Below are 288,358 nucleotides of genomic sequence, written 5' to 3'. Positions count from 1 at the left end.
CTTTAAGGAATATACAAAGTTTCCTATATTTTCCTTGGTGAATTTTCTTTTTTCAACAGTAGTGATATGTTTTGCAGTTTTTTCTTTTATATTCTCTGGTATATGGACACTTATGAAAACTGCTTCATGATCGGACAAGGCTAAAGGTAAAATAGATGTGGTGTATTCAAAAAAATCTTGGTTAATTATTATTTGATCAATGCATGATTTACTTGTTGGTGTTATCCTTGTTGGTGAATTTATTGTTGCAATCAAATTATGGGAGGTTAGAATTGTATTTAGTTCATTTTTTTCCGGACTGTTTTTTAAAAATCTATGTTTATATCGCCCATCACTATAATGGGTCATTTCTTATGTAGTAAAATGGACAACATTGTTTCTAATTTTTCAAAAAATGTGCCTAAATGTCCATCTGGTGTTCGGTATAAGCAAACTACTGTTGCTTCATTTTGTTGTAATTTTAAATTCACTACTGCGTGTTCAAAATTTAATTCTTCATTTAAATAATTCGTTTTTGTTACGTTTTCATATGGTATATTGCTTTCAACCAGTATGGCAGCACCACCTCGTTTGTGTTGTTTACGGCAATATGCGCTGGCTAAATTAAAATTTGGGATCTGTGTGGAAGAAAACTCTTCTTCTCGCAACCAATGTTCAGTGGCACAAATTATATGTGGGACTTCTTTGAGGGATCCAAGAATCACATCCAGCTCATGGACCTTGTTCCTTAATGACTGAAAATTTTGACTCATTAACCTAAAAATATTTTTGTTTTCAGAGACAAGAAGTTGTTCATTTTTGTTTATGTGTCTATAAGGTGTGTGTGTTTGGTTTGTGTTCTCTAAATTAAGCGTTTTTGCTGTGGTAAGGCCTTGTACGTTTTGATGAAATATATTTAATATGTTTTCTTTTGCATTTACTTTTTTAACATGAGTACCTTTCCCTTCTTTTGTTTTTTTATCATCACTCTTGACACTTGGTTCTAAAATAAAAAATCTTCATGAAATTTTTGTGGTAAACGTTTTTCCCTTCTTGACAGTCTTGGAGCTCCGTCACTTCTGCTGGGAGAGCGTTCGACATGCCGCCCTTTCTCTTCAATGAAACCAATATCACTCACAGTTTTCACAGCAATGTCGCTAGCTTCTACACCCACCCTATCATTTTCATTGCTGCTCTTGTTGTTTGTCTCAGTCAAAGTGTTCTGTGTTTTTCCCTTGTCGGATTCAACTAGCGCTGCTCCACTTATCCACTTCCTTGTGTCAGTACACTTTTTCCAGCAGAGTGGGATGATTTGATTTTCCTGTGATTTTCTGTTAATAACACCATGGATCATTTGACATACATACCGTTTTCCTTTGTGGTTCAAGTGCTGTCCATGTCTTGTATGATATTCTCTGCTCATGGTGTCAAGGTCGATTATGGTTACATTTTTGAAGTGTTTACAAGTGTTCTTCATCTGTTTATTTATTTTTTGTATTTCGATGTTTACACACGACTGAGGGATGAGATCATATCTGTGGGGTATAGTAGTTACAATTACATTTGTATGAGTCAGTGAACCTAGTGAGTCACGTACTGCCATTATTGCATCGCTGCCCTGATTTGTCGCAATATCATTGGAGCCAGTGACTATAATAACATAGTCATTTGAGCTGAACCTCGAACACTCCTTCCTTGCTGCTTCTAGTACATGTTTTGACTTTGCCCCGGGTTTCACTGAACCATATATATTCATTGCTGGTAGAAAATCTTTCATATTGGTGGCCAGGTAGCGCCCATGGCTGTCGGCGAAGATCACTGCTTTGGGTCTCTTTTCTTTGATTTTCAGTTTTGTAGTACTTTGAACTTTCCCGTCTTGAAGTGCATTGATTGGGTCTGTTGTATGCCTCTTTCTTCTTTCTTGGTACTTAAGCTCCCTACACTGATTGCGTGCACTTTCGATTTCACCAGGTTCATCGGTCAATGCTGCAAAAGGGTTGGTATGCTCGAATGAATTATCCAAGCACTTTACTTTTGGGGCATTAGTGGATGGATAGTGCCGATTGAATAGAACTCTCCCATGTTTCACTACTTCACTCCAACTATCTTGCTTGTTTGTCTCGCACAGATTTTGGGCAATCCTTCTTTCTTCTTCTACATCTCGAAAGTCCAATTTCAGAACGTCGATAATTTTTTCCTTTGACGCTAGTTCCAGTTTCAGTCTCTCACACTCGAGGCGTAATGATTTATAGCTGTCACAATTCGGCATCCTGTTTTTTGACTTTTGTGATTCGTTTGCCACAATTTTTTGCACAGGTTCGATCAATACACCACTCTCACGTCAAGGTCGAGAAATAGAACCTACACTGAATTTCTTATACTTTCGTTTTCACTGCACTTCCTCACTCCCGAGTTGGGAAACACACCTGACAATGGTGTGAATACTTCATATGGGTTATGAATGTGATTAGTAAACAAATTACTTACTGCCTAATTATTATTATTTTTTTTCACTGTTCACTTAAAGGACCCGTTCTTCCGTATGCATGTATATCTTCCGACTCGTTGTCACTGTTCACTTAAATGATCCGTTCTTCCGTATGCATGCATGTCTTGCGACTCGTTGTCACTGTTCACTTAAAGGACCCGTTCTTCCGTATGCATGTATGTCCTGCGACTCGTTGTCACTGTTCACTTAATGACCCGTTCTTGTGAATCAGGACGAACCAAAACATATCGCTGTCTCTGCGTCTCAGGTGGTGCAGTTTTCGGAGATTCTTGGCAAATTGCTTTTCACAGTGGGATTAATTTACTTGCGATAGGCACTGGTTGGTATCTGAAAACACTACAGGAGACTCATTTGCTTCTACGATCATATTTTCCTTTCAGAATATGAATAAAATCGGGAGCACAACTCGCTAGTTACCGGTCAACGCATTCTCATAAAGCGTGGACTTCTGTTCTGTTTATATGCAAACAATCCACAAACTATAAATATCATGACATTCATCCAAGTCCACATTATGTTCAGATAGACTGAACGGGCTAATGATGATGATGATAATATAATAATGATGTGTATATTGGATTTCTTCTAATCTAAGTCATCTTTTGGCGAGATCCTAATTTTTTTTGCCTAAATCTTGTGACAAAAATGGAGCTATTTTTTGGCGAAATTTCAATCAGTTGGCTAATTTTGCAGCGAGAAAGCCTAATTATTTGACACATCTCTCGAGTCATCTTTTGTCGATCCGACTGGGAATTTACCCTCGGCACATTATGTAGATGCAAAGGGCAAGGGGGGTGGGGCGATGATGCAATTAAAGGGAACAACAAACTGGTATTTATATTTGATTTCTTATGATGGAGTAGGGTTACCAGACGTCCGGATTTTCCCGGACATGTCCTACATTTTAGCCTTATGTCCGGCGTCTGGGAGGAATTTGAAAAATATCATAAATGTCCTACATTTTGAGCGTCACATAATATTAATTAGTAAATAGGTAACAGATAAAAATCATGCAAGTTACAAGTCTATGGACTGCGCTTCCAAACTCAATAGTGAAATTTATTTTGATTCAGTCATTGCACAAAAATAATAAAGTTTGTCCTGCTATTAAACAAACGGGAAAACGGAAGCAATTAATGAACAAAGTCTTGGGACCACTTTCTGATATCGTCACTGTTCAATGCCTGAGCAGAATTTCTTGCCTTAGAGTTTATACTGATGGAACAAGGTGTTGCCCATTTTTATTCAATATAATTTGATTGTAAAGCAGGGGTATAGAGAACAAAGTTATTCAGGGTGTCTGCCAGTCAAAAAAGTTGTGGAAGTCAAGAAAAAGTAAAAAATCAACAAGTAGGTCAAGAAGTCACTAAAAAGGCAATAAATTATTCTTGTGGTCAAGAATTTTTGCTATTGATTGGTTGATTTAGTTTATTTTACTTCACTTTTTCTGTCCTTTTGGCTAATCGCGAAGATGAGGATGAATGATGGTAAGATAAGATGGATGAATGGATAGTCATAAACATATAGGGGCAACTGACACAAACCCCACATAAGATTATACTGGCTGTGAGTCCAGACGCCAAAGCCTCGCTTGTCTGCCAAACACAGTTCAGGATGCATTAATACGAAATAGCAGATCTAATTCTCTTCTTAAATTCAGCTTCAGTTTTCATCTTAACTGGGCCTTTGGTAGGGATTTTAATTAAATAAATATTTATTTTATTAATTACTAATTTCCAACTTTACTTAAGTAGGATCTAGAAAAGTCCAGAAAAAGTCAAGATTTCTGGATGTATTATTTTGGTAGACACCCTGTTATTGAACTAAAAACTACCCAAGATGAAACCATTTTAAATTATAGTAACTGATGAATATTTGTTTGCCATTACAGGTCATAATTCAAATGTTGAGAGAGTACTTTCATTACCATGAGCACAACAGACTCACGAGAGAATTCTTTTTTCATAAAGTCTGTAAAATGTTTGGTATTGGTCCCTATAATTTCAATGAATTTGACTGTCCACTCTAACATCAATATATAGTAGTTTGACTAAACCTGAAATTTTGATAAAAATTGTCTCCTCTGAGAAGTACCACTTAAATCAAGTAGTAAGAGGTGCATTGATTAGTATGATTGCAAGTTTTGAAATTTTGCATTTAAACATTCGTTGGGAAATAATTTTTTGAAAACTGAAAAGTGTCATTTTTCAAATACTTCCTAACGTGTTCTATAGAAATATGTATTATTTATTGAGAATGTGTTGCGTCCTACATTTTGACTTAATGTCCTACATTTTGGGAGAGAGCATGTCCTACATTTCCCTTACAGCGATCTGGTAACCCTATGATGGAGGCCAGCCCCGGCATCTGCACTCTGGCTGGCTGCAAAGCAGGTCAAGGGGCACGGTTAATAGAGGGCAGGGGCTGAAAATGTGGGTCTCTTCCTCCTTTCCCCCTTTCTCTTCAACCTCCATTTCCTAATATGTTGTACAATTAGGAAAGAGAACATCATGTCAATGAACCTCTTTGGTTTTAAAAACATACTACGGCACCTTCACCTAATCCAGAATCTCTCTTAACTACCTTACGGCATTGGTTCTCAAGCTGTGCTACGCGTACCCACAGGGGTACATTAACGATTTGAAGGGGTACGCGATCAGCTCGGAAGAGAAATGTCGAGAATAACCACACGGCAACATTTTTGCTACAGGTGTATAGAGCAGACTTCATAGCTTTCTTTAAATTAGGCTGATTTTGTCACTGACACTCTGTCTTTGTTTCATATGTTTTGAAATAAAATACTTGTTCGAAATCTGTATAATAGACTAAATTTGGAGCCAAATCTCCGCTTGAAAGTTTCAAGTGCACAACCAGACATCAAGAAACTGCGTCAGGCTATGCAGGCACATCCTTCTCACTAGAAACTCTGAGGATTTACAATAAAAAAACTCCAAAATTGTGTTCACAGTTTGTTTACAAACTTATTTTTGTTCTTTACATTTTTTATTAACTCTGGAAAAGTACATGAAAATTATTTTTTATGTATTTCTTAGCATACAGGTGTTTCAAATTTTTTATTTTTGTAACTAATTAAAAAGATTGTAAACCTAGGAATACCCAATAAATAATAGACGTAGGGTTCTAACGTTTCTTGTTTGCCATCTTTCCACATACAGCCCGACTGCCATTTGCTCTATTGCAGATACATGCCACCAGGCAGCCCAGAAAATACTTCAAAACCCACTATTCGGAGAAAACCTATGGTGGGGGTACATTAGATGTTTAGTTACGACTAAGGGGTACAATGAGAAAAAAAGTTTGAGAACCGCTTACGGCAAATCCATAGCACTTTGCGTCGGTTGTTGATCGTAATTTGTACAACACATGGCATCAAGTTGATGAAAATTTAGGCAAATCATTTTATGTATTCAACAACAGCCATTCTATAAAATTCCCATCGATGGCAAGCTAAGAGTTTCCATGACTTCAGAAGATTTAAGCACTGATTTAGGTAAAGTTCAGGTAGGTCGAAATCTGTATAGGATCAAGCACATGCGATGGTTTTCAATACAGTATATGATGTGATAGCAGGTGATTCTCTGTTTGTGGAAATTATCGATGATAATGATAAGTTGACTCCCTTCTTCATTGAACTCCGGCTTACCTTTTCTATCATGAATGTATATAGATAAACATCATGCCAAATTATATATTTGGAAATAGGCGCAATGATGATTCCGAATTGCTCAGACTGGATGAGAGAGTTAAGAAACTTAGGACCGACCTTCAAATATTACAGAGCACCCTCAACTCCAGCATCCAAACCGAAATAGCAAACCTCCAATCGCAGCTGGTTGCTCCCATCTTGAAAATCGATGCCGAAAGTAGATGGTATCCTCGCTAAGCTCGGTCGCTATTTAATATTCGCAATTTATTTGCACGGGTGTTAACTTATTTGCATGTATTTAGAATTCATTGGTATGTATTTAGAATAAATTTGCATATCGTTATAATACTTTACATTTATGTATTTGCTTATTTATAACTTTTATGAATATATAATTATTTATTTTATGAAAAATATGTATATAAAAGGTAATTAGAGGTACTAAACGCTATGCATATGGTTTTATATTCATTACTGCAAAGTATGTAATGTATCAATCGATAATATTAATGTTTATAATATTGAAAATAAGTTTTTATGGTTTATGAACCGCTATGAAGGGTGTTAATGGTACGAAAGAAGACGGTCCCGGTACACGAACCCGCGATATGCAACGGTAATAAATGGTTAGGCCTATAGTGTATACTACGTATGTGATAATGTATGTTATTATGTTATGAAAGACGATGGTTCGAAACAGGAGACGGTGAACTCCGCGCAGGTAGACGAGAAAGAAATTTGGGGGATGTGCGATCTAGGTCAAATGACGTCAGAACGCCAGAACAAAGGAAGAACCCGATTGACCAATCAGAACCGGTTTTCCCAAGGTTAATGAGAACGCAAGAACAGGGGAAAGGTATGCAACGCTGTAGGGCAGAGGAGGGATTGAACCAGACAACAAAGGAAGTCTGGGAATGTGCAGTAAGGGTCAATTTTTTGAAACTGTGCGTCGCTTGCATGCTAGAACATGTTTCTGTCTAAGTAGGCCACAACGGCGTATACTCTGGGTCATCTAGGTAATCGCAGATGACCCGGCTGTATTTTTTTTTTTAAAAAAAATATATATATACATTTCTTCGCAATATTCTTCCAAACCGATTTCGATGCATACATTTCTTTGCTTCCAGCGCGCGAATGCTTCCAACCGTTTGCCCCTTAATGTCCGGGAACCTTTCTCCAGCCGGTGGAATTACTTTAGGGAATCTCACCCTGACGTCATTCCTCCCGCTTCTCTTACAACCCTTGGCGAAGAGGGAGGAGAGAGAAAATAGGGGGAGGAAACACTGCTTCTCAGGCGTAAGCTCTTTCTTGTGAGAGTCCACCGGTCGCACTCCCAACCTTCAGAGCTTTTTTCGTTCCCTCCGCTGAACTAGGGAAAACATACCCAGTAGAGTGCGAAGAACAGGAAAATTGAATAACATGGGCAAACCAATTCTACGCTAATTTTCACTTTACATTTGATTCTGTCTTGCTGATTTCTGTTACTTGAACATAAATTTATCAAAAGGAAAAAAGCTTAAATATTGAAGATGAAGCAAACTAAATTAAAATAAAAAGCTTAAGCAATTAAAGCAGCTATATGCTGACTCCCCCATCCTTGTATTTACAAAAATAGTGATTGTTTCTCCTCTCTAATCTTCAAAAGCAGCGAGAATACTTCTTTCACGGAACTGAATATTTTTTTAAAGGGAAAGATATCAAAAATAATTTATATATATATATATATATATATATATATTAGTTAATTTAAGTTGCTATATTCCGCCTCTTTTGATTAATAGTGATGAAGATGAACGAACTAAACATAAAACGAAAAAAACACATCAGGCACGTAGCCAGGTGGAGGGCTCGTGGGGGGGGCTGAAACCCCCCTCCCCGAAATCCTACAAATATCTAATTTAAAAGTGTATAGTGGTAATTAATTTTACTTCATTAGCAGGATTAGACACCTTGCATAATACGTTGTAATAATCTGAGATTCATCTTCAGGACTTCTAACCTCACTGTTTCAAGTTTATGTGGCGGCTGCTAAGAAGGGATGTTCCCCATCCCTAAATAAAATTCTGGCTCTGGCCTGCAATGATTCGAACTTTTAAAACCTGTCATTTCGAGCTCGGAAATGTTTTTTTTTTTATCATTCATAGGGAATTTCATTCTGAGCCAGGAACACAACAACAGAAGTTTGGCGCGTGAAACTGAATGCGTGTAGTCGTTGGTTTCGTGCTGTGCTTCGTGTTTATTATTTATTTAGGTGTTAGTGTTTGTCGTGATAGTGCTATGTTAAAGGATAATTGATGTGATACAAGATTTGCTGGTGAAACGTTTTGGAACAAGATCTTTTCAGGAGAAGTTGCAAATTGTTAATACAGGTAGGCCAGTCTCATTATTACTACACACAAAGACAAAAATCGGGAATATGCGAGGCATTTTTGCAAGCAAATTATGACAAAACACCATGGTTGACAGGAAGTATAAGTGTTAATAAGCTTTGCTTTTTTGTTGGCCGTGCTTACTTTTCGGGACTGAAAAGAATGTATGGACGCGTGGCGGATACTGTAATCTTTGCAACGCTTGTGCCAAACATGAAAAATCCAAAAGTCACATAACTTCCTTTGTTAAGCTGCAATCTTTCGCACAGACACATATTGACGTGAACTGGACAAACAGCGTGCTTTGGATGTAGTACAGCACAAGTAATCGGGTCCTGGAGTAAGTTGAATTTTGGACTTAAATTAATATTGCGGGTTTTTATTTCACTAGTGCACGTCTTTCATTTTATATTTCACAGGTTGTGTTTTTATAAATTTATAATACTGTCTTGTTTTATTATTTGAAATTCTACACGTATATTAAACTGCAATAACGAGAATTAATTGATTGTGGTCGTAGCAATAAGACAAACATTCCGACACAATATTCCTAAATCCAATATGGATCCTGACATAAATTGCACGGAAACTCTTGGAGTTTGAGGATCAAGGGTCGGAGATTACCCACTCGTTAGAACCAGCATACGCCACTGGTAGGCCAAGGTTTTCTAGAACACTAGAACAAAGGATGTCTGAGAATGCGCGATCTAGGTCAAATCTCTGAAGCTATGCGTCGCTTGTAGAACCGGTTTCCGCCGCCAATTAATATTCCGCTCAGGGTTGCCTCCAAGGCACTGAATTCTGTACCTCGGGGATTAGGCTAGAGCGCTTGCTTGTGAGAACAGGTTTCAGTCAAAGTAGCCCAAGGTTACCGAGAACACAAGAAAGAAAGGATTTTGGGATACCCAATTAGATTGGAGCGAGAACTTTACTTTGAACAAGGAGAACGAAGCGTAAGGTTTTTTTTTAATCTGTACTATGAAGAAGGGAGAGCTATCAGGGACTGGGCCGACAGTTTTCACTATTTGCTTTTATCACGGGGTAACGAACCTAGGACCGTTTTATTATTGATTTAGGTAGTAAATTGATGTTAGTGTGTGCAATTTAACATAATATTGAGTTTATTTTTTACCAAACTTTGACTTTATGTCAAACATTTTCCCAGCTTATCCTTATTTTTATCAAAATAACACAATTCAATCTGTTCAGGAAAGACTTTTAGTTACATTTTCGACACACAAAGTGTGTGTTCTCAACTTCTATCTGTTTATTTCACAAGTTTAGGCTTATTATTACTCAAATAACACAATTTAATCTGTTCAGGAAAGATTTTTAGTTACATTTTCGACACACAAAGTGTGTGTTCTCAACTTTTATCTGTTCGTTTCACAAATTTATACCTATTTTTACCAAAATAACACTATTTATACTATTCAGAAAAGACTTTTAGTTATATTTTCGGCACACAAAGTGTGTGTTCTCAACTTTCATTTGTTTATTTCACAAGTTTAGCCTAATATTTACTCAAATAACACGATTTGAACGTGTTTTTTATTACATTTTGGACGCACACACACACACACACAGATATATTTTCCAAGTTTACAGGATTATTCTCTAAGTTTACTCAAATAACACATTTTAAATGTGTTTTGAATTAAATTTTGTACACATGAAGTGTGTTTCGTCAAGTTTTACCCTTTTATTTTTCAATTTTATGTATATTTTACCAAAGTAAGCCGACTTAGTCTATTCAAGAAAGAGTTTTCAATTATATTTTGGATGCAAACGTATGTTTTGTCAAGTTCTACCATTTTATTTTACAAGTTTATTTCCATGTTTTTACTCAAATAACACAATTTCATCTATTCAGGCAACATTTTTTATTATATTTTACTCACAAAGACATTTTTTCAATTTTTAACTTATTATTACTCAAATAATACAATTTAATCCAGTCAGGAAGGATTTGTTATTATATTTTGAATGCACAAAGAGATGTTTTCAACTTTTTTACTGATTTTTTTTGCAGGGTATGTATTAGTTTTTATTTATTTTGTTTTGTATCCGACATTCACTAATTTGTAACTTAGAGTTTAGTATTTAATTAAATATTTTCAAAAACACTAAAGAAAAAGTACTTTTAGCTAAAATGTAAGCCACAGAATATATTATTATTATTATTATTAGGGTTTACTGATTTCCACTATGCTATTTTTGGTTCTGTATTTCTATATGCATTTATTTAGGTGTGTGCGATTTATGCAAGCGGGGTTTCGTCAAAGACAATGCTTACATGCTTCCACTTCCATAGACACTGCCAGCATTGCGAAGGTGAATCGCCATTGGAAACGCCACACAAGACATGCTTTGGCGATAATGAGCTAGAATGGAACTACAGCTTGGACACCTGTCCTGCCGCACGTCAGATGCATGTCGAATACATTTAAGGTCTCTGTGAAATGGCAAGTATTCCTATTTCAAATGGTTGAGTATCATGTATTTCTCCTCACTATTGGTGAAAATATGGCCTTGCAAAATCGACGAATAATTTCTGAACATCAATTATATACATATACATACGGATTTCTTTATTTATAGCACTATAAATTATAATACAATTTCTTACGTAAATTTATTACATTTGTTCATGATAAAAGATATTCCCATACACAGGTAAACATTGATACATTGTATAGATAAGTCAGGAGTACAAGAATCATTTAAGGCTATCATAGTTTGATTGATTTGGTGTTTTAAGTCCACGTTATGCACAGTAAGGCTAACTGGGACTGGACCTACAGTTTAAAGTGGGATCCGAGCCACTTGTGCCTCCACCGGGTATCGAACCCTTGATTACAAGGCGGCGACGCTACCACTGCACCATCGGGGAGGCCCTAAACGCTATCATAGGAAAATGTAGTTGACAAATAATAAAATAATACGGTTAAGAGAAAATCCAATTTCTTTCTTTCTTTTGTTTTCTACAAAGTCAACTGGTGGAACATTATTTCGAATCTTTCACTCGCGTACAACAACATAACAAACATGCTGTGAACTCTTTTTTTCACGTCGAAAACTACATAACTGATAAACAAGTGAGAATTAAATATTTTTCCACTTCACACATACACACATTTTTTTATTTTATGATAAGACATCATAGAATCGAGTAGTTCAGTTTTCAGTAACAAAATTGACAAGACAACAATATAATAATCATATTAATAAGTACAATCGCCTGATTTGCATCTCATCTTTAGATTATTCCAGGTATGATGGTCGACGACTAGGATTTGACACGAGTTGTTTCACTTTTGCTTCAGCCACAGTAATTGTTCCTGAAGTAGTATATCTGGAGTCAGAATAGCTACGAGGTCTGCTGTTAGAGAATGGCTTCACCTTTGCTTCATGGAAACAAACTTTAGATTTCTTCCATGGAAGGAGGCACTGAGCTATTGTACGAAATATCAGCCAGTAGATAAATTCGGCCCCACTGATAACGCTACAGCCAAGAAAGAGTCCTGCTATGCCGCCCAAGGAAGCTGTGGAGAAAAGTAACATTGGATACATAATTACTTTTAAAAAACTACATCCGAAACTTTAACTTGAATTGATGTGAAACAGAACAAGTTAAATTCCATCAGAACTGTAGCTACATGTTTCTGCGTGCCCCGGGCGCTCGGAGCTCCAAATTAAAATAAATAGGATACATGCACACAGGCAGACACATGGAGTAGTATATTATATTTGTATGTACCGATTAGAGAAGGAGGCATCCTGTGACGCGTCCTTCTAGTGTGTGTGTGTGAGTGGAAAGCGGGTGCAACCTAGCTCTAGGCTCGAGAATACACCCCGTCATCAGTGTTGCCCACGAGACGAGACTTTGGTCTGTCTCGTCCCGTCTCGTGTAAATGCCGTCCCGTCTCATTTTGTCTCGTCTCGTCTCGTAAAAGTAAAGCAGGATATTATGCCAACAAAAGTTAAAACTGGAAGACATCACAAAATATTATTCCCAAAAGTAGGTAAAATCTTAATATTTTGTTCGTTGTATAGTGAGTATAAATAAGGTTCGTTAACCATAAGGACATTAATCTAATATACTGCTGGATAAAAAAAAACGGACACCTTAATATTTGACATCTGAATTGCAATGATATATTACAGAATGTTTGAAAGGTCATGTAGTACCATATGCACCATTCATAGGCCCGGACATTCATTATGCATTCGTACTTAATTCAGTTTCTGCAACATTTAGTTAGCCTTCGAATCAGAATTTATGCGTTTTCACAAAAAAAATATAAAAAAAATGCAAGTGTCCGGTTTATTTTGTCCAGCAGTGTATATAAAAATGTATGTATGTATGTATGTATGTGTGTGTGTGTGTGTGTGTGTGTGTGTGTGTGTGTATGTGTGTGTGTGTGTGTGTTTGTTCCGGCATAACTCTCGAACGCCTGGAGCGATTTCAACCAAACTTGGTACGCGTATCACTTGAAATCTCGAAAGAAATACTGTGGGGTTAAGACAGCCCTGGAGATGGGGGTGGGGAGGGGTGACATGTAAAAATAATCGAAAACGACCGATATTAGTGTGGAATCCGAGGCTTCTTATCGGTTCATTTCCGCCATAACATATGTCAAGACCTTCCTTGGCTGGTTTTCCCACAATCCAGAGTGTCATCACCGCCGGGCGCACGTGTGTTTATGGCCACATGGTGCATAGTGCATAAAATGGACTTAAAACATAAAATCAAACGTGTGTTTATGACAATGCACAGCTGTGTTTAGACTGAAATGTTAAACCTATCCAGAGAGTCAAATATGACTTTTCTTTACTAATTTCAAAAGACGTTACACAGGATTACTTGTATCAATTTTATTCCACATCACGAAATACATAAATCAGTATCAGCATATTAGCTATTAATCATTTATCGTTAATCGTAAAAAAAAAAACATTGTAAATACAGTATTGTTAAAATATTGAAAGCATTCTACAAGTACCACGTAAATGTACACTTTGGAAGCAACAGAAATGTGCCAGTCCATTACACTTAATTATTATACACTACATAAAATCGTACAAAACATTATAAATATAGTGTATTTTTTGCAAACATTATATACGTAATAGCTACGTATATATAAACACAATATTTTGATACACTTGCACAACAACAATACAAACGTTATTTGGATTCTTGTAGGTATGCAAATGCTCGAAAGAATTCCACGCGTTGTTTCTATCATTTCCATATATTCTCAGCCATCTTGTCGTCTCTCTCAAGTCTCAGTTTTACATAAATACTAATTTCTCAATGTATATCCCACATATATACTTTCATCTTACATTTATTTACCAATCACCTTCCTTTTCAATCGAAGATAAACACAGCTGGACTTGTGCAACGTCATAAACACACATGCGCGCGGCGGTAATGACACTCCGGATTGTTGGAAAACCCACCAAGGAAGGTCTTGACATATGTCGCGACGGAAATGAACCGATAAGAAGCCTCGGCGCAAATGACTCGGCGCAAGCGACACGGACTCGAATAGTGCCACTCCCAATGCCGTTCAACTCCAAGTTCATTTTACACCATTACGTCATTTTACACTATAGTTAGAGTTCAATGTTTTCCTGTTTAATAGAAGATTGGAATAAATAAATACCCGAGCAACGACGGGCAATCAGCTAGTATTTAATATAATGTTTGTTAATTACCAATAGGTAGAGAATGAAATCTACTTTGTTGTTTTTCTGCCTTCAATCAACTCTTGTATCCATCGTACACTAAGGGGGCTATCAGACCGAAGCAACAAGCGACAGGCTACAAGCCGCATGGGGAGTTTGCACCGAAGTTACGATCAACACGAGCCCCTTCCGTATATAGGCAAATATTCACCCCATAGTATGCACTACCAACTAACAGACCGAGGCTACACTATGCACGATATTAAGTTTCAGCGATAAAGAACACGAACACCTTGTCGTGTTACTTCGGTTCGGGAGGTCACATTTACTGAGTGTTCGATTCCAAGCGGTTGCTTGTCGCTTTGGTCTGGAAGCTCCCTTGAGGGAGCGTTCAGAACGAAGTGACAAGCGACATGCTAGTTCACACGTGACACAGGCAACTTCAGTTTAGTAGCAAGCATTCACAGTCCGAAGCAACACAACGCACGGTATTCAGAAAACGGTCTAATCCGTTCAACACGCAAGCGACAATCGACCCCGAACAGTTTGTTGCGTCGCTTGGGTTGCAAAATGTAAGAGAGAGTTCAAACCAGTGGCGTGGCGTGGATTTTTAAAAGTGTTACCAGTTATCAGTAGGACATTTAAGGGAGACTTGGGCGCCTCCCCACCTCATGCCCCCCCCCCCAATGTCTTCCAAGTAGTTCATATAATATTAATCTGGTACGTATGCAATTCAATACAGATTTTGGTAAAGTTATTAATCAGAAAAAAAAATGTTGACATAAGGACTAAAGTGAAATCGCAAACATTGGTTGTTGACACAATAATACGTAATTTGATACTTACAGAAACATCGAAGGCTACTTATAGAGCAGATCAATCCGTCTTTGAAAATAGTTATATGATGCTGGGATCCCGGGTTCGAAACCTAGCTTGGGCATGGGCGTTTGTGATGTCTATTCATCAATTTAATCATATCATCACTCATCCCCATCTTCGCAAATTAGCCAAAAGTGGCACAAGCGAAGCAAAATCAATCAAATCAAATCAAAAAACTTCTATGATGCTGTCATAAAGAGAAGTTTTTCATTTGAATTTGAATTTTTGGGTGCGTCATGGTCATGGTCCATGTTATCCACATCTGAATTCGACACTTTTTTTTTCACCCGAAAATAGAGTACATGGCCAACAAAAGAGTTTAGAAAACTGCACACATCCACATAACCACGGATAGTCGTTATACCACGAAACATTGAAATGTCGGTCATATCCAGCAGACGACTTGGTTTTTAAATCGTTAAAAATAGGCTTTGGCCTCCCTTTCGCCACAATTTCGATGTTTTCTGCAAAATAACGAACCGAAAGATTGCTTCAAAATATCTTCTATCGCACGATTACACACACTGTCCAGATAGGATGAACCCGCCACCTCGGAACTCGGGGCAAGCTTCATAAATTAATTGACAATGCCCGAAAACAACATAAAGACGAAAGACACCAGTCACAAAACTCCCACTGCACAGTCCCTCCCACAAACCGTTGTTTACTTTTGTAACACGTGAAGCACCCTCCTTGCCCCCTCCCCTCTCAGCATCGGCCCTTCCCCAATATTTCCTTCGGAACCTGCAAGAAGTCCAGTTCTACTAATGTTGCCATCTTAGTTCTTTTGAAACCAGATTTGCCCAAATCGCGAAACATTTTCGTTTCAAATAAGACGTATGTAGAGTGGATGTAGTCTTCATCTGTTTCCTAACTACTCCCACTCCCATGTTTCGCTAAATCCACTGAAATCTCATTTCTGACACCACTACTATTTCGTATATTTTACGTCCTTTGCTACCTTTAAGGCTTTCGCTTTATAGGATAATCGTGACGATGACGATGCGTGGTGAATTATTGAAATAAAATTATTATTTCTTTGTGTATGTAATTATTAATTTTTATAATTATGTAAGTAAAATAATAACAACGAACATTGAAATAACCATTTCTTGCTGAGGATTCGAACCTGCGACACCTGACACTTCAGAGCGTGCTAAGATAACAATCGGGAAATTATGCTTGTAAGTATTGTTTTCACCCAAAAACAGTTCTACCACCTCAAAAACATTGCTTCAATCCGAAATTATTGCATTCCTGCGACAACGTATGTCAATCTCAATCTGTATTATCAACAATTATCACAAATTCCTGTAACCGAAATAATATTATATGTGTGAAATATAGAATTTTAGGTTGACATTTTTAGAAGGACAGACCCCTTGACCATACCCATCCCTCTCCTCTCCTTCTCGCCCATGATGTCGAAGAAGGACAAAGAGGACTTTCATAATCGCTGATATTTAGTGTAAATACAAATTATCACTTGGTAGTTTGCTTTTGCCCCAGTGTGATTTGATTTTTTTAAATTTTGATTTGGCGATTTAAGTCCACTTCATGAACAGTAATGCTAATCGGGACAGTTTAAAGTTGGATCCGAACCACTTGTGCCTCCACCGGGTATCGAACCCGGAATCCCTTGATTATAAGGCGGCGACGCTACTAACACTGCGCCATCGTTCCCCAGTGTGACTGGACACCTTCAGAGTAAGATAGACCCGATTAGGCGACTCAGCTCTTTTCTGTCAATTGAATATGGCAACACTGGTATGTTTCCTGTAAGGATCACCTGCAACTGCGCCGGCTAAACAGCCCGCCTCCTCCTCCCGCCATAACAGTCTTTACCGCTACGCCAAGTCTTCCTTTGGTGGGCTCAGGGCCCTTCCCTCATGTTGCCTGTGGAGCGTACCGGATCAGTCCTCCTCTTCGCTTTTGCCGGTGTCAGAAAAAATGTCAGTCTGCAATGTTTACTTTACGACAATATTACCAGTTTATGTACGTAATAATATTTTAAGACAGGTTCTTCAATTCTTTATATTTTAGTGTTACCTGCGGTAACAGCGGCTACATGCACGCCACGCCTCTGGTTCAAACCGAAGCGACACGCGACACATGCTGCTTGGGAACTGGCCCATCAACAGCAGTATTGCACACCGTGGCGGCATGAGACGCCGTGCAAGCCTGCGTTCGATCGGTGGAATCCCCAAGCGACACATGGGTTTCGCACCGAAGTGACAAGCGACACAAGCTCCTTTAGTCTCTAAGCAGGCTTTCCCCATGCATGCGCTACCAACGGACAGAGGCAACACGATGCACTACATTAGAAAACGGCAGTGGCGATGCTAGATAAAGGGCAACTAGGGCACTGCCCCACAACAATTTTAACATAAAAAGTCAAAAGTTCATCTGAAGAGACGATCGGTATATAACTAATTTTTTCCCTCAACTCCTACGTTGCTGCAACCAGACGTACAGGGTGTGTATCCTATGCGAGGCTAATATATTTCTGCGTCCTGTTGGAGAGAGTAAGATGTCAGCTCTGCCCTGAGACGTGACGTCACTGACTGATCCAAAGCTTTACAGCATAGGCAAGGGACGGTGTACCCCCTCACAATGGAAAAGCGCAAAATTCGTAGCCGTCTCTGGGCAGTGAACAAGGTGCCCTGCCCATTCATGTTTGTCTCATTCACCGTTCAGTGTTTCCAACTCTTGGCAGGCACTTCGTTCGTTCTTCCAGCCTTCGTACTTTCACCTTCCTCAGTAAGATGCAGCAATAAGCTAGAAAAAAATCCCTCGAATGCTTTCGTCGCGCTTGTTCCGGCGACCTGAAAAGTTGACAACACTTTTTATTGCACAAACTAGTCCCTCGGTCGGCGTTTTCAAAAAGATCCTCCTTCCTTTCCATTGTATACGGATTTGGATTTGAGTTAGTGTGTGAGTTTGCGTTGCGTTCCATCTGTGTGCGTATTGATCGCTTATGAAATAATTAGTTTTATTCGCGAGTGAAAGAGTTTATAGTTGTTACTGTACGTGTGTATTTATTTATGTGGTTGTGTCTGTGTTCCAGACAACTTGACATGCAGATTATCTTCGTAAGTATAAACGAACTTTTTTGGGGGTACATGGACAATGAAAAGTGTTGTAACTGAACTTAACGGTGCATCATCTTCCTAGTTAGTTATTGATATTAGATCGGAATTTGTTAAATTTCATTCCAAATAGTGACCCCTTGTTCTAACAATTTACTTACTCTATGTCAAGAAACTCTTCTCAAAAACCTTAAAAAAAATTAGAGGTTATCTGCCCCCCCTTCCCACCCAAAAGAAAAATGTGCCCTGCCTGTCTGGAAAGGCACGCGCCGCCCCTGGAAAACGGTCAAGTCAGCATAAGATAATGACTTTATGCCATATAACATCCCCATCCCATGGATGAAATTTATCAAGCAAGGGGGGGATGTAAGTACCCAGAGGGGGAAATCCCCCATCCCCCTACAAATACCACCCTGCGCGTTATAGCAGTAGTTTTTACTTTAAAGGCGTTGAATATATTTAAGCTGTTTTAAGGATAAACAAATAATAAATTTCGTTACTATGGAAAAGCAAACAAAGCCCGCAATTTTCGTAATTTTCGTAAGGTTTATAATATTTTTCATAAATTTTCCATTCAAAGAAATTATGGAGAATACTTCTCTCACACAATATTTTTATACAGACAGATATCTGAATCGGTATTTTAGCAAAGTACTTCTATCTGGAGTACTATTACAGCTTAAAATTACTAAGCTTGAATACATTGAAAAATGGAAGTAATACTGGATTTCGGAAGAGTATAGAAACTAAATAAGATAGCCTTTTTTATATAATAGACGCTGATTTGGGTTTCCAAAGAATATCCTTTACTCCGAGTAAATAAATATTCGCAACTGATTAATTATTTTATTTGTATTTTTTTTCGAGACTTTCGAGACGAGACGAGACTTTTCACGAGGCGTCTCGTCCCGCCCCGTGTCTCGTCTCGTCTCGAATTTTGAAAAGCTTGTCCCGTCTCGTGGGCAACACTACCCGTCATCTAACAATTTTCCAATTCAAGCTCTGGATGTAACTTGATTCGGTTACTTACCATGCAGTTACCTAATTTAATATTTCCTCTTATGATTGAGTGCGAGGGAAATTATTTTTCCGTAGGTTGTTCACATATTATTATGAGATTTTGAATATGACTTGAGAAATTAGCGTGGTGAAACTGAAGACAAGGCGAAGCTCTTGGTAGTGTGCTGAAGAATCACGTGATCCCAGCAGCTAAATGCCTGAAGCACCTTCAGTTCAACTGGTATTCAGTGGCGTTAATAACATCCCCTCAACCTCCGCGGTGCGGGGGGCGCAGGAGCTTCGGGGTCGCAGTGAGAAAGATAAAATTAAGAAAGACCGATAGTTCACAAAAGTGTTCCTTTCGACGAACTGACAGAAGATGTTGGCTTTCTCGACCCATTGCATTGTTTTAAAGATTTTCTACCGTGCTTTAGATATTCTAGTAAATCAAGTAAACAATAGATTTCAGAGTATGAAACAAATCAAAGAAAGCTCCACCTTTTTAAGCCCCACCGCCCTAACGGAAGACGCCGACAGAAGAAACTTGCCGAACATCAGCGAAGTTGCAGAATTCCTCTTGATAGAAAACAAAATTCTGGCTCGTAGCATTCCTGACGTATGTGACGTCTTCGTCAACTGAGAAGTTTTTTTCCAAGCAAAAATTGATAAAAATTACTTAAGAAGCCCAATGACAAGAGTGAGATTGAGTGGACTGGCGCTGTTAAGCATCGAAAGCGATCGGGCTCGAAAACTGGACTTGACCAAACTAGCTACTTTCACCAAAAAACGCAGAGGGCTGGTAATGAGCATTTAATAATATCGTATTTTTTGTAGTAACAATATATTTTCATACATAATTATAATATATAACTTCTTACAGTGTGTCTGTTGTCTTACTTAACCTTTCCTACCAGATTTTACATTGATTGCATTTTCATATTTGTAAATACCTAATATAAATGTAGGCGTAAATTAATATTTTTAACTTTTCCTACCAGATTTTACATTGATTGCATTTTCATATTTGTAAATACCTAATATAAATGTAGGCTTAAATCAATATTTCAGAAAGTGATTTTTTCTTAAACGACATGGTGCGCACAACTGGAAGTTGTGGAGGTTAAAGGGGGTGCAGAAGGTGTTAGTTACGCTATTGCTGGTATTATCAGCCAATCGTCTTCGTGGGTGCGTCCCTTAGTGCGGTTGCAAATTTCAATTGTGAAGAAAATATCGACTGTCCTGTAGTAACGTTACGGGACAATCAGTCGCTCTTTCCCCCACGAAATATTTTTTGAGCATTGTTTCCTTTTAAATTTTTTGATAGTCGCTGCGGAGGAACTTATGCACATTGGCAACATTCGGTGTTGCCGACTCAGATTGTATCGTCCAAAGCAGCGTTCGGCTACTTGAGACAGAATATTAAACGATGCCAGTCGAACGCAACAGAATTAATAGCTGATTCGTTATTTCGTCACCAACTGAAATGGTGGCCAGAATAGTTAACCCGCCTTCTTACGTATCCATTGCTCTAATAGCAAATAATACAATCTTATTGTAATAAAAATACCTTTAATAACTTTTCCCGTTACAATAAGGATGTCAGTATCTTAAACGTAACTTTGGAATCACTTTAAACACTTCAGAGATACTTTGATGTGTACTTACACATGAGCTCGATCCATCCAAACGAGAGCCTGTGGTTGTACAGGATCATACCCAAATGTTTGTAGTATACATCAATATACCCAGCACTTTTCCGGCTCTCTAAATTATTTCTGGAAATAAACATACAACGAATGCAGTTTCTTGTTTTACAAGTTGATATTCTATTCAATATATGTTGGATTGGTGGTTAACTCGACAAGCGCACCAATACTGAACCAATTCCTTGAATACAGGATTGTCACACATTTTTGCACTTCGAATATAAATGAGTACTGATTGTACGAACTTTAATATTAATTTTCAGTAAAACCTCATATCTTGAATTGCATTAAACCAGTTGTTAATGTCGAGAATACTTTAAAATGGAAGAACAGAATAATTGACATCATAGTGTAATAAACATAATCAGTGTGGTATTTAAGAAATTTCCAGAGGAAGAGGAGGGGGGGGGATTCTATTGACGATCTAGAGACAGCATGAAATAATGCTTTATATGCTGTGTGTGTGTATATAGCTGTATACCCATATGTTTGTGGCCGCCAGAGGAGAGGGGTTGGGGGGGTATCTCGACAATTTTAAATGATAAATGGGGTCACTCCACACTTCGTTTTATGCCACTCAACTATTCTTCTTCTTCTTCTTTTTTTTTTTTTTAAAAAAAGAGCTTTGAACCAAGTTTTTAAAAATAATTGCTAAAAATTGCCGATTTAAATGTGTATCTTGACAGAAAGAAAAAGGCCAAGACCACTTTATGATCAAAACAGCTAAGAGGGACTGGGCCTTCAATTTTTAAAGTGAGATTTTGACACCCATCCCCAGAAATCTATAGTCTGGACCTAACTTTTGGGGATCTGAATCAAATTTGGATATGACTTTAGGGGGGGTAGAATCAGAAGGTTTTCTACCCCATAAAAATAGGGCCCAAGACTATGCTAAATTACGGTTACATTTGCGAAATCATAAAACTTACTCATTAAGTTGCTTCTCGGGTTCTAGGAGGTTAACACAAGTTCCATTAGCTTGTTAATTCTGAAAATTTGTTAGGTGGACGAGTGCCCAGGCGAAATTACACGGCTAATTAGTCTGTGGTTCTTTTAATACAAGACAACAGCGATTACCACTATTATTATATATCTAACCAGGGGTGCCCACGGGGGGGGGGATTATGGCACAGGATGCGCCATCGAAATTTTGGGGGGGGATTTTTTCTCTTCAAATAATATAAAATTCAACATTTATATCTTTTCCAAAATATATGTAAAGATTTTACAAAATGCACCATATTTAATCCATTAGATGAAGAAAAGAAAGTGTTTAAGGGTATTATCGAAGGTGGGGAGGAGAGAGAGCCAACTTTTACATACTAGGCCTTAATTGACATGTGGGTTCTGGTGGGGAGGGCTTGTGAATTAAATTTTTGGGGGGACAGTGTCAAGGGATTTCTGTAGTGGAGGAGAGAGAGAGTTCGAATATTAAATTTTGGAGACTGTATTTAGCGATATGGTATCCACACGTTTTCGACCCCGATCGTGCCAAAGGAGAAGTTGGAAAAGACTCAGAATGTATTGACATCCTATTAAATTAATATTCTTGAAAGCCTGCAAAAAAATGGATGCAAAAAATTTCTTGCTCGCTTCGCTCGCAATGATGTTTTGATAGGATGCGTGTTTGGCGCTTTAATTAGGTGAATGTGAAGTTTTTATACTATAGCTGCATTACAAGACAAGCGATATTCTCGATTATGATGAACGATTTTAGGGGTGGCTTTGAGTGATGGGCACTTCTGTTTAGGGAGGAAGGGCAGATCAAATATAGTGTTCAGTAAAGCAAAGAAAAAAGTTACTGTCGGTAGACACGCTGTCGTAATTAAATACTTTGTGCGGATTACGATATGGTTTGAGGGCGCGAATGATATGATTTGGAGGGCGGGGGGGGGGGGGGGGCGCATGACATGATTTTGAGGGGTATGCGTCATTGGCCTTGGGGGGGATGGACACCCCTGTATCTAACACCCATCACTGTGTACGTAATTTCATAACCAATTGTTGTTACGGAAGTGATCAAGAGAAGAGAATACAAATACAGACGTTCTGTGGTGACAACTCATTTGTAACTTTGACATTGATTGCGGTGGCATTTTCTTGCCAAATTCCGTGAACAAGACAAAGAGAAGGGAAGAGGGGAGGTGGTCTTCAACCCTGCCCACTTGTTTGACAGTTTCAGGAATGGAGCAGCGCTTGAGGCAACATCTGTGTTCGCCTATTAGAACTTCCAGTTGTCCGACAGAAAATGTTGCAATTGAATGGCAAAATTTATCAAGTAGAGAGGGGGACACAAGTATCCAGAGGGGGAATTCCCCCATCCCCCCTACAAATACCACACTGAATATAATAAATAAAGGCTTGAGGGTGCATGCTTTCAACAGAAATTTTGCAATAATATTTATCGGCTTCGTAAATTTTCAGCATCATCAACTATCCAAAATTTGAGGACAAATTCGGGATAATGTACAATATATTGTATTGATATTTATTTTAAAAACACTCTTCGACAAAATCTTTCTACTATTACAATACTGGCAGACGAGTCTCTGCTTATCTGAGATATAACGTGGTAGTTGAATTCTGAAGAAATTTTCAACCATTCAAGACACTGGCGAGAAGCGGATTTTTGTACTTCCGTCCCCCGCCCTTCCACAACAGTCTGCAGGTAAAACTCGAAAAGAAATCACCAAGAATATATTAACATACGTCAGGAGAGTAGTAAGTGATTCGCCTCTCTTCCAAAAGCTGAGAACTTCAAAATTAAACGAACCTGAACCCGTATGCATTTCTAATTCAAACTGACATAACAAAATATTCCGTTCTCCCTTCCTTTCTACTTACTTTTCCTGGAGATGTTACTATTCCTGGAAAGAAGAGGGCTGTCACTTCTGTTTCGACCCGAGCGCCAACGTCCTTCTGGCTTTAGATGAAACTGTGTGATTTTAACAACTCGGTTTGAATATACTGTCCCTTTACATCAGATAACATTAAAAGGGGAGAGAAAGAGAGAGAGAAAGATTGCTTATGTCCAATAGGATTGATTGATTTGATTGCCGCATGCAATATGTCCAAACTGGTCGAACTTGTTCATACTTTTAATTACATTACATTAAAAATTAGGCCGAAAATAACTTGTACCACGGAATTACTTACGTCAAGGCAACCTCTCTTTTCACATTATACCTCACGTGATTGCACATCTGAAGGCACGAACAGTTCAATGCGGTGTCATCTCTATCAAAACCTGGTATATCGGCAGGTGGGGTATGTCTACGAACTTTGTCTGAAATATAAATTACACATGAACAATTGTAAAAATACAAGGTGTAAATGTAATTTGATCATATCAAATAATAAACCGTACATATACTGTTTCAAAGAGTGTGTTTCTCATGGTTTACAGTAATAACAACAATAATGTTGAAATTTAACCCCTTGTTATATTTGTAGAAATGAGTCTATCCAAACAAGCCAGAATATGGAACGTTACATCAGCAAACATTAAAAAGAGAGAGAAAGAGAGAATGCTTATGTCCAATAGGACTGATTGATTTCATTTTATTTAATTACCGTCGCTTTTCTGGCCCTTTTGGCTAATCGCGACAATGAGAGTAAGTGATGATATGAAATTTATGATGCGACACTCATAAAGAACACCCATGCCCAGGCCAAGATTCGAACTCGGGACCCTTGGCGTTGTAGCGCGCTGTGCTAACCACTCCACCACGTAGGTCGGCATGCTAAATAGGAAATAAGGCTTACAACACGCAAGGCAAGAAGAAAATAATACACTGTACCGTACTTACAATCTATCCGATGTATGCAATTCAAATCCTCCAATGTTGGATTACATTCCGGTGTTCCTGAAATGTAAAATTGCAACAAGTAAGTTAGTGCTTGATTCAGTCTTATTTTTTATCGATTCCACAAACATCGACAGAAGGCAAGAAGGAAACGTTTTGCCTTTCTCGAGTTATTTTTTAGTTAATGCTGAAGTCTGTGGAAAAATACTTTCCAATTTAACTACCAGCCCTATCTTGTCAGAATCTCGAAACATCGTGCTGTCTTTTGCATCGATTTCCGAAACCTCCATTTTCCAGATCGCATCTGTACATTTCAAGTTACACAACAAGTAATATTGTAAGAAACAAAGGTGAGCGGGCAGGCAGAAGGCGAACGAGAATATTAACTTATTCCTAAATATAATATGGAACGTGTGTATTTGGTGTAACAAATTCCTTTCACAACCAGATTTTGTTGTCGGTATAGTGCAATGGGAATAGGATATCCCAGACATACACAACATGAACGATGAGCTTTCGGTTTCCATTCTTACCTGATCTTGGATAAAAGTAAGGCGTGCAGTTGCATTGTTCCGCAATATAGTTCATCCTGCACTCCAAATAGCAGTTCTCCAATGTGTAGAAGGGGATTAGTGAGAGATTGTCTTCCTCACGGTACAAACACTGTCGCTTCGATATGCTAACCCCCTTTACGTCATTTGAACTGATCGTCATGTAAGGTTCAACCTCCAAGCGAGTGATGTGTGAACTCCTCGCTTCGACAAACACACCTGACTGTACGTCTGGGTACTTGTCTGGTGAATGGATATACACCTGCAAAGCGAGAAGCACAGTTTGTGAAGATGAAGAAGGATGTTTTGTCACACTTTAAAACCAAAGTTGCAGGTTATTGAAATAATATGCTAAGCAAAGTTTTGTTCTAAATAATTCAATAATAACAAACATAGTGCATAAATAGTATACATAGAATGATATCAATATGTAAGTTCATATATATATGAATATATATATATATATAAATATGGAAAATAAATAACTAGTAATGATACAGTGCGTTCGAAAAGTCCCCGCACTCATACTTTAAAAAGAAGCTACTAAGGCATTCATCTGGATGAGTTGCCAAGCTTGCCAGGAATAGGGTGACCATAATATTTTGTCCCAAAAACGGGACATCCCAAGGAGATCAGTTTACTATCCCCTCCCCTTTCCTGAAGAATCTGTTACGCCTAATCATAAAATTATTATTCTTATTAACGTATTGTTATTATTTATTAAAGAATGGATCACATAAATGATACATCATAAACAAAAAATGAAATATGATACTCCATTGTCAAAAGGTAGTCTATTCTCGTATTCTCGGTATGACTTACAGGACGTTTCTCGTCCTTTCTGATCAACTGTTATGCTGAAATTGAGGAATACCAGAAGTTGTGGTATTTAGGAGAAGAACCGATCTTCTTGAGAGCAGCTTTATTCTTCATCAATTGTTCATAAATCTCCCCGAAAGGAAAACCTTACCCAATATATCAGACACACAACTCTAGATTTTTCTTAAGAGTTTGTGTCAAGATGCAGGAAATTTAAATTCTTGTTGCAATTCCGTAAAGAAACTGAATGCTTATTCACTGTTCTACAAATAACGGAACGCATAGAAAACATATTTTTAGCATGAAATGTCACTCACATTTAGATTTGTTTTCAATTTAACTCCTAGACTTTTATAAAACGGGAGAAATAGCGACTCTGAAACGGGACGTATGGTCACCCTAGCCAGTAGGGATTGGTTTGACCTTCAAGAACGAGTTTATGGTATGTTTAAAGCAGTGCCGCTGTTACAGTCCTCGGAGTGAGACTTACAATCACAGTTTGTCAACAATACCTTTTAAGCACATAGCCCACTGAGACGCGGAGAAACGCGGAGAAATGCGGCAACAGAACTTCTGTTGTCTGCTTTTATTGAAATCAAATGGTGTAACGCCCACTACAGGGAAACACGCGGAACCGAAGCACGAAATTTCCGTGCCAGAAGTCTGAAGGCAGTTGCGGCGATTAGGGAGGCAGTTGCCCCTCCCCCACACTATGCTAAACCTTATCTGCAAAGGGAAATATACTGTCTTTGCCCCCTCCCCCAGTTTTGGCATCTTGCCACCCCCCTCCCCGTTTTGGAACCCAATCACCATCACTGTCTGCAGGTTATCTTACAGGTTATCGCCCACTGAGACGCCGGAAATGCGTCAGTAGCGTTCAGTTGCCACCTTGCTCTGCGTCTCAGTGGGCGAATCGCTATGTTGGAAGCATAGTTTGAGTATCTCATATGAAAGATGTGTGGAGAAAAGGAGAAGTCTATTTCCCGATGATCCTGCACCAGATAAAACCGCAAGGAATGATTGTTTCAAATTTAGATTCAATATTCTTTCTGTGTATTTGAACGCGCCGAAATCCGGCTCCAATGACCGAGTGGTTAGTTAGCACATCGCGCCACGACGCCAGGAGTCACGGGTTCGAATCCCTGACTGCGCATGGATGTGTGTGAGTGTCCATTCATCAATTTCATCATATGATCACTCATCTCCATCTTCGCAAATTAGCCAAAAGTGACACAAAAGCGAAGTAATATAAAGCAAATCAATGTGCGGAAGGTGGTTTGCCGTCTTGTCAGTGTGTTACCGACCTCAGAGATTGCAGTATTACTCACATTTAATTTACGAATTGTTTTTTGTGTATTTCAAGATATAGTTAACAAATGTTTACTTTGACAAGTTCAATAAATTATGAGCAAAAAATTCTCAAACTTTGAGTGCGGGGGTGTTTGTATGACAAATGACGAACAAGCTGTGTTCTGGAGCTCATAACTCTAGTTATGTGAGCGTGATTACGCGTTGGTTACTGATCTCCGTTTTCGTGAATTAGAAGCAGTTGAAGTGTGGTGTGCGTGTTTGATCGCCCTATTAATGTTTACGTTCCAGGAACAGCGAGTATTCATGAAGTTTCAGGTTGCACGTGAACAAAACTCATTGCAAATTCACAAGGGATTGCAAGGCCTCCCTGATGGCGCAGTGGTAGCGTCGTCGCCTTTTAATCAAGGCCGGGGGGAGGGGGGGGGGAAGACACAAGTGGTTCGGATCCCACTTTAAACTGTAGGTCCAGTCCCAATTAGCCTTACTGTGCATAAAGTGGACTTAAAACACCAAATCAACCAACCAACAAGGGATTGCAGGAAACTTGAGACAATTCAGCTCTTCCGCACCGCACCGTGGTCAAAGGGGCGAGGTGGCTATGAAACAGCCTCCAAACAACACAGCGGAGGGTACCCTCGTACCAGAACAGATTAACATCACCTAGATGCACTTCGAACGTTGCTGGATAATGACCGCCGATGGACACGTTAAGAATCAGGAGTTGCACTGAAGATTTCACCATCAGCTGTGTACCACTAAGAGGCCAATGCTTCCGTGACATCCCAGCATTAGCAACAAGGTGCTCAATTAAAATATACCAATAACGAAAGTCTCTGACTGGGTTACTTTGTGCATATAAACGAAATAGGAACAAAACGGAATATGAGGTGAAAGCTGCTGAGTTAGCTGATTTCACTGAGTATGAGAGTGAAACATAGCGCAAGCACAAAATAAACGTGCGTTTGGTACCTCTTGACTGTGTCCAAGGACCAGAAATTTAGCTGCCCCCATCAGAAAAATTTCGAACCCTGAGTTTCCTTTCTGTCATAGATCAATTTGAATCTTTATTGCGGCAGAGGCTTGAGGCATACAAACTAGTTGATACCCGTTTTGGGTTTCTCAACAAGTTGGATACACTTACTAATGAAGAAATAATTGCAGCATCTCAAAACTTAGTAGAATATAACAATGACTTAGATGATCAATTGGGAAATGAACTGATTCAGTTAAAGGCTTTTTACCACGAGTTTCAAAAAGATGATGAGGAAAATGAAAAAGTCACTAGAAAAAAGTCAAAGATTGTCTTTCTAATATCGAGGTCGCTCTAAGAATGTACCTGTCACTTATGGTCACAAACAGCAGTGGAGAAAGGTCATTTTCAAAATTGAAGTTGATCAAAAACAGGCTTCAAACCTCCATGTTAGAAGACAGGCTCAACGTTTTGGCTTTGCTCAGCATTGAAAGTGATACTTTAAGACAACTAAGTTATGAAGATATTATAAGAAGCTTCATTAGCGTAGGCGCAAACCAATTAGCCACTAAGATTATTTGACACTTTCATTTTAAGTCTGATTGTTTGAGAAAGTACTGTATTTGAATTAAATATAAGTAAAGTTCGCTTGTTTGTTACATTCCTTTTTTTAGCTTGAATTTGCCTAACATGTTTACTTAAAATTACAATATGTTATTTTGAAAATTAAAATATTGTTTTCAATTGAAATATTATTTTCAAAAAAAATTTCCCCAGTAGGGCCCGCACCACAGGTTCAGCCTAGGGGTCTACAGATCCTAAATACGGCGCTGTATACAACACGAGCACATTACAGTAAAGTGATGTTGAAGAGAAGACTCCTCCGATTTTCTTTCTTCCGTTCACTTGCAAGAGACAACTGCACACGTCACCGGGCAATCTAACCAGCAGCAGTGTATTGTATAAACCAGGCTCGTACCCAGGACTTTTTTGAGGTAGGGGCCAGATCCGAAAATGTGTTTATATGTGCGTGTGTGAGTGATGTATTTTAAGTGTTAGATTTTATTTAATTCTTGCTTTATGTTAATAATAACATAATAATATTTCATACTTATATCAGCCTTGCATTCGTGTTTTGTACATGTTGTTGAGGCCCGTACCCAGGATTTCTTTAAGGAGGAGAGGGGGTAGATCCGATTATGTGGAACAAAGAGATGATCAGAAATCCTGTGGGGTTGATTGAATTAGGTTATTTTAAGTTGCTTTTCTACAAAGATTGTTTAATCGCGACGACGAGGATGAGCGATTATATGATGAAATTGATGAAGGAACACTCTCATAAAGAACACCTTTGCCCAGGCTGGGATTGGAACCAGGAACTCCTTGCGTTGTTCCACGCTTTGCTAACCACTCCCCACGGTTGTGGGGAAATGCTGTTGGAGTATTAGATGTGACCACCAATGCTATGGCAATATTACAGCTAGAGATAAACGTACAATTGTAGATTTGAAACTTATGGTCGAAAGTAATAGAAAAAAATCAACTCAATGATTCACCTCCCCCCCAACCCAACAATCAAGCACAGACAAATGTGTCACACATCGTACAGCTTAGTGCTGATTGTTTACATTCAATTCTCTGAAGTATTTAAATAGTTCTATGTTCCGCATATTAACAATGTTTTCAAATTTCATTTCATTTTCTTAGACCAGCGCCATTGGAAAGTCATGATAATTCTATGTTTAAAAAATAATATATTTATAAATTAAATGTTGCAATAAAGAACATGTCTAAATGTGAGTTAACAAAAGAAGAGACATTTCCACATCATGACTGCATTTCTAAAAAAGTCAGGACAGGGATTAAAAGGTTAATGAACTGTCCCGACTAAATCGCTAAATCGCACGTCTGGTGTGCTTCAATGATTATAAAACTAAAACTACTAAATATTGCAGACTACATACTACAACGAACACATTCATTTATGCAAAAACAAGATTCAAATTGTTAAAAATTTGCAAAATCGTCGATGTTATTTTCGTAACTTTTTGTAGGTTTGAATATTTCATGGTTTGAAGGGGGGCCATGGCCCCCTTGGCCCCTCGCCTGGGTACGGGCCTGGTATAAAGCAATGTTACGAATAAGATAGAACTCCAATGTACTTACATTCCATCCCCGAGGACTCTCGTCTTCCGGTAGATATTCATGAGACAAGTTATTGAGAAACAATTCGAAGCCAGTTGTTGTACCTGCAGCGTTATTGCGAAGTAGTTGTTGATCAGTCCTTGGGTGGAAAAAATATTAACATAATTTATTTTTTGAAGTAGAAGTACTGCAATTAGGACAATGCAACATTACCATATTCTCCCGTCTTGCATACATTTATTATGAATATTTCACCTCATATAACTACAAACCAAATTGTTTCTACGCTAGTTCTTTGTTTAGACTAATATTAATCAATGTTTTGACTGCAGTTTTGAGTAATTAGAGTATTTGTAAAAGTTTATATGGCTATAGTTAGGAAGTTGAGAACGGGGTTTCGAAATTTAACTCTTCACCCACGTTACAAATTTTCAAGGTAACAATTTGAGCGTCGTAAAGTAGGTAACTGTTGATAATGTTACTTCTATTGCAAAAAAGTAACTCTGTTACAGCTACAGTAGAGCGTCGATTATCCGAAGTAATTGGGGGACATGGGTGTTCGGAAAACTGGTTTGTTCGGATAATCGAACTGTACATGTTTATTTGCCAAAAAGAAGTACTGTACAGTAAATTTATTCATAAAAACAGGCATCCCTTTAAGTATTACAAAGTAACGTACAAAGGCAACTTTAGTAGGAATATATAGTATGTGGTACAGTTTATTAAACAAAAATATGTACATATTACATACGCATTTTGCATGAACAATACATACACCGACAGAAGTGTGCTGATTGTTGAAACACAGCGACTGGCGGCTTGGCCGGTCAGCAGCGCCTTATGAAGGCCCCATTAGAAGCAATGTTCCGCCAGCGGTGGCTCAGTGCGGCGACTACTGTGGGAAACTTGGTTTGGGAGTGAGGGGGATGATGGACGGTAGGGTGGGAGAGTAACAGGTGCGAGCGAGTACACAGTTCGGTTAAGCGGTCGTTCGGTTGACCGACGTTCGGATAATCGACGCTCTACTGTACTTACTTCTAAAAGAATCTAGTTAGAGGTAGAGTTTCCAAAAAGTAACGATTACTTCCAAACACTGGTATTTGTTTGACAAGAATGTGGGATAAGACTATTTCACGGTGGGCTAGAGCTCATCCCTGTCCATGAAGTGGGAACGGCTTTTAGCACAATTATTAGGATATGGGCTTAAATATGAGTGACTAGTACAACAGAAGGCATGAGTTTACAATACCGGAACACACTCCAATTTCTATAAAATTTCGCCTACTTACTAATTTCGGGGTCCTGATGACGTATCTGTAGTTCATATTTGGCGGTCACTTGTTAAAATTGTACATTTACGTGTAGAACTTGTAAAATAATCTCGCGATTTACCACGGTGATTGCCCATACACAGCAATTCGGAACCATCTTTCTTTCGCAATTCGTTAATGGTCTTCCTTTACGCACAACAATCTTGCTGACGTCAGACGAGGAATGCCTACGAGGTTAGGTTAGGCCTGTTAGGTTAGGTTCCATTAGCATAAATACGTAGAAAAATTAATGTTTTAGCTAAGAGAACTATAACTTGCCTTGCCTGTTGATTTCTTCATGTTGGGAATATGGCGTCTTCAGTGGAGCTATTGTTCTTAAGGTAGGGTTACGTTACGTTAAGAAAACATAGTTTATTTCGTTTTTTCTCGATTTCCATACTTGACCGCCAATTATTACATGCAGATTCGTGATTAAGAGTTCACAATTAGTAGTAGGCGAAATTTCATAGAAATTGGAGAGTGGTCCGGTATTGTAAACTCGTTCCCAACAGAAAATAAAACTTGTTTGCAAAAGGAAACCAACATTGAGTTTTTGAGATGTGGCTCCTATTTATATGTTATATAATTTACCTAGCTTTATAGGGCACATTTTGAAGAATATTTATCGGCTTCTTGATCCTTCCTTATCTCTCCATTTATAAAGCTAAACTAATTACTAGAGCCCGGAAGTTTGGCAAAATGCCTCTTTTTATCTACTGCATATATTGATAAAATTTTTCCGGATATACGTTTTTTATGTTGTTTCGAATATTTTAGAAGCCTTTTCATTTTGCCTATTTTTTAATTATAATGCCTTTTTTGCCTTTTTCAATGAAATTGAACCATTTTTTTAAAAAAGTGTGTATATAAATTATTTTTCTCCCAAAAAACGTTGTTGGCATTTATTTTTCTTCCGTTTATTATGTGAATAATTTTCCCCTTATTTAAGTAATATTGAACTCATGCATGTTTCAACATTGCTGAAGGAGAAAAGTGTGAGAAAAAAGTATTTCATGCTGAGTTAGGATATTGCCTTTTGGTTAACATTTCCTTGAGCATGATTGACTGCTGAAAACCTGTTGCTGAACATCTGCACTATTACCTCATCACGTCCAGCGTCCGTGTCAGGACGTTATTGACAAACAGCACTAATGCCCAAGGGCCTTTGCATGGATTCCAAAATCAAGTTCTCTATCTTTAGTTTAGTTCTGCACTTTGGAGGGAAAGGATCGTGTAGTTGTCATCATGCCGAAATTTAGTGTGCCATTGAGTGGTAAATTACATGGTTACGTGCGTGAATTTGGTGAAAATTGAAATGCTCTTCCCAATGTAGATTTTAACATTTTGCCAGAAATTCTAGATAAAAGTAAGCGACTTCCAAATGTGCCTTTTTTTCTGTTTATTTTGACTTTTTTTCAATTTTTAGTGCCTATTTTCCACATTATAAATGCCTTTTTGCCTGCCTATTTTAACGAAAATAAATGTCTGAACTTCCGGGCTCTACTAATCACATATGAAATCAAATTATAACACCATTAAGCCTTGTTTCCATGATTATGAAAAACTAAATATGCTAACCAAGGCAGTAATTTATTTTATTAAAAACATTAACTAAACGTAACGTTTCAACCTTCTAGCAAGGTCTTCTTCAGACTCTGTATCAAGTACAAAAGCAACAAGATACAAAAACAGGGTATTATATATACACACAAACATTACTCCGTCCAGACTATTTAGAAAGTTGGTAGGAACTTTCTAGCAGGTGACTTTCACTTGCCAACTTTACTTTCACCTAAAAGGCTAAACACAATTAATCAAGGAAAGGATGAAAAGGAAGAGAGGATAAGAAATTGAAACCGCTTGTCATGAGAAGAAGTGTGCAGCAGGGGTATTCTGCCACAAAGGAAGTGATGTAAGTGAGGTGACAAAAATAAATTTTATAAAGAATATGGAGGACAGAATCAAGAAAGTATGCATGAAAGAATGTGAAAAAGAAGGCAAAATAAATAGCCTATGGAAACAGCTGGAAAAGAATGGCTATGAGAAGCAGGATAGACTGGACATAAACAGAAGAAGGAAGAAAACGGGCAGGGAAGAATTGGAAGAGAAAGAAAAAGAGAGAAGGTTTGGAATAAGGAGTATGGGGAAGACCACAGAAAAGATATGCAAAGTGCTTAGGAAAGCGGGAATTAAAACTTACAGGAAAGGAGGGAGAAGCATCTTAGGAATAGCGAGGAATGCAAACAAGAAAAAGGAAAACAGAGAAGAGGAAGAGGAAGGGATTATCTACGAAGTGAAATGTAAAGAATGTCAGAGTGTGTACATAGGAGAAACGAAAAAAAAGGCTGAAAGACAGGTTGAAACAACATAGAGATGATGTTCGACTTAAGAGAGAGAAAAATGCAATATTTAAACACACGAGAGAAACAGGACATGACATAGAGTGGGATGAGGCTAAGCAGATAGGAAGGGAGAAGAGAATGCTAATGAGAAAATGGAAGGAAGCCAAGGAAATAGAGAAGAAAGGTGAAGAAGATACAATGAACTGGAATGGGGGACTGAAGTTAAACAAAGAATGGAAGAAGATGTTAGAAAGAGTGGAAAGGACAAGAGAGAAAGAGGAGAGGAGAAGGAAGAAAAATGAAGGGAAAAGAGCATGAGATTAAAAGTCCAACCACATTCTATATGGAAGTAATTGTGTTTAGCCTTTTAGGTGAAAGTAAAGTTGGCAAGTGAAAGTCACCTGCTAGAAAGTTCCTAACAACTTTCTAAATAGTCTGGAGGGAGTAATGTTTGTGTATATATAATACCCTGTTTTGTATCTTGTTGCTTTTGTACTTGATACAGAGTCTGAAGAAGACCTTGCTAGAAGGTTGAAACGTTACGTTTAGTTAATGTTTTTAATAAAATAAATTACTGCCTTGGTCAGCATATTTAGTTTTTCATGAAATCAAAGTACACTCTAGAAGATTAGGTACCTGTCATGTGTGTCCTCGGATACTTGAGAGTTGAAAGAGAAGCAGAATCCTTCTTCTGATCGTTGGATGTTAAGCATCTCACAGCAATTTATCCCCCGACCTTTCCAAAAGCATGATTTGAACATTTCGTTACAAGTCGGCATTACCTGAAAGTAAATTATATCTGTGAAGACTCCAAATAGGATATTAAAAAATACATATTCCATTATACAGTGAGGTATTTACGATTTTATTTCGAGGCAGCTTCGTTTATCATCACCACAATAATAATAAAAATGATAACGACAATTGTGGGATAGATTAATGGCTAAGTGTTTCAAAGTTTTAGAAAAGTTATAAGAAATTATACGCAGGTATTTATATCTAAGATAATTAGTTTTCTGGGACAAGGACATTTTGGGGGCGGCCGATAGGTCTACTTAAATATGGAACTGATATTACTCTAAAAATGATGTGTTTTTTTTTGTTCTCCATGAAAGACGTCTAATAATTTGTAGCGAATTTGAATAAATTTCAGTGTTATCTTAATAGTTTATTTTGTGTCAACCTCTACGTTCTACCAGAAGAGAAACTAGCTCAATTCCTGGATAAATTTTACGTTATTTTCTACATCCTGCTACAATAACCGTTAGAAATCACATTTCCGAACTTCAGTTATAAATGAGCGGCTCATGAGCAAAAATTGATAATGCACAATACGTTCAAAATTGAGTTAACATTGGATTCAGTTGCTGCACAGTCTAAAGTTGCTGTACAATAGTGAATGAAGGTCCTTCAGTAGCTGCTGATAGCCAGAAACACACGGGAACGTCTGGGCAACCCATAAGCAACAAGAGACGAACTTTCACTTGCGTTTTTCTTGGTTTCATACATTTGTGGATTAGGTTTTGCTCCAGAGCCGCTCAGATAATGTTATGATAAACTTGAAATCAGAAGAAAATACAACTGTTTTCAGAAACAAGTATCCAGTGTGATTATTGTTTTAGTTTACAATGTATGCCCGTTCCAGAAATTTTTGTCTACGAATTGTTAACCTAAAATAAGGCAGTGCAAACTTACCATCAACATGAGGTTTGTGATATTTATCTCTCGTAATCTCGGCAATTTTGCTATCGTGTCATTGCCTATTATATCCACTCCAAGAAAGAAGTAGGGAAATCTGGCCAAAGTAAGCGACAATAGCATTTTCTCCATATCATCCTCAGATACTACTCCTTTGATTTCTTGCCAGCTGAAAGCAAATGTTCTTAAGCAATCTACAGTAGTACATTTAGTAATTTTCAGTTCAAATGAAGCATTTCAAACCTTACAGTGCACCTAACAAATTACTTGTCTCCATTAATTGAATATGCTTCTTAATGATTAAATCAATATCACTCAATATGGATATATTCCATTCAAAGCATTATGTAGAATATATTTCAAATTTTAGCCAAAGTTGCTCTTCCACCACACATTATATTTACCGTATTTGACGGCGTATAAGACGGCGTACACATTTTTAAGGAGAAATCTTTATCATTGAATTTATAATTAATTTACAGTATTTCAAATATAAAGTAATATGTAAATTTACTTTCAACAAATAACTTTCCTAATCTAACTAGGAAAGAATACATTTTAATCTTCGTCACACACCGCAAGGAAATAGTCTTAACTCAGAACAGAGAAAATTTCCAGAAATGAATGTAATCAAAAACTGAGTATCGGCGTCACCGTGTTTTCAGAACTACTTTTAAAGTGTAGATTTTAGTAAGATTTTTATTGTGCAACTCTCTCTTTTTATTATTTACACAATGTCTACACATATTATTTCATTCATACACTATTGTGTACTCACATCTCGAACACTTTCTTTATTTTGGATCGCTGAACTTTGTTGATATTACAAATGGTCACGGCTGGAAATGGAATATTATAAACTGGGTAGTTGGTGTCACTAACAACTGTTATCGTCGGACTGGTCACATACTTATCCAAAACACAAAGAATCATGTACACTGCTCCTAGTCCACTGCCTAAGCAAATTAGCAGCCATACAATCCTGAAAAGAAGAAATAATTTGATTTTAGTATTTGCTCTTTTGGCTAACCATTACAATTATCTTGTTTACGTCAATAAAACTTGTTATACTGTGCTTACTTTAATATTTACACTACATTTTTTTTCACGATAGCTTCTAACAGCTCGATGGCTGAGTGTGTTAAGTGGTTGACTTTCGAAGTTCTCAGGTTCAAGTTCAGGCGTGGGTATAGGTGTTCTTTGTGGGCGTAAGTTATGAATTTCACCATCATCGCTCATCCATATCGACGCGATCAGCCATCAGCGATCAGTGTCAGGAAAGCGACGTGAAATAACAATAACAATCAATATAACTTCTTTCAAATAGCTATGTATGGGCAAAATAAACTAATTGTTTCGTAGGATGTCAACTGTCAATGCCGAAAATATTAACACTGGTAGTTGAAAAATGACAAAAAGTAAACATTCATTATTGTCCAATACTCTCACTTAAGTGGCTCACGTTATGTGCAAAGTATATTGAGTATAAGATAATATTTTCAAACATAAGGAAAGAAGAAACATATAATTTACAAGTAATGACTGCGTTTTTTATGAAAAGAATAGTCATTTTATGTGCAGTTTCCAATCGTTTTTAAAAGGGAAAGAAGGGGAGAAAATGTAAATAATTTTATTTGAAGTTCCGTTATTATATTGTCATTCAAAATTTTCTCGTGGATATTTCAAATAGATTTAGTTTTGTAAATGTTATTTTTCTGTAGTATATGTGTCCAGTTTTCCGACTGTGATCGAATTTACTGTCTTTCTTTGTATCGATTTCCTCCTCTATAATTTCTTTCTTTCTCTCGCTATCTCTAATGTGACATACATGCCATTGATAAGGGTGTCTCATTTCCAAATTTAAACATGAAATGTAATTTACATCTCTTTTATGTACGTTCTTTTTTTAAAAGAAAAAGGTCCCGGATTTTCTCTATTTCATTGTAACATCGCTAATCCAATGTGATGTTCATATTGGATGTAAACTTCACCGCGCAACAGCTCACTGAGGGCCAGGGCCTGCCAAGCGACTTTTTCATTGGGTGACGCGTGGTTAGCGCATCGAGTCCCATTGGCGTTGTTTTCTGGCTTTCGATACTGGAGCCTGCTACTTCCTCTTTTCAAGTAGCTCCCCAATTGTTCTCACGTGAAATTTTAGGGGCTTCCACCGGGATTCGAGCCCGAGACTGCTCACACCAAAGGTGAGAACGCTCTGCGAGACCCCTTTCTATTGGACCAGACACGCATATTTTAGTGTCAAATTATTAGGCAACCCGTCCCCTGCTATTAGGCATTTACTTTATGGACTATTGCTTAAAAGAAATATTAAATAAAAACCATTATTTTTATTATTACAGTTATGCAATTGCACACTTTCAAATGACACTGAATCAAGGAAAGATCGGAATACTACACTTACCTGTCAATCATACGAATACCCTTCAAGATGATATACTGCAAACCATGTATGGATGTGTGTTCGAAATAGAAATTGATAACTGATCTCCAATCGCCTGTTTCGTCATTTCTTACCAAACTTGCCTTTCTGATTGACGGTCGAATAGAAGGCTCTCGCATTATGGCTCTCTTAGTGGATTTCATGACTTAAGAAACATTCAAAAGGCTAACAGCATATATTTTAATCTGCGGAACTGTCTACACATGGATTGTAAGCTGAAGGAGCAAACATATCCAGTGATAGAATATTATAATTAATGCTCGTTGTAGTCCTGTTTCACGAAGGAAAATTACACAGGAAATGGAGTACAAAGTCATCATTAAGAACTTAAACTGAAGTGTCACTTGCCCGTCCTCTGAAGCCGAATGTTTCTGTGTGTGTGAAAATGTCCCCTGTGTTCTTGTCAATGCTGTTGTCTCAAGAAACAATCGCCAGGATACCCAAACAAGCTTGGAGCGATTAACGATTGCCCTCGCAGAAAATAGATTCTATCAATTGTTTGCCAAGTTTCGATCTACCCAGGACTTTAAGAATGTATGGAGACCTACGAAGATAAACCTCCGTCAACAGATCAATATAACCTTATTTTGAAGGAAATTAATTGCGGTTGTGTACATAACGTTTCGTGCCACGAGCTAAAATAATATTTGCCCTAAATGCTTATAAGCTATTTTCTTCTTAACTATGCTTCAAAATGATAGCATCAATGCATCGTAATGGAAAAGTAGAGAACCCGTTTGAGTTTTTAAATTGACATTCAGCTACCTGTTTGATTTATGTTTTTGGATGTGACGGCATGAGCTTTGGCAAATAGTATGAGCATTTAATGTTATTCGCATGTGCCCTGATATGTCTCGAGAGTCCTATGATAACTTCCATTTTGGTCATACTTTATTTTATATCTTACATCTTATTATCTTTGTAGAAAACAAACACCCACACACGGATAGACGGAGAGACACAGTAATATTTCCATTCTAATATTTGATTATGGGTATTCCTTTGTGTCATTTTATCAACTTTTGGAGTTATATCCAAGGTTATTAGAAGTATACCTACACATTTGGGCATTCCCGTAACATTCTACAGAGTAACTTACAAAGAGCTACAGAACTTTATGCTCTTTGGTTACTTACGAGCAATTTTTTTTGTGGCGCAGGAACGTTCCCTTGTTTGGAGGCATACAAAGTTTGTTTTTATAAAACACACACACACAACAAAGAGCATATTCACGAAAGACAGAGCTGATTCTCAACATTCCCATGGATTTTTACAAAATTTGTGTAATTCTCTCTCCACTAGCAAAACACTAAAATATTTTGAAAGTAGAATTTTTAGAAATATCTTACACGAAAATAAAGAAAACATGACAAGTAGGCCTACACGCTTTCTGATAAAAGCAATCTCTCTCTCTCTGTCTCTCTCTCTCTCTCTCTCTCTCTCTCACACACACACACACGCACGCACACTCACAACGTCTCCATACAAAACCGGCAAACTTCTCCAGCATGTAGAGAAGATAAGAATAGGGCTCGAAATTGATATTTTCACGAAACGGAACGCTTTACTTTCTTTAACGCGATGTTGTCTTTCTTATCTCTGATTTTCTACAGCGACGAGATTAACGACTAGGGAAATGACATGCTGTATTAACATAGTTAATATTAAAATATTTACATAAATATCATATAATTCAGCTCGTCCAAAAGGGAAAAAAATTGATTTAAATGTGTATATCCTCAATACTTTGTCTTTAATACTTGTAAAAAAAAATCAATTCGTGCAGGTGAGAGATATTTTAATGTTGTCATTTTGCATGTGATCAAGGATCACGTCCAGTACTTGTCTGCCAAGGCGACATAGACGCCGTCATACTCTGCTAAACCTCCTTGCGGCAACAACACATCTCCATGTATAGGACAAGTTTACATGAATGCTATAATAGTACTATTTAAGAGTATTAACAAATTATCTTACACTCAAAAGAAAAATGTAGTGAAATATCTAAAATAATAATAATAATAATAAATAAATAAACGACCCGGAAACTATCCGTTGCCATGAAATTCTATTCGCTCTTCAAATTCACGATCCTTCCCTTCGCCGTCAAGTTTCAGATCTAACATTTCTTTTCAAAATCATGAATGGACAACTTTTCACTAACGAACTCTTGCCACATCTTCACATCCGGATCCCACGTACCAACAGCAAATGCAACAATTTATTTTACACAAAAGCCTCAAGGCTATCCCTAGAACAAAGGTCATTTCTATAGGCTACAAACAAGGTACAATACACTAAATGATCCTCCAGGCTTCCATCTATCTAAGCAGGCTTTCAGAAATGCGTGCATCAAGCAGCTGAAGAGAGATTAATATTTGTTATACCATAGTTATTGTTTTATTATTATTATTATTATTTATTTTATTCTTGTTACATATGTGTGCGTGCTTCTGATTTGTTAATTTCTATTTTTCTCTCTGTTGATATCCTGATATAAAATGGATTCTCTCTGTATTTAGGATTTCTCAAATAAATAAATAAAAAAAAGACGGATTTTATTAATGTACGACGTACGTAATATCATCCGAAATGCTGAGTTCTGCCTGGAGACCTAAACACGAAATTAGGAACATTTTTAAAAATATGGGTTCAGTTCAGATTGGATCTCCAGTTTAAAGTGGGATCCGAACCATTATGCAATATGCCTCAATCGAGAATTGAAGCCGGACGTAAAATGTTCTACGAAGCCAGTCCCACGCATGGACCCCGAAACTAGTGGGGCCCAATGTATAGTGGTGATGGATTTTCTCACTTTACATCGCATTTCTACGTATTTCGATTATCATGACTATATGGATGAACTTGTTGAATTTAACTTGATGAATGGAAAACTCATGCCCAAGCAGGGACTGGAATCCGAAATATTCAGAGGTGACAACGAGAGTCGTTCAGTTAATGCATTTCCTTATCAAGATTGTTTTACGTGTATCAAAGTTGAGTAAATATTTATGTAAACTTTATTATCACATAATGTATATAACTTTAAAATTATAATTCTTAAGCTTTATAGATTCTTGTGTGGCAAGTATAGCCTACTCAATATTTGATTTTTCATTATCTATAAGAAAATCGATGTTTCTGGATGAAACTAGTAAGATTAAATAATTTGTCAACTATTTAACATTCAAAGCCTAACAAATTCAAATATTAGCAAATAGCATATATCCTCTACATGTTTATGAATGTAATTCATATTGTGGTGGAGCTGCTTTAAAATTCTCCCCGCCTATAGTCTTTATGATTCCATCATCTCAGGAAGGATATTTATTTCTATATTAATCAATCCATCTCCATATTTATCCATAGCCTTTTTGAAGATTATTGTTCGCTTCCTATTGAGTTTTTCATTGTTTTCATTATTATTGTCCACAACTATTTGGAGAAGTAGAGAGACTAGCTAGTGCGCTATCTTCCGACGCGGACTGCTTCTTCTTGAGACGCTGAATGTAGTTTCAGTGCTTTGAGTCGTTTCAAGAACTATTTACAAGTATTGATTGATTGATTGATTTGGTGCTTTAAGTCCACTTTATGCACAGTAAGGCTAATCGGGACTGGACCTACAGTTTAAAGTGGGATCCGAACCACTATGTGCCTCAGCCGGGTATCGAACCCGGGACCCCCAATTTACAAGTACTATGGCTCAAAAAGCGTCTTAACTCCGTTTTAATAAATAAAGTACATGAGGAAAAACTGGATAGTATTGACACTAAAGAGATCATGAAAGATTTCATTGAACATTCCGTACAAGAACCACATTCGGAAAAGTCGAGTAGAAGATGAAAATATTTTGTATTCTATTTTGTTAACATGCCGTTGTATTAATTTAATCCTTTTCATGTAATACATGTAAACATGCGTGTGCTACTTGATGCTGCATTGTTGTGGCTGGAAGTTGATGTATTATACGTATATTTATACGACGCGTAATCAAAATTCGAAAAAAAAAATACATGTGTGTATAAAAGAGAGAGAGAGAGAGAGAGAGAGAGAGATGCTTTCGGAGAAAGTGTGAAGATATTAAACTCTAAAAGAGGATTGTGGGAATAAGCAGTGGTCGAAAGTAGCGCGCTACTTGTAGCGGCGCTACTGTAGCTAGCTACAAAATTTGTAGCTGTAGCTGTAGCGGCGCTACATTTTGAAAATTGTAGTTGTAGCGGTAGCGAAGCTACAAAATTCCTGTAGTTGTAGCGAAAATTTCGCTACAGCTACATTTCTTCTCAGCATTTTGAGGTAAATTCTGAATGCGGCAACAGCATTAAAAAAATCGACAATAACGCTTACTTTTGCAGGAGGATTATAAAGACAAAGTCCATTACATGGAAATATGGATAATGTAGATAATAAATATCTTGATATCACAGTAAAGGTATCCGCGTAATTTATTTCATTAGTATCTTAATAATTCTAATATCCAGATAACTAACTGACATATATGAATATATTCCAGCTAACAGCTACTTGTTTTGAGATTTTGAGGAAATGCCTCATTTGTGGCACCCCTGAAAAAAAAATACCTCGCTTGCGCCACCCCGGAACATATATTGTGGATATTCCTAGTATAAGAGGCAGCAAAATGTAATTAATTACTGTGTAAAACACAACTTGCAGTGCAAAAAGGAGCGATCCATTTTCCACTAGAATGACAGCAATAGTGCCAGCAATCAATGGCTCAGTATGTTAACAGAACTCTCGGATTTACACATCAGTTTTCTCAATATATTTCCCTTTAGCTCTTCTGTTACTTTTGCTAATCATGACAATGAAGATCAATCCTTTATTTAGTAATTATCTTATTTACAGTCGATTCCCGGGTTCGATACCCGGTGGAGGCACATAGTGGTTCGGATCCCACTTTAAACTGTAGGTCCAGTCCCGATTAGCCTTAGTGTGCATAAAGTGGACTTAAAACAAAAAGTCAATCAATCTTATCTAGAGTCGCTTTCTGCCACTTTTGGCTAATTGTGAGAATGATAAAGAATGATGAAAGACGATGAGCAGTGTGGGGAATGGAGGAGCAGGAGGATCCCACCCTCCAGGCGTCTTTCCTAGTTTTCATTTGGAGTCCACTTTATGCACAGATAAGCAAATCAAGACTGGTTTCGAACCACTATGTGACTTAACTCAATATTTATTCTCAAGGAAAATATGTTGATATATAAATGTAAATAATTCTACCAAATTTTATTTGTGTATAGTTGTAATCATTAATTGTGTGTCATCCTAATTGAATTGATCTGCCGCTTACATAGGTACGTTATTCTGATACACTATATTGAAAATAAGCAACTGAAGTAACACTGCTATCAAAATTACAGAATGACGGGAATCATGATAATAAATAACAGAATCTATTTTCCAGCAAGTACAACTATCATACTAGGGTCTTCTTGGAATATCCATGTGGTTGTTAATTTTTTTTATGCAAAAGTAGCGGAAAAGTAGCGAAGTAGCGAGTAGCGAACAGGAGTAGCGTAGCGAGCTACTTCTTGGAAAATGTAGCTGTAGCTGTAGCGAAGCTACATTTTGGAAGAGTAGCTGTAGCTGTAGCGAAGCTACTTTTAAAATGTAGCGTTCTGATCACTGGGAATAAGTATTATAAACAGAAAGTGATGATCAAACCCTTAATCTTAAGTTACATATTAGTCCTCCCCGATGGAGTAGTGGCAACGTCGTCGCCTTGTTATCAAGGGGTCCCTGGTTCGATACCCGGTACATGATACCACATTGCACAATGGTTCGGATCCCATTTTAAATTGTAGGTTCAGTCGACAGACGATTAGCCTTTCTGTGCATAAAGTTCACTTAAAACATCAATTCAAACTGTCAAGTTACATATAATGCACTATGTTGTATAATCATATAATCAAAATATAGTTGTCAACCTCCGTGGCGGCATGGGTGTTCTTGGTGAGTATCTCTTCATGTCTTTCATCGTCGCGATTAAACAAAAGTTGCAAATAAGCGACGTAACATAACGTGAAAATATAGGTTGATGTATCCTGATGCATGCGTGTGTGTGTGTGTAAGGTGACTTTCAAAACCAGTTAATTGTAATTGTAATTTTTCAAATGTTAACTTAAGTGTGTTGATGTTCCTGATATAGCGCAAGAAATATCGATCTTGTACAGCGATGGATGGAATACTGATATGTACAGTGGGATCCATGAGTATTACCTTGAAAATTGTCCATCACCATGTTCGTGCACTTTATTTGACCCAATAACACCTTCAAGAATTAAAAGAAAACTGAAAACAAGCTGTTAACAACTTCTTCACCAGCATACATAAAAATCCATCGCTTGAAAACACATAGCACGTAAGAGAAAAAATAATGAAAATAGTCATGGACAATTTGCACGGTAATACTCATGGATCCCACTACAGTGCTCATTGGTTATTTTATCTACGGTACACCCAACGGCGAACGTGTGTAGAAGTTTTTGAAAGTTGCAGTTTTCATTCCACAAATTTGAAAACAATCACTTGATTCGAAATTCAGTGTCACGAAATACTACTGGCCGTACATTGATTTTATCTAGGGCTGGGAAGATTTTTTGTTCCGAAGCCAACTTCGGGAAATGATAAACTGATTTTCGAAATACGCAATGCCGGATAAATTGATATCCCTACGTCAACGTCATACCATAGAGTAAAGCCACTATCACACGGAACTAGGTTTCTAGTTGGAATGCTCTAGTTGATGCTGGACTGGCTACCCATTTGCTAGTTTTCGCCTCACACGGGCCGCGTCCGAATCGGCAGCAGATGTCACCTAGAGCACCGTTCCATCCGGGGACTCAGCCAACCTCCGTTGTCCGAATTCGCGGCAGACGTGGAATCGGAGGGGAGAGCAGAGAGGCGCGACAGATGCACGCTTGAACTCGCTGGGACGCTGCGCTTGGCAGCCATATTCTAACTTGCACTTTGTACAGACAACATTTACTGATTAGAAGATGTAAAACTCAGTTATACTTTAACATTTTATCGATAATGCTGAATGTAGAAAAATTGTAAATGATGAAATAGCGTGTTACATTTTTAATATGAGTAGTAAATAGGTGGAAATCATTGTCATGTTTGTTTGGCGTCTGCCTTCTGCTTTCGTGCGATGCGCCTGCGCCCCAGAGCACGGTGGGTGAAGTTCGGGCTGACACCTGGCGGGAAAAGTGACAACCGTACTACAAGGGGACATGTAGATTCGGACGACTTGGACGTGACTTCGACGGCATGCGAGAGCAACGGGAGAGAACGGGACGGAGCGCTTGCCAATCCGGACACGGCCACGGTACTTGTTATACCGTACTTGTCGATAGTCTTTCGTTCCCATAATGGCGGCCGCGCGAGATGTAAACAACGTATCACTTCACACTTTTAAAATACGATAACTATCCAACCGAGAAAAATATCGCATCGCATTAAATGGTTTTAGGCAGAGAAGAACGGCGCTGATAAAATACATACTTTACAACGTTTACTATACACGTATGGAAGAATATTTTAGCTTTTTCAATTGTAAACATGCCTTTCGTGTTGTATGCACTCGGAAGCCACAGACAAAAAAAGGCTACTTTACAAACTCATCATAACAGATGCTTTAAGCGTATTAATGGCGCTGAGTTCCTCATATCCTCAGATTTGTAAACATCCATTATTCATCATACTTATAATCCAACAAACTCAGTATGCTAATGGAAGAAATATCAACGTCCAGTTTAGTTACGTAAAGGCTCACCAAGTAAACACGGGAAATGAACGTGTGGACACATATGCCAAAGCCGCTCGATCATCGGAAACTACCTCACTTGCGAGACTTCCATACATGGACCTTCTTCCAAGAGTTAAATATAAACTTCAAGAAAAATGGAAACAGTGGTGTATAGGGGCTATCCACCGGAAGGAAGTGCCTTCGCACGGACGCCATACCTGTAGCACAACAGCTTCCGGTTCGTAGGCTCACAACATGCCGCTAAAGGGAGCTGAGATTGTGTCATGTATGAAAGGAACGAATGGGTGTGTACAAGGAGGATGTAAACTACGATCAGGGCTAAATGATCTTTCATGGATCTCTCTTCATCCATTTCCTCGAGATCTAGGCGCCAAATTATTGAATTCAAGCTGTCAGGCGTGAAAATTGGAAGACCATTAGCAGGAGTAGACTGCGCAGTAATGACAACGGATGTGCAAAAACCCAAAAAGTCTGGTAATAAAAAAAAAAAAAAATCCGATCCAGACTTCGGAAAAAATGATAGTTTAAAAGTAGTTTATTCCCTACATTTTTTTGTACTAAATGTCCGAAATTTATTGAAATTAGCAGTTTTTATTCCAGAAATGCAAAATAAATCATCACCTGAGGGTAAAATTGTGTGTATAATTAACATTTTTTTAGTATCGGATAATGTTGAATATTTTCCGCTCCTATAATCTCCCAATTTAGTCGGGAAATAACATTATTTTTCCCGTTTTGAACGTCAGGGCTTTAAAAATACCCCGTCCTGTTTCCTTCCCTACCAAAAATTTTGCGTCCCGCACCCCTTGCACTCCGTTAAAGGTAGAAGAGAAATCATTCAAATCTCGATTTTCTCTGTTTTAGTGATATGACCAAAAATATTACTTTTCCTTTCAAAAGATGCTCGGTCATGGCCAGATAGGTTACACGTTAAGTTCTTGAAGTACACACGAACTGTATTAAATTTTTGTGTAACCAGATTTTTTTTGTGTGTGTGTAACCAGAGGAAATAAATTTTTGTGCAACCAGAGGAAATATTTTTTTTTGTGTAGCCAGAAAATTAAGTGCGGGTACTATTATTAATTTTCGTCTTTTGCAATGGAAATCTTTTCAACATTGATAGATAGAGTGCCTCCCCGATGGCGCAGTGGTAGCCTCGTCGCCTTGTAATCAAGGGGTTCCGGGTTCGATTCTCGATGGAGGCATATAGTGGTTCGGATCCCAATTTAAACTGTAGGTCCAGTCCCGATTAGCCTTACTGTGCACAAAATGGACTGAAAACACCAACTCAATCAATCAAATCAACATTGATGGAGAAGAGGTCCTAGTTTTGAACACCATGGTGAGGCAATGGTGTGTCATTGTGTTTGTCCCATCATTAATTTTTCCAGTTTATTATTCATCTTCATCGTCATGTTTAACACAAATAGCAGAAAACTGACTTAAAATAACAATGAGCGTTTTGTATTTCTGCGGTCAAACGAGAACGAAACCAGCAAGTGTGCATTATCGCATCCCTCTGACTCGTCCTGACTGAAGAAAGAAGAAAAGAAGCTCCTTTTTCCGTTTTTTATATGTCCGTACATCTCGCACGTTTTCACTTAAAACATAAATGTATGCATTTAAGCGCTCTCGCTCTGTAGGAAAAATTACTTTCTATTTAATATGTAGGCTACAAATATCGCCAATGAAACGACGATCAGCAAATGGATCTCATCTTGGAATAATGCCGTATTACTTCCTAGTTGCTCATCCAATTGACATGCAAAGGCCTCTACTTTGCCCTGATATCTCTTATTCTCCTCGTCGTTAAGTGCTTTTATATGATCCATTTCATCCGGTATACAAAACGAGAAGAAATGCCACAAGTACGCGCTTGAATTACCCGGCCGCCGTGAACCGGAAGTTGTTGTGCTACAGTTGGACAATCGATTGTGCTGTTCGATATGTTTTTGTTTACTCGTGGATAGCCCCTATAGAACAATTTCAATCCACGGGCAACACATATAAATGGTTTGCAGAACATTCACAAAACAAACCTTAGTACTACCCATATAATTTTCCAAGATCAGTTATTACTTTTATAATACGTCTACGTACAGGTCATGTTCGCACTAATGATCATTTATCACGACTACATATTACAACAAAACAAGCCTGCGCATGTGGAGAAGATAATCAAGATGCTACACATCTCTTTTTACAATGTCCCAATTTCGACAGAGAACGAGATAAATTATATAGTGGTTTACGTCGAAATAGAATTCCATTCCCTACATCTCTTACTGCCCTGCTCACGGACCCTACTCCTCCCACCATATGGCTTCTTTATGGATATGCAAGAAGATGTAATTTGACGATCTAACAAACAGTATAAATAAATATCAATAGATGTTTTTTTTCATTCTTGTGAAATATAAGTGAATAGCGATTAGCGAACTAAATACATAAAAAAATAAAAAAAAAACTCAGGAAGATGACTAAAATCGACTACCAGTTGATAGGGTCAGAAAAAGAAGAAGAAGAAGAATTACAAACTCACAGATTATCTTCACTTTGCTCTGATTGGTTGTTCCACAGAATCTAGTCGAAGAAGTTAGTAGCAATTAGAACATGTCCTATTCCCAAAACCAGTCAAGCAGTCAGCCAGGCGGCCATGATTACTACCCAGAAAGTCAGTTCATCGCCAACTAGGGCATTCCAACTAGATATCCAGTTCCGTGTGATAGGGGCTTAATTCTGGTCATACTTTATACTCACTGGGAAGTCACCCTGTTTTGAGTTCATGATAATTTGACAAGGAAAAGAACTAGGGGTGTGCGGGATCCAGAAACGTCGGGACCAGGATCGGGACGGGAAATTTTTTCCCGATCCCGGTCCGGACTTCGGGAAATTACTTCTCAACTTTTCGGGATCCCCGCAGTCGGGAAATACTGAATGGTCATTTTTAAAGCGTCGTTAATTCTCGACGTTTCCTCCATTGTAAATGTAAATGTCTGAAACGTATTGGAAATTGTAAGTTTTTGTATCAGAAATGCAAAAACAATCACTTAAAGTGAAAATGACGTGTAGAATTTTAGATTTCCAGTGCTTCGGGAAATTTTGAACATTTCCCGTCCCGAATGTCGGGATTTAAAAAAAATTCCCGTCCCTACCCACAAAATTCTGCCACGCACACCCCTAGAAAGAACGTTCTTGACGCAGAGTGAAGCATGTCTTTTGACGTTTTGAATTCGAACGGCAAGAATTGAAACGCGTATCGCATCACCATATACAAATGATGGTGACAAACGACGAACAGGATGCGCCTCTCGTGTTTGTTGAGTCTGTGTTCCTGTTTGTTGGTGTACAAACTGGTAAATTGTAATCGTAATCATAACCAACGTAAAATATTCATAATGCCAAGGAAGTAAAGGTTACCAAATAGTGTTAGTTAGGACACCTCAAAGAGTAACTTTTAGTATTTTATGTAATTTAAAATGTCGTATGAATTAAATCCGGAGTGTTTCAAATGCAAAGTTAAAGAATCTCCTATTTGGAAGAAAACACCAGAAGGAGAAATTTGTAATTCTTGTGCCAAAGCTAATAACGACAGTAATAACGATGGTAATAACAGTAATGGAAGTTGTAAGGAACGAGAACAAAATAATTTAAAACCAAGCTCACAAGATAATAATAATAGAACAAAATTGACGGCTAGAAGAAGCGCTAGGAATACTAAGATCTATAAAACCAGACTAAATCCATATGCTCTTCCAAAACCTGCAGCTCCAAAAGGAAAGGGACGAAGAATAATATTTAAGAAGAGTGTAAGTTATTAAGTTCCCGTATATTTTTATGCATGCATAACAAGTTTATATTTATCGAACAATGGGATGTTCGAATCCCAGGGAAGGTTTGAACGTCTGCGTTTTCTATTATCTTCATTCTTATCGTTGCGTTTGACCTAGAAAGGTAGAAAAGCGATGTAAAATAATCTAAATTGGAATGTTTTTTCATAGGTTAACGCCATCAAATGGTATTCAAGACTGGCGTAATACAGGTGGACTGTATTAAAAATTAAGGTAAAACTATCAAATCCGGGAAATGTCTGTAACTCGTTTATTCTGTAATTGTTGACATTCGTACTTACCTATTCTGCATTGCGAAAGATTATTTAACAAGGGATACCGCTTTTTTAAAATGAAATTAGTATCTATTGTCGACATATCGAGTAATTATTGTTCGTTCTTTTCTCGCTTCCTGAACACCCAAAATGGCCAGCAAATCTTGACTAGCGTTGTGTTTCAAATGGCAAAGCAGTGTTTCAACCTTCGTAACAGAAAAAACCCCGCATAGCCCCGAAAACCATTCCTGCGTAGCCCCAAAAAACATTCGGGATAGTATTACCATCCACGAGTAGCCCCAAAAACAATTCCCGCATAGCCCCAAAAACTATTCTGGATCGTATAACCATTCACGATAGCCCCACGCACCATCACGGTTAGGTTAGGTTGGGCAATATAGTGAAAACCGGGGATTACGTAATCAGATGCTCGCAACATCCGGTTCAAGTACATGGATGGAAATGCAAGCAACAGCTTTCGTGCATTGGACGGACATTATTATAGAAAAATACATGATTTAGCGGCCACATACATTGAAAAATGTGAGAAAACACTTCTAGGACCTTCCAAAATTACACAGAAACTCAATTCCGTAAGTACTTTCTCCTGTAAATTTGAAGAAATCCATTTCCCGGCTATCACATTTTTACTAAAATGAAAATCTCGAACACAATATTTATAATGTAAGGTAACGGTTCCGAAAGTAAACTTGAACATTGTGGAATGTAATTAGCGTGGTCAGAGTTTTGTAAGGTATTATTTATTGGAAGAAAAAAAATAGTAGTTAACACAATCATCTTTCAATTGAGCAGCAAGACTGCCATACTTTCACGGTGCCACACTGCTTGAAGATGTGTTATGATTGAGACTATATATCAAAGCCTTTAGAGACGTTATTAATGCTAAGAGGCTTGCGTTTCTAACCTATCATTCTGCACAAAAAATGCAGTAAGTAATCAGCATGTGTTATCATGTTGATATTGGAATAACACAATCAAACCTTTGCCCATAAAAAACTGTTAATAGGTTAGGCAGGTCAGGATTTGTGGCCTTGGCATTTTTTGTTTATAGAATGTGGGTGCATAAATACCAGCCCAGCACATATTCTGTCCAGAAATAAAGTGCCACACTGACAACTTCACTATAATATATCTCTGCAAGCTGAAAATGTTCATTAAAAAAAAAATCCACATTGATGAGAGGGTACAAAAGTTCTCTGGTGCTAGCTTTTGTGATTCAAAAATATTTTTCCTACATTGTCTTCAGTAAGGTGTCAAGACTAGTTAATATCCCCTCAATAGCCATAAATGGCTGCTTGACCGATAAAAAATATGCAAGTATTGAAATGTTGCTATTCAAGAACTGTAGTTTTTCTGTACATACTGTTTTCAAATGTTAAAATGCACATAGCTATGTGCATACATGTTTGTATTACGAAATGTTTATATATTGTTTAAAATTACTCAATCATAGACAAAAATCTACCTGACCTATTTTTTAAGAAAAGAAATAACTAGGATAATGAGGTACTGCAAAGTATATTTATTAACACACTAGTTCCATTGGTTGTGAATAAATTACTTGTAAGGTAAATTATTTTTCTAATTATTTTCCATTTGTTCAGTTAGAAATATATAATTTTTTATATTTACAGAGTACAAAAGCACCAACAGCTGTAGCAACTCCCGTGACATGTGATTATGTATTCTATAAGGTAAGCATGACCAGGAGTTAAACATTAACGAAATGATTTTGAAAACTCTACAGAGATTACTAGTGTATGTGTGTAGTAGATTAGTATTATATCCTTGCATAATAGTAAGTGTGGCAAAGGTAGAAAATGTATTAATTTATGTATTGTTATTTTTTAAAAAAGGTTTAATTTCTTACCAATAATTTTTATGGTTTGCAGGTCTGAACTTAAAATTATTGGAAAGTATAGAGTTTGACCAATAAAAATATAGCATCTTATGGTTTCTTTCAAAACACTGCATGCAAAATAGTGTCTCTCTCCCTTGGCCAAGCACATTTCTATTACTACAAACAGCATGGTCCTAATTTTTCACCAACTAGGCCCAACTTTGGAGCAAAAGGATTAAAACAAGTATTATATATTGGTACTCTCTTCACAAGCTAGTACAAAAATGGATTACCATAGTGCAGGAGCCAGCTTTTTTCTTCTTCTTCTTTCTTTCAAATATGAGCTAAGAAATATTAATCTTAAAACATTTAATTTATTATTTAATACAAGATTGGATTAAAGTAATTAATTCTTGCACCAAAGTGGGCTTACTAAAGAAGGCTCAACTGCATAGGCATAGTTTTGCCTGTCCGCTTGGGGGGGGGGGGGAGCTAGCTGGGGCTAACTTTATTAACACTTTTATCCATTACAAAAATCATCACAGGCATTCTCCTTGGGAAACAGGTGATACCCGAAACATCTTATCCAAAAGAAATGGAATTGTTAAATTGAATAAATACACTATTATATATGGTTGTAAATTTATTAAAGAACACATTTCTTCTTTAGAATATAGAAGGTATAATTTTAATATGTGATATATTAATGGGTAATCCTTTATTCATGCTGCAAGGCATTTAAAAGCACAATCTATATAGGTAATGGAATAGTAAAAATTTAAATTTCCTTAATTTCTATACAACGAAACTTCGCATTTTCCTAATTTTACTACAACTGAGATCCACTTGCGACTAGATTCGTGAAGAAAACTCTAAGAGAACTTAGAGAAGAGAGAGGGAATGAACTTAGTTGGTTTGCCATCTAGATAATCTGATAAATGTTTGCAAGATACTTAAAGTGAAGGAAAAGTGGGGCGCTTTTCCCCAGTTTAGAGAATTCTCATATAGCATCCCCAGCACTAAGATAATTCCCATAAGCACTTAATTTGCTGTCTTTCACTGCATCCCTCGTCCATGTTTTCACGCTAAAATTCCAAAATTTGAATTGTATGAAGTCTTTCCAGCTATCTCCACCCTCTTTGCGGCCACCCTTGTGCTTAATATCCAATCGAACAGAAACCAATGCCATTGTAAGTTTCGTTGATTCAAATTATAGTCCAGTACCGCCTGTTGGCAAATCAGAAACCAAATAAGAATGAACAGCAACATAGAAGTTTTTGCCAACATTTAATGAGCAGTGAGGTATTAAAAAATTAATGCTTAACAAAGTCATGTGTATTTTTATATGTAGATACCAGAGGCGTGGCGTGCATGTAGCCGGTGTTACTGCAGGTAACAGCAAAATGTAAAGAATTAAAAAGTTGTTTCAATAAAATGACAACATTATTGAATACGTTAATGAACACCGTTGCCGTCGAGCAGATATTGCCTAGGACATTTTTTCTGCAGCTGACTGAAGCGAAGAGGGAGGCCATTCCGCTACCCTGAAGAGGCAACAAGGGAGAAGAGGGCACCAATTCAAGGAAAGAACTTTGGGGCATAGTGTGCTATGGGGTTATTCATATGCCTGTTAAGGGGCCCTGTTGCCGTTCAGACCTGCCGGGATCAGCCAGTGTTGTCACATCCGATTGGCAGAAAAGAGCTAAATCCCGTCTAATATAGGAATACCATTTCTGTGAAGCAACTAGAGGTAGACTGTAGAGACAAGGTTGGATTGAACTACAACTGAGACCAGTTAGGTAATAGACGAAAATATAGTTCCTTGGTGTGATTCGTTATTTGGACAAACCTTGCTCCAAAATACTAAGGTGGCAACAGTAGTACGTACAGCTGGGTGCTTCCCTTCCACAAAGGAGCGGAGTTCTGTCGTCTGCTCAGTGCTCACCACACAAACGTCAACCTGACCCGAGAAAAGTAGGGTTATTCTTCTTCCCCTTCGCACCTCATTGCAAAGAAACAGAGACAGATGAAATATTGACAAGGGTCTACCACTATTCATTCGATTTTCGTGGTAACTGTCTCATGGGTGGTAGTTCTTTCTAGGAGTGTTTGTGGCTAAATCACTGTGCTGATTGCAAAATAAAAACGAAATGAACAAATATGTAGCTCGAAGACATGTTTTCTTTACCGGTGTGTGTGTGTGTGTGTGTGTGTGTGTGTGGGGGGGGGGGTGGTGGTTAATAACGTCTAGCAGGCATAATTGTCTTACTGATAGCTGGTAACACTTTTGAAAAAGTCACACCACACCACTGGTAGATACATATGGGACTCTGTAATTAAGTGCACTAAACTGGAACACTATAAGTATTATGATGCTTTCGGATGTTAAAGAAATGTATATTGAAGAAGTGAATTAAGGAAACGAAGAATTACAGACTATTACAAAACTGAGAACCTCGCAAGTTACTGAATTATCATGAAAGGTGCAGTATTCTTGGTTTCAATATAGGCTTAAGGCAGTGCTCGAAAAATCTTCATCAGAGCTAGGTGCCAGCTCAGAAATTCAGGCACCAGGAAACCACCTGTTGGGAATTGTGCATACTATAAGAAGTTGAGCATCACCGTATTGAAAACATTGCTAAATCATGTGAAAAAGCAGAAAATTAGGGGTTGGGGGACAAAGAGTAAGGAATAGTTACTGATTCTATGAAATCTTCACAACATTGATAAATAAATCATAACACCATCAAGCCTTGTTTCCATGATATGAAAAACTCAATATGCTGACCAAAATATTTTAAAATAAAATAAATTTCTGCCTTGGTGAGCATATTGAGTTTTTAAAAAAAAATCATTTTCTAACTTACCCTGTACTACAATTTGAACTTAGAATCTTCAAAAATTCGTACATGCAAACTTAAAAGAACTGCAATATAACAGCTAAAGATCACAGTTTCCAGGCTGAAATTTTTAGTTGCCATGGCGACCTGGCGACTGGGATTTTTCGAGCCTTGGCTTAAGGATAAATTATTTTTTAAAAATTAAAATAATTACCATTTGTGCCTGAAATCAAGCTCTGGATGAAACAAAATGCAAAAAACAGAATATGCACTAATAAATGATGGCATGAAATATGTAGAAAGTTGCTATCTATAGGCAAAATATTATTTAATTATCCTGAAAACTAGGCTTTTAAATTAGAATCGTTGACCAAATAACTTTTTATATAACCCTGGCCAAGTGACTTCAAAAGAAAACTGATTGACATGATCACTTTGCCTATGCATTCTTTAAATTTATTTCAGAAATTCAAGTCTTGTTTACTCAATGCCTGACTTTTACTATTAATGAACTCTCTATTAAAAGGAATGATCATTCTGTCATCTGTGCCTTAATTTCACATACAGTATGAGCACAATATCAAAGAATGCATTGCTTGCATTGTAGAATTATTTTCCTGTAGTTTACGGTTATTACAAGCATAAGAAAACAGTTTTTCGTTGTGACGTTTCAGGAGAACACACGCTCCCTTCATCACACATTTATTTTCATTTTGACTAAAGATACAGTTATAACAATGGTTAGCAATTTTTTAAACAAAAAGAATCCATTATATAATGGATGTTGTCAATGTTACATTGTTGTAATATAGCAACTTAACTGAAAAGAAGCAGTCTGTTTTATTTTTATTTCAGATAAAAAATTTTGATCACATTATTTTTTTAAAATTATGAATCCCAAATATCATCAGGTAATTCGAAGTCATCATTGTTTTCACAAAGTCTCCTGATGTTTTCTGTTACATTAAATTTTAAAGATGGTGGCTTACTCCATTTGTGAAAAAGGAAACTCCATACTGGATCTATGTTACCATTTTCATTGAAACGTCACAACGAAAAACTGTTTTCTTATGCTTGTAATAACCATAAACTACAGGAAAATAATATCAAAGAATGATTTTTCCAATAATTTCCAATCTACAAAAGATGATTAAGACTTCTTGCTGTTATTCAACCAGCATAAGCACGTGTCCTTCCACGATAATCTTCCGGTGGGTTACTTGAAACAACAAACAAGCTTCTTCTTACTTCCAGAAGAATGAAAATCCCGAGACTCCCCAGGAGATACCAGAGATTCCTAGAGCAACATCCCTAGAAGTGATCCACAAGATTCACCTGTCACCAGGAGAGTTGAACACAACTTTCAACTGCACCGCCTTCGTGCAATGAAAAATCCAAATCTGTATATCTGCATACATACCGGTAACGCGGTGCAACGTACACAAAAGACTTGGAAAAGAGTGATTTCGCCAATGAACTGTAGTGATCACCACTTAATAAAGCAATTCCGCACGATTGAATCGCTTCTACAGGATTGTGACATTTAGGCATACATCTTTAAAAGTACCCCACGCAATACAAATCCACAGAAACTAAATTCACTTCTTTGAATTGACGCCTTTTCCCTATCAAAACTGCTATTCTGTTTAAGTCTCTACAATGATGGCGTTTCTTTTTCATGTTCTAAAAAAAAAAAACAATTGTAGGAACTCGTTGTTAAAAGGCTACATTTTATGTAAACACTGGTTGCAACGCCACTATTCTTGAATGTAACAATGTTTACCTAGCGCTCCAAGGTGGAAGATCAAAAGAAATAATGGTGTATTTTCTTTGAAATCTTGTTTCGGAACATATGGTCCCCGTAAAAATGCCACATGCACTTCAACTTTCATTGTATTCTTTCCTTATCTGTGACTGCCACACTACATAAGTAATACATGAAAGTTTCATGAGAATTATCTAAGTTCTGTGTGCAGTTTCTCTTTCCTTAATTATTTTATGCATATGTCACATCCGTTTGGGGGGCTAATGACTGGTTCTGGAGGGCTTAGCCCCCTAGCCCCTACCTAACTATACCTATGCTCAACTGGTAACAGCATAATTAACTATGTAGTACATTCTAATGCATGGCCATCTCTACCATATTGCTTCATATTTCAAAATCCGGCTAGTAACAGTGCAAACATTTATAATCTCAAGTTTATAATTCTGATTTAATGATACAGAAAACACACAAACATTAAAAAACAGATATTGTAGCTACTCATTATTTTATAAAAATGCAATGGAAATTTGCATATTGGAACTTGAAATATATATATATGGATTTTAAAAATTATGTTGTTAGATGAAATTTTTTTGCCATGGCAACTGGGTGCCCTGTATTTTTCTACCTAGCTAATTTATTATACATAATTTTGTAGGATTTAAATGACTAAGTACCCTCACAGCATTGTCTGTGTACTGAGAGAAAACACTTGCACTTCATGCCACAATTGAGTTGGTCAGCTGACTTTAAATTTCTTTTTCTTTTTAGGGTTCATACATTCAAGTGGGTGACATTGTGTCTATGATAGATGTGAGTGGTGATGTCTATTATGCTCAAATACGTGGGCTGCTACAAGACCAGTATTGTGAGAAGAGTGCGGTTGTTACTTGGCTCCTACCTACTCAGTCAAGCCCTCCACCCGAAGAAGGTTTTGATCCATCAACATACATAATAGGTAAATTTCTTTCAGCATTATTGCTAGCGCATATTTTCAAGAAACTATATCGTAAGAGAATATGGTTACTTATGATTTTTTAAAAAAATAATTATGCAAGATGTGTGATCTAACTGTTGGGGAACAGCTTGTCACACATGAGTATTACTTATCTTCACATATGGTGGAATAGTATTTTTGATCTCCATTAATTGATGTTAATTGTTGAAGTTTTCTATACACTATTTTTCTTTATTATAATACTATGCTTGTCTGGCAAAAACAAGACAAGTTGAGCTTTAGTTGTTGTTCTTACTGCAAATTAACATTTTTTGTGTTGTGGTGCGACATAAAAGGTCCTTGTTTGTTATATTACTTAGTGCACTAAAACTGAAGAATGGTGCATTCTATTTGATAACAATACTGCAGTAACGCCAACATTTACCAAGTTGTATCTTGAACTTTGTAAAAAGAATGCGATGTTAAAAACTGTGCATGTCAGTAATTTTGTGTCTTATATAATTTCTTACTTAACTGAAAGTTCACACTGGTTAATGAGGTATGGACCTACAGTTGGAAGTGGGACTGGAATTTGCCCCTACCTGGAATCAATTCAAATAGTGCTCCAATGTTTGTAGTATTTGGTAACTATGTTAAACATATAATAATAGCCTCAATATAATAAAGTGTTCTCACCTTGGCACATCAAATGTTTGGTATCCTATATTTCACCATATTTACTTGCCTTCTTCAGGGATTAACCCATTACCTGTGGTGGATCTATATATACTCTCACTAAAAGTGGTCCTTTTTTGCAGTGTGTCTATACAAAGATGGTATTTCAAAATTAACAGTTGTATCGTGGGAAGTCATTTTTATAGACACCACTCTTTCATGCCTTTATTAGTCTATATGGGCAAACAATCCATTTTTGATGCTTTTGCGGTTCTTGATTTATTTTTTTTTTTTTTTTTTGTAATTTGTGTTTTCGTGCATTTTACAATTTACGGCAGTCTATATATAGATTGCTTTCATAGCTTCATTATGCGGCAATTCTTTGTATAGGTATTATTTACGATTGGCGGTTGATTTATATAATGATGATTTCTTTTTGGAAGCACTTTCCTTCAACGTCTCTTCAGGGAAGGGGTTAATTATGAAACAGGAGTACTTACATACTGAAGGCTGCAGCATTGTACCGATTCTAACTTCCATAGAGACAATATGTTTTAATCTTACCCCTTTACATCCAGTACTACAACCATTTTAACCTTGCACTATGGAGATCCACTTTTATACTTTGCAAGTAATCCTGTTTCATAATTCATCCCTGAAGAAGCCAAGTGAACTTGGAAAAATATAAGATACCAAACCTTTGTATGTACTATGGTGAGGACACTCTTATATTAAGATGTTGGTATGTGGTGTGAGATATGATTTACACTTTGAAGTAATAGCCCATTTCTCTTCACTTAGAACCAGAATAAATGGTTATTTTGCATTTTTTAGCCTTTTCCATTTTATTCATATCAACTTCTTTCAAATCCTTCATCTCAAAATCCATCCTTTACTTCAGCATGAGTTTAAAAAGAGAGAGATAGAATATGCATCTTCTTGGTCACAGATAATGACAAAGATAGGAAGGAATCACACTTAACATTCCAGGCTGAAGGAGATTAAGAATACAATAGCACTTAATTCCCCCCCCCAATCTTTAATTTCAATATCTTAAACTGTCCAGAACCTGCTTGTGTGGAATTACCCAAGTACTTTCTCTTATGAAAAAATAAGCTCTGTCATCTGGATTCACAGCCAGTGGATCATCTGTGAAGATGGTGCTGTGTCCTGTCCATGTGTGTGTTTGTGATTGTTCCTTCATCAATTTTAGCATTCATCCTCATCTTCACAATTAACCGAAGTGTAAGAAAAGTAACGTCAACTAAATCAATTAATAATATCAAACTTCCATTTTAATATGTAAACTATTTTTTTCTTTTGAAATAGGATCTTTAAAGTTAAGTCTTCAACTTCCGAGCCTTGTAAAGCTGATAATGATTACCTTGATGGCCTATTTTTTCCCCCTATATAGTGCATGGCTGCACTAATGGTGAATGCATATTATTTCTATTTTTTCCCTCCTCGTTTCAGGTCCTGAAGAAGACATACCAAGGAGGTTATCATGTATGGAGTTCATCATGCATGCCCCATCAGAATATTTTAAAGCTAAGAACAGCCCATACCCTCCCCTGTCTTACAAGCCTGATTCTGGGTTTATATGGACTCGGCTAGGTCCACATAGAGTTAGCCCACCAAGAGTGGAGGATATCGAAGAATCATAATGTAGAGTAAGAGTGTTAATTGAAAAATTTAATTCATGGCTGTGAACATTTCAAAATACATGTACATTGCATAATGTGTTCAAGGGTTGACACGAGTTATTTTTGATACCATTATATGAAAAGTATTACATGTGGTAGTATGTAAGACATTTTGTTAGGGAAGTAAATTGCCTACTTTGAGTACATATTATGCCCATTTATACTTTATTAGCAAGAAAAGTGTTGCTTGGATGTTAAATGTTTTCATTTAATATTTCAAGAGTTATTTTTTCTTTCTCATGAAAGCAAATCTTTTATTAGATTATAATTAAAATATTTGTTAGGTTGAAAGACAGGAACAGACAGTTTGAGTTTGGTGTTAAGTCCACTTTATGCCCAGGAATGCTAATCGGACTGGACCTACAGTTTAAAGTGGATCCGAACCACTTGTGCCTTCACTGGGTATCAAACCTGGGACCCCTTGATCACAAGGGTACGACATTACTACTTTACCATCGGGGAGGCCCCAAAACAACAGACAGTTTCAGATGTGCCATCAGAAGTTTAATGGTTGTAATTTACGGACAAGAATGGGTTTTTAGTTGTCTATTTGCAAACATGGTGTATGCTTCCATTGCTCTGTCTCTTAATTTTGTACTAGCAGCTTAAAGATTGTTGAAAATACTACCACACAGGCGAGACACCTAGTATTCCATTCCAATTACTTTCCCAATAATAACATTTCTAATATGTAAGTTAGGAGTAAAAACATATCAAGAACTCTGAACTACATGATTTTTTAGCACTGTAAGTACATAATCAAAACATAGCTCTCTTGAAGTAACGCATATCTTGTCCACTTATTATGTGTGATCACAAGTTCAAATAGTATTCATTCCATTTTTGGTTCATGCCACCAACACAATTTTGCACCATTGTGGTTCTAACCGATAAAAAAAAGGCAACGGAAGAAAAAATATTACACTTTTTTGTACTTCTACACCTCCTAAGGAGAATATCTGATGAAGTGCCACTTTTGTGCTTTCTAAATTTGTTGTGTTGTAAGCATTAGAACTTGTAAAATATGTAAGGTGATTAAAGATTTAGGACTGGGTTTTAAGCTTCCTTTTCTGTAAAGGAAAAGAAATGTATACATAATATTTTCTTCCCATCAAAGGAAACATAAATAGGAACATTAAAGGGATTGAAGATACATAAACTGCAAATTGGACAGTGGCGGACAAGTGCCACAAATAATCCACATCAAGAAATTTTGTGTAATTACATAAACGAGTAGGTTGATTGAATTGTTGTTTTAAATCAACTTTATGCACAGGCTAATCGGAACTGGATCTACAGTTTAAAGTGGGATCTGAACCACTGTAACATGTGCCTCCAACAGGTATCGAACCTGGGACCCCTTGTTTACAATGCGACGGCATTACTACTGCAGGAAGGCCCATAAAAGCGTAGGGTACTAAGTAAGGAGGTGATATTTGTTGAGGATTTTAAAATTATTTTGTATCATGTCTGATTAACATGAAGTGTATTCTGCATCAATGTTCAAGTCTAGAAAGATAAATTCAGACTCCTTGTATTAATAGTGGCGAAAATACCTCATAACTTAATGTAGATCAAAATATATATATGTGTGTATATAATTGATTTTATATCATTATTTTGCTGTCGCAAAGTTTTTACCTAAGTTTATTATAATAAAAGTATTGCACCTATGCATAAATGTTCAAGATGATGCAAGCATATGTATTATGCTTACAGTGTATTAATAATGTCATAATAATATCATGTGTATTTTTGGATAAGATTATGGAATGGTTAGTTGTATGTCTGCCAAGTGCTTTGTGTGGAAATGATTGTTAAATGATAACAAAAAATCTGTTTAGCTTTAAAAAATAGAGAAAAATTGATGTATATCAAAACTTGTAATGTAGTTCACAAGAAATTGAGAGAATTATGAACCTGGTATTTCATTTACTAAAATTGTAATTAGGGATGTGAGGAATCAGATTCCCTATGTGTATTGAAAGGAATAAAAATCTGATGCCCTTTGAAACTTTCTAAAGTGGTTTTAAAGCTTATTTTCTTGTAATGTTGGTCTCAACAAAGCAAAAATTTATAAAATGCATTAACCATCAACACTATATATGGTTAAAGTACTGGATTTCATGATTAAATAACAGCTGTTTTAATATTCTGATTATCTCACTTTAGGATCTATTTTTTAAAAATATAAAGAAAATCACTCTCTGTTGTATGTATGGTATACTAACATACAAACTAACATTTCCCAATATTCTGAAGGACTTAAAAAATTGTTACTATTTCTATGTCTTTAATTCTTGCTACCTCTTGGGTTAATTGCGATAATGAGACAAAGTTAAACTGTCCCTGCCTCAAGCACAATTCCAACTGAGGATCTCTGGTGCCACAATGTGTCTGATGCTGACCACTTCACCATGGAGGCTGACCTTTAAATTGTTACATGTGTGTATTATCATCATCAGAGTTATAAAAATAACATGCAGTTGGCCACACAGATGTGTGGAGTCAAGTTGTCCATTCTGTCACCACATTCACTCGCTCTGTTTTACCAGATATGAGGTTCAAGAAATGAAGAAGGAAAGAAATGTCAAAAACAGAAATATTGTTGACAATTTACATACATCTTTATGGGTAACTGTACATTTAGCTGCTGAAGGTCTAGAGCAATTGTGTCTTGCACTATGACACTACAAATAGTGAGGGAGTGGAATAATTGTTTACATGAAATAGTTGGCTGTGCAATTTGTCATATATACTGTTGCACTCCGCTGGTCTTGGTAATTAATCAATTACCAAACTTAAGTCAGAAAAAAGTGCAAAATAGTTACATCTAAAATAAACCACCACCATTGAAATAATACTGGTTACTTAATGCTACAATAATTCTTGTTTACTCGGATGTTTTCCCCAATTCAGGAAATCCAAATCTACTGCTTCTTTTTGGTAGCATGTTGTTCCATTTCTATGAAGTTTTGCATCATTATGTACATGGTTCAAATTTAAATACCTACGACAGAGAAATAAACATCTTAAATTGAATTCATTTTAAATCAAGCTGTGAAATTAGAAAATATGAACTTCCTCTAATGTGCATTTTCCAATGTTAATACTATACTAAAAATCTAGAAATAACTTCTAACACTCATAGGCATTGGAATTAATGATAAAATGTTTGCGGACATTTTTATCTTGATGCTAGTGTTGAATTGTATTGTATCTGTAGTAAGTTGAAGTGAACTTAAATTCTTTTAAAATTGGCTCTTTTAGCTTGAAGGATCCAGGGAAAGACCATGTTAGAATAACAGAAACTGGTGAAAAAGACATAGAACAATCTGTCAGATGCACATGCACACACCCACACAAAATATGTTTATAATAAGGTGGACTAATAGGATTATTTTTACTCCTGATAAAATGGTAACAGAAAATTCATCCATAGTGATAACCTCATGTAACAATTTGACATGGAATGTCAAAATGGATTGCACAAATTCATCATATTTTTCTTATAAATTATTTTTATGTATTATTTCTCTTGTAGTCTACGGTTGTTACAAGCATAAAAACAAATTTTCTTGTTGTGACGTTTCAGAACACACACTCCCTTCATCAGACATTTATTTTTAGTTTGATCACTTGTTGTCAGTTCACATCATCGATGGGAAACATAAATTTGAATGTCTGGGTTAGCTTCCTTCATTGCGGAAGAACACTGGAATAAATTAAATAATGAAAACGGTAACATAGACCCACTATGGAGTTTTCTTTTTCACATGTGGAGTAGGCCACAATCTTTAAAATTCAATGTAACTGAAAACATCAAGAATCTCTGTAAAAGGGATGATGATATTTGGGATTTATAATTTTTAAAAAATGTGATAAAAATTTTCATCTTAAATAATAATAATAAAACAGAATGCTTGTTTCACAGTTAAGTTGCTACATTCCAACAATGTAACATTGACAATATTCATTGTATAACTGATTCTTTTTTAAAGATTTTTAACCATTGCTAAAAATAAATGTCTGATGAAGGGAGCGTGTGTTCTCCTAAAACGTCACAACAAGAAACTGTGTTTTTATGTGTGTAACAACCGTAGACTACAAGAGAAATAATTCTACAATGCAAGCAATGCATACATACAGTACGTCCATTTCGATCTGCAGCCGAGAGATCGGGAGAAACGTGGCGGGCAGCGCTGACGGAGATGCCGACATTTGAGGCCTGTAATGCCCGCTTATTTTTGTGGACATCTTGCAAAACAAGCACTAACCTGTGTTATAACACGCAAAAGTTCTTCTGTAATTCTTCCAAGTTCCACCCTTATATACACAAATAAATACGCTTTAGAAATTATATTAAGAGCCACAGATAATACTCTGTAAAACATTTTAATCATAGTTTTGACCAGTAACGTCCTGCTTAAGTTTATATCCTTGAAAGAGTTTTGTGTCGATGGGGATCGTTTGGAGGTTTCGAATGTGCAACACTGTATCAAGATTACGCTGCAGACGAACCGTTAAAAGCTAATGGTGTTCGTGAGCTTCCTTGCAATCCGAAATCTAGCTCAAGTTTTTTGTTCCTTTGCGACTACAGAGCTGTGAATATAGTGGCAGGCAGATGTAAACCAAGAGCGTGTTAATTTCGTACTGTGCGTAAGAGTGTTATTGCAGTGTGTATGTGTGTTGTGTCAGTCAGACGACTGGAATGCCAGCCGCAAGGTTCACGTTAGAACAAAGAATTTTTATGTATGACACTTACGTGAAAACAGACTCGTGTCGAGACGTGTGTAGGCAATTTGTACAGAAATTCCGAGGCGTGTAGGTGGACATCACTTTGAACAACTCTTATAACACAGGTTAGTGCTAGTTTTGCAATATTTATATAAATGTCTGCATATGTCCATAAAAATATGCGGGCATTACAGGCCGCAAATGTCGGCACCTCCGTCAGCGCCGCCCGCCACGTTTCTCCCGATCTCTCGGCTGCAGATCGAAATGGACGCACGGTACAAGAAGAAATATTTTTATGAATTTCAAGATATATGTAATAAACTTAAGTATCCATTATGTTTTTAAGTTAATGAAATATGAGCCAAAAAATCACGACTTTCAAGTGAGAGAGGGACCTTTTCGAACACCCCGCACATGTGACCATGGGTTTTTAAAACTATCTGTAATGGGTTTTACCTTAGAAAAAAGAGGTTGCACATTAGAAATTTACGAGGGTGAATCAAATATAAACGGGAATTTATTTTTCATAATTTATTGAAACAAATGCATTACTTTTCTACATAGTTCCCTGCAAGTGAAATGCACTTTGGCAGCAGATAGGGAGTTTTGCAATCCCATTTTCCCAGAAAGTCGACGGACGTGTGCTCAGCCAATTGCACACAAACTCATCCTCAAAATGCTTACCTCCCAGTGCTTCTTTTAGTAGCCAAACAAACAAATGGTAGTCACAGTGGGATAAGTCTGGACTATATGGAGGATGTTCAAGTGGTGTCCAATGAATTTCCTCCAGTTTGTCACGTGATGCAGCAGCTGTGTGAGGTCTGTTGTTGTCATGAGGCAGCAGGACATTTCTGATGGATGTGCCACGTCGTTTGGTCTGATAAGCAGCCTTAGCACTTTTTGAAGAGTTGATTTTTCAGTAGCCCAAGTTGTCATGAGTGATCATGTGAGCACTACCATAGCTTATGCCTACTGCAGAAGAAATTTCACTCACTGTCAAGCGACGATCACCTTCAATAAGATCCTGAAGAGAATGAATGTTTTACTGAGTGACGCTTGTTCTTGACCGCCGTTGATGTCTTTCATTTTCCAGTTTCTCATACTCCAAAAAAAAAAAAATGTGCCATTCATAAACATGGATCTCTGAAAGGGTGGACTCCCTAAACTGAGCTCGAAGTCTCGTCAAAATTTCAGCTGGTTTTACCCCTTCTTTTCTAAGAAATTTGATAATGATGTGTTGCGCAACTGATGGGTGTACCTCTTCTTTCTCTTTCTGGGCTCACTCATCGTGCTACTGACTGATGTGGAGAGTTGGCAAGGACTCCAGGGAAGAAACAGACTACACACCCCCAGCATCACCACCTCAAAGCCACAGGGCTGTACCACAATTTCCCTGGCCATGCAAAAGAAATTTCCGTTTATATTTGATTCACCCTCGTATTGAACAAAAACCTTCATTCCTGATTGGGAAATGAAAGATGCGGTAGTAGATAAATACCAAGAAAATAGTACTCACTTTGTCCGCAAAGCTGTTTTATTTGCATTACCTATTAATTTCAGTGGCCACTGCCACCATCCTCGTTGGAACTTCTTGCACTGTTGCTTGGCGTGTTTCTATTGTTCATAGTTCCATAGAGTACTATTTTCTCTGTATTTATTTAAAACCTTCATGTTCATAAAAAGAAATACAAAATATCAGAATTGTGTATTCAATTAAACACTATTTATTAATTTACCAATCCAGGACACATGAATTACACTTGTATATACAGCTTAAAAATTGGTAGGATCATGCACCGAATTGTAGTTTATTTGTTGAAATATCAGATCAGTAAAGTTCTCTGCAATTTTTACTAATAAACTTAGTTTGATGGTACCTATGGAATCCCCAATTTCTTATTTTCTTGACTCAGAAATTGCTATCAACAATTCTTGAGTAAATACCTGGTACTATTCGTTGCCTTTATATCAACAAGAAATTTTTCACAGAAGATAAAAGTACTCATCACAACTTTCCTTTAGATGGGAGCAGCATAAAATCTGGCTCACTTGGGAGCAGGACCTGTAAGCAGATTCAAGCAATTTTCACATACTAGGAAAAAAAATGTTCCTATTACACAATGAAGTGTACAAGGCACACATACAAATATACACATAGATGTTAACTCTATTTCAACATTGAGTGGAACTAAGATTTTACACTTTCCCACATTTTAAAATTATAAAATTTTCCTCCATTCTAGATGTTCATGTGAAAATTTCACTTGTACCACTTTAGAATGCCTTTACAGAAAAAAAAAGTTCAGAATCGGAGATATATATGCACATCCTTAATACATACATGGTGTTTGGTTTAATCTTCGAAAACTACTTATTTAGTATTTTGTTTAAAAAATGGTGCACTTAAATTTATGTTCATACGAATAATAACAAAATGATAGAAATATGGAAGCAAATGATATGCTATTTATAGAAACATTTATTGGCAAATTACCAACATGATATTATTTTAATTAGTTCTATTCCTAATATATTTGCAGCAAGATCAAGGCAGTACTTCCATTTTACATAATTAACTTTAGTGCGAACTACTGCTATTTTTCATGATAAACATTATGGATGGGCTGATATGACATATTTTTAAAAAAAATACTGATAAGAACCAATATAAATTTACTAGTGCCAATGTAAAACTGCAAATGAGAGAAAAATAATAGAGAACCTGAATGGTTCAGCCATTCACCTGCTTAATAAATGCATGTCAACAAGTGAATTCAATATGTTTTACTTTGAAAAAGTAACAGCATATTTAGACATTGATTTACAAAACCAAAATGTATGAATTATACCTTCATATTCACAAAGTAATAATAAAATGGTGGAATGATTCTTTCTACTGTATACAGTCAATTGTAAAAGTATATCCTACCTTCTATTCCCACATAACTCAGTCTCCTCAGTAAATCTTCCACAAACTTGTCATCTTTTTTCTTAAACTGGCACCCAGTGTAAGATTTGTGTTCTTCGGCAAATTCAATCAGTTTCCTCCATCGTTTGTCTCGGAAAAGATTGTAAGGGTTTCCAACCACGATTAGAAGAGACCTCGCTCTTGTCACTGCAACATTGAATCTCTGCAAAAAGAGAAACATATTCTTTGTTCTACAGTTTGCATAAAAATAATAATAAAAATAATAGCGACACATATCCTCACAGCAATTTTCATGAATATCAGTATCTAAAGGTCACTATGCCAGCTGGCTAGGCAGTGCCCAAAAGTCATTCTGCTTTACCAAACTCAATCGACGTCCCCACAGGACTGTGGTGTGGAGACGTGCATCAGTCTGGTTCAACGGCTTGTTGGCAGCATGCATGAAATACTCTGTGAAAATGCATGACTAGACGGGAGGGAAAATTTGGGGTTTTTAAAAAGAAACAAATAAAACAGTTTTTTTTGTTTTAAACATGTTTTAAAGAAGAACAAGAAACATGTTTTAAACAAATGAAAAAAAGAATTATTTTGCTTAAGAATTATGATTAATAAGGAATCTGTTAATCATTAAAGGAAGGACTGTGTTTCTAATTATAAAGAAAACACTTGATTAACTTTTTAAAATACCTATTTAAGCTACTCTCAAATCTAGCATTTAAGCTGTTCGAGAAAGTTCAACTAATCCACACTATCCCCGTGCTACCTACTCTTTTTAACAAAATAATTTCATCGTGAATACAACAAAAAACTGACATTAACAGCTATGTGCAGTGTGTCACTGCGGAACAAATCTGTTTCATTCATATACTATTCAACTTTATGAATGTTATAAACACTTCTAAAAAAAAGTAAATAAAACATAGCCAGGTGTTTTAAATGTGCCCCATGGGTACTCATTACGATATGTTTTTGTTAATTGAAATTACATTTTCAGCCATTGAACAGACTTCTGTTCACAAATAACTAGAGTATCAATTATCAAAATGTGTTTTCAACAAGTCTAAAATAACGTTACAACACTGCATTTTTTAAACTTTTTAAACATTTGTAAAAAACAATGACGTGAGTCTTAAAAGTTTAAAATAAGTTATATGTTGTTCTATATTTCTATAATGCTGTAACTTGCGAGTCCGTCCACTCGTCCACTCTACTCCAGGATCAAAAGTTGAAGAAACAATACCTAATCCTTCCTCAGACATGCTCGGTGCCAGTCATTGCATCCTCTACTTTGAGCGTCGGCACAATTTCCTTTGAAGGAAACTGCTACTAGTCGGGTTGGATTCGGCCTGGCAACAGTCCTGTCGATAGAGGCCGACGACACGTACCCACTTGCTCGGCTTTTGCGTGCGGCCTTGCCACCTGGCATAGTGGGACGTGCCTTTACACCGGCATATAAAAAGCTAATGAAAGCAGAATACTATTGGGTTCTATGGGATGTCTTCACCCATGAGCAGCGTTAGTCACTTGTTTCTGTATTTTAAATACACTTCTCCAGCTGGTGCTAAAATCGTATATCCATTCATTTTCTGAGAAAGCATTTGCTATGAAGGCGTAACAAGTCTGTGTGAGGAGCTTTTTTTATCGGCATTAACTGACCACGTGGTGACTTTTTATTGTTTGTGCAGTGACTGCGTATTGTTTCAACAGTGTCACGTGATAATATTGTTGCTGTCTGGAAAGTGCGAACAAGCAAAAATGGGTAAAAAATGTGACATTTCACCTCATAAGCAAGGGCAAATCCCTGAGACAGATTGGTGGAATACTGAAATGAAAATTCATCATTCAACGGCAAGCAGTGTTATTAAAAAACAGAATGAACATCACAAATCGTCTCTCCGACAACGTTGTGTCAGAAGGAAGAAAACATCACCTAGAACAGATCGCAAAATAAAAACTCAGCGTTGATCGAGGACTGAGTTCCCGCCAAATTGCGTCTGTTCTGCGAATGGACCTTGGAATTGATCTCAGTCATACCAGTGTAGTGTCTCGATTGCAAAAAGTGGGTGTTACCAAGAAAAAAACACGTAAGAAGCTTCAGCTGACACAGGACAGCAAAACGTGAGCTTGTGAGCCGATACGCAAGCTGGACTGAGGATGACTGGAAACACGTGATTTTCTCAGATGAAAAGAAATTTAGAATTCTAGGAAACAATTCAGGAGTGAAGCTGTGGTTAAGAAAGGGGAAACGAACTTCAAAATGATTGTATTTCTGAGACACAGAAATTCTCTGGGGAAGTAATGGTATGGGCTTGCTTTACAGCTAACGGTATTGGAAGGATCGAGATATGTGAAGGATCAGTTGATTCTGAAAAATATATGCACATTTTACAGCACAAAGTACTGGTAACAGCCAGAGATCACTTTTTTGGGTCAAATATGGACTACTTCATCTACCAGGGTGACAATGCATCATTCCATCGATCACGAATGGTTAATCAATGGTTTACAGACATGGATATTCCAAGACTTTGTTGGCCACCTAACTCCCTTGATATGAATCCCATTGAAAATCTTTGGGCCATTATGAGTAGTAAACTGTGCAACAAGACATTTTCAAGTAGGCTAGAACTCATATCACAGATCGTCAGGGTTTGGTTTCATGAAATCGAGGTTGATCTTTGCCGTAATCTTGTTGCAAGCATGCCTCGACGATTGGCTGCATTGAAGAAAGCCAGGGGAGGGGGGGGGGGGGCACTACCAAATACTAGTGAACTGTTTTGTATCTGTTGGAAAACTAAATGTTGGTTTACCTTGTGTATTATGAGCAAATCGCTCCTGATGATTTGATGTTTATTTGCAATTTTTAAATTACACCATATAATTCTATTATTGTAGGCCACACACATAATCACATTTATATACAGTACTGTAATCAAGAATTCATGTCAACTTTCATTCTGGTTAATATATCTTTTGTAAACCATGTGCGAGCTAGTGTCCCTATTTTTTCATTACAAACTATAATATAAAAATATATGAATTGCATCTATGCATAGGAAAAAAAAAAAAGCTGACCACCAGGGCAGAGTGGTTATCACAGAATGCTACAATGCCAGTGGTCGCAGGTTTGAATCCCAGCATGGGGATGGGTGTTCTTGACAAGCATCTCTTCATCATGTCATTACCCATCCTCATTGTCGCAATTATTCAAAGTGCAGAAATGTGCCTTATTCAATCAAACATAGGAAGAAAACTAACTTCTATAGTCTATTTCACCTTGGTCTACATATACATTTAGCACATCTAGTTGTTACATTCTTTGAAATATTGATGCATTATTAATTGAACAAAGAAAACTACGAATAAATGAAGTAATTAGCACAAGTATAACAAATAGAGAAATGCAACAAAGAAGATTGTAACATAAGCCAGTTTTATAATGTCTGTTCTCAAATTATGAAGATGGCATTGAAATATGGAGAGAGAGAGAGTCAATTTTTTTGAGTGGAATAGAACTTGAGCACATCATCCTCCTTAACATTTGGTAGTTCTAATAATTTTTCTGTTCTATTATTATGGACATTACAATGGAAATGTTGACCTGGTGGCTGAGGATGTTAAGTGGTCGACTTTCAATCTTGTCACCAAAGTTTCCAGGTTCAAGTCCTTGCCAGGGCATGATTTTTTTGTGAAAGTCTCTTCATCAATTTAATCTATTCATCACTCATCCTCGTTGTTGCAATTAGCCAAAAGTGGCAGAAAAGTAACATAAAATAATAAAAATACAATGCAATTATAAATAAAATGAATATGTGAGACTGATAAAAAAAATCACCCTAAGATGTGTGTTATCAACTCTGATGCCCAGCCTATTACACAAATGAATACATTTTCAAATTATGGTGAACTGATTCATCATTTTAGAAGCTTATATCTTATTGGCATTTTTATAATTATTCTAGTTAATTTTTATATATGTATTCTTTGGGCTCCCCAATGCCATAGTGGTAACATTGTCGCCTTGTAATCAAGGGGTCCTGGATTCAGATTCCACTTTAAACTGTACCTTTAATCCTGATTAGCCTATCTGTGTATAAACTGGATTTAAACTCAAACAATTTTATACACTCAATGAAAAAATAAAACTGCATTCTACGAGGGTCGTTCCATAATGATTTACAATTTCGAATACCCAGCATCCCATGGTTGACCATTGAGCTTGTCATGGCAGTCACAGGTCCTTGGTCTCTCACCTGATATCAGCACTGGACAGAAGTGGCCTAATCCACATGAACCATAGCACATTTCCTGCACCGCTGTCAGTGTGTGCATGGACAACATGGAAGGACAGCGCTGGATGACGAGATTCTTTTGGAAAGAGAAGGTGAGTGCCACAGAGATAAACCACAATAGTCAGAGAAGTATGGTGTGTGTGTGGCAGCACCTGGAATCCCATCTTGGAAATGGAAAGCAGATATTTCCCGACTGCTATGCGGGTGCACATTATCATGTTGCAAAAGCACATCTTTTGCCCATTTCCCTGGCCACATCTTTTGAATGGCACGGACTCTGGAGAGTGGGCCATACATGCTGCACTGTTAATTGAGGTCTCTGGTTCGAAGCAGTCGATGAGGGTGATGCCCTCAGTGTCCCAAGAGTTTGTGGCCATGTGCTTGCAAGCTGAGGATGCTGTCCGGAATGTCTGGTGTTCCCATTGCATTGGTTGGACTTTTGTCTCCGACTCATGGTATTGGAGCCATTGCTGCCAAGATGAGGTTCCAGGTGCTGCCACACACACACACACCATACTTCTCTGACAATCGTCTGTTAATCTCTGTGGCACTCAGTTTTCTTTCCAAAAGAACCTCATCGTCCAGCACTGTCCTTCCATATTGTCCATGCACACACTGACAGCAGTGCAGGAAATGCACCGTGGTTCACGTGGATTGGCCCTCTTCTGCCCAGTGCAGATATCAGGTGAGAGACCAAGATACTAGCTGCCTGTGACTGCCATGACAAGCCCAATGGTCAACCAGGGGATGCTGGGCATTCGAAGTTGTACATCATTATAGAATGCCCCTTGTAACAAATTACTTTATGAAACAAGGTAGAGAACCCTGTGTATTGATGTGAGCACATACAGATCAGTCACAATAGAGATGTGATTAGCACTCCCTCTTCTCCCAGGTGTTGATCCCAGGCACCTACTGATGAGAGATTAATGGATTTTTTTTTCACCTGAGATCAGCCACCTTGGGAATTGAATCTTGGTCTTTCACAGTCAGATACTTCACTGGCTGAACCACCACTGCTTCCAGAATAAAAATGAATAAATGGGAAATGTTAGTTGTCGCTATACCCAACATATAGGCTATGTGAATCTTAAATTTAAGTATAGCTTCACAAGCTAGCAATTTCACGTACCCTTTTATCAACAAGGAAGCCTAGCCTAAATTTCTTATCAAAGTCCAGCAACTTTGGATTTGACCTGACTGTGGTGATGATTATTACTCGCTTCTCCTGCCCTTGGAACACTTCCACTGATCCAACTAGAATATCCTTCCAGCCTCTTGCCTCAAGATTTTGTTTCAACTTGTAGACCTACAAGGAAATAGAAATGGATTATGCTATATCCCGGTTTAGATTACTCAAAATAACTTAAAATGACTTGCCTTGTAAAATAATTTACAATATTTATCAAAAACATTTGATCTTATTCCTGTTAAAAAGATTTCAAGAATTTGAAAAATTTAATGATCATATTACATGTAGATGCTTTCTATGCAGAAATCTCTGATCAGATGACCAGGGATCCTCTTAACATTCTTCATAACACTTCATGCTTTCTGAGTTATCCCACATGGGTTCTTTGGCAAGACAACGGAGTGGTGCCTGTGCAGTACAACAATCTGATGGGAGGAAATCCAACACATACATACTTTCCGCATGAAAATATGTATAAGAAGTGTGATGTTAAAATTTTCTCGGCATATTTTGACATCTATTACTTAACAATCTTTCCATGCAGCAATATGATCAGAACTTTTTGTGCAGAAAGCACCCATGTCTAGTACAGCCATTACACTTAGTTGATCATCGTTTGAGATTTACTACAATCACAGATAGGTACAGACAAGAGAGAGAAAAAAATTCATGATACTTTCCATGTCTTAAACACATATCATAATGTAATGCATATGATACATCTATTGAGATGTCGGAAAGTGTTGCTAACACTCCTTTATGCAGCCACCTGGAAATGACTGATGGCTCAATTTTAGATGCCATGCGAGGAAGTGGGTGGTGGTGACGCTATATTCTGGAACATAAATCAATACCCACACACACTCAACACATCCACACACACATGGCTACTTTTACCTAAGATCATTTAAAACCATTTAAAACATTTGATTGTTGATTTGGTTACTTTGCTTTCCTGCCATCTTTGGCTAATCACGATGATGAGAATGAAGGGACAATCACAAACACAAACCACATGGAGGATTATACTAGCTGTGAGTCCAGATCCCAGAATCTCGTTAGTCTGCAAAATGCAGTCTATGGTGTACTATGTGGAAGAGAGGTTGACGTAAAAGCTGAACATTTTTAAGATGCAACTTCCTCATCTTTACTGGAACACAGCAGTGTCTATTCATCAATGATAATTAAATTAGAAACTAGTTTATATTATTTTCAAGAGTATGTTGATAAAAATCTGTTAGTGGTACCATGGGATAACACATTCTAAATTTCACACTACCTTCTGTTGTCCTATTTTGTGGAATTCTTGATATACATCAAATTAATTAAAAAAATTAAAATAAAGCTGCATTTGAATATCATGACAACAAAATTTGGTATAGAATCTTGTATTGTACCTGTCTAATGTATGGAGCAACAATACCAATTTCTGATGGCTGAAGTGTCACCCTTGCCTGAGGATCTAGAAGCAGCTTCAAATAATGGAGAATCTCTCTTATTTCCTCCTGATTATAATAGCTGCAACAGAAAGACAGGACAATTATATCCACGCTGATGAACAATTATTTTATGAAACCAACTGAAAAAATGTAAAATCATTTAAAGGATAAAGAAATTCTAATAATAAATTATTGCCCAATGTATGTTGATGCAATTTTTCAAACCCCTACAGCTTGTCTATGTATTTCTTTCATCAGCAGAAACCATCTTGCAATTCTGAAGCAAACAAAAGTAGGTGAAATTTCCTGCAATTACTAATATCATCTGATTTGAAATGTTGAAACAACAATTTTGACACCCAGGGATATTATGATTTAAATAAACAAATGATAAATGTCAATTAACATAATACATTAAATATATATTAATAATCTTCATAAACATAGGACACAAACGGAAACATTGGAAACAAAGTGTTTCAATTCCTGTGCCATGGCTGATACATTATTTAGAGTACATACTATTATGGTGTATTTCAATTAACACATTATGCAGTAATTTTACCTGGGAGATCTTCCTTCCCTCCTGTCCCAGCCAAGAACACCATGGAATATCACAGGGAATGGCTTTATAGTTTTGTTTGGGAAGTATCTTATGATTGGGTCATTTCTTACTTCCTCAGGCGAGTGGTACTGAGAAACAAAAATAAATTATGTTAATCTTCAAATCATATGAAATGCTGAGCTAAATTTATCCTGTAAGTAGAGACAATTAGAGCACTATAATTGGGCTTGGCCTGTTGGGCTCTATCAATAAAATAAAATAAATAAAATGCCCATTTTGCTTTGCTTGAAACATGAAGTGTGAAATAATACGCTGTAATGTTCATTTTTCATGTTTTTGGAAGATGTGAAGCACACTCTTTAGAACCTAAAAATCGAAGGTCTAGTAATAAGTATAGTTTTTATAATTAAATTTACGATTATATGCACCATTTTAACAACAAATCGCCATTTTATATACCACTTTGGATCCTGGAATGTGGCCAGTTTTTGAACTGAAATCTTGATCTTTTATTCATCAATGTGTGCCTACCTATTAGATACACTAAATCCTTAACCTGCCATTTACACATTCAATTGGGCCATATTCGAGCAAGACAAATTGCGCCATATTCGAGCAAGATAAAGTGGAAATAACAAAGAACTTAATCCTGAAATAAGTCCAAATACGAGGGTCACTATTTATATTTTGAGCCTTGGCAACACTGATTGAAGTTAGGCGCGATTTAACGTTTGCACGGAATCATCTGGCATTATTGACCATAACGTACTTCAAATGTTTTGTCAATAGCTTGATTTGTGTTCTTTATGTTGCCTTGGAGATTGCACGACGACAATAAAATGGAATTAACTCGTGAACATTTTCGTGCGATGATTTTTTACGATTTTCGACGTGGATTATCAAGACAAGAGTGCATCGATCAACTTACTTCCACATTTGGCGATGAAGCCCCATCCTTTGCCACTGTGAAACGCTGGTATAACGAATTTAATCGTGGCCGCCATTCGCTCACCGACGAGATTCGCGAAGGTCGTCCAAAATCAGTTGTTGTTCAAGAAAACATTGATGCTGTGCAAAACCTAATACTGCAAGATCGTCATGTGACATACTGTGAGATTGAGGCAACCATAGGCATTAGTTCCACCAGCATATATAAAATATTACATGATCATTTAGCTGTGAGAAAGGTATGTTCTCGTTGGATCCCACACAATTTGACAAAAACTCAAAAAGACGCTCGCGTCAATTGGTGCAAACAAATGCTCAATAAATACAATCGTGGTGCTTCAAAAGACGTATATAAGATTGTAACAGGTGACGAATCATGGATATATGCATATGAGCCGGAACGTAAACAGCAGTCTACTGTATGGGTGTTTCAAGATGAACCCAATCCAACAAAAGTTGTTCGCGCTCGAAGCACATCGAAACAAATGGTCGCCTGTTTTTTCGGGAAAACTGGTCATGTGGCAACTGTGCCTTTAGAGGAACGTAGAACGGTCAACTCTGAATGGTACACAACAATTTGAATTTGTTTGCCAGAGGTCTTCGGTCAAATACGGAAAACAAATAAACGCCGTCGGATCATTCTTCATCAAGACAATGCCAGCTGTCACACATCTCGTCTAACAACAGACTTTATGAACAGTCAAAAAATCGAATTGATGGGTCATCCGCCGTACAGTCCTGATTTGGCACCCAATGACTTCTTCTTGTTCCCGAATGTCAACAATAAATTGCGTGGACAACGATTTTCGTTGGCGGAAGACGCCGTTGATGCGTTCAAAAACCATATTATGGAGGTGTCTCAAGAAGATTGGAAAAACTGCTTTGACAAATGGTTCGAACGAATGCAAAAGTGTATTGACCATAAAGGAGAATACTTCGAAAAACAATAAAGCAGTTTTCAATGCCAAATTCCTGTTTTTTCATTGTTAGGCTCAAAATATAAATAGTGACCCTCGTATTAAACATAGGCGAGTAGAAATGAAACCAACAAAAACTTTATGCTTATAAATATTTACCTTAAGTTCACCTCCATAAAACATTTCATTTGGAAGGTAGAGAATATCTGGATGTGACCTGTAATTCCTCAGCAGTTTTGTAAGGAATTTGTCATTATATCTGTTTGCTTCCGGATCCTTTTGGTAAAGATGGCAGGTCTCCATTAGGCGCTGTAAATATGACATTTCTGGAAGCAAATTTAAAGATATAATTTTGTAATTAAACTTCGCATAAAGTCTAGAAACTACATGGTTAGCACATTTACAGTTGAAATGAATTTGTGCCACATCTTGTAGCTCTCGCATGTATAGCCTCTCAGGGTGGGAGTTTTCAAGCACATGCTTTTCAAACTTGGCATGAAGTAACACCCCCAAAAGTAGCTAGAGAACTAATTGTCATAGGGAAATGAAATCTTTTTTTCCTCAGGAATGATGGGGCTTTTATCAGAGGTGAAATTTATATATTGTACCTCCCAATCATGAAAGTTAAAGGAGGAAGAAAATCGAAATTAAAAAAAATGGTATTTGGCACCACAATAGAACAAAGTGAATGAAAAAAGTAGTATGTGACAGTGGTACATTCCTACACCTATGCAAAGTTGCGTTGAAAATAGGCTGACATTTACCCACCTTGTGGGTGCCAAAAATGGATCTGCGTAAGAACAGGAAAGAACATAACAATTTATTTATGAATTTTGACATGGTGTTTATATGAAGAATTGGTATTTAAGAGTTACCAAAAGGTCAGAGTAAAATATTGATATATCTGAGTTGTGAAGGGACTAAGTTCAGCAAGTGGAAAAATATTTTTAACCCTTATATGCAGAGGTCTATTTTTCACAACCTCAACGCTGAGCATGTTTTTAGGGGAAAGTTTAAAAATATGCAAGATTCGTGAATGCTAGAGATACAAATTTTAGCATGTCGTATACAGGGATAGTGTAGAAAAAATTCTCATCTGGCATCATCCAATCTGGGAATCAAACCCAGATCTCCCATATAGCAGTCAGATGTTACACAAGCCGGACCACCATGGCTCCTGTGTATAATGGAATAAAGTCAATGCAAATACAAATACATTCAGGCAAATGTGTTCCCCACTTGAGAAGGTAAAAAAACATTGCAATGTAGGTAATGCTATATATAAATGAAACGTTTAACAATATTACATAGACTGGAATGAATCGATTTTACAGGTTATCTCTTAACAAACATGCAAATACAAATAACAATATGTGAAAAAATTAGAAAGACTTACGAAACTTGAACTTGAGACCCACATACGAATTACACACTGGTCCTAGCTGTTGTGGATCTCCTGCAAGTATCACATGACCTCCTACATCACGCTTCTTGGCATCTGAAAGCAGCCCTGCAATAGGTACGATGGCTTCTGGTTCCAGAGCTTGGCTACACTCGTCTATGAATACATGGGTGAAGTGCTCCGGCAGCTTGTCAACAAGCCTGCAACGGCCAGTACACAAATGATTACACACAACAGAAGTCAGTCACATATCAAACACCCAAATAGCTGCACCAAAGATTATATCCGTGGTGTGGCATTGCATTCTCAAGTGTAAAGGGCAGGCTTTTGTGACAGTGGTTAGCAACAATGCCAGGGGTCCTGGGTTTGAATCCCAGCCTAGACATGGGTTTTCTTTCATCAATTTCATCACATCACTCACCTCACAATTAGCCAAAGTGGAAGAAAAGCTAAGTAAAATAAAGCAAATCAATCAAAACTGTAAAGAACCTTAGTAATAACCCCATCATTGACCAGTACTGCTCAGCAAACTTCAATTATTGTAAGCAGTTCAAAAATAATGAATTTCACAAAAGCCTACATTAGACATACAATAGTATGGATCATTATTCAAATTTACCCTGAAAATAAGAGTACTGGATCACAAAGAAACAGCAGGTACTCCTTTCAGTTGTCTCCGAGTCATATAAGCAGAATGAAAAGTGTTACACTATATGCACTAACTCACCTACTGCTTCATATCTACATGTACTTGAAATCAGTGGCGAACACTTCCTTTGAAAGAGGGTTAGCGAGTTACCCACCCATTCACATTTCAAGTCAGTATGTGTGCATGACATTTTAGCTTTCTTTTCACACTCACTAAGTTGACAAAAATGTTGAACACCAGCTGACCACCCAACCCCTTACCCCTGGGTATATGGAATGTTCCCCACCGCTTCAAATGTGTAATAATACCCACTTACTTTCCAGAGCCTGTGAGGGTACATATAACAATCCTGTACATATTAAGGTTACTTGGAATATAGTAGTTGTCATCCTTATAGTTGCTGTAAGGTTTTACATTGTCTGGAACACTCAACCTGCATGCAGAGAAGAAAATATAACCTCTATATTAAAATATAACACAAACTGACTACATACTCCATGTCAAATCAGAAAGGCCCTCAACTTTACTTCTTTGATTCATTTGAAATTTGGCATACTGGAAGGGCCACATAAGGTAGGAAAATTTCAAAGTTGTAGATCCATATCTTTTGAATTTCTGAAATTAGTGTTGCAAACTGTGCGATTTTGACCATTTTGTCCAACATATTGTTAACTTTAAATTGTAATATTTCGGCAACCAGGGCACCTATAGAAGTGATCCGGACAGCGTTGGAAAGGTCTTGAAGGGCCCTCTATCACACGAGATATAACATGCCTCTCCCAGAGTAAAAAAATAATGAAGGTGGTGTAAAGAAAACTTTGGTAGCCATTTTCTCAAAAATGGGTCTTTTAATTTTTTCAAAAAATTATGTCATACATACACTATTACTCAATAAGTATACAAAAATTTAAAAATGGGACGCCAATGGGATCTGGAGTTATGTTAGATTTAGGTTAGGTTAGGGTAGGGTAGGGTACACTGGTACGACCCTAATTGGTAACCAAAAATGCCACATGCTTGGCCCGGAATATTGTATGGCATTGCAATATCACAATAAAGGGTAACTTAAGAATTGATGACGTTAATTGAAGGCAAAGAAAACAAGCAAAAAAATGAGAACATGTGATGAGCATTCTCCCTCCCCTCTCCAGACCACTAGAAAAGGCTAAACAAGTAGCGGACATGGATTTCATCAAGGGGGAGGTTTTTTTTCAAAAACTGTTTATCCAAATTCACATTACCAGTATTTTATTATAGTTTAACTACTAATACTATCACTACTTATTCTGCTGTTGTTACTACTACTACCACCACCACCACCACCACCACTACTACAGAGCATTCCCTGACATTCGCTACAAGACTTGGCAGCAAGCTGACCTGCATCAGAGCTTGTCTTTCCCGATGAATGAGTCAGTGAAAGTCGCTAGAGTCGTCTATTAAAATTACAGTTTTCTTTGTGTACTAACCTTGACTACAGAAGGTGTTGAAAATGATGCCCCTCTGCTGCAACGCATTCCTGGCATCTCCGAAGGAAATTGGCATTTACACGTGCAAGTTCGTCTACTGTAATTCTCCCGATTTCTCGTACAATACTCTTTTTTTTAACCTTTTCAGTCCCAAGGCCATTTTCACAAGTAAGCCTCTCTGTCCCGAGCCGATTTTGAGCAAAATGCAGTTTCAATTAAATGAGTGTAGATCGGAGACTAATTGCCCTAGAGAGATGAGTGATATACCGTTGTACGCGGAATGAACCAGAGATTCAGACTATATGAAATTAATGCAAATTCGGCGTATATGTGGCGGGGGGGGCTAACTCTCAAAATTCCAAAATTTCGGGGAAAAAAATTTGGTTCCCCCACCCTCGCCCCAAGAAAAAAGTACATGACAGTGTCGACATGCACATGGAAATGATCGCTGATATGTAAGGAACACAAAAATATTTGCATTATTATCATACGACCAATGTAACTTGAGTTGTACCCCCAAAAGGAATGATCGGCATGCCACTGATTCAATCTTCAAAATGCAGCGGTACCTTGAAATGACTTTAGCTCAGAGACTATTTGCCCTGGAGATATGAACGATATACCGTTGTACGCAGAATGAATCACAGATTCAGACGATATATAATTTATGCACATTCGGCGTATATATGGAGGGGGAAAGGGGGTAAATCCCCTGAAAATACTTTTTTTTTAAAAAATGGGGTTTCGCCCCACCGAAAAAAAGGATATGAAAAGTTCAAAATGCACATAGAAATTATCGCTGGCATGTAAGAAACAGAAAAATATTTGCATCATTTTCGTATGACCAATGTAACTTGAGTTGTACCCCCAAAAGGAATGGTCGGCATGCCACTGATTCAAGCTTCAAAATGCAGCGGTACCTTGAAATGACTATAGCTCAGAAACTAAATGCCCTAGAGATATGAAAGATATACCGTTGTATGCAGAATGAATCACAGAATTCAGACGATATATAATTTATGCACATTCGGCGTACATATGGAGGGGAAAGGGGGGAAATCCCCTCAAAAATACTTTTCTTAAAAAAAATGGTGTTTCCCCCTGACCCCCGAAAAAAAATGTCAAAATGCACAAAATGCAAAATTTATGCAAATTTGACGTATATATGGAGGGGGAAGGGAGAAACCCCCAAAAATTATTTTAAAAAATTGTCACTTCACCCAAAAAATGTCCTCGCACTTGGGCACAAAACGACACCTACGCACAACATTCACGGACGAAAAGCTAGAACGCAGTGAAAAATGAGCGCCGATTCTTGCAGCTGCTTGAAATTCTATTTTTAGACAATGCAGGGTAACACCTGTCGCAACTTGTGGACACTTGTGCTAAAAAAACAAAGGTTTCCTTCAGCGTGCTTCGAAATTCCATTCTCACAACACAGATTCAACAACCAGTCTTCCCCCTCCCCCACACCCTGCTTGCACCCTCACGGAAACTTTCATTTTAACATCGGATACTGATAAATAAGCTTCCTTCGAATGCAGTACACAGGCGGGAGTGAAAAGCATTGCTTTAGAACAACAAAGCCAGTCTTCCTTTGTCGGCAAAAATTTTCCCTTGAAAAGAGACGCAAAAGAGAAGTCCCTTTTCCCGCCTTTTCCCCTCCATTTTCATGAAGACAAAAAAAAATGCAAAAAAAAATTTCTGTTAAATACATGTGTTAGGAACAATATACATAAAAAAATCGAAATCCTAGCCAAAAATAGAAATGTTATAACATAAAACCTACGACCTTGACACAGCGTCTCGATCGAGATACTTGGGACCATGAGGCTTACTTTTGGGTATCTCGATCGAGATGCTTGGGACTGAAAAGGTTAACGCGCGGATGGTGTGCGGATTGTCTTTGTATACTTTATTTTTTAGATTTCCCTATTTTTCTTTCCACTTTTATTCAGAACTGACCCTGTTACTCTAAACTTTTTTACGAGGTTTAATATAGTGGTCCTATGTGGAACGGGAACACCAGGAAATTTCATTGCAAAACGTCGTCGTACTTCTCCACAATTCCTCTTTCCGAAGTAACACTCGACAAGATAAATCCTTTGTTGTAATGTAAACTTTTGTGGTGCCATATTAAGCCACAATCTTCAACACACGGACACAACACAACACAACTTCCGAGGAAGGATTATACTGGCGTCAGTCTGCAACGTCAACAGAAGAGGAAAGAGAGCGAAGGCAGGGAGAGCAAAAAAAACAGACTAGCAAGCATCTGTCATGGACCCGTTCACCAGGAAAGACAAGCGCTGCTGCCGGGCCGCTTGCTGCCGAGTCTCGTAGCGAATGTCAGGGAATGCTCTGTACTACTACTACTACTACTAAGTAGTAGAGATCTACATTAATATAATAATGAAAGCAATAGAACAATATTAGTTTCTAGTCAAAGGTTATTTATATATGATAGATGAGACATTTTAAGTGTGAAGAAACCATTAGTAGAAACAAATATATTTAAAAAAAATTGAAATAACCATAGTATGGAACTCACCCAAAGAGGAAATTATGAAAATCAATTCTTCATTTATCCAGAATTGAATAGCATTGCGATGATATACAGTATTCCGGGCCAAACATGTGGCATTTTTGGTTACCAATTAGAATTGTACCAGTGTACATCCTGAACGGTGCATGCTACATTTGAAAATTCAAGCACTTAAGATTGAAACTCACTTACTTCCACCAACTTTCCCCTCTTTTAATTTTTCGCTCTGTGCACTAATAATGGATTTGCCTGTGGAACCCGACTTTTGAGTATTTCTAATAAACGGGAATTTAAATATCATATTCATTCATATTATGGGAAAGAGAGATGTGGTAATAGATAATTCAGGTACTCATGTTTTCCACGAAGCTGTTTTAAGTTATTTTCTATTAATTTCGGTAGCCACTGCCATCATCCTCGTTGGAATTCGTTGTGTCGTTGCTTGACATATTTCTGCTGTTTCTTCCTAATTTGCGGCTAGGTGTTCTGTTGTCGCCTGTATACCTGCATATGTGTCATCTGCTGTTTAAATGTGTTAATTGCTGCAGTAAGGGAAGCCAAGAATGGTGTGCCTGAGCACTATCTATGTTGAGTTCATGGTTGTAGTGCATGATGGCATGTTTTTCTTTAATTTTTGTGTTTTTGTGATTTTATGGTTGTGGAATTTGATATGTTTTGCAAGTCCGGTGGTGGATTGGGCCATTTTTGCATTTGAGAGGTGCTGCTGAATTCTCTCACTGATAGGCCTGATGGATCTGCCAATGTAATGAGCCTTGCACTCGCATTCAGCATCATAAACATCTGGGTTGTTGAGGGGGGGGAGGAAGTATTGTTTGTCTATTTAGTTGGTCAGCTATTTTGGAGGTTGGTTTGTGCGCTATTTGGATGTTGTAGGGGCGGAGGGCTTCCATAGGCGGTTGGATGTGGTAGGATGGTAGGGGAAGGCAAACCACTTAATTTTGTTACTGGGATCTGGTTGCGTTGATGGAGTAGGTTGTGTTGATGGTGCAGGTTGTCTGACTTGGATTTCAGCTTTGCTGCACCATGTGAAGAGTTGACATTCAGTATATCCAATGTTTAGTGCCAGTTCCATGATGGTTGCTATCTCGTCCCTCAGGTCTTCTTCTCTGGAGAAGTAGGAGAAGGCTCTTCGGTAGAAGTTTAGCCATATGTTTGCCTTTTGCTTGGATGGATGGTTTGATAGTGCATGGATATATTGGTTACCTGCGTTAATTCAAACAATATTGTATTTGATTTCTGTTAGACTTTTACTTAAGAATTTGTCTATCAAGATCTGTTATCATCCATTACCTAACCTACCATACCCTAGACTAACCTAAACTAAATCTAACATAACTTTGGATCCCATTGGCGTCCCATTTTAAATTTCATGTACTTATTGAGTAATAGTGTATGTATGACATACATGACATGTTATTTTTTTAAAAATTAAAAAAGAAACAAAAGACCCATTTTTGAGAAAATGGCTACCAAAGTTCTCTTTACACTATGTTCAATTCTATTTGGATGTTGTAGGGGCGGAGGGGCGGAGGGGCGGAGGGCTTCCATAGGCGGTTGGATGTGGTAGGATGGTAGGGGAAGGCAAACCACTTAATTTTGTTACTGGGATCTGGTTGCGTTGATGGAGTAGGTTGTGTTGATGGTGCAGGTTGTCTGACTTGGATTTCAGCTTTGCTGCACCATGTGAAGAGTTGACATTCAGTATATCCAATGTTTAGTGCCAGTTCCATGATGGTTGCTATCTCGTCCCTCAGGTCTTCTTCTCTGGAGAAGTAGGAGAAGGCTCTTCGGTAGAAGTTTAGCCATATGTTTGCCTTTTGCTTGGATGGATGGTTTGATAGTGCATGGATATATTGGTTACCTGCGTTAATTCAAACAATATTGTATTTGATTTCTGTTAGACTTTTACTTAAGAATTTGTCTATCAAGATCTGTTATCATCCATTACCTAACCTACCATACCCTAGACTAACCTAAACTAAATCTAACATAACTTTGGATCCCATTGGCGTCCCATTTTAAATTTCATGTACTTATTGAGTAATAGTGTATGTATGACATACATGACATGTTATTTTTTTAAAAATTAAAAAAGAAACAAAAGACCCATTTTTGAGAAAATGGCTACCAAAGTTCTCTTTACACTATGTTCAATTCCTTTTTTTTTTCTCTTTTAGAGGCATGCTATATCTCGTGCAAAAGAGCTCTTCAATGCCATCCTAATCACTTCTATTGTAATTTAAAGTTAACAAGATGTTGGATAAAATGGTCAAAATTGCAGTTTGGAACCCTGTAATTTCGGAAATACAATAGATATGGATGTGCAAAGTCGCATATTTTCCTGCCTCAAGTGGCCCTTTCAGTATGCCAAATTTCAAATGAATCAAAAAAATGTGAGAAAAGTGCCTCTTCACTTGTTGATTTCACATGGAATGCCCCACCAGTAATCTAATTTCAAGACAAACATCCAAGCATAATTAAAAGTTTCACAGATCATTTTTTTTTAAAAAAATAAAAGTTGCAACAGTCTTTGAGTGACTTCTTATTATAGAAAAAAAATGTTGTTAACCCTTTCGGTCCCGAAATAAGATTTATCATTGAAAAAAATTATTTCTATGTATAAATGGTGTATATGCAACATATGAATATGAAATATCATGTTACTTGAATATTTTCATTTTACCATGGCAATGGGATGATGTGTAGAATTGTACACAAAATTACCGAAGGGTTAAGATAATACAGACTTTAATTTTTCATACAATTGTTGTTTTTATAATGTAATATGTAATATATAGTATTTTTTTAAAAAAAATACCATCATTTGTCAAGTCTGTTTTAAATTATATTGTCACCTATAAGCTCTCTCTGGGCTCTAAATTTCACACTAAATTCTAAAATATAATATATAATAATTACACTATCGTTTTCACAATTCTAACCTGCATAAGCTACACTATTATTATTCTAATTAGAGATTGAAATCTACAATTGCAAAATAGTGCAAAAAATGTAATTACAGTAATTAAGATGTAGGTTTTCAATGAATAATTACAAATATTTTTTCATATACCGCACATATTTTTCTTACTGCAAATCTAATTGAACTATAACAACAATGTTACTTGGGGCAAGTACTTATACATGAGACCTGCAATGCAGTACAGTGCTAAGTATGCTGCATTCATCAGTTCGGTATAAATGTGTGCAATTGTAGACAGCATATCTCAAAATTCTGTCTCTACTATCAATTATAGAAACGTACAGTTATTCTAACAATATCCTCAGACATCATTACACACACAACATGGAAATGAACCAGTACATGTAGTGAATTAAAATTAAAATCTATAAATATAAGATGCACTGAGCTGCACTTGTTGGCAGGTGTGTGTCTATGCTGCTCTTGCGATTTCTAACAGATGGCATTGGGTAGCACTTATTTGAAAAGAATAATGTCTACAAAAGTAGACAATGGTACCAGATGGAGCATATACTCTGTAAACATTATTTTGCACGGTAGAAAAGTTAATGTGTACAATTGTACGCACGGGGACAGACTTTACAACACGTATGTAAGGAAGTACAAGCAACTCCATGCAAACAAGTCCACAATACCACTGAAATAAGCTTATTATCACGCTTGAAAATATTTTTTCTAATCTGGAGTGAGTTTGCAAATTACCCTGTGGATTTGTGTAACAATTAATGTTTACAAAAATTACAATAAACTCTCATTACACATAAATGAAAGCTGTATGCATTTTTCACAAAGTGTATCTTTGTGTATGAACACCTGGATTGGAGGCCTAGTCTGTTAAGTGGTCTTGCCACCCATCTTCTCAGGTTCAAATCTCAGTGTGGACATGGGTGTTCTTTGCGAGTGTACATTCATCAATTTCATCATATTATCATTCATCCTCATTCTCTCGATTAGCAACAAGTGGCAGAAAAGCATATATACAAATACAAATGTGTGTAGGCACAAACTATAGATATCTCTAATTTTACGAGGAACAATTGTACTTTTTATAACTTGCACATGTAACATACTCTGTCATTTCACTGTCCTAGGCATGCTGTAGCTTCTGTTTGACACTGTTAATGCAACTTCCAGCTGTTTATCCACATACATTATGAGCAGTTGCATGAGGTACAAAGAAAAATCAGAGAATAAAAATATGCTTTGAAATTTGGAGACTGTTACAAATTTACTAAAATTATAAATATCATATTATGAGCACTCTCTAGATTGTATGTGATGATTGAGTGCCGTGTATGAGGTAGGGAATTCAACTTACCAATCCCGAGTTCCAGAATGTAATCTAAGAATGTCCTTTGTCGGCACCTTTGGACCAAGCATTTGGGTGATCAGATCACAGGCAGCATTTGATGGAGCACATATTAGGATAAAGGAATTAGAAAACAGCACCTTCACCTAGAATAAAAATACCAGAAAAAATACTGAGGAAAATTGATTAAATACTACTACTCGAATTATGTACTTAAAATATTATTTAGAATATTTTAACTACATTCATTACATTTCACACATGAGAAACTAAACTGTATTGGAAAGGTTATGTTAAATTACGTGTGTTTGTGTACATTTATTGATTAACTTTCATATTATATAAGTATATTCAAAATTAAGAGATATATGTGAGGAGAAGTATCCGGACAACCATCTGAAAATGAAGTACAAGTTTGGGCCACCCTCCATCTGGAACACTGGCAGTCAATACGGTGTTGCCCCACCCTTAGCCTTGATGACAGCCTTCACTCTTGCAGGCATACTTTCAATCAGGTGGCGGAAGGTTTCCTGGGGAATGGTAGCCCATTCCTCGCGGAGCCCCAAAATGAGAAGAGGTATCGATGTGGGTCGGTGTGGTCTAGCACGAATGCGGTGTTCCAAAACATCCCAAAGATGTTCTATGGGATTCAAATCAGAACTCTGTGCAGGCCAGTCCATTAGTGGGACATTGTTGTCGTCAAACCACTCTCCCACAAGCCTTGCAGTATGGACGGATGATTGGTAGTGTTGAAAGACACAATGGTCATCCCCGAACTGGTCTTCGACGGTAGGCAGCGTGAAAGTGGTTAAAATGTCAACGTAAGCTTGTGCCGTGACATTGCCACATAAAGCAACAAGGGGGCCAAGCACCCTCCAGGAGAAACATGACCACACTGTAACCCCGCAACCCCCAAATTTCACTGTCAGCACTATGCAGGCTGGTAGATGTCGTTCACCAGGCATTCGTCACACCCACACCCTACCATTTGGATCGCCACATTGTGTACCGTGATTCATCACTACACACAACTGTTTTTCACTGTTCTATAGTCCAGTTTTGATGCTCCTTGCATCACGCGAGGCTGAAACCAAGTTGCCGCACCTCGCGTCGAACAGTCATGGTGCTTGGAGTCGATCCTGATGCAGCTTGGAATTCCTGTGTGATGGTGGCGATGGATGATTGACGATTACGCTGTATGACTCTTTTCAACACTCGACGGTCTCTGGAGGTCAACATGGGAGTTCGGCCTGCACGATTTTGGGTTGTACACGTCCCTTCATGTTTCTACTTCACTATAACATTGGAAACAGTGGACCTAGGGATGTTTAGGAGGGTGGAAATCTCGCGCACAGACTTCTTACACAAGTGGTATCCAACCACCTGACTATGTTGAAAGTCCGTGAATTCCTCACACCATCCCATACTGCTGCCTCACCCTGTCTGCAGACTACTGAGATCGCTGACCACGTGTTCCATGCTGTAGATTGCAGTACTGTGTCGCCCTCTATGATAAACACGTTTCAAGGTGTGTTGATCACATATAGAGTATATGTATATTTTTAGAAACAGGAATAGATTGAGGAAAAGAGCCAGAAGGGCAGATAAACTAAAACATGTAAGGTAGTAGACAGTAAACACTAACCACAAACAGATTCTTCGCTTCTACTGTGAACATGCAGCAAGGCCACGAAATATCAAAGTACTATTTCTGTTTGCGGAAAGTGTTTACTGTCTCCTACCCTATATATTTTTATATATTCTTATATGTTTCCCTATGTTTGCACAAGGCGTACATTTTTCATAACTAAAATTGGGAGACTAAAATTTTTGTCTGTAAAATCTGGTTTATGGTAATTTGCTTTAAGTGAATATTAGGGAACGAAACATTAATTGGTACATATCTGTATTGGCCAATATACAAATAGGTGTATTAGTAGGTAGAATTCCCAATAAATTACAGATTCAATATTTCTATAAGAAGTCTATAACTTAGTGCAAATTCTGCCATTTTGTTAAATATTTAAGGAATATAAAGAAATACTATGTAAATCTTGGTCTCATAAAGTATATAAACAAAGTATATTTCTAAGAATGCAGTTTCTAAGTTAAGACCTATTGCAATTACTTGGTTACATAATAAATTAAGAAAGTTCTTCATGAAACATTTGCAATTTTATATCGGATCAGTAAAATATTAGATACTGGTAAATATTACATCAGTACTTCATCAGTATCAGAAACAAATCTCATATCGGTTCCTCTCCAGTACACATGTTCAAAGGCAGAATACATCTGTAAATCTTCAGCACTTTACCTGCAGTATAGTTTCAACAACTGTAAGTGTCTTCCCGGTTCCTGGAGGTCCAAAAATCAAGTATGGAACTGGACGAGATGACCCCAACACAATGTTAATGACCGCTTGCCTCTGTTCAGGGTTACTCTCAACTCTTGCATCAAAAAACCTGATGAGAAGAAAATCAAGTTTTACCTCCATCTCACATAAATTCTGTAGTTGACAAAGCTGAACAATTTTAGAGAAACATGTAAAACGATGTTCAAGTTGACAAAACCAGGACCTAAGTGCAAGTACACTTAAAGTAGTTTCAAATCAGTTGATATTTTATGATTATTTTCCTGTAGTTTACGGTTATTACAAGCATAAGAAAACAGTTTTTTCTTTGTGACGTTTCAGGAGAACACACGCTCCTTTCATGAAAGGAAAATACAGGAAAATAATTCTACAGGAAAATAATTCTATCATGCAAGCAATGCGTACATACAAGAAAAACTGATATTTTATGAATGCAACGTGATGCTTGCATGTTTTATGAAGTTCTGTGTTGGTGGTTGAACACATTGAGTTGTGCTCATCAAATGATATCAACACCAAATGAAGTCATGATCTTGTCCTTTGTGTTTGCCCCTTCATTAATTTCTATTCATCATTCATATTCATTGTCACAGCAAAACTAAAACTTAGAAAAAGCATATGAGAAAAAATACAAATAAAAAAAAATATATAATTTAATTTTATGTATTCCATGCTGTTTTCATGTGCGAAATGACAAAAACAGGTAACCAATTGTTCGTAAATGAATAAAAAAAACCTTTTCACTATAATTTCTTCATCATTTCATAAAGGAAGTAAAGGTTCTGCTCTTGCTCCCTATCGACTGCTTTCAATTTGTAAATGGAGCCATTATTCTCTCTCCCACATTTGCACATGAACACTTCCAGCAAATTAAAAGTGCATTTTAATTCCCCCCCCCCCCCATTTGTGGAAATAAACTCCAGATCAATATTGAAGCAATTAGCGTACCTGAGGCTATGTACACGAGCACTTAACAGAGGATGCCACACCACTTAACAAAGGATCATCCTGACTATGAGTCCAGATGTTAGACCACATTAGCCTGCAAGAATGCAGTTTGCAGGACAGATTATACAAAGAAAAAGTTGAGTTCCTTCCAAAAATATCATAGTTGTAATATAATACATTAATTACATATATTATAACTTTATTAATCAAATTTAGATTGTTAAAATGTTGAACTATTGATATGGCTCAGCCCTAAGGTAAAACCTGAAACAATTCTCAATAAAGTTTTCTTTAATTATTTTAAAATTATATTTTCTTGTAATTAAACTAAACTAAGCTCCATAGTACAACATGTCAAGTGCCATGGCCTGCCAAGCGACTATCGGGTGACACATGGTCAGCTCATCAAGAACTATTGCCACTCTTTTCTGGCTTTCGCGACCAGAGCCTGCTACTTTTTCTTTTCAAGTAGCTCCTGAATTGTCCACATGATGCTGGGTCAACACTGGCATTCTTGGAGCTCCTACTGAGGATTGAACCAGGACTTCTCACACCAAAAGCAAGAGCACTGGCTACAAGGTTATGCAGGAGCTCAATATTTCTTTCTAGAATGAAAAACTAAAATCTCAGAAGTCTTACTTTATGGAATCTGCATCAGCCAAAAGAGGTGGGAATGTATCATAATCATCACAATGTTCTGGAAAAACAAGGTCAAACATTTCCTTGTTTATGAGATTATCAATAGCTCTGTGCATTGTCACAATTGGGTATCGTGAGATTGTGAATCGGACATCGAAAGTCAGGTTCGGATAAAACTGCTCAATAAATCTGAAATGAAAAGAAAAGTACAGGTACATTTAATACCACCATCTGCTCAAATGCTACAGATTCTAAGTCTTAACTAAATGTTCGCTACGTGAATTCTACACAACAGAAGAAATGTGAATGCAGGAGGAGTTCCATGTCAGATATAAATTAGTTGTTCTTTAACCCTTGCAATATGGGAGCTGTTTTCCTGGTACTTACTTCAAATAGAGCTGTTTCCAGCAGAAAAATTGAATTCCATACTTTCTATAATAAAAATCTAATATCTCGCAAACTACGAACGGTAGCATTACGAGCCATACCTGGTTTTGTTCAGTACAGACAAGGCTACAAGCACATGCTAGTCTAGAACAAATTTGTTCCATCAGCTGGAAGAACAGAACATATTTTTTAAGAAAGTATTTTTGTAAATGAAATTTGGCTACTCCACAGAGGTCCACAGAGGTTATGCTGGGGTACGAGTTTTGAGTATTTTTGTTTCAAGTCCACTTTATGCACAGATAGGCCAATCGGGTCAGGGTCTACAGTATAATATGGGACTTTGAACCACTATGCGCCTCCACCGGGTATTGAACCCATAACCCCTTGATTACAAGGTAACAACTTTACTACTATGACATCGGGATGGTACCAGAGTCCATGCTGGGATGGGAAGGTTGAAAATGGTGCATGCATATGGTGTTGTATATGAGCCACTCCACTCTCCTACAAATAAATTATGAGCCTGTTCCCAAAAGGAACTGTGGGAAAGAATGATTTTGAATGTGAGGCAAGAGATCACAGGTTCACGGCTGGCTTCATTTTTGATTGCAAGTTTGGTAATCCCAACATGAACTCCTTATCCCCTTCCCATCTCCTGTTCCATTATCACTTGCCTACTTTAAGGAAGAAAAAAAACCCGCTGCATACATTTGCAGGCTGGAAAAGATTGTCCTTTGCCTGCAATGTCATGTTTTGGCAAGAAATAGAAATACAGTATTGATGTTGATAAAAATCAAGAAAATCTACCGTGCCCTTCCCACACAGAGACTGACAATTAACACTTACTAATGACACACTTCATGCAGCAATAAGAACATGTATCTCTGAACATTATCTGAGCAAGTGTGTTTCAGAAGTTAAAAATGAGTCTTGGTACATGTGCTGTACCATGCTGCATTTGGTCGAATACCTGTTGGTACAGTGGGAAGCATAAGTATTACCAAGCAAATTGTCTATGTCCACGTTCATGCTCTTTAATTTTGCCAATGAGAACTTCAAAAATGAAAACAAAATGCCAAGTAAGGTGCTGACAACCTCTGCACTAGCATCCGTAAAAATATATTCCTTTCCTTGTGAACAGGATAAGTGGTCAGAAGTATATGCCACTTACACATTATTTTTTCTTTTATTTCACATTATTACATTTCCATACATTCATTATATAATAATAATTATTATTACTCTCTGACATCTAGATCCTTAGCAAAAAGAATTTTAGACATTCTTCAATCTTTCCATTGAAGAATACAAAGAATATAGATATATCATAACAATATAAATGAAACAACAATGTATTGCTAATAGTTGGATATTGCAATACCAGCACAACAATAAAATATCTCTATGGTGAAAATTGAGTAAAACTCGTACCAGCCATTCAGTGTTCATGAATTTTTTAGTGAAATAGTTTTAATTCATATCTGGAATTTTGATAACCCACAACATTGAAACTTCTCATAAACCTATGAGGTAAGTGAAATTAAACAACGTTTATAGGAACGTGCAAACTATTTCTAATTTTCAGAAGTTTATCATCCTGACATATCTACAGCAAACTGCATCATTTGCTTTTTCAATCATGTATATATATATATCTCGTTTTTAAGCATCTCTTAATACTTTGTGATGTGCACATGCACAGTGGTTGTACTAGAGTAAACATTTAATGACACAACTTTCCCTCATGTATTATAACCAAGGATGTTTTTTTCTGATTCCACAAGGGAATCAGCATAGAATGACAGATAATGATGGTATTTATATACAGCAAATATGTAACACAAAGCTACAGAATTTAGTGATTTACTGTTAAGGAAGTCCATATTCTGCCTCATGATTTTGCTGTAGAATCAATCAAAATTCTTGCATATTACATAGCTCACAGAATATAAAGATTCTTGAATGCAATCGGTCCTTAATAATGATGAAATTCAAATGAATACCATCAATGTAATCTGATGCTGACACATCGGCACAGATTCAGATCAAACTTCACACCTTTTCACTCAATTCGAATGAATTATTCCTTTTTATTAAAGGGCAAGGCTCAGCCTGCGGCTGTTGTGCCACCTAACCCATCTGTACTCCATAATCCCATCATCTGTATTGTTTTTTCACAAATATCAGAAGGTCATTGGTAAAAATACATAGACTCACAGTTACTGAAAATGCGAAGCACTTACTCAAAAGAAAAGCCTATTCTCACAGTGTCATCCCTAACATCATGTACAGTACCCTCATATTCTACTCCTTCAACATCAGTAGGCTCTTCCCCATATCTCATTCTGGTATATATGAAGTCATTTCTCAGAATAGAAGGTCTCTTCTCTGCCAATCCAGGAACCTATAATTATAATAACATGAACAACTACAATCAACTCCTGCAAAGTACACTTTATACACAGTAAAGCATCATACCATTCATCAGGAACAACTGTGATATTAAGTGAAAATGGACCACTCAGTTGCTAAGTGACTTACCATTCACCAAGGATAATGGGGACATTAAGTGAATACTGCCTTAATTGCCAAAGTGACTTACTATTTACCAGGGACACCTGGGTCATTACGTGAAGAATCGATACGTCAGACATTTTCTGATTACAATTCTCGTATGTATCTCTTTCTTCTTACATTAAATGTGCATCACTTGTGTTGCAAAGACAATGTGTTAAGTCAAATTCAGAGCAAAGTTAGCTATAGGAATGTCCAAGGATAAGATATCTGCACAGGTATTTGAAAAAGTGGTATAATTATCACTAAGGGGTCTTAGGGGTGTCAAGAGCAATCCAAGTTGGAAACTGTAAAACAGTCAAGGTGGATTTCTGAACAAATTCTCTCTCTCTCTCTCTCTCTCTCTCTCTCTCACACACACACACACACACTAATATACATACATACATACCAAAAGGAAAAGAATGGTAGAGCTAATTACACTACCTCTAATTCAAACAGTGGCAAGCCCTCCAAGTGATGGAAATGGACATTCTTCATATTGTAGCTCTCCAGTTTGACAACCTCATCATACTCCTCAATGAACAAGAGTGTGTGGAACCAATCTTTGTAATTCCAGTTGGTTAGGTGCCCGTAAAACAGTCCTCTGCAGAAGACAAGAGGAGCAAATGCACATCATAAAGTAACACATGCTAACTGTTATGGATTTTAATTCACTACTATGCCTATCTAAACATTAATATATTTGCTAAAATAAGAGTAATTCAAGACATGATAAACTTCGTGCTGGAAATTATTGTTGGCTAAATAATAAATTAAGTGCTCTCAAACTCTAGTGACATGTCACATACGTCTAGTTCACATCCTCACATTAATGGAAACAAACAAACTCATGTTTAAAAGGACTTGAAAGTGCTACTTCAAAATGTTCTCTCATAAGCATTATTCAATACAAATAAGGGCAGAAAGCCTAAAAGATCAGATTGCGATCTGCTGTTGACAACCCAGATATCCAATGAAAGATGCATAACATGATAGATGGTAAACAATGGTTTACAACTTATCATGAGAACTGTGGCATTTAACCTTTACTCTGCCGAGGGGGTCCTCAGAAAGTAACCCAGGTTTCGCCGAGGCCTTTGGTGTGAATTTTAAATTTGTACACTTATTTGACAAAAAATGTTATAACTCGCAGTCTATTTGACCAATCTACTTCAGGTAACTTTTGTCTTGCAGTTAAAACATCAGGGCATGCGACCATGCAAAAATCAAATGCCAAACCCAATAAGAGGGTTTGGGTGGGCCGCAGCCCCCAATTTTCAATGAAAAAAATCATAAAAATGGGGAGTTTGTTTCACATATTCGATAATGTAATGCACCCAGGAACATGCAATGACTTTCATTCAGTTGAGAAAGGACCATTCTTTGAAAATAAGGTTAAAGTTTGCGTCCCCTTGCCAAAATAGCAGGGGAAGGGGGAGCAAACTCCCCATTTTTTATGATTTTTTCATTGAAATTTAAGGCCGCGGCCCACCCAACCCCTCCTATTGGCTTTGGCAATTTGATTTCTGCACTGTTGCATGCCCTGATGTTCTAGATGCAAAACAAAAGTTACCGGAAGTATATTGGTCAAATAGTCTACGAGTTATGGCATTTTTTAGGTTTCGCCGAGGCCTTTTGGCGCAAATTTGAAATTTGTACACTTATTTGACAAAAAAATGTTATAACTCATAGACCAATCTACTTCGAGTAACTTGTTTTGCAGCTAAAACATCAAGGCATGCAACCGTGCAGAAATCAAAATGCCAAAGCCAATAAGAGAGGTTGGGTGGGCCACGGCCCCCAACTTTCAATGAAAAAATCATAAAAATGGGGAGTTTGTTTCACATATTCGATAATGTAATGCACCCAGGAACATGAAATGACTTTTATTCAGTTGAAAAAGGACAATTCTTTGAAAATAAGGCTATAGTTTGCGACCCATTCCCAAAAGAGTGGGGGAAAGGGGGCAAACTCCCCATTTTTATGATTTTTTTCATTGAAAGTTGGGGACCGCGGCCCACCCAACCCCTCATATTGGCTTTGGAGCTTTGATTTCTGCACGGTTGCATGCCCTGATGTTTTAGCTGCAAAACAAAAGTTACTCGAAGTAGATTGGTCAAATAGTCTACCAGTTATACCATTTTTTGTCAAATAAGTGTACAAATTTAAAATTTGCGCCAACATCCATACATAACTTTGGACTCGGGGGGAGGGGGTGCATCCATATGACGTACCAAAGCTTCGTTTAACATACTGTAAGTGTTTCTGACCGAACAGAAAAGTATCAAGATATTAAATAAACAGGAATTTTGGAATCAGCTGCATGGTCGAAATATCAACAAAAATACGAGTAGCACCTTATATTCGATGGTTGATATATCGACCAAAATACGAATAAAGGTTAATGAAGGATAGATGCCTATTGCAAAGCAACAAACCATTCATCAGAAACCATTTTGCCATTAAGAGAAAATGGCTGACCCGGTTACTAAGTAAACTCCCATTCAGCAAGAATAAATAGGGCCTTAAATGAATAATGCTTCAGTTGCCAAAGTGACTTACTATTTACCAGGGACACCTGGGACAAAAAATGAAGAATGGATACTTCACTTGTCAAAGGACTTACAATTCACCAGACAGAACAGAGACATTAAGTGATTAATGAGTGTCTTAGTTGTTAAAGTCACTCACATTCTCCAGGAACAACTGGGACATTACCTGAAAAATAAATGCCTCAGTTGCTACAGTGACTTACCACTCACCAATGCAAGGATGGTTGATTTGTTGTCTTAAGTCCACTTTATGCACAGTAAGGCTAATTGGGACTACCAAGGCAAGGACAATGGGGTCATATAGTGAAGAATGCATGCCTCATTTGCCTAATGAGGACAACAGGGACATGGAGTGAATAAAAGATGTTTCAGTTGTCAAAGTGATTCGCATTCAATAGGGACAAGTGGAACATTATGTGAAGTTGCCAAGGCAATTACTACTCAACAACGACAAAGGGATCATTTAGTGAAGAATGTAAGCCTCACTACCCAATTGACTTATCATTCACCAAGGACAACATGGATATCAAGTGAAAAACAGGAGTCTAATTTGCCAGAGCACTTAATATTCACCAAGGTCAATGGGGTCATTTAGTGAAGAATGTAAGCCTCACTAACCAATTGACTTATCATTCACCAAGAACAACAGGGACATCAAATGAAAAACAGGAGTCTCATTTGTCAAAGTGATTCTCATTCACTAGGGACAAGTGGGACATTATGTGAAGAATGGAGGCCTCAGTTGCCAAGGCACTCACTATTCACCAAGGTCAATGAGGTCATTTAGTGAAGAATGTAAGCCTCACTAACCAATTGACTTATCATTCACCAAGGACAACAGGGACATCAAGTGAAAAACAGGAGTCTCATTTGCCTGAGCACCTACTATTCATCAAGGTCAATGGAATCATTTAGTGAAGAATGTAAGCCTCACTAACCAATTGACTTATCATTCACCAAGGACAACAGGGACATCAAGTGAAAATCAGGAGTCTCATTTGTCAAAGTGATTCCCATTCACTAGGGACAAGTGGGACATTATGTGAAGAATGGATGTCTCAGTTTCGAAGTCACTTACTATTCAACAATGACAATGGGGTCATTTAGTGAAAAATGTAAGCCTCAATACCCAATTGACCTTTTCATTTACATTTATTTATTTAAGTGTCCACTACTAGGTACAGTTGGAAATTAAGGAAATATATATTTTTATTCAATCAAAAACCCCTACCACAAGCTGCGGTAGCTCAGTCGTTAAGGTGTCTGACTACCATGCGAGAGACCCGGGTTCGATCCCCGGCAGGAGAGAACTGGGATTTTTTCCACCTGTTCAAGCGGGTCCGGTGCCCACCCGCATCATATAAATTGGGTACCTGGAGGAAACTCTGGGGGGTAAAGATGGCTAGAAGCAAGAACAGGGACATCAAGATACAACAGGGACATCAAGTGAAAAACAGGAGTCTCAGCTGCCAAGGCACTTACTATTCACTAAGGTCAATGAGGTCATTTGGTGAAGAATGTAAGCCTCACTAACCAATTGACTTATCATTCACCAAGGACAACAGGGACATCAAGTGAAAAACATGAGTTTCATTTGTCAAAATGATTCCCATTCACTAGGGACAAGTGGGACATTATGTGAAGGATGGATTCCCCAGTTTCCAAGTCACTTGCTATTCAACTATGACAATGGCGCTACTTAGTTAAAAATGTAAGCCTCACTACCCAATTGACTTATCATTCACCAAGGACAACAGGGGCATCAAGTGAAAAACAGGAGTCTCATTTGTCGAAGTGATTCCCATTCACTAGGGACAAGTGGGACATTATGTGAAGAATGGATGCCTCAGTTGCCAAGGCACTTACTATTCACCAAGGTCAGTGGGGTCATTTAGTGAAGAATGTAAGCCTCACTAACCAATTGACTTACCATTCACCAAGGACAACAGGGACATCAAGTTAAAAACAGGAGTCTCATTTGTCAAAGAGATTCCCATTCACTAGGGACAAGTGGGACATTATGTGAAGAATGGATGCCTCAGTTGCCAAGGCATTTATTATTCACCAAGATCAATGGCGTCATTTAGTGGAGAATGTAAGCCATACTAACCAAGCGACTTATCATTCACCAAGGACAACAGGGACATCAAGTGAAAAACAGGAGTCTCATTTGTCGAAGTGATTCCCATTCACTAGGGACAAGTGGGACATTATGTGAAGAATGGATGCCTCAGTTGCCAAGGCACTTACTATTCACCAAGATCAATGGCGTCATTTAGTGGAGAATGTAAGCCTAAATAACCAAACGACTTATCATTCACCAAGGACAACAGGGACATCAAGTGAAAAACAGGAGTCTCATTTGTCGAAGTGATTCCCATTCACTAGGGACAAGTGGGACATTATGTGAAGAATGAATGCCTCCGTTGCCTAGACACTTTTTAACAATGTAAGTCAGTATAATTCAAACTCAGTATCAGCACAATAGGTAGTAGCTATGGTGCTATATTGAAAAGGAAATTTAAATTTGCATATACTAATTAATAATGTTTATGTTCAAACAATAATAAATACCTTTATAATTATTAAATTGATAAAAGAAAACTAGAAACAACAAAATTACAAGAGCATTTATAACATATCAATGCTATACTTGAGAAGAAAATATCTCTTTGTTATCTCCTTCCGGGATAAAGCAAGTCTTTGTATTCACAATTCTGAGCTTCAGTTTTCAAGATTCATCATCTGACCAAACCACATCCAAACGTAGAACATATAAGTGTCACACTATGCAACCTTCCTCCAAGCACTCATTTGAGGAACTGTAACATTTACAAGCATGCTCGTTAAGCCAGATGAAAATAGATACCTATTCACTGCTTCAAAATCAACATGGCATCTTTTATACATATCAGTGTCATTCCATAACTTTCGAATCTTTATAAGATTATATCATGATCAAAGTTCATTCAAGTCATAAAAGGCTTCTATATAACTTAAACATCCAAGTTATTATAACGTTGCCAAGTTTAATCTTTAAAAGCAACAATTATTATACAAATATATCACCATCCCATATTGATATATCTGTCCTTATCTTTGTTCCATCTTGAGCTCCTCACAAAGTCACAGACAACTAGTATCAGAGCAACTAGTTCAAGCCAGATCTTTTAGTATGTGCAATCTTCAATTGTTTTTGTTTTATATTTTTGTCCATAAGTGCTTAACTTGAATGTTTGTGTTGTAAATGTACATATTTTTTGCTCTGTTACAGCTATTTTACTATGTATATTACAATATACTTATCTAATGATTATAATTACCATTTTTTGAATGTTGATACAAAATACCAAGTATGACATCATATTATACATTGAACAATTTTAAAGAGTTGACCTTTGTATATAAATCTTGATGCCAATGCAAATGTACTCAATTTCAATAAATTTAATTATAAATTTGAATGTATCATATCTTTCTTGTCTGAAAGAACACATATGATTGAAGATATTTGTTTTTCATATTGCCAGTCAAAAATAACTGTTATGACCAACTTATTATAAATATTGCACAAATGTGGAACTTTGAACTTAGCCTAACCATTTTCAAATGTTGTTATGAGAATGTATTATTTATATTGTCATACTGGCGCTCAACAAGGGACGAACCCACAACAACAGATCTGAGCACTACTGAGAATTTTAACATATAACAATTAATATAATGCCTCTATATTTACAAACTGTTTTCATGTTTACCATTATAATCATCTGAGTATAACTGAATATTTGTTTTCCAACAATACAACCAGAACTTGTTCATCATGAACCAATACAGTGCAACTACACATAATGAGTTTTTAGTACATAATAATGTTGCAAAACAAAATTTAAAAAAATCAAGTTCTACATACCCACAATTATTATCTAGTGAAGTTCCATATGAACCATTTTTACATAAAACAATGTAGCTACATAACATTTTTATTTATTATCAACCAATGAAGTACCATTAAGAACTTCATTCTTAATCTGAGAGCATAATTTCTATATTAATCTTTATTTAGCCAAAAATATATTAATTATAATTTTCTATATGTAGAGTAAGTTACCTATGATCCAACTAAATTTCCCATTGGGAATTCATCCATTTATCTAGTAACATCAGCTAACAAGACAAAAATCTAAGTCCCTGCATCAAAAGCAAACATCCTCAGATTTACAGAGTGTCGAAACTAAGATTTCTTACATCACAAATCAATTCATGCAAGAAATGTATAAATTATGATGTGCGCACAAAAATTAAAAATCTCAAATAACTGTTGTTCCTGAACTCACAGTGTCACGGCACGAATTTTCTATTCTGCCCTTTGTGAACACATTTTGGAGCCATAATGCATTCTAGCATTTTAAAGGAACCTACTACTTGACTTAAGCTTAGATCAAAACGTCTTTGCTTCTTGTCAAGTTTATTTCTATTTGAGCCTACAATTCAACTCTTGGAATCTCAGAGCTCTATAAAATGTTTTTAAGCCACAGCTAAATCTTAGCATTAAAATCTATTATGCACATGCTATCACATTATATTATACATTTTTTGCACTCCAAAATACACATAACAAAGAATATTTGTTATATTGAATTTTTCCACAGCTAATCACAACTAAGGATCAAGATATATGAATGAGGACCAATGTTGGATTATGAAGATCAACTTAAGGCAAACTCTACAGATGAATACTTTATACCTGAACTAATGTTTCAGACTCAAGGAAAGAAGCACGAAAAATGAGAAAATTTATACATTGACATCTGACTAAAGAAAAATTGTGCATAAAGTACTGTGACTCACTGTAACACCCTTAAGCAACAGTCTAAGCGAAGAACTCAACCAACCAACCCCCATGGGTATGGTTGTGAAACAAAGCAGTATTTTTTGTTCTTCAAACCAACAAAATAAACAACATGTTATCAGTTAAGAAATCATTATCATGTTTTGCAATGATGAAGAAAATATTACATTATACATTTGTGAAGTATGAACATATATATTGGACATATAATCTCAGATGTATAACACTGTCAAACATATACATGTGTATATTTAAAAAGAATTTACAACCATGAATCAATTTTCGATTATCAGAATAGCTTTGAGTTTGCAATTGAGAAAATACTATCTGAAATTGTCAAATAATTAATCAATCTGTGTCTACTCTTAATATAGATCACACTTATAGAGAATGACATCACACTGACAATACCTTGTGAAAGCTCATTACTATAATATCTTCAAGTGCAAAGATATCATATGATCATGTCAAAGTCCTTTAATATGCTGTCAAAATAAATCACAAATTAACGTTGTTATTCATTTAGAATAAAACAACTAAACTATACCTCATACCAACAAAATTCCATCCTAGTCTGTATAAATATTTTATCAATTCCTAGCAAGTGCATTGATAAAATAACATATCTCTGAGGCTTAATTGACAAATCTTTTTAACGTAGTCGTGTGTGATTTCAGAAGTCATCAAAAATATATCTAACATAGCTTTAATCCAAAACATGGTAAGAATGGTTATCTCAAAAGATACTTGATATTTACGATCATTATCAATATAAGACACGTGGCTCAGAGTAATCACTTATGTAATTAAGTACATTTATATTATAACATAAATGGAACATTACATTCCCTGAAAAAAAAAAACTAGTGTAACTGGTCTTAATATGTATTTTTCCTTCATAAATTTATACCCCTAAGATGTGGAAATAGTCAACCTTCAATCATCATATACAGCAGCATCATCGTGTGGCTCAGCTTGATAAGTGTATTTGAAATCATAAATATCAGCACTACACGATTACTATTGGAAGAATCTAAATTTGATAAAGCACCAGAGATAAATGTGCATCATAAAAAGAAATATATATATTCATGTAATAAATATTTCTACATTAAGTGTCACAATAGGACTTACTATTGCCTTTACGTGAACACTTCACAATGCTTTCATGCAACTGTAGCATGGAATTATGAGTGACGAGCTTGGATCATCTAGTGGATGTCTCTGCTACATGTCAACTTCATAAAATATACGAGAAAACAATTCATCTTCAGGAATTATTGACTTAACAATTCCCTAATAGCAAATAAAATAATTCTCGTATATAAGCATTTTAAATGCACTTCCATTCTTGGTACACTACCACTGCTTAACGAACATCTTGGGTAACATCTTTCACCAGCTATTCAAGTTTGTTACATAGATGAACTATTAAAGTGTTTTAAAATTTGCTTTTGTTGTGCATAATAATGCCAAGTTTCCCATAAACGTGCGGAGTTATATTTAAGTATAATAAACTTAAATATAGTGATCATGCAACTGAACTGTACATAAAATAAATCACAAACTTGTACTTCAAAATATTATATTGCATTTTTGTCCATCAAGATGAACAGTAGTACTGTGGCCAAATATACCTCCCTAGACCAACAGTCTAGAAGATACTCCCAACCAACCACCCTTGTAAGTTGATGTGTTAAGCAGTTACTACATCTATGTAAGATATAGCAGCTAAAGAAACATCAACTTGTTCTTGTTTACTTTGGGCAAGAAATTTCTGCACCAGATCAGCATGTGAGCTATTGATATTCTGCAAATGTTGCAACCAGAATTTCCTCTTACCAAGTGAACACCTCCATAACTTTACGTGTTCAATGGCCACGTTTTCAATAAAATCACCATTCATGCAAAACAAAATTGAAATACGAGAATCCCCAAAATTTTTTATACATAAGTAAGGACCCTCAAACAGAAAACAATATTTTCTTATAGGATTATCATCCATGTCTCTCTGTCTACATTTGACAAAAAAAAGATCACCAGGTGAGATTGATATTTTATTCACTTCCTTTTTGTTCAATTTATCTAACCTTTTTGTTCTAGCAGTGTGGCTCTTAATTTGAGACATGATTAGTTTTTTGTTCCATGGTATGATGTCACCTTGAGAACAAAATGCATCACCCAAATTAAAACTTGGCTCTTTGTTTAGTCTCAACTCTATAGGAGCAAATCCTGTATGTGAAGAAATAGCATTATTTAGCCAATGCAAAGCCAAGCTAACATGCTGTGGCCATAGTGAGTGGTTGTCTATGCACAACACCCTCATGACACGATTAAGTTCAGCATGATAATGCTCCACCATATTGGATGAAGGGTGATATGGAGGAGTAAACACAAGTTTAATACCATACTCCTTCATCTTTGTATTAAATATGTGTGAACGAAACTGCGGTCCATTATCAGAAATTATTTTTTCCGGTATGCCGAGATGCACAAAATAAATTTCACATAATTTTTTCAATACAGAAACAGCATTGCTGTTAGGTATAGGATAAGCAATCAAGTATCTGGAAGCTGCGTCCAAAATAGTGAAAAGGAAACGTTCACGTTTAGGACCCATGGTAAAAGGACCTTGTAAATCAATAAATAAAATCTTACCAGGTTCATCAGTTAAGTGTATTTTGGCTAAATGTTTAGGGGGGTGCCTGTTTGGTTTTGTACGAACACAAATATCACAATCTGTGACATATTGTTGTACATCTTTTCTCATGCCTTTCCATTGAAAGTGACAAAATATTTGAGAAAGAGTATCTTGTCGACTTTGGATTATAATTATTTCTGTTCATGTCATTGAACCGTGCAGGATTTCTTAAAGATTGAAAATTTTCAATTACTTGCAACGTTTGGTGCAATGTACATACGTTATTAATCACCATGTGTTCACTAATCCTGTGTGGTAATAATGAGGCTAATTGTGCTATCAAATGAGGTTCTTCAGCATGAGGCTGAGTAGACTTCAAAATTTTGTAGTTCTTATTCGCATATTGTAACAGGCTTACATTACTCTCTTTTGTAAAAGGAGAATTCAAAGTTTGAGTCAACTTTACTGATTTCCAGCGGTCATTCTGATAATGTGCCAAAAAAGCCTCTTTAAATTCAGAATAAGTGGTAAACTGATTCTTTACTTCTAAGTACCAAGTTCTAGCACAATCAGTTAGAAGTTTTGGTATGTACTTCAAGAATTGACTTTCTTTGATGTCATAAATATCTAGGTTTTCCTCTACTTTTTCTAAGAATTCCGATGGTGCAAACTCTAAAGATATCCCATCAAAATGAGGGAAATGCCTCAAGTCCTGTGGTTTAATGAGAACTTTAATTTGACTCTTATTACAATTAGTCAATGGAACATCTACTGAATGACTAACATTATTCATATGACCAGCATCATGTTGTGCATATGAAATTTTGTCATCAACATTATTATTAGCAACTGATTTGTTCTTCCTCAATTTTCGACGCTTAGATGCTAATCTTGTATTTCGGTATGGACCACTAAGCATACTTACTCTATCATGATCTGAATCTGTACTATTATACATCTCAGATTCAGTATTCACTCCTATATTATGTCTAACAAGACTACTTTTTGGTGAACCATGACAAACTTCATCTTTATTCCCAACTGTATGTTGTCTCTGATTTACAGTGTGAGAACTCATTCGAGGTGTAAAGTCACTCTGTGCTTTAGCTGTATTTTTAACTGCTATTATATCATGAGTTGATAATGGTGTTAATGCATTATTAACTACACTCATGATATTGGTTTCTATTTGTAGAAGTGCATTCTTAACACCTAATTCCAAAGAAGAGTTGATATTGCCTTTATTATTTACATCATGCAACTTATGCAATTCATCATCTCTATAATACTTGTGCCTTGTACTAATATCCACCGACTTATCACTATCAACATCACTCCTAATTGCATCATTCTCTGGAACGCGAGTGATAATAATATGCCTTGCACTGCTAGACATAACTTCTTTATCAACCTCATCATGTTGTATGCCAATAGATTTGACATCAACCTGTGGTTCAGTTGAATTAGCATACTTGGTTTCACTTCGTAACTTAATTAGATCATTACTTAATGTACCAAGTGATACACTACACTGAGCACAAACCTCAAGACATTGATCCAGTTGAGAAGTAAACTGTTTGGATAAATTACTAACTGTATCGTCTAATTTTTTATCCATATCCGCAGCAAGATAAACTAGCTCATCATTCATCCTTTGATCCAGTAATTGAACTTTCTTTTCTAACTTTTCTGTTCTATCTAAGCATTCCTTACGGAACTGTGAAATATCTACCTTAATTTCTCTAAGTTCCTTACTTTGAGCTTTACTGGCTTCAATACTTTCTTTCATCTGACTCTGCACAGCACAGATACCTTCTTTCATTTCACCTTGCACTGCAGAGATACCTTCTTTCATTTCACCTTGCACTGCAGAGATACCTTCTTTCATTTCACCTTGCACTGCAGAGATACCTTCTTTCATTTCACTTTGCACTGCAGAGATACCTTCTTTCATTTCTGCCTGCTGCGATTTGAGCATCATCACAATGTCAGCCAATGTGATCTCCTTCTCCATAATGTTAGGTATTGAAACTAATATCAGAAACAGGAATATTCACAACTCAATAACTTATTCTTTCCTATCCAATAATTGTAACATTTGAGTCCTCATAATCTAAGTTTAACAATGTAAGTCAGTATAATTCAAACTCAGTATCAGCACAATAGGTAGTAGCTATGGTGCTATATTGAAAAGGAAATTTAAATTTGCATATACTAATTAATAATGTTTATGTTCAAACAATAATAAATACCTTTATAATTATTAAATTGATAAAAGAAAACTAGAAACAACCAAAATTACAAGAGCATTTATAACATATCAATGCTATACTTGAGAAGAAAATATCTCTTTGTTATCTCCTTCCGGGATAAAGCAAGTCTTTGTATTCACAATTCTGAGCTTCAGTTTTCAAGATTCATCATCTGACCAAACCACATCCAAACGTAGAACATATAAGTGTCACACTATGCAACCTTCCTCCAAGCACTCATTTGAGGAACTGTAACATTTACAAGCATGCTCGTTAAGCCAGATGAAAATAGATACCTATTCACTGCTTCAAAATCAACATGGCATCTTTTATACATATCAGTGTCATTCCATAACTTTCGAATCTTTATAAGATTATATCATGATCAAAGTTCATTCAAGTCATAAAAGGCTTCTATATAACTTAAACATCCAAGTTATTATAACGTTGCCAAGTTTAATCTTTAAAAGCAACAATTATTATACAAATATATCACCATCCCATATTGATATATCTGTCCTTATCTTTGTTCCATCTTGAGCTCCTCACAAAGTCACAGACAACTAGTATCAGAGCAACTAGTTCAAGCCAGATCTTTTAGTATGTGCAATCTTCAATTGTTTTTGTTTTATATTTTTGTCCATAAGTGCTTAACTTGAATGTTTGTGTTGTAAATGTACATATTTTTTGCTCTGTTACAGCTATTTTACTATGTATATTACAATATACTTATCTAATGATTATAATTACCATTTTTTGAATGTTGATACAAAATACCAAGTATGACATCATATTATACATTGAACAATTTTAAAGAGTTGACCTTTGTATATAAATCTTGATGCCAATGCAAATGTACTCAATTTCAATAAATTTAATTATAAATTTGAATGTATCATATCTTTCTTGTCTGAAAGAACACATATGATTGAAGATATTTGTTTTTCATATTGCCAGTCAAAAATAACTGTTATGACCAACTTATTATAAATATTGCACAAATGTGGAACTTTGAACTTAGCCTAACCATTTTCAAATGTTGTTATGAGAATGTATTATTTATATTGTCATAACTTACTATTCACCAAAATCAATGCGATCAATTAGTGAAGAATGTAAGCCTCACTACCCAATTGACTTATCATTCACCAAGGACAACAGGGACATCAAGTGAAAAACAGGAGTCTTATTTGCCAGGGCACATACTATTCACCAAGGTCAATGGAGTCATTTAGTGTAGAATGTAAGCCTCGCTAACCAATTGACTTATCATTCACCAAGGACAACAGGTGCATCAAGTGAAAACAGAAGTCTCATTTGTCAAAGTGATTTCCATTCGCTAGGGACAAGTGGGACATTATGTGAAGAATGGAGGCCTCAGTTGCCTAGCCACTTACTATTCACCAAGATCAATGCAGTCATTTAGTGAAGAATGTAAGCCTCACTACCCAATTGACTTATCATTCACCAAGAACTACAGGGTCATCAATTGAAAAATAGAAGTCTCATTTGTCAAAGTGATTCCCATTCACTAGGGACAAGTGGGACATTATGTGAAGAAGGGATGCCTCAGTTTCCAAGTCACTTGCTATTCAACGATGACAATGGCGCTAGTTAGTTAAAAATGTAAGCCTCACTACCCAATTGACTTATCATTTACCAAGGACAACAGGAACATCGAGTGAAAAACATGAGTCTCATTTGTCAAAGTGATTCCCATTCACTAGGGACAAGTGGGACATTATGTAAAGAATGGATGCCTCGGTTGCCAAGGCACTTACTATTCATCAAGTTTCATGGGGTCATTTAGTAACAAAATGTAAGCCTCACCACCCAATTGACTTATCATTCACCAAGGACAACAGGGACATCAAGTGAAAAACAGATATCTCATTTGTCAAAGTGATTTCCATTCACTAGGGACAAGTGGGACATTATGTGAAGAATGGAGGCCTCAGTTGCCTAGCCACTTACTATTCACCAAGATCAATGCAGTCATTTAGTGAAGAATGTAAGCCTCACTACCCAATTGACTTATCATTCACCAAGAACTACAGGGTCATCAATTGAAAAATAGAAGTCTCATTTGTCAAAGTGATTCCCATTCACTAGGGACAAGTGGGACATTATGTGAAGAAGGGATTCCCCAGTTTCCAAGTCACTTGCTATTCAACGATGACAATGGCGCTAGTTAGTTAAAATTGTAAGCCTCACTACCCAATTGACTTATCATTCACCAAGGACAACAGGGACATCAAGTGAAAAACATGAGCTTCATTTGTCAAAGTGATTCACATTCACTAGGGACAAGTGGGACATTATGTGAAGAATGGATGCATCAGTTGCCAAGGCACTTACTATTCATCAAGGTTAATGGGGTCATTTAGTAACAAAATGTAAGCCTCACCACCCAATTGACTTATCATTCACCAAGGACAACAGGGACATCAAGTGAAAAACAGGAGTCTTATTTGCCAGGGCACTTACTATTCACCAAGGTCAATGGAGTTGTTTAGTGAAGAATGTAAGCCTCACTAACCAATTGACTTATCATTCACCAAGGACAACAGGTGCATCAAGTGAAAAACAGATGTCTCATTTGTCAAATTGATTTCCATTCACTAGGGACAAGTGGGACATATGTGAAGAATGGATGCCTCAGTTGCCTAGGCACTTACTATTCACCAAGATCAATGTGGTCATTTAGTGAAGAATGTAAGCCTCACTACCCAATTGACTAATCACTCACCAAGAACAACAGGGACATCAAGTAAAAAACATGAGTTTCATTTGTCAAAGTGATTCCCATTCACTAGGGACAAGTGGGACATTATGTGAAGAATGGATTCCCCAGTTTCCAAGTCACTTGCTATTCAACGACGACAATGGCGCTACTTAGTTAAAAATGTAAGCCTCACTACCCAATTGACTTATCATTCACCAAGGACAACAGGGGCATCAAGTGAAAAACATGAGTCTCATTTGTCAAAGTGATTCCCATTCACTAGGGACAAGTGGGACATTATGTGAAGAATGGATGCCTCAGTTTCCAAGTCACTTACTATTTAACGACGACAATGGGGGTATTTAGTTAAAAATGTAAGCCTCACTAACCAACTGACTTACAATTCACCAAGGACAACAGGGATGCCAAGTGAAAAACAGGAGTCTCACTTGCCAAAGTGACTCCCATTTACTAGGGAAAATTGGGACATTATGTGAAGAATGGATGCCTCCATTATCCAGTGACTTACCATTCATCCGAGTAAACTGAGGCATGAAATGAATAACAGATACTGCATTTGCTGAGTGTCTTACCATTCAGTAGAGATATCTGAGACATTAAGTGTTTAATGGCTACCTCAGCTGCAACCAAGTGACTTACAATTCACCAAGAATATTTATGACATCTAGTGAAATATGGATGCCTCAGTTGCCAAGTGATATACCATTCACTAGGGGCAATTGTCGGATCTGAAGAAATGAAAATGGCTGCTTCAGTTCCTTCGAGCTTACCACCCACCATAACCAATGTCATGTCTAGTGAAAAAGGGTGTCAAAGTTGTATAGGGACTTATTACTTATGAGTTACAACTGGGGCATTAGTGAAGAATATGTACCTGAGTAACAGTTACAAATAGGACACTGCTGACTGAGTTGCAAAATGACAAATATTACGAGGGGATGCTGAAAAGTTCATACCCCGATGTAGAAGGAATGCACTTGGAATGATGAAACTTCATAGTTACTCAACATACTCCCCTCCAAGCTCAATGCACTTTCTGGTCCGGTGCTCCAACTTTTGCAAACCACTTAAAAAAAAATCTGAAGTTTGCTTCTCGCAGCAATGCTCTGTGGCAGTAATCACCTCCTGATCTGAGGCAAAATGGCATCCCTTCAGGTGTTTTTTGAGCTGAGGAAACAGAAAGTAGTCCGATGGAGCCAGATCGGGGACATAGGGTGGATGATCACGACACAAAGCCCAGGTCTCGCAATTTCTGCTGTGTTGCTGCTGCTCAATGGGCAGGGGCATTGTCAGGAGGTTATTACTGCCACAGAGCATTGGTGCGAGGAGCAAACTTCAGAATTTTTTTAAGTGATTTTCAAAAGTTGGAGCACCGGACCAGAGAGTGCATTGAGCTTCGAGGGGAGTATGTTGAGTAACTATGAAGTTACATCATTCTAAGTGCCCGACCCTGTGGCCGAGTGGTTAGCACATCGCGCTGCGACGCCAAGGGTCCCGGGTTCGAATCCCGGTCGGGCTTGGTTGTTTGTGAATGTCCATTCATCAATTTCATCATCATTTTCATCACTCATCCCCATCTTCGCAAATTAGCCAAGAGGCACAAAACGCGAAGTAAAATAAACTAAATCAATCAATCAATCAACCATCATTCTAAGTGCATTCCTTCTATGTTGGGCTACAAACTTTTCAGCATCCCCTCGTACATGCCATAATTTTACTTAAGAAGTGACTCATACATTTTTTACTCATGCTGGGAACTAACCCTCAGATCTGTTAACTACACGTAAACAGCTGATTTTACCATCACTTCTAGGTAAATATAGAAAGTATACCCTGTCCCGGGTATCTCTGGAGCAAGCGAATGAAAACAAGTGTCTGTGCAAGTGGTGACGTGAGAAGGCTCTACCAATGAACATGCGAGAGGGAACCGTATTGTGTGAAAGAGGGGGGTGCACTGCAGTTATCAGGCTTTGAGCAGCATTACTACTTCTCTCTCACCACTTGATTTCCCCCTTTCTCTGCCGCTATGCGCGGCCTTGCTCCAGAGATAACGGGCCAGAATATAGTGTGATATGTTCAACAAAATGTTATTTACTACATGCTGGAATAATCTGAAACATTAAATTGTAGTTGATTCTTACGTAATTTTCATGTGAGCTTCTAGTTCCCCAGTTGTCATTTGGGGTGGTGGATTCAATCTGTTTTTGATTAATCTCTTCATTTCCTCAGGAACTTCATAATGTCTTGTTGGGCAAATGACTTTGCTGTAAATAAAAATACACATGTTATCTAATCTTTCTATACTTCTAATAAAAATGTGAATAAGATACAGTTCCCTCTCGCATGTTCATGATATCATGCATCATTGGCACTGATACTTCAACAATGTAGCAATTTAAAATTGGTTAGAATAGTTATACATATTATATTGAAGTTGTAGTGCTTATGTTAAGAGAGCACATTTATGTGGACCAAAAATGGCAAAATATGTATGCAAACCTGCAGCAAAGAAAGCATTTATCTATGCACCAAGAAATTTTAAAACAGTGCCTTCATATATTGGTATATTATGCTCTATAGCAGGGGCCAGCAAACTACGGCACGCAAGCTAAGAATGGATTTTTTTACATTTCCAAATTCTTAAAAATTTTAAAGTGGGATAATATTTAATGATACGTGAAAATTATATGAAAGTAATATTTCAGCGTTTATTGCAGTGTATGGGAACATTCCTACATTTGCCGATACATATTGTGTCTATGGCTGGTTACGCACTCTAACGGCCGACTTCGAATTGAGGAGTTGTGAAAAAGACCGTGTGTGGCGCTCCTAGCTAGCTTCGCACAGGGAATGCTCCCCACTTGCCCGCCCGCTACTAGGTGGACCTTGGCTTCACATTTGCACATTCCTTTGTGGCCTTTGCTGTGATGACACGCAGTTATAATTAGGCAGCATTATCAGTGCCACGTGTATCGCTGTTCTGAGACATTTTGTTCTCATTTTAATACCAGTGCATATCCATCATGTAGCTGTCGAAACCAAAAAAGAAGAGAAAAGTGGACTTCGAATGTCAAGTGGCAGAGTGGAGTGAGAATTATTTTGTTACTGAATTAGATGGCAAAGCATTGTGTTTATTGTGCAGTGACACTATAGCTGTACTAAAAGAGTACAATATATGTTGGCATTACCAGACTAAGCATTCGACACAATATTTCCAACTAACAGGGAAGGAAAGATCAGTTAAATTAGAAACTTTAAAACTGAGTATTTCATTACAATGAAGTTTCTTCACGAAAATGAAAAATGAAAATGAGGCTGCAACTAAAGTAAGTTTACGAATAGCTCATTTGTTAGCCAAGGAAGGAAAACCATTTACTGATGGTGAGTTTTAATTAAATCATGTTTGATTGTAGCTGCCGAAGAAATGTGTCCAGAGAAAATGGATTTATTTAATACTATCAGCCTTTCCCCGAGAACAGTTTCTCGAAGAGTTGAGGATATTGGGAGCAACATCAGTGACCAATTAATTAACAAGGCAAATGATTTTGAGTGGTTTTCCTTAGCTCTTGATGAGTCGACAGACGTTACAGATACTGCTCAGTTGCTACTGTTTATTAGAGGAGTCAATGCAGACTTTGAATTGACTGAAGAATTAGCTTCTAATAGTTTGCATGGAACAACTACAGGCGAAAACATTTTCACGGAAGTTGAGAAAATGTTAACGAAGTACAATCTGCAGTGGAATCAGCTAAAATGTGTTACAGCTGATGGTGGTAAAAATATGTGTGGAACAGACAAAGGCTTAGTTGGGAACATTTACAACGCCTGTGAAAATGGAAGGTGTTCAAAGTCTATGGTTATTCATTGTATTATTCACCAGCAGGTACTTTGTGGGAAATATCTAAATTTATCGTGTGCTTTTGAACCAGTTGTGTCAACGGTGAACTTCATTCGTTCTCGTGGACTGAACCACCGCCAGTTCTGTGATTTTCTGTCAGAAGTGGATGCTGAATTTCCTGACTTGCCCTACCATACACCAGTTCGATGGCTCCGCAGTGGTTAAGTTTTGTTCAGATTTTTTGAACTCAGAGCAGAGATTGAAATTTTTCTCAATGAGAAAAACCATCCTCAACCACTATTATCGAACAGTGAATGGCTTTGGAAATTAGCTTTTGTTGCTGATATCATAGGATTTCTTAATGGATTTAACTTGAAACTACAAGGTAAAACAGTGCTAATATGTGAAACTTATATTGCGGTAAAGTCATTTCGACGACAACTGGCTTTGATTGAGTCACAAATCATGTCAAACTGCTTCGTGCATTTCCCATGCTGTCAAAAATCAAAAGAAGAGGAAAAGAAGAGGTGAAATCTCCATTCCCACACAAATTTGCAGGCAATATATTTTCTGAGCTCAAACAACAGTTCCAGCAACATTTTACGGATCTTGATGCATGTGCAGAAGATATTTCCATATTTCAAAATCCATTTCACTGTACAATTGAGGAACTTCCCCCTAACCTTCAATTGGAAGTGATTAATCTGCAGTGTGATAACATGCATAAAGGCAAATTTAAAGAGAAGAATCTAACAGAATTCTATAAGTGTCTTCATGAGGATTTCCAAGTGATGAATATGGTGAACTAAGATCATATGCTCGGGGTTTGATCTCTGTATTTGGTAGTACCTATCTGTGCGAAAAGACATTTTCAAAGATGAAATATGTAAAATCTCAATACAGGTCAGCATTAACAGATGAACATTTGCAATCAATTTTGATGATAGGGAGTACTAACTTTGACCCCCAATTTGGTGAAATGTTGTCTCAAAAAAAGCAATTTCATTCATCTCATTAGTAAAGCTGTGTTTCAAACAAAAGGCTAATTGTAGTCTACTGAGTATTTTTATATTGCATTCCATTTATATATATATATATTTGTGTAAGCTTGTTTCTTCCTTTTTTTTAAGTAGACCTACCTAAAAAAATCCCCCAGTTTGCCTCTTGGCCCGCAGAGTGTAAAATATTTAATGTTTGGCCCTTTACAAAAAATGTTTGCCAACCCTTGCTCTATAGAGGAAGTAAATTTACAACTCATCGAACACAATTATAAATCAAACAATTTATTGCACTATATAAAATCACTAGAGGCACATATTTCTGGCAAATAAAAAAAGCAAAATTTTGGTACAAAAACAGAGTCAATTTCAGGTTCAAAAGTGGTATATAAAATGAAATCTTGGTTCTAAAATTGTGAATATAATACTAAATTTGATTTAAAAGCTGCACTTATTACAGAAAATAAAGATATCCCTTCTAATAGCACATTTATTAATGTACGTATGCAGTAAAATATGTGAAAATATGTCTGTACCATATGAAAAATGGAATATATATTGTGTCCAGATGCTGAAATTAAGAATTGTCTCTACCCCCAACTAATGACCATGCTCTGGCACTATCAATCGAAAACAGGCAAATTTTGTCCCAAGTAAAAAGGTGCATATGTAACAATACATCCTTTATTTATAAGATAGTCAGGCTGTCTCTTAAACACAAAATACATTTCTGCCACAAAGTTTTGGTACAAGATTAACGAAAAATGCACATTTTATATAATTTCCAGATTATCTGAACTCTAAAAGCAATAGTCTGCATTTTGTACTTTTACTGGATACCTGAAATTTGGAAAAGTATTGGCCTGCTCCGGTGAATAATCTAAATACTGAATAAAGAATACTTATTTAGTCCCATACAACTGGTATTGGACATTATCAATGCATTGGTAATCACCTCAGGCCTACAAATAACAACATACCCAGGCAAAAACGAGCAGGGAACAGTCCTCTCCACTGCTAGCCACTCCTCTCTCTGAAATGGGCTCACTTCATTGGTTAATTTTATTGCCTCTTCAAGCCTCTCACTTTGCTGAACTTCAAAGTTCTACAAGAAACAGAGAAAAAGTAGAGAAATTTATTAAATAAAGCAGCTTGTTAAAATAGAGTGCATTTTTCTGTCCCTTGTGCACCTGTCGGCGGTCCACTTGGCACCTGACCAGACAGTGGTCAGAAGTAGCACACTACTTGTAGTATCGCTACAGTAGCTAGCTACAAAATTTGTAGCTGTAGCGATGCTACATTTTGAAAATTGTAGTTGTAGCGGTAGCAAAACTACAAAATTCCTGTAGTTGTAGCGAAAATTTTGCTACAGCTACATTTTTCCTCAGCATTTTGAGGTGAATTTTGAATGTGGCAACAGCGTCAGAAAAAATCGACAATAACCCTTAATTTTGCAGGAGGTTCATAAAGACAAAGTCTATTACATGGAAATACAGATTGTCTAGATTGTAGATTATAGATATCTGCATGTTATTTAATTTGTATCTGAATAATTCAGATATCCAGATAACTAACTGACATATATGAATATATTCCAGCTAACAGCTATGTTTTTTTGAGCTGCATCGCTGTTTTGGGTAGAAACATGCCTCGTTTGCTGCACAGCCTGGAAAAAATTGCCTCGTTTGCATCACCCCCAGAACAAATCCTGTGGATATCCATGGTGTAAGAGACACCAAAATGTCATTAATTGCTGTGTAAAACACAACTTGCAGTGCAAAAACGAGTGGATATTCCAATGCACTGACAAAGGAATAGTGCCAGCAATAAATGGCTCAGCAAGAAATTATTGTTACAAGAATGATAAGAGTTTCTGGACTTACAATTATTTTTGCGATAATATTTGTTCACAAATTTTAAATTACAATATGTTTAGAACACACTGGTTTACACGACAGTTTCCTCAATATATTGTATCATATTGTAAAAGGTATGTACGAGTTATTGACTTTCCTGCAGAAAACGACAATTTTCTTTAGTTAATATACATAGTTTTCAAATTTATGTATTTTTCCTACTTTTCTTTTCTGTAACTTTTGCTAATCATGACATCATCATCCTTCGCCGTTTCCTGTCTCTGACTGGGTCGGCATAGAAGTCAAGCCTCTCATTTTTTTCCTGGTCTTCCACCACTCCTCTCTTTCCACAGTGTTCCAATCTTGTCCTCTTCTCCTAACACTCTCCACTATCTGCTCTTTCCACCGACATCTTGGTCTCCCCCTTGGCCTTAATTCCACTCCATGTGCATTATAATCTCTTACTGGTAGTCTTTCTGCATCCATCCTCTTCATGTGACCGAACCATCTCATCTATGCCTGATCTATTCTGTCCTGAAGCTTCACCACACCCACTGTCTGTTGGATCTCCTCATTCCTTATTCTATACCTTCTAGTCTTCTCCCATAGACTCCTTAAAAATTTCATCTCCACTGCCTGCATCTTTTTTTCCTCTCTCTATTTCACGTAATTATTGGCACATAGTATGTGTTATACAATTACCTTCTTGCATTTCATAGGTACACCCCTGTTCCATACTAATCTTCGAACGCTTTGATATAGTCCACCACCCATTTGTCGTCTTCTATTTACCTCCTCATCTATTCTTCAACTTTTCTCAATCATGACAATGAGGATGAATGGTTTATTTAATTATTCTCTTATCTATAGTCACTTTCTGCCACTTTCGGCTAATTGTGAGAATGAGGAAGAATGATGAGCAGTGTGGGGAATGGAGGAGCAGGAGGATCCCATCCTCCCAACTTGGCGTCTTTCCTAGTTTTTGTTTTGAGTCCATTTTATGCATAGATAAGCTGATCGAGACTGGTTCTGAGCCACTATGTGCCTCCGCTGGGTATCGAACCTGGAGTCCTTTGTTTACATTCAAAATGCTGCCTTCATATCAGTCTATTAAAAAATGAAATATTTATTCTGAAGAAAAATATGTTGATGTGAACATAAATGCGTAATCTTACTATATCATTTGTGTATAGTTGCAATCATTAATTTGGGTAACACCCTAATTGCAATATTCATATATCAAATTTGAATTGAAATGCCACTTGCATAGATATGTTATTCTCAAAAACTATAGTAAAAATAAGTAACTAAAGTAACACTGCTATCAAAATTATCAAATGATTGGACTCATGATAATAAATAACAGAATCTACTTACCCGTAGTAGAGGATTTTTTTAATATCCCCATGGTTGTTTTTAAGTTCTTTTATGCAGAAGCAGTGCAAAAAGTAGTGAAGTAGCGAGTAGCGGACAGGAGTAGCGTAGCGAGCTACTTTTTGGTAAATGTAGCTGTAGCAAAACTACATTTTGGAAGTGTAGCTGTAGCTGGAGCAAAGCTACTTTTAAAATGTAGCATTCTGATCACTGACCAGACAGCAACTCCCATCAAATTGTGTGTGATATTTCTGCTATGGAAACCGTTGGCTTCGAAATGACTTCAAGTTCTCAGAATCACAGTTACAATTACATTCAAAATAAGCACGTACCTTGTCACAGGGGATATTGGAAATGTTGTCCTCATGCATCCACACATTTCTGGCATGTTTTAGGATATTTCCATTTACACACAACAGTTCAGCTTCTGATATTGCTTCAGTTTCTCTCCTGATATTCTCCTTCAGTTCTTCTAATGTGTGGGGTTTGTTGTAGACTGTATTTTGTTGTAATGTGTATGCATGGGCCATTATTAAAACTATAGTAAAACAACAATAACACTTGGAACACTAAACACCTTATAAAAACAATAGAAAATCACAAGATCACTTGAAACACGTAAATACTTTAAAAATACAATTGGAATGAAATCGCAAAGTTACTGAAATGGAATGGGGTTAAGAAATTCAAGCGTCTTGTTACCAAAGCTCTGCGAAATTTCCAAAAAACATGCCAGAAATGTGTGGATGCACAAGGACGACATTTTCAACATCCCCTGTGACAAGTTACGTGCTTATTTTATGTAATTGTAACTGTAATTCTGAAAACTTGAAGTCATTTCGAAGCCAACAGTTTCCATGTGGCATTGAAATTTTCTGTCCACATGAAGAAATCTGCCACAATTAACTGCATTTCTCTGGTTCACAAAGTTTAAGGAAGGCATGTATTGACACCAAAGGTAGGCTGTCTGGGTACTCCAACCACAGCCATAAACAAATCGATCAACAACACAGATGCTATCGGTGTATATGTAGACTACTGGGTAACTGTTGATGATGTAACAGACATTTTACATGTCTCCCATAGCAGTACCTTCACCATTCTTCACCAGTGCTTGCATATGACATGTGTCTCTGCAAGGTAGGTACTGAAGTTGCTTACATCTGAGCAGAGTGGGAGTGTGTAAAGAACTTTATCTGGTTGAGAAATGTGGTCACACTAACCTAAAGCCTATCCACACTGGTGATGGATGTTGGTGACATCACTGAGATCCAGAAGCATTACTAGAGGCACATAATTTTGGTAAATAAAAAAAAGCAAAAATTCGGTATAAAAAAACAGTCAATTTCAGGTTCAAAAGCATTAAATAAAATAAAATTTCGGTGTTATAGCGGTGAAAAATCTGATGAAAAGTGGTATATAAAAATACATTTTGGTTTTTAAATTGTGAATGTAATCCTAAATTTGATTTAAAAACTACTTATTACACAAAATTAAAATTTAACTTCTAATACCACATTTATGTAGTTATCAGAGCATTAAGTTTATTTCTGTGTAAAGGAGTCCATTTTTGCTTCTCCAATATTAACAGCAGAATTAATCAATTTTCAGTGAATTGCATAACTCGCAGAATAATTCAGACCTCAGAAGGTGTCGCGCCAGTAAATAAACCCTAAATTTTGTGTTTTAAGAGTTTATTTCACATTTTGCAGTTCATTTCGCATTATTTCGTGACAAAACATGGTAACAAAATGCATCTCACACCTTTCAAAAACATGAAAAATTAACCCTACAATGTGTTTTTTGACATTTCATCAAAAACAAAATATGTATGCCCCTAGGCATTACCATTTGGAATTTGCCCCATCTCAAAACACCAAAAACCTCAAGTTATTTAGTTCCTTGGTTGTAAAAGTAATGGTTTAGCAGCATGAAGTGCCATCGAATACAATGGTTACTGGGCAGTATTACCTACTGAACACATCTGCTGAAAACATCCATATGTACCCATCTGATTGGCATCTCCATCATGACAATGTTGTTTCCAATACTTGGGGGGAAAAAAAGGTGTGTCTCCCAGCTTCTATACAGCTCTGACCTTGCTCCACTTGATATAGATATAGATATATATATATATTCCACTTTCTCCTTCTCCTGAAATTGGAACTAAGAAGTAAGTGTTTTGTCTCAACTAGAGTCAGTGGAGTAGCAGCTAACCCCCCCCCCCCCAGTCCACCACCATGGTGCAGGGGGGCCCGAGGTATAGGGGGACCACAATGTTCACTTTGTGCTCTTGAAATTTTGGGATAGTGTGGCTTACATATAAAAAAAAAACTGTTTGTGAAACATATGTGGGTCAACAATGACGCAATTCAAACTAGAAATTCTTTAATGTGAGGACTAATTTTATTTATTTATTTATTTACTGTCTGTGAACTTAGAATACGTATGTACCCACAGATTTCGCTGTATTGTAGAAGTCACCATAAATAACTGTCAAGATTCTCTGTTGATTATTATTAATTTTTAATGTGTGGGACGTGATCGAGTGGGTTTCCAGTAGAATATTATAAGCAGGGATGAACTGGCTCAACCAGACGGGTCCCAGACAACAACTTGACAAATAGGTCATAATTTACTTGCAGATAGCCATCAATAGGGTAAAAACACTCAGTCCTTCATATGCAGTTTGTCATAAACTTAGAGAGATTAAATTGTCTACAGTTATCAATCCAGTTCTTCAGTCAAGCAATAAATAGTCAAAACTTTGTAATTCAGAATTTGTACTACTACTAATATTAGTTTTAAGTGTGGTATTTAAAATGTAACTTCACACCAAATATTTTTAAGGGGGCTTCAAACTTTTTTCATATTCAAATAAGAGATAATAATGTACATTTCCTACATTTCCACACCTTTCAAGCATTACACTTTATTCTCGATTCTTAGCTATAGTGTGACAAAGTAGTTGCTTCTCTTTGAACTGTTAAACACTTCAAAGTGGCCCTAAAACTCAGTAGGAGGTGGGGCCTAAACGGCAATTATCCCCTTTCTCTAGAGACTAGTACCCCATCTTCTGTTGCACAGTACTTGAGTTACATGTCACTGTTATTTTGGGTTATTTTCTGAAGTTCATTTTACTTTTATAATCAAACTTTCTGTCAAACCAGTTCTTCATTTTCAGTCTGCTATGATTTTTATTATGAGCTACAGTCCTCGAAGTGTAAATTTTTAGCTGAGAATATGTTTGATCGAGTTTGGGGATAAAAGAGAGAGAATGCCTACATGGATCAACATGGAGACATTGCAGTAGATGGGGGATGCTTTGGAAATTATCCTAGCTACGGGAATGCTTAATGAAAGTGTTCTTAACTAGGGGGGATAGAAACCTCCCTGCATCCCACCAAAACTCGCTGTAGTGATGATCCATTAAAAACAGGTCTTGTTTAGTAAGAAAGACTTAAAAAATTTAGTTCAGTGGTATATCGAAAAGGAATGTAATCGTTCGAATTATGATTAATAACATCGAAACATTAAAACTCTGTGTCTGTGTTTTGGGGGTTAAGTCCTTCTGCTCAGCTTTTCAATTAGTGACGCATTTTCAATTAATAGATTCCCATCACCGCTCAATTGCCTGTCTCTTAAGACTGGAGTCAAGCGAGTATTTCTCTCCAGTAGATTTCAACTGGCCTTGGGTCAACACCGACAATATAGCACCCTAAAAACTGAAATTGTAACTTTAATTAACTTATTTGTCGCTGTTAGTATTAGTAGGCGAATGTAAGCAACTTTTCTGTTGAATTTTGAACTAGCGCAGCCAAGGGGATGGCTTTGATGGCTAAAGCCCCACCCACCTCAAAGTTCAAAGAGGAGCATTTAGTATCCTTCAAACAGTTCCCAAAAACATTATTTTTTGACATTTTGGTGTATGTAACCTATTTGCTTAAAAAATATACATCATGCATGCACTATGACTACATATTTCACTGCATGAAGACCCTCAGCCACCTCTCATCTCCAAGAAAGAATCCTGTCTGCACCACTGCATTGAAGTAAATGAAAATTTCCAATTTCCTCTTCCAGTTATTTATCCGAGATTCATATCCTGATTTAGTTTCCAGTAGCTACCACACTGATATATAAGTCGATAATGAAAACTGTGAATGTCAGTTATTTGGGGCAAAGTTTCTTTTCATTTATCTGCAAAACATCAAATCTATTTGACACTTTAATTTGGTAATCTTTCTTAATTCTATCAGTAATCTTTCTTAATTCTATCATCAGCAAATTTTTGTGTATTAAATTTTAGAGCTTTCAGCTAAACTACTCATTTACTTCAGAAAAGAAAGATATATGAATTCCATATACACACCTTTATATTTATTAAAATAAGAAAATGACAAATCCTGCACTAGTTTCAGGTTATTTATAGAAATATCAGATGCCTATATTGGCCCATACCAATAAAAGGTTACTCAGTAATCTCTTATATCCCTATATTCGATCCCCTCAAGGTAACATTACACATTCAACTTTAATGTGGAAAAAAAAAGAACATCTCCATGATATTTAAAACCTAGAATATTTAGTACTTAATTTTAAGTCGTCGATACCACTGCATCACAGTGCCTTGCTTGCAATATTTTTTGTTCTCTGTACAGACACAATATTGTTTTCATTTCTGATTAACATGTCAAATGCACAGTTTATGAACATTGCAAAGATGTCATGTAAATAGACTGAGATGATGCGGTGGCTCATCCACAAGTTCTTTTTTTGTTTGTGTGACAGTGTTGTAGAAAGTAAATAAAGTTACTCACAAAATCTCTCACTATGCTGAAGGTTTCTTCTTTTTCTAAAAGTTCGAACCCAAAGGCCAGTGGCACTATATACACAGAGGGTGTATTGCAGCAGAATGAGACCTTGACATAGTAAATTTGCTCTGAAAAAGAAAAAAAAATTAAGGAATGCTTTATTTTTACTTTGCTTTCCTGCCACTTTTGGCTGATCGTGAAGATAAGGATGAATGTTAATAACATAAAATAGATGAAGGGTCAAACACAAATCCCACAGAAGATTATAGGCCAAATCCATTCCAATTCAGGCAGATTTGAGAAAATCTGTCAGGGTGATGTCACAGATATCCATGAAACTGAAATATATTATTCTAGATACAAAATTATGAGACACATATTTTTTTGTTTTGCAAAAAAAAAAAAAAAAAAATGTCTGACTTAGGCTGTTTCAAAGTTTGGGACCAAATTTTCACAAGTTTTGGCGCCAAAAATTGTAAACGGCTGTTTCTCAGGGACTATTAAAGATATTTGGATTCTGTTTTTTTTATCTGTAAGTTTATTGAAAGCCTTTTCAAATGCATATACAACGAACTTTATATGCAGCTTTTGGGGCGTGCTATGAATGAAATTAAAAAAAATTAGCCCCCTTTTGGACCCCCAAAATCTCGAAAAAGCCACCCTCAAAAATTTGCAAAATTTCAGGGCAGTTACAGCAATACCTCAAGTTGAACATATATAAATTTCACGGGGTGTATATGCCTGGTTGTAGTTTTACACAATATTTTAATAAGCACATTGACAAGCTGAAAACTTAAACGCAATCTTAATATTGAAGGAGACAAACTTTATTTCATCAGGCTATTATTGGTAAACAATATACAAATTTTAAATGCAAAACAAGCAAGACATATACATCATAAGAGTCCATAACCAAACAATTCATGTAATTGGTTTATATCATCATATTGCTGATCACACTCAACATTTCTTATTTATAGAACATACTAGAAGTAATTTGTTTTTCATATTCACTTGTTCATTTGTTTCTTTTTGTTTGTGACAAATTGCTGTTACTTCCTTCTGAGCTTGAGTTTTGAGTCGTTTGGAAGATGTCTACAAGTGGAAAAGCAGTGTTTTCTGAGAAAAGAATAAAGTGTCCTGACTTTGAGAATAGGCATAAAAAATGTGTGTATCAAAGCAAGATTTGGAAGTTCAGGCAACTTGAACATATGTCAGTGTTGCTGAGAACTGATTTTAAACGTGAGGACATTAATCATAATACTTTAGTTTGTTTTAACTGTTACCGTCGATACTCTGACATTTATTCTGTGCGGACTGATGTCATTGTTCAGGAAGTTGGAGTATGTGTAGAATCTTCTGAAGGTTCAGTGTTTGAAGAAGAAAGTGTTACTTTGGGAAGAGAATTTCGAGTGTTTCATGATGATAATCTGTACAATGCAAAACAGGAAGAGACAGACACATTGAATGCAACCATATCTAACCTTGAAATGAATGTGAGTCCCTTAAAAACACCTCGTATTGTGAGACCAGACAGAAGAAAAGCCTACGTAAGCAGGAAACGTAAGCAGGAAACGTCAGCAGCTGGCAACAGAATTTGAGACTAGTACAGGTTCCAAGATATCGAAAATCTATGATATCAATATTGTGTCAACTAAAGCCGATGAGTCTGAATCAGAAGAATGTGGTCAATGTGCAGAATGGTGCCACACGATCAGTGATTCTTTTGCTTCATGCAATTCGTATCATGAAAAAGTGCGGCTACTGACAATTGTGCCAACAGGAATATCAAAAAACCAACTACTAAGCACAATACCACAGACAACAAAACACATGATCGACAAATCACGGCAAATTAGGAGAATGAAAGGAGTGTACCACACACCAGATCCCTACCAAGGACACCCACTCCCATTTGCAAGTATTGATTTAGTAAGAAGCTACTTTCTGAGTGATGATGTCGACTGTTCTGTTCAAAGTCCGAATGCAAAAGATGTGATTGCAATACGAGAAAATGGTGCGAAACTTCTAAAACCAAAACGTTATTTATCTAGGACTGTTCAAGAGGTTTACCGCAAATTTACCAAAGACCACCCTGATGTTAAAGTAGGTCGTTCCAAGTTTTATTCTCTACGGCCCAGATGGGTTATTCCTCATCCTGCACGGGAAGTATGTGTCTGCATATACTGTGCCAATTTCGATCTTTGTTCTATAGCAGTGAAAAACAACAGCAGTTTTTTACCCACCAATATGAGTGAATTAATGCATCACCTACAAAGGCTTGTAGTGTGTTCTCCACCAACAGATTCCTGTCTTCTTGGCGAATGTGGTGAATGTCCCAGGAGTGATGAATCAGTTCAGAGTCTCTGGGATTAACTGATGAAGAAGAAGACAGTGAGGAAATATCTTTTGCACTCTGGGAGAATGGGGACCTTATTAAAAAGAAAGTTCCAGTAAATCTGTTCATTAGTGAAATTGCTAAATGGACAGTCAAAGCTGTCTCACACTTGCATGTGAAAGACATTCAAAGAAAAGCAGTGGCAGAAGAAAAGATAAGAGCACAAGTAGAAAGTCAACACTTGGTGTTTCATGTTGATTTCGCTGAAAACTGGACAGTTCTTCTACGAGATGAGATACAAAGCTACCACTGGAAAAACGACCAGGTGTCTATATTCACTGCAGTAGCGTATAAGGGAGATTGTACAAGAAGTTTTGCCATTGTAAGTGATGAAACCACCCATGACTCAGCGCATGCTCTTCTAGCTGTTAAGAAAATCATTACCTGTATTAGTGAGAATGGCAGTGCAATTTCATCACTAACAGTTATATCAGATGGGGCTGCAAGTCACTTCAAAAATTGTTATCGACTGCATGAACTTGGATCACTCCAATATCCAAGCAAGAAATGGATTTTCACAGCCACTGGGCATGGAAAATCAGCATGTGACGGTGTTGGAGGTTCAGTTAAGGACCTTGCTACACGGCACAATTTATCATCAGGGCATATTAAGTGCATTCAGACTGCAGAAGAATTTCAGACTGTTGTTCAGACATATACATCAGCTGTTACACTGATTTACATTCCATCTGCAGAGATTCAAACATTCCGTGATGAGAAACACAAAGAGTGGGTACATGTGCAGGCAGTGTGAATGATTCAAAAAAGCCATGTTTGGCATGCAGAGGGAACTGGAAATGATATTGTAGTTTCCATTGCAAGAACTGCCAAGCATGAGAAACAAAAAGTGAATGTTACTATTGGAAACAGCTCACATGTTATGCAGTATTGTGGAATTCACGACATCAAAGTGGGAACGTTTTTGGCTGTTATATATGATGACTGTTGGTGGGTTGCAGAAGCAACTAAAGTGGACTTTGAGATACAGGAAGTGCATGTAAATTTCATGCTGCCACATGGACCTGCAAAGGGCTATAAATTTCCTCATAGAATTAGGCAACAAGAACATCAGTGTGTGATATCCTTGCAAAATATTCTGCAAGTTATTTCTCCACCACATCCCCTTGGACAATCTGGAAGACTGCTTGCCATCTCTGATACTGAAACTCCCTGTGTAGAAAAAGCTTTCATGAACAGAACAAACATATGAAATACCGGTACTGGGAGTTCACATTGCCTAGCATGCATAAAAAAATGTCTTACGCTTAAGTTTTCAGCTTGTCAAATATTGTGTAAAACTACAACCAGGCATATACACCCCGTGAAATTTATATATGTTCAACTTGAGGTATTGCTGTAACTGGCCTGAAATTTTGCAAATTTTTGAGGGTGGCTTTTTCGAGATTTGGGGGGTCCAAAAGGGGGCTAATTTTTTTTAATTTCATTCATAGCACACCCCAAAAGCTGCATATAAAGTTCGTTGTATATGCATTTGAAAAGGCTTTCAATAAACTTACAGATAAAAAAAACAGAATCCAAATATCTTTAATAGTTCCTGAGAAACAGCCGTTTACAATTTTTGGCGCCAAAACTTGTGAAAATTTGGTCCCAAACTTTGAAACAGCCTAAGTCAGACATTTTTTTTTTTTTTTTGCAAAACAAAAAAATATGTGTCTCATAATTTTGTATCTAGAATAATATATTTCAGTTTCATGGATATCTGTGACATCACCCTGACACCCCCTGCCTGTCTGCATTTGGAATAGGCCTATACTGGCTGTGAGTCAACATTTCAGAGCCTCGTTAGTATTCAAAGTGCAGCCCAGGGTGTATTACATAGAAATGAGGTCGACACCATGAATGAATCATAACTTAATTCAGATATTATTCTGTAAAATCATCATGTCACTCATTCCATCGTTGTAGAAATGCAATTTTGGTAATGCATATTTAATGCATTATACTGTAAGTCTCAAAAGTTGTGGTTCCAGGTTCTTATTAAGGTGGAAGCTTGTCAGTGTTGTAGTGCATCTTTGGTATGCAGAATAACTCTAATATAAAAAAAGGTGTTTCAAGGAAAAGACTTCTTGCATTGTTGCACCATTTCCCACAGTCAAACCTCACAAACTCATGAAACAAAAATTGTAGATGGGTCAAGGATTAAAACTGAGACTCTAGCATTCCATGCCAATGCTCTACTACCAGTTTCCACAGGCGACTTTAATCCATTCCAAACATGTGAAAACTCAGTGTCATTTTAACGAATTCATTTTGAAGGAGGAAGAAGAAAGGCAAGCTTGTATGTGTCCTGTGATGATAACCTTCATTATTTTTAACTTTGAGGGCATTTCAGGAGGTATTTAAGTCCATTAACCCCCTGCTTAAATATGCAACTATAGGTTAAGAGGCATAAGGTGAAGGTGCTTAGAATTTGTGAAGACCAGACTTCATGACTTTGTACAAGAAATAACTAACTTTACTGTAATGATGGCCTGCTTATACACATACATGCGAGCAGACACACAAACAAATGAATGGGATCAAGGAGAGCCAGAAGCATGAATTGAAAAAATTGTGAAGGAAATAGAACTGAACTGGACACTTCACAATCGCATCCTTCAGACATATGTAAGACTGTGGAAATAAAAGTAAGATGGGCCTGCAAGGATGCCAGGTCAAGAATGAAGATAATGTTAACATGAAAAGACGTGGTTCTCTCACCAGGTTTGTCATAATGTGTGAGTGATAGAGTGGGTGTGGTGTGTGAGGGGTAATGTGAAGGGCAGGTGGGAGGGGTAGAGACAGGTTCATTGAGGCTGGGATTTGGGATAGAAGTTACTGAGCCACTTTATTCAGGTCAGAGGGTCCGGGATCCAACATGCTGTGCAAACTCCCTTCACCTGACCCTATCGTTACAGTGACAAAGTTGCCACTACAGCAAGACTGATATGTAAGTCTTCTCCTGGCATTTTCTTTATGAGGCATTGGTGAATTGCGGTAAAGGAGGGATGAAACGGGTATGAGGACCGTTGGTGTGGTTGGTGACACTTAAATTCAGCTTTTGGGTGGAGGAATGGTGGTTGTTGATTCTGAGGTTGAGGGCTGTGGATGTTTTCACATGTAATAACTGCCACAGATGTTGCAGGTGAGGATACAGATGAGGTTTGAGGTGTGGTAGGTTCTGTTTAGGTGGGGGAGAAATTTGCCTGTGGCAGTGTGGATCTGGAGAGTAGGAGAGATGAGAATGGGACAGCTTTTGCACCTTGGGCAGCTGAATATGTAAGTGGAAAAGTATTGTAATGTAATTAAAATACACACCATATTGTAACTAAAATTTCCTCTAAAATGAAAGCAGATACATGAAAAATAAAAAAGGCAGAAACTTTAAGAAATAAGGAATTACCCTCCACTGACCAGATGGAACAGAACCTGTGTATTAAGATTTATGTTGGTGGTTGTTCACTCATATACATTTAATTTTGTATTCAGGTAGGGCCACAACTGCCATGCTGCATGGATCCCATGGACAAAGTCCTGTGAATCAGTATCTACATATTAATTTGTTCCTCCCTTGAACTTACCAACTTCCAATTTTACTACACTGCTCCTTTCATGCACACCACCCTCATCCTCAATGGTGAAATCTGGATTGAACAAGAGCATATCCAATAAAGTGACATTCACTGCTTGTTTTCCAACATTCTTTACATATATGTTGAACCTTACTTCCTCATTTGCAGCTATTTTAGTCGTTGTGTACCCCCTGTCTTCCACAAATTCACAGCCAATATTGCAGGTTGGATCAATGTGCACATCTACTCGGACACCACGGCGGTTTTTAATAACTCTTCTCCTGGAATTAAACAAGCATTTGTATATTTCTCTATTTGAAAATATTTCCTTCAGATTATATAACTATGTTTTGCATTTTGATCATTAAAATAGAATAAGACACATACCAATGAGCAGATAAAATCTGATATTTGTTTGTTTAAAGTTACTTTTATGCTCAGATTAATCTGGACTGGATCTGCTGTTTAAAGCTTGATCCAACCTGTGAAGCATACAGTCCTTTACTTCGAACTCCTTGACTATAGTGACAGTGTTACCATTACACCATCAGGGAGGTCCATAATCTGATGTTTATTTCTACAAATGAGGATCATCAGGAAAACTAAAAAATGTTAAAAGCTGGGGAGGATGGGAGCATTTGGTGGCATCCAGGCAAGTTGTAAAGAAGAAAAAAGTCGAGAAAACTACAGTTTGACAATTGTGAAATGGATATAATCTACACAGAAGTATATCTGGTGAGGAAATTGTGGTAATATAAGCTGCTTGATAGCTCTGTTGGTAGAGCAAATCCTAATTGAGGCACTGATATTTGTTTACTTGATGGTTAACATACAATGGTCATCAAACAAATCTTGTACAAAACATATGAAGCAATCTATCCTTGCTATTCCATATCTTGATCATAAATGAGAGAACCTCCTTGATAGCACAGTGGTTCAAATGAACCATATCTTGCTGTTGACCTGGTGCTATTCAACATTGGATCTGCTGAACACGAGGGCTTTTGCTCTTTTCAGAAGGCAGTAGCCATGTAAGTCATTAGTGGAATTTTTCCTTCCGTGTCAAATAAGTATGTAGCAAGCTTATACGCTAGTTTTTAAAAAGATTCACAGCACACCTTATCTGATAGATTGACCCTGGTGGCCACATTTGGAAAATACACTTGTGGGCATTTAATGCATGGAAGAGAGATGTTTTTACCTTTAGTTCCTGTAGCCTACAGGAAAAGATACTTCACTTCCATTTATTGTATGCAATTAAAAACTCATAAAATCATTGTTAGTGATGTAGAAATAGAAAATAATGCAAAGTAGCACCTTATACTCAATATGTACTCATACTTCTAGCAGTGAATTAGAATTAAGGAAAGGAAAATAAAATATGCAATTTATTCTAATCTTACTTTTATATGATTTTGTACAAGAAGTTTCAAATAAGATTTCTTGCAATTCAAAGTTGCACAAGTAATATAAGTATTTATACCATTTTCAACTAACTCACTTCTTACCTTTTTGTATTGTAGCAATAAAGATTATATTGCAATGCATGATACCTGGAAGACAGGTGATCATCAAATTCTAATGAATCTTCAAACCTGGTGTCACATAATGCACAATGCAACAACAATTGCTGCAAAATATAAATAATACAATATTAATAACAGAAAGCAAAGCCTGAAATAAGTCAAAATTAAACAGTTGGCTCTTGATTTATGTTGGTAGGGTTATTACAGAAACAATTCCATATAAATGAATTCAATTTTCTTTGGATCTTAAGCCATGTTAAATTACTTTATTTTCTATTTTAGTGAACAAAGCAGTTACTTCTAAAATAGTGCACTTACAATTTTATTTCTTGGTTGGTTAATTTTAACGGTAGTTGTGCTTTGAAGTTTGAGGTTATGTATGATGTATGAACTTCAAACAAGATTGCACATCTAAGTTTTAGCAAAGCATTTAAAGTCATAAAGTGATAACTGAAATAATTAATTTTTAGCAGTGAGAACATTTCAAGTATGATAACCTCCTTAAATACTTCACTGTGGTTTTTAAATATAAATTGTATATCAAATTAAGCTACGAGAACACAGAAAACGGTGATATTTGTAAAAGCAACTCATTTTTACAGTCTGGTGAAAATTTGTCACTAATGAATGAATTCATCATATAATTAGAGAATTTTGTTAGCCAATAAATATGTGGTCTACTCTTGACATGTCTGAACACAGTAAAGCCATGATACACTTGCATCTTATTTCCTACAAATAAATAGTCTAATTCCCGACATTTTGGCATCTACAAATTGCACTTTCGTGAAGAACATGGACATATAAGCATACATACATGCTCATAATACAGAGTTATAACAAAAAAAAAAAAATGCCTAAGGTACGGAATCAATTGTGTTTAGCATATGTTTACATATACTATTTGTATTATTTCAAAACACTAAGATCCACTTCTATGAATTGAAAGTGAGCAATAATTTCTTCAATCACTTGTAGTAACTTGCAGATATTTATTTTCGGGAAACGTGAGACATGATAGACATAAAGAACTGAAGTACTCACTTATCCGTGCAACTGTTTTTTGTTAAGTGTTCTATTCATTTCGGTGGCAACTTTGGATTGATTTGTTAATATATTTTTTATGTATAATTAAGTGTATAGTTGCTACAATATTACAGAGAAACCAGATAAAATTTGTCTTACAAAACACTAGGAAGAAACCTGTTTTGTTAACTATTTTACTGATTTACTGTTCTAAAAACTATGCATTACAACTACTTCATAATATGAAAGTAAATTATTATACATACATCAATTTTTTCTTCAGACATCATTAAATCACTTAGAAACATTCAAATGTCAACATGATTTGCACAATCTCCTAACCCTATTTAATGTCTCATGCAGCATTGCTGAAAAAAAGTTCAGTATGTTTGCATTAACAATGTTAATTAATGCACATACAAGAAAAATTTGGCTTATTTCTCTATTTAATCTCATGCAATTTATTAAAAGCATAAAAATCACTGAACTTACATGCAAAAAAATACATTCATATTTTGATATGCCAGATATAGATTATAAATGAAGTTTATCTGAATAACTGCTATTTAATTCCATAGCAATAACTGACTTAAGCCAGCAATAATGAGATTGCTAACAAAACGTGCAGTGTTGATATATTTTCAAAATTTTGCTCTAAAATAGAGAATCTATCTTTTTTCTGGCAATTTCTTGGTGTAACTGACATACTTTTATGCTATCTGCATTCAAGTAGGATTTTTGATCTATGCAAAAATAGTAAAAGCAATATAAATTGATATATACATGTTTCAACTTTTACTCAAAAGTTTCTTACAAGAATGTGAATGCAAGTTTGCAACAGTAACAAGCCATTCAATAGATAATTTTTGATCTAACATTATGTTGGTTGTAAACTTTGAATTCACAAAAGGTTCACAAACAAAATTTGAAATTTAAAGCACTGAAGAGTGACGATAGTGGTGAATAAGGTTCTAACTTTACTGTCTTTCACAAACATAAATACAGGGTGATTCAAAGAAGATTTTGACACTTTCACAATGCCATGGCTCTTTAACAAACTGTAGAACAGTATTGTACTATAAACATGAACAGAAAGGAAAACTCTGAAGGTTTTCTTTCATCTAATCTAGTTTCATTTCATTTCAAAATTTGATGCAGATAGAAAATGTGTTTTGTGTGGTTGAGCTCTGCAAGACATGTCATTTCATCATGGTTCAGAGGTAGTTTGGGACACTTTCTAAGAAGGTTGCACCAATCGATCCATCATCTTTGATATGAAATGAAACAGTGTTTTCCTTTCTATTCATGTATAATATGTTAATATATTGCAGTTTGTTACAAGAGCTATGGCATTGTGAAAGTGAAGATCTTTTTTAATCATCCTGTATACATGTGAACATACAGATACGGGAAAAAAGTGAGACATTCGTTCATACTCTGATATTTTACTCACACTAATTATCCTATAAATAAATAACTCCCTTCATTTCTATACCTTCAATGTGCTAGTTACCCAACTTCAATTGGAAAATTGCAGCATTGCTAAGCAAGATAAGGCAAAAGAACAGTATCTTCTTTATCTATTGTGCTTTTTTATTGACCTTCTACCTTTGTAGAGTGCACCAAATACAAATTTTTACTGAACTGCATTCTGCTCACAACTTCTATACTATTTCTACTTGATGTTGATAAGAAATTAATTTCTCCTATATTTGGCCATATCTTTATCTTTCAGGTAAAAAGATAATAGTTATCTTCCAGAAGACATAAGTGACCACAGGTCAACAAAAACGATAAAGATTTTTTTTCATTAATGAAAACAATTTTCTTTTCTAAGTTATAACCCATAATGTGCTTTTTCTTGGCATGACTATATAGTCTGATTTATACTGAACAAAATGAGGTATTACTGTATTTGTAACTACTATTTCAATTTTCCAACACGAAATTGGATTCATGTGCAACCAGTACATAATTTCAAGTTTCATGCTGAAGCTTTAGCAGTGAAAACAGCCTTCAATTTTAAGGCTCAGTTGGGTCTTTGGCCTACACCAGGGCATCTATTTTTGAAATTTCGTCTCCTTTTGAAAAACAACTGCGATATTCCAAAATAAATTACATTTATCCTTAGAATTTCTTCTAGATCATTCACATGAATCTTCGTGAAGTTTGCTTCCACTGTTGCCTAGACATTCTCAATAGTTTAGTGGCTATGTAAGTTTATTAAACTATTGATAATGTCTAGGCAACAGAGAAAGCAAACTGCACAAAGATTCATGTAAATAGTCTAGAAGAAATTTTAGCATATGCAATTTTTCCAGATTTTGGAATATTGTAGCAGTTTTTCGAAAGGAGACTAAAATTTAAAAACCGCTGTCCTGGCATCCAGTGATTACCCTTCTAGGTGAATAGACACTGTCTGTCTTCAAAATGTGTCTGCACAGTAAAAAGAAGAATGCAAGTTGTCACCTGCCCACTGGTCTAGTCATGTTGTTCTTGAAAATGGAACAGTGATGTTGGATAAAAATTCAGTGTCAATGGTCATACTGCATGGCAATGTTTCATCAAAGACTTATGATTGTCACATACAACTGTGCTACATGCGGACTGAGATCAGGAATACAGCACTATTCATACGCATTTCAAATGCTGGTGATGCAGATTCTCCACAACCCTTTACAAATCTTTGATGGCACTGTCGGTCTCTGTGATTTGAAGTTTTATCCAATGCCACTCCTGCAATTTTGGAAACCGTGACTGGTGGATGACATTATTCTCATAACTTAACAGGCACAGTGGAAAGGGAATTTTTACCTTTACATTTACCCTGAGTTCTCCAACTAATGCGAGGCATAAGCAACATAAACTTGAGATTTACTGCAATTCTACAGATGGATTACCACCATTAAAATTTCAGCCCTAAAATGTATTAAATTAACATAGCAGTGAGGGTCTGAATTGGTGACCCCCTTCTGCCACAAACTTGCACATGCCTGCACGTAACAGGTTATTAATTGGCCACTGATGCCATGTAAGTCCTGCACCGTGGCCAAGTTACTAGGGCTAAGGGACACAAGCTGGTTCAAGTCTCCCTAGAGCTCATATCTTGTGCGTGTGTGAATTACTCAGTTAGTAGAATATTAAGTATTTAAAAAATCTTTAAAAATACCAAAATATAGTTTACTTACGGTTTGTGAGTATGTACAGTATGCCAAACTACGTTTCGGGAGTCAACTGCTCCCTTCCTCAGGTTATCTCCTTGGCTAGCGAAATTGCTTCATAGCCGCATCAAATAGAAGTAAAACAAGGAGTAAGGTGATAGGTGTTACTATGGTAAAAAAGGTTTCCTAACAACTTACCAATTCCTGATAAAACTCCCTGCCCACATTCCTTTCTTTGTAAAGCTCCAAAAACGTAAAGTCAAAGAAAAAAAACTTTAAACTTGAAACATTAAAAAACACACACGCGACTCCACACTCGCCCGCGAGGTATCTGGTTTGCCTTCTGGCAAACCAGTAATCATGAGTGTGAAAGTGAAATTGAGTGCAGCTCTGATTTTCGTCCAGAGCAGTTACCAGTAGCTAGTGAGCAATCGTCTGAGAGTGATGACAATGAAGAAGATGCAGAGGATGAAAACAACACTTGCTTTCTTTACGGGAAAAATCGCTACAAATGATGCAAGGAACCTTTCCCAGATTCACGCACCAGACAACACAACATGCTCCCTCGTTTACACATGCCAGGACTGGATGGGGAAACAGGCAGTATTGCAAGTAATGCACCGTTAAACTTTTGGAATGTTCTTATTGATAATGACATTCTTGAAATGACTGTTAGTTGGACAAATGAAAATATAACGGAACTTGTTTCTAAATATTGTGGTACTTGCTCTTTTCTAAACCATACTGATAATGTTGAAGTAAGAGCACTTATACGTCTTTTGTACCTCACGGGTGTGTTCCTTATACGTCTTTTGTACCTCACGGGTGTGTTCAAGTCTGGACACGAAGATGTGAAAGGACTTTGGAACAGTGATGGCACAGGAAGGGACATTTTTAAAGCAACCATGTAATTGCAACGGTTTTTATTTCTCCTCATTGCTCTTCGATTCGATGACCCATTACAACGTGCAGAAAAGCAACAAAGTGGTGATCATGCTTATAAGATATCTGAATTATTTAATAAATTTATTGTAAACTGCCAATCCAATTTGGTGTAGTTTTGTACTTGTAATTTTTTTAAAAATATAAATTTACTTTTGTAATTTTTATATATGTTCATTTGTATCCTAAGTAGTAAGAATGTTCATAATAAATTTCTCAACATTTTTATATAAAAAATATTTTTTTTGAAAACCATTTTTTCAGACATGGGTTCAAAATATTTTTTTTCCAAAACTAGGTTTTATATTGACTTGGTAAAAAAATATTTTTGGATTCTTCAATAGTGCTAAAATAATGTTGGTATTTTTTTTACCAAAAAGTAACTAAAAAGTGCTCTAAAAAAATCGGGTCAAAAAGACCCCGAGGATAGTGTGTACGTGACCAAAAACCACGATAGTAGTTAAGGGTTAAGGACCATAAAGTGCACAACATATCTGAAGATAGAGTTCCTGAAACATCCAAGGTATAAAACACACATGCCAGTTTTTACATGCTTCCCAGTGTTAAATTAGGAGTCTTTGTCATCATTGTTCATCTCATTATTTCTAAAAAGTATTTATTACATAAATATATTATTTTTCTATTAGTGGGTTTGATGAACACCCTTCTCCTCAGTGTAAAACAAATCAGGTCCTAAATGGATGGACATTGAATATAATAAGTCACAGCACATGAAATTAAATAAATCAAATTATTTTAGTTTGTGATTGAAAATAAATTGAGATTAATGTGTCCATATTAATTTCCAAAGTGTCCTTATAGATCTACAAATAAACAATGAAAATTGAAAATCATGTTTAAAATTGCACTTTTAAAATACAAAAATTAACACTTACCTGAATATGTGTGTGTGTGTGTGTGCTGAAATTTTTCAATGCTACCTAGAGGAAAGTTAAATTAGAACAAATTCTTCATCATGATCATCTTTAAGGTATTGTGGAGTCTGTAGATATTGCTTCTCATATTTTTCGATGACTCCTTCAATCCCCCCCCCTTATTCTTAGAAATGTTACGGTCAGTGCATCAAGGCTCATTGCTACTTCCTACCTAGGTATAAAGGCTTTTGAGACTGGAGTACTCTACTATACTATACTATTGCTTGCAATTCATATTATTTAGCAATTCTTGGGAAACATATTGATAATAAAAAAAATAGTGTTCTTATATTGTATGGGTTACTATTGTAGACATTTCAAAATCCCATTTCTGGCTGGCTTCATACTTATTTAAAAAGTTTATTTTGTTCTCTTTGTTTAGTTTTCATCCTCGGTTAAGTAAAAAAACACTGAAACCAAGAGGTATATATGCAGTATCTCATTTAATACAATTTTTGCTTTCAATATTTTATGAATCAATTAAGCACTGAATCTTGTCTCTCTGTATAACTATCTTCCTTTATACCATAGCCAGTATTTATGTAGTACAATATATACTGCAGCAACAGTCTGCTTCACTGGTGGTGATCTAATGTTGACAACACCACATGTTAGACAAAGATATTGCACCAGAAATACAGAGTGTCCGAAAAGTCACGCAACCCGGTGTTTACGACCGTATAACGGAATAGCGAAACGGAATGAGAAGAAACGCTTTCCGCCAAGAGAATGCCCTGTATATTGGGAAAATTTAGAGAGACAAACATATATAACAACATGCATGTTTTAATAACAAATAAGCAAAGTGTTGCCAAAGGCGGAAAAAAAATATTTGCAAATCGTGTATATTGATGCACAGAACTCACCAAGGTAAATTATTGCAACATTTCACAATACCAACGAACAATTTGAATGGCCATGTAATGAATTTGACAGAAAAAGAACTTTGACGAAGTTTCAAAAACATTGCACAAGGGAATAAATGGGCTGTTCCAAAAATCGATGTTTTCACAATATTACGAGGGACACTGGCAACACTGTTGGTGTCATGTGTCACTAACAGACGTGTTTCACATCAGGCTATCACACTAAGGCACTTTTAACGACAAAGGAGAAAGTTGGTTATTTTCGAACATATGCAATAAATTACATACACCTTGCAACCCTGAAATGTGGTTTCAATTGGATAGGTATGTCAACAGCCAAAATTTCAGGCATTGGTCGACAGAAAACCCACATCAGTTGCATGAATTACCCTTGCACTCTCCGAAAATCGGTGTATGGTGTGGAATATCGCGACGTCGTATTGTGGGACCGTTATTATTTGAGACAACAGTGGATACTGCTGTGTACGGGAATCTCATAATGCAATTCGTTGCTCTCCTGGAAGAAGACCAACGTGATGTTTGGCTACAACAAGATGGAGCAACTTGCCATACATCTAATGAATCTCTTCGTATGCTGAGAGAATTTTTTGGTGATCGTCTAATATCCAAGGATTTATGGCCCCCAGTCGCTCGCCCGATTTAACATCTGGAGATTTTTTTCTGTGGGGTTACTTAAAGGGGAAAGTATACCAAACGGCACCCAGAACATTGGAGGAGCTGAAACGAAACATGACAGAGAAAATTTATAATATCGGTGCTGCAACCCTCAGGAAGGTATCTGAGAACATGATCAAGCGAACCAACTTATGTATCCAAGAATATGCTGGACACTTCAAACATTTGCTTTAATTTGTAGGGATACCCACATTTCAGGGTTGCAAGGTGTATGTAATTTATTGCATATGTTCGAGAATAACCAACTTTCTCCTTTGTCGTTAAAAGTGCCTTAGTGTGATAGCCTGAGGTGAAACACGTCTGTTAGTGACACATGACACCAACAGTGTTGCCAGTGTCCCTCGTAATATTGTGAAAACATCGATTTTTGGAACAGCCCATTTATTCCCTTGTGCAATGTTTTTGAAACTTCGTCAAAGTTTTTTTCCGGTCAAATTCATTAGATGGCCATCCAAATTGTTCGTTGGTATTGTGAAACATTGCAATAATTTACCTCAGTGAGTTCTGTGCATCAATATACACGATTTGCAAATATTTTTTTTCCGCCTTTGGCAACACTTTGCTTATTTGTTATTAAAACATGCATGTTCTTACATATGTTTGTCTCTCTAAATTTTCCCAATATACAGGGCATTCTCTTGGCGGAAAGCGTTTCTTCTCATTCCGTTCCGCTATTCAGTTATACGGTCGTAAACACCGGGTTGCGTGACTTTTCGGACACTCTGTATAATTACATATAATTCAGTTATATGCATTTCACTTCATTCCTTACCAATTTCATACAAGCACACACACACACATACATGTGAGAAAGTATAATATTGTCACTTTAAGATACATACTATCAGGGAATACAATAACAATGTATGAACATTGAAAAAATATATATTTATATATTTGCATACAAAGTATCACATATTATAGATAGATGACAATAAAAAATACTCTTTATCACAGAATTTTCCCAGTAAGAATTGAGCAATATATTTGATTGCACCAAGGCCGATTTTTAACAGCTGCAATCACATTAATATTATTCTCAAACTACAATTAAAATGAATAGGACTGGATGTGAAAGAATTTCAAATTTCCCATACAAGAAAAACTGATTATATGTAAAAGAAATCAATGTAAACACAATGATACAAACATTTTTTAGAAGTTTTTCCCATCTTCAATTACAAGTCTTCATCTGTCCACATGTAAATTCATCCATTAATATAGAAATTACCAGGAAACAATGTACAAATATAATCAACACAAAAAGTCACCTATTAATAATAAAACATCATGGTTAGCTGAAAGCATTTGAACCTTAGAAAGTGGAGGAGGGAGGATATATAAAACACAACAAACATATGTATGTAATACTTTAGGTAATTTATCTACTGATGCAAATGCCTTAAAACAAGTTTCATAAATTCATCTTTTACACAATGGAAACATGTTTTATTCATTTTTGAATAGCTTGTTTTAAGTATACTTTGTTCCTTGTGCAAATAATGTTAAACCAGGGGTATCAGTTACTACTAGATTACAATCACAACTGGATGAGCATTCTCTCCTCCCTACAAGAAAAAAAGTTACTGTCCAGAAATCATACATCACTTCATTTGTATGTACCTTTTGAGATCAATATGCATATAAATGCTTGGGTGCCATTAGATTGAAATCTCTTGAGTTGAATAACATCAGTATAGATGTGTACTAAGAGTGATTTTGAGATCTCTATTTTACTTGTCTTTTCAAAGCTCAATTGCTCAAAGCATTGATCATATGACTCTCTAAACACACAATTTCATAATCGACACAAAAACAATTTAAGTTGCTACCAAAATTAAAGCTCGTAAAATTCAAATTAAGGTTCAATTAACACTATAACTATTGAGCGTTATGCTATATTGTTTTATTAAAACTTAAATTTCACAATTAAACACACATAAAACTGTGCTTTGTTTAGACCCAAAATTAGAATTTTGTGCTTTTGAAGATTGCTCTCCCTTAATTTGACTGATAACCCAATTTACAAACATTTAAAAAACACCATATTGCACATTTAGAAACTGGCCTATGCAATAAATTTTAGAAATAAAACATTATTTAATAGAACTGATCAAACTAAATACATTGTTGAGTTACTCTGGTTTTATCTATGGTCACTACAAAAACTATACATTCTCTATTCTATGTAGACAAAAACATAAGTGATATATTCAAATGCACTGTTGTACTGTTTATCATGAATTGAAAATTCTTATACACACACAAAAAAAATTCAGGCTTCATTAAATTTACTTTCAAGTGAATACTGTCAGGTTCATTTTGATGGAAACATAAATCACAGGAACCATAATCATTTTATTTAAAGACTAGCTGCAACTTGCCTGTTTGGAAATCTCTCCCCTTTTGTCTTTGTTAGCATCCTTTAGAGAAATTAAATTTTTCCTTGTTTCGGCACTTTGTGCATGTGACACAAAAGTTGATACTGATAACTCAGCATTTGATCTGTCCTCATGGATTTTCACTCACTCACTTACACACTCTCTCTCTCTCTAACAAGTAAAAAAGGAAGCAGGAAACCCTCACCAGACAGTAGAAAAACTCAGGGATTTTCACTGCTGCAAGAATTTGAGTTTTTTTAGTGTCTGGTGAGTGGTTCCTTTTTTCTTTTTTACTTATTATTTAGCCCTCCTTTCTTTTATTCACTATATACATGCATATAATGAGGAAAAATAAAGAGGTGCATATTATATATACATATGCACATGCATATTTTTTCTCATTTCATTTTTGTTCAGTTTATTTAAGGTTGGGTTCAAAAATGCGGAAAGAAAGAAGTGTTCACAAACAAAATACCAGGTCTTGAAGGGATATGACATCTACAGTTAAAAAAAAAAACAAGCGTACACTTCCATCCTACTATCTTCTTATTACATGCCACAACTATCAATTCATACCTGTAAGACTTTCGCTCCAATCATGTAACATGTAATAGTTGACACACATTACAATAATTACAGTCTCCTCCCTCCTCCTACTTCAGATGGCTTGTGCGATCGATTAACAATATAATAACTACATACAAGGCACATATAATTATGTAAATTTGTATATTGTTCTACGAGGGGCGATCAGGTTGCTCCGACCCTAACATAGAAGGAATGACGTCACGATTGATTTTTTATTTTGTTATTGTTTAGTGATCCTTTATATGCTTTCAATCTGAATTGCAAGTCTAAGTAACGTACAGTTTTCTTTTTACAGGGGTTTAACTGAGTGAAGTTGTGTCAATGTGCCAGAATGGAGAAAACTGAGGTGAGAGCTGTGATTAAATATTTTGTGAAGAAGAAGTGGACGGTATCCAAAATTCATGAGGACTTGGTGGATACATTAGGGGACAGTGCTTCTTCATACAATATGGTGAAGAGATGGTGTCGTGAATTTAATTGTGGGAGAGAGTCGTGTGAGGATGAACATGCAGGTGGAGCACCAAAAACTGTCATGACGACCAAAAACATTAACAAAGTCCACGATATCGTGCTGAAGGATCGTCGAGTCACTATCCGTCATGTTGCTGATATGTGTGGCCTGTCATATGGCACTGTGCAAAACATAATTACCCAGGAATTGCAAATGAAAAAAATTGCTGCAAGATGGGTCCCTCGAAACCTCACCCCAGATCAGAAGTGCACCCGAGTGCTCATCAGTCAAGAACTTCTTGCCAAGTTTCGTGCTGATATAGACGATTTTCTTGCCCGATTTGTAACTATGGATGAAACATGGGTCCATCACTTCGACCCAGAAACAAAATCACAAAGCATGGAGTGGAAACACCCACATTCTCCACCAACGAAGAAGTTCAAGGTACAAACGTCAGCCAAGAAGGTGATGGCCTCAATTTTCTGGGACTGCAAGGGTGTCCTTCTTGTGGACTATCTACAAAGAGGCCAAACCATCACTGGCACATACTACAGTGACCTAATCAAGAAATTACGTGATTCCATCAAGAAAAAGAGGCGTGGGATGTTGACCCGTGGTGTGCTCCTTCACCAGGACAATGCACCTGTCCACACCTCACGCATTGCGAGGGCCGCTATCGCAGATGCATCGTTCGAATTGCTGCCCCACCCACCCTATTCCCCAGATTTGGCCCCCAGTGATTTCCATTTGTTCAAACATTTGAAGAATGACATTCGTGGGCAAAAATTTTCTGATGATTCTGAGGTGATAAGGGCTGTGGACTCATAGTTGAAGGACCAGTCGGAAGAATTTTTTTTGCAAGGTATCCACGCGTTGGAGCACCGATGGGAGAAGTGCATTGGAGTTGCAGGGGAGTATGTTGAAAAATAAAAATAAAATTGAAACTCTATTGCCGCTCTTTCTATGTTAGGGTCAGAGCAACCTGATCGCCCCTCGTACAATATGTATAGAGGAGAAATGTATCCAATTTCAGGAATTGGTCCAATGTAACCAAATTGCACCTCAGTTTATTCACTACATGTAGAAACAAATCTATATAGTATCATTTGCAACAAATTACACACTTCCATTGTACTAAAATGTGCAAAATAGCAAAGATCACACAACTGATAATGTAGTTTATACATACATAATATTTTTTTACACAGGTAACTTGTATGTATTACATTTTCAAAACAAATTGACTTGATGTAGAATTCACATAAAAAACTTTTTTTCTATTCTTTCTCTTTATATTCAATGCATACAAATTTCATGATGTAACCATCTGTTCTAGCATTAATAACATCATGAAACAATTACTCACCATAATTTTAGGACATTATAATGTCAAGGAATAGTAAGCTAAAATTAAATTGTGACTTGTTTACAGGAAAAGTATTGATTTTATGATAACGATAGGAACATGCAAACCTTATTTATATACAACTTACATATAACCTTACTAAAATCATGATTCAACAAAGTGCATACAAAAGAAAGTCGTGAAAAAAAACAACTTCATCACAAAGTGAAAAACCACACAACAATGGGCACATTCTCTGATTTCATTACGTATTCCCCTTATCTAATGTATGCATCCACCCTTCTTTGACTATTCTTATCAGCAATAAAAAATCTATGAAACAATCAAGTAAACATTTAAAAATTCAACACCATTAAATCTTATACCATATAACCTGATGCTTAATGTCCATGCCTCCGTCCAGCTGCAATTCCACAGCCATATCACTTTTCATTGTTGTCTGCAATGATAATCATTCAATGTAATTTAGCACAAAAAACATGTTTCAAGAAGTGATAATTATGAGTAATATTTAGAATTTTGGTTTTAAATGGGATCTGAACCACTATGTGCCTCCACTGGGTATTGAACCTGGGACCCCTTGATTACAAGGCAACAACGTTACCACTATGCCATCCGAGAGGCCTAAGTAATACTTAGATAAAAGAAACTACCAACCATGACTTTTGGTTACAAGAGGTTCGTATGTTTTCCATGAACATTAACCCCTTACACATGTAATTTTCTTAACAAGACTATCTTCATATGTTTCAAGCTTTCCTGGTAATGTACGAGGGGAAGTCAAAAATTATCTGCACTTTCACCATAACTTTCTTTAGGTTGGTCACACTGTCTTCAGTATCAGTGTGCTGAAAGGTGGTACTCGTGTGGTTATGTGGCCGAGGTTTCATATTAATCCCTCCATTTTTCTTTCTTTTATAACAGAGAAAATAATAGCTGCTCTGATGGCAGTGTGCACCAAGGTAGAACAATAATCATCGACCAATGACAGGAAGATTCAACAAGCTCAAGATCAACAAGAGATGATTATGACAAATGGGTCACAGGACGTCATGCTCTCTGCAAAAAGAACGTCGAAGGCAGGATAAGACGGCAAAATGAGGACAGACTACTAAAAAAAAAAGTGTACATGGGACAGACTACTAAAAAAAGTGTACATAACCCCCTCATCTTTTGAAAATTCTGTGCACTCCATTCTTAGTCACGGTTCTGTGTGCGAAATCATCCACTACAAGGTTCAGATCTCTGATCTCTGCTTTCCGTTGGTGCACACTGTCAGCAGCGTGGCCATATTTACTCCCTCACAAGAGATAGAAAAATGGAGTGATTAACATGAAACCTTGGCTACAAAACCACAAGAGTACCACCTTTCAGCACACGAGTACTAAAGAGAGTGTGACCAACCTAAAGAAAGTTATGGTGAAAAGTGTGGATCATTTTTTACTCTCCCTAGTATTATGACACATGATTGATTGATTTGCTTTATTTTAGTTTGCTCTTTGTGCCACTTTTGGCTAATTTACGAATATGGGAATGAGTGATTATATGATGAAATTAATGAATGGACACTCACAAATATCCATGTCCAAGCCAGGATTCAAACTCGGGACCTCTGGCATCGTAGCACGATGTGCTAACCACTCTGCTGGCTTATGATACATGAAATGAGAATAGTGTTTATTGTGTGTTCGTAATTATTTTCTTTAGTTTTTACTAGGGATGGGTCTGTAGTGTTGTATTGGTGTCAGGTGATATAGGCATTTCAGTACAGATGATTCTATTATCAAAATTGCTGATTATTCTATTGATTTGATATTTATATAAATAGTACGTAACAAAATGTACCATTCTGTCATTTTTTAAATGCTTATTGAATATAGAAGTTTAATTCATGTACACTAGTTCTCACAAATAATTTTCTAATACCCAACTTGTTTTTCCAAGCACAGCCTATCAACATCGTACGTAAAAGTGAAACATTCAGGGTCCTCATGAAAAGTTTACCCTTTTACACTCCTGTTCATATAAAGTGACACATACTCCAAATGTCGAACCTTACAATATCAGTATTAATGGATTTTATATATTGATATTATATTGGTATACTTCTGTTCACAAAAAGTGGCACACTCGTTTGAGTTGAAGTCCAGCTTCGTGGCCGGAAGTACAGCCGAAGTAAGTATTCGGAAAGCAGCAGTGTTGCTTACTATCAATCAATTTAAACATATGCAGGGAATTTTGTGTCTCTCAGACTCGAAGACAAGGCCTAACGGAAAGATTGCAGCGTAAATATTAATGAACTGGATTTTCCACGTTTACAAGCGGCCGTGGTGGCTCAGTCGGTAATGCGTCTGACTACCATGCTAAAGGTCCCGGGTTCGATCCCCGGCCGGTTCAAATCCGGGAACTTTTCTAACGATGGAAGCGGCCCCGGCGCCCACCCAGCATCGAATAACATGGGTACCTGGGGGAAACCCTTAGGGGTAAAGGTGGTCAGGGGTGTGATGCTGAACACATCACCCCCACTCATGACCAGATCAAGAAAGTGTGGGGCGTTACCCCCACACCCTCTATATGCCTTCACGGCATGGTGCTAAGCACAGGGGAACACTTCACTTCTTCCACGTTTACAATCAAAGTAATGTAAATGTGAAATATTCCTGAAATTTATTTTAAAAAAAAAACACATTTTTTATGTTCGTGACGAAGTAGTTAACACAATTCATTAGAATGCGAGGGCCCCAGGTTCGAATTTGGCCTGAGCATGGGTGTTCTTTTTTAATATCTCCATCGTCGCGAGTAGCCGAAAATGGAAGAAAAGCAACACTAAATAACGAAAAGGAAAAAATGCAATAAGAATAAGTGAGACAAAAATAGTGCTGTTGCAATTCCTGAAAATGAATGCAAAAAAAAATATTCAGAAATAGCGTTATCCTAGTCCAGGACAAGGCTTGAAGAATAAATTTACTCTTTCCCCATACACTTTGGCAAACAGAATTGCAAAGTTGGCACTGAATATGTGATGGGAAAAATAATAGAAATCCTAAAGGAAGAAGAGTTTATGTCACAGCCAGGGGGGCACATGAGAGGAGGTACCCCTTCCCCACATCAGTCATCCAGGCTATTAAAAATAAGTCAATGGTTGTCCTCTGATTTAACTTTAACAGTAATGGAATTCTTGTAAAACAAAAATTGTCGGGCTTTACTTGTTTTACACGTGCTCATTGGTTTCGTAATGGAACACAAAAATAGAATTGTGACTCTCGTAAAATTCTTACCGAATGAATGAATGTCTCCGTAGATTCCAGAATAATGACTCTTCATTTGAAATAAATAGTTTAAAATAAAAAAAAAAATTATGTGCCGTTGGTTTATGAGATTTGTCGTCACATAGCAGAATCTGCTATATTGACGGAAACTAGAGAATGGTTATCATTTAGGGTTGCAAACACTAACCTTCCACAAAAGCATGATTTCCCAAAGTCTTCATTAATTTTCATGCACAAACTTCACTTGTATTTTGTCAGCAATGTGTACAGCATATGAACCCTATCTGATGAAGGATATTGCTTACAAATAAATGTAAGTAGCGAGAAGTGACATCAAAATTTCGAGCGGGACAGGGAAAGATGCAATCTTATGGATAAATTACTCGAATAGCTTGGTTTCTTCATGGTGGCTTGTGGCCATGTCGGTTAAAGGCCAGCTTTGTAAGCTGAAATCTTAGGTTCGAGTCCCCGTGTCTCCAAAATATTTTTTCCCAAATGGGTGCTACATAATGTATTTTATTCTTGGCACACCAATTGCAGCCTGAAACTTTGTTCTTTTTTGCATCCCAATAAGAAAATATGTATTGAAACTATTACTCGTTCAGAGAACATGACTATTACTCGAGACTACTTGAAATTGAAATTTTTTAGTTGCTGCTAAGCCTCGATATTTACAACAAGTGCTAACATTGAAGATTGTTGTGTGATAAAACACACCATTAATATTCTCAAGAAGAAAACCATTGAAATGAAATGAGTAAGTTGTGAGGAACATCAGCACATGTATTTTAAGATGTTCCGTCATTCACATACATGTCACGCCTAGTTTTATACATAGATTTTATACATAGATAGATAGATATTTAGAAGTGATCCACTCGATGAATGCTTGCACCTTAAGAGTAATTTTCAGATGGGAAAGAAAGAAAGCCTTGTCCAAATTGTAAAGTCAAGACGTGCGCAGATTGGCGATGTTATTATCAGAAACAAACAGAATTAATCAGTAACTACAGTTATTTACATAAACATCGCTGACATGGCACTTAGAATAGAGCTGTAAAATATGTATTTGGATGATTAGCTGTTTTGAGTTATTTCATAGTGCACGAGTAAGTGTTTGGATCAACCCTCTCTTCTAAATCTGTAATTTTGTAAATGTCAAGGAATATCATTTGATCCGGTTGCAGGAGTTATTACTAAGAATGAGAAAAAAAAACAACCTACTTTTAACTAAAATTCTCGACCAAAACTGCTTTCTAGTAGTGTTTGTTTAAAAAGAAAACACTATTTTCGACCACTATATAATTCATAAACCTGATGGAAAGTTTGCCTGTCTCTTTTTTATCTAGAAATGTGGATTATTTTATTTTTATGTTGTTGGAAAATGATTAATTTAATTCATTTTTGTTTGGACAGTCAATTTTATAGTTCTCCAGCTTAATTGTGAGCTAAATTAGAAATTGACAAATTTTGTGACATAAGAGAGAGACTTTCGTATGTTGTGTTGTAAATTAGTCCCGTTGTAATAGTGTGGCTCTGGCTCTGGGTTCGATAGCAGGTGGCAGGTACATAGTGGATCAGTTCTCAGTTGCAACTGTGAGTCCCGTCCCGAGTATAATTGAAGTGTGAGTGTGATGTATCCACAGACTTTTGACACGTTTTGAAAAAAATCACTTTGCCACGTGTCCCTGTAAAAATCAAGAGATATTTGAAATAACTGTATAATTTTTCCTTCTCTATGTAACCTCTAAAAGTGCAGAAATATAGGTTTCCCATTAGCACCATGTTTTTTTACATCTGAATGTTTGCTATTGAATTGAACGTTGGCAGTTTTCAAAATTACATATTATACATCGATTGCCAAAATAAACTGAAATATCAAAATCTACTTTCGAATCTTGATACACGTAAATAAAGAGATGAAAAAAATTCTGATCCTGACAGGGTTCAAACTTGCGACCCTTGCAGTTCGTTAATTTATACCAAAGCAAAATGAATTGTTTCTGCTTCTCGGTCGCAGAGAAGAAACAGCTGGATTGACAGGTTCACGTGACTACGTCACTGGTGCTTACCTTACTCGAACATGGTGAATACTTCACCTTGGCAGTCTAAAGCAGCTCCCGCGAATACCAAAAGACAGGAGGAAGCTTTTATTCAGATAGTTCGTAACAAGGAAACAAACATTCCATGGAATGTAACATCGAATTTACTTAAAACCAATTCATACGATAAGTTACCCCAGACGTTACCTGCGTAGTATAATGTGAATGGAAACGACATATTTGTCCCTTTCATCTCTCTATACTGCAATGGTTGTACTGTTGTTAATATTAGATTGCAGTCCGGATTCAGATGTTTCGCTCAAAGTGCACCTTGAAAACAGTTCAACCAGCTAATTATCCAAAAGACATATTTTACAGAGCTCTATTCTGAGTGCCATATGAGTGATGTTTAGGTAAATAATTGTAGTTACTGATTAATTCTGTTTGTTTATAATCTTAACATCTACAATCTGCACACATCTTGACATTACAATTTGGACCAGGCTTTCTTTCTTTCCCATCTGAAAATTACTCTTAAGGTGCGAGCATTCATCGAGTGGATCACTTCTAAATATCTATCTATCTATGTATAAAACTAGGCGTGACATGTATGTGAATGACTGAACATCTTAAAATACATGTGCTGATGTTCCTCACAACTTACTCATTTCATTTCAATGGTTTTCTTCTTGAGAATATTAATGGTGTGTTTTATCACACAACAATCTTCAATGTTAGCTCTCTAACTAACTCTCTAGCCTTCTTAAACCCGAAGGTTCATGGCTGCAGCAACACAGGCCTTCCATCTGTCCCTATCTTGAGCAAGATCTATATACTCTTTCCCATCCCTACCGATTTCCTTTAGGTCCATCTCAACGTTGTCCCTCCATCTTCGTCTTGGCCTTCCTACAGGTCTCTTACCATCAGGTTTCCCAACAAGAATCCTGTAAACTCCTCTTTCCTCTCCCATTCGTGCCACATGGCCTGCCCACCTAAGTCTTCTTGATTTAATTATTCTAATAATATCTGGACATGAGTACAATTTATGTAGTTCTAAATTATGTAACCTTCTCCACTCACCTGTCTCCTCATCCCTTTTAGGTCCAAAGATTTTCCTAAGGATCTTATTTTCAAATACTCTCAATTTATGTTCCTCTTTCAATGTAAGGGACCAAGTTTCACACCCATATAATACTACAGGCAAAATTACTGTTTTGTATATTTTAACTTTTAGTTTCTTAGATATTAAACGAGAACATAAAAGTTTATGAAGAGAGAAGTAACATGCATTTCCTGAATTGAGCCTACTTTTTATTTCCTCTTTAATATAATTTTCATTTGTTAATATTACTCCTAAGTATTTGAATTTGGAAACTGGTTCAAACGAGTTGTTATCAATAATTAGATTTTGATTATTACCTAACACTTGGTTTCGCCCTGTAAGCATATATTTAGTTTTCTCTTTGTTAACTTCCAAACCTATCTCTTTAGCAGTTTTGAAAAATATTTTAGCATTATTCTTAATTGTATTCACATCATCCCCCAGTAAGTCTACATCATCTGCATATGCTAACAACTGAGTCACACCATTTAAATTTAGTCCTTCTTTAGTTTCTCTTCAATGTTAGCACTTGTTGTAAATATCGAGGCTTAGCAGCAACTAAAAAATTTCAATTTCAAGTAGTCTCGAGTAATAGTCATGTTCTCTGAACGAGTAATAGTTTCAATACATATTTTCTTATTGGGATGCAAAAAAGAACAAAGTTTCAGGCTGCAATTGGTGTGCCAAGAATAAAATACATTATGTAGCACCCATTTGGTAAGAAAAAATATTTTGGAGACACGGGGACTCAAACCTAGGATTTCAGCTTACAAAGCTGGCCTTTAACCAACATGGCCACAAGCCACCGTGAAGAGACCAAGCTATTAGAGTAATTTATCAATAAGATTGCATCTTTTCCTGTCCCGTTTGAAATTTTGATGTCGCTTCTTGCTAATTACATTTATTTGTAAGCAATATACTTCATCAGATAGGGTCAGTGGCGCAGGAACCGGGGGGGTTATAACACCAGGCCCTGGTCAACCGTGGATATCCCTCCATCCTGGTCACCAAGCAAATATCGTGAGCTGCCTCAGATACCACTACCACCAAGAAACCTGCTGCCACCAACCCACCAACCCATCACCCAATATCATCCCCACCTCAACAAAATCAGGCACACACTGCACTCTCTTCTCCCAATTCTCCACAGTGATCCGGAAACCAAAAAATATTTCCCGACAAACCCAGACTGGTTTTTAAAAAGCCCCCCCAACCTCCAAAACATCCTGGTCCACTACACTCCTTCACCACACATCCAACACCCCCCCGCCCATAAATGCAACTGTCCCAGGTGCAAGACCTGCCCCATCCTCATCACTTATCACACCCTCCAGGTGCACACGGCCACTGGCAAATTTACCCTCCATCCCAAAGGGACCTGCCATGCCTCAAACCTTATCTACATCCTCACCTGCAACATCTGTGGTGATTTTTACCTGGGGGAAACATCAAAGGCCCCCAACCTCCGCATCAATAACCACCGCTCCTCCACCCACAACCTGGACTTCACTGTCGCCATCCACACCAACCACCACAACATCAGTTTCAACGACTGCTTCCAGGTAGCGATTATCCATCTCCTACCCCAACCAGCCAACACCTCTGTTCGCAAAAGATGGGAGAGAGCCTATATATTGGCCATAAGTGCAACCCCTCCACCTGGCTTGAACAAGGCCACCCAGTAATGCCCATCTCTCCCACCCTCCCAGCTAATCCCACACACTCACAGTTTACGACGAGCCTGGTGATGAAACAGTGTTTATTTCATTCTACGCACCACTTCTTCTTCGATGGGGACCTGGCAACTCTTCAGTGCCAGTCTATTTCTTCTCACACCGATGATGCTATGAAATTAGCGAAAATTTGAATTTTTCTACTGTCCGGTGAGTGTTTCCTTTTACCTTCTTTGATTTTTACTTAGCCCTTTTGGCCCTCCTTGCTTTTATCCATACATATATATATATAGCGAACCCTCCCTCATTACATTCCTAAACCAACTTAACGACTTCACCACCCTCAAATTCACCTGGTTCCACTCCAAAGACCAAGTGACCTTCCTAGATTTGGACATCCACATTCCGGGAGACCACTTGGAAACTTCCATACACATCAAACCGACCAACCACCTCCAGTATCTCCACTACTCCAGCTCACACCCCTACCACACCAAAAAAGCCATCCCATTTTCCCTTGCCCTCAGAGGCCAGTGCCTCAACTCATCCCCCTCATCCCGCCAAAACTACAACCTATGCCTGCACCAAGCCCTAACCAACCGTGGCTACCCCTCCACCCTCATCAACAAACAAATCACTAGAGCCAACTCCCATAACCACACAAAACAACCCAAAACCAACCGTCCAACTCTGATTACCCAATACCACCCCCACATTACGAAAATCAGACATACCCTCCACTCACTCCTCCCCATCCTGCACAGAGATCCTGATACCAGGGACATCTTTCGGGATAAACCTAGGCTCGTCTTCCATCGACCCCTCCCCCAACCTTCAAAACATCTTGGTCCGAAACACTCCCACCCCCTCCACACCACTCCTCCCAGCTCAAAAGGTGCAACAAACCCAGATGCAAGACCTGCCCCATACTCATCACCTACCCCACCCTCCTGATCCCTCAGCGGCAGGTGAGTTCACCCTTCACCCTAAGGGCACCTGCCACTCATCCAAACTAATTTACACCCTCATCTGCCAAATCTGCGGCAACTTCTACGTAGGCTAAACCTCCACCCCCTTGAATCTAAGGATCAATAATCACCGTTCCTCCACCCAAAACTCCGATTTCACAGTTGCCATCCACACCAACAGCCATAACACCACCTTCAATAACTGCTTCCGTGTTGCCATCATCCATCTTTTATCCCCCCTTCCCCACCGCTCTGACACATCTTTCCGCAGGCGATGGGAAAGGGCCTATATAGCAGGCATGCACACCACTATACCCACCGGACCCAACATAGCCAACCAGTAACCCTTTCCTCTCCTCCCCAAAACCACCCACCCACCTTACAGTAAACACTGGTTAAAGCACTTCTCGTCATCTATCAACTGTTTCTGGCAACACTGATTATAGAGAGGCTACGGTCAGTATTCTGTGCCTCTTCTCTTCGTAACGCCGATCTTTCTTCTTCAACTTGAAAATGCGACATAGATCGCGAAATATAGAATAATTTCTCTTCGTGTGGTAAGTGTTTACTGTCTCCTTCATTATTTGTGTGTGTGTGTGTGTGTATATATATATATATATATATATATATATATATATATATATATACATAAAAGTGAAAGAGGAGAGAGGAAACACTCACCGGACAAAGAAAAAATTCAAATTTTCGTGATGCTATGGTATGTATAAATATAATTTTTTTTTTGTGGTACTGTCAACACTTTTTTCTTTTCAAGACCTGGCAACACTGCAGGTGTTGTCACTTAGTTCTACAACGTCTCGCTACTCCTGAAGATGTGACATACCATCACCAAAATTTGAATTTTTTCTTTGTCCGGTGAGTGTTTCCTCTCTCCTCTTTCACTTTTTATTTAGCCCTTGTGGCCCTCCTTCCATTTATCCTATCTATATATATATATATATATATATATATATATATATATATAAACACAGGAATAGGATCAGAAAAGGTGCCAGAAGGGCGGATAAACACTAATGATGAAGGAGACAGTAAACACTTACCACACGAAGAGAAATTATTCTATATTTCGCGATCTATGTCGCATTTTCAAGTTGAAGAAGAAAGATCGGCGTTACGAAGAGAAGAGGCACAGAATACTGACCGTAGCGTCTCTACGATCAGTGTTGCCAGAAACAGTTGATAGATTACGAGAAGTACTTTCACCAGTGTTTACTGTAAGGTGAGTGGGTAATTTTGGGGAGGAGAGGAAAGGGTTACTGGTTGGCTAGGTTGAGTCCGGGGGGGTATAGTGGCGTGCGTGCCTGTTATGTAGGCCCTTTCCCAGCGCCTGCGGAAAGATGTGTCAGAGCGGGGGGGGGGGGGGTAAAAGATGGATGATGGCAACACGGAAGCAGTTATTGAAGGTGGTGTTATGGCTGTTGGTGTGGATGGCAACAGTGAAATCGGAGTTTTGGTGAATATTAATCCTTAGGTTCAAGGGGGTGGAGGTTTCGCCTATGTAGAAGTTGCCGCAGATTTGGCAGATGAGGGTGTAAATTAGGTTGGATGAGTGGCAGGTGCCCTTAGGGTGAAGGGTGAACTCGCCTGCCGCTGTGGAGATCAGGAGGGTGGGGGAGGTGATGAGTATGGGGCAGGTCTTGCATCTGGGTTTGTTGCACCTGTGAGCTGGGGGGAGTGGTGTGGATGGGGTGGGAGTGTTTCGGACCAAGATGTTTTGGAGGTTGGGGGGGCGACGGAAGATGACCCTGGGTTTATCCCGAAAGATGTCCCTGGTATCAGGATCACTGTGCAGGATGGGGAGGAGGGAGTGGAGGGTATGTCTGATTTTCGTAATATGGGGGTGGTATTGGGTGATCAGGGTTGGAGAGTTGATTTTAGGTTGTTTGGTGCGGTTGTGGGAGTTGGCTCTGGTGATTTGTTTGTTGATGAGGGTGGAGGGATAGCCACGGTTGGTTAGGGCTTGGTGCAGGCGTAGGTTGTAATTTTGGCGGGATGAGGGGGATGAGTTGAGGCGCTGGCCTCTGAGGGCAACGGAGAATGGGATGCCTTTTTTGGTGTGGTAGGGGTGTGAGCTGGAGTAGTGGAGATACTGGAGGTGGTTGGTCGGTTTAATATGTATGGAAGTTTCCAAGTGGTCTCCCCCAATGTGGATGTCCACATCTAGGAAGGTCACTTGGTCTTTTGAATGGAACCAGGTGAATTTGAGGGTGGTGAAGTCGTTAAGTTGGTTTAGGAATGTAGTGAGGGAGGGTTCACCATGTGTCCAGAGGAGGAAAATGTCATCTATGAATCTGAGCCAGAGGAGTGGTCTCAGTTGCTGGGAGTCAAGGAATTCCTGTTCCAGCCTGCCCATGAACAGGTCGGCATAAGAGGGGGCCATGCGGGTACCCATGGCTGTGCCACGTATCTGCAGGTAATGTTGATCACCGAAGCAGAAGTTGTTGCAGGTAAGCACAAGGTTGGCTAGTTGTATCAGGAAGTGAGTGCTGGGATTGTGGGGTTTAGGTCGGCAGTTAAGGAATGATTCTGTGGCACGGAGGCCATGGGCATGGGGAATATTAGTGTAGAGGGATGTGACGTCAACAGTTGTGAGGATGGTGTTAGGTGGTAGGGGTGGTAAGTTTTGGATGATGTTAAGGAAGTGGTTGGTGTCACGGAGGTAGGAGGGCAGGGCTTGGACGAGGGTTTGGAGGTGAGAGTCTAGAAAGGCTGAAATGCGTTCAGTGGGTGAATTGTAGCTGACACAATGGGTCTCCCGGGGTTGTTCGGTTTGTGAATTTTCGGAGGAGGTAGAAAGTGGGGGTGTGGGAGTTGTCAGGTATGAGTGAGGAGATGGTGGAATTGGATAGGCCTTCAGGGGGTCCTCGGGAGAGGACAAAATCCCGAATTTTGTCAAGGTGTGTGGTAGATGAATCAACCGTGGTGGGCTTGTAGGTTGATGAATCAGAGAGTTGACGGGAGGCTTCCGCCACGTAGTCAGAGGAGTTCATGACTACTGTGGTGGATCCTTTATCGGCAGGGAGGATTTTGATGTCCGGGTTGTTGCGGAGGGACCGGAGGGCTTGGTGTTGGGCTGGGGTTAGGTTGTGGTGGGAAGAGGAGTTTTGGAGGTATGTACTGTCAGAAACATTGTTGACAACAGAGGTGATGTATCTTTCAAGAGGGTGGTTGTTGGGAAGGGAGGGGGGATCATGGGGGGAGGGGGGCACAATTGGAGGAGACTGGGATGTATGTCTGAGGGATTAGCATTGGAGGGGGGATTCTTGGCCCAAAAATACGTCCACCTAAGTCTGCGGGCGAAGGTTTGTATGTCAAATAGTAGCCGGATATTGTTAGGGGTGGCGGCTGGGGAGAAGGTAAGACCTTTGGAAAGAACGTCAATTTCGGTGGTTGTGATGTTGTGGTTGGAAAGGTTCAAGACGGAGGTGCAGTCAGTGGGTGGAGGGGGGTGAGGAATGTCAGTGTGCTGGGGGCATCTTTTGTCCGAGGACTGGTGCTCTTCTGTGGTGTGGTGGGAGGGGGGGGGGGGGCGGGCATGGTTAGAGATGGTAGGTTGGGGTGGAGTGGGTAGAGGTAAGGGTGGATCTGGAAGTAAGGGACATGCAGTTTTGTGGTGGTGTTGTGGTGGGAGGGGGAGGGGGAGGGTGCATCCTGCATTCAGGGCTTGTCGGCAGAGAATGGAAAGTTTTTGCAGGTGTTTCTGGTTGAGGTTGTGGGCTATGGACTGTGAAAGGTTCCAGAGTGTGTTGATTTGGTTGTTGTTGTTGCCTGTGGTCAGTAGGAGGATTTTGGTGAGGGACTGGATGGAAATCGAGAGTTCTCGAGTCCGGTGGAGCTGTGATCTGTACATGGTTAGGGTTAGTTCGGCAGCAAAAGTTCTCGCTAGGGGGCGAATATTGGGTTGAATATCGGGGGGCATGGATGAGAAAGGGAGTTTGGGCATCAGGCTTTTGGGAGTTAGGCCTAATAAGAGGCATGAATGTAAGAAACGTGTGTGACAAACAGATTTGGTGAAGGAAATAATGAGTGACCGGAGTCGGGAGAGTTGGCGTGAGTTGTACACAAAAGGGTTCATATCCAAAAAGGAACAAAAACACAGGAATAGGATCAGAAAAGGTGCCAGAAGGATGGATAAACACTAATGATGAAGGAGACAGTAAACACTTACCACACGAAGAGAAATTATTCTATATTTCGCGATCTATGTCGCATTTTCAAGTTGAAGAAGAAAGATCGGCGTTACGAAGAGAAGAGGCACAGAATACTGACCGTAGCGTCTCTACGATCAGTGTTGCCAGAAACAGTTGATAGATGACAAGAAGTACTTTCACCAGTGTTTACTGTAAGGTGGGTGGGTAATTTTGGGGAGGGGAGGAAAGGGTTACTGGTTGGCTAGGTTGAGTCCGGGGGGTATAGTGGCATGCGTGTCCGTTATGTAGGCCCTTTCCCAGCGCCTGCGGAAAGATGTGTCAGAGCAGGGGGGGGGGTAAAAGATGGATGATGGCAACACGGAAGCAGTTATTGAAGGTGGTGTTATGGCTGTTGGTGTGGATGGCAACAGTGAAATCGGAGTTTTGGTGAATATTAATCCTTAGGTTCAAGGGGGTGGAGGTTTCGCCTATGTAGAAGTTGCCACAGATTTGGCAGATGAGGGTGTAAATTAGGTTGGATGAGTGGCAGGTGCCCTTAGGGTGAAGGGTGAACTCGCCTGCCGCTGTGGAGATCAGGAGGGTGGGGGAGGTGATGAGTATGGGGCAGGTCTTGCATCTGGGTTTGTTGCACCTGTGAGCTGGGGGGAGTGGTGTGGATGGGGTGGGAGTGTTTCAGACCAAGATGTTTTGGAGGTTGGGGGGGCGACAGAAGATGACCCTGGGTTTATCCCGAAAGATGTCCCTGGTATCAGGATCACTGTGCAGGATGGGGAGGAGGGAGTGGAGTGTATGTCTGATTTTCGTAATATGGGGGTGGTATTGGGTGATCAGGGTTGGAGGGTTGGTTTTAGGTTGTTTGGTGCGGTTGTGGGAGTTGGCTCTGGTGATTTGTTTGTTGATGAGGGTGGAGGGATAGCCATGGTTGGTTAGGGCTTGGTGCAGGCGTAGGTTGTAGTTTTGGCGGGATGAGGGGGATGAGTTGAGGCGCTGGCCTCTGAGGGCAACGGAGAATGGGATGCCTTTTTTGGTGTGGTAGGGGTGTGAGCTGGAGTAGTGGAGATACTGGAGGTGGTTGGTCGGTTTAATATGTATGGAAGTTTCCAAGTGGTCTCCCACAATGTGGATGTCCACATCTAGGACGGTCACTTGGTCTTTTGAATGGAACCAGGTGAATTTGAGGGTGGTGAAGTCGTTAAGTTGGTTTAGGAATGTAGTGAGGGAGGGTTCGCCATGTGTCCAGAGGAGGAAAATGTCATCTATGAATCTGAGCCAGAGGAGTGGTTTCAGTTGCTGGGAGTCAAGGAATTCCTGTTCCAGCCTGCCCATGAACAGGTCGGCATAAGAGGGGGGCCATGCGGGTACCCATGGCTGTGCCACGTATCTGCAGGTAATGTTGATCACCGAAGCAGAAGTTGTTGCATCATTAGTGTTTATCCGCCCTTCTGGCACCTTTTCTGATCCTATTCCTGTGTTTTTGTTCCTTTTTGGATATGAACCCTTTTGTGTACAACTCACGCCAACTCTCCCGACTCCGGTCACTCATTATTTCCTTCACCAAATCTGTTTGTCACACACGTTTCTTACATTCATGCCTCTTATTAGGCCTAACTCCCAAAAGCCTGACGCCCAAACTCCCTTTCTCATCCATGCCCCCCGATATTCAACCCAATATTCGCCCCCTAGCGAGAACTTTTGCTGCCGAACTAACCCTAACCATGTACAGATCACAGCTCCACCGGACTCGAGAACTCTCGATTTCCATCCAGTCCCTCACCAAAATCCTCCTACTGACCACAGGCAACAACAACAACCAAATCAACACACTCTGGAACCTTTCACAGTCCATAGCCCACAACCTCAACCAGAAACACCTGCAAAAACTTTCCATTCTCTGCCGACAAGCCCTGAATGCAGGATGCACCCTCCCCCTCCCCCTCCCACCACAACACCACCACAAAACTGCATGTCCCTTACTTCCAGATCCACCCTTACCTCTACCCACTCCACCCCAACCTACCATCTCTAACCATGCCCGCCCCCCCCCCCTCCCACCACACCACAGAAGAGCACCAGTCCTCGGACAAAAGATGCCCCCAGCACACTGACATTCCTCACCCCCCTCCACCCACTGACTGCACCTCCGTCTTGAACCTTTCCAACCACAACATCACAACCACCGAAATTGACGTTCTTTCCAAAGGTCTTACCTTCTCCCCAGCCGCCACCCCTAACAATTTCCGGCTACTATTTGACATACAAACCTTCGCCCGCAGACTTAGGTGGACGTATTTTGGGCCAAGAATCCCCCCTCCAATGCTAATCCCTCAGACATATATCCCAGTCTCCTCCAATTGTGCCCCCCTCCCCCCTTGATCCCCCCTCCCTTCCCAACAACCACCCTCTTGAAAGATACATCACCTCTGTTGTCAACAATGTTTCTGACAGTACATACCTCCAAAACTCCTCTTCCCACCACAACCTAACCCCAGCCCAACACCAAGCCCTCCGGTCCCTCCGCAACAACCCGGACATCAAAATCCTCCCTGCCGATAAAGGATCCACCACAGTAGTCATGAACTCCTCTGACTACGTGGCGGAAGCCTCCCGTCAACTCTCTGATTCATCAACCTACAAGCCCACCACGGTTGATTCATCTACCACACACCTTGACAAAATTCGGGATTTTGTCCTCTCCCGAGGACCCCCTGAAGGCCTATCCAATTCCACCATCTCCTCACTCATACCTGACAACTCCCACACCCCCACTTTCTACCTCCTCCCGAAAATTCACAAACCGAACAACCCCGGGAGACCCATTGTGTCCAGCTACAATTCACCCACTGAACGCATTTCAGCCTTTCTAGACTCTCACCTCCAAACCCTCGTCCAAGCCCTGCCCTCCTACCTCCGTGACACCAACCACTTCCTTAACATCATCCAAAACTTACCACCCCTACCACCTAACACCATCCTCACAACTGTTGACGTCACATCCCTCTACACTAATATTCCCCATGCCCATGGCCTCCGTGCCACAGAATCATTCCTTAACTGCCGACCTAAACCCCACAATCCCAGCACTCACTTCCTGATACAACTAGCCAACCTTGTGCTTACCTGCAACAACTTCTGCTTCGGTGATCAACATTACCTGCAGATACGTGGCACAGCCATGGGTACCCGCATGGCCCCCTCTTATGCCGACCTGTTCATGGGCTGGCTGGAACAGGTATTCCTTGACTCCCAGCAACTGAAACCACTCCTCTGGCTCAGATTCATAGATGACATTTTCCTCCTCTGGACACATGGCGAACCCTCCCTCACTACATTCCTAAACCAACTTAACGACTTCACCACCCTCAAATTCACCTGGTTCCATTCAAAAGACCAAGTGACCTTCCTAGATGTGGACATCCACATTGCGGGAGACCACTTGGAAACTTCCATATATTAAACCGACCAACCACCTCCAGCATCTCCACTACTCCAGCTCACACCCCTACCACACCAAAAAAGGCATCCCATTCTCCGTTGCCCTCAGAGGCCAGCGCCTCAACTCATCCCCCTCATCCCGCCAAAACTACAACCTACGCCTGCACCAAGCCCTAACCAACCGTGGCTATCCCTCCACCCTCATCAACAAACAAATCACCACAGCCAACTCCCACAACCGCACCAAACAACCTAAAAACCAACCCTCCAACCCTGATCACCCAATACCACCCCCATATTACGAAAATCAGACATACCCTCCACTCCCTCCTCCCCATCCTGCACAGTGATCCTGATACCAGGGACATCTTTCGGGATAAACCTAGGCTCGTCTTCCGTCGCCCCCCCCCAACCTCCAAAACATCTTGGTCCGAAACACTCCCACCCCATCCACACCACTCCCCCCAGCTCACAGGTGCAACAAACCCAGATGCAAGACCTGCCCCATACTCATCACCTCCCCCACCCTCCTGATCACCACAGCGGCAGGCGAGTTCACCCTTCACCCCTAAGGGCACCTGCCACTCATCCAACCTAATTTACACCCTCATCTGCCAAATCTGCGGCAACTTCTACATAGGCGAAACCTTCACCCCCTTGAACCTAAGGATTAATATTCACCAAAACTCCGATTTCACTGTTGCCATCCACACCAACAGCCATAACACCACCTTCAATAACTGCTTCCGTGTTGCCATCATCCATCTTTTACCCCCCCCCCCCCCTGCTCTGACACATCTTTCCGCAGGCGCTGGGAAAGGGCCTACATAACAGACACGCACGCCACTATACCCCCCGGACTCAACCTAGCCAACCAGTAACCCTTTCCTCTCCTCCCCAAAATTACCCACCCACCTTACAGTAAACACTGGTGAAAGTACTTCTCGTCATCTATCAACTGTTTCTGGCAACACTGATCGTAGAGACGCTACGGTCAGTATTCTGTGCCTCTTCTCTTCGTAACGCCGATCTTTCTTCTTCAACTTGAAAATGCGACATAAATCGCGAAATATAGAATAATTTCTCTTCGTGTGGTAAGTGTTTACTGTCTCCATCATTAGTGTATGTGTGTATATATATATATAGGAGGCTGAATTTTGTAGCCCCCAAATGAAAAACACGTTCATATGCTGTACACATTGCTGACAAAATACAAGTGAAGCTTGTGCATGAAAATTAATGAAGACTTTGGGAAATCATGCTTTTGTGGAAGGTTAGTGTTTGCAACCCTAAATGATAACCGTTCTCTAGTTTCCGTCAATATAGCAGATTCTGCTATGTGACGACGAATCTCATTAACTAACGGCACATAATTTTGTTTTATTTTGAACTATTTATTTCAAAATGAAGAGTCGTTATTCTGGAATCTATGGAGACATTCATTCATTCGGTAAGAATTTTACGAGAGTCACAATTCTATTTTTGTGCTCCAATACAAAACAAATGTGCACGTGTAAAACAAGTAAAGCCAGACAACTTTTATTTTACAAGAATTCAATTTACTGTTAAAGTTAAATCAGAGGACAACCATTGACTTATTTTTAATAGCCTGGATGACTGATGTGGGGAAGGGGTACCTCCTCTCATGTGTCCCCCTGGCTGTGACATAAACTCTTCTTCCTTTAGGATTTCTATTATTTTTCCCAACGCATATCAGTGCCAACTTTGCAATTCTGTTTGCCAAAATGTATGGGGAAAGAGTTTATTTATTCTTCAAGCCTTCTTCTGGACTAGGATAACACTATTTCCGAAATAGTTTTTTTTTTTGGCATCATTTTCAGGAATTGCAACAGCACTATTTCGGTCTCGCTTATTCTTATTGCATTTTTCCTTTTTGTTATTTAGTGTTGCTTTTCTTCCATTTTCGGCTACTCGCGACGATGGAGATATTAAAAAAGAACACCCATGCTCAGGCCAAATTCGAACCCGGGGCCCTCGCATTCTAACAAATTGTGTTAACTACTTCGTCACGAATGTCACAAACAAGTTTATTTAAAAAAAAAAAATACGTTAGAGTATTCAAATTGGTCTACTTACGCAAGTGAGTATGTATTCTTATGTGAACGACGTTTCGGAAGCTTTACTGCTTCCTTCCTCAGGTTGTCGTTTTCGGCTTGGAATATCAAGCCACGTCAGAGAAGTGTCATGTAAGGATACTGGGTGAAAGGTTTGGGTTAAAAAAACACTTCATAGTGCTTGACCTATACAGAATTAAAACCACTTTGCTAAAAAACCCTTAAAACTCACAATAAAACATGTTAAAACCACCGCTACAGTAAACTGGAGTGGCCGTTGAGAGCCTAAACTCCCTGTCAAGGTGAAGCGAGCAGGCAGATGGCGCCGCGCAGCGGCGTGGTACTTCCCCTCCCACGAGAGATCCCTGCCCTCTCTTTTTCTTCCCCTCGTCACCAATCCAAGGAGAATTCCCCGTTCAACCTCGGCTGCTTTCCTTACCTCCGATGTGACATGGAAGCCCATCGGGGCCCTTTTATTATTCAAATTGTCCCACTTTTTAGAAAAGCTAATCCATACGTCATCTAAATTGCCCTCGTCCCGGTTCAGTTTATTTCTGTGTCCCGCGCATATGAATGCCGTTTCGTATACGTTCCTATCCAATTTACTATTACTTCTTTTGATAACCTCTCTTTTTATTATTCTATGCCCACTGTTTATTATATGCTCTGCAAGCCCCGTTTTCGGATCCCTTTCTTTGATGTTCTTATCATGTTCGCCCCATCTAATACGCATGTTCCGGCCGGTTTGTCCAATATATTCCATCCCGCAATTGCATTCAATCCTATACACCCCTTTTTGTTCATCAGGGTTATCTCGAATTTTTACCCCCCCCTCTTATAATCCGTGAAATGCTTTTCAATATTTCTAGGTGCTCTCGTCCCGCATTTCACACCATACTTTTTCACTGTTTTTCAATTTTCTCCGTGAGCCCTTTACAGTACGGTATCCCAACATAATTAACTTTACTATCCAACCCCCTCCCTCCTCATTTTCCTCCTTTTCTAACCTGCTATCAGAATCGGGTTCCCCTTTGAAATATTCTTCCTTGCTCTCCTAGCTAACACGTTCATTTCATATTCGGAAAATCCATTCTTCATTCCTACCTCTATTATCCACGATATTTCCTTTTCTTTTTCTACGGCATTATTGCATAACCTCTCAGCCCTTATGAAAAAGTTTAAATAAACATTCGATTTGACCCTACTTGAATGTTCCGATGCCTTATTAATATAAAGACTGCCTGCCAGGGGTTTATGAAACACCCCTGTCTTAATCCCCTTTTCAATGTTGGTAATCCTTAGGTCCAGGTAGTTAATTTTTACCTTCTACCGAATTCTCCCTAGTGAAGCTTATTCTGTCCTCTTGTTTTCCTAACTCCGCAAAAACAGTGTTAAGATCTTTTTCTTTTCCAACTACAAGGATATCGTCCACATACCTACAGTAATATTTTATGTTTACTCCCACCCTTTCCATAACCGCTTTTTCTAAGTAATGCAAGAAAATGTTTGCCGCAAAACCCGATATCGGGTTGCCCATCTCTAACCCTTCTTTCTGTCGAAAAATCTTATCGTTTACCGCGGAAATAATTGTACCCGGTTACAAGAAAAAACCCACCTGCCATATTCCCATGCTACCAATATATCCACGCCATGGTCTAATAGCCATCTTTGAAGGCAGTCACCGGCTTTCTCTCTCGGTACACTAGGATACAAATTTGTTACATCAAAGCTGCTAATTTGGTCATCCCTCCCGATTTCTAAATTTTCAATTGACTTTTTTACCTCAAAGGAGTTTTTAACGCTATACTGGGTGTTAACATTAATCTTCTTCATTCTTTTAATTAATTCCTTTGCCAACCCATACCCTGGGTGTTCATAGGTGGGGATTATTGGTCTAAGTGGGATCAGTGCCTTGTGCGTTTTTGGAATGCCGAATGCTGTGGGGATATTCCCCTCCTTCACTTCTTTAATGAGATTCTTCTTTTCCCCGCTGCCTAAGGTTATGCTGGTTTCTATCCCACGTCTAATCTCATTTCTAATTTTACTAATTGGGTTCCCATTAACCATTTCGAAATCATTATTTAGAAAGCATTCTTCTAACTTACTTTGATATATGCCTTTTTCTATTACTACCATCTTATTTTCTTTGTCAGATCGAATGAGATACACATTATTATCTTTGGCCCATTTTTTCACAGTGTTTAAATCATCCCTAATTCTCCGGTCATTTTTCTCTTTTTGCATTCTATTCCCACCCCTGGAAACACACCCTCTCCTAATTTGACTCAACACGTGTTCATCAATAATCTCACGTACACTCTGCCTGACTTTGGACTTATCCTCTTTCTCGTCTAACTTCCCGATAATTTTCTCCGTGGCGATAACAAACTCCTCTTTCACAAACCGTTCGTTCTTTACAGCGAATTTATGCCCCCTGCTCAACACATCACCCAAAGCTTTTGGGGGGTCTAATTTTGTCAGATTTAAAACGTTTTCGCCCATACTATCGATATTACCCTCACATATTTTAGTTTTATTGGTCTGCTTACCGATGCCTAATTTTACAGTTTTTCTCCTTATGGTTTCTAAATCTTTAATTTTTGCATTTTCGATGGTTCTAAAATGCCGCTCTTCGATGCGCCTCCATGTCAAATCATCGAGTTTTTTCTCTATCTCCAAATGTAAATTATAACATTCATAGTTCAGTCTATCCACCTGCCCGTAAGCCTCCCTTATGCATTTCCCTAACATTTTATGTTGCAATTCTAATTTTTGCGACCGACAGTTATTGCTTAAAGGTTGATATCCCCATTTTAAAAATCCAGCAAAACCCCCATCCTCTTACATTGTTTAAAAAAGCCTATCCTAATCAAGGTTTTATTAAGTCTTATCCTCAACTTCTCGAATGTACGCACTTTTCTCCCCATATCGGAGGTCAATAGCATATTGGTTACGTGCATGTTACTCACTCATATTTTTGTTTATTGATAGTGAGTAACACGCACGTAACCAATATGCTATTGACCTCCGATACGGGGAGAAAAGTGCGTACATTCGAGAAGTTGAGGATAAGACTTAATAAAACCTTGATTAGGATAGGCTTTTTTAAACAATGTACAATTGCGGGATGGAATATATTGGACAAACCGGCCGGAACATGCGTATTAGATGGGGCGAACATGATAAGAACATCAAAGAAAGGGATCCGAAAACGGGGCTTGCAGAGCATATAATAAACAGTGGGCACAGAATAATAAAAAGAGAGGTTATCAAAAGAAGTAATAGTAAATTGGATAGGAACGTATACGAAACGGCATTCATATGCGCGGGACACAGAAATAAACTGAACCGGGACGAGGGCAATTTAGATGACGTATGGATTAGCTTTTCTAAAAAGTGGGACAATTTGAATAATAAAAGGGCCCCGATGGGCTTCCATGTCACATCGGAGGTAAGGAAAGCAGCCGAGGTTGAACGGGAATTCTCCTTGGATTGGTGACGAGGGGAAGAAAAAGAGAGGGCAGGGATCTCTCGTGGGAGGGGAAGTACCACGCCGCTGCGCGGCGCCATCTGCCCGCTCGCTTCACCTTGACAGGGAGTTTAGGCTCTCAACGGCCACTTCAGTTTACCGTAGCGGTGGTTTTAACATGTTTTATTGTGAGTTTTAAGGGTTTTTTAGCAAAGTGGTTTTAATTCTGTATAGGTCAAGCACTATGAAGTGTTTTTAACCCAAACCTTTCACCCAGTATCCTTACATGACACTTCTCTGACGTGGCTTGATATTCCAAGCCGAAAACGACAACCTGAGGAAGGAAGCAGTAAAGCTTCCCAAACGTCGTTCACATAAGAATACATACTCACTTGCGTAAGTAGACCAATTTGAATACTCTAACGTATTTTTGTTTATTGATAGTGAGTAACACGCACGTAACCAATATGCTATTTTTAAAATAAATTTCAGGAATATTCAGATTTACATTACTTTGATTGTAGACGTGGAAATTCCAGTTAATTCATATTTATGCTGCAATCTTTCCCTTAGGCCTTTTCTTTGAGTCTGAGAGACACAAAATGCCCTGCATATGGTTAAATTGATTGATAGTAAGCAACACTGCTGCTTTCCGAACACTTACTTCGGCTGTACTTCCGGCCACGAAGCTGGACTTCAACTAAAACGAGTGTGCCAGTTTTTGTGAACAGAAGTGTACCAGAAAATATGTCACAGATGTCAATCTTTATTTTCTCCTATTGCTGTAAAGAAGTTCATCATATATTCAGAGAATCCATGAAAATGTATATGAACACTTTAAACAATTAAACTACAACTTGTTCCATAATGTAACAAGGAGATTTTGCTCACATGCTTTTAGGGCATGCCGTCATGGGCGGCAGCAGGGGGGGGGGGGGTCGGACTTGTTGGTCGATCTCCCCTGGAAATTTCCATCTACCTTTTTTAAATTTATGGCAATTTATAAACAAAGCACTTTATTTCACCTCATTTTGAGTCAATGTTTAAAAATGGTCGTGAGTTATCGAATTTGGTATGAAACTTTCATAATTTGCAACACAGAAACTGTTAATTTGTAACTTTCACACGTTTTGAAGCTTCTTATAGTACTGAGTTTGCTGCTGCTACTGCTACTAATGTTCGAAGTAACTATTATGTAATCTTGGTTGTAACAAGTACTATATTATTGATAAAATAAACTTATTGGATGCTAAAATAAACTAATAACTAAACTAAACTGCTACTACTGCTGCACTACTACTACTACTAGTAGTAGTAGTAATAAGAATAACAACAACATAATTTAAAATACCGATAATGCAATAATTTTAAAAAATGAACCCCTCTTTGACAAACTTCTGCATATGCCACTGGTCTGTATCAGAATATTCTTGATGGGTGTGGGTGTCCTCGACATCTTCGATTCAACCCCCCCCCCCCCAAGGAAATTTTCTGGCGACGCCCATGCATACCGTGACTTGGATAATGGGTCGGAGATACATGTTTTGAGTTCTGCATGAGTCTTGAGGTATGTAATTAGCAATAAGTAAAGTTTAATTTCATTGTTGCTATATTTGAAGGGGAAAGGGGGGGGGGTCCAGAAAATTGTGCATTTTTTTTATTTATTAATTTTGACAACATAGCTTTTTTCTCAATTCTGGTGTTTGAAACACACTTTCAGCAAGGGAAAGCAATAAGTGCGTAAATCTTTTCCATGGTAATGGAAAACATATCAGGCAATATGCAAGTACCATTTTGTACCTTCATGTTCTGGCATTGCCTGTGTGGGGGTCCAATGAATTTTAAATTTCATGAAAAAAAATAGTTTCCTTCTTTGTTCTTCTTCCAACCAATTAAGGAAAATTTGTAACACTAGTGTTCCAGAGATATGAAATGTTATTTAAAAGCATGCAGAAGTTTAAATTTCCCGCTGAAAACATATCCATAGTTTGCAGGTTCAACGGCAAACACACTCCATTGTTTAATTGATTGATCGATTGAGTTGATGTTTTAAGTCAATTTTATGCACAGTAAGGCTAATCGGGACTGGCCCTTGGTTTAAAGTGGGATCTGGACCACTATGTGCCTCCACCGGGAATCGAACCCAGCATCCCTTGATTACAAGGTGATGAAGCTACCACTGTGCCATCGGAGAGGCCTTAGTTGTTGAAGAGTTAAACCCAACAGTAGGCAAGCCCAGGCACTTGGCAACCTATTGAGTCAGTAATAGACAAATAGCTATGCAACTATGTGCTAGTACTTACAATGTGTATAAATAGTTCACCCATTTGCATTTATGGAGAATGATTTAACAGGTTAATTAACATTACTGGTATTAGTATCAGAAAGTTTCAGTTTCAATTTAATCAGCGATACTGAATTATACTTTTTCGAAGTCTAAATATCTGGAAAATTGTTTGAAGCAGCACTGTTGGGAAAATGGATGTTGTCATCAAATCTGGCTGATTGATATCGTAAAGCTCCAATCAAAAATTGGACTTCATATTTTGTAAATATTCTGCATAACTTTACATTATTTTAATTTCCCAATATCATGGGAATTGCTGACTATTGGGATAAAATATTGCCATCAAACCCTCAATTACAGGCTATTTTTATAATGTGGGTATGTGGAGGAAAGCAATCTATTCGAATCAACTCACTATTCGTTTTTTTCCACGTAGCATTTGAACCACCACCTTTCTAGAAGCTCAACAAGCATTTAGTGCAAAAATGAATAGCGAGATGATTCAAATGGAATATCAAATGGGGAAGGTTATTGGCAATTTTATTGACATGCTAATACAATGATATGTCTAGACTATTTATTAATCTAGAAGATTCATAACTACCTTCAATTCCAAGATAACCCATTCTTCGGAGCATGTCTTCCACATATTTATCATCTTTCTTCTTGTACTTGAATCCAGCGTAGGATTTGTTTTCCTGGGTGAATTCAATAAGTCTCCTCCAACGCTTGTCCTTGCAGAGATTGTAAGGGTTTCCTATCACAATGAGAAGAGTTTGTGCTCGTGTCACAGCCACATTGAAACGCTGAAAGGATAATAAATTCATGTCATTCATTTGAAGAGTATGTTTCCTCTATCAGTTAAAATACAATGCATAATAGTAATAACAAAATAAACTCTACCTTCTTGTCCACCAAGAATCCTAACTTGAACTTCTTGTCATAGTCAAGCAATCTTGGGTTTGATCGTACTGTGGAAATAATGATCACTCGCTTTTCCTGGCCTTGGAAAGCCTCAACGGAACCAATGAGGACATCCTTCCACCCTTTCTTTTCTAAGTGAACCCTGAGCTTGTGCACCTGAAATCAGATATAAAATGAAAGATTCAATAAAAATGCCAAATTCTATATTAGTGAAAAAATATTTACGACTTAGGACAGAGCCGATACCGTTGCTTAATATATTGGTATTGGCTGATGCAAATGGTACCGGTATTGGAAACTATCAGGTAGATTTTATTTAATGATACCGGCCGATACTTTCTTACTTCATTTTGATCATTCGCAGGGTCCACAAAATTGCCACATGACACTTTTGTGGATCCATGTTCTTCTAAAAGGTTCGCATAATCACTTTTTATAGATGCAAAATAATATAGGGTAATTTCAAGTGGTTCTTATTTAATTTTTCGCACGACGTTTCATCCTGGTTTCCCAGAACTTTCTCCAGCCAAGACATACACACACAGCTTTACATGACTAGTCAATCTACACTCTAAGGAACGTTCTTCTTTCTTCCACCTTGCTGCACTTCCTCAGCAGGTGGCATAACTGGCTGTTTCTTCCCCTCCTCTTAATCATGTAACCTACTCGTCTAATCTTCCCTTCCTTCCTCCTCCTGATGACAGGAGTGGAGTCTTAATTATCCTGGAAGAGGCGTTGGCCTCCGAGAGCTAAGGAGAATGGCATGAATTTTTTGATGTGATAGGGGTGAGAGCTGGAGTAATGAAGATACTGGAGGTGGTTTGTCGGTTTGATATGTATGGATGTTTCCAAGTGGACTCGCACAATGTGAATATCCACATCTAGGAAGGTCACTTGGTCTTTGTATGGAGTGGCACCAGGTAAATTTGAGGGTGGTGAAGTCGTTCAGTTGGTTTAGAAAGGTGGTGAGAGAGGGTTCATCATATGTCCAGAGGAGGAAAATATCATCTATGAATCTTAGCCAGAGGAGTGGTTTCAGTTGTTTGGAGTCCAGAAACTCTTATTCTCACCTACCCATGAACAGGTTAGCGTAGGACATTTTGGTGCCCGGGTCTCACTGAAATCACTCCTACCTTTATCAGTTCTGGTTCGGCACTGCGGACCAAAATCTGCTGTATTCAAAGTAGGACATAAGTCTACAACCAGCATACCACTTTTCAAATTTATACCATCAAATAATAAAACAAATTTTGGCAGCCCTGCATTTTTGGTGTAGTAAAACATTCCTATTTAGTTATATATGCAGTAGCATTAATATCCAGCATACAGATTTTCAACTTACTAGTTAAAAAAATAGACATGACAACCCAGCATTTCCAATTATTAAAAACTTTCCTATTTGACTGTATTCATTGTAGCATAAATCACCAGCATTCTGATATTCAACTTCAAAAATTGAAAGGTTAAAATTGGGAACCGGCATTTCGAATTACTTTAAAATCTCCCCTTTAAAAATATTCAAAGTAGCACAAATAACCAGCATATTGGTTTTCAAGTTTCTATCTCGAAAATTAGAAAGAAATAAAAATAGATGTGGCAACCATGGCACCAGCGAGTGTTTTCAATGAAACGACTTGGTGTTTTGTCCTTTGTACACATTGAATCGCTTTTCCTCTGTGCACATCACAGCTTTCTGGTATTCCGAAGGTCAAATAGATTCTGTGCAGTAGTTTGACCAATTTCAGTCGCTCAAACCATTATTCTGGACTTGCCTCTGCCATGGCATGGGTTGTAATCTCTAACCGATATATTGAACTGCTTTCCTCGAAACTGGTTTCTGAAGTGATGAGAACCAGAATGCTTTTGCATGAGGAGCTTCAAGTTTCGGTTCGTCGGGCCAGAGTAGAAATTGCCAGCATCAATTCTAGTTTGAGTCTGAGGTAGAAAGTGTGGGGGTATAGGGGTTGTCAGGTATGAGGGTGGAGATGGTGAGATCGTTGCCGATGAATTCACCCTTCATCCAAAGGACACCTGCCACTCCTCCAACATCATATAAACACTCATCTTTCAAATCTGTGGTAACTTCTACCTAGGTGAAAACTCTACCCCCACCAAACCTCAGAATCAATAACAACTGATCCTCAACACAAAATTTTGACCTCACTGTCACCACCCATACCAACAGCCACAACACCACCTTCACCAACTGTTTCTCTTATGACCAATCAAGGATTAGGCATACATGCCAAAACACAAGACACCTACATACCCCATCTAAATGCAAGGGTCATTAGGTTTAAAATAGAAAAGGTCTGTGAGAGTCATTTCCCATATTATCACATACCCCAATAAAAAGCACCATGGATAGTGCATGAAAACCCTATGTTATACTCATAGTTTGAATAAAAACTCTTTATTCAATAAAAAGAAACAATTTTCAGACAAACAATGACCTTGTTGGATCCATGTAAACAATGGGCTCCAACTCGCATGTCAGCCAAATACCTCATTTTATGTTAGATTTTAGAGATAACATTTGTGTATATGCAGAACAGTGCCCAGAGCCTGAAAAGCCAATTCATTTCACTCATTTAGCATAAATAAGGACTAAAAACAAGGAAAATGCCAATGTTTACAAGCTTACATCCAGGCACTGTTCACAACCACCCATGCATGTTTGCCATCTCGTAAGCAGACTTGGAACTTCTTCCACAGACCAACCAGCCAATCAGGGGCTGCCACAGCCGAGACGTCACAGAGAAAATTGCTAAGTCTTTCATTATCATGGGAGCTTGCCTCCCAAGCTTCACTTCTCTTTAGAACAGGCTTCAGACAAGGTCCTGTGAAGTGGTGAGAGTTAAAAAAAAGTATCTGAATGGTCATGTGGGCCAGGGACAAAGGATCAGCAGATGCTGCCAAATGTCCACGTGGTGTTTAACAAAGGTGAGTTTGGACACCAATGTGTTGTTAGTGTAACTCCAGGCTAGAAAAAGGGACAGTATGCTGACCCATAGTGTTTTTCTGTTGACAGTTGTGTGAGATGAATCTGGTGGGCCAGGGCACATGGCATAACTGCTGGGACTGTGATATTTACCCAGGCAATATCCACCAAAATCCACACCCACACCAGGCATCCAGCCAAGGGGACCACTAATTTGGTCAACAATAGTTGCCAGTTCAACGGATCCAGAAGCAGAAGCAGAGAATCCCAATGTGCACGTAATACGAGATACCCCCCCCCTCCTTTCTTTGTTTCCTCTCCAGTGAGCCTAAGGGATATGTGGCATTTCTGTAAGTGTGTAGCCCCAAAAGTGTGATACCTACGGCTGCTATGTAAGTATCCTTGTTATGTGTATATCTCATGTTTTGTTTTGAGTGTAAAAGTACATTGTTCATGTTTGGCTGTGGCCATGCTGCAGCATACGTCTAATGTGAATAAATGTGTCATTCTAATGTAACCGATCTAGAGTCGTTTTCACGTTCAGAAGACACAACGGCGCTTATGGAGAAACCGCACAGTGTTGCCAATACAGCGCCAGCTCATGTCGCTGGGAAATGATGCCCTTCCTTCACAATGAAGGTGTTACATATTTTGTATATATAATGATAATTATATGTAATTATTAATATTAATATTATACTGTGAACGTTACAGTTACCCTTTTTACTATGATCTATTGCGATCACTACACACGCGAGTGTAATGCACGAATATGACACTTCAGAAATCACTTAAAAAAGTAAAAATCACTGAGCGCTCACACAACTGAAAACACTTTTTCGAGAAAGGGAAAAAGTCTAAACAGACCAAAGCAGACCTCTCACTCAAGTAAGGTGAACCTGGCACATGGGTTAGATTCAAGTTGCAACCCAAACAAACAAATGAGTTATGGCCCACGTGAACTGATAAGACGTGAATGACTCAAGCAAGGCATGTCATATTTCTATCTTGAAGCCCCATATTTTGTCACGTGTTGGAAAGCCTTTCAAAGGTTAATATGGTGTCTATGAATTTATGTGTACGTTGGAAACTGAAAGGTGATCTTCATTTCTGTATTAATATCGACAGTAATGTAAACAAAAGCAACGTGTATTTGCGACAGCACTAATGTTGCTCACAACAGCAGCATTGGAAAGCAGCATTGGAAATAATTGTCAATTATTAAATTTAAGTAATTTCAATTCTATTATAACAAACTGCATGAAGTTCATATTTTTACTGAATGGAAATAAAATTAACTCGAAAACTTGGTGGTGATTAGCCGGAATGCTGCGGTGAGCCAGCTCAAGATGGCCAGACAACGTCTCCTTACTTCGCGCGCGGTTCGGGTTAAAAAGAAACTCCAAATGCATGGAAGTAATATTTCTGGGAACCTTTGAGTGGTTATAAAAAATAATTTCATTATTTTCTCCACATCTTTGTCGCTGGAAGTTTTTACTTGGAATTACGGAACAAAAAATTGCCAGCGATGACATTTTCTACTGCACGAATATAAAAAATCTCCACATACTTTATTTGAATATTTTTTAATGCAAATATGCTTTAAAGTATTGATAAATTCTGAGTACCACTGTCACCTATGACAATTAAAAAACAGTGTCAATTTTTTTAATAATGAATGCTTCAATTTTACGGCATGTTTCAACGTTAGGAATGAAAACAATGTAAAAATTGTGTTCTCACAGAAAATTTGCGTTTTTAATTTATCTAAAATTATGTAAGCAAGTTACCAGTTTTTTGTGTTCACCATCGTATTATCTACAAAATTTCCTGCAAAACTGCAGGTACAGATTTTACTTAAGCTAAATTTGTAAATCCAGAAATTTCACAACAGCGCGTTCGTATTTCCCATAAGAAAAGCATTGCCCATAAGAGCCCATTGTGTCTTCTGAACGTGAAAACGACTCTAGTTATCATTTCCTAAGTCTGTAATGCTCCTCTGATCTACCGGTAGAAAATAAGCTCTAAGTTCATCTGTAGGCTAGCAGACTTCCCACGGGATGCTCGCTAATATCCAGAGAACACCACAAGTAGCATACGGTCTGCGTGTGGCAGTGTTAAGTTGCTTTGGTTCTTCCCCCCCAGGATAAACCAAATACCTTCATACTGTGTACATATAATCCACCTATTACCCCCTTGCATTTACACCTTCAACTGCAGGATATGGGAAAATGGCCTATACATCAGGCATGCATGCCACTATAACACCCGGACTCAACCTAGCCATCCAATAATCATATTCCTTTCCTTTCCGAACTTCACCCCACCCATCATGCAGTCAACACTGTTGAAAGGACCTTCTTGTCTACACCCGTAATCTATCACCTTTCTCTGGCAACACTGTAGCGATGACAGCGTTAGTATTCTGTGCCTCTATGCTATTGTGACTCCCTTCTTCTACTCTACTGTGATCATGCATTATCAGCCCTGAAATATCAACATTTCCTTTTATTTGTGGTAAGTGTTTAAGTTGCTTGTTTCGTCAAGTACTAAAAACCATAAACAGCAAACCAGTCTACATTACTCCATACCGACCACACTGAACTCAAGAAATATGGCTTATAAAAAAGGAGACTGTCCGTTGTGCAGCTCCCTGCATTTTGATTATACAGAATTTGTTCACACATCATTTACCTGTCTAATATAAGGTGTTACAATCCCAACTTCTGATGGCTTAAGAGGCACTTTGGCATTAGGATCCAACAGAATATTCAAGTAGCGCAGAACTTCCTTTTTCTCATGGTCATTGTAGTAGCTAGAAATAATAATTGTGATAAAAAAAACAATTATCACAATCAGACATAGAGAAGAAATGGAACAGAGAATGATACTCTCTTGTACATCAAATGTAGTTTATCTTTCCACATCAAGTTACATGACATGGACAATTTAAAATAATTTATTAAGCAAATATTTACAGAGCAAAGTTATGTACAAAGTTGTAATTTTTTGCACGAAAAGTTTTTTAAATTTGAATTTGAAAACACTAACATTTGTTAATTTCTTGCAAACTTTATTCAGCCACAAATTTTATGCTAATATTTCAATTACTTAATTTTCCAAAATTAATTTCTGAATTATATTTACTTCAACCCTTAAGCATACAGCACACAGATAGTCCTTTTGAAACTTTTGTACAATGAAGGCATGAAGAATGAAAATGATGGTGGTGATAATAAACACGACATAAATACCTTGGAGATCTTCCTTCTCTCCTGTCCCAACCAAGAACACCATGAAATATCACAGGAAATGGCTTGTTTTTCTTTGGTATAGGAAATTCAGCTATCAGTGGATCATTTTTTACTTCTGGTGGTGCACAATCCTGTAGTGCAAAGAGAATCAAAAATTAAAAACAGGATCATTCCATGGCAAATCAACAAGGTCCTCAACCTTACATTTTTTGATTCATTTGAAATTTGGCATACCGAAAGGACCACCTGAGGTAGGAAAATATGAAACTTTGCAGATCCATGTCTTTTGTATTTCCGAAATTACACTGTTGCAAACTGCAATTCTGAACACTTTTCCAACATCTTGTTAACTTTAAATTGCAATATTTTGGCAACCAGGGCACTTATAGAAGTGATTCGGACTGCGTTGGAAAGTTCTTGCAGGGCTCTTTCACATAAGATATAGCATGCCTATGCCAGGGTAAAAAAACAATTGAAGGTGGTGTAAAGAAAACTTTGGTAGTCATTTTCTCAAAAATGGGTCTTTTGATATGGTAGGTTAGGTAATGGATGATAACAGATTTTGATAAGACAAATTCCTTAGATTCAAAAGTAAAAGTCTAACGGAAATCAATTACAATATTGTTTGAATTAACGTACATGAATATGATGTTTAAATTCTTGATTATCAGAAATACAGGGTGACTCAAAAATCCATTCGATAGGTAACTTCGTTATTAGTGCACATAGGGAAAAATGAAGAGGGGAAAGTTGGTGGCAATCTAAAGTGCTTGAATTTTCAACGTAGCATGCACCGTTCAGGATTTACACTGGTACAACCCTAATTGGTAACCAAAAATCAGTGGTCAGAAGTAGCGAGCTACTTGTAGCGCCGCTACTGTAGCTAGCTACAAAATTTGTAGTTGTAGCTGTAGCGACGCTACATTTTGAAAATTGAAGTTGTAGCGGTAGCGAAGCTACAAAATTCCTGTAGTTGTAGCGAAAATTTCGCTGTTTCGCTACAGCTACATTTTTTCTCAGCATTTTGAGGTGAATTTTGAATGTGACAACAGCGTCAGAAAAAAATCGACAATAACCCTTAATTTTGCATGAGGTTCATAAAGACAGTTTATTACATGGAGATACAGATTATCTAGATTGTAGATTAAAGATATCTGCTTAATTTATTTAATTAGTGTCTGAATAATTCAGATATCCAGATAACTAACTGATATATATGAATATATTTCTGCTAACAGCTACGTTTTTTTATCTGCATCGCTATTTTGGGGAGAAACATGCCTCGCTAGCTGCACCACTGGAAAAAAGTGCCTCGTTTGCGTCACCCCCGGAACAAATCCTGTGGATATTCATGGTGTAAGAGACACCAAAATGTCATTAATTGCTGTGTAAGACGCAACTTGCAGTGCAAAAACGAGCGATGGATTTTCCACTGCACTGACAAGGGAATAGTGCCAGCAATAAATGGCTCAGTACATTAACAGCATTGATAATCGTCAGTATATAGGATCTCGCCAGCAAGAAATTATTGTTACTAGAATGATAGAGTTTCTGGAATTACAATTATTTTCGCGATAGTATTTGTTCACAAATTTTAAAATTACAATACGTTTAGAACACTCAGGTTTACACGACAGTTTCCTCAATAATTTTATCATATTGCAGAAAGTATGTACGATTTATTGACTTTCCTGCAGAAACGACAATTTTCTTTAGTTTTCAAATTTATCTATTTCTCCTACTTTTGTGTCCCTTTTCTGTAACTTTTGCTAATCATGACATCATCATTATCATCCTTTGCTGTTTCCTGCCTCTGGCTGGGTCGGCATAGAAGTCAAGCCTCTCCATTTTTTCCTGGTCTTCCACCACTCCTCTCTTTCCACGGTGTTCCAATCTTGTCCTCTTCTCTTAACACTCTCCACTATCTGCTCTTTCCACCGACATCTTGTTCTCCTCTTTCACCTTATTCCCACTCCTTGTGCATTGTAAGCTCTTACTGGTAGTCTTTCTGCATCCATCCTCTTCATGTGTCCGAACCATCTCATCTGTGCCTTATCTATTCTGTCCTGAAGCTTCACTACACCCACTGTCTGTCGGATCTCCTCAATCCTTATTCTATCCCTTCTAGTCTTCCCCAATATACTCCTTAAAAATTTTATCTCCACTGCCTGCATTTTTCTTTTATCTCTCTCTGTCATTGTCAAAGTCTGCTCCTTACGTAATTATTGGCACATAGTATGTGCTTCATAGGTACATCCCTGTTCCATATTAATCTTCGAACGCTTTGATATAGTCCACCACCCATTTGTCCTCTTCTGTTTACCTCCTCATTTATTCTTCCACTTCTCTCAATCATGACAATGAGGATGAATGGTTTATTTAAATATTCTATTATATATAGTCGCTTTCTACCACTTTCAGCTAATTGTGAGAACGAGGAAGAATGATGAATGATGAGCAGAGTGGGGAATGGAGGAGCAGGGGAATCTCATCCTCCTAACTTGGCGTATTTCCTAGTTTTTGTTTTGAGTCCATTTTATGCATAGATAAGCTGATCGAGACTGGATCCTAACCACTATGTGCCTCCGTTGGGTATCAAACCTGGGGCCCTTTTGTAGTCAAAGGGCTCCAGGTACTTTTCATCCAAAATGCTGACTTCATATGAGTCTATGAAACTGAAATATTTATTCTCAAGAAAAATATGTTGATGTGAACATAAATATTTAATCCTACCAAAATTTATTTGTGTATAGTTGTAATAATTAATTTGCGTAACACCCTAATTGCAATATTCATATATCAAATTTGAATTGATATGGCACTTGCATAGGTATGGTATTCTTAAAAACTATAGTAAAAATAAGTAACTGAAGTAACACTGCTATCAAAATTATGGAATGACTGGAATCATGATAATTAATAACAGAATCTATTTACCAGTAGTAGGGGATTTTTTAATACCCATATGGTTGTTTTCATTTTTTTATGCAGAAGTAGTGCAAAAAGTAGCGAAGTAGTGAGTAGCGAACAGGAGTAGCGTAGCGAGCTACTTTTTGGTAAATGTAGCTGTAGCTGTAGCGAAGCTACATTTTGGAAGAGTAGCTGTAGCTGTAGCGAAGCTACTTTTAAAATGTAGCGTTCTGATCACTGCCAAAAATATAACATGCTTGAACGAGAATACTGTATGTCATCCCAATGCTATACAATTGTGGGTAAATTAAGAATTGACAATCATAATTGCTTCTTTGGGTGAGTTTCATACTAGGATTACTTCAATTCTTTAAAATATACTTGTTTGTACTCATGGATTTTCTTCACACTTAAAATGTCTCATCTATCGTATATAAATAACCTTCGACTAGAAACTAATATTATTCTATTGCTTTCATTAATATATTTATGTATATCTCTACTACTAAATAGTAGTAGTAGTGGTGGTGGTGGTGTTGGTATTAGTAGTAACAGCAGCAGCATTAGTAGTGATAGTAGTAGTACTTAAACTATAATAAAATACTGGTAATGTGAATTTGGATAAACAGTTTCTGAAAAAAACCTCCCCCTTGATGAAATCTGTGTACGCTACCTACTTGTTTAGCCTTTTCTAGTGGTCTGGAGAGGGGAGGGGGAATGCTAGTCACATGGTCTCGTTTTTTGGCTTGTTTTCGTTGCCTTTAATTATCGTCATCAATTCTTAAGTTACCCTTTACTGTGTGATATTGCTATGCCATATAATATTCCGGGCCAAGCATGCGGCATTTTTGGTTACCAATTATGGTCATACCAGTGTACATCCTGCACGGTGGAGGCTACGTTGAAAATTCAAGCACTTAAAGTAAGAATCACGAACCTTCCGACCTTCTGCAAAGAACCGTCTCACTTCGAGTAACGTATCACTCGGCGCTGTTCGTGAATGGTGCGGCCATCATATGCTGCTCACTCGCAACCTTTAATTTTACGTAACATGGAAAAACGTATTGTTAATTAACTGATAATCTACACATTGAAGTATAATAAATTTTCTACAAGTGATTAAATACGTCTTCTTGTTCAAGAATGAACATATTTTTCTACGCCAAAAGTTCAATTTATCTGACACTGGGTTAACAGATCACCCTTCCCCCCTCCTCTCTCAGTATGACAGCGAGAAAGTTATAGGAAAAAAAAAGAAGAAAGAGAGAGAGAGAGAGAGAGAGAGAGAGAGAGAGAGAGAGCGATATATATATATATATATATATATATATATATATATATATATATATATATATTAGTTTCAGTAATTCAAGCCCTTTGGTTTTATTTCCACCAAATTATTGCCCAACATTGTTGACATGTGGAGTATTGTTTTCTCCTTTGTGCAACAAATATACCGCCAGTTTTAGCAGAAGCTAAACAAAGATAAGCCGGGGAAAAAAAGAGATTGTTTATCTTTCTCTCGGTTTCTCGTGCACTAGAAAACAAGAAGACGATAATAAGCACATTATTTATGCACGTCTCATGCAAGTAATGTATTTTCTTACCTTGATTCAGTACTTCCTTTTTGAACTTGAGGCATTTTCGGCACTAGACATCATCCTGTCAAGAGTACGGTCTGTCAAATTTGCTTCCCAAAAAGGAACTCAACCTGGCACAAGAGGCGATTTAACGTTGACTGCTAAAATTGGGGAGATCATCATCAATCATCACTATCAACATCTTCTCCACAGTGGACAGGACGGCTCTTTGATTGAAAGAATACGAAAGCACCTCACATTGTATTGCGCTTATCTCAAATCGGTGTACTTGTTTATACGAGCAACAACATGTTTTTTTTCGCGGGACTCGCAACTTGACCGGTCGTTTTCCTTTCTTTCACCACACCGAAAACACAAAGACGCAGACACACAATTACACTTGGACACCAACTTCACTGCTTGCTCAGGATAGCACCGACACAACTTCACATAAACGTTAAGAACAACCTCCTTCTTGCCACTTTTCAAACGGCTGTATTTCCGAAAGACTACTCTGAAAACACGGGAGACTTTCCTGCACGCATGGAAGTCGCCATGTTCGAAACTGGCGCTATTTTCTTGCTGTTCACGTGATTGATTGTAATTTATACAATAATCATGTATTATTATTATAAACAGAAACCTTTAATGAAAATATATTTTAAAATGTATAATCCAATGTAATTTACACGTTTTTCTTCCATTAGCGTACTTTCATAGAACGGACTACATGATGCGGAAGAAATCCGTTATTAGGCTGTTGCCAACCACAATACTTCTCACTAAGTCAAGTACAGAAACGGAAGTGGTATGTCGATTGTCGGCATATGATAGTGTGATTTCACATTGTCAGTGATGATCCTCCGGGGATGGGGAAGGGGGTGGGACACAGGAGTCGATCTATAATACAGAGGTGTTCACCATCCGGATGGTGACATCCTCACACTCCGGAATACTTTTGCGGGTGAAGGAGGGCAGGCCGTAGGGTGAGGGAGGTTGATTTAAAATGAACACCTCACAACAAGAGAGAAGAAAAATGTGACAATATTTAAAAATTCACCCCCAAATATGCATTTTATTTTATATGTAGCGTACAATAAAATGTGACTGCCTCAAAATATTTATGTATTCTACAGTTTTCTTTCCCCACTTTTATGCTTCTCTAAGTTGCCGTTTTAGTTTCCCTTGGTGTCTTTGTTGCATAATTATTAATTTAGTCAATAAAATCATATGTATTAGCTTACTTTCATTATCTATAATAATAAATCATAACACTTTTCAACATCAAATAAATTTAATGAAGAAACCCCGGTTTCAAAACGTAATTTATCTCATGTGTCACATTCTTCTAGCAAGGTTCTTTTTTAGTAAAATATGAGAGAAAATTAATCCTTTGGTACGGAACCGTCTTACTTCTGGGGGATAAGATGTACATTTTGTATTTGATTTTTTAAATTTAGTGTTGCTTTTCTTCCACGTTTGGCTAATCCCGACGATGAGAATGAGTGATCATCAGATGAAATTGATGAAGGGATACTCACAAAGAACACCCATGCTGGGATTCGAGCCAGGGAACTTCGGCGATGAGTCTGAAAATCGGCCACCAGGCAAGATGTACATTTATTAAACTTTTTTTTTAACATACATTCAATAACTTTCAACAGGTCATCACTCAGTGATACACTGCTTACTCCGCATCTGTTGACAAATGGAATGTTTTTACACCTTGTAGGCTATGTGGATTATTTTTTTCCATAAGTTTGCAACACTGTTAGGGTACACGTGCTTTTGTTTACAGAAGGTCTTAAGTTCTATGATTCTCACTTTAGATTTAAACTCACCTACTTCCATCAACTTTCCATTTTTAGCTATGTGCACTAATAAAGAGTTGCCTATGGAACATGAGTTTTGAGTCACCCTGTATTTCTAATAAACAAGAATTTAAACATCATATTCATGTACGTTAATTCAAACAATATTGTATTTGATTTCTGTTAGACTATTACTTTTGAATATAAGGAATTTGTCTATCAAAATCTGTTATCCATTACCTTACCTAACCTACCACACCCTGCACTAACCTAACCTAAATCTAACATACCTCCAGATCCCATTTGCATCCCACTTTAAAATTTTGTATACTTCTTGAGTAATAGAGTATATATGACATGTAATTTATTGAAAAAAATAAAATACCTGTTTTTGAGAAAATGGCTACCAAAGTTTTCTTTACAGCACCTTCAATTGCTTTTTTACTGTGGCATAGGCAGGGTAAAAAGAGCACTTCAAGAACTTTCCAACGCAGTCCGAATCACTTATATAGGTGCCCTGGTTGCCAAAATTCAAACGAATCAAAATATGTGAGGTTGAAAAGTGCTCCTTCACTGGTTGATTTCACATGGAATGTCCCAACCCACTTCCATAGAACACTAACACTTGTTGCATTTCATTTTGGAATACATATTATACTCTTGAATCAGAGAGGACTCTGGTAATTTTTTCTTCTGAAGTACAACATACATCACACAGAGTTAGTTTAAAGTTTCAACAAAACCATAATTCACTAATAAATATATATATCTTTTTCAAATACAGATAAACTTAGTACTTACTTTTCTGTGAAGCTGTTTTTTTGTAGTTCTATTAATTTCTATTAAGCCCAACCCACCACCGGACTTGCCAAGTATATAAACTATAATAGCCATAAAATTCGAAAAGGACATGCCAATCGTACACTGTACACACTCCTAGACACTACTTCCCACACAAAACTAAAACTCTTGGGCCACTCAAAGACTGCTTCCTCTTCTTTCATGCTAGGCAATTCCCCCCCACCATTTCGACTATAGGATGAAAACTTGATTTTTCGAGAAATTCTATAGGGTGTCCCAAAAGTCACGCAGGAATTTAATTGTGCGCCATTTTTTCCCCGCAGGATTAACGTTGACAGCACCCAAGTACTCCATGCATGGATTTCTCTGCTACAGGATTTAACACGGGGGAACGGTACATGATGTGGACAAAGGCAGGCAAACAACAACAATGTTTAAAGTACGAACGACAAGAAACAGCTTTGTGGAAAAGTGAGTACTGTATGTGAATATTTTTGTACGTAAAAAAATTCTTTGACAGTTACCTGAAGTTCGTTATCGTAGAACAGTTCATTTGGCAGGCGAAGGATCTCTGGATTGGATCTGTAGTTCCTCAGTAGCTTTGTAAGAAATCTGCTGTCATATTCACCATCCCGTCCTTTTTGGTACAGACGACAGGTGTACATCAAACGCTCCAAAAAGGACATCTCTGCATGAGAAGAAAATCACATAATAATTTATCATTTATCAAACAACAGAATTATCAAATAAAGTGCTGTTTTCAATTTGCAACACTAGCAGTTCAATTCTTTTCAACAGATGCAGGCAAGATTATATGCCCCTAAAATGACACTTTCTTCACTTAACCTCAGACACTTACTATTCTCAAACCCACATGAGCAATATTGGATTAGCAGTTTAGCAACAACAAAACTTCGAATTATGACCCTGTGATATAATATAACTACGTTCTCTCTCCCAAAGTCTGCATTCTGAGAAAAAAAAGTAATTATTTTATAGAGCTCTTGATACCAACACAGTGGTACACAATTCATGCACTGAAATTCTAACGTGATACACTCTACTTACGAAATTGAAATCTCTCCCCAATGTAAGAGTTGCACACAGGTCCCAGCTGCATTGGATCCCCAGCAAGTATGACATGGCCTCCTATGTCCTGTTTCTCAGTACTGCCTAGCAAGCCTGCAATGGGTATGAGTGCTTCTGGTTCCAGAGCTTGGCCACATTCGTCTATGAACACGTGTGTGAAGTGCTGAGGTAATTTATCAACAAGTCTGCAAGATGTCAAGACAAAATAAATTTACCACAAATTGCAAGCAGTCATAATTTAGTCACCAAAAACTAATATTAGGCATAGTTAAAAACGTCTTGGAAGTACAGACTTGCATAAATGCAATTGGGATTACCATTTAACATATACAATCTGTCACAAAAAAAAAATAGCACCACTGTGTGTGTGTGTGCTCCGCTATTAATTATGCGATCTTCCAGCAATTGGAGGATATAGAAAACAATTTCTTTTGTTCAGAGCCTGTGAACCAGACGAGCAAAGGAGGAGGAGCCATGGTCGCATACAGGGTGGATAGAAATCATGGTTTCTATTAAATCACGCTAAACATGCAATTTTTAAGAGTGGTGCTATTTTTTTTTTTGTGACTGACTGTATACAAAGATACCATTGCAACAATTGCAGTTTGTTGCTGATATTGCATTTGTGAAAAATGAAGTATTTAGTGATAATTTATTGAGTAGTTAGTACAACTTGTTGATCAATCAGGATGAAACCTGTTTTCTAAGCTAATGTTTTACCAAACTAAACTCTGAATGTTTCACACAACACTCTGTTATATACACTGAACTGTACACATTGTAACTACACTGTTTAGAACAATTATAATGCAGTTCAAACATCTGACATGAAGAATTGTAAGTGTTATGATACCATATTCTGATTGCTGTGTTTATGGATAATCAATATCAGCTCTCCTTTAACCTTTACTCTCCCGATGATACCATATGGTATCATCAGAATAACGTACACGGCTGCATGCTCTGATGTTCTTTAAAAAAAAAAAAAGTAGATTGCTCCCATAGTGCCAGAGTTATAACAATTTTCCTCCAAAGAGTGTTCGAATTTAAAATTCCCGCCGAGAACCCCAGGTAAGAAAGGGGATATTTTAGTAAACCTGCTCGGGAGTCTAAAGGTTAAGCCCCCAAAAATGCCTTCAAGACAATTTACTTGATAACTGCATGGTAATATTAAAATTTTAATGGTTTCATTTGCAGATTTTAAATAATACATTTGCAAATAAATATAAAATTTTACACAATACCACATCACAATTTTCGCATGTAACACTAATGCGCCATGTTTTCAACATAACTTTCATTTTCTCTTTGCTGCACCTTCTAGCATTCACATATCATGTCCTGATACATGTCATTTCAGTCACGCGCCCCAAAATTTTCAAAAGGAGGGAAGGGAGATTTTTTTTTTTTTTTTTTTGTAATCAGTCCTATATTTGCAATCTTTTCCACCATTTGACATTTCCTTTTATTTTTGGAATGTCTGACCAAGGAGGTGGGTTCGAGATGTTACATCCAACATCTTGTTCTCAGTGGTCCAAACAGGACATGACATAGGGTGGGATGAGGCTAAGCAGATAGGAAGGGAGAAGAGAATACTAGTGAGAAAATGGAAGGACGCCAAGGAAAGAGAGAAATAAGGTGAAGAAGACATGGAAGTTAATATGTTTAGCCTTTTAGGTGAAAGTACAGTTGACAAGGGAAAGCCACCTGCTAGAATGTTCCAGAACAACTTTCTAATAGTCTGGAGGGGAGTAATGTTTGTGTATATACCGTGCGTTCATTTCGATCTTCAGCCGAGAGATCGGGAGAAGCGTGGCGGGCGGCGCTGGCGGAGATGCCGACATTTGCAGCCTGTAATGCCTGCTTATTTTTATGGACATATGCAGACATTTATATAAATATTGCAAAACGAGCACTAACCTGTGTTATAAGAATATGGTTTTAATTTTAGTAGCTTAGTGGCTGTATGTGCTGATGATTTTGACACTCCCATCTCTTGTGAATCACGGCGTAGAGGTTTATTTGGAGAACGTTCTAACGCTGCACCAATTTCATCGAGTTTTGCTTCGGTTAGAATCCGTCGTTTTGTTTAGGTGTTTTAAAATTTAACGATCCAGTTTCTCGTAATTTAAGGACAAGATGTCTAACCGCATCTCTATGTGGAGGTGAAACATCTGGGAATTTCTGTACAAATTGCCTACACATGTCTCGACACGAGTCTGTTTTCACGTAAGTGTCATACATAAAAATTCTTTGTTATAACGTAAATCGCGGTGGCTCAGTCGGTAACGCGTCTGACTACCATGCTAAAGGTCCCGGGTTCGATCCCCAGCCGGTTCAAATCCGGGAACTTTTCTAACGATGGAAGCGGCCCCGGCGTCCACCCAGCATCGAATAACATGGGTACCTGGGGGAAACCCTGGGGGGTAAAGGCGGTCAGGGGCATGATGCTGATCACATCACCCCACTCACAATCGGATCAAGAAAGTGTGGGGCGTTACCCCCACACCCGCTATACGCCTTCATGGTGTGGTGCTATGCACAGGGGAACACTTTACTTTACTTTATAACGTGAACCTTGCAGCTGTCATTCCAATCGTCTCACTGACACAACACACATACACAATGCAATAACACAAACAAGTAACGGCAAGTAACCAAGAATAACACTCTTGCGCACAGTACGAAATTAACATGCTCTTTGTTTACATCTGCTCGCCACTACATTCACAGCTCTGTCTTCATCTAGTCGCGAAGGAACAAAAAACTCTAGCTTGGAGATTTCAGATTGCAAGGAAGCTCACGAACACCATTGACTTTTAACGGTTTCGTCTGCAGCGTAATCTTGATACAGTGTTGCACATTCGAAACCTCCAAACGATCCCCATCGACATAAAACTCTTTCAAGGATATAAACTTAAGCAGGACGTTACTGGTCAAAACTATGATTAAAATGTTTTATTATCTGTGGCTCTTAACATCGTTTCTAAAGCGTATTTATTTGTGTATATAAGGGCAGAACTTGGATGAATTACAGAAGAACTTTTGCATGTTATAACACAGGTTAGTGCTTGTTTTGCAATATTTATATAAATGGCTGCATATGTCCATAAAAATAAGCGGGCATTACAGGCTGCAAATGTCGGCATCTCCGTCAGCGCCACCCGCCACGCTTCTCCCGATCTCTCGGATGAAGATCGAAATGAACGCACGGTATATCGTAATGTTTTTGTACATTGTTACATTTGTACTTGGTGCAGAGTCTGAAGAAGACCTTGCTAGAAGGTTGAAATGTTACGCTTAGTTTATGTTTTATAATAAAATAAATTACGGCCTTGGTCAGGATATTTAGTTTTTCATATCATGGAAACAAGGCTTAATGGTGTTATAACAGTAACTGAACGTGCAATTGCAAATCTTGACTTCGTGCCAGAGAACACATCTGCTTGACCCTTAAACTACAGTGGAACCTTGACTTTAGTTTTCAGGGGACCAAGCTGCAAACACTTAAAATTCAGGAAAATGTAAAACTGACGAAACTGCAGTTTGCTATATATGGACCATGGAGACTGAATCAGGGTTGTCACTCTAGGACCATGATAAAAATCCAGGAATATTACCTAGTTTTTAAGGCAACTTTCCAAAAATTCAAGGGTACAAAGATGTTTTTTTTTCCTATTTCAACCTTAGTGCCTCTCAAAATACACACACACAACAAATATTAATACTATAGCCTGACAAGTTAAGTCCCGATATGTGCAGATCGCTGCGGAGCACTTCCTATTACGTCATCCTCCCCACCATTCTTCTACTCACTTGTCTGGCGTTGAGAGTACCAGTGGTGCTAACTCAGCCAAATTAAGCTAAAACAAATATGACAATCGATTTTCACTGTTTAGCGTGACAGTGCATGCAGGCTCCTATTATATCAGTGGTTCATTTTATTTAATCCGGCCTTTGAAAATGCGTGCGGTACGCCGATCGTAAACTGTAGTATTACGCACGTGCGTTAAGGTTTATAACGAAGAGAAACTACAGGGCGAATGACTTCATTTTCTGAATGCGACATCGAGCAGTGGCCATTTTTTTTTGTTTTTTTTTTTTAACTAGTGGGGTGGTGGTTCATTTGTTTATCCTACAACAATCACTACGAGAACGCAATCTGATAACACGCTTGCCTGTGTTCTTTTCTAAAGCATTGAAATGTTCATGCTCTTTACTCTTGGGTGCAAGATTCTTACTTTGAAAGAGATGGACTTATGGACGAGCGTGTAGATGAACTGATTTAGACTTGGTGAAGCCGATTCAGACACGGACACAGATTCATCGTTAGACACAGACTCGGATGAGTGGGAGAGTGAAACTGAAGGAGAACTGGAAAACATTTAGGTGAGCTCAGTTCTATCGTTTATATATTTTTCATTTTTCTATCGTTTTATTTCATACATTTCTTATGCTGGTAAGAAATATCCCTAACATAACTTAATTCATTTAAGGTTTAAAGGGAAAATATCAAAATGTATTTAGAATTTAGCGCAATCAATAGGTAGCGTAGGTGACGGGATACTAATTCATGCCTTTCACATTCAAATTTCGTTGAAAATTCTCAGAGGATTCAGCTCCCTCCAGTTTGCAACACTGCGAATGAACGTCGCCGCAGACAATGGAGTGGGGAACTGTGATGTGAGCATCAATGGATTGCAGCATCTTGTTTTTAAACTTGTCAAGTTATATAAAGGCTCTGTGCGATTCCAATGTACCAAAAAATTCTAATTCAATTCAATTAAACGATATATATATATAACACAGGAATAGGATCAGAAAAGGTGCCAGAAGGGCGGATAAATACTAATGATGAAGGAGACAGTAAACACTTACCACACGAAGAGAAATTATTCTATATTTCGCGATCTGAGTCGCATTTTCAAGTTAGAAGGAGAAAGATCGGCGTTACTTAGAAAAGAGGCACAGAATACTGACCGTAGCATCTCTATGATCAGTGTTGCCAGAAACAGTTGATAGATGACGAGAAGTGCTTTAACCAGTGTTTACTGTAAGGTGGGTGGGTGGTTTTGGGGAGGAGAGGAAAGGGTTACTGGTTGGCTAGGTTGAGTCCGGGGGGTATAGTGGCGTGCATGCTTGTTATATAGGCCCTTTCCCATCGCCTGCGGAAAGATGTGTCAGAGCAGGGGGGGGGGGGGGGGTAAAAGATGGATGATGGCAACACAGAAGCAGTTATTGAAGGTGGTGTTATGGCTGTTGGTGTGGATGGCAACAGTGAAATCGGGGTTTTGGGTGGAGGAACAGTGATTATTGATCCTTAGATTCAAGGGGGTGGAGGTTTCGCCTCCGTAGAAGTTGCCACAGATTTGGCAGATGAGGGTGTAAATTAGGTTGGATGAGTGGCAGGTGCACCTTAGGGTGAAGGGTGAACTCGCCTGATGCTGTGGGGATCAGGAAAGTGGGGGAGGTGATGAGTATGGGGCAGGTCTTGCATCTGGGTTTGTTGCACCTGTGGGCTGGGGGGAGTGATGTGGAAGGGGTGGGAGTGTTTCGGACCAAGATGTTTTGGAGGTTGGGGGGGCGACGGAAGACGAGCCTAGGCTTATCCCGAAAGATGTCCCTGGTGTCAGGATCACTGTGCTGGATGGGGAGGAGGGAGTGGAGGGTATGTCTGATTTTCGTAAGTATGGGGGTGGTATTGGGTGATCAGGGGTGGGGGTTGGTTTTGGGTTGTTTGGTGTGGTTGTGGGAGTTGGCTCTAGTGATTTGTTTGTTGATGAGGGTGGAGGGGTAGCCACGGTTGGTTAGGGCTTGGTGCAGGCGTAGGTTGTAGTTTTGGCGGGATGAGTTGAGGCGCTGGCCTCTGAGGGCAAGGGAAAATCGGATGGCTTTTTTGGTGTGGTAGGGGTGTGAGCTGGAGTAGTGGAGATACTGGAGGTGGTTGGTTGGTTTAATGTGTATGGAAGTTTTTCCAAGTGGTCTCCCGCAATGTGGATGTCCACATCTAGGAAGGTCACTTGGTCTTTGGAGTGGAACCAGGTGAATTTGAGGGTAGTGAAGTCGTTCAGTTGGTTTAGGAATGTAGTGAGGGAGGGTTCGCAATGTGTCCAGAGGAGAAAAATTTCATCTATTAATCTTAGCCAGAGGAGTGGTTTCAGTTGCTGGGAGTCAAGGAATTCCTGTTCCAGCCTGCCCATGAACAGGTTGGCATAAGAGGGGACCATGCGGGTACCCATAGATGTGCCACGTATCTGCAGGTAATGTTGATCACCGAAGCAGAAGTTGTTGCAGGTAAGTACAAGGTTGGCTAGTTGTATCAGGAAGTGAGTGCTGGGATTGTGGGGTTTGGGTCGGCTGTTAAGGAATGTTTCCATGGCACGGAGGCCATGGGCATGGGGAATATTAGTGTAGAGGGATGTGACATCAACAGTTGTGAGGATGGTGTTAGGTGGTAGGGATGGTAAGTTTTGGATGATGTTAAGGAAGTGGTTGGTGTCACGGAGGTAGGAGGGCAGGGCTTGGACGAGGGTTTGGAGGTGAGAGTCTAGAAAGGCTGAAATGCGTTCAGTGGGTGAATTGTAGCTGGACACAATGGGTCTCCCGGGGTTGTTCGGTTTGTGAATTTTCGGGAGGAGGTAGAAAGTGTGGGTGCGGGGGTTGTCAGGTATGAGTGAGGATATGGTGGAATTGGATAGGCCTTCATGGGGTCCTCGGGAGAGGACAAAATCCCGAATTTTGTCTAGGTGTGTGGTAGATGAATCAACCGTGGTGGGCTTGTAGGTCGATGAATCAGAGAGTTGACGGGAGGCTTCCGCCACGTAGTCAGAGGAGTTCATGACTACTGTGGTGGACCCTTTATCGGCAGGGAGGATTTTGATGTGCGGGTTCTTGCGGATGGACCGGAGGGCTTGGTGCTGGGCTTGGGTTAGATTGTGGTGGGAAGAGGAGTTTTGGAGGTATGTACTGTCGGAAACATTGTTGACAACAGAGGTGATGTATCTTTCAAGGGGGTGGTTGTTGGGGAGGGAGGGGGGATCATGGGGGGGCAGAATTTGAGGAGACTGGGATGCATGTCTGAGGGATTAGCATTGGAGGGGTGGATTCTTGGGCCAAAAATAAGTCCACCTAAGTCTGCGGGTGAAAGTTTGTATGTCAAATAGTAGCCGGAAATTGTTAGGGGTGGAGGCTGGGGAGAAGGTAAGACCTTTGGAAAGAACGTCAATTTCGGTGGTTGTGAGGTTGTGGTTGGAAAGGTTCAAGACGGAGGTGCAGTTAGTGGGTGGTTGGGGGTGAGGAATGTCAGTATGCTGGGGGCATCTTTTGTCCGAGGACTGGTGCTCTTCTGTGGTGTGGTGGGAGGGGGGCATGGTTCAGTGTCAACGCGAGTGACTGTGTCTGAAGTACGTCACAGGCTGCGTGCTTACATACGTAACCAGGGAGGCAATTTTAATGGGATTTGTAGTTTTTGTAACGGTTAATTCTGACAACCTGGAATCATGAGAATGGTAAATAACATTATTATTTCACTCATTTTCGTTCCTTTATTTCTCACAACCGACAACTTCTTTTCATTTTACAAAGAGGTCTACAACGCACCTTCTCCGCTTTTAATTCAGATTTTTCCCCCAACCCGTGTGCCAGTTGACAATATTTGTATATTTTTGGAGAGCTTATGAAACGAGAAAGTTTTTTCCGTAATTTTTACGCTAAGTGTGTTGCCAATTTTTTGAGTAATCCTCTTCGATTTAAATGATAATTTCCAAATTTCTTCATGACGTGTGCACCAATGACTGTTTCTTTCTGTGAGTATTGGAATTATGGGCATGATTTTTTTCCCCAGTAGTCACTCACTCGTCAGCTGTAAGCAACGTGTCGATTAAGTGTCCAGGGTGTAGTAGTTTTTTCACAATTTATTATTTTTTGGTCGCAAGTCGGAATATTTCACAAAATCTACAAACTGCAATAACTCGAAACCCATTGATTTTCGACCCACGGTGCATAGGGTCAAAATTGTTGCAAATGTGCTCTAGTATTACCCCTTTCCAAGAAAAGGTCCAATTACCAATTACCAAAAATTATATATAATGGATAAAAGCAAGGAGGGCCAAAAGGGCCAAGTAAAAATCAAAGAAGGTAAAAGGAAACACTCACCGGACAGTAGAAAAAAATCAAAATTTTCGCTAATTTCATAGCATCATCGGTGTGAGGAGAAATGGACGGAACCGGAAGTTGGGGCACTGCAGAGTTGCCAGGTCCCCATCGAAGAAGAAGCGGTGCGTAGAACGAAAAAAACACTGTTTCGTCACCAGGCTCATCGTAAACTGTGAGTGTGTGGGATGAGCTGGGATGGAGGGAGGGAGGGTGGGCAGGAGGGATGGACATTACTGGGTGGCCTTGTTCAAGCCAGGTGGAGTGGTTGCACTCATGGCCGATATATAGGCCCTCTCCCATCTTTTGCGAACAGAGGTGTTGGCTGCTTGGGGTAGGAGATGGATAATCGCTACCCGGAAGCAGTCGTTGAAACTGATGTTGTGGTGGTTGGTGTGGACGGCGACAGTGAAGTTCAGGTTGTGGGTGGAGGAGCAGTGGTTATTGATGCGGAGGTTGAGGGACGTTGATGTTTCTCCCAGGTAAAAATCACCACAGATGTTGCAGGTGAGGATGTAGATAAGGTTTGAGGCATGGCAGGTCCCTTTGGAATGGAGGGTAAATTTGCCAGTGGCCGTGTGCACCTGGAGGGTGTGATAAGTGATGAGGATGGGGCAGGTCTTGCACCTGGGGCGGTTGCATTTATGGGCAGGGGGGTGTTGGATGTGTGGTGAAGGAGTGTTGTGGACCAGGATGTTTTGGAGGTTGGGGGAGGCTTTTTAAAAACCACTCTGGGTTTGTTTGAGATATAGGCCTAACACCCAAACTGCCATTTTCTGGCATGCCCCCAAGCATAAAACCCACGATTTTCTCACTAGCGAGAAATTTCGCTATTGAACTGACCCATGCCATGTACCGATCCCAGCTAAATCGCACCCGAGAACTGTCCATCTCTATTCAATCCCTTACCAAAATCCTGTTGCTGACCCCAGGTAACCACCATCACAAAATAGACTCCTTCTGGTTCACCGCCCATTCCATTGCCAGTGACCTTAACACTAAACACCTCCAAAAACTCTCCAATCTCTGCCATCAAGCTTTTCAGACCGGCTGCACCCTTCCCCTTCCACTGCTGCCCAATATCAGTCCCACACCAACATGCCCGCTATTACCCAACCCCCCTTTACCATTGCCCACCCCTCCCACACCACCACAGACCCCCCCTGAAAACCAAAACTGTACTCCCACACATCGCACCCTGGGAAACAACCAGTCCACGGACAAACCTACCCCTACCAGATCCATGACCACCAATAACCCTAACCCACTCAAAAACAACCAGACTGTACTCAATTTATCCAGCCATAAACTGAGCACTGATGAAATAGCTGTTTTATCCAAAGGCCTCACCTTCTCCCCCCAACCAATTCCGCCTACTTTTTGACATAAACACATTTGCTCGCAACCTCCGATGGCAACATTTCTGGGCCAAAAATTCCTCACTCCAAACTACCACCAGTGAAACCCACCCGAGCCTCCTTCAATTTAGCACCCCCTCCTCCCAAGATCCCTGCCCACCAACCACCCCTTGGAAAGATACATCACTGCCGTCATTTCCACCACCTCTGACAGCTCATTCTTGAATAACTTTCACAACCAACCTAACAGAAAGCTCTCAGAGACCTCCACAACAACCACAACATCAAATCCTCCCAGCTGACAAGGGGTCCACCACAGTGGTCTTGAACTCTCAAGACTACCTGGCGGAAGCCAATCGCCAGCTCGCTGACCCCTCCACCTACAAACCCGCCACAGTTGACCTATCCGCCGAACACCTCAACAAAATCCAGGACTTCATCCACACCCGCAGCCCCCCTGAAGGCCTAACAGCTCGTACCACCGCCATGTTAATACCCGACAATCCCCGCACCCTCACCTTCTATCTATTGCCCAAAATCCACAAACCTGGCAACCCTGGTAGACCCATTGTGTCCAGCTATAACTCACCCACAGAAAGAATCTCAGCCTTTGTTGACTCCCATCTCCAGCCTCTTGTGAAAGCTCTGCCCTCCTACCTCCGTGACACCAACCACTTCCTCCAGAAAATCAGCACCCTTCCACGATTGCCCCCAAATACCATCCTTGCCACCATCGATGTCACTTCCCTATACACAAACATACCTCACTCCCATGGCCTCCACTCCATAGAATTCTATCTCAATAGCAGACCCAAACTTCACAACCCCAGCACAAACTTCCTGACCTACCTAGCCCACCTTGTCCTCACTTGTAACAACTTCACCTTTGAAAACCAAAATTTCCAACAGATCCGAGGTACAGCCATGGGTACCAGAATGGCCCCATCCTATGCAAACCTCTTCATGAGCAAACTTAAGCAAGATTTTTTGGCTACCCAACCCCTCCTCTGGCTCCGCTTCATCGACCACATCTTCATGCTCTGGACACATGGAGAACCATGCTTGTCAGCTTTCCTTGACCAACTTAACCACTTCCGTTCCCTAAAATTCACCTGGATGCACTCCCCCAACCAGATCACCTTCCTGGATGTGGACGTGCACATCGAGGGAGGACACCCGACTACCTCCATCCACATAAAACCCACCAACCACATTTCTACATACCTACACTTCTCCAGCTCCCACCCGTTCCACACCAAAAAAGCCATTCCATTCTCTCTGGTCCTCAGGGGACAGCACCTGAACACTTCACCCACCTCCCGCCAGAATTATAACCTCCGCCTACACCAGACCCTGGTTAACCGTGGATATCCCTCCATCCTGGTCACCAAGCAAATATCGCGAGCTGCCTCACATACCACTACCACCAAGAAACCTGCTGCCACCAACCCACCTGCACTCATCACCCAATATCATCCCCACCTCAACAAAATCAGGCACACACTGCACTCTCTTCTCCCAATTCTCCACAGTGATCCGGAAACCAAAAAAATATTTCCCAACAAACCCAGAGTGGTTTTCAAACGCCCCCCAACCTCCAAAACATCCTGGTCCACAACACTCCTTCACCACACATCCAACAACCCCCCGCCCATAAATGCAACCGCCCCAGGTGCAAGACCTGCCCCATCCTCATCACTTATCACACCCTCCAGGTGCACACGGCCACTGGCAAATTTACCCTCCATTCCAAAGGGACCTGCCATGCCTCAAACCTTATCTACATCCTCACCTGCAACATCTGTGGTGATTTTTACCTGGGAGAAACATCAACGTCCCTCAACCTCCGCATCAATAACCACTGCTCCTCCACCCACAACCTGGACTTCACTGTCGCCGTCCACACCAACCACCACAACATCAGTTTCAACGACTGCTTCCGGGTAGCGATTATCCATCTCCTACCCCAAGCAGCCAACACCTCTGTTCGCAAAAGATGGGAGAGGGCCTATATATCGGCCATGAGTGCAACCACTCCACCTGGCTTCAACAAGGCCACCCAGTAATGCCCATCCCTCCTGCCCACCCTCCCAGCTCATCCCACACACTCACAGTTTACGACGAGCCTGGTGACGAAACAATGTTTTTTTCGTTCTACGCACAGCTTCTTCTTCGATGGGAACCTGGCAACTCTGCTGTGCCCCAACTTCCGGTTCCGTCTATTTCTCCTCACACAGATGATGCTATGAAATTAGCGAAAATTTTGATTTTTTTTCTACTGTCCGGTGAGTGTTTCCTTTTACCTTCTTTGATTTTTACTTAGCCCTTTTGGCCCTCCTTGCTTTTATCCTATATATATATATATATTTAATTTAAGGTGTGGAGTTTACATTTGCCATTTCACATACTCGGACTTGAAATACATCTACAAACAGAAGTCACAGATATTATGGGATACACTAATCTACAAAAAATTATGAATTGTATAAAATTTCAAACTTAAATTTATCTAATCAACTTCAAGATATCTTATCTTGCAATAACATTCTCCAGGGCTCGAAAAATTCCGGCCGCCAGGTCGCCATCATTATGCTTTAATATGTACGAAATTTTGATGATTTAAGTTCAAATTGCAGTACAGTGTAAGTTAGCAAATGTTTTTTTTTTTAAATCAACGTTGTGAACATTCCATAGAGTCTGTAATAATTTCTTACTCTTTGTCCCCCAACATCCCATTTCCAGTTTTCTCGAATGATTTAGCGATGTTTTGAATACCATGATGCTCAGCTTCTTATACAGTGTTTGTCAAAAGTTGCACAACCCAAACTTTGAAAATGTGTATCATGAAAACCGTAAGAGATATTTACACCAGGTTTTCTGCATTATAAAATCTCATCCATTGAGATATTTTTGAATGCTTAAAATTATCAGTTTTCTCCATACAGAAAATTTAGATAAATTAATAACTTGCGGAAGGCAGCGTTAAAATTTTTTCAGAAATGCACTTCTGAATTAGAAAAATACGTAAGAAATTATCGAAGGGTCATAATTAGATGTCTGATGACTGATGCCATGTCAATCTGTCATTTGCGACCAATATTGGTTATGTGCAACATTTGATGGATTTTTTATTAGCGATTTTATGGGTTGAGTGAAAAAGTGCCATTTTTGGGACATATTTGGCAATGCTAACAGGTTGAAATATTGTCAACAGACTCATGCCACATGTGCCTGAGTATTGGCTACACATTTACGTGAAAAATCATAAACCATTCTCTTTGAGAGAATCCTAGTCTGCCTCTGGTTACACTGAATTCTCTTTGCTCACTTTCGACGCTACTATGCCAGTTATTTTAATTGATTCAGCATGGCGTATTCTTTGGAGCAGCACGTGTTCATTGCTGAAGAATATTTTACTACTCATTCTTACACTCATGTGCAAGAGGTTTTCCAAGTAAAATCCCCTGCTTCTGCTGTACCTCACAAAGCAACTGTTTTAAGATTGACTAGTCAAACACCAACAAATGATCCCACAAATTGTTAAGAGTTGGTATTATTATTGAAGATTAGGCACACATAGAAGATGTACTCTAGAAATTTTCAGCAAAAAATGCAGACTCGAACCTGAGTCTCTGGCATACCGTATGATTTCTCTAACCACTGAGCTACCAAGCCGGCCTGACCTCGCCTGATTTCTCACTGTCACTGTTTTACCTGTGTGGAATTGTCTCTGCCAGTGCTACTGCAACAGGATCTGTTGCCTTTGAAACACAGTAGACATTGACGTTGCCTGGTTCTTCCCAGTGTACAGATCTTAATCCATTTTTCGCTGAAAATTTCTATGTAGCACATTTCCTGTGTGTACCTCATCTTCAATAATTAACATCTCTACGGACAGCGGGCTTGTAGCTCAGTGGTTAGAGCAATGGCACGGTATATCAGAGACCCATGTTAGAGTCCTGGTCGAACCTGCATTTTTCGCTGAAAATTTCTACATCGGTACATATTGTTGAAAATCCAATTCTCAGATGCTTTCAGCAAATTAACAATATTTTTTTAAAATAATGTAATTGCTTTTATTTGAATACATGCTGACATAAATTTATTAACCCAGTGATAGCGTACATAATTAGTTTAGTGCAGAAAACCTGGTGTAAATACCTCTTACGGTTTTCAAGAGAGATATATATTTTCAATGTTTGGGTTGTGCGACTTTTGAAACACACTGTAGTATACACAATTGCTAGTAGGTAGTTTCCTGGTGCCTGATTTTCAGATCTGGCACCTAGCTTTGTAGAAAATTTTTCGAGCACTGGACAGATAGATAGATTTTTGTTTAAAAATATTTTTGAATTACATTAGAATATTAAATTACATGTTATGTTAACACAAAATAAAGGTTTTTGACAAAACTTTTTGAAAAAAAAAAACACTGAATTTTGCATAATTTCCAGGATAATTTCACTCTGCAAAAGTGTCGCACGACATTTTGGTCTTTCACAGGGTCCTTAAAAATGCCAGAAAAGTATCGCCAGGTATAGGCAAATAAATTCTAGCCGATACCGATATATCGGAATCGGTATCGGCTGTCCTAAATTTTTCACGTCTAGGGAGAAAAATTCATGTAGAATTAACACATAATTCCCGGAGCCAATAATTCATGCATAATTCCCAGAATTCAAGGAATTCCTGGTGGGTATCCACCCTGTGAATGTACTGTATAATGTGGAAATTCAGCTGTCTGAATTATTGGCAGAGACAGAGGAAAGATCATGACCCTTTTTCTTCGTTAGGCTGCTGAATCCCCAGATGTTTTAAAGGTTATCAACTACCATCCCAAATTATAATGAGAGAATTTAGTTTTGCCACTTACTAAATAAACACTGCTCATGTTCCAGTGATAACAGAGCTCTTGAACATAATACACTGTCATATTGGATGTAACTTACTAATAAATGCCTCACAATTTCCTTGATTCAAACCCTAAGATGGCACCTTCTAGATTGTCTTACCTTCCAGCTCCTGTCAGGGTACAGATAACAATTCTGTACTTTGGAATGTCATGTGGCAGGTAGTACTCTTTGTCTTTGTAGTTGCTCCATGGCTTAACATCGTCTGGAACAGTGTTCCTAGACAATTGGAAGAAATAGAAATAGCACATGTAAAAGGAAATCAAAACTTATCCCGCCTATCTCTCCTGCACTCCCCCTTCCCCCCAAAAAGTTTACACAAAATATTTTTCCTATACAATAAAGGGCATCCACATAGTAACTTAATAATACTGTAAAAAAATGTTGGTAATAGTTTCACAGCAGCCAGCAAACTAGTATGGCACAGGGAGGATAAATACTACATATTTATAATATACAGGGTGTCATTTTAATGGCACCCACGGAGCACAGATTCGTATAAAGGACATCAAGACAAAACGTTTCTCAGTAACATTTTTCTCGGTGCGTAGTTCCGGCGCTACAGCCGCTCAAAAAAGACAGTTTTGCCGCCTGGATGCTGGCAACCCAACACAACATTTTATTGTATCTGTGACGTCATTTCCTGCGACGAAACAGTGCACGGCAGGGTTGCAAGGAACACACAAATTTTGTGAAAAATGACAAACTACCAACCACATTATTTGCTGTAAAACGAAATGAGAAAGGCGTCCAGTAGACCGAAGATCAGCAGTTATCTCAGGTGAAGGGGAAGTGAAGCAATGATATGAGAAAACTTATTCGAAATGAAGTGTCAATATCGGATTTTGTCTCAGCCTACATGTCAAATATCAACAATAATTAATTTTATTAGACTTGAAGCTTACATGTTGCTCTTTACACCCAGCTACATGTAAAATATTTGCAAATCTTGTTGCAAGGTTGTGGTACTTTTGTGCTGATAATGGAAGTATCTGAAGTTCACGTTGTTACATTATGGCTAAAACACGTACAACCACAGTAACAATCCAATGATGAATCAGTAGCATATTTACTAGCCTGTTTACAGTTGCAAAATATTACATGTGTGTCCGGTGCGTAGATAAACACGGTCGTCAGTGTGTTTGTTTTGCTACTACATATATCCCTGTATTTTCAACCATTTTGGCACTTGCCTCATAATGCCCTGAATATACAGGATATTGTGTGTTGCTTACCTTTGGAATTTTGATTTTTTTTTTCATTTCTATTTTGTCATCTGTGCAGTGTGTCACAGACAACTAGTATCAGAAGGACGAAGTGGATAGACTAAATTGTAGATGCCAACTTGGTAACTAGATTTGCAAATATTAGACATGTAAGCAGAGACTAAATTCGATATGACCACTTCCACTTGAATTCTACTTTCTTTCTACCATTTTTCGTATTGTTTGCTTACTTCCTGTTTGGAACGCATCGCTTCACGACTGGATATGTCACAAATGCAATCAAATGTTGTGTGTGGTTGCCAGCATTCAGGCATCAAAATGGGCTTTTTTTGGGTGACTGTAGCGCCAAAATTACGCACCGAGGAAAATGTTACTAAGAAAAGTTGTTTGTCCTCTGTACATTTCCGTGGTCCGTGGGCACCATTAAAATGACACCTTGTATAATTACAAAATGTTCTTCATCTACAGTTCATTACATAAGTAATACAAGAAATACAAATATTCACCAAGTAAATATAGCATCATTTTATTACACAACAGTAACAATATGATAATTATGCCATTTTAATAGCACTCCTCCATTTCAACATGATCACTGAGATCCATTACTTACCAATCACGCGTAGATGAATGCAATCTCAAAAGCTCCCTCTGCTTCTCCTTGTCCATCTTAGGACCCAACAGCCGAGTGAGAAGGTCACAAGCAGCATTCGATGATGAACACACTATGATGTAGGATTCTGCAAACACCTTCTTCACCTATATGGAAAAAGATATTAAGTACAATAATAACTACCAATATTAATTATATAAATAAACATTGCATGTATTAATAAGATCCACACTTCAGCTGATACATATTTATTTCAATTCTGATTGATAAAAAAGTGATTTCTTCATTGCTTTTAAATTACCAGCATGCCAGCACATACGCTATTTGTACCTGTCGCACAATTAAATACTGAGGACAGGACCCTAAGAATGAAATAAAATTTCTTTCAAAAACTTTCTCACTGAATTTCTAAAACTTCCACTCCTTACCAACAACTGAAACTATAATTTCTCCAAGAATAAAATCTCCACACTTAGGCTAAAAACTGAGGCTATAAAGGGGCACTCAGCATACCGCTTATAAAACAATAAGATGGATGGAAGATAGTTTAATTAAACTATTATATATTGATATGGATAAACACAGGATTCCCACAGCAGATTATACTGGTCATGGGTTCAAATGCAGAGCCTTGTTGAGATTGATAAAAAATATGCCCAACAGTTAACATTTCAAACCTCACCTGTAATATAGCTTCAACAACTGTAATGGTTTTTCCTGTACCAGGAGGACCAAATATCAAGTATGGAGCTGGACGAGAGGTTCCTAAAAGAATGTTCACCACTGCTGTTTTCTGTTCTGGATTGCTTCGAACTCTCTTATCATCAAACCTATGTAAAAAGTACACAAAGACAGTTGAATTATTTTCTTGCACAAATTTTGGTGCTCACTGTCACCATTCACTGAAGGCTGTTCATCGACATTAAATACATTTTATAACAGTCCAAGTATATAACCACTTTTTGCCCATAGTTGTGTTACATTGTTTCAGGCTGGTTCAATAGATGTCACTTGTATGTATATGCTGATGTTCTTTTGTTGTCAGTTTGTAATTTCCTTTACATAGGTGGATCTATCCTTGGTCTGTTGCAAAGGACTTCATTACTTTCTTTTATAACGCACTTGCTTATTTAGTTACTCAGCGAGGTATAAGCAGATTTGGTTTAAAATTCCATTGATGGTTCTACACCTTAAAATTCCATTGATGGTTCTACACCAATGATGAAACTGACGAAGGGACACTCACAAAGAAAACCTATGACCAGGATGGGACTGAACTTGGGAATCCTGGCATTGCAGTACACCTTGCTAACTACTCAGCCAAGGAGGTAAGCACATACAATTATAGTCCAATCATACAATCCCCAACAGTGTTTATTTGCCAATAAATATCATTTTCTACTTACCTGAGACTTTCCTTTGCTTCATTACTTAAAAGGTCAGGATATGTACCACATTCTGGAAAGCATTCAGGAAACGCAATGTAAAGCATATCTCTGTACACCAAATTGTCAACAGCTCTGTGCATGGTCACAATTGGATACCTTGAGGTTGTAAAACGAACATCGAAAGGCAGATCTGGATCATAGAGCTCAGTGAACCTGGAAAATAAGAAGTGATATCATACTTGACACTGATGCAGGAATGAGCTATGAAGCCCCTGCTTTAAAGCCCCTGGCACATGGTACTTATTTCTATGCAGAAAGCAACAAGAACAAATATCCTCTGAATATCACATCCAAGCACTCAGGCAAAAATGTTCAACTGCAACACTTGAATTAACACTTTTGTCAATACAATGAGTCAGTCACATCTTCTACCAGGTGTGCCGGTTAATAATTCTTAATTTCGTCGCTGGATGGCGCTGGAAGGAAGGGTTGGTGCACAGTCTGTTACGTCAGTGTGTTGCCAGGACAGTACCTGTCAAAATGCCGTAGATGTGCAACCAAGTGGGAGTGATCGTTATATTGGATTTGTGTCATAAACATGTCGACCTTCAAACCAAATAAGGAGCATGTGTGGCAAGTTCTGCTTTTCTTGTTCAATCAAAAGAAAAACACGAGTGAAAGCCATCGTATCCTTGTGGAAACGTACGGTGACAATGTCCTAAAGCAAGACGCATGTGTGCGTTGGTTTCGACAATTCAAAAGTGGTGATTTTGACTTGAAAGACAAAGATCGCCCGGGCCAGCCGAAAAAATTCCAAGATGCCGAATTGCAAGCACTGTTGGACGAAGATGATACGCAAACGCAACAACAACTGGCAGAGAAGTTAATGTTGGATCGCCAAACCATATCTGATCTTCTTCATGCCCTCATCACATACAGCGAAAGGCATCACACACACCATTTCTGCACTTGGCTGGAAATTCTTGCCCCACCCACCATACGCAACAGACTTAGCCCCTTCGGACTACAACTTGTTTTTATCGATGTCTCGCTAACTTTCCCAGCAACACTTCAAGAATTACGAAGATGTCGAACAATGGCTTGCTGACTGGATCACCTCAAAATGTGAACGATTTTTCTGGTAGGGCATCCACAATTTGACGGACAGATGGGCAAAATGTATAGCTAGCGATGGCGCATACTTTGAATAAAGCATTTGTTACCTTTCTCCCCAGATACAGTTGTTTTCTTTCGGATCAATTAAGAATTATTAACAGACACACCTGGTACACTGAAAAATGAATATGTGCACTTGCATTAAAACAAAACAGTAACATTTAATTTTTTCTTGCCAGTGTCCAGAACCATCTACAAACTGCTGTTTTATTTGCGATTTTTTACTGCAATGATATGCACAGAAAAATTGTTTGAATGCCAATGAAAAATAAGTTTTTAACCTCTTGAAGCTTGAAGACTACCAGTCCATAACGTGCACCAGTGTGTAAATACTCCTTTGATGAACACTGGTCCTTAACGTGGAACAGCACCTCCTGATGGTATTTAACATGTCTCCCAGGTTTGAGATCCGGTGGAAGCACATAGCAGTTCGGATCCCACTTTAAACTGTAGGTAAAGTCCTGATCAGCCTTACTGGGTATAAAGTGGACTTACAACACAAACTCATTCATTCAGTCAGTCGGTATAACACATGCTGCATCTTCAAAACAAATTACGATATTTTAGGTTTTCTTTTGTTTAGTAACAAAGTTTGCGACATACTAGAGTAGCAAAACTACAGTCATATTTAGTGTTTTTTAAAGATTTTTTTTATAAAAGTTAATTTTTTCAGAAAAAGCTTTCTGGCATAAGACATATGGATGCAAATTGCTTGAAATTTGGTAATCATGACAAAAGACCATTCTTCGATGACGTGACTACCAGCCTCACATTTTGAAAAAAAGGAATGAAATACTGTAAAAAGATATTGGAACCAATAGGCTCACTATTACCACTAATTAACAACAGTCCAATTTCCAAAATTTCCAAGAATTTTCACATTTTTCCCCCAAAATGTTTTTTGTGGGCTTTTTTATCTACAGAGTGACATGTTTTCAAAATGTATTTGCATCCATAGGGCTTACAACAAAATTGAGGTCCTATTTATTGTCACTATCACATTTATTTAGTATAACTCAAAATCAAATAAATTTCCTTTCATACACACATGCCTGTTTGTATGAATGCTAATTATACAGGGTGTCTCAAAAGTAACAGTGAAAACTGACACAGGTGAAAGTACACGATAATAAAAGCAAGTAAACATGGATCTGCAAAAGAGCCGTTTGAGATAATTGTGAATGTGTCATTACAAGCCGTCACTGACTTCATTTTTTGTAAATGTCGTCCTAGTTGGTAAAATCTGGATACAAGCTGTCACTGATTGCATTTTGTAAACACAGAGTGCTTTACTCCTTGCATGTTCCGAGGTTTGCTCTTTGTTTACAAAAGAGAACATTTCCGAGAGGTGGCGTTGTAATCAAACAGGATGGATACAATCAGCACACAGTCTAATCGTACTGTGGGATTTATTTTTCTTACTGTATTATTAGCATTTTACCAACTAGGACGACGTTTACAAACAATGAAGTCAGTGGCGGCTTGTAACCACACATTCGCGATTATCTCGAAAATGGCTCATTTGCAGACCCATGTTTACTGAGACTTTTTTGCTTCTATTATCGTGTACTTTCACCTGTGTCAGTTTGTGCTATTACTTACGAGACACCCCTGTTTAAAAAGGTTCCAGAATTATAATTAAAACAACATTCTTCAGAATATTTAGTGTACTTACTCCTCAGAAAATCCAACATGAATAAATTCATCTCTCACATCATGTACAATGCCTTCATACTGCACAGGTTCAACATCTGTGGGTTTCTCCCCAAGTCGAACTCTGGCATATATGAAATCACCTTTCAAGATGGAGGGTCTCTTCTCTGACAACCCAGGCACCTGCAAAGAAATTACTATCTGTATGAAGTTCCATAGCATGATTTGATTTGTACAGGGTGTATCAGAAGTCCCTTACCATCCATTGTAAAATCCACAGTGATGTATTTTCATGGAATTTGATATGGGCGATACATAATAGGCCTAGGGGAACACCTTTTGGAGTATGTCACGCGGACGGCTGCCTCTTGAATTCAACTTTTTTATTTTTTATTTAAATGATAGGTGGGTCATGTGATAAATGACCATAGGCTAGAATTTCATCAGGATGTCAAATCTGAAATCAGATTTCATGTAACTTCATTTGTGAAAAGTTATTGGCAACTGAAAGTGATGTTTACCTGCTTGTTGCGAGTGCTGAACCATGCCGTTAACAACTGAGGAACGCATCCAGATCGTCAAACTGTGGGATGGGAGAAGTGCCTGTGCAGTGGCTGCCGATTCCAACCTGAGTCATCCAGAATGTCACCCTGTGTCACATGTTGCAGTGGCAGAGTTATTAACCATATTCGAGGAGACTGGCATGGTCTTGGACAGACTGCGTAGTGGACGACTGTGGACAGTCACAGATGAAGCACAAGCTACGGCAGTGTTGGCCTCCTTCTCGATGTTACTGCAACGAAGCATACGTCGTATAGCAATGAAATGTGCTATGAATCACAGTTCAGTGTACAGGGTGCTACAGAGGCACAAGTGGCATCTGTGTAAGATGCAAATGCAGCAACACCTCTCCGAGGACGATCCTTTTCCTTTTTTCATTCAAGGAAATTTAAATGCGGAACGATACCTGGGTATGCTACAGGAACAGATACTGCCAGTTCTGATGTCGGAAGGTGGTACATTTCGCAGGTTTTTTCTTCATTATGGCATCCAGGTGTGTCAGTACCTGGATGAACAATTTCCTGGGGCATGGATTGGTCGACGTGGGCCCGTTGAATGGCTTGCACGATCACCAGACCTAATGCCAATGAACTTCTACCTATGGGGACACGTTAAAGCTATGGTGTATGGTGTGAAAATTTGTGATCTTCCTCATCTGAAACAACGTATCATGGCTGTCTTTGAGCAAATTTTACCAGATACCTTGCTCGGTGTACACAGACATTGGGAGAATTGTCTGCACACGTGCATTGCCCAACACGGACAACATGTGGAGCACATTCTGTAAGAGGTAAACATCACTTTCAGTTGCCAATAACTTTTCACAAACAAAGTTACATGAAATATGATTTCAGATTTGACATCCTGACGAAATTCTAGCCTATTGTCATTTATCACATGACCCACCTATCATTTAAATAAAAAATAAAAAAGTTGAATTCAAGATGGCAGCCGTCCGCGTGACATACTCCAAAAGGTGTTCCCCTAGGCCTATTATGTATCACCCATATCAAATTCCAAGGGGTGGCAAGGGACTTCTGATACACCCTGTATTTTCTATGCTGTAAAACAATGTCAAACAAGTTTTTACAAAAAAAATAATATACGAGGGTTATTTTTTAAGTAAGGTCCGTTTTGCAATAAAAATGAAGGAAGTAAATGTTTTTCAAAAAAACATTTATTTTCTGAATTTACATACACTTATCTATTTTTCTACATAATTTCCTTGCCGGTTTAAACATTTATCGTAACTAACTACGAGTTTTTGGATACCCTCCTCATACAACTCTGCCGCCTATGATGATAGCCAGTTACTCACGGTCGTTCACTTCTTCATCACTTGCCGCCCAGGAAGGTCTTCAGATCGCAGAAGAGGTGGTAGTTGCTAGGCACAAGGTCTGGACTGTATGGCGGATGATCGAATACCATCCAGCCAAAATATTCGATCAGATCTTGAGTTTGAGCCGCAGCATGTGGGTTTGCACTGTCATGAATCAGTATGACACCGGCGACAGCATTTCACGCCCTTTGTTCTGTATTGCTCGAAGAAGTTTTCTTAGGGTCTCACAGTAGGAAGCAGAGTTAATTGTTGTCCCTTGCAGCAAAAAGTCCACTAACAATCACCCTGCCTGTCCCAAAACACAGTTGCCATGATCTTGCACTTTGAACGAGTCTGTTGTGCTTTCATTTTGATCGGCGATTGTGTGATGACCATCCACCATACAGTCCAGACCTTGCACCTAGTGAGTACCACCTCTTTCCATCTGAAGACCTTCCTAGGCGGCAAGCGTTGAGACACTGATGAAGAAGTGAAAACATCCGTATGTAACTGGCTATCATCACAGGCGGCAGAGTTCTATGAGGAGGATATCCAAAACCTCGTAGTAATGTTTAAACCGGCAAGGAAATTATGTAGAAAAATAGAGAAGTGTATGTATATTCAGAAAATAAATGTTTTTTTTGAAAAACATTAAATTCCTTCGTTTTTATTGAAAAACTGACCTTATTTAAAAAATAACCCTTGTATAAACATTTACAGTGTTCACCTCTCGCACAGTTGAACCTTGATTTTACGTTCCTGGATTTCCCATTTTCCCACATTATACATTCAATCTTGATGGTCCCAACATAGCAAAATGTTGTAAAACTTTCCTCGATTTTACATTTTCCTGCATTTTAAGTTGTTTTTATTTTAGCTTGGTCCCTGGAGAAATAAAACTAACGTTTCACTGAATATATTTCATATATTGTCATGTGAGAACCAGAGGGACGTTAACTCCAATTTATCAAACTTACATGACAGAGGAAATAATATTCTTGGGAATATTTCTTACTCCACCTTACAGCTAAGAATTAGAAATGAAAATATATCGAATTGACTCCAAATAGAGATCTTCAGAGGAATTTATTTAAAACAAAACCGAAATCGCATTTTTGGAATTACGTTCCTGTGGTTCTCATACGACGATATAATCATGGCCATCTTCAGGTAAGTACAGTGGAACACAGACTTTATGTTTCTCGATTTTACATTTTCCTGCATTACACATTCAATCTTGATGGTTCCAACAGCAAATTGCTTTTTTTTTTTTTTTTTACGTTGGTTTCCTGAAAAACTTAAAATCAAGGTTCCACTGTACAGAAGAAAGATGGTCAAGTCTTGTGGTTCAACTTTTTCCTTATTTTCCGATACATTTCTATCAGTTTTGGCTAATCAGGCCAGTGAGGAGAAAATGGGGATTGCGTGAAACTCATGAAGACATGTACAAAGGTACATTCATGTCAAGGCCAGGAGTTGAACCTAGATCCCTTAGTTAGGAAGTTAGTGAGTCAATGACACATCCCAATCTAACCCAGAGGCAGCTCAACTCTCTTTTACTCATGACAAAATGTCTGATAGTCAATATTGCATAATAAAATATTATGTGAAGATGATTTTGAAACATGCTGCTAATATACATATTAAATTGCAAGGTGCAAGTTGTGTTTTAAAGAAGCACGTTTTAGCTGTAATTACACATATATTGACCTAATAATGACTGACTTCTCTTAACTCTGCCTAAACACTATACAATGAACTTGCGTTCATATCATTGAATAACAAGTTATCATAAATGAAGCACAGAGAGCATGTAATCTGATGCACATCCCCTTACCTCCAACTTAAACATTGGACTATCTTCCACTTTCTTGAAATACACGCTTGTCATATTGTAGCTGTCCATCTTGATAACTTCATCCCATTCCTCAATGTGAAGAAGGGTGTGGAACCATTTCTTGTAGTTATCAATTTCAAGTTCACCATCAAAGAGTGTTCTACAAAAAAGGTACAAGCAGTGAAGGTAAACACTAAACAGCAAATATTCACTTAGTTGTTTGTTCTGTCTCTTAACACTTTGACCTGACATGAAAACTGACAACTCTGAAGATAAAATAGAATTTTTATTTTTTATTGACTCTCAGTTCTAACATCACACTGGCAAAAACATTGGCAAATTCAAACAGGAAACTACATGAGGCAATGACTTTGCAAGCCTGCACAAAACATGTCATAAAATGTAATAATAAGTACATACATAATTTGCCTATGCATATCCAACAAATCTGTAGACATATTTTTAGGTGGATTCAGGCGATTCTGTACCAGCTTCCTCATAATCCTAGGTGGTTTATATTCTTCAAGGGGCCTGAGACGCTTTCTGCAGAAAAAAAAAAAATGAGTGGGCCTCTTAAATTTCCTCCAAAAATGCATATTGCTCATTCTAATAGCATGACAAGGTATACATTAAAAGAAATAAAAAATAAGAAGTTCACACATTTAACCAGTCATGTGTTAATAAGGCACAGTGTTAGCAACTATGAAACGTTTTGTTTGTGTATACGCAAACATGTTTTTGAAGAATATCATTATCCTACCATGTACAAACAATATGATAATGATATTCTACTGATTCAATAGAACATTGTAAATATTACAGGAAAAATCTGAATGGCTCATTCACCTTCTGTAGGGCTGATTTTTCAATGTATGATTATGGTTCAAGTTGGCACGTAAAACCAGGTAATATAATAAAAATAAAATGAATAAAAGAATGGCAGAATTGTAATATTTTCAGTAATCTTACCAACAAAACGATACACGTGGATTAAATAATCAAAGGATAAAATAAAATAACTGCCACCTTTGCATGTGCAATGTTGATGCACATGTGTGCATTAGTATTTTGTACTGTTACACAGCATGTGACAGGAACACATATTGGCCATTATCAATAATTACATTCAAAACTATTAGATACTGACACTAATGATACCAACTGGTACATAAGTATCAATCTAGCACTAATTTTAATTCTTAACTTTCCACATCATATGTCAATATATTTCATAAAGGCTTACATAACCACTGTTACATATTAGAAAATAATACAATCAATGTTATTTTGAAAGTAGCTTTTATTCTTCCTGCTGAAATCTTGTAACAGTTTACCACTTCATTTTCAAGTTAAAGCTAAGAAGATATACACAGTGATACATGGCTGGTCATGACAGTAATGTGCATGTCTCTAAAAATGAAACTGCCATAAGAATGAAAAATGAAAAAAACACTTTCAAAATAAGAACAACAGTATTATTTTGCACATTGTATGTCTATTAGGGATGGGACAGATTAATCGATACTTGCCCATATAGGCATATCAATGAATTGGTAAAATTACTTTACAGATCCAGATATATCTATAAATATTAGGGCTGCGCCAATACCAATATATCTGTATCGGTTGGAATTCATGTACCAGCTGATACTTTTCCGGCATATTAGCCTTTCAAAGGGTCCACAAATATGATGCACGACAGTTTTGCAGACTAATTATCCTGGAAATTATGCAATATTCAAACTATTCTTATTTTGCAACAATTTTGCACGAAAAACTGGATTTTGTGATTACATAATATCTATTTCAATATTCTAAAACAAAATTCATTGGTAAATTGATGCATATAATTGGAAAAGGCTATTTACACACTATTATTGATTAATATTTTGAACAAATCTTAATTACTGCAATTTTCAAGTATCGATATTGGTGGGAATCGGTAAGAGTATTGGCATCGGTATCAGTATCGGTTCAGCTCTAATAAATATCTTATAATTCGGCGCAAAAAATTCTGCCATTTTGTTATAATTTTTATGGATAATCTCCATGCCCTACTTTTTAAAAAAAAGTAAATGTCTAAATATACAACTTCTTTTGCACTGCAGTCACGCCGAAACATGTATTTATAAAGATCAATGATCCATTCAGGTTCCTCAAGGACAATTTGGAAACTTATATCAATCTGTATAATATCGGGTATCGGCTAAAATTTAATATTGACCCATCCCTAATGTCTATTCATTTGCTAGGTGCAGCTTTAATTTATCAACTATCAGACAAGCAGAATATAGTTATTTTAACTGGTGAAACACACAGTTTTCTTCAAGGCTCAAATGTTCATGACAGAAACAGTTTACTTCATTAGATTCCAATAAGTTGCTGAAATGGATATGGGATAACCATGCGAACAAAACAAACAAAAAAAAAATGGTAACTACATAATATATTAAAATCAGTGAGTATAGAGATTAAGCTTGATTATCCAGAATTCAGTAAGAATTAGTCTGACCTTGTACTACTAATGAAATATTGCCATAAATAGAAATGAAAAGGAACATAATTGCATACCCTGGTACAATCGTACATGGTACAGTGCGATTACACTTTATCCACAATTCTCCCTGGAAAGGGCTCTCTTTAATTTCTTCTGGCTTCTTGGCTTCCTCATGTTCATCTGTTCTCTGCACTTCAATCCACTGGAACAGAAAGTGCAGATCTATTAATCACGACCAACTGTGTGCATATTGACTACACTTTTAAAGACAAAATAGCATCATTTAATAATAATGTAGGACAAGGGCAGAATTGGAAAAATGTATGTTCAAATTGAATCAATGAAATTATCTACTTTTCTGGAAGTGAATCATTATGGACTACACAAAATGATGATGGAGCTGAAATACTGTGGGATTTATTCAAATTGTACAATTTTCATGAATTCCATGCCAAAATTTATTTGATTTTGTTTATTTTAAATTCCTTCTCTTGTCACTTTAGGCTAACTGACATTTCCAGGCTAAAATTATGTCACAGACTTTTTTGTGGTAACGGCCAAATGTTTTGTCATTCTGTCTATCCCTATTGTGTATCTACAAATATTTTAAAGTAAAACTGTGCACAGCTATAATATAATCAAGAATTCCCATAAATAGTCTGTAATTTAGTGCAAAAGTGTGCCATTTAGTTCTTAGTTTTATAAATATAAAAACATAATTAATGCACCCTTGTTTTATTAAGTAAATGTGTCAATTTGAGGTTTAATTTGCTGAGGGAAAAGCTAATTGATGTCACCTGGGTACATACAAATGATTCCCACTCATTTGGGCAAAGCAAATTCACAAACTTTCCCATGACCATCCTGTATGTTTTAGCCTGCTTTAACTATTATTACAGTGGAAATAAGAAAGCAATGGATGATCCACTTACAAGAAATATAATATATTTAGGAATTTATTTAGTTTACCTTATGACACAAGCTTCAAATCAGTGTTTACAAGCATGTGAAAAATACATATTCACTTCTTTGAGTAACAGAACCACATTTAATATTCCCAGACTCTTCCTGGTCTTCCAGGATTTCTAGGTCAATGGAAACCCTAATACACTTATGAGGTGGTGAATGTTTAAAATGAAACATTTGTAATTTTAGATCTGATTGGTAAAATTTCAGTTAACAGTAAATTTCATATTGGTACTTTTATTAGTTTTGGTACGAATTTCGTTCAGTCCGGTTTCTGTATTGAATACTTTTGTGCGTGAGTGGGCGTTCGTGTGTATGTTTGTAAGAGTTGTTTGGAGAAATTGTACTGCAGTGTCGGAAAGAAGAAAGAAAGTAATTGGTACACAGGGTTAAAAACGTGTTAACGAAACCAAGGTACGTAATTGGTTTATACGTAATTTGTCCTAATTTTCAAGAAATACATACGTTCTGAAGCTTCAACAATGTCACAGAAGTATAAATTCCATGTTATTACAAAACAAAGGGTGAGTTTCATACACAAAAACAATAGGCGGGCAAAGCTGAGGTCAGTATAGAGTTGTGAAAAAGACGAACGCCACGGTGTGACAAAGAAGGTAAAGAGAGGCGGCATGAAATCAAAGGAGAACGATTTGCCACAGTTGTTCACAACACAGGATGCATTTTCTTTTCTAATTAGGTAATTGTGATACGATACAACACAAGTAAAAAGATGCCGGTAGCTGATGCTTCCAATGTACCATAATAAAAACACAACAGAGGTTCTTTCAGTGAAGGTTTTCGGTTACTGTGTAGAGCAGGAAGAGAAAATATTTCATGCTTGCCAGAAAGTAAAATTCACATGGGAAGTTTCTTTAACCTACAAGAAACTTCAGATTCAAACTTCTAGATTTGTTAATTTATCTATCACTTTACGACGAAAATAACATATATTAGTATACTGACATGTACATGTTTAATTTTGTGTGATGTTTTATTTTTACCCGAGCTTGCTAACAGCTGATTAGCCTGTCCGCCTATTTGTGCGAATGTGGCAATGCAGAAAACCCCCAGCCACATGGCAGCCAACGAGGAGACAGAATTTGGTCACATTCTGCATTCTGATTGCACACCGCTTCTTATCGCGGCCCGGCTGTAATAACTCCTATGCAAAGCTTGAACAGTAATTTCATAAACTATTTTTTTCAGAATTTGTTGTTCATCACATTGGTTTCCATACTGTAGCACAATGAATCTGAGTGCTATTTTCTTTTCTTTTGGGGACACAAAATATCTTCTATATCTTTGTGTTCTGTGAAGTTACCAGTTCAGTCCTAAAGTTAATAAATATTGAGGTACTAAACTTACTAAATACTTCATTCTTACTATAGTAGTATCAAAATGTTACTTACAAAATCACGTGCAATGGTAAAAGGCTTCTCTTTGCCTGGCCATACAAAGACAAAAGCCACAGGTATAATATACACAGAAGGTGCTTCACTAGAAAATTGGACCTTCACAACATAGGTGTCTCCTTTAAAAGAAAGGCATTGAAAACTGTACAAAATAAAATATAAGTTAGAACTTACAACAACCTAGTTACTTATAAATTAGACACACAACCTGGCTGTCAACCTGTTTCTTATCTAATGGCTGCCTTCGTAAATAAATGATAACAATTCAAAAAACAATACAATAAATTTATAAAATAATACAATAATACAACAAATTTTACTTTGAGAGTGAGTTTGTTCCTTCTATCAATTTTTTGTTCCAACTTCCCAGCAAGTCTTCAAGCACATTATACGGCTAGTCACAGTACACCACAATGAAATGTTAGCAAAAAGCACTCATATTATAAAGTGGTTATGCCAACTTTTGAGAAGACTTATTCGAAGTGTTAGACAAACAGTTTTGTGAGACTGAACAAAACATCAGCAGAAGAATCAAAGTCAAAATAAAAATCAGATTATATTCCTTTGAAATATACATTAGTGGCAGTGATCAGAACGCTACATTTTAAAAGTAGCTTCGCTACAGCTACAGCTACTCTTCCAAAATGTAGCTTCGCTACAGCTACAACTACATTTACCAAAAAATAGCTCGCTACGCTACTCACGTGTGCTACTCGCTACTTTTGCGCTACTTCTGCATAAAAAAAATTAAAAACAACCATATGGATGGGTATTTAAAATCTCCTACTACTGGTAAATAAATTCTGTTATTTATTAATATGATTCCCATCATTCAATAATTTTGAAAGCATTGTCACTTCAGTTACTTATTTTTACTATAGTTTTTGAGAATACCATACCTATGCAAGTGGCATATCAATTCAAATTTGATATATGAATATTGCAATTAGGGTGTTATCCAAATTAATGATTACAACTATACACAAATAAAATTTGGTAGGATTACGTATTCATATTCACATCAACATATTTTTCTTCAGAATAAATATTTCATTTTTTGTAGACAGATAGGAAGGCAGCATTTTGAATGAAAAGCACCTGGAGCCCTTTGATTATAATAGGGCCCCAGGTTCGATATCCAGCGGAGGCACATAGTGGTTCGGATCCAGTCTCGATCAACTTATCTATGCATAAAATGGACTCAAAACAAAAACTAGGAAACACGCCAAGTTGGGAGGATGGGATCGTCCTGCTCCTCCATTCCCCACACTGCTCATCATTCAACATTCTTCCTCGTACTTACAATTAGCGGAAAGTGGCAAAAAGAGACTAGATAAGAGAATAATTAAATAATCCATTCATACTCATTGTCATGATTGAGAGAAGTTGAAGAATCGATGAGGAGGTAAACAGAAGAGGACAAATGGATAGTGGACTATATTAAAGCGTTCGAAGATTAATATGGAACAGGGGTGTACCTATGAAATGCAAGAAGGTAATATATAACACATACTATGTGCCAGTAATTACTGGATCAGAGACTTGGACAATGTCATAGAGAAACAAAAAGAAGATGCGGGCAGTGGAGATGAAATTTTTAAGGAGTCTTTTGAGGAAGGGATAGAATAAGGAATGAGGAGATCCGACAGGCAGTGGGTGTGGTGAAGCTTCAGGACAGACTAGATCACGCACAGATGAGATGGTTCGGACACATGAAGAGGATGGATGCAGAAAGACTACCAGTAAGAGCTTACAATGCACAAGGAGTGGGAATAAGGCCAAGGGTGAGACCAAGATGTGTGTGGAAAGAGCTGATAGAGGACAGTGTTAGGAGAAGAGGACAAGATTGGAACACAGTAGAAAGAGAGAAGTGGTGGAAGACCAGGAAAAAATGAAGAGGCTTGACTTCTATGCCGACCCAGCCAGTGGCAGGAAACGGCAAAGGATGATGATGATGATGATGATGAGAATGTTACGATTAGCAAAAGTTACAGGAAAGTAGGAAAAATACATAAATTTGAAAACAATGTATATTAACTAAAGAAAATTGACGTTTCTGCATACTTTTTGCAATATGATAAAATATATTTAGGAAACTGTCGTGTAAACCTGAGTGTTCTAAACGTATTGTAATTTTAAAATTGGTGAACAAAAATTATCGGGAAAATAATTGTAATTCCAGAAACTGTATATCATTCTTGTAACAATAATTTCTTGCTGGTGAGATTCTGTATACTGACGATGATCAATGCTGTTAACGTACTGAGCCATTTATTGCTGGCACTATTCCTTTGTCAGTGCAGTGGAAAATCCATCGCTCGTTTTTGCACTGCAAGTTATATTTTACACAGCAATTAATGACATTTTGATGTATCTTACACCATGGATATCCACAGGATTTGTTCCGGGGGTGAAGCAAACGAGGCACTTTTTCCAGCGGTGCAGCAAACGAGGCATGTTTTTCTCCAAAATAGCGATGCAGATAAAAAAAACGCAGCTGTTAGATGGAATATATTCATATATGTCAGTTAGTTATCTGGATATCTAAATTATTCAGATACTAATTAAATAAATTACGCAGATATCTATAATCTACAATCTAGATAATCTGTGTCTGCAAAATTAAGGGTTATTGTCGATTTTTCTGACGCTGTTGCCACATTAAATTCACCTCAAAATGCTGAGAAAAAATGTAGCTGTAGCGAAATTTTCGCTACAACTACAGGAATTTTGTAGCTTCGCTACCGCTACAACTTCAATTTTCAAAATGTAGCATCGCTACAGCTACAGCTACAAATTTTGTAGCTAGCTACAGTAGCGACGCTACAAGTAGCTCACTACTTCTGACCACTGATTAGTGGTTAATCAAGCCTCTAAGAACATTGATAAAAAGGCTTGCATGTATAAAACCAGGAGCACACAGAACCGATCATCCAAGTAGCATAAACTTCAACTTCTGCCAGAAGACAAAAAGCTTTAAAATGTAGATCCAGTCCCAGTTACCTATCTGTGTACAAGGTGCACTTAAAACAAACTTTGACATCTCCTTAACTAACAAAAAGTAAAATATCTTAAAATCTGATAATGCAAAATCATGGTCTCACTTCATTTATAGTCTAACGTTTCTAACTGTACTTAGTAAAAAATTAATAAATATAATTACTAAATTTTAACCTCATACACACCTTTGCGGATTTGAACTCCATTGCCATCTTTGTGCACACCACTACGATCTGTGATGACCATTTGTGCATGAAACATAAGCATATCCACCACAAAAAGTTCAACAGTCTCTTTGCCATCATTCTTGACACACAGCTCGAACTTCATCATCTGATTTGGAGCTATGAATGCTTTTGTTAATCCCTTAGTATCAATAAGCTGAACAATGCCTTGATTGATAGAAGGATCAACAGATACATCAATTGACACACCATGACGGTTTTTCACTATGTTCTCCCTGAAATATAATTAAGATCACAAGGTGACTACTGGTGATTGAAAGTAGTAAATGCACATTGCAAAGCATGCCTATTTGTTATTTTGGCATCTATCTTAATCTATTAAGTCAGGGATTGTCATACCAGAGCGTATAGAAGAGAAATTCTGCGCACTTCGGTTTCTTCCCGTAAGCCAAGTGAATAGAGCGGTGCCCCACCGAAACACTGGCAGCATCTTCGCTTGCGACGAGCGTCTTTTGCTTGCAGAGCAGCCGCGCTTTATGTAAAGTGTTGTGTTTTGTTGTGCTAGAATAACATTGTGTACTTTTATTAATAACAACGTTGTTACGTTATTCAGTTTAGTGTCGTTAGATTTGTGATTGATCCATTGTGACTAGTTTGTGTTGTGTTCAATGCATTATTATTGTGTTTGAGACAGCAGCGAGCTAAAACTACAAGATGCCTACGTGTTTTATACCCGGCTGTAGATCTTATTTATTACTGCTGTTCTTCAGGTAGTAGACATTTTTTTAGGCCACCTAAAGACAGTAATGGTTTCTCAAAATGGGAGAGTGCCATCCCTAGAAAAAATAAAAAAAACTGCCATCCCTAGAAAAAATAAAGAAAACTAAGTCATAATTGCTATGTGTGTGATATTCATTTTTCCACTGATCTTTTAGTGAAAGTGGATTCGTTCATAGTGGATGGCGAAACAGTAGAAATTCCACGACAAAGGTGGAAATTAAAACCAGAAGCAATTCCTCATATATTTCTTAATCTGCCCAAATACCTCTCTAAGACAATTAAGAAGCGAAAATCTCCCATGAAAAGGCAATACTTGCGGACAGATAATAATGAAGTAAGTACTCGTCGCAATGTATCATTAAGCTTATCAGTAGAGCATGATTTGCTTCACACTGCGGATGCTAGCAATACAATAGCATTGCTAAAGAAAACACTTAAGTACCAGAAACATAATTTAATTAGAATTCAGAATAAACTAAAGGTCGCACAGGCTAAAATAAATTTGCTTGACAAAGGTGTTAAAAGATGCTAAATTAAAGACAACAGTCACACAGTAAAAACAGTTAGAGTCTTTAGCAAAAATCAAAAAATTGTAATTGATACAATCTTACAGAAATGCCAACTGAAAAGTAAGACACGAATGAGATACAGTTCTGAGTTTATACTGGATTCTCTTCTTTTAAAAATTAAGTCCCCCAAGGGGTATAGACACTCTTTGCATCACGATTTGCTACCTTTGCTTTCTGAAGCTCCACCACCCTCACCCTCTGAGATCGCAGTTGCCCACACCCTCCACCGCCCTCACCCTCACAAGTCTTCTGGAGGGTGAGGGTGAGGTCTGCCCTCCGGAGGGTGAACACCTCTGGGAATTTCCGAAAAACAGAAACAATCTTAAGTGCTCTATATCCAATCCAGCTGACTAGTAGAAAGCGTTGGGCATTTTCAGACTCACCACATACATTTAAATGCATAAGGAATAACTTCCATGATAAAGTGCAGGTTTACTATAATGGTGATATTGTTGATTATTCATTTTACAGAAAAGTGTATGAACATGATTCATCTACTGAATTTTTCGGTATGAAAGCTTGCTACAAAGTGACCTCTGCTCATTTGGATCCTAATTCATTCCAACGAATGAATGTGAGACTCGCACTGCAGCTGTTTAGCAGATCTGTGGGTAATGGAATAAAATTTTATCGGAGTATTAATGCAGAGGGGTTAGAAGGCAGTGAAACAACGGAAAATTTCACAAGGGACCTAAACTGCCTGGTTGACGCATTAAATTCATTCACTCCTGCACAGCACTATATAAAGGATAAGAAGCACATACAACTTTAATAAAATGGAATGTTGTCCTTAGAGATAATCAAAATTCCTTCGCTTCAGAAAAAATGCTAAGAATCTTTAAGAGTGACTTTAGAAAGTACTTTAGAAGTGTCCGAATATTTGTGGAAGAACAATTACACGTACGTTTTGACAGGAAAATTTAATCAAGATCCCCTAGAACGCCATTTTGGTATATTGCGGTCGTTCACTTGTGATGATCATCCCTCCACTGTGGATTGCACTTACATATACTGCAATCAATTTACGTACCAGCAAAACTTGCTTTATTTTCGGGCGGAAACTGTGAATACAGGACTGAATCTCCTCTGACGTCTTTTGTTAATCAAATGCGAACTCTGGCAAGAGCAACCGAAAATAAAAATCTTTCGGTGATAAAAATCTTTCGGTGAAGAAGCAAGCTGAAAATATAATAAGGGAAAAAATTTCCATTGTTGAAGATGACATTCAAATACCAGACTGGGAAAACAACATACCGAACTTAAATTAACAAAGTGTTGGTAAAGAATACTTGGTGTATCATTTGGCAGGATACATAGTGCGGTATATTTCATAAGTGACGGATTGTAAACTGTGTACAACTTTTCTGCATGGGTAACCAACTAATGTACTTGCCTCACTTACACTAATCCAAGACTATGGTTCGGGCGATGGCTGTAAATACCTTACCTATGCATCGAAAAGTGATCATGATGTGCTGTTACGGGTGGAAGAAGTTGTTGCAGGAAAATTATCATGCACTAATAGTTTATGGGGTGATATATTTTTTGAGTGTTTGGACAATTTAAATATAATTGCTGTAAAAACTTCGTAATTAGGATGCTGTGAAGATCATGTGCTGTGTACACTACCTAAACTCATATTTCACTATCTGAAATGTTGATTTTTCTTCCGCACCAAGGAGATAAGAAAGGAATTAAGTGCCTTGAAGACAGCAAAATCATCTCGGAAATTCTCCAAACGTAAGTAACATGCATTTTTGTTTCTTATGTAGTTAGTTATGTAAGCAACGTGAGCATCTTCTGCACCGTCTCAAACGTCACCACTGCCATCTAGGCGGTGGACCACGGCAACTCGGGGAGTGCGCACACTAGTCCTTCTATACGCTCTGGTCATACTATGCATCACAAGTTACCTGTCTGTACAGGGTAGATCATCTTCCTTTGAGCAACTTAGTCGAAGCAGAAAAAGGCAGATGGGGACCAAGTTATTCAGAGTTCAATGCCTGATTGTGCCTGCACATTACACAAACAAATGAAAGGTGCCTGCACATTACACAAACAAATGAAAGAGATACAATAATAATAGGGAAAGATGGGTTTCGATCCGAAATTAGGTAGATAAAGGAATTAAGACCGATAAAGTGTAGTCTTATGATGAGATATTTACATTGCAAATAGCTGTACATGACATGCAGGTCTCAAGTACATCAAGTCCACTACATTCATTCTTGATCTCACTTAATCTGAGGTATTGGTCAGCAACGGTTCTGTAGGCATCCATTTGGAAACCTTTTATTCTCTGTGGTCCTCCCTTCCCTATCTGACACCTCTTGCACTCCTCTGAGGAATGCTGGCTCCTGCAGGGATTCAGTCCCCTCGCCATCACAGAAGAGATGGGAAGTACATCATTGCGGAACTCAGGTTGCCATTTACCTACTTACCAGGCAGTTTTGAAGAAGAAGAAAAAAAAATAATTGGAATGTACCTTTGAAAACAAATGTAAGAAGTAGCTCCATGGCTTGGGTAATTTGGCAATCTCTGTATCAAGTCATCACTTTCAGCAACCATATGTGCAGGATGGGAAATCAGATGGAAATATAGACAGCTACTGAATGATTTCTTGCTATTCAATCAAATACCAGGGTGAGTCAAAACTTTATTTGTTTTTGCACATGGACATTGAGACAGGAGACATTAGGCAAGACATCGGACTTATTCGGCAATGTATAGGACATTCAGTTGTATGCTCTTCTGCCAACTTTCCGTGAGAGCCCCGATCTCACAATGATACCATACAGCTGATTTAAAGGTCAAGCACTCGTGCACCCCTGTTTCCGCAGCACCCAATGCGTCGAACTGTCGTCTTTGCAGGAAATTCGCAAGAGAGCTGCCACGTTCTCTCACTTGAGCATCTGCCAGCTTAGCACAAGGTAGAAACAATGAAATACCTCTGGGCACAGATCAGGGTGACTAACATTACGAATATATGGAAAGAAACAATAGATTTAACCCACTACGGAGGGTACAATTCATAATATATTCTTGAATAATCATGTACAAATATTAGATAACTTTGGAAATCTTTTCATACAATATTTCTCTTCTATTTTTATTTCTTATTAATTGTAGCCAATCCTTTTCTTTGGGCTTCTTCTTCTTGTAATCGTTGAGGCTTGTTGTTCTTATAATTACTAAGTCATCTTCTTCTTGTAATTACTAAGTCATCTTCTTCTTGTAATTACTAAGTCATCTTCTTCTTGTAATTACTAAGTCATCTTCTTCTTGTAATTACTAAGTCATCTTCTTCTTGTAATTACTAAGTCATCTTCTTCTTGTAATTACTAAGTCATCTTCTTCTTGTAATTACTAAGTCATCTTCTTGTAATTTAAGGCTTCTCTTCTTGTAATTACTAAGGCATCTTCTTCTTATAACTACTAAGGCTTCATCTTCTTGTAATTACTAAGGCTTCATCTTCTTGTAATTACTAAGGCTTCATCTTCTTGTAATTACTAAGGCTTCATCTTCTTGTAATTACTAAGGCTTCATCTTCTTGTAATTACTAAGGCTTCATCTTCTTGTAATTACTAAGGCTCCATCTTCTTGTAATTACTAAGGCTTCATCTTCTTGTAATTACTAAGGCTTCTTCTTCTTGTAATTACTAAGGCTTCTTCTTCTTGTAATTACTAAGGCTTCTTCTTCTTGTAATTACTAAGGCTTCTTCTTCTTGTAATTACTAAGGCTTCTTCTTGTAATTACTAAGGCTTCTTCTTCTTGTAATTACTAATTATTCTTCTTCTTGTAATTACTAAGGCTTCTTCTTCTTGTAATTACTAATTCTTCTTCTTCTTGTAATTACTAATTATTCTTCTTCTTGTAATTACTAATTCTTCTTCTTCTTGTAATTACTAATTCTTCTTCTTGTAATTACTAATGCTTCTTCTTCTTGTAATTATTACATATTGTGTATTTTTTCTTCTTTGGGCTTCTTTGTCGATCTTATCCAAATTGACGAAATATTAAGAAAATCAATCTCCCAGACAAAGAGAAAGGGGTTAGTTAAAGATCGCCGTCTGGCCGGCGCTAACCTTAACTTGGAGCTGCAATAGATGCGACTACCAAAAGTGCTTGGGTGCCTGTCGTGAAATGGCACTACACCTGGGAAAAACAACCCAAAAGCCACACGAAACTCTCAGTTAGTGGGAACCGAAATAGACCCAGAATCGTAATTACAATTCAACTTCTTTACTTTTGTATAATGATCACTAATGCTATTACTGAATATTAATTACCCTTTCCATCTTATTTATATCCTGTTATTGTACTAAGTTCATTTATTTCTTTCATTATAATTAGTATTAATATCTACAATCATTATTTCACCACATCATCTCTTTGCTCCTTCTCCTTTCACAATGGCAAAAGGCTTCTTGAGTGCTGCCATCTCTGGCCCACTTTTTAAACTGCTTTATGCATCATCAAATATATGTGTCGTTCTTTTTGCATGCTGCCATCTATGATCCTCTACCTCAAAGACACAAAATTCCCCTCCTTTGGGTAAAATTTTTTTCCTTCGTAGAAATTTTGTATGCAAGGAAAAATTTTCTGCAACATCCATTCTTACTATTCACTTCTCATGTGTTCCTTTCAACATTTGTTTAACATCTTCCGTACAATTATATCTTTTTACATTATCTAGATTTTCTCTTCTTACTTCCTTTGTCACCGTGTCTTGTATAACTATAGTATTCCTAAATGTATCTAATACAATATACGGACCTTCATACTTGAAAAACAGTTTTTTAATTGTGCGGTCAATGGCCTGGATGTGTTTTACAATAAACTATTTCACCCTTTTTTACTTGTATCTTCTTTCCTTTCACTTCCTCTTTTGACGTCCTCCTCTTTCTTTTGTTATAAAAATCATTGAAAAATTCTTTCCTCGTTTCTCTTTCCATAACCTTCTTTGGCCATTCTAAATCATCAGCTCTGCTTCATATCCCAAGAAAATCTCTATCGGACTCATATTTGCCTCAGCTGATATAGAGTTATTTAATAATCGAACTATCTTGTTAATTACTGCACACCACCTTGTATGATGATCATGGCAGTACATTCTAAGTAATCTAAATTTTTTTCCATTGTAACGCTCAATTGGATTGGAACTTGCATGATATCTTGTAACATTAATTAACCTTATCCCTTTGAAATATAGATACTCTTTGAAATATTCTGACGTAAATTGAGTCCCTTTGTCTGTCAGCATTTTCTTTGGGCTACCATAATGTTTGATAAATCCTTCATCTAACTTCTTGACTATTTCTTTGGCTGTAGCTTTCTTTAACGGATAGCACATGATAAACTTGCTACATACGTCCACACACGTCAATATATACAAAAAACCCTTAGACCTAGGTAATGGTCCTATTAGATCTATAGAAACCATGTCTAATGGCCATTTAGCAATAATATGTAATTCTTCTTTCCTGAATTTTATCTTTGAGGGTTTAGTTTGTACGCAAACTATACAATTTCTGACATGGTTAACTTAACTCTTCATAGTCTTCCATACGTAAAATCTCCTAGCTAATCTCAACGTTTTATCAACTCCGAAGTGGCCAGATCCTTCATGTACGACCTCAAGTACTCTTCTTATCAAGGTTCATGGTACCCTTATCCTTACTTGGTTCGGATTTTCATAGCTAACTTGGAAAACGATGCCATTTATAATTTTATATCTGCTCTTTATCTTAGACATCCTTGTTTTCTTGTTTCCTTCCTCTCCTTCCAACACCTTCATAATATCCCTTAATTCCTCATCTTCCTCAGTTTCAACTCGCCATTCCTCTTCTTTAATACAATTTACTTTTTCCTCAGCAATAGCGTTGATTTCTAGCCTAATCACTTCCTCTGATTCCTGATTTCTCTTCAATGGTGCTCTGCTTAGAGTATCTGCAACATGGTTTTCCTTTCCTTCTATATCCATAACATCAAAACTGTACTGTTGCAGTAAAATCGCCCATCTAGTCAGCCTTGCATTCCACTGTCTTGCAGAATTTAACCAAACTAGACTCTTATGATCACATACCACTTTGAATCTTCTGCCTTTCAGATATGCAGAGAACTTTTCTATTCCAAATATTATCGCCAGACACTCTAGCTCACTTATCGCATACGCTCTTTCGAAGTTCTTCAAGCTTCTGCTAGCATATTGCATCACATTCTCTTCGTTGGAGTCGTTTCTCTGAAATAGGTATGCTCCCAATTCAATGTTCGATGCATCTGTGCCTAAAAAGAACATTTTCCCAAAATCAGGTTGGCTAATAGGGTCTTGCTTGTGCATGTATAAGGTCTTGCTTAAGTCTGGAAAGCCTCCTCTTCATCTCCTTCCCATTTCCATATATGTTTTCTGAGAAGTTCATATAATGGCTTGGCTTTGCTTGCAAAATTGTGTATAAATTTCGATCGCCAATTATATACTCCCAGGAATCTTTGAAGTTGTTTCCTTGTGTTTGGCCTTGGGAACTTGCTTATCGCGTCATTTTTGTCTGGGCACATCTTTATTTCACCTCCAGATACTACATGACCTAGGAAACTTATTTCCTTCCTTGCAAAAGAGCATTTTTCCAATTTGACAGTTAATCCTGCTTCTGCCAATTTACTTAATACCCAATCTATTTTTTCTATGTGTGTCTCCCAATCTTTCGTATGAATACACATATCATCCACATATATAGCAAGCCATTCTCTTGTTTCTATACTAAATATTCTATTTAGAGCCTGAAATGATCCTGCGAAGTCATCACAATTATTTAGTTTCTGAGTGTTATTATTCCATGTTAATTGCTATTTCTGTCAACGTTATTTATATTAACCAATCATTGTAAATGGTAATAATGAGGTCAGGTGCTTTGTGTTAGCATATTATGCTGAGTTGTAATGTTAATCAGGCCCTGCATGGTCGCAAAGAATATGTATTATTTATCTCATAATTGTATATTAATGTTTAGCACACGTTTAATATTATAATATGTATTTATCGTTGGTGCCTTGAGCACATAGTTCAATCGTCTGCCGTATAGATGGCCTTGCCTGCTCTAGCACGGTTCCACGTAGTTCGCGTGAACGGCACTACTTGAACCGAGGCTATATAACCAGCCGAGGAGCAGATTTTCTTGAGTTGGCTTTCAGGTCGGCTCACGATAAGATCTCTCTTACCAACTGACCCGGAAGAAAGGAGCACTCCACTCTTGCAAGAGGCCAAGCTTCTTAAGGAAGGAAGGTGCACTCCACTCTTGTGAGAGGCCAAGCACCTGAGAGAAGTCGCACTCCGCTTTCCAGCGAGAGAGGTTGAACTCTGCCTTTGGCAAGAGAACCCACTCTGCTTATTGGCGAGAGAGAAAAACTCCACTTTAGAGTGAGAGGACACGCTCCGCTTGCTGCGAGAGGTTTCCTCACCCTATCAACCTGTGGCACCCTGTCAGGGTAGTGTGGCGTTGGGTTTCTAGGCAACCGCCCAGAAGGTGAAATACTACGGTTATCGTGAGGGTGACCCTAATAGATGCCCCTTTGTTCCCCGAAAGCCAACAGTTCCCTGTAAAACCCTGCAGCTACCGAAGTCGGCGCTAGTCAAGGACTGCACTTCCCAACGTTTGTTGGAGCTAAGGATACAACCCCAGACGGCAGCAGCAGCAGTGTATCTGTTCCCAGTTTACGGCAATTTTGCAGAAGCCATTCTTCCCCCATTGTGTGGCAATATATTGGCCAAGTGAGTGTAATATCCTACACGGGTGTGTGCTAAACTTACAACGTTTATAGTTGCATAAGTGTATTCAGCTACATTCATTAAACTTTCTCTAACGTTGGACAGTGTACTTATTCCCGAACCCTGAGTGAAATAGTCTCATACCACCGCTGGAGAAAAGTTAGCATAATGGGTAAAACTTTGCAGAGCGTATGGTGCTACTGATTGGTCGTGGCCAAGTTAGTAGACTTGCATCCCGCTGACGTGCTCGTGTAGGTGTAGTAGGCACCCTTTCTCGAGCAGGACGTTGCAAGCCGTCATAAAAGCTGATACTGATGAATTTAGACCATATGGGAGCCTTCTAAATTGAAATAACCTTGATCCATATCGAAACACTGTATATTTTCTAGACTCTTCTTCCATTTCTACCTGAAAGTATCCCTAAGTCATATCAAATGATGTGAAGTATATGCTGTCTGAAAGTGTAGTAATTCATTTATTCTTTCTACTTGATTTCTGGGAAGTAGCTCGTGTTTATTTAGCTCCCTTAAATCCAGTATGGGCCTCACACCTCCATCCGGTTTGTCTACCACGTGCATTGGGCTTACATGTACGCTATTGGGGTTCTCTACTATCCCCCAACTTAACCATTTCTTCAATTCCTTTTCTACAGCTTCTCTCTTTGCAAAGGGTATAGGATATTGTTTTGACACTATTGGACTCGCTGTGTTTACCTCAATCCTATAGGTGTATACACCGGTCACACCTTGGCATTGGCTAAATATTCCCCTATGTCTCAACAAAATATATCTTAAATCTTCTTTTTCATTTTCCGAGATCCAATGACACTCATCCACTTTGGCTTGTATTTCTTCTTTCGATGCCTTGTATTTATGGTAATCTATTTCGACCTCTCTTTCATATTCACCTTTTACATTTTCATTTTCAATTATATCGTCGTCGTCTTTCTTCTTATACACTGCATCATGTTTCTCATATACAAGACTTTGCTTCCTAATGCCTATTTCGCTCTCGCGACCTATTATCTCTTCCTCCATAGGGATATCTACTTTCATGTTACTTACGTGAAATTTAGAAGATTTCACACTTCTGCGTTGCACAATTTAATGGTTCAATCCTATTAATTTCGAAGATCCACTGTCTTCATTCACAAAAGGGGTACGGTGTTTGAAGCGGAGAAGGTACCGCGTCACTGCATTGTTTGTTCCCGGGCGGCGGTAGTTGCGATTTCTCCCGTTCGGCGGCACTGGCACGCGCATCTTGGTTTGCGTCATCTGCTTCCTGTTGTCAGGTGGCGTTGGGGGTTGGGGGGCTGGGCCGTGCTGCTCGGCAATGTGCCGTTCCTGTTCCCTGCGTGGCTGGAGAGGGGTCGAGTATGTGGATCTTTCTGAGGACAGGGTGCCAAGTTGGGTGTGCCTGTCCAGGTTCAGTGCTGGTTTCTGCTGGATGATGGCATGGGTTTCTTTGATGGTGTTTTCTATGACAGAGCTGGTTGGGTAAAGTATGGATATGGAGGAGATGGTGTGGTTAGTGGAGTGGAGGTGTTGGGAGAGGCCTGATTTTGGTGTGTCGTTTTTGGCATCTTTTACATGTTCGTTAATCCATTCTTGGACGGTGCGGATGGTTCTGCCAATGTAGGTGTTGTGGCATTGGCATGTGGTCTTGTAGACACCGGGGGATGTGAGTTTGGGTAGGTAGTATCTCTTGAAGTTGGGTAGTGCCCTTCCGATTTGGGATATGGGTTTGTGTGCTACTCGGATGTTGAAGGGTTTGAGGACCTTGGCAAATTTGCCAGATGTGGTTTGGTGGTATGGAAAGGCGATTCATTTGGGTTTAGGATTTTGGGTCAGGTTATCTCTGTTTCTTGGGGGTCTGAGCTGGGCTTCTGTTTTTGCGCACCACATGGATTGTTCGCACTCGGTGTAACCATTGTTTAGGCCTATTTCCGTTATGCACGCTATTTCATCATGCAGGTCATCTTCTGTGCAGCTGTGTGTGAAGGCTCTTCTGTAAAAGTTCATTCATACTCCAGCTTTCTGTTTTGGTGGGTGGTTGGATTTGGCATGGATGTACTGGGTGCCCGAACCTGGTTTCCTGTATACGGATGTGATGAACTTGTCTTGGTGTCGTCGGATGCTGAGGTCGAGAAAGTTAAGGTGGCCATTTTGTTCCCTTTCAACGGTGAAGTTTATGTTGGGGTGTATGTTGTTGAGGGCAGTTAGGAGATGGGTTAGGTCCTCTTCCTGTTTGTAAATGACTATGGTGTCATCGGCATATCTCGTGTATCTTATATGAGCAAACTCTGGTTGGGTGAGAATTGACTTCTCGGCCACATACAGCATGATGTTGGATAGGGGTGCAGAAAGGGGGTTGCCCATCGCTAGGCCTCCTGTCTGGTGGAAGAAACTGTCCTCGAACTGGAAATAGTTGTGGGTGAGGCAGGCTTGCAGAAGGTTGCAGATTTCATGTGTTACAAATGGGGGCATTACGGAAATAGGCCTAAACAATGGTTACACCGAGCGCCAACTATCCATGTGGTGCGCAAAAACAGAAGCCCAGCTCAGACCCCCAAGAAACAGAGATAACCCGACCCAAAATCCTAAACCCAAATGGATCGCCTTTCCATACCACCAAACCACATCTGGCAAATTTGCCAAGGCCCTCAAACCCTTCAACATCCGAGTAGCACACAAACCCATATCCCAAATCGGAAGGGCACTACCCAACTTCAAGAGATACTACCTACCCAAACTCACATCCCCCGGTGTCTACAAGACCACATGCCAATGCCACAACACCTACATTGGCAGAACCATCCGCACCGTCCAAGAATGGATTAACGAACATGTAAAAGATGCCAAAAACGACACACCAAAATCAGGCCTCTCCCAACACCTCCACTCCACTAACCACACCATCTCCTCCATATCCATACTTCACCCAACCAGCTCTGTCATAGAAAACACCATCAAAGAAACCCATGCCATCATCCAGCAGAAACCAGCACTGAACCTGGACAGGCACACCCAACTTGGCACCCTGTCCTCAGAAAGATCCCCGACCTGAAAAAGAAAAGATGCGGTGCACATACTCGACCCCCCTCCAGCCACGCGGGGAACAGGAACGGCACATTGCCGAGCAGCACGGCCCAGCCCCCCAACGCCACCTGACAACAGGAAGCAGACGACGCAAACCAAGATGCGTGCGCCAGTGCCGCCGAACAGGATAAATCGCAACTACCGCCGCCCGGGAACAAACAATGCAGTGACGCGGTACCATCTCCTCTTCAAACGCCGTACCCTTTTGTGAATGAAGACAGTGGATCTTCGAAATTAATAGGATTGAACCATTAAATTGTGCAACACAGAAGTGTGAAATCTTCTAAATTTCACGTAAGTAATTTTAAACCGCGTTTACCGCAACCATCATGAATAGTTTCATGTTCTCCATTGATTCTAGATTTAGCCGATTTTCTTTTATGTGTATGTGCCCATTGTAATTTTCTAAGAATGGTACTACTAGGATCATATCACACCTCAAACCCTTTATCACCAGAAATTTTACTTCGAAATTATCTCCTCTGATGCTCATCATGATGCGTACCGTGCCCTGAATTTTGTATTCTTCATTTCCCACAGCCATAACTAATCTGACTTTGTCCTTTTCAGAAGCGTCTAATTTTGCTTGTGGGTATTTCTCTAATTCTTGCCAACATTTATAGCTCATTACTTCGACAACGCTCCCACAATCAATCAAGCATTTAACCTTAATTTCTATTATTTCTCCTTCCACATACAATGATCTTCCAGGTTTTAAGTTTTCAAAACTCGGCTCTCCAATTAAAAATAACTTCAGATTTCCTTCTTCATTTATCGTATGTTCTCCCTTCATTTATTCATCATTTTCCTTTGCTCTCACACCTGGGAGTTGCTGCGAGAGCTCTACAAGTTTAGCCTCTCGACAGATTCCACGTTCCTCGACTCTTCATTTATCTGCTGCCACCCAGCATTTCCTACTTCGTTCTGCACTTGGCTTCTGACTAATTCCACTGCTTCTCTTCGCTCTTCATTTATCTCAGTATTTCCCCTTTTGTTGTAATTGTTTCCTCTAGGTTGCCTTTCTTCTATCTCCATCCTTCTTTCTGAGTTTCTTTGATTCACATTTTGCCAATAATAATTTCTTCCTCTATGTCTGCGGTTTCCTCTCCACAGTCCTATATTCCTTCTATCATAATTTCTTGGCTCTTCCTGAACATAATTTCGCCTTCTGCCATTTCAGTTTTCTTCTAAGAATCCTCTTCCTCTGCCTCTATATGCATTTCTGACCTCTATATTCCTAATCCCGAATTCTTGTTTCCGGAATTTCTGCTCTGGACATTGTTCCTCTTCAGGATGATGCCTCGTAGGATAATATCTACCTTCCTCTTCTTTATCCCATGACCTTTGAGTCTTTTTCAGCATGTCATCTGTTCTGAGGTAGTCTATCAAGTCTTCAACCTTCCTTATCTTTACTACAGCCACTGCTCTTTGTGTTCATATTGGTAGCGTTTGTATCACTTGTCTAACCAACTCTTCCCCATTCCACTTTTCATTCAAATTTCTGAAGCTCCTTAATGTTTCCCATGTGTGTGCTTCCAAACTCTCAACCTTGGACCAATCTATATATTTTCTTTTCAATGTCTCCAGTTGCCTTTCCTTAATTTCCTCACTGCAATAATATTCCAAAAAATATTTTACTAAACTCTTCGAATGTTCCAAACTTGTGCCGATTTAACTGATACCAGCCTGCCGCAGACTTTTCAAAACAGCCTTCGATAAGGTCCAGTATCATATTCCCTGGATTCCTCATTAGCTTCACATTAGTTGTTAGTTCCTTCAGGAATTTTTGTCGACACTTGTCAGATATATTTCCATTAAACTTGGGCAAGTGTTGTAATTCATTAGGCTTAGGGATTCTTGTCTAATATTTTCCCACTTCCAAATTACTTCCGTTTACTTTGTCCAACCATCTTCCACTGTCGCTCCCTTCTTCACTACTTTTCCATTTCCTTTTCTTCCTCTGATGATTCCTTTAATGCTTTATTTCCTCCTCTGTAGTCGATTCGTCGCTACTACTTTCCTTTTTTCTTCTTGTAATTACTAAGACGACTTCTTCTTGTAATTACTAATGCTTCTTCTTCTTGTAATTATTACATATTTTGTATATTTTCTTCTTTGGGCTTCTTGGCCGATCTTATCCAAATTGACGGAAATATTAAGAAAATCGATCTCCCAGACAAACAAAGACAAAGGGGTTAGTTAAAGATTGCCGTCTGGCTGGCGCTAACCTTAACTTGGAGCTGCAATAGATGCGACTACCAAAAGTGCTTGAGTGCCTGTCGTGAAATGGCGCTACACCTGGGAAAAACAACCCAAAAGCCACACGAAACTCTCAGTTAGTGGGAACCGAAATAGACCCAGAATCGTAATTACAATTCAACTTCTTAACTTTTGTATAATGATCACTTATGCTATTACTGAATATTAATTACCCTTTCCACCTTATTTATATCCTGTTATTGTACTAAGTTCATTTATTTCTTTCATTATAATTAGTATTAATATCTACAATCATTATTTCACCACATCATATCTTTGCTCCTTCTCCTTTCACAACGGCTTCTTGAGTGCTGCCATCTCTGGCCCACTTTCTAAACTGCTTTATGCATCATCAAATATATGTGTGATTCTTTTTGCATGCTGCCATCTATGATCCTCTATCTCAAACAACAACAATGCAGTTTGTGTATGTGACAGAGCAAAACAAATGGTAATAGAATGGTGCGAGATCAGGGTTGTATGGGGGATGAGGCAACACTTCAATTCCCTCCAAGTAATGCAGTTTCTGTGTCACAATTTGTGACCGGTGACATGGGGTGTTATCGGCCTGCAACAAGGCTCTCTTCTGACACATCAATGTTGGGTACTTCTGGAGCATAGCATCATGGACCTACTGCAGTTTTACCGTGTAAAGGTTCCCATCGACAGCATGACTGTCTGGTAAGAGTTTCCAGAACACTGGATCATTGATATTCCACCATATGCATAACCTTCCTTTCTAACAGTCACCTTTGATCAAGTGGCATTGCTACATGTTGTGGCCACCACCACTGTTCTCCACCAGCAGAATAGCATAGAAAGAGCCACTTTTCGTCACCTGTGACAATTCAAGGCCAAAACCTGTCTTCCCGTGGATTTTGAAGCAATTGTTGACAGATGGTGACTCATCATTCAGCCTGTTGTGGTGTCAATTCATGGGGAACAAGTCGAGGCCGTCGAGAGACAAACCCCATTTGAAGAGAGTGAACCACGATACTTTGGGACGATCCAACCTGTCGTGACAGTTGCTGTGTACAGACGCTTGTATTGGCTGTCATGTGCTGCATCCATGGCACCCAGTCTCCTATACCAGGTCCTTTCTTCCACACTCATCTCGCTTAGCTTTCCAGGCCTTTCCTCCAGCTTCACGGTTCCCCACGTGAAAAAATGAACGAACTTTTGACTCAACCTGGTATATGTGAATAAGTTTTCATCTTAGCCACCTAAAAGCTTAATTCTTTGAACACTTTCAAAGCACATTTTTGCCCACAAAAATTTTCACACGATTTGTAGATGCAAAGAGTGATAAATACAGTGGAACCCCAATCTTACATTTTCCTGCATTATACATTCATTCTCCATGGTTGAAATAGAGCAAGTTATAAAATTTTCCCAGATTTTAAATATCCCTACATTTCAAGTGTTTCTCCTTGGCTCTACCCAAAAAATAAGTTTGTATACACACGTCCCCTTCCGTCCCAATTAGAGTTTTCATTGTCTGAGATTCTCATATGTACATTTGTCTTGTTGCATTACAATACTGAAAATAACAATTTTACTTTAAAATTTTATTGCAGTTCTTTTGTGAACAAAAGTAATATAAATTTCACATTATATTCAATGCGTGAATAAGCCCTAGAAACTTAAAGGAATTTCCATTCCTTTCACATCCTGTGTCCAAGAAGTCATGCAACCGAGACTTTGAACATACATAAGAAGTCATGCAACCGAGACTTTGAACATACATAAGAAGTCATGCAACCGAGACTTTGAACATACATAAGAAGTCATGCAACCGAGACTTTGAACATACATAACTTTTGTACAAAAAAGTTATTGAGACATGAACCTTGTACTGGGTATAAACTTTGTCTATGTGGATGTTTTTTAAACATTAAACAATAAAATGATTCTCTACATGAACGTTCAGTATGGGGTAAAAGATACTAAGGTGTAAACAACTTTTTTGTACAAAGTAAAGAAAAACATGGATAAAAGACCCAAATAAATAGTTTGCAATAATTTTGATGTGTATTGATGATCTCAGTATAGAATTGATGAAAGAACAATAATTTTTTACGCATTTTGTGCATTACATGATGATTAGTGGGGTTAATAATGACATATTTATACAAACAAACGTTTCTATTGAAATTACAAGGTGTACTGGCAACATTGCTTGTGTCAGAGGGCAGTACCAGGTGTGCTCAACATCTGGCTATGTTACTCCTCACTAATCTACCCATCTTTTGTATGAATATGTACCAAGACCATTGATAAACATCGAAAATTATTGCAAGCTACCCCATAGCTATTTCTTTATCCAGTTTGTCAGGAAGGTAAAGCTGTCCTATCTTTTATTCTCTCTCTCTCTCTCTTTCTTTTTACTTCATACAAAAGCTTTTTCCCCACACTGAACTTTCATGTAGAGAATCATTTCTTTGTTTAATGTTAATACCCACCAAAGTTAATACCCAGTCATGTCTGTCACATTTAGTACAAAAGTTATGTATGTTCAAAGTCTCAGTTGCATGACTTTTCAGAAACTCTGTTTTTATGTAAAAATGTTCTTGCAGATTGTCTACGTAACGACAGTCAACAACAAATGATGATGCTGACTTTGTACCATGGTCTCTGCTTGTAACTTACCTTTTCTTGTTGTACATGAACAAGTAATACTGCAAAGTATGATACTTTGTACAAAGATGTTCATCAAAAGCCAAGGAATCATCAAATCTGACATCACAGAAGTCACAATATGTACGAATAACCTGTAAGAAAAAGAATGATGCATTAATCATACTCAAAATAAAAGTACATGCATATTAAATTTTTACGGCTATTTTGAAGTAACAGTAACGATGCAAAAATTAATGCAATGTTAATTATGAAATTGTCCACATATCATCTGTATGAAATGAAAAAGGAAAAATTATACTTATGTTCCGACTGGCTTTACTGATGAAAACTATTGGAGGTATACAATACATCATTAACTCACAATAGTTGTACTTCCCAGAAGTTAGTGTGACATTATCATTTAAAATGCCATAAAAAATACAATGGAACCTTGATTTTACATTTATCAGGGGACCAAACTGAAGAAACTTAAAATGCAGGGAAATGTAAAATTAAGGATAATTTCTTAACATTTTGCTATCTTGGGACCATCAAGATTGGGGTCCCACTGTATTTTTATAAATTTCTTGTTTTGGATGGTGAAGTTAAGGCACAAGCATTTTCTTCCACTTAACCATCTTTACTTTACATTTTACAAATTGATTTGAATAGCTAACAGTTTGCGAAATACATAAAAACTAAAAACATCGAAATACCAAAGATAAGAAAAAATAACACAAAAAAGAAAAACACAAAGAAAACAGATATACAATGTAAGAAAAGTAAAATACATGTAAGCATGTAACATACATAACAAAAATACTTAAAATACAGAAAAGCCAGTTGGTGTTTGCCCTACAAATTAACATCAAGAAAGGTTTCATTTTATTGTCTTTCCCTGTTTTCAGTACTGGTAAGATGACTCCAGATGATTTTTTACTGTTAAGCGTCAAAAGGACAGGAACGATCAAGCTTCCTGCAAGAAATTAACACAGATGCAGTCCTGATTTAAAATTTTGAACATATTAAACAAAATGAAAAATCATATACATGAAATATGCCCAAAAATTTAAAGATGATAATTTAACAGTCTTCACAATTTCTTTATGTTAACCCATCGCCTTATCTAGTCATCGGATAGACGGTCATACAAGATATATGCTTAACTTATCTAGTCGTCGAATCGGCGGCCTGCTATATTTGTCCTTGTACTTGTTCTTTTTGTTAACAGATCGCAGAAGCTGACAGTTACATTATGCAAGATTTCTTGTTGAATGTATTGCTAACTTTTTCATACTACTGAGGTGCTTTGTTTCTCATATAAACAAAAGGTTGATTGTCCTTTGTTGGAATCATGTTGCGCAAGAGGCTTGTGAATGATAAAGTTAACGAAAACTTGCTTTTATTAGTTAGTGAAAGTGATGATGGTGGATCTTCTAGTGCTATCGAGAGTGAAAGTTCAGGCAGTGAAAGTAAAGATGAAAGTTGTGAAAGTGTTGCTTGTAAGGGGGCGGACCACCTGTTGCTAAAAAGAGCAAGGAAGAATCATGGAAGTGGAGTTCTTCATGTTCCCCGAATGATTTACCTAGGAACATTGCATTTTCAGGTAGTCCTGGGTTTGATAATATTGTTTTACGATCATTAAGGTTAGTCCTACATCTTGTGATGTTTCACCAAATTTCTAAAACATGATTTCTGGGAAAATATTTCCAATGAGACAAATTCTTATGCAAAAAGCAAAACAGAAATCAAGTAGACACAGAAACTCAGTCAGGCAACAGTAATGAAACAAAATGGTTTGACACAACTCCCAATGCAATTAAAGCTTTTATTTGTCTGTGTGTCCTCCAGTCACAAGTGAAAAAAGGAAGTTTGCAGAGTTATTGGAACACAAGGAAAATAACAGAAACTTGTTTCTATGCTGCTCTACATGAGATTTCTTCTCATTATGCGATACCTGCATTTTGTAAACAATGAGGACATTGACCCCCAAGATAAATTAGGCAACCTTTGGATTACATAAACAAAAAAATTCACAACATGTACACTCCAGAGCAAGATATTGTCATTGATGAGAGCCTTGTAAAATGCAGAGGGAGACTTATTTGTGCAGTTCAACCCAACTAAAAGAGCAAGGTTTAGTATAAAGTATTATAAATTATGCGAATATTCTAGTGGATATTGTTACCAATTCAGAATTTAGACAGGGCCAAAGGTTACTGCAGAAAAAGTACCTGAACATGAGCATGTTGTGCTTGAACTGATGCAGGGTGGCTACTCTAGGACCATGATAAAATTCAAGTATAATTCCCAGTTTTCAAGGAGAACTTTCCAAAAATTCAAGCAGATGTATTCTCTATTTCAACTTTACGTATTACTGTCTCTCAACATCCAGACACAAATATCTTCATAATATAAAGGGTCTATGTGATTCCAACATCTAAAAATTATAGTTTAATTTAATTAAGCGTATACGTAATATAATTAAAATATTTAATTTAAGGTGCTGAGTTTCTATTTACAATCAGAGACACAACCACGAATTTTTGTCTGAGCGGGCAGGGAGAAAGTGCCAGGATAAACGTACTAATGCTAATAATAATAATAGTGTTAATATTATTATTATTGATTTCTTTATTTTCGCTTCTTGTGCCACGTTTGACTAATTTGCGAAGATGGGGTTGAGTCATATGATGAAATTGATGAATGGACAGTCACAAACATCCATGTCCAAGCCAGGATTCGAACCCGCCGGGACCAACATTATTGTTGTTACTATTATTATTATTAGTTGTAGTAGTATCAAAGACGTTATTATCCCCGTAAATTATGCAAAAGAGGGTAGAGGTAGAAGTTGATGCTAAAGCATTTGTGTTCGAACAAACGATTTCAATTATTTTTTCTCCACACACCACAGTAGTTCGGATCCCACTTCAAACTGTAGGTCCAATCCCGATTAGCCTTTCCGTGCATAAAATGGACTTAAAACCACAAATCAATCAATCAATTTTTACAACATTTTTCACTGAGATAGTGCCCAGGGCCGACTCCTAGCTATGGTTAAAAATTCCACACGACCAAGAAAAGCAGGAATTGCGAGTGAAGCGAGCAATAACATGGGTACCTGGGGGAAACCCTGGGGGGTAAAGGCGGTCAGGGGCGTAATGCTGATCACATCACCCCCACTCACGACCGGATCAAGAAAGTGTGGGGCGTTACCCCCACACCCCCTATACGCCTTCATGGCGTGGTGCTAAGCACAGGGGAAGACTTTTTTTTTTTTTGCGAGCAAGAAAATTTTACGAGAATAATTTTCTATTTGCATAAAATGTGAATAGGATTTGGATTAGAAAAAGTTGTAATTTTTCACATCTACGGAGAAAAATTCAAGTAGAATTCACGCATAATTCCTGGAGCCAATAATTCACGCATAATTCCTGGAATTCAAGGATTTCCCGGTGAGTAGCCACCCTCTGATGGATTCTCTTCTCCACAAAGGATATACATTATATATAGACAATTGGTATACATCCTCAACACTGTGCAATACACTTCTAGATGCCAACTCCATTAGGCACAGTCAGAATGTCCAGAAAACTAATACCTGTCGAACTGAAAGATGTGAAATTGAAGAAAGGTGAGCCATCAGCTGTGTACAGTCACTGCGTGCTAGCTCTCAAATGGATAGACAGAAAACCTGTTTGCATGTTATCTACTATACATAATGGTGTACACATGACAAACACAGGAAAATTAAACAGGAAGTCAAGACAACCTATCCTAAAGCCCAGAACAGTAATAGAATACAACAAGGGACTGGGTGGGGTTGACAAAATGGACCAACAATTAGCTTCATTTCCCATCATGCGTCAGTATCTCAAAGCATATAAAAATATATTTTTTTATTTGTTGGATCTAGCTTTCTTCAATTCATATGTGATGTACAAGAAGGTAAAGCCTACAGTAAAACAACTCAAATTCAACGAGTTTAGATTGTTGGTAGTGGAGCAATTGCTTAATGAACTTGTGTTACCAGAGTATGTGAGAAGAGGATGCCCTTGAGACTGCAACGTGCCAACTGGGGACATTTTCCAAGACAGGTCCCCCCAAATCCAGTAAAAACCAACAAGACAGTGCAAGGTGTGTTCTGCTCACAACAAGAAATCCAGCAGCAGGTGGGAATGCGAAAAATGCAAGGTGGCACTCCATATGCCAGAGTGCTTCAAGGTGTACCATACAAAGCATACATGTTAGGTAAATTTCTTGTTTTCATATCTATAAAGTTCATATATTTGTGTTAAATAGACACCATTATCTGTAATTGGTGAAAGTCTAATGCAGATCTGACTTCTAGTGTCAAAAGATATTGAATTTTGAAATGCATACTGCAAACTAAAATGTCACTCTTCAGATTTAAATCATAATTCACACACACAGCATGGGCATTTAAATGGTAAGCAGATGGGCTAATTCCTTACAAGAAGTTGTGTCCTCATTTCAAAGATAATTTTTGATCTTCAAATGGAGTCACAATTGTTGGGAAGATGAAATATTATGCACAAACTTGCCAGTGACCTGTCTCCTGGATTCCTTTTTTATGATACTTTCACACTTTTATGGCATAATGTTCAAATTGTGGATACAAAACAAACTTTCAATTATAATCATTTTATTTTCCTGTAGTTTACTGTTATTACAAGCATAAGAAAACAGTTTTTTCTTTGTGACGTTTCAGGAGAACACACGCTCCTTTCATCAGACATTTATTGTTTGGAATAGTGAGTATCGTATTGCAAGTTTTGATGTTGAAAATTTATATCCTAGTGTCCCAATAGAAGGTGCCACAGATGCATTACACAGATGGCTTATTGAGATGAAGGTTAACCCAGTAGAATCATGGGAAATGGTTCGATGGTTTACTGTATGTGCAAATTACAATTACTTTATATTTGATGGCAAAATCTATCAGCAAAATAATGGTCTATCAATGGGAAACCCAGTATCCGGAATCATCTCCAGCATTTTCCTTCATTACATAGAATCTCCAATTGTTAATGCGATAGGTGCGGATATCAAACTCTACATCAGATATGTAGATGATGTGCTAATTATTGCTAAAAATGAGAACACCATCATGGACGTATTTAAATCGTTAAATGAATCACATCGTCGCATAAAATTCACTTGCGAACCCATGAATAACAATGTAATTTCTTTCCTTGATCTGCAAATTAAGACAACTGACTCAACAATTCAAACATCAGTCCATAGAAAAAAATTAGCGGGGGAAAAATACATCCATGCCAAATCAGAACATTCGCGTATAACAATGGATAACATATTTTTAAATTTTTTCCTGAGAGCACAAAGACTATGTTCTAATAATGAGGATATCAAAAATGAAGAAGAAAGGCTCTTTAATATAGCAAAAGAAAATGGCTTTCACACTAACAGAATAAACCAAATCAAAAAACAAGTTGCAAGAAAACTAAAGGAAAAGAGAAATACAGACAAAGATGAAAAATCTGTTGAAAAGAAATTTGTGTGCATTCCATTCCACAAGGGATTCTCACATAAAATTGCAAAAATTTTTAAAAGTTTTAATTTCAAAATTGTTTTTAAAGCACCAAGAAGTTTGGAATGTACATTTAATGAATTCAAAATGAGAAACTCGCTACCAGATGTGGAAACCACAGGAATATATAATATAAGTTGTTCATGTTCAAAAGATTATGTGGGACAAACAGCAAGGAAAATGGCAATAAGATGGCACGAACATGATTTGGACATTATAAATCTAAACCCAAGAACAGGTTTGTCAACTCATATCATCGAAGAGAAGCATTTGATTAAAAAGAGAAGGGTTTTAAAGAGATTAACGGGAAACACAGAGTTGAATGTCTGGGAAGCCTCGTTCATTGCAGAAGAACACTGGAATAAATTAAATAATGAAAATGGTAACATAGATCCAGTGTGGAGTTTTCTTTTTCACAAATGGAGTAAGCCACCATCTTTAAAATTTAATGTAACAGAAAACATCAAGAGACTTTGTGAAAACAATGATGAATTTGAATTACCTGATGATATTTGGGATTCATAATTTATAAAATTCTAAAATAAAAATAAAATAGACTGCTTTTTTCACAGTTAAGTTGCTATATTACAACAATGTAACATTGACAACATCCATTATATAACAGATTCTTTTTGTTTAAAAATTACTAACCATTGTTATAACTGTATCTTTAGTCAAAATGAAAATAAATGTCTGATGAAAGGAGCGTGTGTTCTCCTGAAACGTCACAAAGAAAAAACTGTTTTCTTATGCTTGTAATAACAGTAAACTACAGGAAAATAATTCTATCATGCAAGCAATGCGTACATACAAGAAAAACTATAATCATTTTAATTTGTATTTTCACATTTAACAAAAGTTTCATTATAATACACAATAACCAGAAAATTGAAAAGTACATATTGTTCATACTTACTAACTCTCTGCACAGGTCACTGAAAGAAGAGTTTCAGGGTAAGAATATTAAATAATTTGAAGGCTTTCTTTCTTTCTTTCAATGTCTTATTATTATTCATTTTGGGCACTTGAAATTGATCAAGACTGACTGTGTAATTTCCATGTGGCACCATGCATGTGGACAGTGATGTGCAGTGACATACACACTTGGGGTAGTAATCAGTGGCGTGCCCAAGGGGGGGTTGATGGGGGTCAAATCCCCTTCCTTTAGGGCTCAGTATTCCTAAAATAATAGAACGTCAAAGGCGGGAAAAAATTGCAAATTGAGGAATGACTACTAAAAGAAAATGTTGTCCTTGTACTGCCACATATCTTTAATTTTTTTTTTTTTTTAGAAAGTTTGCTTGAAAATCACCTCCTCACACTCCTGCAGGCGTTTGTTTTCACGTAAGAATCATACATAAAAATAATTTGTTTCTGAAGTGTACTTACAATATGTTGTGGCATTATAACAACACCTTAGCAAACTGCACAGAAGAGAATACAACCCCTTCTTCAACATGCCAAACCCACCCTTGTGAAAGCAAATACTGATATTCAAGGGATGGAGGAAAAGAGGTGCCCGTTGCACAGGATATGTTCACAACAACATGTTGGTCAACGCATGACAATATCAACTGGAAATTCTTCAACGTAAGCATTGCAGAACTGCTCTTTTGTTACTGTCCGTGTACATTGATGTATCAACAATCAGAGTTAGCTCTATTGTAGTGTTCTGCTTTGCCTTTACTGAAGGGGAACTTGGAAACATCAGCTTGGAAAGCTAATGCACTGTGCACTGGAGTTGAGGGGATAAGAATATCTCTGAAAAGCAGTGTGGTTCCTTCCACTACATGGGCCAAGTTCGGGAGATGACAAAGCAAAATAATAAAGATATTGCATTTTAAATATTTTAGAGAAGAAGTAAAATTAGCATAGGCGTGTGAAGACCCTCTCATTAGGAGTGGGGGGGGGGGGCAAGGGCCTTGATGAAAGTTCAATCGGACAAAGGAAAACCTCATTTCATCTCACTGTTTTATTGTATTAATGGGTATGGAACAAGGGAGTAATTAATGTGTGTCCGGACCTCCGAAAATGACTATTAGAAAAATTCAAACTTCTGTAGCACCACTGCTTTTGCCCCCTGCTTCATTTCCCCTTTCTGTGGTTCAGAGACTATTTCACATACTTTCTATTAACAGTAATATGGACAAAATCCCATTCCACCCATACTAAACATGGTTTCGTAGAGCAGATTCAAAACAACTATGCATAATTTCTTCATTTCCAACAGTGATGGCAATTACGGGAGCTTTACGCATCCCCCCCCCCTTTCCATTTTTTCTCTCCAAATTATGGCTTCCTAATGCTAAGTCTTGTCTACAAAGAAAAAGTAAACTGTCTTTGAGCCTCTCCCCACTTTTGTCACCCAATCGTAATTTCCAATGTATGGATAATTTAATTTGTAAACACAGAGGTAACACAACTAACGAATAAAGTGAGTGGGAGTGTTAATTAAGAGAAATTTACTAGAAACCGAAGTTGGATAGTTTAATTTCATAGGAAATATTGCACTTTCCTCCCACTCCATAGTAGCTTGGAAGTTTTTATCGGCTTAAAAATACTTAATTTTTAAAGAAGCATAATACCATTTAATAACTGTGATAAGATTCCTCTACACTAAATTTCTAAGTGAGAGTATTACGGGGGGCAACCATCCCCTCCTGCCCCCCTGTGGACGTCTGTGAAAATAAGTCTGCATATTCACATATTTGTGTAAAATTAGTCGTGACACCATGAAACAGCTAGAAATAGACAAGAGATTCCCAAAGTTTAGCCCAATTCTACACCTGTGCCCAACAGTCACACTACCTTTCCTGTTGAGTGTAATTGTGTCAGCCGTACCAGCTGAGATTAGAATTTTGCGAATCTCTACCATTCGGCTAATCTCTGAAGACACCCCTGCGGCAAGGTCTGCTGATTGCTACTTCCTCAGAAGCTTTCTTCAACCCCCATGTTTACAACCAACCATGGTAGGTTTCTCTGAGATCAAGATTGAACTTCTTCAGAGTGTCTGTCATTTGCTTTCCAGCATTGTAAAGCATGCAATGCTCTTGCTTTTAAGAGGATAAACACATATTGAATGATATGAAATCTGTTTTTCATTATCACAACTATTGCACAAGCTTCACTGATTTGGTGTTTTAAGTCCACTTTATGCACAGTAAGGCTAATCGGGACTGGACTTAATAGTTTAAAGTGGGATCCGAACTAGTACGTGCCTCCACCGGGTATCGAACCTGGGACCCCTTGATTACAAGGCAACGACGATAAGCATCACTGAACATGGCTTGAGATTTCGAAGTATTGAGTAAGTCCCATGCAAAAGTCTCAACGATTTCTTCTCTTTCTCGTAACAATTGGTGCTAACCTTTAAACGTGACAATTGAGATGTTTACATTTCAATTTCAAACACGAAGAGAAAGAAAATAAAAATTATTGCTTTTTGTATTGCTCAATTTAAGTAGTGGGGTCTCCAAAGAATTTTCTTCCAGGTTTATCAACGCTATATGGAAATAAAAGAAACCATTTATTGCCAATTCTTACTCGCAAACTTGTGGGTTAAGAACGTGACCTTTTCAAATCAAGATTACTACACTGCTAGACAAAATAAACCGCACACTTGCATTTTTTGTGATAACGCAATGGGTCAATAAAAGCTCTGATTCAAAGGCTAACTAAATGACACAGAAACTGAATTAAGTACGAATGAATAAACAAAGTTCGGACCTATGAATGGTGCATATGGTACTACATGATCTGCCAAACATTCTGTAATATACCTGCAAGCTGTCATTGCAATTCAGATGTCAAATATTAAGGTGTCCGGTTTTCTTTGTCCAGCAGTATATAATGCTAGGCCCATTCTGGACTTCCTGAGAAAGGGATGAATGTCGCTGTGGGAGGGAGGGTTGTGGATTTTCTTCTTGTGCTCTACCCTTCTGTGTAACTGCTGGCTGATACCGACACTGGAGTGACTTGTTTTTATTGCAAATGACAAGAGAATAATGGACAGCAGGGCATATACAGAGCTGCCAAATGAACGTTCAATATATATCTGGGTTTGTGTATATTTCTACGTAGTTTTCCTCTCTCCATGTTAATCCAAATGAAAATAATGTTGTTTACATTTGCATTTAATTTGCATTCCTGGTGCAAGCAGTACGCTATATGCACTACATAAATTTTATTTTACACACTGTAACTTTCTCCCCCCTTAAAAACAATTCACCGATTTTCTCGGTGTATCTGCAACACTTTAAACCATGCTTGCAACATTTCAAAAAACTACTACTACTACTTATTCTTCTTCTTCTTTTGCATCGTCTGGGGATAGAAAGAAGTTAACATAAAATGCCACAGGACATTTTAAGTGATATAATACTATAAGAGAATAATTTTGGAGTATTTAATATCATTAATAGAATGTGATGTGATGAGTTTTGTGACTCAGTAACTAGCCTTTGTTATATTAAACTGGAATTATACAAGTAACTGTATCAGCTCAGCCCCAGTTTTTTTTTATCCCATAATTCCTTACCATAAAACATTAATACATTGTGAAATAATGTTAAAATATTAATCAATACTGAGAATATATTTGTCTCTTGTCGCAGTCGTAGTAATCATCTCATCAATGCATCAAGCATGAAAATCCCCAGAATTGGGCTATTTTCAATTTTCAAAGCATCCCTGCATATATATTTAGTCATCACTCGGTACCTTGCATATCACATGATGTGCAGATTGCACGCAATATCTGCTTGTAAGCAATTTATAAGCTTCACACCATAAGAATAAGGTCGCGAGCGAGTGCAAAGAAATAGTTTCACAGATGTAAACAAATCGTCTTGATCTTTTGCAGGGCAGTATTGAAAAATAGGAGATATTTGGCCTTCAAAAAAAGGACTGTTCTGCGAAAATCAGGACGTCTGTTCACCGTAGGTATGGAATAGCATAAATTGTCTTCTGTAGTCGTAAGATGTACATGTGGTTACTGCAGTGATATTTTGCAATGAATAGGCAATGACATTGGTGTTTACCATGGATAAATAACCCCCCCCCCCCACCCCCGATGTCAAAAGATTGACCCTAACTTTTGGCAGGTTGCGTTGACTACGTAAATATGTCATGCTATGCCACCGATATCAAGCAGCACTGTACAAAGAAATGCATGTTGATTGTTTAGACCTGCTTTAGATGAAAGCATTTTTGCCATGACCAAAATGCTACCGTGTAAAGTAAGAACTTTTATGACATTTCTCAAGGATAGGATCAATCCTATATCTGTAGCATAACCAATCAGAAGCAACCTCTAGGTCACGAGTGCATATGTAATTGCGGCAGCGTGACATATAAACAATGTATCACTTCACATGTTTAAACGCTGATAACTATTCAACCAAGAGGAATAAAGTTTCGTATAAACCGTTAATAGGTACAAAACAATGGCGCTGCTTAAATACATACTTTACAATGTTTACTGTAGACGTATGGAATAATATTTTAGTTTTTTTCAAATGTAAAGACTGTGAACTTGCATAGATGGTGTAACACGATGTGCGTTTCATGCTGTACATGTGGTACTAGTTAGATATAGCGGAAATACATTTAACTCGTTTATTTTGAAATAAAATTAATTTCTACTTACCTCATATGCATAGCGGAACATTTTTCAACTTGGGATTACTTTTTTTTCAATGAAAAAAGCGTTATTTTTAACATTATAAGTATTTCTTGGTCGCTGCTAATTGGCGGCCAAATTTTGACTCACGTTGTCTATCTTCAGCTGATATGCAGTGTTTCCAAACTTATGAACCGATAAATGCCACACAAACTATTCACAAAAGGTTTTTAAGCAAAAATTGATCCACAAACCATTCACGGAAGGTTAGGTTAGGTTCAGTTAGGTTAGGCAAACAGAAAATTGAAAAAAAAAAAAATGCTCACACGTCATCTTGTAAAACTACTGCGTGGTGTTACACTAACACTTATTAACCGAAAAATGATTGTTTTTAATCCACAAACCATTCACGGAAGGTTAGGTTCAGTTAGGTTAGGCAAACAAAAAATTAAATTGGAAAAAAAATCCCGCTCACACGTCATCTTGTAAAACTACCGCGTGGTTGCTACACTGACAGGGGGTTACGTAATCGAACGCACGGAACATTTGATTCACGTAGTAGACGGTAATAGTTGCATGAGCTATCGTGCAACGGAGATACATGAATGTCGAAAAATACTTTATTTACAGGACGAATAACTTGCACAATTCGAAAAAACACTTTTCCCAGCTTCAGAAAGTCCACAAGAACTAAATTCCGTAAGTACTTTCTCGTCTTTTCTCCTGTAAATTTCAAGAAATGTGTTTCCGCTATATCTAGTCGTTACCGTACATGTTATACACTGTAATTGCAAAAGCTAGCCAGAAAAATAGAGAAAATGTCATTCATAAGAAAGAAAAAAAAACTATATCTCTGAAACTACCGACAGTAGGGTTACTAGTTTTTCTTTGTAAAGACCAGGCTGCAAGCACATGCTACACGAGAACAAATTTGTTCTATCAGCTAGAACAAAGAGGAACCAGAAGCTTCTCCTCTTTCGATATAGACAATTTTGCCGAAGACATAACAAACGTTCAGTGGGAAACACTGCAATCACTTGGTACCGTTGACGAAAAAGTAGACTCTTTTAGCTCCAATATCGTACGAATATTTGATTGCCATGCACCTATGAAAACCGCCCGAGTTAAGAGGAAGCGCGTTCCGTGGACAACTCCTAATGTCAAGTTATTAATGCGTATTCGAGACAACGCTCTGAGGAAATTCAAACGGACGAACAACGTTGCCGATTGGAACCACTACAAAGAACTCCGAAATTTTACGACTACCATTATCCGAGAGGAAAATAAGTCATACTTCTCTTTTAAATTTGGCGCTATTCAATTAAATAAGAAGGAAACGTGGCGTGAACTAAAACAGTGGGGCGTGCTGGATAATAAAAATGTCAATGCTAACTTATCCTCACTTGTGAACACAGCACACGAGCTCGATGCTCTCAATAATCATTTTGGGCAAATTAGCAATCTATCTAAGCCAAGCGTCAGGTTAACCTTGCAGCAGGTTTTATGTATCAATCCGCGCGAGAACTGAGCTCAGAATCTTCCGTGCCAGTCTTTCCTCAACCGCCGAGCTGCTTACATCGGAGACACTGAGAAAATCTACAGTATTGCCAACCGCACAACACATCAAAACCCGCATGCATGTCAAGTGGATTGTATTTTTGCTTCTCTTTGTCTCCTGAAACATAACATTTTAAAAGTACTTTCTGCGCATATATTATTTAATAAATGTGTCATTAATATAAGAGCGAAACAACTTCTAAACATGAGAGCATGTGTGTATATTTCGAGCACGCAAAAATAAAAATAAACAAAGATAAAAGTAAACAACGATAGGCCCCTCTTGAATTTAATGACAAATTATTGTTTTTGGTTTAGAAAGAAATAGATTTATGAAAAACTTGGTTGCTTCGTTCGCAATACATCCGTTACTGTAAGACACACGCACTTCAAGTTGTACCACCAAAAAAGCATGATTTGTTATTGGTGATATATACAATCAGGTGCATTGTCTGTCGCTATTACTCTGGTTTCAATTTATGAATCACTTCACTAAACCAGGATTCAAATCTTGGTCTGTCTATTTGTTGCTGATAATCACCCTTCCCTTTCTTTGCGCGGAACAGTAAATATGCGCCTTCAACAAAGCTTTCATTGCCGCCAGTGGGTGAAACAATAAGCCTCCCCCTTCCCATCATCGTCGGTTTCTTCAGCCCTGGCGGTGGTTTTGCATGGTGGTATCCTTCCATGGTTTATTCCCCCTTCCCCCACTCACCGAGTTGAAGGACGTCTCGTCCAAATAATAAACATGTTTCTTCTCACTGCGATATATTTTAATACCGCGGAGATTCTTTTGTCGTCAAACAACAAACAATCGTTTCCTCTTGCTAAACTCAAACCGCAAATCATTCAACACCCGTGATACAATTCGTGTGCACATTGACGGCAAATCACCTCACGCCCTGTTTTACTTTGATCTTGTTGCCGCAAGGAGGATTATGCATTTAAAACAACTTGCTTGACTTTGAAGAACATTTCCTTTCGGATGAAGCCCAAAATAACATTCGGGTAAAACCGCGCGCTGAACAGGAGATTCAGCCATTCTCGCCGCTCTACAATAAACATAGGGTTAAAATAGTGGGAGGTGCAACACTGGTATCAGCGATTTCACGCGCTCTGCAACGCATTCAGTCTCGCTCGACTCGCTCTAAAGTTTCAATGTCTCTTCAACGCATTACAGATTCGAGTTGGCGAATCTGCGGTTCTAAGTTCGTCTGCACAGTGATTGCAACCAATTAAGTCCATACCTGCTAATCAATGTATTTTTTTGTCTGTATATTACAAATTAAATAACTGTTTTCTTGCAAGTATGCAGTTGTGTCGGAATAGAACCCGTCTCAGTGGAACTATATTCTTGCGCGCACGTTTGGATCTACATATGCTAAAACCTGCTGCAAGGTTGACCTGACGCTTGGCTTAGTATTCCCACTCAACTAAAAACCCAACAAATTGAGTACTTTGAAAGCCGTAGCTTTACATATGAAAATAAATTATTTTGTTTTAACACAGTAACCGAAATTGATGTGCACAAAGCAGTGCATAAAATTAAATCAAACAGTGTTGGAGCAGACGGCATAAACACTAAGATGTTAAAGATTGCACTACCATATGTACTGACTCCATTAACTCACATAATCAATTATTCTTTGTCTAAAGGCGTGTTTCCAGAAACATGGAAAGAAGCGCGAGTCTTGCCTCTTCAAAAGAAAAAAGAGATCAGTTCTTTCGATACTTAAGGCCCATAAGCCTATTGCCAGTACTCTCTAAAGTACTAGAAAAAATTGTATTTTCGCAACTAATATGTTATGTTGACGCGAACAACTTGTTACCTACAGTTCAGTCTGGGTTCCGTGCACGGTATAGCACAGCAACAGCTTTAACAAAAGTTACAGACGATATTCTTTGCGAAATTGACAACCGTTGCTCCACACTTCTCGTATTACTGGATTTTAGTAAAGCTTTCAACACGGTCCAACACGATTTGTTAATATCTAAACTCAAATACTATAAATGTGACTCTGTAGCCGTAAGGTGGTTTGAATCTTATTTACTTAATAGAAAACAGAGAACATTACTTCAAAATTCACCCTCGCAGATCTCCGAAGCTGTAGTTTTAAAAGCAGGGGTTCCGCAGGGATCAATTTTAGGGCCTCTCCTTTTCACCCTCTACACGGCAGACTTAAATAAAGTTATAAAATTTTTCACACCACATTTCTATGCAGATGATACACAACTGTATTTTTCGACTAGACGTACAGCGCTAGAAAGTAGTATTTCCTCACTCAACACCGATTTAAATAATATTTACACATGGTGTACATCAAACGGACTTAAGATAAACCCTGAAAAATCACTTTATATGCTAATTGGAATGAAACAATCGCAAATAAATTCTATTGTTGAGCCAATTGAACTTAAAATTAATAATGATACCATTCCATGTAAAAATTCAGCAAAAAATCTTGGCTTGATTGTTAACGATACATTGGACTGGACTGACCACATCAATGCACAATGTAAAAAAGCATATTTTATTCTGAGAAACCTCTACCGTTTCCAAGATCAACTACCTGCAGAATGTAAACTTAGACTAGTTCAATCTTTAATTTTTCCACTATTTGATTATTGTGACACTGTGTATGGCTCCAAACTTGCGAAAAAACTCACCAGAAAAATTCAAATCGCACAAAATGCATGCATCAGATATACTTTTGGCCTGGATAAACGCGATCACATCCTTCCCATCTTAAACAGACATAATATTTTAACAATGGCCAACAGGAGGCTACTACACTATCTATCTTTCATTCATGATCTGCAAACTGAACGTAAACCCGCGTACTTATTTGAAAAATTATGTAATCGCAACACAATTCACAGACACGGGACACGTCGTCACAACGAACTTGACATTCCTCACCATTCGACTACGCTATATACCTCATCCTTTTCTATATCTGCCCCGAAAGCATGGAATGCACTACCAACAAATGTTAAATCCATAAAACTCAATAAGAGTTTCAAAATTAAATTGAAAGAAATGCTTCTACAGGAACAGCAGCAGAACAGTAGCACATACTAGAAATGAACTGGCACTCAACAAACGACAAAACACTCATATTCTATAACTGTAACTATTGGAATTTTATTATCTTCAAATTATTATTATTTACTTAAATGCAACCTTATGTTAACATTTACATTTATATTTTTTTCTTTTCACATTTGTATTTTTTTTCATTAAAATTTCGGTAACCACCAAACGTCTCTAATTCCCTTATTTTCGTATTTTTCACATTGATACTTACATATTCTGCATTCGTAAGTATTCTTCTATTTCGCGTTTCGTTTTTTGCAGGCAAATAATCTCAATTTTCGAAATATGGAGTATTTTTATTTTCTTCGCTTTTGCTTGCGTTACACGCGATATGGCGGAGAAATCTTGACTAGCGTAGTCCATGATCAGTGGTTATGCAGTGCTGCGACCTTCTTCATAGCAAAATATCTAGGTACTAGTATGGAGAATACGTAAGTATGAATGTGGAAAATACGAAAATAAGGGAATTAGAGACGTTTGGTGGTTACTGAAATTTTAATGATATGGATAACAACATAGGCCTTTAGCCTAAAAATAAACTTCAGTCCGCTGACGTCAGAACGCAAGGTAGCAAGAGTGTTGTGCGATAAGTGATTGAAATAAAACAAAGCAACTGAAACCATTGGCGCGTGGATAGGTTAGTAGGGCCACGCAAAGGTTTCAATAGTGAAAAAGATAGCCCCACGAACCATTGGCGCTAGCCCCACGAACCATTGGCGCGTGGATAGGTTAGTAGGGCCACGCAAAGGTTTCAATAGTGAAAAAGATAGCCCCACAAACCATTGGCGCTAGCCCCACGAACCATTGGCGCGTGGATAGGTTAGTAGGGCCACGCAAAGGTTTCAATAGTTAAAAATATAGCCCCACGAACCATTGGCGCGTGGATAGGTTAGTAGGGCCCCGCAAAGGTTTCAATAGTTAAAAATATAGCCCCACGAACCATTGGCGCTAGCCCCACGAACCATTGGCGCTAGCCCCACAAACCACTGGCACGTGGATAGGTTAGTAGGGCCACGCAAAGGTTTCAATAGTGAAAAAGATAGCCCCACGAACCATTGGCACGTGGATAGGTTAGTAGGGCCATGCAAAGGTTTCAATAGTTAAAAATATAGCCCCACGAACCATTGGCGCTAGCCCCACGAACCATTGGCGCTAGCCCCACAAACCACTGGCGCGTGGATAGGTTAGTAGGGCCACGCAAAGGTTTCAATAGTGAAAAAGATAGCCCCACGAACCATTGGCGCTAGCCCCACGAACCATTGGCGCGTGGATAGGTTAGTAGGGCCACGCAAAGGTTTCAATAGTTAAAAATATAGCCCCACGAACCATTGGCACTAGCCCCACGAACCATTGGCGCTAGCCCCACAAACCACTGGCGCGTGGATAGGTTAGTAGGGCCACGCAAAGGTTTCAATAGTGAAAAAGATAGCCCCACGAACCATTGGCGCTAGCCCCACAAACCATTGGCGCTAGCCCCACGAACCATTGGCGCATGGATAGGTTAGTAGGGCCACGCAAAGGTTTCAATAGTTAAAAATTGGTTTTGAAGAAAATATTCGTAGCCCCACACACCATTCTCGGATAGCCCCACGAACCATTGGCGCTAGCCCCACGAACGATTCACGGATAGTCCCACGAACCATTCATGGATAGCCCCACGAACCATTCACGGATAGCCCCATGAACCATTCACCACGAACCATTCACGGATAGCCCCACGAACCATACATAAATAGCCCACGAACCATACATAAATAGCCCACGAACCATTCATAAATAGCCTTAGAGATACTGGGCGAAAGGGGGGGTTATAGCCCCCATCAACCTCACATTGAGCACGCCACTGATCCTGTGCACGTCATGTTGTCGCAAGTTCGTAATCAGAAATGATGAACAGTAACTCACGTTTATTTACGTTCTAGAACTGTTACACAGTTACAAAACCGCGTATTTGGAAACACTGACCAGTTGTTACGTCATGAAACGCTCACAAATATTTGGTTCACGTAGTCGACGGACATCAAGGGAACAGCTTTTGTGCATTGGAGTGACATTAATGTCGAAAATTACATGATTTACAGGCAAAAAAATTTCAACGAGGTGAAAACAAACTTCCAAGACCTTCCTAAAGTATAAATAAACCCATTTCGGTAAGTACTTTCTCCTGTAAAATTGAAGAAATACGTTTTGGGGATACGAAAATTTCACCTTTTTTTCTTTTTTAATATTTTCTTGTTCTTTCACATTTATATAATCCTATGACTATTATTACTGAAATGAGAATATTCGTAATTGTAGGTAATGTGATTTTTTTATTTCTCTTTAGTGTAATCAAGCTTTCCATCTGTACTCATATATTATCATATTATATTATATATACTTATATTTCTTATGTAGCTCATGACAAGGGTTAGGTGGTAGAGCAGCCTACGGCTGAACTCGCCCGCTAAATAAAGAAATTATTATTATTATTTCTTTTTAGAAATATATTTTTCCTTACAAAATTGGCCCTTCCCAAATGACAATGAAAACTGATTGTGGAATACTGGACAATCTTGTACAAACAGGATCAGAGGCGAAGATATAGTACAAGCAATGCAAGCACTGCTTGCATTATTCGAATATCATTTAATGTACTTAATGTTTTAGCCTTATTTCGTTTCCATCACACTCGATTTCGCGAAAAATTACGGCCGCAAACTCCCTCAGCAGCTCTGTAGCAAGCACCAGCCTCAATGCTTGCGGCTGCTCTGCGGGAAAATAACGCACCCGAAGGAGTCACATGGCGAAGCATGAAATTCGAGTGGAACCCGTTCACAACGCTTACACCAAAAGCTCTGCTTGCTGAGCTTGCGTTATTCCCGAAAATAGCCGAGCTCAACCGAAAGCAGAAGGATATATTGCCACCAAAAACTACGAGTAAAGAATATTTGTCTTCATGAACACGTAAACAAGATCGCGAATATAAAAATAATTCTTAGTCATAAAATAACTAAAATAAGTTATTATCATTGTTCTAAATTCCATATATATATATATATATATCATTTTATATTACAATTTATTTTAGATTTCGCGAATTGTAAAACGCGTAAAAAAAATGGATATTGGGAGTTCGGGCGAGATGGTAAAGGGCGGGGGTTTGTGTTTCCAGTAAGTGAAATATCTGCACCCCCGTGAAGAATTTCCCCAGGGAGGGAGGGAAGATTCGACGGACCTTGGTCTGCACCCTGTGTCCAGCTCGGTCCAGCTCAAATTACATCAAAAGTGTTGACCGCACCAGTGTTTGCAACTGCCAAATTATTTACACAGTAATTCAAGTGAGCTGTTTCACAAATTTTACAACCACATTCAATAAATTGACTGCTTTTGAATAAAACTTGGGGTGAAAATAAAGCTATCTAAAGAGAACTCTCTACTGATATTTACACAGCACAATTAAATCGTATACATTGTACATATTATGAACACAAGAACATGTTTTAAGTTTTATTATTATGAGACAAGTGGTGCTCCCAGGATTTTTTGTAGTAGTCTCCTCATTTTGTCATCTTTTCCTGCCTTTGACTTTCCTTTCCATAGGAATACTGGGCCAAAGGGGGGGCCAACCCTCCCCCGGCCCCGGACCCGCCTCTGTATTTCACTTTATTACTTAAATATTATGTATATACTCTTTCTGCTGTAATGATTCTGATTCCATCGCTTAATTTCTATCTCCATACTGATATATCTTTCCTTCCCATGATGAATAAAATTAAGGAAATAGGTTGGTATCACTTTCGGTCGTTTCAGAGATTTCCAAAGTGATCTTGCGTGGATGCTTTCCAGTTGTGGAAAGAGCGTGGGAGTGTCTTCACGTTTTGAGAACCTTGAGGACCTAAGATTTGTTGAATTGTTCGATAGCGGGAAATTTCCTATATACGTAAAGGAATTTGGAATTTATTGTGGTGAGTACATCGTCTATGCATGTGTTTCTTTGGTTTGAAATGAAATTTTTAAAGTTTGTGTTTAACTTTTTATTTTAATGCTTGACTCCGAATGCCATTTTTAGGGTGCCCACAAATCCTAAATTACAATCACGCAGTGTAAATTAAATAAATGAGTTATTTTACCTAAATCCGTTTGGTCACCGTTTGCCCACATTAAAAAATAATGAACAAATAAAAGTACTAGTAAATAAATAAGAAATTACGTACCCCTTTAGTCGTATGCGGAAAGTTCGCATATGTAAGACGTTTACTACCATACGAATAACGTTACCCGGAATTTCGAAAGTAAATGTGACGTTTGAGGATCATATGGTTTATTTTTAGAACCGTCATTTTATTATGATATTTTGACAAATCCAGCGACCGGGCCAATGAGGCTATAAACCTTTAATCCCCCTCTTGGCATGCCAATGTACTACATGTTTTGTTGTACTGAAACATTGCTTGCCTCCTTCGTAAGACTACGCTTCGCTACTGAACAGGATATCTAGGAACTCTAGTAAAATTTCCAAACAGGTAGGTTCAAACTTACCCTGGTATTTTTTGCTGCCATGGTTGGAAGTATAATGAACCATCAACTACAGTATATCTCATTCATCCATTCACAGAATCCCCAACATCATTTTCTGCTACAAACAGTTCAATCTATGGAAAGATAACAATGGGAAAGATCACTTTTAAAGATAAAAATGGGAAGTCACTTTTACAATATTCAGTCACTTGCAAATTATTCTTTATTTGAATCTTATCTGTTAACAGCAGGTTATCATCACAATGAACAAAAGTAAATATCAGGTACTCACTTGGACCATGGCCTGTTCTCGGAAAAGATAATCTAGAGAAGTGACAGTTGCAAATATTTGGCAAAACCAAGTGCAACATACTTTCAGAACACAAATATATTCGCATGAAAGGTAATCTACAAATATATTCGCATGAAACGTAATCTTCATGAACCATACAATATTTTCCAATTTCTCGCGGGTATATGGGGGATCACCCACATCCGTAAAATTAATAAAATTTTGTTCCTAATTTGTTTATGCCTCGATTGTTCGGTGATATATCTAGTTCCTATAGAACAAAGATACATGATGGTGTCGATGCCCGAAATATATTGATATAACATTATCATGAAACCCTGACCAACACACTGGTACCTCACCTGTTGTGACAACAGCAGCATTTAGAAAACAGTTCATTTGAATGACAGCATGATTGCGGTTCTTATGACCTCTAACTGTTTCAATCTCAGTTGCATGGTGAAATGTAAAGTTGCAAGTTTCTCAACATACATCAAAAGATACTCACCACAGGACACACTCACGTTCTTAAGTTTCTGCGACTAATGACACATTAGTTCTTTAATACGGTTTCTTTCATTCCTTATGCAGAAAAATATAATGCCTGTATATACTTCAAACGAATATACTTACATCGTTTTCACGCTGTATGTAAATCTACCAACGATAGCACGGGAATTTCCCCATGTGAATGTTGTGGCCGGTTGTGGCAGTCGCATGTCAGTCAAGTATGTACTCTTATACAAGCAAGCCTACAAGATTGAACTGAATGGTTGAAGTTCGCGAAACTGTCAACAGGCTGAGCACCAAAGAGAAGTGTATTTGACTGCGTGTGACATCTTTTGACGAAAAGGAGAACTACATGCAAAAGTTGGACGAGCGGCTACTTAGCGACATCGCCAGTGGTTCCCAAACTTTTTCGTTTCACTGCTCCCAGGCACGTATCCAGGAATTCCTTTCGGGGGGGCTGAACACCATTTTGTAAAGGGGCATAGATTGAACCTCACAATTGTATGTTTAAGGTTGGGTTCCAAAATTGGGGGGGGGGGGGTGCAAGGAAAGTTTCTTTTCTCTTGGTAGGCTATAGTGTGATAGAGTGGAGGCAAAACAAAAATGGGGAACAACTATCCTCTAAATCATCGCCACTGCTTAAGGCTGTGAAAACGTGAAATCGGAACATTTTCTACCACTCAACTCCTCTGTTTTCATGCATTGACATTGTGTGCCGGAACCATCTTAGTATGTGTGTTTGTCCATTTCTTCTCATCAGGCATCAAACCATCTGTGTACCAGAAGTGCTTTTGCGAAACTGTTACACATGCACGGGATACACAATCCATTCGACAATACGAGATTCATTCTGTGTGCTGGGAATGCAGACAGTTCTCGAACAGTGACGTGCACTGAGGAGTAGCTAGTCTAGCAGAGATAGATTAATCAATCTCACATCTCTAATTATTTTAAAACCACAATATTTATTGTCTTGTTAAAGCCACAGTTCATATGCAACACTCTCTTTTTCACGCACTTCTCGTCCCTCGGTGTGATCCGCGGACAAAATTGGCCTAGCTCGCTCTTCTTCCACCTTAGCAGTTCCAGGTAGAAACGGGTTTCCGAAGGAAAAGGGAAGATTTCTGCCTCTACCTCCCTTGTCCCCTCGCCCCCGCTGCAATGGTTGAAAGCCCGTGGTTTCAGGTCCCCCGGAAGCAAGGTAATGGCGGATAGTACTAGACGCGTGTAAAGTCGGCTCCGAAAATAACGTTCGCTTTTTATTAACATAGAGCATTATCACGCCACCAAATGTTCTTACGGCACGTATAAGTAGTCAACCCGTGGCTTGTAGTACTATAGATTTCGCTCCATATCCCACAACGTACTAAAATTCCACTTTTTACAAAAAAGTTCTCAGTTCTCAATTCTCGTGCTTGTGAGTGAATAGCGACGCGGAGACAGTGCTACCACAAGAGCCATGGCGAACAAGAACCTCGGCCAACGATTCAGCGCGCTGGAGGCGAAACTCAAGACCGTGGAGGACAAGGTGGAAGCGGCTCTTTGCAGCGAGGCGCAGTTGGATCCCGGGGCAAGGGTGGCTGATGCCCCTTCTGGACTTGAGGAGTTACGGAGGGAATTGCAGGACATCAGAGGCGAGCTGGTCGTCTTCCGGGAAGACATGGAAACTATTCAATCCCAATTGACTCACCAGGAAGAGGAATTAGATAAGCTGCAACAATACAGCCGGAGGGAGTGCTTGCTGCTGCATGGAGTACCGGAAACGCCGGAGGAGGTCCCCACGGAAGTTGCTCTACAGATATTCTCCACAAAACTTGGCGTTGAAGTTTCTTCTGACTTCGTGAGCAGATGCCATCGCCTGGGAGCACCGAGGAAGAGAAGGTCGGCGGCCGACGTCGTCAGACAAGGTCATCGACCTTTGATTATAAAATTCATCTCGTATAAACATCGCGATGCTTTGTGGCGAGCGAAGAAGAACTTCAAGGGGAGCCAATACCTACTAACGGAGTCGCTGACTCCAAAGAGGCAAAGGCTTCTCCAAGACGCCAAGGCAACTTTCGGCAACAACAAGTGCTACACGATCGATGGAAAGATTGTGGTAGTTACGCCGGAAGGGAAACATTTTATAGAAACTGAGCGTGAATTGAAATCCCTCACGTGCAAGCGTTCGTAATGTGAGCGTCGCCGAAGACGAAACTATGAGTGTGTTTTTAGTGTTCTATGTGAAACTTTTTCATATCTTTTTAACCATGTTAAAGAAACAGCCATTGAAAATTAACCTTTTGTATTCGTGTATGTGCGTGTGTGTGTGTGTTGTGTGCAGGCACGTATCCAGAGGGGGGGCTTAGGGGGCTCGAGCCCCCCCCGAAAGTTTTAGGTTTACACTAGATAAAAAGAGGTTTTTGATTTCTTGTGGTGTGAAATAAAATAATGTGACAATAATTTAAGGAGAGAAATAATTATCGAGGCAAGACGGAGAATGTTCCGTAACCCTGTTATTGATAATAGCACGTATCCAAGATGGGGCACAGGGGGCTAGACCCTCTACCCAGGAAATTTTTCAGTTTACGTTAGATAAAATTAGGTTTTTGGCTTCTTAAATAATGTGAAAATAATGTAAGGAGAGAAATAATTATCGAGGCAAGACGGAGCATGTTTTATACCCCTGTTATAGTTAATGGCTCGAGTCCCCCCCTCCCTCAGGAAATTTTTCAATTTATACTAGATAAAATTAGATTTTTGGCGTCTTGAATAATGTGAAGATAATAAATTTATAAATCTGAGAGAAATAATTATCGAGACAAAACGGAGAGTGTTCTATAACCCTATTATTGTCAATAGCACGTATCCAAGGTGGGAATCAGGGGGCTCGAGCTCCCCTTCAGGAATTTTTTCTGTTTACACTAGATAAAACTAGGATTTTTTCTTCTTGAATAGTGTGATGATAATTTGGGAGAAATAATTATCGAGACAAGATGGAGAATGTTCTATAACCCTGTTATTGTTAATAGCACGTATCCAAGCTGGGGTTGAGGTGGCTCGAGCCCCCCCCCCCCCCGAGGATTTTTTTTTTATTTTACACTAGATAAAATCAGATTTTTGGCTTTTTGAATAATGTGACGATTATTTAAGGAGATAGACAATTATCGAGGCAAGACGGAGAATGTTCTATAACCCTGTTGTTGATAATATTGCACGTACACTTTTATTGTGCTTTCGGTGTTCTCGCAGCGCACTTGAGCACTATGTAGATACTTGTCAGCATTTGGAAGCTGCACAACAAAGGTAGCGCTACACTTAGGGCGATTCGTTGTAATTTCTAATCTCAGGAAGGCGGGAGGGGGTACGTTCTTGAATGAGAGAAGGAGTCAACTACTGGCGATATTAACGAATCGTTTTATCTGCGGAACGTTCTAGAATATAATGAGGATATAAATACGCGGATTCAATATTTCGGTTGATCTGTACAAAGAATCAGTTAATGAGATTTCAGAGGTAAGTGTGACAATTCATACAGTCGTTGGTGATCAGATCAGTCAGCGTCCTCTGATTGCTTTATAAGATATAGTGATTCGAAAATGAAGACATTGACGACAGCAGAATTTCCGGGGCCTCAGTGTAGTGCTAGTTCGGTTCGAGGGCCGAAGAGATCAAAGGTCTCTCTCTAAAGTGAATATTTCAGCAGTACAGGATATTGGAGTGGTTTATTAAAACAGAAATAAACTGCATAGATTAACTGAAAATCAAAGTTTTGAGTGATGATTTAGTTTTGCCAGAACTAAATTTCGTATATGCAGTCCGAGAATTTCATGGTATAAAAAAATACTTTTGTTTAAGCCTACTGGGTTCGAAACACATTCAAACACTTAACTACCATAAAGAGACAGCCGAAAATTTTATGAATGTCGAGAAGAGAAAGCAAGAAGATGTTGCATATGTAGACATTTTAGGCGGAAATTGCAGGCTCTACCAGGACCCAAATCAGGGCTCTACCAACTGAGCCACCTAGCCATCCTTCACTTCAAGCGATTTTTCGTTAAAATGTCTACATAGTACATGTCCTGTGTATATCAAATCGTAAGGTGTTGCCTGTATAGTGAACAAGCACAGAAAATATTGGAGAGAGAAGAAAACTGAGGAGCATTATCACCGGTTGAGGATAATTTTTTCTGTGGTCAACAAGAGCTACTACTTCGAGGTGACAATGACAGTGGCCTAATAAGGGAGATTTCACACCCTGTCGCCTGAGGATTTCACAAATCGAAATTAGGTTTGTGCGGCCTTTTGTGTCGCTACGGTGTGAAACGTTGCTGTTGATTGGCACATTCCAATCGACATGTATCGCGTGTCCCTTCGGTCTGAAACCTTCCTAAGTCTTGAAAATCCAAGTCGCAAGGATGGAAAATTAGGGCCTTGTTAAGGTTAGGTGTGAAGGAGGCAGGCAGACGACAGCACCCTAAAGGATCATATCCAAACCTGCAGGAAGAACGCATCTTACTTCAATCTCCAATACGATGATAAAAACTTCTGGTGAGTTGATTTTAAAAAAATGTCCGAGATAAAGAGAGGCGTGCCCAGGATTTTCGGAAGGGAGAGGGGTTACGCATACTATTTTTGGTGGTGAGTCCTGATTTTGCCATTTTTCCCTGTCTTTGAGGTTCGTTTTTTTTCTTTTTTCTTTCTTTTTTCTTGAAAAAAAAAAAGGAATACTAGGTCAAATGGGGTTATTACCTCACCAACCCTCCCTCGGGCACGTCACTGGAGATAAATGAGTAAGCATTTGATCATACTGGGAGACGAAACATTAGATGTGTTGGGAACGGAAGGGTTTTTCACTGTGCATTAATTGTTTCGTGATCCACCTGTATTCGAGAAGACTTCCTTTGTTTCGTGCCGATATATAACAAGACAGTGGAAGCTGCGACAGGCATTTTTGAACACTTGTGAGTGCTAAGGCCTGAATCTGAACAATTTGGTGGGTTTCGGCTTTTATAAGAGCTGAAAAATGGGAGGACAAGACACGTTAGTGGTGTTCAGGTTCGAACCAGAGAGAAATATTCGAGAGCTGTCTGCGTCCAGTTCGCAGCCCACAATTTGAATCTCACGTTGTCGAGTGGATTGTCCATCCCGTGCATGTGTAACAGCTTCGTAAAAACACTCAAAGACACCATAGATGTTTTTATGTCTGATGAGATGAAATGGACAAACACACATACTGAGATGGTTCCAGCACACAATATTAATGCATGGAAACAGAGGAGTCGAGTGGTAAAAAATGTTCCGATTTCACGTTCTGATTAAAATGATAGCCTTACAGTGGCAACGATTTAAGAGATAGTTGTTCCCCATTTTTTATTTTTTTGCCTCAACATTATGACCTCTTAATGTTAAGCCTTGGCTACCAAGAGAAAGTAAACTTTCCTTGCAACGCCCTCCGCACCTCCCCCCCCCCGTTTAGGAACCCAATTGCCACCTCTGGTCTTAAACACACAATTGTGAGGTTCTTACTATACCCCTTAAAAAAAATGGTGTTGAGCCCCCCCCGAAAGGAATTCCTGGATACGTGCCTGGTTGTGTGTAGTGTTCATCTTTCATTATATGTAATTATGCTCGAGCTGCTCAGTTGGACACCCACAAGGATTTCTCTCAACGTAAGTACGCTGTTTCTTATCATTAATATACGTATCTGCTCTGTTCCTTCACTCACTAGTAAACAATGTCTCAAACTAAGCAGTTGGTAAACCTGCCCGCGCACGGCGCATCTGGAACTCGCCCCTTCCCTCGGACCCCTAGGAAAAGAGGTAACGGTTTCACAGGCTGCCCGTCGCCCCCGACACTTCCCAACCGAACCCCTCCCCTCCAGTGCCTCACAATCGCGTCAGTAAACATGAGGTCCATCTCGGGGAAGATAGACGAGTTCAGACACATTGTTCTCGAAAGCGAATATGATGTAGTAATCGTCACAGAAAGTTGGCTGAAGGACAACGATGACGTTTCCAGTTTCCACGTCGAAGGCTACACGGTACTTCGAAAGGATCGAGTCCACAAACGCGCCGGTGGCATTGTTGTTTACTGTCGTGCTGATATTCCTGTGCAGATGCTTGACTGCGAAAATGTTGCTCCCGGCGAGGACATAGAAATACTATGTGCGTCATTGAAAGTAAATAACAAATCACTTGGCATAATTGCCGCATATAGACCCCCAAATATCCCCTATACTAGGTTGTCAGTTCTTGAAGATTACATTGCGCACGTGTTTCCTACTGTGGATAATTTAATTGTAGCCGGTGACATGAATAGCGATTATTTATCACCTAATAAACCAGAAACAGTTTTCCTCAAATCAATAGTAGATACGTTCGGCATGACGCAAGTCATTCGTAGACCCACTAGAATCACAAGAACCTCTAAAACATTAGTGGACGTCATCATTGTAGATGATCCATCGATTGTACACTCCGCTGACGTAACGGTGCCGATCAGCAATTCAGACCATTGTTTGACTTACATCACGGTCCTTCTTGAGAAACCCGACAAACGTTTCAAAATAATTTCGTACAGAAACTACTCATCGTTCGATATGGAGAGTTTGGAAACGGACGCTAAACATTTTCACTGGGACAATATTAAGCACTTAGAGAGTATTGACAAAAAAGTAAACTTTCTTAATAATGGTATTAAGACTATTTTTGATAAGCATGCCCCTATACGTACTGCACGAATAGCCAAGAAAAAAGTACCGTGGGTAACCGACAATACCAAACTATTAATGAAACTTAGAGATAATGCTCTCAGAAAATATAAACTGACGAACAATCCGTCACGTTGGGATTATTATAAAGAACTGCGGAATTTCACCACGTCGGTTATAAGACAGGAGAAGAAAGCCTACCTCTCGTTCCACATCAATAGAAACGTCTTTGATTCGAAATAAATGTGGAAAGAGATAAAGAAATGTGGTATTTACGGAAAGGTGGAGCCGAGTGTCCCACACTTTTTAAATGATCGGCATCTGTTAAACACTCACTTTATTGACAGCGCCAGTCCCTCTAACCAAGAAACCGATCTCATCCTCAAAGAGTGCGAACGCTTCCTTACAACTACATTTACTGAAAACGGCGACACCTTCTTCTTTCGACCCGTCAAAGAAGTAGAAATTGCACAACTCGTGTCCAACATCCGTTCCAATTCCTGTGGCACAGACGGCATAAACCTAAAAATGATAAAGCTAATTCTTCCACACATTCTTTCACCTCTTACTCACTTGATAAATTTCTCGTTACATGAGAACACCTTTCCCCTTGCATGGAAGGAGGCTAGAATCCTGCCCTTGCCGAAGAAACGACACGTGACCGACATGAACGACTTACGACCAATTAGTATATTACCTGTCTTATCAAAAGTTATCGAGAAAGCAGTGTACAAGCAGATAGAAAGTTTTGTTACCAAAAATCAAATATTGCCTGCAGTACAGTCTGGTTTCCGACCTTCCCACAGCACCGCAACGGCGCTCATGAAAGTAACAGACGACATTTTACAAACACTAAACGAAAGTAAGGCTGCAGTCTTGGTGTTGCTTGACTTGTCCAAGGCGTTTAATCTTGTATCTCATCAGCTACTCCTTTCGAAAATGAGTTACTACGGTTTTTCGGCGGGAGCAATAAAATGGTTCCGGTCTTACCTTACTGGGCGAGTGCAATCGGTGACTCTTCCCTCAGGAGCTACATCGACTCCCCTTACGATACCCTCAGGGGTTGCGCAAGGAAGTATTCTAGGCCCTTTTCTATATTCCCTCTTCACCGCCGACCTACCCCTAAATGTACGACACAGTGTACCTCATTGTTATGCAGATGACACGCAGCTGATGATGCCAGTAGACCCCAAAAATGCAAAACCAGCAATTGGTCTCCTGAACCGTGACCTTCATGCTATTTATAAATGGTGTAAACGTAATGGTCTTGTAATCAACCCCTCTAAATGCTGCTTTACATTAATTGGTTCTAGCGCTGCCTTAAATAAAATTCAAATAAATGGGTTATCAATTAATATTAATGATGAGAGGGTCCCACACTGCACAACTGTTAAGAACTTAGGTGTGATATTTAATGAGAAACTTGACTGGCAAAACCACGTAACGTCTCAGAGTTCAAAAGCTTATGGTATACTTAGATCACTCTATAAATCATCGCACTTACTTTCGACTGATGTTAAATTGCGCCTTATGCAAGCTCTAGTTCTTCCAATTTTCGATTACTGTGACGTTGTTTACGGTGTTAATTTAACAAAAAAGAATGCTAAAATTGCACAAAAAGTACAGAATTCATGTATACGCTTTGCATTTAGCTTGAAACGAAGGGATCACATACTGCCTTACTTAAATGACGTTAATTGGCTGAATATGACACGACGCAGAAAACTTCATCTGGCCTGCACAATATTCAAAATTCTGCAAACAAAAACACCCACATACTTATACGACAGACTCCAATTTAGACACGACATACACAATTACACGACTCGACACTCTAAGAAACTTAATCTGGACAGATTCTCAAAATCCATATTCCTGTCATCCTTCAAAACTGCTTCTGCATATTGTTGGAATGCGCTGCCACCAGATGTTACCTCGTGTGCGACATATAACAGCTTTAAAAGGGCAGTAACAAAAGTACTTCTACATGAGCAAGGACAAATCATCAGTACACATGACTAGATTCAGCATGCTTACGTTGAAATCAAATCAAAACAAAAATGAGCAGATTCGAACCCAAGATGAACATTTTGATGTGTATGAATGAGAGAAATTGTTTTTTTTTTATCTTTTTAGTGTGTTAATTACTGAAATATTTAAAAGTGAAAATGTAATGGAATCCGTATGTTAAAGTAGTAATTGTATTTTGTCTGTTTTATTGTAGTAGATTTTGCGGGTTAAGTGGTAGAGCAGCCACAGGCTGAACTTCGCCCATGAATAAAGAAATTCTAAGAAATTCTAAGTCTATCTCCTATTGGACAGATAGGGGATTGGTTTCCCTTCGATTCCTTTGTAAATGCTCTAAGGAACTCAAGGGAACATTTTCTGCAGTACTTATGTGCTCTGTATTTACACAACCTTTTACATGTTGTACAATATGTATGAATAATATGGGATGTAGTTTTATTATTTATGAAATGGGAACGTGTTATGTGCAGACAATAATGTTATGCTTTCTTTCTTTTTTGTTTTTCAAATATGGAATATATAATGATTAAATTACAAATATTTGCTCAGGCTCTCTCTCGCTCTCGTTTTAGTAGTGTTTTATTTAAATATACTAATCTCTTGGCCTCCAACGGATGTATATATTTGGGCAAGAGAACGCACATTCATATTGTTGTTGGGTTGGTTTATTTTACTTCGCTTTTCTGCCACATTTGGTTATCGCGAAAATGAGGACGATGTGATGAAATTAATGAAGGGGCCTCGAACAATCCACGTCTGGATTCGAACCCGTGATGAGCGTGCATTCTTGTTCCTGTGTTGTACTCTGCAGTGAATAATGAAATAGCCTAATTTGAAATGAAAAATGTATCTCAGAACTCATAAAGCCAAATGAATGTTATTGAAGAAACTACAAAGAAGTGTGTTTTGTTACCTGTTTTGTTTCTGTGCATAAAGTGGACTTAACACCAAATCAACCAACCGTGGGGAAGTGGGTATCACAGCGCGCTAGGACACCAGGAGTTCCGGGTTCGAACTCCGGCTTGGGCATGGGTGTTCTCTGTGTTTGTTCCTTCATTAATTTATCGTATCATCTTCGCAATTAACCAAATGTGAGAAAAAAAAGCGACGCTAAGTAGCAAAAATCAAGTCAAATCATTGATTGATTGGTTGATATGGTTTATTTTACTTCGCTTTTCCGCCACTTTTGGCTAATCGCGAAGATGATACAATATAATTGATGAAGGGACACACACAAAGAAGACCCATGGCCAAGCCGAGATTCGAACCCAGGATCTCTGTCATAGTAGTCAAATCAAATCTTTTTTTTATTTTCAAATGGAGGTGGGGGTTACTTGTACTTTTTTAGTACTCATTCATCATTTTGCAATCTTTTCCTGTTATTGACGTTCTATTTTTAGGAATACTGAGCCCTAGAGGGGGAGGGGTATGAGCCACACCAACCTCTTCCCCTTGAGCACGCCACTGATTGCTACCCCAAGTGTCGACGTCACCGCACGTCACTGTTCTCGAATACTTCTCTCTGATTCGAGCCTGAACCCCACTAATGTGTCTTGTCCTCCTATGTCTGCAGCTCTTACAAAGCCGAAACCCACCAAATTGTTCATATTCAGGCCTAAGCACTCGCAACTGTTCAAAATTGTCTGTTGAGTGCAGTGGCGGCCGGCAGCAACTATGATGGGTAGTGCCAACGTGATCAAGTAAATAGAAAAAAAACTCTGCAATGCCCCCCGCCCCCTTCTTGAGGTTGCGACACTAGCCAAGATGTTTGTCCTCGTTTGGTAACGTGGAAAACAACATGTGTTTAAGTAATATCGTACTAATCCGATTCATCTTCACTCACTAACCTATCTTTATACACTACAGGAAACTTCCCTAAAAATATAACAATTACAAGAGGAAAGGAAAAACAAATCCAATCACCTTCTCCTCCCCCATGAACACGTATTCTAACTGGATGTCGAAAATATCTTTGTTATGAAAATAATTTGTCGAAATGCCAAAGGAAACTCGCATCATCATAGGATATTTTTTAAAAAGTCTGGATGGCCATCTTGGTTCATCTTTCTGTTATCAAAAATGTTAATTTAACTTTGGAAAAATATTAGGTTCGTTTCTCCAAAAGCAGGCAGAAATTACTTCCCCAACGGGTCTTACAAACCAGTCGTATTTAGCGACTTTTTTCTGAAGGTGGCAACTGTGTCGTGTCAACACTGCGAAAGTTCCCTCGCCAGGCCAGGCTAAGACTGGCACGGTTTCTTATGGGCTAACCCCGCCCCCTGTCACTTTGTTCTCGGCTCATGGTGGAAATGTTCCTCGCTGAGACTTCTTCAACCCTCTGCACGTGTGTCAACTTGGTTAGATCCATGATTAGGCCAGCTCTTGGGCGGCACGGACTGTTGCCTCGCGAGGGTACGAACGAAACAGCTGGCGATGCAGTGAGGAGGTTGGGGCGGTCGTCACATCAGCTTGACCGATTGCAAGATTCGAATCTCCTTGTCTGTATACTATCAATGTATTCATTTAACTTTACTTGGCGACGTATGAATTTCTTCTGAGGGTAGTGCCATGGCACGGCGGCTCTACCCCTTGAGCCGCCGCTGGTTGAGTGTGTGTCGAACCCAGTAGGCTTAAACTAAAGTATTTTTTATGCCATGAAATTATCGGACTGCATACACAAAATTTGGTCCTGGTACAACTAAATAATCACTCAAAACTTTTATTTTCAGTTTATCTGTGCAGCTTATTTCTTATTTAATAAACCACTCCAATACCCCGTACTGCTGAAATATTCACTTTAGAGAGAGACCTTCGATTTCTTCGGCCCTCGACCCGAACTACTCGTAGCACTACACTGAAGCTCCAGACGTTGCGCTGTCGTCAATGTCTTCAGCTTTGGCTCCGAACTGGAACTTGTAGTAGACTTAAGCCCGCATCACACGGAACTGGATTTCCAGTAGGTATGCCCTAGTTGGCGCTGGACTGGCTACCCATTTGCTAGTTTTCGCCTCACACGATACTTATCAGCGTACTTGTCAATAGACTTTTGTTTCCATACGAGGAAAGTTGTAATGGCGGCCGCGTGAGATGTAAACAATGTATCACTTCACACTTTTAACTATTCAACCGAGAGGAATAACGTCTCGTATAAAACGTTATTAGGTACAAAACAATGGCGCTGATTAAATACATACTTTACAACGCTTACTGTACACATATGGAAGAATATTTTAGTTGTTTCAAATGTAAACACCGTGCACTCAGCATAGATGGTGTAACTCAACGCGCCTTTCATGCTGTATACGTTATACATTGCTGGAGTAACACTCGGAAACCACAGACAAAAACGCTCCTTTGCACACTCACAGATAATCTTCACATGGCGAAACTTTGCTCTGATAGGCTGTTCCACAGAATCCAGTCGAGGAAAGCAAGTACCAATTAGAACATGTTCTATTCCTCCAAACCAGTCAAGCCAGCCAGCGGCCATGATTGCTACCTAAAAAGTTAGTTCAGCGCCAACTAGAGCATTCCTACTAGAAATCCAGTTCCGTGTGATAGGGGCTTTAGTTACTTTACGGTATTTAGTCCTTTTCATTTTCGAATCACTAGATCTTATAAAGCAACCAATGGACACTGACTGATCACTAATCGACTATGAATTGTCACACTTACCTCTGAAGTCTAAACCGATTCTGTTGTACAGATCAACCGGGAAATTGAAGCCGAGTATTTATATTCTCATTATATTCTAGAACGTTCTGCAGATAAAACGATTCGTAAATATTGCCAGTAGTTCGACTCCTTCTCTTATTCAAGAACGTTCCCTCTCGCACCTTCCAGAGAATAAAAATTTCAACAAATCGCCCTTCGTGCTACGTGGTGCTACCTTTGTTGTGCACTTTCCAAATGCTGACAAGTATCTACATAGTGCTCAAGTTCGCTGCGACAACACTGAAAGCGCAAGGAAAGTTTACGTAGAATATTATCAACAACAGGGTTATAAAACATTCTCCGTCTTGCCTTGATAAGTATTTCTCTTCTCAAATTATTGTCACATTATTCAAGAAAACAAAAACCTAATTTTATCTAGTGTAAAGTGAAACATTTCCTGGGGAAGGGGGGCTCGAGCCACCTGATGCCCACCTTGCATACGCGCTATTAACAATAATAGGTTTATAGAACATTCTCCGTCTTGTCTCGATAATTATTTATCTCAAGGGTCCCGGGTTCGAATCCCGGTCGGGCTTGGTTGTTTGTGAATGTCCATTCATCACTTTCATCATTTCATCACTCATCCCCATCTTCGCAAATTAGCCAAGAGGCACAAAACGCGAAGTAAAATAAACTAAATCAAATCAAATCAAAAATTATTTATCTCCTTAAATCATCGTCATACACTGGTCTACATATGAAAAAAAGATTTCTGCTGACTTAGATATTTTAACTAATTCTATATAATTTGAGGTCGCTGATTCCAAATATGTAGTCAGAAAATGTGTATCACGTCACAATTTTTCACAAATCACATTTGAAAATTTTCACAATATTATAATACTGGGCTAAACTCCAACAATTTTTCATATAGATATCTGCACATAATGAAATTTCTTTTTCTGTTGACTTAGATATTTTAACTGATTCTATATAATTTGATGTCGCTGATTCCAAATATGTAGTCGGAAAATGTGTATCACGTCACAATTTTTCACAAATCACATTTGAAAATTTTCACAATATTATAATACTGGGCTAAACTCCAACAATTTTCCATCTGCACATAATGAAATTTCTTTTTCTGCTGACTTACATATTATAACTGATTCTATATAATTTGAGGTCGCTGATTCCAAATATGTAGTCAGAAAAAGTGTATCACGTCACAATTTTTCACAAATCACATTTGAAAATTTTCACAATATTATAATACTGGGCTAAACTCCAACAATTTTCCATATAGATATCTGCACATAATGAAATTATAGGACTATACATAAGGTGGCGGAGCTGATAACAGGTATTAAGTTGCATTGTTTGACAAGTCACATTTCAAAATTTTCAGAAAATTATATCCGGCTACATTCCAACAGCACTTGCAAAGAGAATGCGAAGTAGTCAGATGTTCAATCAGAGTATCACGTCACGTTGTTTAACAAACATACGTTTCTATTTTCTCAATAGGGAGTTCTTAATGAACAAAAAGTTTAGGTAATTCCGGCAAATTGATCAATTTGTTTCACGAGCACATACAGTCAGCACCTGATGCCTGTACTTATGCTAAACTTAACATACACCACAGAATAGCACAACATGCATACCTACTTAGGCAAAATTATTCGTTTCTTTGATTTTCTGGAGTACGTGGCCTCAGGAACGTCACGCTGCAAGCACCAGCAATAGTCGGCCATCATGTTTTCATTCCATCTCCTCTGATATCGGTGCTCCGTGGCTTTTATGTCTTGGTGGAAGCGTTCGCCCTGTTCTTCACTTACGGCACCAAGATTGGACGGAAATACATCTAAGCGGCTGTGCAGGAAGTGAAGCCTGACACTCATATTTACTCCTAACTTTTGAAACGTCACCAACAAATTTTCAACTAGAACCTCGTAGTTGTGCGCCCTGAAGTTTCCAAGAAAGTTTGTATTGACATCAGAAAATGCACAGCATACATCTTACTTTGTGTGGTTAATTGTTTGTAAGAATTCTTCATCTTCCATTAGCATCCTTATCTGAGGACCATCAAAATACCTGCTTTTACTTTCTCATGCGTCAATGCAGGACATTTTGAGCAAATGTATTTAAAGCAAGCCCCATTCTTATCCAGAGCTTTTACATACTGCTTCATTAATTCCAACTTAATGTGCAGTGGAGCAAGTAACACTTCCTTAGGATCAACAAGCGGCTTGTTCTGGATGTTTTTCGCCCCGACTTCAAAGCTTTTCCTGGCAGGCCACAGTCTTCGTACCCGATGTTCGTTCCTTGCTCGACTGTCCCATAAATACAAAAAGCATGGATATTTCGTGAAACCTGCTTGTTGACCAAGTAACATTGAAATGACCTTGAGATCTTCACACACAAGCCAACTGTCATTTGCATACTTTTTTTCTTTCGAAGCAGTTCTTTCATTGTTTCGTAGCTTTCCTTCAAATGTACGGAGTGGCCAACAGGAATGGATGCTAACTTATTGCCATTATGTATCAACACACACTTCAAACTCCTCTTGCTATCAATAAAAAGCCTCCATTCTTCTGCATTATACGTACATCCCATAGCTTCAATTAGTCCCTTCACATCTGTACAATACACATATTCTTCGTCCCTTTGAAAATATCTTAATACATGCCTATCTCTGTCCAGATACATGAAGGTTGTTCCAGACGCTAACATATTTCTTTCCTTCTTTTCTACACAGGTCCTGCATACTTTATGAGGTGCCCAGGATTTATCTTGGTCACCCAATTTAATCCCGAAATATGCACTATACGCTTTCCTTACTAAGTTAGTAATATTTGTCCTTTGTTTTGAGGTTAACAATGTTCGAATAACTGATTTAAATAATAATCACTATAATGTTCCATGTGCTGCCATCTTGTGACCTCTTTACGGACTACGTTGTTTCATTGCTCTAAATATACATCCCTAATATTAGATAATTTTCTTTTTTCCTCCGAAACCTGACGTGATAGAAAAAAACGGATTTCGGTTTTGGATTTACCACTCTCGAATTACTAAAGAACAACCATCAGACTCCAGTCAGCAAAATGGACGTAGACCAGTGTTATTCAAGAAGCCAGAAACCTAATTTTATCAGTGTAAACTGAAAAATTTCCTGGTGGAGAGGAGGGGAGGACTCGAGTCATATTATCCCCACCTTGGATACGCGCTATTAACAATAACAGGGTTATATAACATTCTCCGTCTTGCTTCGATAATTGTTATCTCTCTCAAAGTATCATCACATTATTCAAGAAGCCAAAAAACTAATTTTATCTAGCATAAACTGAAATTTTTTTGAAGGGGGTTCGAGCCCCCTGATTCCTGCCTTGGATACGAGCTATTGACAATAACAGAGTTATAGAATATTCTCCGTCTTGCCTCGATAATTACAGTGCTCAAAAAAAGTTTTGCATATTCAGGGTTTGTGATCACTTTATTATACTAGATAAATGGAATCATATTTAGGAGTACAGGGGAAACATACAAACAGAAAAAAAAACACTGCAGCCATGCAGAAGAAACAAAATCACACCAGAAGCACAAGATTGAAAATGTGGGATGCGAAACACAAAAGAAAGGCAGTGCAATACCATGTACCTACGGTACACAGGCATGCTTGGGATCAACAGATGAGAGTTCAGTACCGTGTATAGCCAGCCACCTCGAGCCTGAAGGCATGCTTGAACATGACGGGGCATGCTATAAGAGCATTCAACTTCTCCTGAGGAAGACTGTCCCACTCTTGAATGGCAGCCTCCCGCAATTGCACCTTGTTCACAGGAGGATTTTCGCGGATGACAATTGCTCGCTTCAGGTGTCCCCATGCATGCTCCACACAGTTCATGTCTGGAGAATACGCAGACCACACCATGCGTCGAATGCCATGCATATCAAGGAACTCTTGAACCACTCTGGCTCGATGTGGTCGAGCGTTATCATCCACCAGCGTGAAGCCATCCCCCACAGTTGTAGCGAAACCTGCTACCACAGGTTCGAGAATAGCGTTTCTGTATATCAGACCAGTCAGATGACCCTGGTGAGGAATTAGGGGCGTAAGTCGGCCAAACATGATGGAGCCCCTTGCTGGTGGTGACGTTCCTGGATGAAGGGCTCGTTCAATCTCTCATCTGATCGTCTCCAAAACCTTATGCTTTTGCTTAACGGGTGCAAACTGATGGTGACCTCGTCTGTAAAGAGCGTGTGCTCCCACTGTTTCTGACTCCATTCACTGTGCATTGTTGCCCACTTTACACGGTCTCTCTTATGGTGTGGTTTCAGAAGAACCTTTGGTATGGGTCTTCTTGACATCAATCCTTCCTCATGAAGTAGATTCCGCACTGTCTGATTGGAAACATTCGCTGCTGAGGCCCTCCGCAGATCCTGGCACAAACTGGTACCAGTTGCAGTGGGTCTACGACGTGCCGAATTCACCACGTACCGATCTTCCCTGTGTGTTGTTTTGCGTGGCCGCCCTGTCCTTGCTCGGTCAGCAATTGATTGTCTCTCCCTGAACTTTTTCCACACTCGAGAGATATCACTTTGGCTCACTCCAACATGGGCAGCGACGTCCACTTGGCAATATCCCTCTCGCAGCAGCGTTACAATTCGAATGCAGTCCGTAGCAGAAATGGTTGCTCGAGGCATGTTGCCCTTCGTTTTCCACCCGCTCTCTGTGCATTTTTCAACTCACAAGTGCGGATATGACAAGGACAATGCCTCCCATCGGGCTGCTTTCAAATCTGCTCAGGAATCATGTGGCAACTACTGCCCTCTATCTGCTGAATATCTAACTCACTTGGCGCATTATGTCTGTTTCTGTCTTGGGCATTGCTCACATAATTTACATTGTATACCTTTTGGGGATATCGCGACTCAAACCGCATGCAATCATAATATGCAAAACTATTTTTGAGCACTGTATTTCTCTCCTTATTTTATTTAACACCACAAGAAACAAAAAGCTCATTTTATCTAGTGTAAACTGAAAACTTTCTGGGAGGGCTCGAGCCCCCTAAGTCCCCCTTGGATACGTGCCTGACTGCGCCTTTATTGTTTCAAGATTTTTCCGCGGCGGCGGGCGGCGCCCAAGTCAGAATGCAACGGTCAGTTAGTGTGGTTAGGTTGCTTTGTTAAAAAAGAAACGCATATTTCAAATTCAGATTAAAAATTAAAATTATAGATTGTCGAGTTTGAACCCAAATTAAAAATTAACCAGTAGACCTACATAGAAACGATCTACATCAAAATTTAGCTTATTTAATTCTGCGTTAATCTATGCTAACCATTTTTTCTCGGGCATGTCTTCTCTTTTTATCATCGTGAGAACAAAAAAAGTGCCAGTGTTTTTCAGTTTTGCAAACGATCGCTCTCTTTGATATTATATACTGTAAATCAGAAACGGATGGAGCGATTGTGATGAAATTTTAGTATAGTGCTGGCAGAAAGGTTTTAAACACAATTCTTAATTTTCAGATTTCTAGAATGTGTCAAAAAACCTTTATCATTAATTTTGCGAATCATCTTTTTCTTAGTAGTACTGGGTAGTCCTACAAATACAATATTGGTCTTGTTTTGAATTTCTTTGCATCTATTTTCAAAATCCATTATTATTGTCAATTCACATTGCGAAACCGATTTTATACAGATTTTTATTCAACGGAGTAAAGATGTACTTAGAACGTGGCAACACCTCATGCAGTAACAGTTCGCAGTTTCCACAGTTCAGCGGTGGTGAAAACAAGGTTATGGTGAAATGGTCCGATTCAAAAAACATGTGTAGATTAACAAGTAAGTGTCACTTCCGTGAAAATATTGGAACATTTCGCGGCGATCCTGTAAGCCAGCCACGACGCCCCACGGCGCCCTGTCGCACACTTTGGGAATCACTGGCCTAGCCCTAACCAAGAGGTTCCCAAACCTTTACGTTTCACGGCGTCCTTAGTGTTTCAAGATCTTTCCCTGGCGCCCAAGTCAGAATGTAGGCCTATCTAACACTTACAACCATCAGTTAGTGTGGTTAGGTAGCTTGCCTTAAGTTAAAGAACAAACACGTATTTCAAATTCAGAAACATTTTATATGTAAAAAGTACTAAATAAGTACATATTCCGAAGTGTAATTTCACTGAAAATATTAGAACATTTCGCGTCGCCTCTGAAATCCAGTCACGGCGCCTCAGGGCGCCACGGCGCACATTTTGGAAATCACTGACCTAACCTATCAACTTAGGCATATAATTACAGAAATAAGCATCTAAATAGGTTAGGCAGGTAAAGTTTTGTTTATATAAGCTATTATATGCCTATGTGGATAGGTTAGGCAGGTCAGCCTTGGTACTGTTTAGCATGTATTTCCAAGTTGCTAAGGCTGTCGCTAGCCGCTCCTACAAGTTGGTCCTCGTTTTCTTACCTCCCCTTCTTTCACTTTTGACTAATCGCGACAAGTTGGTCGTCCTGTATCATCATGAGCATAGCCAGAAATTTTTGTAGGGGTGTCAGGCCTTTGATAAAACTTGAACAGTAGGAAAAATAATATAATAATTATTGTTATAAAATAATAACTATCATAAACTATTAAAAAAAATCAATTTTATTCCGAGATATTTTCATAATTATTTCATTGGAGAGACAATTCTAATCGATTCACCACATGACTGATTATGCAGCACAAGTGTTTTTCATTAACTTTTACATTGAATACATTCAGTCTATTAAAATGCATAGTCATTATATCTTGTTATTATGTTTTACACACCTCGTTCAAGAAAATGCTTTAAAAAAATAGGAGCTTAGTCATAAAGTTTACTCTCTGTGCCCTCTAAGATATTTTTTTTTTGTAAATGGTGAAACTTGCATTTCACTACACTCAATTTTTTCGATTTAACACATTTTTTATACTTTGGTTATTCCTTTCGAATACTAACTGAACTTTATTTATGTTATTAACTATAAAAAATAACATGCTTTCTGGTCTTTGTGACTTGAAGTGAATAATACCAATTTCCAGGGCGGTCGACCAGGCACATATCTAAAAATATATTTCGGGTAGGGGGGATCCGAACCAAGTGTCTCAGGAATATTATTAATAATAATAATAATAATAATGTTTAAATTAAAATAATTATATTAAATCAAATTAATACATAAATTAATATTATATTATTATTCCACGAATAGGTAAAGAAAACTGTATAAGAATAGAGACATAACAGTGCATATTCATTACGTAGCTTACCTGTAGTTAAGATCGGAATAATTTACATAAAAACAAGTGCCCTGGCAATGAAATTAATGACAAATAAATAATTGAATATTTATCGAATAACAAAAATGATGTTACATGTAGTTGGAGGAAAGTAAGTTTCTGAACAATATTTTATGCACTTCTAAAAAGTTCAGAGGAAATTAATAACCATCGATTATGCAACAAATGCTAATATTTTCATTACTTAATTTTAGTACTTGGTAAGTCTTTCGGGTGGTCAGGACCCCTGGATCCTCCCTTAAATACGTCCTTCCTGTCCTTCAAAATCTATGATCCCAATATAATCCTTGTCTTCCAATAAGTTCAGAGGAAGTTATACAACAAATGCTAAACGTTTATATTTTCATTATTTAATTCTCGTATTTAATAAGCCTTTCGGGTGGGGAGGGGGTTCGGACCCCCTAAATACGTCATTCGTGTCTTACAAACCCGTATGATGCCAATATAATCTTTGTCTTCCAATAAGTTCAGAGGATTGATTGATTGATTGATTGATTGATTTAGTTTATTTTACTTCGCGATTTGTGCCTCTTGGCTAATTTGCGAAGATGGGGATGAGTGATGAAATGATGAAATTGATGAATGGACATTCACAAACAACCAAGCCCGACCGGGATTCGAACCCGGGACCCTTGGCGTCGCAGCGCGATGTGCTAACCACTCGGTCACAGGGTCGGGCAAGTTCAGAGGAAATTATACAAGGGCTAAACGAATATATCGATATTTTTTTAAAATTTAAGTACTTGATAAGTCTTTCCTGGACCCCCCTTAAATACGTCCTTGCGGTCGACGGACCTGTTCAACCCCCCCTCCCTTCCCTTCCACCCTTGCCGACGACCATGTGTATCACAAATAAAATATCTGCCTATGTGTAATTCAGGAGGAGAAACTACGTAGATACTAGTTTGGCTCAGGCTTATAGTTGGGATGCAGAACATCTTCTTTACAGGAGTATTCAGTGATTTATTCACTCCCAATTTTCCCAAGTATACACTTCCTAAAAGTTTCCACAAGGACGTGAAAATTAACTAATCAACTGCTGAGACTTTAAAACGAACTATACTAAATAGCCAAAGAATACAAGAGTATACAGTAATGCCTCTCCTTAGAGGTCTAAAATGAAGTAATTGTCCACCGAGACATCTAAAAGAAAATTACTGTCGTAATAGCTTGTCTCAGGAAGGTGTGTAGCAACGCCGCGCAGAAGAGGAGGGTAGCAGCAGTCGCGTTTTCCCCTCCATGCAATATCTTACTGTCTCAGGCGCTCATTAGTCGAGCACTCTCGAGTCACACTTGCTTCACAGACTCCTGGGACAAAGTAAGCTATACTATGCCCCGTCTATCTAGAGCAAGCGAACGAAAACAAGTCTCTGCGCAGGTATAGTGACGCGAGACGGCTCCACCAATGAACACGTGAGAGGAAATGGGATTGCGTGGAGGGGGGAAAGCAACTTCAGTTATCACCCTTCACATCATCGTGTAGCTCTGCTCACACGATCCCATCTTCCTCTGCCGCTATGTGCGGCCTTGCTCCAAAGATAGCCGGACAGAGTATATATGTAATCCTAATCAGGGCTATGTAATCATTAGACCTCGTATTTTTAGGTTCTAAAAAGTATGCTTTTAGGTTCCTAAAATAGGCTCTAAATATCCCCAAATAGGTTCTACAAATCCTAAAATAGGTTATAAAAATCCTAAAATAGGTTCTAAAAATCCCAAAATAGGTTCTAAAAATCCCAAAATAGGTTATACAAATCCGAAAATAGGCTCTAAAAATCCCAAAATAGGTTCTAAAAATCCTAAAATAGGTTGTAAAAATCTAAAATAGGTTCTAAAAAGATAAATTAGGCGCGAAAAGTCCTGAAGTAGGTTCCAAAAGAAACTTAAAATGCTTCAAAATTCCTGAAAAAGACTTATTTGGTACATCTTCAAAAACAAAATTTCTAAAGAACCGTAAGAAATTTTAATAGCTATATGTAACAACCAAATATTAATTTTCTAACCAAATTTTCATTTGCCATTTTCAAAATTACCTATCCACAAATTATTGTAATCCTATATTTGTGTTGTTAGCAAAAGTTACTTGTTGATCTGAAGAATGAATTAAGTATCTATGATTTGCTGCACAATACCAGGGTGGCTAGTCACTGGGATTTCCTCGAATTCCGGGAATTATCCGTGAATTATTAGCTCCGGGAACTCCGCGTGAACTTTTCTGCATAGACGTGAAAAATTGAAACTTTTATTAATCCAAATCTCATTGAATTTAGACATATTTATAAAAGCCCTGACGCTTTTCACAGTTTAGCTTTTATTTTTATCGAAGAAGGAAACTAAAAGAAAGCTGCGTGCAATGTAAAGGAAGGGAAATCGACAGAAAATGTGTTTCAAACGCGTTAGTCATTTATTTGTTTCGTATCAAACCGAACAAATACCTCTGTGTGACATAAAAATCCTGAAAAAACTTAAAATATATATAAAAACATAAAAAAGGTTTGATTTAGGCGCATAAACCTAAAATAGGTTCTAACAAGCAAAATAGGTTATTTTAGGCACTATAAAACTTAGTCAGTTGTTTCGTTTTTTTATGAAACGCGATATAACTTGTTATTTCTTATTTACCTGGAAAGGAAAAAATAGGTTAAAAACCTAAAATCCTAGGTCTAGTAATCATATTAAACTGTTGCGAATATCTAGACAACAGCGAAAGGAAACCACACGTGAATGCTCTAGAAGGAAATCTAAGCATATGGAATTTTTCAGATTTGAAAAAAGCTGTTTCTCGAGAGTAGACGAAATTTCGAAATCGGCTTGGCAGGTGTCAGCCAAACGTCCCGCTGTGCATCCCACTCTACTTGGCCCTTGCTCTATAGAAAAATGGCTACAAATAGCATTTCAAGCTGCCTTTGAGACGTTTTTATCGTCGTAAAATGACGATGATCTTGGAAAATGATTTCCAAAACACGGATCAGCATTATGCATGGTTGCAAGAGGAACACGTGCAAATGAAGATAACGGCTAAGACCATCTTTAGAACGCCATTTGGCTCGATGTTTTCTTCCACGTTGATTGCACGGGAACTTAACAATAGGTGTTGTACCAAACAGATCAGTTCACTGTGACTAACTCGAGCTTTTCAACAAAGCTGGAAGAGGTAAACTATTCTCTTTCTTCTTGCTAAGAGAAAAGTCTTTTTTGGAGTCAAGGTTGCCTCCAAGTGGAAGGTTTAAGATTTCAAACAGTGCCCATTAGTTCAGATGAATTTTTGATGTATTTTTCAAAGGAAAACATTGATACGTGTAAATATATACCGGATTCTTAGACACTAAAAGTGACAGAAGCGAACAGACTAAAACAATTTACAATAGGAACTGAAACAAAAAATAATGTACTACAACTAAATATCGAGATTAAAAAATATCTGAAATATTCTCAATAAATAAATAAATAGTCAAAATTTAATGCCTACTAGTTCATAGGCGGCGCTAGTGTGCGCTGGTGAGCTTGCTCTAAGGAGTGCGATCTACTTTCCCCCGGTAAATAATTCCAATTTACATACTTATTTATTTTGTCATGCTAAGCGACTCAACTTCTTGAGTAATAGTTATTATTATTTCTTGGCTGCAGTAAGGATGAAACTAATGCTTGCACTATTGATTGTGAATCTTTTATAACTACGCGAATAGCAATTTAAAACGATAATTATATTACATAGACTAATCCAACTGGATTACACTTGGAGCATGTCCATGTCAATTGAGAATGGAGGAGCAGATCAGTCTATATTCTAATATGCCCTACACCTTCCTTTCTTATAAATTAATTTATTATTTATGTTATCATTGCTATCGAGATTAAAATTGGGGGTGCGGAAGGAATGCTATCACGGATATGAAGGGTACCCCCTTGTACGTCGTGGTGCTAAGTAGGTGTTCCAAGAATTCTCTATGTGAGCAGATATTTCACATAAGGGAACGGCAACAATTGGATGATACCCTTCAAGAATATTTTTTTGGACGTGAATTATGAGTGATTCTTTAGATATAAATTTACTATAACATATGTCCGAGGTTAGACCAGACCCTGCTGCTGCATGACGGGTCGATAAATTCGTGGTAAACGACTTCTTGTGCAATCATAGTTTATTTTTGTTACTGTTGTAGCTTTATTATTTCTCTGTTAAGTCATTTGTGTTCAACATTAAATGCATTGATTGGATACATAACAGAGCGAATTTCTCTGACATGTGAAAATATTATTTTCTTATTTAGTCCTTCACAGGGGTTCTTGATAGCCGAGCAATGATGCTGTGGGCCCAACTGATCGTCTTATGTGAGGGCCCTTTTTATATATTGCATATTTGTGTGTTAACACACACGCACGTGACAGATTGGTTGTTTCGGAGAAGTTCATTAGAATTCACACCTTTGGACCAGGGAACAAACCAGACTCTGGGAATTTTCCTTGGATCCCCGGGGGAAAAATCATCCAAAATAATGCAAGAAATTATGAAATTATGACCTGGCATCATTTTGAGTAATTCTGGAAAGTTTCCCCAAATGGTGGAACATTTTCATGAACTGTGTATGAAAAGCGTGTGAATTAATTCCCATCAAGCATTCCAGACGGCAGCACAAATGCAAGTGTGTTTAAGCACAGCTTATTTTTAAATTACAACTTATGTACTGGGACTCATAGATCACCAGAAAACTACGTAGTTCACAAAATAAGAGGGTACTCAAAATGAAATGCCCTGTCAGGTTCCCTGATTTTAAAATAGTGCAAACCGTGGCGTGAGTAGTACAATAAGCCCGTTTGACGGTCATCAATTGGGGTTCAAAAAACCTCAAAAAACTCACTTTCTCTCCACGTTCCGCGCCTCATTTATTGCGCTAATGATGTTTCACAGCGAAGAAAACAGCACCAAAACATCAAATTTTCACTTTACTCATTTGGGGTTCGCCAAAATCTCAAAAAACTTATTTTTATTAATTGAGGTTCACCAAAATCTGAAAAAAAAAAAACTCACTTTCTCTCCACGTTCCGCGCATTTATTTGTTGCACTGACACAACGTGATGAGTAAATAATACACTTTCTCATCTTTGAAGAATGAATTACCTTATTGTAATTTTCCAACTCTGGGACCAAATGTTTATATATCGTGACCTTTGTAAACCTCTTTCGGGAACGATGTGTCGCGCACACACACGCGCGCTGACACAGCGTGATGAGTAAATAATGCACTCTCTTATTTTTGAAGGATGAATGCACCTTATTGTAATTTTCCAACTCTGGGACCAAATGTTTATATATCGTGACTTTTGTAAACCTTTTTCGGGAACGATGTGTCGCACACACACACGCGCGCGTGCGTGCCTGTATTGTGACGAATGCACTCTCTTATTCTTGAAGGATGAATGCATCTTATTGTAATTTTCCAACTCTGGGACCAAATGTTTATATATCGTGACTTTTGTAAACCTCTTTCGGGAACGATGTGTCGCACACACACACGCGCGCGCGCGCCTGTATTGTGACGCAAGCAAACAAACAAAATATTACGCTTTTGCCTGTGGATATCTAGAAAAACGACAATTTCGTTCCCTCTCTCTGCGTGTGCTATCAACGTTGACACAATGGCACAAATTCAACAATACGTAGGCCTTGGGACGACGGAAGTTATACTTTTTTGTTTTTATGTTTTTTTCAATAGCCGAACAATGGAATTCCCAACTGACGTCACTATTTCTCAACAGTTGCCAGACCTGATGTTAACAACCTGCTGTAACCTAAGCATCATGTGTATTGAAATAGTGACGCCAGTTAGCAGCATAGGTAACAGTGATGCGATGCGATGCATTAACTTGTGAATTTTCGAACTCGCAAAATGATGTGGCTGAAATGTAGGGGAAGAAGAATGTTCTAGAGAAGATTGTCTCGGATTTCTATTGGTCCACGTTGCGCTGGCTGTTATTTCCTCATTAGAAAACCGCATAAAACTTAAAGCGCTAGTGTAGAAAGTTCTATTTTATTTTGAACGTCAGTGAATAAGCATTTCCGCAGGATTTTCCAAAAGTAAGTAACTTTGTTTCTTAGCTTGCATGAGTTGGCTTTGATTTATAAGTATGGTATTGCTTTTGTGAGTTGATTCTTGAAACGAGCCAAACAGATATAAGAGATTGTGGAAGGAAGGTAACTTCCTGAAAAACCAACCAGCTCTTATGTATTGTGGAAGAAAATATACTCACAAAACATGCAAAAAGAGAGAGAATATAGAAGGTGTTTCATGTCTCTCTCTGCTTTTATATATTTGAAGCATGCATCTTGGTAGCTGGAATATCTTTTTTCTTCTGTGTGCCGTTGTTGGTAGGTAGGAAATATGTGTGCGGGGCATATTTAAAAAAAAATAAATGTGTTAAATTGTTAGAGGAAGGCAAGAAAAAATGGAGGAGAGTTGCGTGTTTTTGATATCTAGTGGAAGTACTGATTGATTGATTGAGTTGGTGTTTTTTAAGTCCACTTTATGCACAGTAAGGCTAATCGGGACTGGACCTACAGTTTCAAGAACCACTTATGCCTCCACCGGGCATCGAACTCTTGATTACAAGACAACAACGTTATAGCTGCGCCATCGCAGAAGCTAGTGGAAGTACTGATTGATTGATTGAGTTGGTGTTTTTTAAGTCTATTTTATGCACAGTAAGGCTAATCGAGACTGGACCTACAGTTTCAAGAACCACTTATGCGGGTATCGAACCTTTGATTACAAGGCTATCGCTGCGCCATCGCAGAGGTTAGTGGAAGTACTGATTGATTTAATGTTTTAAGTCTATTTTATGTACAGTAAGGCTAATCGGGACTGGACCTACAGTTTCAAGAACCACTTGTGCGGGTATCGAACCCGAGATCTCTTGATTACAAGGCTACCGCTGCGTCATCCCAAAGGCTAGTGGAAGTACATAGTTATTTGAATCTTATTTATTTAAAATATTTAGTTTTTTTTTATGTACACTTATTGATTTTAAACCTAAAATTAAATAAAATCCGGCAATTATATCCAATTATACTTATGGCTACAACGAGCATTCGCAAAAAAATATGGCTTGAGATTTTTTTTGCTACGTAAACAAAATGGCCGACATGCCAAATATGAACAGGCTATATAGATTTGAGAGATGGATAGGAAAAAAAAGTTAATTAAAATTTAATTTCATGATTGCAACACGGAACTTAATGATTGATTTAGTTTATTTTACTTCGCGTTTTGTACCTCTTGGCTAATTTGCGAAGATTGGGGATGAGTGATGAAATGGACATTCACAAACAACCATACCCGACCGGGATTCGAACCCGGGACCCTTGGCGTCGCAGCGCGATGTGCTAACCACTCGGCCACAGGGTCGGGCAAACACGGACATACATAAAAAATTAAATGTTTGGTGCTGATCACATCACACATTACCAACTATGTATTGGACTTCCCATATGCACAGAGATGAATTTATTTTTGCTTGATGTAGTGCAAATATGTCGTCTGGGGGCCTCCCCTATGACGCAGTGGTAGGCTTGTATTCAAGGGTTCGATACCCGCTGGAGGCACAAGTGGTTCGGATAACACTTTAAAAACTCTGTAGGTCTAGTCCCGATTAGCCTTACTGCACATAAAGTGGACTTAAAAAAAACACTAACTTAAATGTTGTCTGGTTCGGGTGACCTGGACTTACAGTCTAAAATATTATGGTATTATTATTCCTGCAATTATTTGCAATCTTGGCCAGAGAGAGAGAGGAGGAGGAAAAAAATAATATTTTGTTTCAATATCGAGCCTATATTTTAAATTTATACATGTGCGCATGCGCGCAGGGGGTAAATTTTATTTTTTTGATCGGGTGGGTTGTAAGGTGAGTGAACATGTAGGAAAAGTACTGATATATTGATTGATTGATTGATTTAGTTTATTTTACTTCGTGTTTTGTGCCTCTTGGCTAATTTGCGAAGATTGGGGATGAGTGATGAAATGGACATTCACAAACAACCAAGCCCGACCGGGATTCGAACCCGGGACCCTTGGCGTCACAGCGTGATGTGCTAACCACTCGGCCACAGGGTCGGGCAAGTACTGGTATATACATAGATCAAAGTTACATGGTTCTAGGCCCCATAGGAGCCGAGAAAATCAACGTCTTGGAAAATGTCTTAAGACAAATATCTTAATCTTTAAGAAAGTCGACTTCCGGTATCTCAAGATGTTACTTCCGGTCTGTCAAGAAAATTTTCTTAAGACAAAAATCTTAAGACGTTTTCCAAGACATTGATTTTCTCGGCTCCTAATTGAGCTAGGATCATGATTTTAGGTTTGTTGGATAGGATTCGACGAGAACTATTCGACTAGCAAATAAAATCGATTCTACCCCCTCAAGTTTCGGAAATACAGACAATTTTTTATTCTTTTGAGAAACTTGATTTGCCGGCTTAGTTTTTACTCTAATTCGAAAATTTTAATAGCATTCGATACAAAATTAGAAGTACTCTACAACCTATTGGAGGGATGATGACTAGTGCCTGCTGTTTTCGAGTTATTTTGGATTAAAATTTCAAGATGTAATTTCTAAGATGTTTTGTAATTCATAAACTATGGGTTGTAGGAAAACAATTCTTGCTCTATCTGCTATTGCTCGACGAATATTATAAACATAAATAATGCTTATGGTTTGATTTCAAAAATGGCGACCGGAAAATAACTATGTTTTCTGAAATTATGATTTATACTTCATACGCCAAGAGGGCTGAGGGTTAGAAAAAAAAGATTGTTTGGTAGAATTATGTACACATAATATTTTTGTGTTTTCTATACACAAGCTTAATTATTTTTTTTTCAATTATTTACAGGATTCATTAAGAAGCAAGAAGTAGCATATACATAAATAGCACACTCACACCAAACCCAGCACCATCGCGAATTATTGCACAGCATTTATTTTGTGGCACTCCACTATATATATAAAATAACATACCCCCACAAATATTTTCACTATAGCGAATTAGCCTTCCAAGGTTTTTTTATTGCACGGCATTTATTTTGTGGCACTCCTCCACTAAATATATTAAATAACATACCCCACAAATATTATTTTTTTCAACAAAATGCAATCGGTAAAAATTTGCCCCACTTGTGAAACTGGTGTTTCAACTAAACATTTCCAAAGGCACTGTCGTACCTGCGCACCTGGTAAGCGTGTGACCGCTAAAAAATCATGTCCCAGGTGCGGTAAACATATTACCATTAATAATTTGAAAAGGCATATAACATCATGCAAAGTCGTCGGAGCACCTGTTCCACAACCGTCGCCCAGCTCGACCAAGAGGAAAGCGGAAGCCGACTCGCCACCATCCGCCAAACGCGTCAAGACCGTTGCGAAAGCGAACCAATCTGCTTTCGAGCGGTTGTTAGAGGACTTTGTCCTCACTTCGGAGGGCTCATGCGACGTGCGTAGCTTTTTAGAGGAGAAGCGAACAGAGATAGTTTCTATTCTTTGTAATGCACTGGCTACGCACACCTCCACCAAATTCTACGCATCGCTACGTTGCCAATACAAGAAGCCGTCTGACGAAATTTACAGCTTCTGCCACAACACCAAGGCGAAGACGCTGCATCTGGCGGATGTCGACAACCTCGAGGTCATCTACAACAAGTTTGCCGATGAGCTGGTGGTGAAACAAGAAGAACATCAAGCTAAGGGCTCGGGGGGTTCGCTGTGTGGGGAGCCTCACGAACTGTGCGTCAAACTTTGCAAGTTTGTGCCTCTCTCCGCCTCCAGCTACGTCCTCTTACCATCTTCCATCGCGGCAAAGAAGGCCGTCCTGAACATTCAGAACAGTGACGCCAAGTGCTTCGTATGGTGTGTGCTTGCAGCGATGCACCCTGTCCACTGGAAAAACTATCCACGCCGGGTTACCCACTACCTACCCTACGAGTCGGAACTGGAAGATGCGATGGCTGGGATCGCCTATCCCGTGGAGGTCCCGGACATTCGAAAGTTTGAGGCTCGTACACACAACCCTCGGTTGGCCATCAACGTTTACGGCCTCACTGACAAAAATGTGGTGTACCCTATCCGGGTGAGCGACGTAGACGACGATGGTGCTCGAGAAATTCACCTTCTGCTCATCAAGGACGAGACCCATCACCACTACACCCTTATCCGTTCCCTCTCTAGACTTGTTTCGAGCCAACGGAGCAGTGATAGTCACCACGTCGAGGTGTGTCGCAGGTGCTTGTCAATGTTCGACGGACGGGATCAACACAATTACCAACATGTTCGAGGCTCCAACATCGCTGCAGAGAAGCTCGCTCACCACAAGCGCTACTGCAATGCCAACGAGCCAGGTGTGGCAGTCTTGCCCAAACCTGGCACCGTGGAGCGTTTCCACATGCACGGTGCCATGGTAGAGCATCCCGCTATCATCATCGCGGATTTCGAAGCCTTCCTCAAACCCCTGTCCACTTGCGATCCCGACCCCGAAGTTTCTTCCACCACCCCTTACCAACTCCACGAGGCCTCGAGTTATGCCTACATTGTGGTGCGACGAGACCAGCACATCGCCCCCGAGCCCTACGTGTACCGTGGTCCCGACGCAGCCAAACACTTCCTCGAGAGGATGGTTGTGGAAGCCAACGAGATAGGGAAGTTCCTGTTGACCCCCAAGCCTATGGAATCGCTGTCTTCTGACGACAAAATCAAGCACGAGGAAGCTACTACCTGTCCTGTGTGCACCTGTGAGTTTAGCACCAACAACCGTAAAGTCCAACACCATGATCACTTTAACGGTAGGTACATTGGTCCATGGTGCAACGGATGCAACCTCATGGCCCGGGACCCGCGCTTCATCCCTGTGTTTTTTCACAATGGCTCGGGATACGACTTCCACCATCTGGTGCCTCACTTTGGGTACGACGACATGCGAATCAACGTCCTGGCGCAGAACGAGGAGCGTTACATTAGCTTGAGCAAGTGGGTGCGAATCCCAAAATCACACTCTACCGTCGAGCTTCGCTTCCTCGACTCCCTGAGGTTCCTCCCGGCCAGCCTCGATGCTCTCGCGGGGAAGCTCAGCGACGAGCAAATACTCATCACCTCTGCGAATTTTCCGAACTTGGACGCCGGTCTCTTCAGGCGTAAGGGGGTCTACCCCTACGAATACATCACAGACCCTACCAAGTTTGCGGAGACGTCGCTACCTCCTCGAGCAAACTTCTATAGCAAGCTGCGAGGCTCGGGCATCTCTGAGGATGACTATAACCATGCTCAGTCCATGTGGCGCGAGCTGGGTTGTCGAACTCTCGGGGGATATCACGATGCGTACCTCAAACTTGATGTGACGCTCCTCGCCCACGTGTTCCAGGCGTTTCGTGCAACTGCGAAGACCATCTACAGGCTGGACCCTGCATACTTCTACAGTCTTCCCGGACTGGCATGGTCGGCCATGCTTCTTGTTACGAAAATCAGGCTTGAGCTTCTTTCGGACGTGGACATGATGCTGTTTGTAGAACGCGCTATCCGGGGTGGCATGGTCCAGGTGTCGCAGCGACACTCGCACGCCAACAATCACCACATGGCCACCGGTTACGATCCCTCACAACCGTCCAGCTACATCATGTACACGGACGTCAATAACCTCTACGGGCACTCCATGATGCAGCCACTCCCCTTTAGAGGGTTCGAGTGGGCTGATCCTTCCAACTTCGACATCAAAAGCTTCGACGATTCGGAACATGGGTTCTTCGCCGAGGTGGACCTTGAGTTCTCCGAGAAGCTGCAGGATTTGTTCTGCGATCTTCCCCCTGCACCCGAGTTCAAGTGTCCACCCGATTCCAACCAGAAGAAGCTCGTCATGGATTTCGAAAACAAGAAGAATTACGTCCTGCACTACCAGAATCTCCGGTGGTTGATGCAGCGAGGGGTCACGGTCCACGCAGTTCACCGCATCCTCAAGTTCGAGCATTCTCCGTGGTTGCGTCCATATATTGAAGTCAACACCAAACACCGCACCGCAGCCACGTCCGAGCTTGATAAGGATTTCTTCAAGCTCATGAATAATGCGGTGTTTGGCAAGACCATGGAGAATGTGCGAAATCGTGTAGATGTGAGGCTAATATCAAACAAAGCACAATGTCGCAGGCTCGTAGCAAACCCGTTATTCAAATCAAGAACCATTTACAATGAGCAGCTTGCTCTGGTGCATATGAGGAAGAACGAGGTGATGCTCAACAAGCCAATTTATGTTGGTGCCTCAGTATTAGACCTGAGCAAGCTGCACATGTTTCAAACATATTATGGGATACTACGCCAGCACTATAACGACAACATCTCGCTTCTCTACACGGACACGGACAGCTTGGTGTACCACGTTCGCACAGCCGACGCATACGGGGATATAGCCACAGTTCCATCTTTGGTTAACCTCTTCGACACCTCGGGCTATCCCCAGCAAAACAAGTACGGAATCCTGGCCCGCAACAAGAAGGTGCCTGGCAAACTCAAAGACGAGAAGGACGGTGATGTAATTCTCGAGTTTGCCGGTCTTCGCGCCAAAGCCTATGCTATTCGGGCAGAAGGATCCATCACGAAAAAGGCTAAGGGTGTGGGCAGGCAGGTCGTCCAAGAGTACCTCAAGTTCGAGGATTACGTCAAAACCCTTCAAACTAGGACGTCAATTCCAGGAGTGGAGCAGCGCATCCAGAGTGTCGACCATGTGTTGACAACCAACCAGGTGAGAAAGGTTGCCCTGGATCCCAACGACGACAAGAGGTGCGTTCTGAAATGTGGGATTCACACGCTCCCATGGGGCCACCATCGTCTAGAAACTAGTAAGATGTGCCTCAAATGTAGTAAATAGTATGTATGTATGTATGAAAAAAACAAAACAAAAAAAAAACAATTCATGTAACAGAAGTTCTAATTTAATATAGCCAAAATACTAGAACAATAGTGTTTATCTTCAAATGCAAAAAAAAAAAAAAAAAAAAAAAAAACAGTTGGAGGTTTGGGATTTTTAGCGGGACTAACTCCCTGCCGCGCCCTACGGGGTGAATATGGGGCACACGCAGGGCCAAAGGGGAAGTTCCTTTGTGCGTTCAAGTGTGATTTATTTCTAAAATGCATTAAAATTATTTTTTTTTATTATTTTTTTATTCCAGATTATTCTCACAAATGTAAGAAGGTGTTCCTCGCAGTACATCCTAAACATTGCGTTGCAGGTTAATCTAATATTTGAACCTACGGTTAGTATAATTTTTTGAGAATGATGTGATTTTTTTTTTCTTGTACTTAAAACTGTTCGGTCACTCTTTCATTTTTGACATCATACACAAAAGACTTCTCTGCAATCAGGATGACGCTGCATAGAGTATCCTCGGGCAAGGCATCGTGGAACTCGCAGACGACCTTGATGTTAGTGCGATCGTTGACCACGACCTGCTTCCTCTTAGATGTGTTGATGACGGTCATGGGTCTCCGTGCTTTGAATTCGCTGGGCGTGTAGTACATGTCCACGCTTCCTTCGGTCACGCGTTTGTAAGCCGAGAACGCTTCGTAAAGTTTGAGGTAATCGTCTTTGGTCATGTCGAGGTTGTAATTCTCGCGCGGGAACACTTCGTTCCTACCGTTCTTGAGATAAACGTTCTTGATCTTGCAGTCGTCGAACTTGCTGGAATCTTTTTCCTGATCGTTATCGCGCCCGGTCTGAAAAAGCACTACGACGAAATCTGGCATGTCGAACTGTATGTTGTTGAACTGCGTCGTCACGTCGAATTCCATGTGACTTCCCGACGCCATCTTCTGCACGCACTGGTAACCGTGAAAGTGAATCGGCACCTGCGGATTTTTCAAGATCTCCGCTTTGTACTTGAGGGCGTAATTTGTTTCGTATTCCACCACCGGCATTCTCAATTCCATGCTCCGGATGACGCATTTCGCTGCTTCGGGTAAAGTGTTGGCTATCGGCGTGGTGCCGTCCGGACCCAAAGTAGCGTATCGCATTAGTGCGTCGTTGTCGTTGGCCGCTCTTCGAAACCTGATCCTCAGTCCCCCCTTCCACATGATCTCCTTGTAGTCCGAGAAGAAACCAGGCAACAGACGCATGGGAAAGAGCACCGTGTGACTTCTCGTCGATATTTTGGTCCCGGCTTCGAATCCCCCGGCCTGGTAGTACGCTGCGTCCGTTTTGGATAATTTCAACGTTCCCACTGCCGTCGACGTGATGCCTGGATAATCTATTCTGTCGATGACGGTGTTGTGTTTCCTCACCTCCACCTGCGAGAACAGGTGAGGCACGAAGTTGTCCACGAGTATCAAGTTTGCTGCTGCGGGAAACGCGTCTCCGCTTTCCTTCTTCACCACGTCGAATTGAAGGTAGAGGTCCGCTCTGTGAGGATGAATGAACCCGTCGCCTACGTCCACGTCGTATTCGATCTCCCTGTTCGCTTCGTTCAGATTGGCGAACGTGCGACGGTTGGGAGGGAAAGATTGCAATTCGTAACTTTCGATTTGCTCCATTTTACATGTATGGTTATTTATTATACGTTGGTCTCCACGATGGCAGTGGTAGTGGCACCTGCGAAATCCACCACGTCTCCTTTCTCGTTCGTCACCACCAACTCTATGTCGTCTATGCGGTTGCGACATACTGGAAAATAGATCGGCGAAGAGGGCGTGTAGATGATCGGTTCCATGAACTCGGAACTTGGTTTGAAAGTGGCTATGATTCCCGTCTGCTTGTGACTTCCTAATAATTTGTCCGAAGATTTCGTGATCATGCCTTCGGCCACGTTGCAGTGCACGTTCAGAGTCTCTATGGCCAAGAATTTAGGAATGTTGGTTGCTACGTGCTTGATGCCAGCTTCGAGTTTTGGGTGGTCGTTCTCGAAACCTAAAAGTTCTCCCATGGTGCCCAGGTCCACGGTCTCCGTCGCGGATAGGATTTCCACTCTGTGAGTGACCGAATTTTGAGAGAGGTACGTGCCTTTGGGTAACTGAGCTTGCAAAGTGGAAAGATTGTATTGGCCTGGCGTGACGACGATGTGTTCGCTGCCGACGCTAATTTTGTTGTTGTGCTGCGTGACGTTAGGTATGAGGTACATGCTGTAGAATGCACGCAGAGCCACGGATTTAGGATAGACGATGTCGTCGTGCAGCGTGAGTTTCAAGATTGAAGATTCGCTCGTGAGATGGAACACGCCCATCCTAGTGATGCTGTTTGAGGTTCCACAATGCTTTCTGGAAATCCTCGATCGTAGGGTTATTTATTTTAGAGAGAAACGCGAGCACGGAGAGGCAGAGATGACCGCAGTTCACGTCTCCGAAATTTTGAATGCGTTCGTCGTTGTAGTATATAGAGGTTTTGTTCGTTTTCAGATAATGAATTAAATTTGTAGGTGGAACACCTCCGAAAGAATCGAAAACGAATGCTTTATCATTATTTTTGTGGTAACATATCGAATGCGTGCCTGGATTTTCTTGACCGTCCAAGTTGACTACTCCGCATTCTCTTCTTTTAACGCTTGAAGATAACGAGTCGGACATGAAAACTCCTCTGAAGTGTTTGATTTGTAACGGTCCGATCAGAGATTCAATGTCTCGGTTGGTGAGTGCTGTTGTTTCTTTTTTTTAAACTTCTTCATCACGCCCTTCCCCCCTTTCTTCTCCATGGCCAGGTTGTGACGTTTCTGTTCTTCCAATTCCGCCTTGTTCTTCTTCGAGTCTATGACTGTTTTCGCGATGGCGGCACTTCCGCCAGCCAAACTTCCAACGGCCCCCAATGCTGCCAGGATGGCCGGGATGCTGAATATGAAACCTCCGATCTTTTTCTGTTTCCGCGAACGCTGCAAGCGTCTCAATTGAGGTGTGCTGAGCAGCAATTTCATTCCGTGTCCTTTGCTCAAGCAAGAACGTTTCTTCTCGCGTTGTTTCTTGGTGAGTAACCCATCGAGGGCACCTAGATTTTTAAGATTGGAGTATGGTATCTGGTACACGACACCCTTGGGCTTCATGTTGATGCTCTATGTGTTATTTTCACGGTATGTTATTTATATATATATTCTGAGATTTTTTCTCGTGTAGTTTTTTTACGGTATGTTATTTATATATAAATGTTCTGAGATTTTTTTTCAAGGCCTCGCAGTCGTTACACAAATTCTATTACGTGCTTCGTTTTCTTGCCAAGAAGTTCCTTTTTCCCCTTGTACACGATTCGAGTTTTGT

General features: G+C 38.4%; 6 protein-coding genes across 9 annotated transcripts; 2 read left to right on the top strand and 4 right to left on the bottom strand.

The window, feature by feature from the left end:
• Positions 1 to 11,788: 11,788 nt before the first annotated feature.
• LOC145985332 (sodium channel protein Nach-like) lies at positions 11,789 to 38,423 on the bottom strand. The gene is made up of 10 exons (XM_083119229.1): positions 38,266 to 38,423; positions 36,625 to 36,828; positions 35,844 to 36,015; positions 34,785 to 34,930; positions 30,518 to 30,635; positions 25,234 to 25,513; positions 24,704 to 24,760; positions 24,051 to 24,180; positions 20,854 to 20,963; positions 11,789 to 12,069 (listed from the first exon to the last, which is right to left on the bottom strand). Exons 1-10 carry the CDS (start codon positions 38,421 to 38,423, stop codon positions 11,789 to 11,791), a joined length of 1,656 nt encoding a protein of 551 aa, XP_082975355.1.
• A 10,960-nt stretch (positions 38,424 to 49,383) lies between these two features.
• Positions 49,384 to 62,133, top strand: LOC146000175 (GATA zinc finger domain-containing protein 1). 2 transcript variants are annotated; one of them, XM_083137523.1, is made up of 4 exons: positions 49,384 to 49,449; positions 51,854 to 51,913; positions 57,436 to 57,622; positions 59,750 to 62,133. In XM_083137523.1, the coding sequence occupies exons 1-4, from the start codon at positions 49,396 to 49,398 to the stop codon at positions 59,938 to 59,940; spliced, it is 492 nt and encodes a 163-aa protein (XP_082993649.1). In that variant the 5' UTR covers positions 49,384 to 49,395; the 3' UTR covers positions 59,941 to 62,133. The 2 variants fall into 2 exon arrangements, with proteins under 2 accessions (XP_082993649.1, XP_082993644.1); XM_083137518.1 differs by having other exon boundaries at positions 49,403 to 49,902.
• A 501-nt stretch (positions 62,134 to 62,634) lies between these two features.
• On the bottom strand, positions 62,635 to 131,277 carry LOC145987194 (putative helicase mov-10-B.1). Of its 2 annotated transcripts, XR_014441626.1 has the most exons (21): positions 131,218 to 131,277; positions 130,992 to 131,093; positions 129,682 to 129,803; positions 128,183 to 128,454; positions 122,210 to 122,331; positions 115,140 to 115,264; positions 111,465 to 111,587; positions 94,725 to 94,884; positions 93,968 to 94,128; positions 91,338 to 91,526; positions 89,694 to 89,841; positions 87,386 to 87,522; positions 79,366 to 79,482; positions 78,395 to 78,600; positions 77,158 to 77,324; positions 75,134 to 75,261; positions 74,527 to 74,647; positions 73,070 to 73,246; positions 67,646 to 67,847; positions 66,661 to 66,778; positions 62,635 to 62,989 (listed from the first exon to the last, which is right to left on the bottom strand). XR_014441626.1 is itself a non-coding variant. In XM_083121715.1 (20 exons), the coding sequence occupies exons 2-20, from the start codon at positions 131,031 to 131,033 to the stop codon at positions 66,762 to 66,764; spliced, it is 2,736 nt and encodes a 911-aa protein (XP_082977841.1). In that variant the 5' UTR covers positions 131,034 to 131,093; positions 131,218 to 131,277; the 3' UTR covers positions 66,433 to 66,761. The 2 variants fall into 2 exon arrangements, 1 of the variants encoding a protein (XP_082977841.1); XM_083121715.1 differs by lacking the exon at positions 62,635 to 62,989 and having other exon boundaries at positions 66,433 to 66,778.
• A 10,210-nt stretch (positions 131,278 to 141,487) lies between these two features.
• Positions 141,488 to 252,629, bottom strand: LOC146000163 (putative helicase mov-10-B.1). 2 transcript variants are annotated; one of them, XM_083137505.1, is made up of 20 exons: positions 252,525 to 252,629; positions 251,621 to 251,733; positions 231,281 to 231,402; positions 214,162 to 214,436; positions 210,974 to 211,095; positions 208,673 to 208,800; positions 206,522 to 206,644; positions 206,102 to 206,261; positions 202,408 to 202,568; positions 199,575 to 199,769; positions 198,851 to 198,998; positions 198,169 to 198,314; positions 196,432 to 196,548; positions 181,890 to 182,095; positions 181,346 to 181,509; positions 173,720 to 173,850; positions 173,160 to 173,280; positions 167,504 to 167,680; positions 167,205 to 167,406; positions 141,488 to 142,550 (listed from the first exon to the last, which is right to left on the bottom strand). In XM_083137505.1, exons 2-20 carry the CDS (start codon positions 251,639 to 251,641, stop codon positions 142,534 to 142,536), a joined length of 2,736 nt encoding a protein of 911 aa, XP_082993631.1. In that variant the 5' UTR covers positions 251,642 to 251,733; positions 252,525 to 252,629; the 3' UTR covers positions 141,488 to 142,533. The 2 variants fall into 2 exon arrangements, with proteins under 2 accessions (XP_082993631.1, XP_082993637.1); XM_083137511.1 differs by lacking the exon at positions 252,525 to 252,629 and adding an exon at positions 252,400 to 252,439.
• Positions 252,630 to 258,117: 5,488 nt separating this feature from the next.
• On the top strand, positions 258,118 to 259,335 carry LOC145985326 (uncharacterized). Its single transcript, XM_083119215.1, has one exon. The coding sequence runs from the start codon at positions 258,118 to 258,120 to the stop codon at positions 259,333 to 259,335; it is 1,218 nt and encodes a 405-aa protein (XP_082975341.1).
• Positions 259,336 to 268,881: 9,546 nt separating this feature from the next.
• LOC145985320 (uncharacterized) lies at positions 268,882 to 269,481 on the bottom strand. Its single transcript, XM_083119203.1, has one exon. It carries the CDS (start codon positions 269,479 to 269,481, stop codon positions 268,882 to 268,884), a length of 600 nt encoding a protein of 199 aa, XP_082975329.1.
• Between the last annotated feature and the right edge of the window lie 18,877 nt (positions 269,482 to 288,358).

This window comes from Lepisma saccharinum, chromosome 1 (genome assembly GCF_977018435.1).
Source record: "Lepisma saccharinum chromosome 1, izLepSacc3.1, whole genome shotgun sequence".
Taxonomy (NCBI): domain Eukaryota; kingdom Metazoa; phylum Arthropoda; class Insecta; order Zygentoma; family Lepismatidae; genus Lepisma; species Lepisma saccharinum.
Note: the sequence above shows the minus strand (reverse complement) of the source record. Positions and strands in the feature narration are given on the sequence as shown.

Bases quoted from the DNA above. Each gene is read 5' to 3' on its own strand.
- LOC146000175 (XM_083137518.1), top strand. From the start codon at position 49,573: ATGTCGTATGAATTAAATCCGGAGTGTTTCAAATGCAAAGTTAAAGAA. The intron at 49,903-51,853 runs GTAAGTTATTAA...TTATATTTACAG, and splicing joins GAATAATATTTAAGAAGAGT to AGTACAAAAGCACCAACAGC. The intron at 57,623-59,749 runs GTAAATTTCTTT...TCCTCGTTTCAG, and splicing joins TCCATCAACATACATAATAG to GTCCTGAAGAAGACATACCA.
- LOC146000163 (XM_083137505.1), bottom strand. From the start codon at position 251,641: ATGGCAGCAAAAAATACCAGG. The intron at 214,437-231,280 runs GTAAGTTACAAG...ATTATATTTCAG, and splicing joins TTCATGTACAACAAGAAAAG to GGAGAACATAGTGAAAAACC. The intron at 173,281-173,719 runs GTATTTATGTCG...TATTATTTCTAG, and splicing joins AGAGAAGGAAGATCTCCAAG to CTACTACAATGACCATGAGA.
- LOC145985326 (XM_083119215.1), top strand. From the start codon at position 258,118: ATGTCTCAAACTAAGCAGTTGGTAAACCTGCCCGCGCACGGCGCATCT.
- LOC145987194 (XM_083121715.1), bottom strand. From the start codon at position 131,033: ATGTTTCTAAGTGATTTAATGATGTCTGAAGAAAAAATTGAT. The intron at 122,332-128,182 runs GTAAGTTCAAGG...TTTCTTTTTCAG, and splicing joins TGTAGTAAAATTGGAAGTTG to AGCAAATTTACTATGTCAAG. The intron at 79,483-87,385 runs GTAAGTTGAATT...CTCTGCATGCAG, and splicing joins CATTCTGGAACTCGGGATTG to GTTGAGTGTTCCAGACAATG.
- LOC145985332 (XM_083119229.1), bottom strand. From the start codon at position 38,423: ATGCGAGAGCCTTCTATTCGACCGTCAATCAGAAAGGCAAGTTTGGTA. The intron at 25,514-30,517 runs GTAAGTACATTG...CTCGCTTTGCAG, and splicing joins AGAGTCCTCGGGGATGGAAT to GTGTATATCCATTCACCAGA. The intron at 24,181-24,703 runs GTAAGTACGGTA...TTTATATTTCAG, and splicing joins TTGCATACATCGGATAGATT to ACAAAGTTCGTAGACATACC.
- LOC145985320 (XM_083119203.1), bottom strand. From the start codon at position 269,481: ATGCCTCGAGCAACCATTTCTGCTACGGACTGCATTCGAATTGTAACG.